This window comes from Pogona vitticeps, chromosome 1, assembly GCF_051106095.1.
Source record: "Pogona vitticeps strain Pit_001003342236 chromosome 1, PviZW2.1, whole genome shotgun sequence".
Lineage (NCBI taxonomy): Eukaryota > Metazoa > Chordata > Lepidosauria > Squamata > Agamidae > Pogona > Pogona vitticeps.
In genome coordinates this window covers 106,252,694-106,541,051 of record NC_135783.1, presented here as the reverse complement: position 1 = coordinate 106,541,051, position 288,358 = coordinate 106,252,694, and the positions used below count along the sequence as shown (strand labels likewise).

The 288,358-nt window shown below is 39.9% G+C and overlaps 3 long non-coding RNA genes across 8 annotated transcripts; 2 read left to right on the top strand and 1 right to left on the bottom strand.

The window, feature by feature from the left end:
* The first annotated feature begins 44,803 nt into the window (after positions 1–44,803).
* Positions 44,804–277,984, top strand: LOC140706879 (uncharacterized). Of its 6 annotated transcripts, XR_013538703.1 has the most exons (5): positions 65,497–68,657; positions 69,157–69,221; positions 69,442–69,565; positions 88,188–88,252; positions 93,499–99,740. It is a non-coding gene; the product is annotated as an uncharacterized LOC140706879 (long non-coding RNA). The 6 variants fall into 6 exon arrangements; XR_013538702.1 differs by having other exon boundaries at positions 65,503–69,221; XR_012086772.2 differs by lacking the exons at positions 65,497–68,657; positions 69,157–69,221; positions 69,442–69,565; positions 88,188–88,252; positions 93,499–99,740 and adding exons at positions 44,804–45,742; positions 137,280–137,354; positions 272,336–277,984.
* Positions 96,041–112,810, bottom strand: LOC144584451 (uncharacterized). The gene is made up of 5 exons (XR_013538713.1): positions 112,711–112,810; positions 109,087–109,177; positions 106,568–106,613; positions 99,171–105,159; positions 96,041–96,160 (listed from the first exon to the last, which is right to left on the bottom strand). It is a non-coding gene; the product is annotated as an uncharacterized LOC144584451 (long non-coding RNA).
* On the top strand, positions 114,030–124,330 carry LOC144584452 (uncharacterized). Its single transcript, XR_013538714.1, has 2 exons — positions 114,030–114,154; positions 114,970–124,330. It is a non-coding gene; the product is annotated as an uncharacterized LOC144584452 (long non-coding RNA).
* Positions 277,985–288,358: the final 10,374 nt, after the last annotated feature.

The window sequence follows — 288,358 nt, the reverse complement described above, 5'->3', positions numbered from 1 at the left end:
AACAAGGTAAGTCATTCTTCAGTTTGCTGCCTCCCTTCTCCCTCTTTCATTCTTCCAACTCCTGCTCCAAGATTGTGCTCACTCCCTCAACTGTGCTGTGCCCTATGTTGCTGGCACAGTTGCCAACCACCACAGGCTAACCTGCTCCAATCTGCCTGCCAGTGCTGCCTAGGGTATTTACCCATTCCCCAATGTTGCTGGCATTTCCTGCTGGCATTCTCTCTGTTCGGGGTTCAATCAGCGTGCCCATTACCGTCATTTCTTGATGTGCACTCTTTCTGTTTGGCACAATCGCTGAGAAGGGTCAGTGGGCACAGAGAAATCCTTTAACATGTTTTGCCTGCTTGTGTTTCCTTAAAAAGGAAAATAATGACTATACAGTAATCATATTGACTGGAGTGGAGTTGAAGATATTTGAAAATTCTGAATGTATGAAATTCTGAATTCCGTATCTAAGGGGCTGTAATTCCAAACTCCAGTTCTGAATGTTGGTGCTAGTTCACGTCCCTAATCTACAGACACACACAGACAGAGAGATAGACAAACAAACACACACCTGCTCCCAACAGAATACAAAGTAGAATTTGTTGTAAGTGAAAAAGCCCTGAGGTTTAGTTGACTGGATGCAAAGACTTGCTTGTATCTGTCCTGGAAGGAGGAAGAAAATGTCATCATGTCATTGGAGTCAAAGCTGGAGAGGCGATAGAAACTATTGGAAAGAAATCTCTATCTGAGGGGCAGGTAGCCAGAGAATGAACTTTGATGGTAGTATTTATAATGAACTGGGGAAAAAATCAGTAATTATAAAATTACCTCACAATTAATGAAAATTAATCTATCTCTAGCACTTTGGAGATGTCTCTGAACTGCTGTGAATCACAGTCAGTCATGACTGCTGTGTCAGTCATCAATCACAGTGAGTCATTAACTGCTGTGAATTACTCAATCAGCTGAGTAATTTACTGGTCAGTTTATTGCTTATTTCTGTACCGGCTATTAGTTTATTCAATTGGTATGAATATTCTAAAGGGTTTAAAAAAAGAGAGAGAGAGAATTTTGCTTCCTGTTCTAGCATGTTAAAACCTTTATGAGATCCAAAGAGCCAAGCGACTCAATGCTTTCAAGAAGCAGAAGAGCTGTGCTCAATCATTCAAAATGCCTATCTGATCCCACATTTTATTTCCAGTCACATCCCATTCCCCGAGATGTTCATTAGGCATCCTTCAGTCTCGAAAGATATGGTAACGTGCTCTGTATGGAGGACTTGGAACAGCATCTAGTGTGGCTGAGGAGGCCAATTTGTGAGTGACAATCACTTCCAACATCTCCTTCCTGAGATGTTATAGCCAAAACTTGGGACCAGGAGAGGGTCCCTGTGACATCACTGAGGTGCTTAGGACTCCCCAAGCAAAGTTAGGAGAATCCTGAATCTTCTTCTGGGCCCACTGGCTTTGGAAATCTGCACAAGAAGGAATCTGGGTCAAAACGCTTACCATTCATATAAAAACTAGTTTACCAGGTAATATTGTATCAGTGTAAGTCCTGTCTAAGTGGGCAAAATGCTAGTGATGAAGTCCTTCTGTGCGATAAAAAGGTTCATGGGTCACAAGAATTGAACTGCAAGCTTGCCTTGGTCCAAATGACACAATAGACCATGGTGCATCTACTCTTCACTTGCTTTCCAGTCACCTCTCCTGACTTATGTTTTTGGGGATATTGACTGAAGGTAAAATACATGTTTCTGTGAGTGTGTGTATAATTATATATTTTCATGTTTTTAGCCTTTCCTATTCCAAACAGCTCAGCACAGCAAGAAATGCTGTGTGATAGGTTAAACTGATAAAGAGTGAGTGCTCCAGCATCACACAAAATGTTTCACCATTGTGTTCCTTCAAGTGGCCATTTTGCTGTCCTGAATGCACCCAGTCTGGACTCCAGTCCAGAATTCTATCCAATTTAGAGTGGGGGAAAAGGAAAGCAAAAAGCCTGTTTTAGAACTAGAATGGTAACTACCATTGCTGAGCCTTGGATTATAACAGTTATTAATATTTTTTTTGGAAATAACATAGCGAGTTGTGGTTGTGTTCTTATTTTTCTTATGGTTCATACCCAGGTGACTGCAAAAATCTATCATTTGTTGCTTGGCTACAACATACTCCTGTGTGCTGCAACTCTGTTCTGGAGCTCCTCATAGATTTTAATATCAGGATTATTGAAAGGATGACACAAATCTGAGCTGCTTCAAATTTTCATTTTGTGGGATACTTGTGGGAAATTGACTGGCAAGCTCTGAAATATGAAAGAACATCACACTGAGCAGAAATTTTCCATTTAAACATTTAAACAAGTTTTCCTTTCACAGCAGCATCATCTGAAAGACTGTATTCTCCCATACAAGCCTGCCTGAGCTTTTAGATCTACAGGAGAGACCCTTCTTTATTTTATTTATTTAAAATATTTTAATGCGACCTTTCTCCTTAAAAATGACTCTTCTTAAATAGAAGACAACATTTAAAAAGTAAAAACAATGAGTATACAAATATTTAAAAAGAACCAAGCAATTACTGTACTAATACAGTAAACAAAATCAACAATTCCTTGTGGAAAGACATCAAAGATGGGACAGCTTGGCCTCCTATGGGAGAGAGTTCTAGATTCTGTGAGCAGTGGCAGAGAAGGCCCTCTCCCGTGTCTCCAACAAGCACACCTGTGAAGGTGGTGGGACTGAGAGAAAGGTTTGCTTCTTTTAGCTTTGCCACCTTCAGCTGCACGTTTGGTGAAAGCACAAGAGAAGGCCTTCTTGGTCGCCAGCCACAGATTATGGATACCCTGCCTAGCAAGGTTAGTTTGTCCCCCTTACCGATATACTTAGGCCAGCCCACAAAGATCTTTTGATTCAGTCAGACCTTCAATTACAATTGACTGCTAAGGGCAGGGTTTTACAGAATATGATAACATTTTCAGTTTTTTTTTAAAAAAATAACGATTACTCTTTTAACTGAGTTGTTTTCAAATGTTTTTAACTGCATTTGGTGCTAATATAGTGCGTGATCTATCTGTGTTTTAATATTTATCATGTATTTTTAAATAGTACCTGCAGGAGGCATGAAAGGAGCCTTCCCAAAGAATGTGAGGGTTGCAAATTAGAGATGGAGACAAATTTAAAAAAATGGCAATTCATTCTTTTCCGTTATTCATCAAGGTTAACGGATCAACTAATATGAATGTATGAATACTCTTTGACGAATTGATGGATCGATCTGTTGATTCATCTGCAATTTAAATGGCTATAACACTGGCCCCTGATAATCCAGAGACACCAAGTTGTCAGGGAAGCTTCGTCAGATGCTTTTCTACAAATCTTGAAAATTTGGTGAACATTGGGTCATGGATCCCCATGTTATATAGTCACAAATATGACCCCCCAGGAAAGCTCCCTCCAGGTACTTAGAGACTCCATAAACAATGGATCTTCCTATGTCTTTCCCCAACACACCTGCCAACTTTGGTGAAGATTGGATATCAGACATCCCAATTATTCAGCCACAAATTGGGTCCCCCCAGGAGAGTTTACCACATGGCACAGAAGCCCATTCTGCCTACCCACCACTGATCAGCTGATCAGAAGTCGATAGGCAGCCACCCCTACACACAGCCAGCCACCCCAACAGCCTACCCCCACACCCCCTTCCTTTCCCTACCTTAGCCCCCACCCCCTCCTACCGACACCCACTTACCTTAATAGCTGCTGCTGAGGTCTCCATCAGACCTTTGCAGTGTAAAAAGGGAGACTGGCTGCCCTTTGCAAAGATGGCAGCTGCAACTTCCCTACCCTAAATGAAGCTGCAGCCGCCATCTTTGCAAAGGGCAGCCAGTCTCCATTTTTACATGCATGTCTCTGAGGCCAGAAGACCTCGGCAGAAGCAATTAAGGTAAGAGGATGTTGGTGGGGGTGGTGTGGCGCCTAAGGTAGGGAAAAGAAGGGATTGGTGGGGGTAGCCTATAGTATTGGGTGGTTGTGTGGGGTGATGGCTGTCTTTCTGCAGCCGATTAGTTGATCGGCGGCTGGTAGGCAGAATGGTGTTTTGTTTTGTTTTGCCTAGAGTGGTCACAAGACCAGTTAGGCGGGATATAAATAAATAAATAAATAAATAAATAAATAAATAAATAAATAAAATTTTTGTAATACAAAGGATGAATAAAAATGGAGAAATAGACATCCTTTCATCTTCGTGGGGGTCTCTGGAACCCACAAATACAGATTGACAAATATTTAACAAATTTGCTCTGTTTGTTGGAAAAAGCAATCCGTTTTTACATTCATCCCCATCTCTACTGCAAATACATGTGCATATCCCCTGTGCAATTACGTGGATGACTCTTCCATACGGAGGCCACATAAATGAAGAAGAAAAAATGTGCTTCTATTTTAATTATTATTGTAAGCACCTTAAACCTCATGTTAAGAGGAAGGTAGGATAAGAACCAGAGTGGCAAACAAATAAACACATTTCTTATTACATATGTGAAACATGTTTCAGATGGTAACAGGATTAGAGTAAATAAAAAGAAGAATTTTATGTTGCTGGATCAGCTTCTGATATAGTAGTACAAAGGCCTATGGTCTCATGGCAAAATGCATACATTAACTCCTGTTGCTTAGCCCAGAGGCATTTTCTGATATACTTGACTAGTTGGTTCAGCAGAAACTCTGTAATTAATAAATGAACTGTACAGTTTGAAAGCAAGCAGTTTTTGAACATGACCAAACCACCATTACTCCTTACTGAAGTCACCTTAACTTTATTTCAGAGCAGTCTAACCTGTTATGCATTCTACAGTCTTGACTTTCCTACTGAAGAAATGCCATGACTAGACATGGACATGAATTAAAAAGTGAATCACCAAATTCATTCAAAAATAATTAATTTGTCAGTTTGTATTCATACAAATCAATGCCCCCAACAAATATGAATCAGTGAATTTTTAGCAATTTATGATTCATTGATGTGTTTGGCCATAAAACCCTCCAAGCCATGGGAAATTGCTAAAGGGCACTTTCCTGGGAGTTACCACTTTGTCGGTGTATAGTCTGGAAGACTGAAACCCAATCTTCACCAAACTTGGAGGAATTGGGTAGGAGAATCAGTAGAGGTCTCCCTGTGAATTTGGTGTCTCTAGGTGCTTGAGGGTCATTTTATAGGGTTTTAAAGTTAAATAATGAATTGATGAATTGATTCATTGATTTGTCAGAAAATGCTTTGTAAATTCATAATATGAGATTCATCATATTAAATGGTGAATTAGAATAGAATCACAATTTTTGTGATTCATGCCGTTCTCTGCCCATGACTATCAGTGGAGCCCATGATCAAAGAAGGCACATTGCTCTCCATGAAGAATGGCAATTAAGCAAAGTGGGCACCATACATTTATTCCAGCTTTTGAAGGGGATAGCAGAGTATCAGGTATATGTTAAAACAGTCAGTCTTTCCTTTCTTAAGTATCAATGTTAATTTGTACTAGTACCAGACAAATACATTTTTAATTGAAAGAGACAATCAAAGGAAAACCTGAATGTTTCAGGTAGCTGTTTTCTCGGATATACACAGACTTAATTCTGGGATAAAAGAGATATATCATTGGCTGGAATCTTCGTTGGCCTAAGATTTGTGTAACTTGCAACAAGACATCCTTTGGTACCTTATCAATTTGTTGCAATTAGCTATGATATTTTATGCAAAATTCATTTGAGTATCAGTGGGGTTTTGACCCTTGACAAGTAAGATACAACAAGTAAGATAAATTGAATGACTGATAGGTTTTGGAGCTGCAGATTGCTTATTCTTTGTGCTGATAAATATTCCAAATACTGTACATTTTTAAACATGTTAAGCATAAACATTCAACACTTCTTCTTCGGTTGGCCCCTGGATACCTCTGTATAATATGGGTGTCTTCTGATAATTTTTGGTTTTTCAGTGTTTCTATAATTGATAACATCAATATTTACAGGCAATTTGCAGAAATGATTAAGAAGGAGACCCCTGTGAAAAATGCTAAAGCAAGTAACAAGAAACCCATCTCTCAGACAAATGATGCACACCACTATTGCTAAAGACTTGTCAGAGTTCAAACTCAAACTTTTCACACTGGAGGATAACAATTTCAGAGTAAGAATATTTACTGAGGAAAGAACACACATTTATATGACTTTTCCCATTAACGTCATAGGAGTCAAGGCTTCTCGATCGCCTGTGTTGATACCAGTTGATCTGTCCCCCACCCCCCGTTTTTCTTCCAGAGGAATACAGTTAAAAAACACTAGATTCTTCATATTCTATAGCACATCAGTTTCACTACTGGAAATGGCCATTGTCAATTAAAAATATATATGACCGTTTGTTTGTTTGTTTGTTTGTTTGTTTATTTATTTATTTATTTATTTAATACCCTGCCTATCTGGTCATTGCAACCACTTTAGGCGGCTTAGCATTGGCTTCTTCTAAAAACACTATATTCAGTGTCCAAAATTATGTCCCATCAGCTGACAAGCTTTCTTTGCCACAGACTGTTTTTTATGTAGATTTATCTTGTGACCATGCAGTGCTCCCAGTTTTTATTTCCTCTCTCTGGGATGCATTTGACAGCAAGGATCTAATTGTTCCATTGAATTAGTCTGGCCATTTTTAAGCAAACCTGGTTTCCCTTCTTTGAACTTGGCAGATGAATAAATTTGTTTAGAGTCCAAGTCCGTTCACATTCCAAGGACAGAGCTGGCACTTTCTCTTAGCAACTGTGGGGTTGATGCTGTGGGAAATGTAAGGTAAATTGCAATTTGCAATGAAAGATTTACAAAGGGAGTCTCCTAATGACAGACTAGAGAATCCTGAACTGCAGCAGTAAGAACAGATCTCTGAGCAGCGCCAAACACTCAGCCACAGAATTCCTTTATTTAGAGCACTCCTCAATCTTCCCGTCAGATTTCAGCTATACGGGAAGGAATCATCTTCTAGAATAATTATAATCAATATGCTTTTGCTAGGGATGTAACTTCAATGCCATTGTTTACTTTGGGGATTGGAACCATATTGTACTTAGATTGCAGAAATTTTGTGAAATGTCATTATCTGACAGTTTAGCCATCTGCCCTTAGCCAGATGCTCCCATTCTCCTCATGTGGCATGTCACTGAAGACAAAGGAGCATAAAGTAAACTAGTCTTAAGCTATTTCCTTTGAAGGAATGTATGGCTTGATTTCTTTGTCATCCCAACTGTTTTCTTGTGGTGTTCCTGCCTCAGAATTGGAGGGGTGTTATCAATCCTTTCAATGTTTCTTTGAAAAAAAGCCATAGGGAATAGTGTTGTCTATTTTTTGAGAGCAAAGCTGACAGATTTTGGAGACATAAATTGCATTTTCCTCTGTGTTTATTATATTTCAAATTATAAATGTATGGGAAACAGGAAATTGCCTTACTGAGTATAAAAGATGTCTGTCCATATGAAGTCTGGGTAGCTGATGTTAATTGACCCAAGCTCCATTCCAAGAGATTGTTAACAACCATTTTTGGGGCTTTGAGGATTTTTTTAAAGCAATGGAAATGGTTTATTTATTTATTTTTTAAAATTATCCCCTTTCCCAAGAAACCCAGGAAAATGTATATAGTCTTACAATTCCTTAGTACAACATTGAGGTTAAGTTGAGTGAGAGTAGCCCTGCTCCAGTGTCATGAACACTTAGCCTCATCTTCTTTATCAGAGCATTTTTCAGGCAAGAAAGGGCAAGTCTGAAAAAAATGGATTGACTTCCAGGGTGCTTGCTCACATGTAGAGCCTCAACATGAAGAAGAACCTCCCCACTTTAGAGCTGTCCATCTTTGTGTGGAGAAAGAGGTGATGGGGGGGGTTCTAGATGCTCCCCTCATAACTGTGTACAGAACACTTGATGCAATAATGGCTGAACAGGCATAGTGACTGTTTTGTATGTGTGAGGAAGTCTTCTCATTTCATATGTGTCCCTCAAGGCATTATACCGCATGATTAACATTTTCACAGATGTAGAATTCTGTCTAGGGACGTGGTGGCGCTGCGGGCTAAACCGCAGAAACCTTTGTGTGCTGCAGGGTCAGAAGACCAGCTGTCGTAAGATTGAATCCACACGACGGAGTGAGCTCCTGTCGCTTTGTCCCAGCTCCTCGCCAACCTAGCAGTTCGAAAGCATGTAAATGCGAGTAGATAAATAGGTACCACCTCGGTGGGAAGGTAAACAGTGTTCCGTGTATAGCCGCGCTGGCCACGTGACAACGGAAACTGTCTTCGGACAAATGCTGGCTCTACGGCTTGGAAATGGGGATGAATACCACACCCTAGAGTCAGACACAACTGGACTAAATATCAAGGGGATCCTTTACCTTTACCTTACCTAGAATTCTATCAATTTAATCACTTTTCTTTCATTTTCTTTTTAAAAATTAACTTAGAAAACAATAATAAGATTCCATGTTGATGAGACACAAGAGTGGCCATGAGGTTGCACATGCCCATTAGTATTTGTAGAAAGCCATAAGCTGATTGTCCACATGTATAGCTTGCCCACTTCCTGCTAAAAGTAGAAATCAGACAATATAGATATACAGCTGTTTTGGTCACTTGTGACCTACCTTATGCTGTAAAGTTAATTGATTGGATGACTCCCCACCAAAACCGTTTCCTGTACTAGAAATATTTCCAGCTTTCCTGCAAAACAAAAACCTTGGTCTTGTTTTCCTCTTAATAATTACTCTTTTTTTTCTGTTTTCCTCCTTTATTTGTACACATGAAACTTCCGCATTCTGTACAATTTGAATTTCTGGGGCTGTGCAGGAAAAATGACTTTCTGTATGGGAATTGTAATAGCATAGTGCAATTTGGTGCTTCGTCCTGAACAAAAATGCCTGCAAAACATCTGAAAAACCCTACAAGGTTTTGTGTAGGATTTCTTGGAGGAAAAAAAAATATACATGATAAATCTTGTGAGAAAGTGAAAAGATGGATTTTGTTTGCTGGTTTCTTGCAGGGAACAAGAAGCAGCAAACATCTCTAATTGTCATTAATAATGTTAGCAAATTTGAAAATCCTTGCCATTATTTGAGAAAGCATGACCTCTTGCCTCATTTCCTCTAGGTTATTGGACTATTACGCCCATTAGCTCCAAACATTGGCCCTGCTGCCTCAGGGTATTGGGAACTGTAATCCTGGGACCCAAGGATTGGAAGATTGCTATAAATCAGTGGTTCCCAACCTGGGATCCTCAGATATCCTTGGACTAAAACTCCCAGAAGCCATCACCACTAGCTGTGCTGGCCAGGATTTCTGGGAATTGTAGTCCAAAAACATCTGGGGACCCAAGGTTCGGAACCACTGTTTTAGATCTCCAAGAGACACAACTGATGGAATTACAGAGGTAGATCAGAATCTAGGGGGGACGGCTCACATCTTCCCCTTCAGCTTATCACTAAATGTGATATAATTTCAACTGAAGCAGCTTTTTGAGGAGTTGGTGAATTTTATCCTGGACCACTGAATGAGGTCTTGCCCATGCTAGTGAAAGATGTATGCTGATCTGATGGCTGAGCCCACATGGTTCTCATTTCTCCTGTTAAGATTCCAGTTGTTGTTTCAGTTTCTTACCCATTTGATAGAAGCTGGTGGGATGACCTTGTAGAAATTAGACTGACCCTGGCTTGATTTGGATGTCATTGCATGATTATCATTAGAGAGATATCTCTCTTATAAGGCAGAAGTGAAAAAGACAAGCCACTCAATCTTAGAAGCAAAGTAAAAGGATGGCTTAAACAGTGTGTGTGTGTGTGTGTGTGTGTGTGTGTGTGTGTGTGTGTGTGTGTGTATTTCCCTAATGAATTTTTATTTTGAAATGGTCATTATTTGTCAGGGTGGTATCAGAACATTTTCATAGTTTGAAGATTAGATTAGGTAATCATAGCTCTCAATGTTTCTTTTTCTCACTTTTGTATAAGATTTTTGTTGTTGTTAAAAAATGTACTATAGGGAGGTTTTATGTCTGTTCAGTTGAATGTCTGAATGTTTAGACATAAATATGTTAGGATTCTTTTTAGAGATGCTGGCACGAATCCTATTAGTTATGCTTGTTAGCATAATGCTAGCAGGGCAACTTCACAAGTTGCCATCAGTTATGGAACTGGCATTTCTTATACATTTTTCCTGTTGCACATCCACTGTGTGATTTGGTGTGCAATAAGAAATGGATACGCTGACTTATTAACATGTGCCAAGTCACCACTGAAAGCTGGTATTAGGATAGAAGAGATTGATAGTAGGATGCTAGTCGCCTTATTTTGAATGGCCAAGGGAGGGAGGGAGGTGTATGGATTCACAGGCATAGAATGGGTACCTCTGGTGCGAGAGATCAGGATTTTGGCTCTCCACTGTGCCTCCTGGGAGTAAGCTGCAGAGTTCCAGGGTGTCTCCAAAAGAAGAAGCTTGCAAGCATATATATTTGTATGGAAGGCAAGGAAGAAGAGGGAGGAATTGTACTACAGGTTTACCAACTATCTCACCACAAGGAATTAGGTCTTTGAAGATGTAAATGAGAACGTTTATGGTTTCTTTTGGCAAATCACAAAATTAACATTTTAAGGAATTTAAAATACCAGTTGCGGTCAGAGATGAGCTGCCTGTCTACCTGCCAGCATGCCCATAAGTGAAGGAAATTTTATTCCTTTTCCTTCATCGTCTTCTGCAACAGGAAAATAAAGCCTTTTATTCCTCTAACCTTCCCCCTGCCTTTGTTTACTCAAGGTGATATGATGAATTGCTTTCCAGACCAGCAATAGACACAGCCTTGAGAAATTCCATTATATTAAACAGCAAGGGGTAGAGATTAGGGTATCTTTGAAGTTCCTGGGCATGTTGCCACTGGTGATCTAAGAGCTCTCCCTGTTTTTCCTTTCATCTCCTTTCTCTCTCTAACCCTTTGTATTTGGAAAGACTTATGACAAGGAAGTGGATAAAGACTATCAGGGAAAAGATGCACTCTGCATACGATGGCTACTGTGTCCCATGTCTGAAGCTTTCTTCTTTATGACCTCTTTCAGGGCTTTCCTCATTGGTGCTTATAAACTACAGAGAGAACAGTAATATGAAGATCCATGAGCAGAACAGTTTTGAGTGGAGCCAGTGGGGAGAATGTGGATCAGCTGCATCACCTGAAGTGTTCATGGCTTGTGCTGACCAGTGTGGAGGATGTGTGTGGTGCTTCTGCTGTCATGTTCACCTGGTGGATGTTCATATTTACCACTCTCTACTACTGACACCAGTGGTGGTGGGGACTTATCTATCCCATTTACACATCTTGTATAGCTGGTGGCCCCAGAATGGTTTTGGGATTTATTATATTTCAAGATGTATGTGGAGATCCCCTTGGAGACATCATGCAGATCCTCTACTCCTGCCTGCTTTTTGTGACATCCCACCCAATTAAGAGATTTAAAGATCTGGAAAGATTGCACACAATGTTGTGCTTTTTAGGTTGGCCATGTGAGAGTATCAACACAGTCCGCGATTCACTATAGGTAGTGGATTCAAAGTCAGGGCCACTCACAGATTTGCAGATCTTTCATTTGGTGGATTTTTCATACTTCATATATGCTTATGCTTATATATGCTTCTTAATATTGCTGGGAGAACCACCATACGAAGCCTTTTGTACTCCTGGCCATTGCAAGAACCTCCAACATGACAGACCGCCTACTAATTTAGCTGAAGACATGCTGCCTGACACAAACAACAAATGGCAGTTCTTCTCTCTGTTCCATAGATAAGGGCCAACCAGTCTGGCAAATGACTTTAATAGGGGTAACAAGAGTTCATCTTCTGCTGCATCTAAGGCTACCATGGATTTGGAACCAGCTTGACATTTACAAGCTTTTTTTCTTAAGAACCCTTAGAAAAAGCTCACTCTTTTCTTCTTTTCTGAAGATCACCTCAGATAATCTCTAGAAAGTTTGGAACAATTAACTCCACTTAACTTTTAGCAAAATGTTTCTTCGTAACTAATTTAATATTAGCATTAATGTTGGGAATGTGTGAAGGCAGGAAGAGAAGGGGACGACAGAGGATGAGATGGTTGGACAGTGTCATCGAAGCAATCAACATGGATTTGACCCAACTCTGGGAGGCAATGGAAGACAGGAGGCCTGGTGTGCTCTGGTCCATGGGGTCACAAAGAGTTGGACGCGACTAAATGACTAAACAACAACAATTAATGGTGGTGCTCTCTGTGCAGAGATTTTTGTAGTTACTAGCTTCAATAACGGTTCAAATACATATTTTGAACACAGAAATTGGAAGTAACTAACAATAATGGTCGATTACTTGAAATTATTTCATTTTGTAACATGTAAGACAGGTCTAAATTACATTAGGACTAGAGATGGGGCTATTCGTATACGAATAGCCCCATCTCTGATTAGGGTCTTAGCTAGGGCATTGTTGTTGGATAAATGATAGAAAATTTGATTGGGGTTTTTGTACATCTTTGGATGGCCCCAAGGTGGAGCACCACACATCCTCCACACTGGCCTGTACAAGCCAGCGACATTGATAGGGCAGATCGCTACACCCATAAATACCTTGTGTTAAATCTGGCATTCACAAGGAAGAAAGTCCCAGGAAGATGAAGGAGAGGAAATGCTTTATCTTAGAAATGAATCTTCTGTCCCTTTTCTGCTGCAAAGTCATTAATTAAATCATTAGCTCTAAAATGTGATCCATTTATAGCAACAAAGTAGGAGGTTGGGCAGTATCTTTGTTGGATCACTGAAGAATTGCAAACAAGGCAATAAGACAAATAGTTCAAAAACTGGGCCTGATGCAGTGCCTTCATGAAGCAAGACAGGCCAAATAAAGCCACAGGGAGTTTGCATTCCACATGACACAGTGGAAACAAAGCTATCCTCTGTTCTCCGCAGATCAAAGTCCGTTCCTTCCCACCCTGGATTTGCCAAACACCTTAGGTGAAGTTACACAAAACTATTTTGCAATGACCCCAAGCTTTATGCCATCCTGGCCTGATGTAGAGTTCTAGAGAACTCAAAAGCTCCCCTTGTAGTGGACTTAGCTGTTTAAATACCTGAAGACCTGTGACCACGGCACCACAAATTTCAGATTCAGGGAACAGGAAGGGTGGAAGTAAAGACAACAGAGAGTGTTGAAGAACACTCTTGCATTGCCCTTTTATGAAATAATCAAATATAAGTGTGTCCATTGCTTTTGTGACTGCGTTAGGAAGCTGTTAGGGGCTTTCTTCTATTGGCTGGAAAAAATAGGAAAAAATAAAACATCACAGAGGGCCCAGTTTTGCATTCTGCTGCTCATGTTCTTCTGTTCTAGCTGCACTGTTTAGTCTTATTATTTGTATTTGCACATTTTCATAAATAGATTTTCCTGTTGAATCAGAAATATACCAATACTGCCATGGGATGGGATGGAACGTCTCTAAAAGGGCATGTCATCCCTAATTTGGGTGCTGCACATCCATAGTCACAATATAACTAGGGATAATATCACTCCTTTGGGGTGTAATTGCAACTGTTTCAGTTATTTTGTGGTTACAGAGGGTGTGATTTGTTTCATATGGAGACCCAACTGTGGAAATCTGATGTGGTGCTGCTTACATTTGATCAGACACAAGACTAAGTAACTCATCAGATCATTGTAGTCTTTTCCACAGCTGGACTTCTGCACATATAATTACTTGAAAGGATATTGGTGTTAGCATTTACATAATCCTTTGGGCTCAACATTTAGTGTGTTTGAACTGCTGGGTATAAATTATCTCAGTAACCTTCATTATACACCCTTAACGTGGGTCACTATATTTTTATATTCAAGATTAAAGGCCAAGCTAAGAAGACAGAGGTATGAAAAAAACCTGCCAAATAATTTCACAGCTAAAGTAAGATCTGAAGCACAGAGTTCTCAGTGCACACACTTAGTCACTATACTGAATTATATGGCTCTGTGCTTTGGCAAAGCTTGTGCACTGCTCTTTTTTCTTTAGAGATATTTGGCTTTATTATTGAATTGCCTTTTTAAAATACAAATTTGCATAGCTCATACTGAACAGATGTAATGTAAAATGATTAGCTCCTTACTTGGTATGAAACTGTCATCAATCCCAGATCCAGTGGAATTGTAGTCGCTATAAAGCTAGCTCACAAGTTAGCCACTCTCCATATACAAACATGCAAAGTTCTGATGAAACTTTGATCCTTGTGAAACTGCAGAATCTGGTCAACTACCCAATCATCATCATCATCATCATCATCATCATCATCATCATCATCATCATCATCATCATCATCATCATCATCATCATCATCATCATCATTATTATTATTATTATTATTATTATTATTATTATTATTATTATTATTATTATTATTATTATTATTATTATTATTATTATTATTATACTGTTTCAGGGTCTTACATTAATTTTTGCTCCAGAAAATGCATTAGGGCTTATTTTCAGGTTAGGCCTTATTTTTGGGGAAACAGGATGTTGTTGTTGCTGTTGTTGTTGTTGTTGTATATTTAGGAGGTGCCTACAAATGCATTCCCTTTTCCCCTTGCCAAACAGAAGCTAGGTTTGCCATCTGTTTGCTGTCCTTCCAGTAGAGGATCAAGATCTTTTTAGTCAGATGGGTCTTTGGCAATTAGGAGGCTCAACTACTAAGATGGTAGCCAATGTGATGCTTGTCATTCTTTTGATGGCAAACGATGGCTAATATTTTAACTGAATGGTTTTAAATTGCTTCCATTTTAATTCCATTTAATAACACAAAGAGTTAAATTTAATGGTCGTGTTTGTCATTTTATCAAATTTTATCTTTTTAGGTTGTGTCATCAGCTGCAGAAAGGTACCATGTCGGCACAAGGAGGACAGTGAGTCTGTGGCCATCCATTCAGCAAATTCTCCTTACGTTTTTTTCTTGGTGCTTGAATATACCATAATCAAAGATTCAAATACAGCCCTCAGAAAGGGCCCACAATGACTACCGTGTGGTTTAGATAGTGTTAAGATAAGATACCTTTCCCCTTATATAACAACTTTTTTCTTTCAGCTGGGGAGGGGGGCAGGAGAGATCAATTCTTGCCATGAAATCTGATTTGACCTCTGCTAGAGGGTTTTTTTTTTTCCTGTCGGTGCTTCTGATTTCCGCAGCCTCTGCTCTGCAACTGTGTGACAAAATTCTTCTCTTTGCCAAAGCCATCTGTTTCTCTGGAACAACAACAACCTCGATAAGGGATCTAGTACAGAAGCAAACTGATATTGGGATTAGTGCTGCATAGAAATCCTGCTTCACACGCTATAGGGAGAAAGCATATTCATGCATCACTCGCACAGACTTTTCAAAATGGATTGCTAATGAAGAGGTGACTCTGTTTGAGAAAGGGCTCAATATCCAAGTAAGGCTCCCGTTCATCAACTGGCAGCTCTAAAGAGGTGAAGCCCCCAGCAGGTTATTCCAGCTGCTCCAGACCTTCTGTACACAGTGGGGGATATGTGTCCTCATATATTAAGCATGCTGTAATGAAGAATAGTTATTTGAAGCCACTTTCTCTATTGCAAATGGGCTCATTGTTCCCCAGGGAGGGAAAAAAGATTGCGTACAGAGTCAGCCTATCTATTAATCCTGCCTGCTGGGCACAACAGGGTGATTCTTACATCTCCCTTTATGGATGCAGCACTCTGCTGAGTCAGGCTGGGCTGGATCAAGACATTTGGTTGCCTCAGGGGAAAAACCTTTTCTTCCAAGTAAGTGACTGTTCTGGAAGTTGTTTCAACACTGGTGTCATCCTCCACCATGCAGAAGCTAAGCTAGCTTAGGTGTGCGGAGCACAGAACAGTTTTGTCCAAACCATGCTGCCACCTCTAAGAAGTTTTGTCATCAACCCAGATCTCAAAGAGTTGAAGCTCTGGGACTTCCTGAGTAGCAGGATCTACAGCATCATTTGCTGTAGTTCTTTCAGGCCATCTCATATCCTCTGAGCTTAGCTACAGTCCTCCAAATAGGTGTGGCAGAAATGGATTTTCCTAGGAGCAATATAATGTTGCAGGCTATCGCTGCTGTAAAGCAAAGTATTTGAGGGTGGCTTTGTGTGAATAGGCAAATAAGATCCTTTAACGTTACGAAATATCTGCTCCTCATTTGTTGATATGGACTGACTCTGCAGCCTGTAGTGTTGGACTTACCTTATGTTGTGGTGGTACTGACTATGGCGACTGGTGCAATGCACAGGTGCACTACATTACACTACAACATTGCCATCCAGCAACTGTCACCTCAGATGACAGCTTCCCTTTGTTTAATAGCTCTCACATCAGTGGACAAAATTGATGTCAGAATAGTAATACTCTTGCATTGGTAGGAAGCTAATACTGCAATAAACTTTGCTTCAGTTATACACTTCAAGTGCAAGGAGTCAGAAGGATGTAGATCGACACTGTATCACCATGACATGGATTTTGCCAGGAGCTATCCTCAATCAAGTGTTGCTCATACCCCTGTATGACTTTATTTCAGTGAAAGAGGCAATTTAATTTAAGATACTTCCAGACAGAGCCTTGCTCCTCTTTCTCTTCTCAACAGCTGCAGCAACTATGATTTTAGCTGTCCGTATAAACCAGTGGTTTTAGTTCAAGGACATCTGGGGACCTGAGGTTCTGAACCACTGTAACAGCAAAGCAACTTCCAGTAATGGCAAAGCAATTTCCAGCTGCACCATATCTCCACCTGGAGATATGGAAAGCTATCTTTATTTGCAGCTATTCTAACCCAAAGCTTGAAAATGTCACTTTTTTTTGGGGGGGGGGGATTCCCAGAACTTCCAATCAGACAATGGGGGGGGGGGCAGTCCAAATAAGCAATTTTCAGAGATTAGTAACCTGGCTCCATATGTACTCTCCTGCTTATTTCTCCATTACCACTTCACACTCCTCACATTATTTTACTATTGTTTTACAACATAACAGAGGTGATACTGCTCAATAGCTCAAATACAGTGCTAATTTGTGTTCTTTTCTAGGCAGATGATGGAGAGCATGGCTCATCCTTGAGTGAAGAAGACCTTTGAGTAAGCCCTACCGAACTCAGAGGAACTGATTTCTGAGCAAAGAAAGCAGAGAACTGTATCCATACCATCTTGTTTCCTGCATGAGCCACTCTGTGTTCTCCTATGATGAGTAGGAACATTATTTCAACTGGCTGCAGGTATATCTATATGTCTTTTTTAAAAATAATCTCCATATATTAGTCCATGAACTGTGTAATTTTGATGTGTCTAATGACATTGTTGGTGCCAAATATTGAGCGTTGCCACAATGTTACATTATATAGAGGTCTAGATATTCTTGATTTGATTCTAACCAATAGCGATGACTTGGTGGAGGAAGTGGCTGTAAGGGGAACTCTGGGAAAGAGTTACCATGTTCTACTAGAATTCTTGGTTTCAAAGGGAACCAAAGCAGAGTGTAGCCACACATATATGCTGGGTTTTTAGCTTATTTCACAAACTCAGAACAAGGATAAGGAAAGTCCCATGGCAGGAGATACTAACAAGAAAAGGAGTCCAAGAAGGGTGGGAGTTTCTAAAAATGGAAATTCTAAAGGCAAAATTAGAAACTATTCCAACATGAAATAAAGGTGGAAGACAGCAAAATATAATAACTAGAAGCCAACACGAATTTATCAAGAACAAATCCTGCCAGACTAATCTGATCTCCTTTTTGGATCAGGTGATCTCCCAGATAGACAGGGGAAATGCTGTAGACATAGTATATCTTGACTTCAGCAAGGCCTTTGACAAAGCCCCCCAGGATATTCTGATTAGTAGGTGTGGCATTTGCCCAGGTCATGAATATTCATATGCTATTTGCATAGACCAATGGGAGTGCTGGAGGGGCAGATTCACGAGGTATAAATTAGACATAGATAAGGTTTAGATAGGGGTCTAGAGATGGACAATTAGAGTGTTAGTGAGAGAGTTTGGTGGAGTTTTGGAGTTTGGGCAGGAGAATGATGGTTGAGGATGTATAAAGAAGAATGTTTAAGAGTTAACAACATTGCTTGTTCTGTCAAACACCTGTATCAATAAACAATTTAATGACAGAAGGTCTGGACATCTATTATTAATAGTAGGTATTGTTGATGAAATCAACTGGTTACAGCTGAGGGGCACATAGCATGAGACCTGAAACAATCAGGAGCCATGTGGAATCATGACAGTAGGCTATCTAGATGTGGGCTTCATAGAACAGCTGTCAGATGGATACACAGTTGGCTACAGAATTGTACTTAGAGAGTGATGATTAATGGCTCTCTCTCAAACTGGGTGGAGGTAACAAGTGGGGTACCCCAAGGCTCAGTCCTGGGTCTACTGCTCTTCAACATTTTTAGTAATGACCTGGATCAAGGGGTGAAGGGAATGCTAATCAGATTTGCAGATGACACAAAATTGGGTGGAATAGCTAATACTTTGGAAGACAGAAATAAAATTCAAAATGATCTAGAGGGGCTTGAGCACTGGGTTAAAAACAACATAATGAAATTCAATGGAGATAAATGCAAAGTACTACAGCTAGGGGGGAAAAACCTTCCAAATATACAGTTACAAGATTAAGGATACCTAGCTCAGCAATAGTATGAATGAGAAGGATCTTTGAGCCATCGTAGATCATAAGCTGAATTTGAGCCAACAGTGTGATGTGGCTACAAAAAATGCAAATGCTATTTTAGGCTACATTAGTAGAAGTATAGTTTCCAAATCCTGCGAGGTGCTAGTCTCCTTCTATTCAGCACTGGTTAGGCCTCATCTTGAGTACTTCACAAAGGATGTTGACAAATTGGAATAACTTCAGATAAGGACAACAAGGATGATTAGGGGGCTGGAAATCAAACCCTACGAGGAAAGAATGAAAGAACTGGGCATGTTTAGTCTTGAGAAAAGAAGACTGAGGGTAGATATCATAGCACTTTTCATATACTTGAAAGGCTGTCATACAGAGGAGGGGCAAGATCAGTTCTTGATCATTCCAGAGTGTAGGACATGCAACAATGGGCTCAAGTTACAGGAAGCCAGATTTCGGTTGAATATCAGGAAAAACTTCCCAACTGTTAGAGTAGTACAGCAATGCAACCAATTACAGAGTGCTTTGGACAACCACCTGACAGATATCCTTTAATTTGTGTTCCTGCATTGAGCAGGGGTTGATTGGATGGCCTTATAGGCCCTTTCCAACTTCATGATTCTATGATTCTATATATATATGTTTTTTAAATCTGACCAGGTCAATGCCCACAGGAAAAAAATGTTAACGGACTTTCTTCCCCCATTTTTCTTTCATGATTTTACTAAGTACTTAAATCCATCGTGAGAAGCAGAGTGCTCCCCTCCTTAGTATATTAGTCCAGCTGGCAGCTTGCCCAAAGTTCCTAACTACTAACTACTGCTTCTTGAATTTTGATTAAGCTTTGATTAAACAATTTTTGTTCAAATAGGCTGGGACTAGCTTGGGTAGCATTCAGATCATCCTGGAGGACATTCCAGAAAGCCCTCCAGGAAGTTAGGCATTGTTTAATGAGAAAATTAATCAAAATGAACTAAAGGTTTGTATTGAATCTAGTTTATTAAAACTGGATTAAGTCTTGGTGTGGCTGCTGCTAATTGGCTTTAACGGTGTGCTTTTTGTTGTTGTTTCGTTGTTAAATCAATTAATTCCAAACCAGAATTAAGATTTCCAGAAGCAACAACCTCAGAGATGCAGATGATATCACTCTGATGGCAGAAAGTGAGGAGGAATTAAAGAACCTCTTAATGAGGGAGAAAGAGGAGAGTGCAAAAAATGGTCTTAAACTCAACATCAAAAAAACTAAGATCATGGCCACTGGTCCCATCACCTCCTGGGAAATAGAAGGAGAAGATATGGAGGCAGTGGCAGATTTTACTTTCTTGGGCTCCATGATGGAGACAGCAGCCACGAAATTAAAAGACACCTGCTTCTTTGGAGGAAAGCGATGACAAACCTAGACAGCATCTTAAAAAGCAGAGACATCACCTTGTCAACAAAGGTCCGCATAGTCAAAGCTATGGTTTTTCCAGTAGCGATGTATGGAAGCGAGAGCTGGACCATAAAGAGGGCTGACCACCAAAGAATTGATGCTTTTATATTGTGTTGCTGGAGGAGACTCTTGAGAGTCCCCTGGACTGCAAGGAAAACAAACCTATCCATTCTGAAGGAAATCAACCCTGAGTGCTCACTGGAAGGACAGATCCTGAAGTCGAGGCTTTAATACTTTGGCCATCTCATGAGAAGAGAAATCTCCCTGGAAAAGACCCTGATATTGGGAAAAAATGAAGGCAAGAGAAGGGGACGACAGAGGACGAGATGGTTGGACAGTGTCACCGAAGCTACCAACGTGAATTTGACCAAACTCCGGGGGGCAGTGGAAGACGGGAGGGCCTGGCATGCTCTGATCCACGGGGTCACGAAGAGTCAGACATGACGTAATGACTAAACAACAGGTAGGGACTAAGGTATAAGTGTGCTAGGGGGACTGTACTGGCCTGAGACTGTAAAGCTAACAACTTGCCAGTTTTGTCATTCCAGGATGCCACCAAAACAAGCAAGAGCTGCATCAAAGGGTCCGCTGATAGCCAAAGGGAGGCCCAGCAGGATGTGGAAGTTAATGAAGAAGGCAGAGATGGCAACTGTGGCTAGAGGAAGAGCATGAAGAGCTAGGTGAACACCTACAATGATAAATCCAAACTCCTGATGCCAGAAGTATGCTGCTGACCCTGTCCCAGACAGTGGAAAAGGTGGCAAAAATGTTGACCAAATCGTAGCTCTAAAATTATCAGGTGGGTGACACTTGTTCTGCATGAAGACAGTGAGGCAGGTGGTCAAGAACAGAGGGAGCAAAATGGAGGTAGGTGAGCACCGTCAGCCAGTTCTCAGGATCTGAGCAGGACAGAAGGCACAGGGCTCCAGCCAATGATGAAAAGGAAGGTTAAGAGGCAAAAGCGTGAAAGGTGCTGTGAGAACACAGACAGCAAAGGACCTAACAGGCGAGTCGTTGTCAGAGGGTGAAGGGAAAGTGGACTACTGGCAAGTGGCTGCCCATACTCCTGGGAACTGTGCAGGAGAGCAAAGGGAGGCGATTCAGTAGGCCCAGTGGCTCTCTGCAGGGAGGAGGCAGCCGTGGAAGCATCTCTGTGAATTTCTCTCTTTTTGGATAATGGAGACACAGAACATATTCATCTAACTTAAAAAGTAAGGAAATAAATCTTGAATGGAGGCTATGTTAATGTGTTTTCTTTGTTAAAACCTGAGGCAGAGGAAGGACTCAGCAAAGAGATGAGGACAATGGCAAGAAGGAGGAGGCAGAGTGATCCTTCAGCAGTTGGCTCATGGGGTTACACAGTGTTCATGGGGCTTGTGCAGGCTGCTTATACAGAGAGGGGCTGGTATCTTTCAAACCACCTGGGTAAGGTTTTGCATGTCAGGGCTCTTGCCAGTGATCATAGGATCACAGAATTGTCATAGGGTTGAAAGGGACCTTGGAAGTCTTCTAGTCCAAACCCCTGCCCAAGGCAGAAGACCTCATACCATCCTGGACATATATCTGTCCAATATTTCTTGAAAACCTCCAGCAATGGGGCACCCACAACATCAGGAGGCAAGCTGTTCCACTGCTTAATGATTCTCACCATCAGTAAATTTCTCCTTATTTCAGATATTGGAAGACTGCTATCATGTCTCCCCTCAGTCTTCTCTTCATTAAGCTAAACATACGTAGTTCTTTTAGTCATTCTTCATAGGATTTAGCCTCCAGTCCGCTTATAATCTTCATTGCTCTTCTCCACACTCCTGATAATCCTTCCGGGCCAAGTTCAAAGTGCTTATGCTAACATTTAAAGCCCGTAAAGGTTTAGGGCCTTGCTACCTGTCTGAACACCTCACCCTCAAAAGTCTACCTGTCCCACCCATGCCTCATACACTGGGATGTTGCAAGTGGCAACCCTGAGGGAGGCCTGAAAAACTGCCACTTGAAACTGGGTCCTCTCAGTGTTGCTCTATAACTTTTGAACTTGTTTCCAGCTGAAACACAATTAGCCCCATCACTCCTTGGTTTCAGGAGACAAATTAAACCCTGGCTTTTTTCACAACCCTTCTATGGCCTTATCCCAGAATAATCTTGCTGATCAATGGGGCTTTTTTCCTCCTCTGTTTATGTACTTGACCTGTTTTTGCCACCTTTATTGTCTTCAATTTTTTCTATATTTTATAGTCTATATTTTTAACTAGGTATTTTATCCTTTGTTACTATGTTTTACATTCCCCAGTTATATGGGTGTTATTGGGGTTGTTTGTATTTTCTTATTATTTGTTTGCTACCTAGAATAATGACTCTGCCACTAATTAGGGGGATAAAATAAAACAAATAACGTGGCAATGGAATGTCATGAGGTTTTCAGAAAATACAGTACCTGGTGCACAGCAGTTGGGACCGGTGGGACTTGATTGATGATAAGCTGTGGCTGGTCTTGGTTGCCCCCCCCCCATCACGGCTAAGAGTGATGGGGTAGGAGGTGGGATCTACCCAGGAGGGTCTGTTGGTAGTATAATCTGTTTTTAGCATAATTGGATCACCTTAAGTAGGAAGCAGCTTGATGACTCATAATGACAACAGAACAATCATCAACAGGTTTTGGTCATTATTTATCCTATACCTCCCTTAAAAGCCAAGACAAACGAGGCCCTATCTCTTAGGAACATAAGAAAAGTGCTGCTGGATTAGGTTAGATGTCTATCTACTCATATCTATTCTGTTTACACAATAGCTGAGCAGTTGCTTATGGAAAGCAATGGAGGAGGTCATACATATAATACCTTCTATGCAACCCTGGAAGTTCTGGTTCTCACCTCATCACACAGAGTGAAACCTAGCCAAGCCTTATGATGTCATCACCCATGGTGATTTTTTCAAAAAAAGAGAGAAGATACAATTTCTCTTTCCCTACCAAAGTCCCGAGGGTCCCATGTAATCACTTTCATCCTTGGGAAGCTGAGCAGGCTGCAGAACTGGAGGGGGAATTCTTTAATTAGTGAAAATCACTTCTGTCAAGATGGCTTTACCAGTGGTAGCAACTGTCTGTATTAAAGGCTTCCCCTGTGTCTTGCAGCCCCCAAGTGCTTTTGGTGACAGGACTACTGGCATCAATGAAATGACAGATCTTCAGCCTAAGTACAGAGAGAACAATTTTGATGAGACACAAAAATAATATAATCACTTATGATCTTCACCTCAGCTTCTGATCAAGTGGAAGAGTCTAGACTACAACTATTGTGAGCTGATATTTCAAAAGGTTCTTCCTGACTCTTCCTGCTACACTGTATGGAAGTCACGAAGGACAACTCACAGCTGCTGTGACCAAAACTAATAATGACAAGGAACATTACATTTTCTGGGAAGAAAGCCAAAAGCAGACTGTCATTGTTTTTTCTGCTTCAGCTTCAGCTTGCCCAAAGGCTGGGCTTTATGGAAGGTTGGATTTAATCTCTTTACGCCTCTCTTTGACAACACCGTAGGTCTGAGAGAAAAATAAGTGGACAGCGTTTATACACTGGCTCTTCCCACCCATTGTCCTTTGGTGGGCAAGCAAAGACTTTTCTATTCCAGCAGGATTTGGCAACTAATTGCTACTGATAGAGGTTTTAACAACCATGTTAAACTTCATGGTGCCTCTTTTTAATTAATGGCCAGATTCCTATTAGCTATGCATCATCGCACCAAATCATGAGACTGGCATGTGACTATTATTTATTTATTTATTTATTTATTTATTTATTTATTTATTTATTTATTTATTTATTTATTTATTTATTTATTTATTTCATTCGTTAGTTCGTTCGTTCGTTCGTTAGTTAGTTAGTTAGTTAGTTAGTTAGTTAATTAGTTATTATCCTGCCTTTCTCATTAGAAAAGACCCAGTGTGGCTTACAATACTTAAAAGACAGTATTTACGCTAACAATGAGTATACAATACTAAAAGGATCAAATGAACACCATACTGAAAAACATAAACAGCACCAAAACACATTCAGTGCTGTAAGAGACAACAATCTATTTCAAAACCGCGCTTGGCAGCCAGCCACTCAGGGAAAGCTTGCCTGGAACAATCTGCAGCTGTGAGTTTTGCCATTACACACTGGCGTAACCAACCATCAGAATTCTGGCTTTTGTTTTAATAAAGCCACTTTAAACTTCTTAACTGTTATGACTTTCTGTATGTTTACTTGTAGCTGTTTTTAATGATATTGTAAGCCACCTTGTGTCTTGTTTCTGGAAGATGGACAGATATAAACAACACAGCACAGCACAACACAAAACAACACAAACAACTGCTTTACATGTTTCCATTGATTGTTTCAGTGAGCTCAGCATGCACTTTGCATTAAAGAAGAGTCATGCACCAGAAGGAATACATAGCTCTCTCTCTCTCTCTCTCTCTCTCTCTCTCTCTCTCTCTCTCTCTCTCTCTCTCTGTGTGTGTGTGTGTATGTTGTGATGCCACCTATATTTGGTGGCTGGGCAAAGGTAGAATTTGACCCTCAGTGTATTGGTGGAAGACTAATGTGTTTCTCACATCCATGAATGAGATAAAATTATACTGTCCAGCAGCATCCCTTTAGAAAACTATGTGGGATGTATGGCTCTTCCAAAGTTGTGGCAATGAATCTCTCATTATCCTTTACCATGGTGATCAGTGCAGTCCAACAATATCTGAAAAGCCATATGTTTTGCATCCCTGCCTTAGAAGCTGACCTGTGTTTCCTTATAAGATGTTTTATTGCTATTAGAGTGGGATGCTTTGTAACAAAAAACCAGTGCAGAGAGTCAAGATGCATTGCATCGTTGATAAAAAAGGGAAAAGGAAAAAAAATCCAGATTCACTGGTTTTGTTTGCCCATTGAAATATCATTAAAATTTCTTACAGTGCAAACATAAGACCTGCCCAATCCAAGAGGGTTTAAAAAACAAAACAAAACTAAAACATGGGTATGGGGCAGCAGTCTGAACTGCAGGTAAGAAAAATGGGGATTAGCTTAGATGTGGCAACATTCAGGACATCCCCAAACAATTCAACCTGGTCCAACACAAATTTCTCCATTTCCTGAAGGTATGATGCCATATCAGACAGTTTTGTACTTTTTAGCATTTATACACAGGTATATTTGTGGCACTTCATCATTTATTTAGACAAAAATCTCCTTGATGTTCAAGTCAGGGCGCTGGAGCCTACACTACACAGCAAAGATATTTGTTTAATGTATCATTGTAAACAGCTCATTCAAAGTTTAAATTTGTGTCAAAAATGTCTGTGTACATAATAAAGAAACGGTGGCACCTTAATAATGATGAGCTATTAGGAACCACTTAGAGCAAAGTAATTGAGTCTCAAAGTACTGCTGGTGTTATGTTTGAGGCAGAATGTTACTTTATCATTCCCACCTTTGACTCTGGAGGAAGACTAGAAGGATTGTTTTATCCTCTGCAAGGTCCTGCTTAGCTAGGTCTGATTTACATGTATTATAATGGGATTGAGTATCTGAAGCATTCTCTCAGGGTGCTCTGCAAGCCCAAAGGCAGGGTGACAATTAGTTCTATTTCTGTTACGGGAGAATGTATTTGCTCCCATTGATATATTTTTATAACACAATATTATTACATCAATTTATTTTATTTTATTTTTTTAATTTGTGGCCTGCCATTCTTTGCAAAACATGGGACTCAAACATGGCTAGAAATCAAGAAAAATAAAGCAAACTCTTCTAAAACATGTTGCTGCTATGTGCCATCAAGTGTCTTCTGACTTATGGTGACCCTATGAATGCATGACCTTCAAAAGGTCCTGTCATGACCAGTCCTCCTCAGCTCTTGCCAGCTTAAGCCTTTTACTTCCTTTATGGAGTCAATCTGTATAATAGTTGGTCGGCTTCTTTTCCTGCTGCCTTCAGCTTTTCCTAGTGTTATTGCCTCCTTGTGATATACTCAAGTCTCAGTCTTCTTCTGACTGCTTGGCTGCAATCTCCATTTGCACCAAGGTAAACAAATGTTTTAACAATTTCCCTTTATTCATTTCCAGCATCAAAGTTATGTAATTCCATGGTAGACATGATTTTTATCTTCTTTTTCTTCTTCTTCTACCACTAAAACATGAGACAGATTAATTTAAACATAAGACACATTTTTAAAAAACTGTGAAGGTATTGTGATAAAGGAACAAAGAAAAGGCTCTGTGGTTCTCAAGATTACATGCATATAAGAGTGGGTGAAACCTGATAAAGAAAGTTTTAAAAATGCACCCATCCAGTTAAAAGCCCCTTTTGCAGCACCTCAGCTACCCAAAAGCCTACCTGGATCTAAAGGTCTTCCTCTGGTGACAAAAGGAAGTTGGCTGAAGCTTTAAAAAATGGTTTGCCTATGACTGCCAACATAGTTAATACCAGCTGTAGGGATGGGCATGACTTAAATCAGCCCAATGTGATGAAATTCATCAGTGCAGCACCACAGGTACCACACATTTCCTCTCCCCACTCCCCTGTTGGCTGCCCCACTCACAAGCCTATGCACACTGCCTGCGTCCTCCTCCTTTGCTGGCTGCCCATTTTGGGAAGGACCTTGGACTTCCCCACCTCCTCCAGCATCTGACCACTCAGATGAGGAGGCAGGATGGAGATTCTCCCTGCTCAGTCATTGAGTGGTTGGCTGCTGGAGGAGGCAATTTGCCTTCAGAAGTTACATGATTTGCATAGCCGTGCAAGAGGATTTTGGCCATTGCTTGTTTAGATTTCCAAAGGGCTTTTGAAAAAAAACCTTTCACAAAGGACTCAAGAAAACTGAGCAATACAGTTGCGAGGTTTTAGGAAACACAGTGGAGTTCCAGGAATAACAGAATATTGGAGTTGGAAGGGGCCTATAAGGTCATCATGTCTAACCCCCTGCTCAGTGCAGGAATCAAAATCTAAGCAGATCTGGCAACTGGCTGTCCAATTTACACTTGAATGCCTCCAGCATTGGATAGCTCACCAACTCCTGAGGTAATTATTTCCATTATTTTACTGCTGTAATAGAACGTATTTAGCTGAAAACTGGCTTCCTGTAACTTGAGCCCATTGTTATGTGTCCTGCACTCTGGGATGATAGAAAACAGATGCTGCCCCTCCTCTGTATGACTATCTCTCAAGTATTTGAAAAGTGCTATCATATCTCCCCTTAGTCTTGTTTTCTCAGGGCAAAACAAAGCCAGCTCTGTGAGCCTTTTCTCATAGAGCGTGGTTCCCTTGTCATCTTTGTTGCCTTCCTCTGAACTGGTTCCAATTTGTTGGCATCTTCTTTAAGTGCAGTGTCCAGAAGTGGACAAAGTACACTAGATGAGATCTAACCAGTGCTGAATAGAGGGGGGCTGGAACTCCACAGAATTTGGACACTATACTTTTGTTAATACAAACTATTTTTGGTCTGTTTTGCAGCCACATTGCACTGTTGGCTCATTCAGATTGTGATCTACGATGATTCCAAGATCTTTAACTTTCATGGTATTGCTGAGCCAGGTATTCCTCATCTTGCATATTTGGATTCTTTTTTCTAGGTATTGTACTTTCATTTATCCATAATGAATTTTAGTCTGTTGTTTTCAGACAAGTGCTCAAGCCTATCTAGATAATTTTGAATTTTGTTTCTCTCTTCTAGGGTATTATCTATTCTACCCAATTTTGTGTCATCTGCAAATTTGATTAGCTTTCCCTGCACCCCCTGATTGTTGAAGAGCACTGGGCCCAGGACAGAGCCCTGGGGTACTCCACTTGTTATCTCTCCCAGTTTGAGATGGAGCCATTAATCATTACCCTCTGAATAAGATTCTGTAACCGTGTATCCACTTGACAGCTGTTCTATGAAGCCCACATCTAGTTAACCTGCGAATCAGAATATAATGGGGGGGGGGGCTTTGTCAAAGACTTTGCTGAAGTCAAGATATACTATTTCTACAGCATTCCCACCATCTACTAGAGAAGTTACCTGATCAAAAAATGAGATAAGTGCAGTCTGGAAGGATTAGCTTTAGACAAATTCATGTTAGCTTTTAGTTATTACTGCATTATTTTAAGGTGCTTGCAGAGTGACTGCTTTATAATCTGTTCCAGAATGATAGCTTTAAAATCTATTCCAGAATTTCCCTGGGATTGATGTCCAGGTGACTGATCTGTCATTCCCAGTTTCCTCCTTTTTGAAGATATGTATGACATTAGCTCTCCTCTAATCATCTGGCACTTCATCCATCCTCCATGATTTCAAGAAAACAATAGTGGTTCTGAAATCGCTTCAGTCAGTTCCTTCAATACTCTTGTGTGCAGTTAATCCACCCTTTAAGATTTCAGTTTGTTCAAGGTAATAAAGTATTCCTTGACTATTTGTTTATCATGCTCCAGTTTCAATCCTCTCCTCTCCACTTGCACTTCAGATTTCTTTGGAGGGCCATAGTCTGTCTTTTGGGAAGAAACTAAAACAGGAATTGAAGACTTCTGCTTTTTCTTTGTCATCTGTTATCATTTTTCTATCTCCATTGAGTAGCTGAGCCACTGTTTCTTTTCTTTGTCTTTTGCTACCTGAAAAAAAAAATCCTTTTTTCAAATTTCTTTTAGTATCTCTAGATAACCTCAGCTCATTTTCAATTTCTGTGTTTCTAAAGCCGTCCCTGCAATTACTTGCTACTTTTCTGTAGTCTTCCTTTGTGGCTTGGCCTTCTTGCCATTTCCTACACATGTCCTTTTTTGTTTCCAGGTCCTTTCTGAGCTTTTTGTAAAGCCACAGTGACTATTTTTTTCTTGTTATAATTGTTTGTAATTGTTCCTTTAGAATTTCCTCTTAAAGAAACTTCCATCCATCTTGGACTCCTTTTCCTGTTAGTATCTCCTGCCATGGGAGCTTGCCTATCATTGTTCTGAGTTCATTAAAATCAACTTTCCTAAAACTGGAAGATAACTTTTTAGTCTACTGTGACGTTTACCACGTGGCCCCTGCTTGTTTCCCCAAACAAAGGGCTCGCACTATGTCATCCCACCAGCAGATACCAATTGGGACGTTCCCTCTTTTCCTCACTGCCACCAGTGGATTTCCCTTATCCACAATATATAAAGAACTTTAGTCGGACCCTTTTTTGGTTACTGCCAACAGAACTTACTTACTGAAATGTATTAAATTTAACCAGAGTCCCAGATGTTCTTTATTCAATGCATACAATCAAATCATTAAAATGTCATATATCTTGCCACATAACTAATCACCACCTGCTCTATCCATTTATCTTGACCAGCTTATCTCTATTAGTATCTGTTCTCACTATCTCCCTGCCTCTCTCTCTCTCTCTCTTTCTACAAATTCTATATCTCTCTTTTCATCTCTTCTGCCAAACCTTCTTATATCCGCTGACTCCGCCCTATTACTCCTCTCATAGGTTCATGCAAATGAGATCTTTTTTTTCAAAAAATTTTTTTTAACATAGGGGGTGACAGAAAGGAAAAAGCGAACTGGAATTAATGAGGAAGAGGAGAGACAATAACATACCAACATCCATTCTATACCTATTGCCATGACAAGATTTTAAGTTACTCTGCTTACTCTTTTCTGCCTTCTAGATTAAGTTCTCATTTCAATATATGCTATTTACACGCTGCCTGTTAATTCAGTCCAGTTGTTGAATAGATCCCATCTTTCTGTTGCCTTTTGCAAGGGATAGGCAAATGAGATCCTGAATATGAGTGACAGGAGTGACGTGGGGCAATCGTCACATCTACATTCTGTGGAGTGGTTAAGGCAGCATTACTTTACCTTTGAGGTTAAAGGGTGTGTTTGTTTCTCTATTGTATGTATTGAATTTCTCACACCTTTGCTTCACCATTTCAGTACATCCAAAGACAGCCCTTCAAAATATTTTGACACAGTGGGACTACAGCCAAATTCAAGTAGTTCTTTGCTTCTGTCCTCTCCCAGCAACTATAGTACAGATCCTGTGCTTATCATCTAGGACTCTCTAGCACTAGGTAGTTTTATATTAGGGAAGTTTCTGTCGAAATTTGTATGTCGTGTTAATTATATTTAAAATTCCATTTTAAAAAGCCAGAAAATTAAATTCTTCAAAAAGTTTATGAATGTGGGCTATTGAGCTTCTGCACCCACGATTCAAAATGCCAGGAAGTGGCCCAATATTGCTGCACAGAAGGATGTCAGGTATTAAATAGCAAAGCTGGTATATGTTCAGCACTCCAGTGATGGAGAAATAGACTTTATTTCCTCTATTAAAGGACTGTTTCCACTCTTAACCCACCAGAAACCATTTTTGTGGCCCTTGTAAAAACCATAGGATTCTATTTGTATTAGGTAATTAATTATTATACTAAAATGATATTGACCCTGCTCACCCTTAGTAGAATTATAGAGAGAGTCTGTTTGTGGTTATCATGATCTCATGCTGGCCACCTCAACCATTAGGTAGATGGTGACAGGTGTCTTAGGCAGCAGCAAAATGTTGGAGGTCAGAACAGAGGTGTGTCACTCTATGCTCTCGAAAGTAGCTACAGTATCTCCTATCAGGTATAGTGGATGGGACTGTGCCATTGACAGTATAAAAAGAAACAGCTGTCAATAGATGACTTGTATATAGAATGGAAGAGGGAATATTGTTGTTTGTTTCAGGTAGCAAAAATGCTCAGTCCTGTCCTGATACCATTTTTCAGCCCCAGCGGTCTGACATCTGGCAATCTGGAAATGTATTCAGCTGAATTCTAAAAAAGTTAATGAAGTGGCAGGCTTCATAGTCACATCAAGCGACAAAGGGACATCTAACTCAGATGTTAAATCAATAAAGGCAGCTATGATTCCCCAGCATTGCCCAGAGCTGTCTTGTTTGCACAAAGGAAATGGTCCAACTAGGAATAAAGTGAATCAGGGCCTACATGTCTCCTCAGTGCCCACTCTGGATTTCCACAAAATTCAAAGGCAGCACAAAACGCAGAGGAGCCCATAGGCATTGTCTTATCAAAGCAAAACTTGCCTTGAAGTAAGAAGCGAGCACATTTTTGAAAAACCCTTGGGTGAATAAGAAGGTGACACTAAAGCAGGCTTAATTTAGCCAGCAAAGTTCCTGGTTCAAAGCTTCCAATCATGCCCAGAGCAGAATAAAAATGCAGATAATGAACTGAACAAAAATCAGGAGAGACAGCATCATTAACGAATGTTCCCCTGAGATATGACAAATGAGGAATTAACCAAAAACCCAGGGGGCTGCTTTTGGGTGAAACACTCAAAGATAGGGGAAACCACATAACACCAAGTATTCTGTCCTCGTCAGCCACCTCATGAATTTTATGTGAAGAAGATCCCAAGACCTTACTGAGGTGAATTCAAATTCTCTGGGTTAATACATGAACCTAAGCAGATATTTTAATCATGGCACACCATGTAGTGATAACCACGCTATGGCAAACAATTCTCTAGTAGATGTTATCTTCATACTATGCCCATGCTCAACCGTACATGAGAAAAAAGAAGGTAAAATTTAGAACTTTGACAGAAAATAATACTATTCCTTGTTTCTATAGATCTTTTGTCCTGGAACAAGCTATGGAACTGAGATGAACTTCCATTGAGGAAGAGTGGTAAAGTTTTAAAAACACGCAGCCTTCAGGATGAACTGGGCTGAGTAAGATTAAGCCACTTTGAAAGACATTTTGCTGCACGTTAAAAGGAAACATCCTTTCCCCTTGGGAAATTATGCAGAATGGAACAAATGGAAGGTTTTCCTAATTAAATACAACGATACAGGCATTGCGGGGAAAAGCTCTTAGACTCCAAGTCTCCTTCTTTCTTTTGCCTTGCTCTGGCCTTGACTTTCTCTCCTCAGAAACCCACTTTGAGCCCTTCCTGCCACACTGTGTTGCTTTGCTTCCTAGGCCTATCTGTTTATGAAAAACTTCTCTGCTCTGCCCTTTCAAACATCTCTTTTCCATCCTGACATCAATTTGACAGACCTCTCTCACACAGATCTTAGCTTCTTGCCATTCATACTTCTCCACCTCCACCTTTGAAGCTGACTGATGTCAGCACTGAGAATGGTAGAGGGTCTTAGAACTCTGGATATGCAGCTGTACAACATGAGTGGACTAAATGGATATGTGCCCAAACATGGAGACCAAAAGGAAATGAAATACGTGGTTTCCTTTGATTTTAACAGCCACAGTCCCGCACAGACACAAATTAGAAGGATTTTAAGGCCATGTAAACACATACAGGATTTCAGCCTAGACATATAAATCCATGCAGTCTGAATGCTCTAAGAGAGAAAAAAACTTGTCTTTGATACAGAACAGTAAATAATTTGATGTGAATAAATACTCAGATTATATACTCAAGGGGTAATTTCCCCAGGAAAATGAGAAGAAAAAGGAATAAGATATTTTGTTTCCTAACCGAAAAAGAAAATTAAAAGTGATGATTATGTGTGTGTGATTTTGACAACCACATTCCTGGATACAATTAGACTATTTCAAGCTCATTGACTTCAGCAGTATTTTTAAGCAGCTTATAGATACAGTATATGAATTCTTGTCTGCAAAACATGTATTATGTGTACAGACTGAAATAGGGAACATAACGTAACATAAAGCAACATAACATCACTTGATCATGAATCCATGGAGATGGAAGGGCAAGGGGGAAAGACAAATATATTCTGTAAGGAAAGCAGCAAGCCCTGGCCCTAGAAACTCCCAATAACTACTCTATGAAATGTTGTTGCAAACTAAATACAGTACCTAATTGCATGTTTCCCTCAGTGAAGGCTGAAATGTGCTAGCAAAGAAGATGGTTTGTCTGAAGGTCACAGATTCAGCCCTTGCTTTTCCAAATTAAGTGATGAAAGTTATTGAGCTGGGAGGACTCTTGATCTGAAAGCTTCCATAGGAGGGCACATTCAATTCCATTTGTGGAACATAGCTTCCAGGAAGGGCTCGGATTCTCTTATTTACATTTTCAAGAGAGGAAGTTATAATGGGTATGTTAATTCTCATTAGGTCCAACAGTTCTGAATGCAGTATGAATGAGAATGTTTGCTACCTCTCTGGTGTTTCCAGTTAAGATTTCTATCAACATACTTTCTTTTGTAAAACAGATCTTTCCTAAATAGGGATGAAAGTTCTCAGAACACTGTCTGCAATCTCAGAAAATTTCTGCACTTCTTAGGGTAGGTGCAGAGAGGGAATGGAGAGAGAACTAGAATACATACTTGGGCCCATTGGGCCATTGAAAGCAAAACAAGGAATGGGCTGCCAGCTTCATGACTCATGAGTCTTCTTGCTGCACAAGAAGACTTATGAGTCTTCTTGTGGAACACAGGGGGACACAGAGCCTAAGGGGGGAAAATCCTCATGTGTTGGTCACAAGCATTTAATAGCCTCTGGCATCAGTATAAGACCTGGAGGACTTTCCACAGGTCATACTGGCTAGACATAAGGGGTCATGGGATCCAATGCCTGGTGGGAATGATGGCAATCACTGCAGCTGTTAAGTGTATTTAGCTGCCAACCTAACCTCAGGAAGAAAAACCCTCTAATGTGGATTGTCATATTAGCCAATTAGCTATGTTTCACTCAGTTTTTGGGCCCATTTATCCAGAACGGATTAACCTCACTATTCGGGGCACCACTGTATATAGATATAGATAGATATAGATATAGATATGGATATAGATATAGATATAGATATAGATATAGATATAGATATAGATATAGATATAGATATAGATATAGATATAGATATAGATATAGAAAGATATAGATAGATATAGATAGATATAAATATGTATGTATGTATGTATGTATGTATGTATGTATGTATGTATGTATGTATGTATGTATGTATGTATGTATGTATGTATGTATGTTTTTTGGACTCCCAGCTCCCAGAATTCTCTAAGAATTCCCCAGGCAGAATTCTGGGAATTCCAGCCACATACCTGCAGACATACTCATAGCTGCTGATATGTTTATTTCACTCACCTGGACAAGGTTGCAGCCTCCTTTTAGGCCTTCATTTCCTGCTGCAGGGCTTCCTGAGAGGAAGGTGCCATGGTGCTTCATGATAGTGTTAGTCTCTTTGCCCTCTACCCTCCATAAAGAGGGCACCTCCTGAAGAATCACCATCTACAAAGCAAACCCTAGATTTAGCAGTCTGTTCCAGGCTGTGGCAGAAGCAATATAGTGCAGGTCCTTTTCAGGGTCAGATCCATCATTTTGTTGCTGAAGCAGAGTAGCAAGATGCCACCTATCATGGCTCATATAAAACAAGTTGTTCTATGCCAAGACCCAGCCAAATTAGGTATATGAGCCAGAATGTCTTAGAACAATAAATAAGCAACAGGTTGCTATCTTTCAGGATATCCCAAACCTGGTGCTTCTACTCAATCATATGAACATACTTTGTTTCTTCTTTTTATTTTGTTTGGGTTTTTTTTGCTCCAGAGGATATAATTTCAAACATGGCCCAGCTTAGGTCTCCAGCCCTCCATTGATTCTACATTTAGTTTAAAAATAACATCGATTTTCAAACATTAACCAAACACCCTCTTAATTAATTGGGAAAGTGCTAATTTAGGATTGGATGCCAAGAGGAGGGAGGCGCTGTGTGGCAATTACCCTGCTTTGGCTCATGTAGGAGATTATTTGCATGTACCCATGGGAGCTGTTGGGAGGCAGAGCCAGAGAAACAAGAAGGGAGAGGTGAGGCAGAGAAGAGGAGTTTTTGGGAGTGTGTAAGTTAACCAGTTTAAGTCAGAGAAGAGAGTCTGATGGAAGTTAAGAAATTTGAGTCAGAGATGGAAGTCTGAAGTAGAAGTTAGTCTGTGGGAGTTAGAGAGTGTGGTATAGTGAGGAGGTAAAGTAGGCAGTTGAGTGTGGAACCTATAGAAAGCTAAGAGTGCTAAGAGTGAAACAAGTTATTACTAATCTAATGAATACTTTAAAGTCTGTGAAGAACCTGTTTAAGCGAACTGCAACCAATAAACCTGTTTTCTTCAACTTTGTACGCAGCTTGGACTTCAATCTTTCTAATTAAAGGGTGTTGACAAAGGTCAACCGGTCGCAGTGTAAAGGAGATAAGATGTTGTGGGCCTCAGGCTAGGGAAATAATCTGGGGACACGCTAGGGACACGTCACAATTGGTGAACAGCAGTGGGATATGAAGAAATCCAGTGAAGCCAAAGTTTAAAAGTGAATTTTCTGGTGTTGTGGGTACCTTTTCAGTTAGGTCTTTGGTGAAGAAGTGGGTGACTTCTAGAGCTTTTCTGGAAAGGCTTAGTAGCAGGGTTTCTGAACCCAGATCTGGCGGAACTTAAGATAGGGAACCGACTCTAAAGAAAACTTATTTTACCTCAGGAGTTGAGAGACCCCGTGGGCTAGCTCTAAATCCAAGGCTCTGAGAGAAAGGGAGTAGTGGTGGATAAGAGTGGAAGCCAGAGTCAAAACAGATCTGAGGCAATAGGAAAATAAGAAGTTAAAAAGAAATTTATTCTGGTGTCTGGAGGCAGGAATTGCTCAGACAAAGAAACTCAGTAACAAACTCAGTAACATTAGCTCAGACACAGTGGTTCTGCCAATGGCTAGAGTGGCAGTGAAATGCCAGGGGTGGTCTGGTATATGGAAGGTAGCAGTGTCAGACCCAATCCCTGCTCCTTGTTTGATTGACTTGGATCTCTCCAAGCATGTGCAGAGTGTTTTAGTGGTAACCCGCTCTCAGGGCAAACAGTTAATAGTCCCTGAGGAAGGATTGGGATCCCTGACCTCTGAAACCAACCTGGAATGTCCCAGTTTTGAGGAAAACCCTGATGTGACAGAAATGGCTGAAGTAGTATTGCTGAGAAATGCTAGTAATACCGCCTTTATTATAGAACAGAAGGAAGATACCACCCTGATTCCGTGTTTGGAAAAAGCCAGGGAATCTCCCTTCCCATTTACTCCTGAACACCCAGAGAGGTTTATAGTTAATAAAAACCTGATATATAGGGCATGTCACACCCTGCCTTTCACAGTCTATGCCAGTGGTTCTTAACCTTTGTTACTCAGATGCTTTTGAACTGCAACTCCCAGAAACCCCAGTCAGCACAGCTGGTGGTGAAGGCTTCTGGGAGTTGCAGTCCAAAACTCCTGAGTAATCCAAGGTTAAGAACCAGTGGTCTATGCTATATTTTGTTGTGAAGGTGGGGAGGTTGGCAGTGGATAATACCAGCATTCTTGGCTGTACAAAAGAAAAAAAATATTAAGGGTTTCTTTTAATTGTAACTCTCCTTATTGATACTAAACTGATCTAAAGTAAGCAACTATAAACTCCGTATCAGGGAAGAATCTATAAACCGATGTGTATGACCAACAAATGCAACCATGCTTCTATATCCATTTACCTCAGAGTAGGCCCTGCTGAACATATCTGAGTAGACATGCGCAAAGCTGTATTCCTGAAATGGCCACTAGGTCATGCTTTCTATCTTGTCTGTTACAGTATTTTAACAAAAATGATACTATGAAATATAAAATATATTAATCACTGCCTTAATGCCAAGAAAAGTTCATTCTGGTTCATGTTAATAAAACAACTGTTGAAAGAATTAATAAGAATTTGCTACTTGTTGCAAAGCAATTGAAATCCTTCAGGACTTGATATTAAAACACTCGTGGGCGGTTGCTTCTTGTCAAAACTTTTGCATTCAAGATATTAAATATAAACATTTATTAACTATTGCAAGATTTACATTCCATGTCTCTCTTATAAATGTCATACCTAACTAACTCCTAGTGCTCCTTTGGGACTAATTTAATTGAGCAGTTGCTTCAGAAAGCACTTCATAAAAAACACAATTATTGAATTAATTGTGATATTTCTAGCCTAATATCCATTATGATATCCTCACCACCTGTAATCCGTTTTCCCAATTCCCTCACAGAGGCAAAATTCAATAATTTCAGATCTGATTATCCTCTATATTTATATGATTATTATGAAAATCCTGACATTCCTGATGTTCAGACTTGCTTTGCCTTACTCAGAGAATATATAATTTGGTGTTCTCCAAGCCTCCTAATTCTCTCAATAATTCTTCATTTAGCAGGACATTCACTTGTTTCCACTTCTGCTTTCTTACATATATATCAGGATAACGGGGTGAGCTTCTGAGGAGAGGAATGGGGATGTGGAAGAGAGGAACGGATCTATGGCTACATCTGAAGACCTGCCAGTCTGTGTTGGCTTGAACAATAATAAGGAGGAGCAGTTTTGCTATTTTCTTGGACATGTATAATAGTCAAATTAAAACATTCAAAGAAAAAAAATCACCCTGATATTATTGCATGAGAGAAAGACCTAGAGTGTTCATTATGTTAGAACAGATTGGTCTGGAGAAATTTTGCTGAAGGGAGACACCCTCAAAGAATGGGGGTTCCCAAAACCTGCAAAATCAGCACTAGAGCATTGGCCCATCTTGCTAGTCCTTCCAGATATATATATATCTCACTCAAAAGAGATGGCAGACACTGTAAGCTATTAACACTCTGGAAATGGCCAGGAATGGTACATGATGGGTGCTGCTTCTGAAGAAGTTCAGATTCTTATCAAATGTCACTCAGAGCACAGTGTTCAAGGAGCAAGAACAGCAGAAATGGAGATGGGGAATAGCCATTAGGCTGAGAAGAAAAGTGCGAAAGGAAGTGGAGCAGAAAATTAAATGGCCCGATACTGACGTTAAATAATAGCTGGGAGTCACCCTGAATCTTTTTGGCCTGGAAGGGAGAGTACATATTAACATTCCTCGGTTGTAATCAATTTTTGATGTGCCAAGACATTCCTCCTCCTCCTCCTCCTCCTCCTCTTCTAATCCCCATTGGAAGATGGCTTCCAATGTTTCAAGGCTCTTTGATTATCTCATTTTACTTCATATCCTTTGTGAAATTTTGGATACTCCACCCTCCTTTCATTAACTCTTCTAAAAAGAAAATTGGCCCTCCTCTGGGCTCCCTCTCTCATCAGAATCTAATTATTATTGCCATCCATTCTGGTTTGGCTGCTGAGGCCTAGCGATGTAAGGTGGCCACATGGGAAATCAGTGCTGCTGAGATATGTGTTAGAGCTGCCAGATTCATGTCTGGTGGGAAGCTCTTTTTCCTGCTTTCATTAGCTCTTTTGCTTTTCATTTTCTTTTTTGTTTGTTTGTTTCCCTGAAAATGAAAGGTGGTGGTGGGGAAATTACTGTTAAATCCAGAAGGATGTCTGGCAGTGGGAGACTTCAGTAGGACTCCCATAGCTTTGAGGATGAATGTTTCTGAAATAATTTTTCTATATCTTTTCTTAGTGGTAAGATGCTCACCAAAGGCATCACATGCAATAAAGAATCTCACTTTCTGGAAGGATGTCTTTTGTCTGCAAGGCCAGGAAACATCCCTAAGAGCATGAGGCTCTACCTTTACCTAAGATTGACAAGACATTCCCAGTGGCAAATTGGATGAGTCCAATGTCATGATTGCATTTATTGGCATTGTCTTTCAGGGCAGAAATTGTTCTTTATTAGAATTCGTGTTCCACTGTTATGATCACTCCTAAAAAACCTTTGCAAGCTCCGAGCAACTATTGGAAAGGAAGCCCCTATGATTACCACCTACTCACTTTAAGATTATTGTCTCAAATGAGCAGGTTTTTGCCAGGCAGGCAGGTTAGTCTATTCCTGCATGTGTAGCAAAAAAGAAAAAGAAAAGAGTCACAGCACCCTAGAGACAAATATATTTCCTTTCCAAAGAGCTTTTGTGGATTACAATCTACTTCCTTGGACAAATTGGGCATAATAGTTTTGAGCAAGTGGACTGTAATCCACAAAAGCTCACCGTGGTCTTTTCCTTTTGATATTTCTGCTGTACATGTGAAGTGCGCAGGTGGGGGTCAGAGGGATTGGCTTAGGCATGAAAACTCACTGTGTGGTTGTAATGGTAAAGCCAGTCCTTGAACACTTGACACATTGGAAAACCCTATGAGAGTTGCCATGAATTAATTGTGATTTGACAGCACAGAGCAAAAATGTATTAGCAGATATGATAGCACTTTTCAAATACTTGAAAAGTATTTGAATGTCAATACTTGAAAAGTATTCATACAGAGGAGGGGCAGGATCTGGTCTCAATCATCCCAGAATGCAGGACACGTAATAATGGGCTCAAGTTACAGGAAGCCAGATTTAGGTTGAATATCAGAAAAAAATTCTTAACTGTTAGACTAGTACGACCATAGATCCATTTACCTTGGGAGGTGATGAGCACCCCAACACTGGAGGCATTCAAGAGAAAATTGAAAAACCGGCAATTACAGTAGATCTTTGATTTGGATTCCTGCATTAAGCAGGGGAGTTGGGCTCAATGTCCTTATAGGCCCTCTAAAAAAGTTTCAACAGTTTTAAATATTATTAATTTTTCCGGCTACCTCTAAACTCAAATTTCTCTTGTATCAAGAGAACTCATTCCCCACCCCCTTCTGTAGAATAAAGCCTTGAAGAAGGCAGAATTGCTGACCTGCTGCAGTTTGGATTGCTTTAATGTCCTTCTCAGAACGTCTGCCTTTTTAATTTTATTTTCTTTCCATCCCAAAGAGAGAGATACAGCAGTGACGGCATGTAAATGAGAACTGCCAAGAGGGGAAGACACAGTTTGTCATTTGTCACTGCCAAGACTCATCAGTAATGTGGTATCATGAGGGAGAAGAGAAGGGGTGGGGGAAAAGAGGATTTTGCTTGAACATTTAAGCATGATATTGAAGTGAGATTTGGATAAATTCCCCCAAAGAAAACGAATGCTTACTTTGATAGTTGCTGTGAAGCAAAGACATGCAGCGAAGGAAGCATCATTCATCTTCTCACTCCAGAGGCCTATTTTGGTTGCTTGCTTGACATTTCAAATTTCCACCTCACTTTGCATATCTGCTCTTAAGAGCTGACTGAAGAAAACAGAAGGAGCGGAATCCACGGGGTGGTTTCCTTGCACTTGGTGATATACTTGCTCAGCTTCCATTCACTTCAATGGGACCTTGAGGAGAAAGGAATTTCTGGTAGGTGGTCCCCAAATTCCTTGTTAGTGGAAACTCCCCAGGAACTATCTGTCTTACTTGTTGGTAAGTTTGGTCACTTCATTTTTGTCTAAAATTAATACACGGGAAAATCTTAACTGAATTAGTGTAGTCTGTACTCTGAGAAAGGCAGATACAGCTTTGTTCGATGGGAAAGAAGAGCAGCAGGCAGAGCCGCCTGGCCCGCCACGTCAGCACTCAGAGAAATGACAGAATTTTGGACTCCTCTCCCATATCTCCTTATATACACAAATGTAATTTTCCCCAAATTTTTCAGCCCAAAGGGCAGAACATGAAAATGATGCTCAGGGAATGTAGGAGTTGTAGGCAAAAATGTAACTTTTCCGGGGTTGGACAAAAAATGCAGTTGGTACCGCTAAATAATCATGTTGGCCAAGGATGTTGTGAACCATCACAAAAAAGCACCCCCAGTGGTCAAAGTCAGGGGAATGTGGGATATATGGTCCAAAAGTCTTAGGGCACCAAATGTTTCCCACTCCCATTCTACTGTAATTTTTCTTACATTTTAACATATTGACACATACACCAGTTTTCCATTTTCCAAAAAATTCCTAAAACCAATAAAGCTTTTGTCCAAGGAAACATGGCTCACATGGGATTACCAGTTGGTAAACCTGGATTAAATACCACAGAACAGAGACTGGCCAAGACGTCATCATCCTTGAAGAATAAAAGCTAAATATTTTCCCCTAATATTCAAAAAATGAAACAATACCACACGTTTACCCTTTAGTGATGTAGCAAAGTCTACTGCATAACCATATCCAATAACAAAACTAGCCTTGGTAGCACACTGGCTTAATGTATTTGTGAATTATGAGACAAAAGCAGTGTTGAAATGCTCTTTCATATACTGGCACAGATTACCAATACAAAATGTTGATTTTGGTAATGAATCCACAATTTTATAGCAGGAAGTTAAGAATTGTTTTCCAATGTCCTCTGATTCTGTCTGGCTATTTGGTGCCATATTTGTTATTTTATAAACAAGTGTTACATGTTTTACTAGATTTTAATCTCCATTTATGTATTGAGTTCTGATTATATTTTGATTCTGCAGTGCCCAAAGCATTTTTCAATATTCTGTTATTTCATGTTTACAGAGATTGTGTTGTTTAATATAATCTGGCTGTAGGGTGGGGTGGGGTTGTTCACATTTGCTTTGATTTCTTCTTCTGTTTTTTTTGTTTTTGTTTTTAATTACATTATTATTATTCCCTTCTGTTCAGAAGCATTCTCAAAACAGGCAGCTTATTTTAGTAACCCAGGAAAAGAGGGTGAACACACTTTCACATTCATCACATAAGCTCTGCACAAATTCAGTGTAATACTTTCTGACCAGTCATGATGTGTAGGGAGGTAGAAGAGCAGCCAGGTAGTCATGTTATGTCAGATGCATGAGATTTGTTTTTTTAAAAAAATTACTTGCACATAGATGACAACCAGCTTGTCAACTGCAGATTGCAGTACATATTTACATATGCACAACAGAAAATGAAATATTATATCTAATGGCATCTTATCCACTGATGAAAAACAGTTATACTGAAGTTTTCGGTCAGAGTGGAAGTGAGGTTTAATCATTCACTCTTTTCCTCCTTCCATAATGACTCTTAACTTCAGCAGAGGGTGGAGGAGAACATGGAGGTTCATGTTCTTTTGTTATGCCAGAGGCAGGAGCTGCATTTTAGACAAGAGATGGGTGAATAGGGAATGTTCCCTTCCTACATTTGATGATCTGCATCCCAGTCGGGCTCACATGTACTTATTCCAGAGCCACAGTTTCACAGAATCATAGAATAGTGAATTTGGAAGGGGCTATAAGGCCATCAAGCCTGTGGCGATCTCCTCCTATTCCCCCAGGCCTTCACGAGGTTCTCGCCCTTCTTTCTTTGCTGCCACCAGGTATTGCTGCCTCAATACCATTTAATCACGGAGACACGTGTGCTTGTAAAACTTAAGTTATTTATTAGATCAGGGAAATTCATATAGGATTATTACTCAATAGGTAAATCACAGGTTGCTAATCACCTGCACCTAAGTCAATTCTAATTTAACTTTAAAACTCTACCAACTCTCTGTTCCATTCAGCGAACTTACAGACCTCTAACTCACTCTTAGTGCACTTTTAAGTTTCACACTGTCTCTCACTCACAGAATCTCCCCTCATACTCCATACACCAGCCTTTATATTCACCCCCCTCCCCCTTGGCTCCACCTTCCGTCCCCTCATTGGCTCCTTCTCCACTGTTCAGCTGTGATGGACAGGTGAGAGCAGGGCTGTTCGCTACAAAGTCCAACCCCCTTCTCGGTACAGGAATACAAATCAAAGGATATCTGCAAGAGAAACTATCATGTTTCTCTTGAATGCCTCCAGTGTTGGAGCACTCACCATGTTTTGAGGTAATTAGTTCTATTACTGTACTGCTCTGATAGTTCAGAGGTTTTTCGTGATATTCAGTCGAAACCTGGCTTTCTGTAACTTGAGCCCATTTTTGCATGTCCTGTACTCTGGGATGATATAAAACAGACCCTCCATCTCCTCTGAATAAAAGCCTTTCAAGTATTTGAGACGTGTTATTGTATCACCCTTCTGTCTTCTTTTCTCAAGGCTAAACATGCCCAAGTCTTTCAGTCTTTCCTCATAAGGCTTGGTTTCCAGCCCCCTGATCATCCTTGTTGCCCTCCTCTGAACTTGTTTCAATTTGTCAGTAATTTGTTTTAGTGCAACACTGGCTCATGGATTAAGAGAGCCCAGGTAAATAACATAAGACCAAAAATAATTGCACTAGCACTAATTATTAAGGCCTTCTGGACTCTGCATCCTCTGACTATGTCTAACCTATCAACAGGAGCTGGAGAAGCCAATTAGGAGACACGCAGGAGAGCAGAGGACTCGGTTGCTCAGGTTTCCAAACAGCTGGCTTGAGATTAGACCTCTTCATAGCTGCCTGGCCAGAGATGGTGAGAGAAAAATTGCTCTCCCCATAATGGCCTTCCCCCAACCTCATGTTTTCCACAAATGAATCACCCATGGCAGCATCTGTTTGGATGATAACGCTAAAATAAGACTCCTATGGCTACAAATTGGATCCTTTTAGGAATGTTTCAAGGTTTTTCTTTTTTAAAAAAACCCCACTTAAATAATCACTTTTTCTGAATTATCATGTGATAATGCTGAGAACTGATAACCCAAGGGATTAATTCAAAACATTATCCGGAAAATGACATTGTTAGGCATTAGAAGTGTGTCAGTGAGTATAAACTGTAATATATGTCTGTGTATATGTCTTATATATATAAAACACTTGCCAGCAATCTGGCCATCTGCTGCTTCCTGCCATTACAGTTTAAGGTGCAGAAGGGAGAAAGGACAGCTGTTTCAAAAGAGGAACCCAGAGTGCTAATGAAGAAAATGACTCTGAGGACTTGGAGCAAATCAGCCCAAGTCTTAATTTATCATTATCTCTAAGCAACAAACAAACAAAAACCCCAACAACCTGGAGAGATAACTTTGAAAATCAATGTCAAAAGCCTAGTAAATAGGCTCAAATATAAGTAGCATATTTAAAATAATCTAGTTTACAATAGTTTCAACTTTGATTTTAAATATTATGATTTCAATAATGTGGATAGCTCAATGAGTTAGGTATCATGCTGTGGACTCTGAGGCAGAGAATTCAATCTCCCACTTAGGAGAAAAGCCAGACCTTGTGGCCATGGGTGAACTGAACAATCCCAGGATGCCCCCAGAAGAAGGTAATGGTAAACCACTTCTGAGTATCTTATACCTAGAACAGCTGGAAGCGGTCACCTTAAGTCAGAATTGACTTGACGACATGCAATTATTATTTTTAGAAAGTGGAAGGTCACATCCAAAGGACTATAACTGTTATGAAATATCATCATTATCCAAGGATATATTTCCAATGCTGTTTAGTTGTTTATGAATGCAGCCTGCTGAATGTTAACATTATATTCTTTAGTTATTAGAGAAAATCAGCAATGAAAATGCATGGAAATATATGAAATTGTGTCATGGCTTTGGCATCACATCAAAACTTTTGTGTTTGATCAGATATTTAATCAGCTGATTCTGTCTGATTTAATGCATTTGCAGTATTATTTCATTTTTAGTACAACAAATTTTGAATGGTTTTAGTGTTTTGATTCAAGTGTAAACTATCTTGCAATTTATAATGATGTAGGTTATTTAAAATTATAGTTTATTAATAAATAATAAAAAACCTAAGGTGGTTGGAAGGAGTGAAGGCCCGTTAAGGGTATGTAGTTGGAATGTGTGCCAAAATTATCCCAATATGGTCATAGTCATTTATATAGTTATTGATCCTTTGGAAACACTCAGATTCCTAACATTATGAGGAAATGGCATTGTCAGAAGAAGTGTCTTAGTGAGTGTAAACATTTAAACATTTGTGATGTTTGTTTAATAAGAATAACAGGAATAATTCATACGTCATGACAGAGCTAAATCCTGGTACTGGGAATACCCTTTAAATCTGTGTTTCTAATATGCCTTCCCCACTTTGTTTAATGCTCATGATTAATTAAGACTTCAATGCTATATCCACTTATCTGGGAGTAAGCACTGTTGAACTCAGTAGAACTGACTTTAATCCTCACTTCATTCATAAGGATGCAATTTAAAAAGTGGGGGAACATCCCCGTCCTTTTATTCATCCAGATACAATTACAACAGTCACCAACAGTATAAGGTATTTTTGCACAAAACCTAGTCTTCAACAGGAAGAGGACAACATTTCTAGGGAAAAGGGATCAAAATGTTCCAAGTCCCTATGAGATCAAACTAGCGAGATCAGAAAGACTGGCCGTATAAAGAGATGGCAAAAGTCATTGCATGGGAAAGGATGACAAGTCTGAAGGAGGAATCGACAGGCACCTCAGACACATCTCTTAGGTATCTCATACCTCCTATATGGACTGTGCCCATGAATAAAGTCTTCAACCTATTCTTAGATTTCTCATGCGTAAAAAATCCACATGGAGCATATGTGTCTTTTTCCTTCTCCTCTCCTCTGGGAGGCAAACTGCTTAGAAGGAAGGAATAAGGGAGACTGCTTGCAGCCTTTGCTTCTCTGACCCTGTGCTTCAGCAGAGGGATAGAGGGAGAGGTGGAATAGAGGGCTTGGGGAGACTGCAGGAGGAGAGCTTTGCAGCCATCAAGTATGCTTATCAGATCCTTCTTCAATGTGATGATGATGATAATATGATCATCATCATCATCATCATCATCATCATCATCATCATCATCATCATCATCTTAGAACTAATGAGCTGGAAAGGACCCTGTGGATCATCAAGTACAGTCCCTGTCAAGGAGGCACAGTGGGGAATTGAACTTCCGAACCTTGGACTCCACAATCAGATGCCTAAACAATCAAGCTATCCAGGTAATATACGCAAGGCACCACTTTAAATTTAAGGTTCTAAAAAATTAATGCATAATGTTTACATATATTTCAATCTGAGTCACCATCTTGTTATTCCCCCTCTTGCAAACCTCCCCAAAACAACACAATACTACTCAGATAACTCTCTTTATTTCCGTTACTGTTGATCTCTGTGTCAGACTGTTAGCTTTTGTATTGCAGTCCCACAGATTACAAGCCTCCTGCATTGACATTTGAGCTGAGGGTAAGCATGTCATTGCTTTCTAGTTCTTTACTGCCATTCTGACTGTAAATAACTTTCCCAAGCTCTCAGTTAGGCTTTCTCTTGATTTTCTAGTGAGATAGATATTTCAAGATGGAAAAGAAAAGATCTCTATCTCTTCCAGCATGCTTTATAGAGCAGAGTACTACCTACAGTATGTGCTATTCAGCCAGGATACTCACTGAGAGGCCTTGGGTATGTCTTATCCTGAAGAGTATGTTTTGTTCAGTGCAACAGTTGTTTGGTGTTACCTGTACAGAAACTTACTATTAAGACAAATATAAATTATGAATGTTATGATTGTTGCACAAATTTTAAATATTTATCAAATGTAAAATGGAGGGGAGTTGTTGCTTGTTTAAGGAAGCTTCAATACTATGCCTAATGTAATCCATTAGCATGTAATCCATTGTATGGCAATTTACCAGAGGAAGGACAGTTGCAGTAATATTCCCTTCCTTAATCGTAGTGGGGTTTCACCAATACTCTACATACTTTATCGACAATGTTTTACATGTACTGAGTAATACTTAAATACAGCAAGCACTGATATTACCAGAAATTCTGTACTTTTTAAACAGTGACAGCTTTGGTAACATTGACACTCAAGAGTATCACATTACATGTGAATTTGGCAGCATAACTTGTATGACAAGGTGATTTCAAGCTCTGATCCTGGCCTCCAACATGGTTGCTCTGAACAGCTGATATGTGTACCAACTGCACATGTGCTGAGTGATTGTATCCCTGCATGCCCCCTATTCTACCTTCTCAATATTGTTATATTGTACAGTATATGGAGGACTTGATCAATGCATGGACCTGAAGCAGGCAGAATTATATTGTTTCCCAAATCCCATTAAGTAAGCACCCACTTCTCCCTGTCATGATGTACTGGCATTTTTTTTCAGTAACACAGGTCTAACGTGATGTTACCCAGAGTACATTTTACTTTACATTTGGTGGTGGTGAGAGGAAATCAAAGGAACCACACAATAGATACTAGAACAGTGTCTGATCTTCCAAGAAAGATTGATACCACCAGTAGGTATGATTTGCGGGTGTATTTTAAATCCCAAAGACTTCACATTTGCCCAGCTGGAATTACTTTTTGTACAAGTGAAGTTTGTTGTAGACAGTGTTTGTTGCCAGGATGCTGTCTTTGATATCTTCAGCACAACAGAAACTGTTGAAATTACTCCAGTGAATTACTCCAGTGAATCACCAGAGCACAGAATGCTGTCCTCTGAAGATGCTGGCCACAGAGACTGGCAAAACGTTAGGAAGAACAACCTTCAGAACATGGCCAAAGAGCCCGAAAAACCCACAACAACCATTACTCCAGTGACTTACATCCTGTATTTCCAAGCCATTGTAAAGTGAGTATTCATAAGGTTTTGCTCATATCAGGGAGCAGAAGTGTGATTCCAAAGACCTCCTATCAAGAAGTCACACTGAAGTACCTCTGACTTGGCTCCCCAGACTTCTTTCTCCCCAGACTAACCTTCACAGTAAGATGGTTTTTCTAGTGGTAAATACTATAAATACTAATGTTCATTGCACCAGTGTTCAGTACAAAGGGGAGATATGTGTAAGAAACACACACGGTAAACACAAGGATGGATTTTTTTCTTTTGATTTTAGTTCCCCTCAAGGAAGTAATAAAATTTAGTGTCATCTCCGTGTGCGGTGGCAATAAATAAATAAACCAATTCAATGGGAGGAATGATTAGAAAAAAATATTAAAAATAAAAATTGCATAGCATTATTTTGCTTCTGTATGGTAAATTTAAAATTGCTTTACGCTGCCCTTGTCATTTTGTTCTGTTGTATGGTTCAGCCTCTAGTTACTACTTTCTAAGATTCTGAACTAATATTCTTCAGCCAGCTTGTCTCTTTAGCATAGTTTAGTTTTCAAACTAGGCTAATTCATAAGACACAGAGGAAGGAAGCTGGGTGGAAAAGCATGTAACACATTTTCCCCCTTCAGTTTGGACACTGTGGCCCTGCTTGGTAAAATGATCGTTTCTGAGATGGATGTGTTCTAAAAATTAAAAATAATCACCTGTGTCACAATATATATTTCAGTTAGACTGCAACAAATCAGTATGTGAAATAGAACTGGCTTGTCTTTGAGGTGCCACAGGACTTTTCGTCATTCTTGTTCCCTCATTTCCTAGAAATGCACATAAAATGTCCTGATGGCCACTGACTGGGAGATGGAAAAATGTATGAAAGGGAAGGTTATCAACTATGGGTATGTGTTATACCTTGTGGGAGAGGCAGTATGTATGCCTTCTGTAAACCAGATGTGAAGGCTCATGATCAGCAGGGAGATTTTGCATCCATGTCTTATTTGTGTCTGTTCGGTTCTCATACTGGTCACCCAGTTGGCCAGTATGAGAACAAAATGCAGGAACAGTCATTTGGTCCCACCCAGCATGGCTCTTACATTCTTGTGTGTTTTGAGAAAGGAAAGCCTTTGTAAGTTCTCTTGTGTATCTAAGGTTACTTGCACAGTTTCTTGGATCATGGCCACAGCATCTCCCTGAGCTCTATTCTTGAACGTTTCCACTTTGTATGGAAAAATATTCTTCAGTACTTCCTTGGATAGCAATTGTAAGAATGATGGACGTTAACAAATCATGGACCTTGGAAGTCATCATGGTATACCATGACAATGAGACTGCCATACAAGCCTACTGCAATATTAAATTTTTGATGAAAATTATTTTTGCACAGCAGGTGCCTTTGTAAATGAAATAACTCAGCTGATTTAATTTTCTCATCAAACCCCTAAAGGCAGCTGTGCACATTATTGACTAATGACCTGAAACATTTACGCTAAAAAGTACTTTTAAGGCTGTACTTTAGGTCACACAAATAATAGAAATACCTGAACTATTTTTTTAGCAATATGAATGGTGTAATTTATAAATCGCCAAGGTGCTTGTCTTAATTTTTTTTACAAAGTAAATGTGTTTTTGTTTGTTTGATTATGAAAAAAACTCTTCAATACTAGACCTGAAATGCTAACAGTATAAATTGAACTCTTATAACTGCATCAGACTGATAGTGAGTTAAAATTATACCATTTTTATTTCATTCTTAGTCCTGTGAGATTCCTTGACACTTTACTTCTCCCTCAAGCTCTCTGTAGTTTATGCAGAGTTTCTTCAAAATCCTTGAAGAATTTGAGGGGCAAAGCACCTGTGTACACAGGAGGCCCAGGAAGACTGGCTGATTTTTAAGAAACATGCAAACAATCCCGTGCTTCAAATTCTTAAACAAATTAACAGTTATTTCAGTTTCGGGCAACATGTACAAGTCACACAATTGTATGAGCTGGGTGAATTGCAAAACATCCTGATACAATAGTGCTTTTAATAACTGACATTCAACCTTCCGCCATGCTTTTATTATGCTTTATTATGCTTTTATTATGTTATTTCTTAGTGTAATTTGTCTTAGTAGCTCTTCAATTTTGTTTGGTCGTTATTGGTTATTTTTGTTTTTTATGTTATAGTTTTATTACTGTTTTTTGTAAAGTGCCCGGAGTGGCCTTGGCAACCAGGTAAACAGTATAAAAATCAATCAATCAATCAATCAATCAATCAATCAATCAATCAATCAATCAATCAATCAATCAATCAATCAATCAATCAATCAATCAATCAAACAAACAAACAAACAAACAAACAAACAAACAAACAAACAAACAAACAAACTTTTGTGAGAAAAGGCATTTTTATACAAAAATGGGGGTATTTCGTTTTGCAAAATGCCACTCTTGCTGATGTGAGAACTCAAGAGTATAATATACTCTTCACCAACCTCACCAGCAAGAACAACAATGTTGCAATTCCATGTTCTTTCCTGTAAGGATCAAAAAAGGGAAGATTCCTGTATACTGCACTTCAGGAAGGATGCTGACAAACTGGAACAAATTCAGAGGAGACCAATAAGGATGGTGGAAACCTAAGCCTATGAAGAAAGGCTGAATGAGCTGGGCATGTTTAGCTTTGAGAAAAGAAGATTGAAGGGAGATATGGTAGCACTCTTTACATATTTGAAACAGAAGAGATGCAGGATCTGTTCTCAATCATCCCAGAATGTAGAACATGTAATAATGGGCTCAAGTTACAAGAGGTCAGATTTTAGTTGAATATCAGGAAAAATGTCCTGTTACGGGAGTATAACAATGGAATCAATTGCTTTGGGAGGAGGTCAGTGGTCCAACGTTGAATGCATTCAAGAGAAACTTAGACAACCATCTATCAGATATACTTTGATTTGGATTCCTGCATTGAGCAAGGTTTGGACTTGATGGCCTTAGAAGCTCCTTCCAACACCATTATTCTATAATTCACATCTTGAACCCCATCTCGGACTTTGCTTACTTTGTTTGTTTGTTTGTTTTGTTTGGATATTGTCTGTTTTAATTCTTGTTTTATATTTCTCAGACTGTAAGCTGCCCAGAGTAGATTCATTTGAATCTGGATGTGTGGAGTAAAAGCCAAATGAATGAATGAATGAATGAATGAATGAATGAATGAATGAATGAATGAATGAATGAATCTTCAATCTAATGGTTGTTGTGGGTTTTTCGGGGTCTTTGGCTGTGTTCTGAAGGTTGTTCTTCCTGACCTTTCACCAGTCTCTGTTACCGGCATCTTCAGAGGACAGCAACCTGTACTCTGGTGTAGTTGGCTTGGGAGTGCTTCAATCTCCTTGTACAAAATGAGGATGATGAAATAACATTAATCCATGACAGTTTCTCCTAACTTCTGATTGCTATAAGAATATGCTCTCCTAGTTTGCCCAACTGCAGCTTTCCCCTGCACCAACAGCACCTTTGTGCTCCCATTTCATGACCCATTTATTTAACCAGGAGGACTCTGATTGCTCCAGGAGGACTCTGATTGCTGTGTTCAGAAGCTCAAATAATTTCAAAATTATGGTTCAGTATTTGATTTATTACGATTTAACATAATTCTAATGTAGCCCTATAACATAAACTAAAAATAATAACAATTATTGCTCTGGAACTTCTGATAAGCAATCAGACATAACCAGAAACTGAAGATCAAAGACAATTAATAACCTGGGAAGAAATTAAATTAAATTAAATTAAATGCAACCCTGACCTAACCTGAAAATAAGCCCTAGTATGATTTTTCAGGATGCTTGTAATATAAGCCCTACCCCAAAAATAAGCCCTAGTTAAGTGAAAGCCTTCCCTCCACCACTGTACAGTAACCACAATATGACATGACTGTATTTGAATATATGTAGATTGTTGTACATGAAAAAAACCAAAACATCCCCTGAAAATAAGCCCTACTGCGTTTTCTGGAGCAAAAATTAATATAAGACCCTGTCTTATTTTTGGGGAAACACGGTATGATCCTGCCAGCATTGCTTCAGCCCTCTGTGTATTTGTTGCTGGAATATGGCCTTTCCCCAAAAACCTTTCCAAATTGGAATTCTGTCCTTCAGTTCCAAATGTTTTCCTGCCTCCCCTGAGCTGGTTTCCACAAACCACAGGTTTGCAGGGGAATTCAAGTATTAATGATGATGGCTGCTGCTGAAATCTCAGTCTAAGAAGCTCCCCAGCTAGGAATGGAGTAGATATATAATACAAGGGTAGTTTACTGTGCTGGTAACTTTGCTTGAATTACTGCAAGTGGAACTGATATAGGCAAATTAAAACTGGGAGAGGTCCATCTAGCATCACCTCTAGAAGGAAATGCTTTTCACCAGTCTAATCACTCTTTCACATTTTTTCTTTCCCAGCTCTATGAACCCTATGTTCCTGAGATAAGGAAAAGAGTAGAGATGGGGCACGAAAAATGATGGTTTGTTATGGCCCGTCATTCGTGGTTAGCCACAAATCACCATAAACCAACCAGAAAACCAAATTGACTCATGGTTAATTTTTTGGTTTATGCCCAATGGTGGGGCTCTACCTGTTCCTGTCATGCCATTACACCACTGCCTGTAGAAAAGCTAAAACAAGTTTCACTTCTCTTGTATTTTTAGTGGGGATTTTTAGTGGGTGGAGAGTGTTTGGGGATTTTTATATGTGTGTGCATGTGGGTCTGGTCTCTGGGTGTCTGTGAATTTCGTTGTATGGGTATACTGTGTATATACTTACAATGACAATAAATTATTATTATTATTATTATTATTATTATTATTATTATTATTATTATTATTATTATTATTATTATTATTATTATTATTATTAAATCACCTATGAACACAGTCTCGTTAGCTTCCAGTTCATATATAATACATGAAAAGATTTAGCAGCATATATTCAGTGACAAGCAGAGTCTTAGCACTGGTTGTCACTCTTCAGGGTTCAGCACCTTTCCTGCAGCCTCCCGTAAATAACATTTTGGAGAGGTTACTGGAGCAGTATTTTGCATGTAGTGCAGAAGATGGTTATAATAAAGTTCCTTGGCTGTAGGTTCTATAGGCATGATGAAGGAGGACAGTGCTATTTCCAACACCATGAAAAAGGTTCAGCTTGTGCTGTATCACAGTTCATCTTCCAATTTTTCAAAGGTTTTATTTCCCCATTAAGAAGGACTCGATTGTTCTGCTTCCTTCTTGGGGCCCTTTCGAATTTCCTTGGATGATATGTTTGAGGTACTGCAACATTGCAGGGTAGCCCAAGGCACCATGCTTGTTTTCTCTTTCTTCTCCCTTGTATCTCTGCCACTTCCCTGGGTGCCCACCCTTCGTGGTCTGGAAAAGCCCCATGGGAGGAGTGACGTTATGTGATGTGTCATTCCCTGGGGTTTAATGGAAAGGTGGAGAGACTGCCAGCTACCCTAGGGATAACTGTACAATGAAAGACAGGGCATTCATAGAGTCCTCGGTCACCTCATACATAAGGTAAGTACCTACTCATGAGACATTTTCCTGTTTTTGAAAGGCAGTTCTTTCTTTCCCCCCTCCCCATCAAATTGAGCAAGAAGGGTCAAAAATCTCATGGGAAACATGTGCATCACTGCACCAACTATTACTCTGGGCGTGCATATAACAGACCTGGGCCCGACTTGTTTTTCTTTGGCTGTGGTTCCATCTTCTGCACAGTTTTGACAATCAAGTGACACCACTGCCTTTTGCATGACCTAAAGGAATTAGAAAGCCATCATTCAGCAGACTCATGACGTGAGTGTAAAACAGAACCAGCACTTGTTGAGTACTTCACTCACAATGACTTGAATTACTTGAAACTTAATTAAAAGGTCCCTTAAACGGCAGTGTTAAGATCACACAAGAACCACTGATGTTTTAATTAAATGAAGGCAGGAAAGCACCCAGCATAGAGTTCTTAATGTTCTCACTCATAAGCCAAAGCCACTACTGTCATTTAAAAATAAAAAAATCTACGTCATAGATGGTTCATTTTCTTTCCTTATTCACAGAGACTTCTAGATGTTTCTGTATTTTCAGATTTTATGGAATACTGGATGTTCTTTTGTCTTAATCATTAGGACCTAAAGGGACAAAATTTAATCACTGCGGTAACTGTATGCTTATGCACTGTGTGCATATATGTTTGTGATAGTGGCTTCACTGAAGATCATGATAAATGCATTGTGGATGGATGCACTTAAGTTGGAGGAGGTTTATGATGGTGCTCATAGCAGTTTTGATGTGGGAGTGATATATTAAAGGTGGCTTGCAAAGGCAAATTACTTAACTCCATTAGTTTTACTAATATGTGTGTAGTTGCCCCCTCCGCCACACCACAGCTCGGCTATGAGGTATATTTAGTCAGTTGTTACTTGAAAGGTAACTTTATTATTCTTAGACCATGTCCCATGATATTGGTTTCAGAAGGCATTTCACGGTGATGCACTGATGAATGAAGATTCAGTGTTCATGGCGTACAGAACGGTGCTAGTGTAACTTGAGGAACAACTTTCTCTTCCATGCTGTGCAGTCAATAGCAATGTCAATGGCAAAATGAAGCAGATGTTTCACTGGCGTCAAATATCAGATACAAGACATGCAGATATAATTGGGATGGAGATACACATACTTTGGTCATGTCGTGATTATTTTATTAGAGTAATATATTAAGAAAGGATTAATACCAACAAACAATTATAATAAAGGGAAATGTATTGCAAATGGAAGTTATGAGAATGTGCAGCAAAGAGTGGGGATTTCTCAGGGGGTCTGGGAGCTGTGCATGCTCACCTCTGGATCTTCAAGGCCTGCACCTAGTACTTCCACTCCCCCAAATATTTTTCTTTTAAAAAATCAGAGAGCCCTCTCATGCCCTCTAATAGCGTACTTTTAAAAATTAAATATTTGGAGTACAACACAGGGATGCTGGGTGCAGCAACAACAACAACAATAAAGGCAAAAGTGCTTCCAGTAACTCCTGGTGGCAGCAGTGTATTTTTTGGGCTGTACTTGACCCCCCCACAAGGCCGTATGTGGCCAACATGCTGCACTTTGCCCTCAAAATCCATTTTCTTGAGAATAAGCCCCACTGAACTTCAGTGGACTTCTTCCTTTTGAATATAAATACTAATAATTTTAGAACTGCAGAGCTGGAAAGGACCCTATGAATCAATGGGTCCAGCTCTTGTCAAGAAGGCACCATGGGGGGAATTGAACTCTTAACCTCTGGCTCTACAGACAGATACTTTGAGCTATCCATTTGTTACTGCAAAAGAAAGATGTGCCATTTTTGAATGTAGTCACCGTATCAACAGCAGTTGGTGTCTCATGGTGAATCCATTTTTCTCATTCCTGTCCAGTTGCAGTCTATAAAGTGTGTACACACACACACACACACACACACACACACACACACACACACACACACACACACACACACACACACACACACCAATACATTATGATTATCAAAAATTTGCACCTGGTCAGTGTGATATTGGCCTTCCACCCCCAAAATAATCCCTTTGCAGCAATGCCAGCTAGCATTATTGCCCATAGGTCTATACAGCCGTGCTATAACAGTCTAAGCCTCTATCTATTGGAACCATAAACCTTAAGGCTGGAAAATAAATCTTATACCCAAAGGCATCATATCCCAGCAATCCTATTCTTTTCTCTTTAATGTGTGCTTATACTGAAGTAAATTGGTTTTTCATTTTGATTATGGTGCTTTCCTGCCATTGACACTGAAACTTCCAATCTTCTCTGTCTAACAAATTAATAAAGTCATCATAACTGAAGCTTCTCCGTTTAGCCATTTCTTTTGCTTCACCTCACTTTCCGTTTTTCCCTCTGCTATTTAGTATTAATCCCCTTTTTTTCATTTGCTCTCTTTCAACAAGTTGTCATTAGTCTAAGAGAATGGATGCCCCATTTCAGTTTCATCAGTGCTAGCAGTTTTGGCACCACCGGCTAAAGTCTGCTTTGGAAATAGATATTCATAATTAAATTTATTTCACTTTGGACTTCACTCGTTGATTCCTCTACATATATGTTGAAGATCTTGCCCACTAAGGAAATGCCATTTCCCCTGATATTTCCAAGAACAACCTATTCTCTTGGGCTCTCTGGAAAGTTTAGTCCAAAAACCAAACAAACCCAAACCTAAAACAAAGAAAAGACTGACACTTTTTGAAGCTCTAGAATTTCCTATACTTGATGGTGAAAAATGAATACAACCCAATGTATGTTGCTAAGTAGATGGGCAGACTCAGGCTAAGATCCAACTTCCCCTGCCATGGCTTAAGCCTAGAGAGAAGCAAAGATGGCCTGTTCTTCTGGAATCCTACTTTTAAATTCTTTAGTTTCTGTTTCTGTCAACAAGCAGACACTTTTTCATTCTGGCGTGCTGTGGGGAATTGACACGGCTGCTTAAGGGGAAGGCTTTTGATGGGCTTCAGTCATGCTGATTGTTTTTAACTGTTGTGCATTTTTAATTTATTAGGATTTTTTGCAATGCATTGCTTTAGTTGCATTTTAATATTCTAAATTCAGATCTACTGAAATGAATGGGATTTGTTGGATTTCCCAATATATGAAATCAGGGCCTTAGTGCTACCATGCTGTTCCACCAAAGAGAACTATGCTCCGAGGTTGTTGTTGTTATGTGCTGTCAAATCAGAACTCACTTGTAGTGACCCTAATAGGCTTTTTAGGGTAAGTGAGGTATTTAAGGAGTGGTGGTACCAGTTCTCCCGTCTACCCATGACAGAGTTGGGGAACCAAACCCAGGTCTCCTGAATCCAAGTCTATTACCCTAACTCTCTACACCTCACTGGGCGCCCCCATTCAGAAGTACATTCTACCCATTTCAGCTGAACTAAAACGTATTGGGGCCTCAGAATGCCACATGGCACTTTAAAGCGAACTATTGTGCCTTATTAAAATCTACAACTGTGACGCCAACATGAATATTTTACAGGGAGCTGTGCTCCTGCTTCAGCACCATGTTTGTTGTTTTAGATGTTGCTCAAAACTAATAAAGGGTGAGTTAGAGACCGACTGCATTAAGCGGTGAGCTTCTTAAAGGAAATGCAAATCAACACGGCTAATCCCACGATTTTCATATGCATACACTTTAAAACTGTCTGATCTTTAAAAGAGTTTACACAGCAAGTAGCGTTATGATTTTTGAAAGACCATTTCATTGGTAGGGATAAGGATTGTGGAGCCGATATGCAAAATCTCTGCTGTTATAGCGATTACCTGTAACCTATCTGTTTGATATGCTGGCAAATCTCTGTGTAATCAAGGCGTGCAGTTATAACAGATAGTTGCGTGCTTGGGTGCAGTATGGACAGAGGCAAATATCGAGAAGTGATATTTGCAAAACTGATCTGTTATTAGCAACTGAACATTATCTCTGCGCTGGCTAGAGAAAACAACACTCTGAATGCAGTAGTAAGTGGACTCTCCTGAGTAGCATAGACACTACAATTAGATAGAGAAACATCTGTTCATTTCACTTGTTTTGCTACATGCTGTTTTTTAAACCAATGAAATCCCACCTCCCCCCTTTTTTTGCTCCCATGCAGGTGGCAGGGGAACTGGAGGAGAGCCAGTCTCTGGGAGAAGCTTTTATTTATTTATTTATTTATTTATTTATTTATTTATTTATTTGTTTGTTTGTTTGTTTGTTTGTTTGTTTGTTTGTTTGTTTGATTGATTGATTGATTGATTGATTGATTGATTGATTGATTGATTGATTGATTGATTGATTTCTACCCCGCCCCTCTAGACAAGAGTCTACTCGGGGCAGCTTACAAACAGTTATAAAACATCATAAACTAATCATCATAAAAACAATCACATAATTAAATCAACAAATTTAGAAGTTCAAGATGGAGAAAAGGGAAAACTAGAGAAGAAAAAAATCAAGTGTTGACTGGAGTGAAAGCCTGCCTAAAGAACCAAGTCTTTAAATGACTCTTAAAAACACCCAGCAAGGGTGCCAGGGTGATTTCCAACGGCAAGGTGTATAATCAAAGGGTGTATCACATAATCAAAGGGCCACTGATGAGAAGGCCCGGTTTCTTGTTCTTTCTTTCTGCACCTCTCTCAGCGTCAGGCCCCTCAGCCGTCTTTCCTGGCTAGAACGAGTGACTCGGGTAGATCTAGGTGGGAGAAGGCGTTCCGCCATGTATCGAGGTCCTAAACCATTTAGGGCTTTATAAGTCATCACTAACACTTTGAAGTGGCTGCGGAAACGAATGGGAAGCCAAGCAAGGCGGCCAGGGTGGGAGTGATATGATGGTATTTTCTCATCCCATTGAGAAGTCTGGCCGCTGCATTTTGCACCATTTGAAGTTTCCGCAACAACCTCAAAGGTAGCCCAATGTAGAATGCATTACAGTGGTCTAATCTTGAGATTACGAGCACATGTACCAGAGTGGTGAGTGCCCCAACATCAAGATAGGGACGCAGCTGGGCTATCCGCAACAGATGGAAATAGGCGGAGCAGACCACTGATGCCACCTGGGTCTCCATGGTGAGCACCGGGTCCAGATGTACTCCCCAGCTGCGAACCTCACTCTTTGTGGTGAGAGTAACCCCCCCCCCAAAAAAGAGAGAGTTTCCTAAACCACAGATGGAGGGGCCACCCACCCTCAGGACCTCTGTCTTGCCCGGGTTCAGCCTCAGCCCATTCTCCTGCATCCACCGCAGTACAGCCTCCAGGCAGCGCTCAAGGGATGGGACGGCATCCACTGAGGAAGGTGAAAAGAGATGTAGAGCTGGGTGTCACCAGCGTACTGATGGCACGAAGCCCCACACACCCTGATGACCCCTCCCAGCATCCTCATATAGATGAGGGGCCGAGACACTCTCTCCAAGCTGGACTTGCTGAGGGCGGTCCTCCAAGAAGGATCTGGGCCAGGCAAGTACCTGTCCACCAATTCCTAACTCCGAGAGCCTTCCCAGGAGGATACCGTAGAGTATTGTTGAGCAGAACCAACAAGGGTTTGGGTGTTGCCCCTGTCAGCCTCCCTCAACAGGTCATCCAACAGTGCGACCAGTGCCGTCTCTGTACTGTGGTGCAGCCTGAAGCCCGACTGAAATGGGTCCAGGGCATTGATTTCACCCAAAAGAGCTTTTACTCTCGTGCAACAGGTGGGGCTTTTCAGTTCCCCAAAGTCATCTTTTTGTCATAGGACTGACAATATACATTTTTATCCCACTCAGCTTCTACTCTGGTCAGCAAACCAGCAAGACAAACAATAATAGAAAAACAATAAATATATATTCCAGCTATTTTTTCCTATTTTTTCCTAGCATTATAGTTTCCTATCTATAATGCTAGGAGGGAGAAAGGGAGAAATAACATACTCTGGTTATCAGGAGGGCGGCATCACTTATGGTGGGTAGGAGAGAGTAGAAATTCACAGAGACTTCAGAAAAGACAAGGCACACATATTTAACTGAAATATGTACCCTCACCCTGACCACTAACCTGAAGTGCAATCTTCTTTAAACTGGAACCCCAAACATCCAAATGTTCAAAATATAATGTAATTCGCTCAGTGCAATTCCCCCCCCCCCGTCCTGATGGATGAGAGTTAAGCTTCCTCTAGCTTCATGTAGTGGGCCTGTTCTGGAAAGAGGCCCTGCTTGTGTACTGGCATATGAAACAGGAAGTGCATATTTTGTTGGAGTTTTATTTACAATCTTGCATGTTGTCTGTAGATTTCTGGGCTGGAGTGATTGTCTATCTATCGACTATTGAACTATCTATTCTCATAGTTCCTTCCAGCCTTTGAAATTCAAAGAGATCCCTGCTTCTCTGCTGAGTGTTCTATCTCTTTCTTTAGTTAGTCGGTGGCAGTTGTTACTTGTTGTTGATCTGTTTGGTTGGTTGCAAGGATGTTGCAGTATGCAGTAAAGAAAGCAATATAAACAAATCTGTAATTTCAAGCAACTGTGAGTAAAGAAACATTTTTATTCTTTCTCCTACAAATGTTTCAGAGTGAATTAGTGAGACTTTAAGAGTCAGTTAATGTGACAGGGGTAGACTCTGGTGAACTTGTAGTTATTTTCTTCTGTGGATCTTTGTACTTAACTGTGTAGCAAAAAAAAAAAAGAATTTTATCAGAAATTCAAAGGTAATATATGTGAAGAATTTTTCACACTTGAAATTGTTTCCCCAATATTGTCACTGATTGCAGCAGCTGCAAATATGCTCAGATTGAAAACATGAGCAAATATGAATAGAAATAAAAAAAACTTGCAGCAACTTTAAGACTAATGTAACAATTTTAATTTCCATGGGGTTATTTGTTTACTTAGATATATATTGATGAATGCTGCAAATTGAGTCTGTTTTTATTTACAGTTGTATAAGTGGCAAGAGCATCTCTGGCCTGGTTAACTCTTCTGCTCTTTCTGATTCAAATATCTTACTCACAGCCCCACTCTTCCTTAATCCCCCCCCCTTTGGGCTGAACCAATATTTTGTAAGGGTTACACAAGCAGTTTTTTTCCAGTGTGAACTTTTGTGGATTACAATCCTATTCTTTAGACACATGAAAGTTCATCCCGAAATTAATTAGTTGACCTGAAAGGTGCTACAGTCCCTTTGTTTTTCTTTTTTCTTTTGCTGTTGCCATTGAGGGAGCAGACAAGATTTCTTTTTATTGAAATGCTTGCTTATTTGTCTGTTAGTGGTCTTTCATACTTTACTCTCAGTTGTAAAATTCAAGGCGGTTTGTAGTAAAACAGCACAAACATATAGAGGGCATAGAGGAATAAATAACTTGAAACACAACACAATATTAGCAACAGAAAAATGCAGCACTCATTGAGTTCCTTCCTCAGCAAGGAGGTTTAGCTGAGACAGGCCTGCACAAAAACATCAGCAGGAAGGAAGGAGAGTTGACACATATTTCTTGTCATGCCTTGATATTTTCTTCTCATGTATCTCTTACTTTTGGTCAGAAATTCTTCTTCAATAATGTACATTTCTGCAGAGAGCAGATGTTTAATTGTATTGACAGATTTAAATCTATGCAAAACACAGTGTGACATATGATGAGAATTTAAAGTGGGTGTGTGTGTGTGTGTGTGGAGTTCCTTTGCTATTTAATGAAGAAATTCTGAAAGCAGACCACCACCAAAAAACACCCAAGAATGCAGTACATCATCAACACCATTTTGTTTCAAGGAATTAATCAAGCTGACTGTTCAGGGATTTTTGAGGAGAAATGTTCATTATTTCAGCAATTAATTTTTTAAAACTGGAAATGTTGCAAGTCACCACCATCCATAAAGAAATGATTTATTGTGCAATTTATTTCATGCCACTGGAAGCAGGCTGCAGAGTTTTATATACCCAGCTCTCTCCTTCAAAGCACCCGCCACATGCCAATTACTTTATTTAAGGAAATGATTTTGGCTGAGAGGTCTTATACTATGTTTTTTTCAATTGGTTTAATTCACATTTGAATGGGTAGAATGCATCACTTCAATTTTTTTAAAAATGACAAGTAACTGGGGAAGGAAGCAATTACAGTCTCTTTAATGGAGAGTAGTACTTTTAAAAGATCTTTCTGTTGTTTAAGGAAACAAACCCTCTTACAACATAAGGTCCCTCATTGCACAATCTTGTATGTTTACATGGATTTAAGTCCAACTGTGTTCAGTGGGCTGTACTCCTTAGTAACATTGCTCAGGATGCCCACCTCAGGAAATCGTTCAATATATTCATTCACCTAGGCTAGGAAGAACCTCTGGCCCAGTGAGGCTCCCCACAGGGCTCTTCCCTCCCTCCCCCCCCACAAGATAGTATGAGGATTCCCTGTTGTCTCCATTTGTTGATTCCCATAGAAGGTTAGCTAACCACTTGCTAATCTAGGAGTGTGCTAATCCTGGAGGTGCCTGAAGCAGCTACCTCACCACATCTCAAGTTAGCAACTAGGCCAGCAACCATTATCATTTCTTAAATTGTTAAATATTATAAAAAATATATTTGTATTTCAAGAGGTTGCCTACAAATTTCCACGGTGCACACAAAAAGGCAATTCAAAGAACAAGAAAAGCAATAAGAAGAAATCCTAGAAACAGGACAAACTTTTCTGTAGTCCATCTAGGCAAGTGGCAGATCCGTAGAAATCCTATTTCACTTCAGTATTTGATATGCTTCATCGGTTGGTCTGCTCTTCTTGGGATGTCTGTGGGAACCACTATTTGATTTCTGGACAGATAGCTGCAGATACATTACAAAGAAGTGCACTGCTGAAAAGTGCCAATAAAAAATGCCTGGATGGCAGGACCTCCATGGGATCAGTATCCACGGATTTACTTACCCACAGTGTGAATATATTAAAAACATTAAAAGAAAAAAATCCTAGAAATATATATTCAAAAGATGAAGTTACCAGAACTGGCCACTAAAGGGAGCTGGAGACCATGCTATGTATAGTGTTCAGTATTAAAAGAGCATTCGCTATAATTTGTGTTTTTCAGCATCTGTGAGGCAGGGCTTGGAAGTGATCCCCATGGATACGAGGGTCCTACTGTATTTCAAATGTGCACAGAATACATTTTAATCAATGGAAGACAATCTAATATCACAATATACAATTCACACAGACATGCACATACTTGCATAAGGGAGGGAAAAGCAAAGAAAGGCATGCCTCTTATTCAGTAAAAAATATATGTATTATTTATCTGTTTATCATCCAAAAGGTTCAGTCACAGACAAGATTTTGAGGTGAGAAAGGATAATGTGCATGGATGCAGATTTTATAAATGGGCAAAACTCTCAAGAAGGCATTATGGAGGATGAATAACTGCTACTGAAAATTGCAGTCCCTCAACTGATTTTGACCTTCTCTCTGGTAACATCTTGTAATATAAAATGTGTGATGCAACACAAGTGTTGTCTTTGGTTCCTTGTGCAGTGGCCTGGACAAATACGTACTTTGCCAATGAGATATTACTTTTTTTTTGTTATACATTGTAAAAGAATGAAGAATAAGAACTACAGTAACCATGCAGTTCCCAATCCACAATATGTAGTTCGGTTCTAGAAATCTGGTGTAGGTCAGAGCTTGGAAAGTTACTTTTAAAAATAGATCTGTCCAGGCCATTTGTTACTTCCCAAAATTTGGTCCTGATCACTTCACAACCAATACACGGGAAAAGGAATGAGAGAAGTGGAATTATATATTTAGCCACTGGTTTCTTGTGCATCTCCAGCTGAGCAATGGCTTCCTTTCATAATGACATCTGAGAATGATCAGAACAAGTTTCACATGATTAAAAAAAAGTGATGGATTACTCACTAACAAGGGAGAACACATTCGCAACCCTGGGCTGTTCTCTCTTCTGCGTTTCTATGCAGAAATGCACTGAATCCTTGAGTATTTAAGAGGTGCATGAATCTCTCTGCATGAAGTTTTCTGCGTGAATCTCTCCACATGAATTATATATTTTTTTCACATTAATAACTTAAAGCTTCTGAAAACCAAAGAATTTATGAGATAAGACCTTTCGAGGACTATTTATGTTTCTTCAATTCAAGGCTTATATACAACCCAGGAACGTCCATTAAAAGACCAGGAGAGTGGAAGGTGAGGGGGGGGGGAACCCACCGACAACTGTAGGGGGTGAGGATTCAGTAATAAGTACTGAGTCCCTATTGGGACATTGCACGTATCATTATCATCTTGGTAGCAAAAATATTCAAACTGGTAATGATTTTTATGGTACCTGCTGTGTGTGGTTTCAGCTTCAGTGTAACATTTAATAAAGCTTATCAGGAATGTTCAGTAGAGCTGTATTGATAAGCGCTGTCCTTGGAAGACAGAGGAGAGCTTAACAGTAGCAGCAAGGAAACATGGGCACTGAAAATAATACAATTAAAAAGTGCCTCACATGGTACATGAGATGCCAAGAAAAAATACACACAGAGAGAGAGAGAGAGAGAGAGAGAGAGAGAGAGAGAGAGAGAGAGAGAAAGAGAGAGAATGAAATGTGTAAACACTGACTTACAAAGATCTATAACAAATTCTATGAGCAAACATGGAAAAAAAATGACAAATAAAACATTATGTTATCATAAACAGTAACAGAAGAAACATTGGACTAAATCCAGTTGCTCATCCCAGCTAGTCTCAGAAGACATATTTTCTGTAAAATCTGATTTTTCAATTACCATATTGCCTTAGAAAAAGAAGGGCACTTTTCAGAAATATTTCCAATTCTCCACTATTTTTTGAGTGGCTACTTTCCTCCCCATCCTTGTCCTAGAAGGACATTAGGCACAGAGCATTGTGGAGGAAGCAGAATGGTGGTCAGGCTGTCACCATAGTTGTCATTGTTCTTTTGGGCAGAGGGAAACAAAGTTATGCCACAACTGGAGACTTAATTTCAGCTTCCCTTTGAGAAATTTGGTGAAATCTGCCCTCATCCCATTTCTGTTTCTGTTCAGAACTTTGAAAGATGGTTCACAACCATAATTTTTGGAGATGCTATTGGTAATGGGAAATTATGTGCCTTGGAGCTCTAACCAGATTCTGGACTATCCAGACTCAGAGATCCTACACACACCATGGAAATGTCATTTTTAGAACCATCGGCTGGGAGATTTTGGGAGTTCTCTGTGAGAAACAGAGTCAGTCTACTGTCAAATGGGACCAAGCTCCACCTCTCTGCAAAATGGCCTTTCATCTGATGGTCCATTGTCACTATTACTGATGAGGAAAGCTCACAGTGAGCACTGACCCACAAATGTGCCCATCATACAGGTGGTCCATGGGAGGCTGCATTGTTTTATGTCAGTCCTTATCCATGGCACTTCACCTGCTGGGCCTATTGTCATTGTCATTCCTGAAAAGAGCTACCAGCCAGCAATTTCCAGTTAGCACTTTGAGAGCCTTGGAATGCTGTCCGGACTTTTGCTGTAACGCTTTCAACCTGTGCCTCTCCCTGGGACACATGGGCTTGAAAACTGCTGCACCCTCTTCATCTTCTCATACTTCCCTGTTAACTATGTTTCTTCCAGAACAACTACAACAACATTGAATTCCTCTTCCATGCCTCTTTCCCTCAGCAGCATGATGTCTTCCTCCTCTTCTGATGCTGACTTAGCAAGATGAGGCATAGCAACAGCAGGCTTCCTCACTAGGAAAAGCCTGGGGGTGGGCTGGCGGGAAGATGTATGGATGGAAGAAGGATATTTAAGTTGGGGAAGTGGCAAAGACAAGGGACGATGCCAAGAGGAGCAATTAACAAATTAGAAAATGCAAGGGAAGGAAAGAGGGGGAGCCAAGCATGGGAACTTGATGCCTTGGATCTTAGGAACAATGCAAAGTCGGACACGACTAAACGACTAAACACACACACACATCTTAGGAAGCAGGCAGATTCCTAACACACCTTCACACCCTGAATCAATCCACTGAGATGACCAATCTACTCCTAGAAGAAGGCACCATTCACCTTGGTAACCCAGGGAGAAGCTCTAAAGACAAGGTAACTGCAAGAATCCTCACAGTGCCAAGCCCACAAGAGCGTTTGAGGGATTTATGTCTACTTCCTTCCAGAGTGGGGTTAAGCTGCTGTGCTTGGTATACTATGAAAATTCATAATTGAGAAGGAAATTAAACCTATAAGATTTGTGTAACTTGCTGTGTGCCTGCCTGCCTGCCTGCCTGCCTGCCTGCCTACCTACCTACCTACCTACCTACCTACCTACCACTACCACTACCACTACCACTACCACTACCACTACCACTATTATTATTATTATTATTATTATTATTATTATTATTATTATTATTATTATTATTATTATTATTATTATTATTATTATTATTATTATTATTATTATTATTATTATTATTCTTATTCTTATTCTTATTCTTATTCTTATTCTTATTATTCTTATTCTTATTCTTATTCTTATTCTTATTCTTATTATTCTTATTCTTATTCTTATTCTTATTCTTATTCTTATTCTTATTCTTATTCTTATTCTTATTCTTAGTTGTTGCTTGTTTCAGCTATCATTTTTGCATTTTTTTGCTTATGCAAAAATATTCTCTACACAACTGTCTGAAGTTTGAGAGTGTTGTTAAGAGTGTAGAATGTAGAATTTCTTCAAACTGGCTTTTTAAGCTGCTTAATGTTTATCAAGTATTACATTGATTTTCAAGGGTTGATTATTAGAATGTTTTAAATGGTTTTACTATTCAGTTTGTTTTAACTTGTTTTAATCTGTTTTTAATGATGTTTATAAACCACCTTGAGCAGTGTTTCTTAATGAAAAAGGAAGATTAAAAATGTAATGTATAGATGAAAATAATTGTGGAGTGCACAAATTTGTAAAGTACAGTACACTATAGTACAGTGACCTACCATGAGGTATGGAAGCTGAATACTTAACTGTATAGTCTTGAACTATATAATTTATAAAACTATTATGGTGCCTTTGTTTGTTTTTATAAATAAAGGTTTTTGGTCTTATTCTGTAACCAATTAAACAGATCCCTACAAGCTTTTGAAGAAAACAAAAGATCTAAAAATTCATGGGGCAATCGTCTTACTAACGCACCCTCAGCAATATTCATATGGCCTTGGCTGACCATTTTATTCAGAGTACTAAATGGTGTAATAGACACAGACCATCATTTACATAGTGAATGCCTGTGCAGTGAATTATTTATATCATGACAAGTATCTGACACCTGATGTGCTGTACCGATGGATGCTTGAAAAGAGTTTCTCATTTAACTCTTACTGTGTAAATCTGTATGAGAGAATGTACGGCCTTTGACGATGCCACAATGAATCTTGGTGGAGAGAACTGTTAATAAAGAACCTCAGGTTGCCATAGCTTTTGTTTAATTGGACCATTTGCAGACCCTTTTCTCTTGGTAAGCACAGAGACTGTTGTGCCTTCGCCCCACACCCTGAACAATGAATGGGATGAGAATAATCTGATTATGCATGTAAAGACTGAGTGTAGGACGTGAAGGAAGAGGTGAGATGGAAGGACAAGTGAATGTTTTCATTAAAATGCCACACGTTTATCTTTTGGGGTTGTTGTTGTTTTAAACAGAGAGAGGGGAAAAATTAATGAGAGCAGGATATTCTGCCTGTCAAAGATCAGAGATCAGGATACACAGTGCCCAAGATCAACAAAGTAATAAAATTCAGGCTGCTTTCCCCAGGCGCTTGGCGTTCCTGATCTTGCTCAGCCAGATACATGTTTACATACTAAAAAAGCGACCAAAGTCTGCTTGAATAAGAAATGATATCATTTCAGCTTTCTGCTCTGTGCTATTTTATTCATCCCCACAGACTGTGTATTAATCTTTGATGCTATCTTGCTCTCCCTGAAATCTGATATCACATTAACAATTTTCTTCTTTCAGAATCCCTTCCTCTGTTGGAGAGTCCAGGGAGTGTTGTGATATTAAAGTTTCTATCTTCACAATTAAATTGTGCCAAGTTTGGATTTTTCAGTAGAAGGTTTAGGAGTCTAACAGCTAGGGATGCGCACAGTGAAATTGTTCATGTTTCTTTCATTAGGGATTCTTTAAAGGGGTCCTTTTAAAAAAATGTTGGTGTGTTGGTCCTTTTGCTTTACATCAGGGGTGTCCAACCTTTCACCTTCCCTGGGCCACATTAGAAGATGAAAATTTGGTTTGGGCAGCACATAAATTTGATTTGAGGTGCATGGGGGGCAGCCCTAGCCATCCTCCACAGCCCCGCTCCAAGCGCGCTTACCGGCAGCTGCGATCTAAGACAGCAGAGGCTGCCAGCTTCAACTCCGGTGGCATTATGGGGCCTGGAGGGGGTCCACCTATTAACGGGGACCGTGCAATGTAGTCACACAGCCCCCTCTCCCCTCCCCTCCCGCTCCTTCCTTCCTTCCCTCTCCCCCCCCTACCGTTTTGATATGCTCCAGCCGCATTCCGGCCACAAGCAGTGTAACTTGAAACTTTGGAATTTCTTTAAAAATAAGAAATTGCACTGGGCTGCATTATGAGCCGACCTGGGCCGAATGTGGCCCTCGGGCCGTGGGTTGGACAAGCCTGCTTTACATGAAAGGAAAAGCCTCTTGCATGTTTCCCATACTTGTTCCTCCATTTGCATTTCCCAGCACTTAAAAAGCCAATAAGGAGCCTTAAAACTACTCCAAACAACACAACACAAAACAAAACAACACCCCCACCCCACCCCAGAAAAACAGGGAAGGCAAGAGAAAACCAATCTACTCCAAAAATGGAAGCCCAACAGAAGCCTGCTGGGCCTGGGCAACACAACAGAAAAAAGGCAAGAAAGTTGCCATGCAAGCAAGCACTGGCTACCTACACAGGGAGACACCACTCATAACAGCTACCACCATCAACATAACACTAAGAACAACAAGAAGAGAAATGTGTCAAGCTGTATCCAACCATCCTCATGGCTCAGTGGCACACTGTCCTCCTCCACAGAATCAGACCCCCCTCAACCCCCCCACCAAAAATGCACTTTTAACAGAAAAAATATACAGTAAATTGAATAAATAAAAACTTGAACTATTGGAATATGGAGGTATTTCTCTCTCATCATCACTTGATGCTTTCTCTTATCTTTTTTGAGTCCATCAGCCAGCAGGAAGGCTAGGCAGTAGCAAAGGTAATCCAAAGAAATGGGGGGGAGAGTATCCCCCAAAAATCAAGAATAAAAAGACAAAAAAGAGGAAATAATCTAAAGTGTAGGGCACCAGGAGCTTAGCACACAGTCATCCTGCAAGGAGCAATTGAAGCAAAGAGCAGTTCTTATAGGGTTCCAAGCCCTTTATAGATTCAAAGTTTCTGCTCTCTCCCTCATGGTTTTATTGGCTGCTGATAGTCCTTACAATGTTATTGGACGAAAAGTTTCTCAGGCAATTTGACAGAGTGAAAATGAACCGAAGGTTTGCACAAAAGAGGGAACATGAAAGAACCATGGAACTTCCATGTACCTCTCTTGCAAAAACATGAACTCATTTTTGGTTAGAGGTTCTCTTTCATGTGTTGAGTCCTTCTCAAAACATAAAAAAAGCTCATTCCTACTAATGGCACAATTCTTGCCAAGTCTATTCAGAAATAAATCTCATTATGTTCAGTTTACTTCTTCTTTGTTAAGTGGTACAGGACTGCAGTCTGAAGTCATCCTTGAAAAGCGTGTGTAAGTAATCTCTTGCAAATTTCTTTGTGTTTTTATTTTCTGACATGTGAGCTAATTCAGTGGATATCTGAGCTATCACATCACATTAGTTATTAGAGGAAGTTAAAAAGAAAATTGCAAAAACATGGAAGCTTTTCTGTTCAAGCCAGAACCTTTTGGTCCAAAACATTATTACAAATGGCCAAATTATTACATTCCTTATCTGTGTCACTTTGACTTATAGTTGCTCATTAATATGCAATTTTTAAAAACAGCATATCAATTCTTTTCCTATTGTATTCCTAAATATTCCTCAGAATAAGCACAACTATATTTTAATTCTCTTACAGCAAGCATTTCTGATGGTATGTAATGTGTATTTTTGCTGCATGAGTCACAACTTAAGATCCATATGTAAAGTGGTTATACAGGCTAAAACCATTATCCTTTGGCAAGGCAAATAGTGTTATCTAATTCATCATTTACTTCATCCCTAATTATTTATAAATGGATATTGCAGGGTTCTTGCTGTTTTCTGATTCAATAAGCACTTCCAGAATGGATGGAGTCTCTGACGTACTCAAGGTAGGTAAAGGTAAAGGTTCCCCTTGACATTTTAGTCCAGTCGTGTCTGACTCTAGGGGGCAGTGTTCATCCCCCTCTCCAAGCCGTAGAGCCAGCGTTTGTCTGTGGACAGTTTCCGTGGTCACGTGGCCAGTGTGACTAGACACAGAACACTGTTACCTTCCCACCGTGGTGGTACCTATTTACCTACTTGCATTTTTACATGCTTTCGAACTTCTAGATTGGCAGGAGCTGGAAAAAGTGACGGAAGCTGACTGTTGGTCTTCCAATCTTGCAGCACAGATGCTTCTGTGGTTTAACCTGCAGCACCACCACATCCCTCAAGGAGGCAGAGCCAAACCTGGGTATGAATATATGCTGTAACTAAAAATGTTGCTGCTCTTTAGAGGCGGGCAAATTGTGTTCAACTTTCAGTGTGGCATTTGGATGAAAACTGTTATCCAGGGCATTAAACTGACTCAAAGCGTAGATGGTCCCATCAGACCAAAAATTCTTGCCAGTTTTCAAATCAGAATTTTCCCACAGTGTTAATCTGACTTGGGGAAATGGATGAAAATAAAGCTGCTATGCCATTATGCACCAAAGTGCCCTAACTGAAACCACTGTAGGGGAATAAAACCTGTCCTAACACAGTAGCTAATATACTAAAGTACCTCAGGGAAACTGATTCAGCGAAACATACATATTGTTATCTAAATAGTTTCTTGCATTGTTTCTTCCTGTCAGAAACAAATAGCCAGGATTGCCCACTTTATATTTGCCCCTTTCAACTGTATGTGAGGAATTTCATCCCTCCTTGAAAATCAGCTTCTATCTCTGTTTTAAAAACCTTATCATCGAGAAGACAAATATTAAGGCACCAATAGTTGGCTGGTCTAACCCAAATCAGAAAAATGAAGGCTTAGTGAAATTGGCAAATGATCAGAAAGTGAGATCATATCTGCCTGACATGCTGTACTGTATTTTGAAACACCAAAGATGAGGAAGCCAAACATTAATCAAACTGAAAACAGCTGTGATGTACAGATGGAAGAAGAACATTCCCTCTTTCCATAGGGTATGAATTATGCCAGGCTTCTATCCATCTAAGATCAGAAATAGAGGCTCTAAGTATAGCTCTAATCATGAGATGCAATTTCTTAGGCATGTACTTCCTTCTAAAGCAAGATCTCAAAGATCATTTACATTCCACAAACAGAAATTCATATGCAATGTTTACTAGATGGCTGAAACATAGATGAAAGGCCAGAATCCTACTGGTGTTCATGTAAGGTTCATGTAACTGCCCATGGCTAATTGTGACTAATTGACAAAGTGTTGGGAAGATGTCTTGGTGGTGTGTCTGGGCAGGCACCCAACTGTTGACTGATAAAGTGCCATGGTACCTTGTAGCAAGTTATGCAAGCCTTACATGAACACCAGTATGATTCTGTAGACAGGTCTACTTTCACAGCATAAACATAAAATATTGTGTAGATAAAATCAGCACACTCTTAGGCTAATTAAAAAAGCACACACACCTAACCATGAGGTTCTGTTATCTGTTGTTGGACAGTACAAAAAGCTTGTAAATAAAAGTACTGTATCTTGTAAATAAAAGTATCTTTATAATAAGTGTGTTATCAGTGGCATGTCTTCTGATGCAGAACATCTGTGTATAGCCATCAAATAAGTTTCCCTTAAGACAATATGCCGGACTGGCAGATTTTTGTTGTTAATTCAAAGTGAAAGTAACTTGGTGGGAAACAATTCTTAGAGGTAATCTGCCCACGTCTGCATGCTGGGAGAGGGTCCAGCAGCCGGTGAGACCAGAACAAAAAGTATGCATATCTCTCTCCTGACCCCTCTCCCACCCTCTCCCTCTCCCTCTTCAGAACCCCTTCCTCTTTCTCTTTCCTCCATTTTTCTTACTCCTGTTCCCTGTCCAGCAGGCTGGCGGGAGAGGACAGTTTGCAAAAACGGTTTGCAAAAAGCTTAGGTTGATGGGCACAATTTGTTCAGATGGCTGTTTCCCAAAGTTTTGGTTTACAAAGATGCAGGACAGAAAGATCTCTGCACTTCATTCTTTTCAATGGAAATTGGAATTGACCAAGGCAAACTATAGCAGTCCAAATTTGTTACAGCTGCTTTTGATGAATAATTTAATACATTTTTGGAGAGAATGTGAGCTGAAGGTTCAACTTTCAGAATGATGTTACATATATAAGAAGAACCCAGTGGGGTTGGGACATCCTGTTTCTGCCATAATTAGCATGCACGTGCACACACACACACACACACACACACACACCTTCTTACATTATACCATAAATACTAAAAATCTGCTCCAGATAGCTAAGACACTGTGGATGGGAAGGGGAATAAAAGCCCATTTTGACTGGCAATGGCACATACTATTGGATCTACTTGACCAATACTTTCACAGGAAAGTTATTGCTACAGGGAATTTCTGTGGCATTGCAATGGCAGAATAGAGAAATATGATGAAATAAATATTCAGTTTCTGAAAGGTACTAGAAAGCTGAAGCCTATTAGCAAGCCAGGCAATTTTTTTCTTAAATAACTTCATTTTATGAATAAATGTATTTAAGTGCAAATGAATACTATACTTGAACTTCCAAGCGTTTTAAGAAATCCTTGTTGTAATAGACTCATAAATTGAAATATTTCGTTTGGTGTAGATAAATACTTCAAGATATATTCAGTCTAGCATTTAATCTAGCATATTATCAAGGATTGAAACATGATAATTAAAATAAATTGGAACAGATGAGATAATGGATTAGAGAAATGAGAATTCAGAGAAAATAAAAAAGAGGCAGAGGGAACAAAATGATCACCTACTGCATGAACTGCCTTATTTGGTTTAATTTATGACCCCTCCATGGACCCATTAGCCTTATGAAGGCTTCCACTGCAGCGCTGCGTAAATGTGCCAGTTGTAAATTTCAAGAAATCATGACTAAATTTTGTGAGCTTTTCATTGGTATGAAAATCTATTATTTCCATACTAGGAAATGGAGCAGGGCCAAGATATAACAAGATAGTAGAATGAATATGAGGTATTGCATGGAACTAAATGAAGCCTTGCATTGTTCTTAAAAATAATGTTTTAAAATTGATTGCAAATCATCTTCTTGATACTGCTACAATAAATATATGTTTGCACTGCAAACACTAGAAAGTTTGACACTTCATAAAATGGTTTACTTTTCCTGGGAGTTCTTCAAGCATGACCTGGTTTGCCTAAGAAGGATTCAAAACCTCATTTCATACATCCAAACCTTTGTTCCTCTTTGAGAAGGATATACACAGGCAGGAAGGCAGGTACTAACACATAGCAAATATGGAAGAATTAAATGATTGTTAAGAGAGATGTAAAAACACATCTAGTTCTTAAAATTCATAACTAAAGGGGTAGGCAGTTGGATTTGGGGCAACTTGTGCAAAACCTAGCGGTTCGAAAGCATGCAAATGCGAGTAGATAAATAGGGACCACCTCGGTGGGAAGGTAAACAGCGTTCCGTGTCTAAATCACACTGGCCATGTGACCACGGAAAGATTGTCTTCGGACAAACGCTGGCTCTATGGCTTGAAGAGTGGGATGAGCGCCGCCCCCTAGAGTCGGACATGACTGGACAAAAATTGTCAAGGGGAACCTTTACCTTTACCTTTTTGTGCAAAACTGGGATTTTTTTTTACATCAAAACTTTATTCTCAACAATGCAAGAAATCTAACTAGAGTGACAGGATATTCCCTGCCAGCCTTGGTCTAAATTTGTTTTGCTTTAAGTTGTGCAAAACACTTCTCTGCCCCACCTCCACCACTACAATAGACTTTTAAAAAGACCACTACAATAGACTAAAAAACCCTATCCATCTGGAAATTGTATTGAAACTTATTGTCTGGAAATAGTGATCTTGTCTTTCGTTAGAGAAGGTAGAGCTGTGATCTTCTCTTCTGTTTCTCCCTCTTTGCTTTCCTGCTATTTACCTTTTAATCAAAACTTAGGAGGAAAAGTTAGCAAAAGAAAATTGGCAAAAAGCAAAATGTTGTAGCATTTTAGAGGGAAACAACTTTATTTCATTGTGAGCTGTCATCGATCAAAATCCATTTCCACATCAGTTTTGAAGACCTCCCTCCATCATTTGTAGTTCTTCAAATCCCCAGAACAATTTCTAAAGCGTTAAGAACAGCCCAACATCAGATACGGCCACTTCAAAGGGAGCCCAGTTCATGCCAGACAGATCCTGTATCTCTTGTAAGTGGCCCAGATTCATCCAAAGTGAATGCAAGTCTTTTTAGACTGACAAGCTGGGTATTACTGGCCAGATGTCTCTTTGATGGACAAGTTTGCAGATCATGAAATATTCCCGTGAACTATTCTATGAATTCTGCAGACAGCCATGATAGCATACTAGGCTGATGCACAGCCCTGAGGACATGCAGACTTCTTACCCTGAGTGGGCCACTCATGCAAATCGGTGGCACTGAAGTTTATTGACATTTTTCTTTGCTTTTATGCTTTTGTCTGTAACATTTACACTGTCAATTATATTCCTCTTGGTATTCATAGTCAATTCTGCCTCTGTGTGACTCTAATTGTATTTTCCTAAATTAAAGAGGCATTATAAAGTTGTTACCCTTTGATTTGGTAGCTTTAATTTCATTTTTCTTTAATCTTTGGAGCACACTAGATTATCAATTAACATAATAAAACAGTGCAGAATTTAGCAACTGCACCAGATACTCTATAAAAGGGTTGACCAGAGTAATCATTAAGGGATTCATTTTATTTTAAAAAGAAAACCCTTTATATAAATTAAAATAAAATGAATCCCTTAATGATTACTCTGGTCAACCCTTTTCAGCTGTACTTCCTATCCACCTTTTCCCTTCTACAGCCAGTACTTCTTCTCAGCTTTAGACATCTTCTCACAACCATTTCATTGTGACTTCTCCCTCACAAAATGTATTTCTTCTCACTCAAATTCTTATTTAGCTTTCTTCAGCCTACTTAAAGTGGTGCCTCGCTTTACGATTGCCCCGGATTATGACGAAACCACATTATGATGATCTTTTTGCGATCACAATTGTGATCGCAAAACGATGGTCTGAATGGTTTTTTTTTCGCTTTGCGATGATCAGTTCCCTGTTTCGGGAACTGATTCTTTGCAAAACGATGATTTTCCTCCAGCTGATTGCTGGTTTCTAAATGGCCACCGGGTAAATAAAATGGCTCCCCGCTGTTTTCTGGGACGGATTCCTCACAAGACAGCCACCGAAAATGACCGCCCTATGGAGGATCTTCGCTGGACGGTGAGTTTCCAGCCCATTGGAATGCATTGAAGGGGCTTTTTATTTTCGCATTACGACATTTTCGTTCTACAGCGATTTCGCTGGAACGAATTAACGTCGTAATGCGAGGCACCACTGTATGTCCTTTAAGTGTAGGGGCTGCGGTGCTGTTGTGAATCACCCAGAGTGGCCTTAGTAGCCAGATGGGTGGTATACAAATTGAATAAATAATACAAGATCACATAGCTCCCCTCCAGTGTTCAAATACTGAGCGTGGGACTTTACAAAGATTGAACATGTTCATAAGCTCTCTTTTGGCATTATGCCCCAAAGTATGCTTATTGTAAGTCTTTACTATTTTGTTCTTGCGAATACACACACACACACACACACACACACACACACACACACACACACACACACACACACACACACACACACACACACACACATGTAATAGCACTATTCAAGCATTCCGTGATAGAATTAACCTGAGGAAAGAGAATTCTGTATTACATGAAGAATCCCCATGCCTTCTACACACTAAAAAGAGCAAAGATGAAGAGGAATCTTTCCTTATATGTGCAGCAAAATTCTAGATCAGGATTGGCCCTAACATTGGGCAAAGTGATACAGCTGCCTTGGATAGCCAGTTGTGAGAGGTGGCAGCCAGACAGCAGGAGGGAGCTCCAGGCCATTCAGGTTGTCCTGTAACCCCCTATTGTAGGCTGTTGCCCGCAAGTGCCCAAAAGTCACTTTTGAAGAAAATTCAGTTTAGCTGCCTTTTATGCAAGAGAGGGCGTCACATTGTTTTTCAGCTGAGTCAGCAAAATGTTTTGCAGCAAGATGCACCAATACACTCAGTTTAAAGGAACTCACTTCCTTCACCAGAGAATCCTGGAAAGTCCAGCCTAAGGTGTGAAGTAAAGGCATGGGCTTTTGTTAGTGTTTTATAATTTTAGAACTGCGGCCCTGGGAGGGATCCAATGGATTTTCAAGTCCAGCCCATCAAGGAGGCACAGAGGGGAATCGAACTCTCAACTTAGGCTCTGCAGCCCGATTTGTTACTCTTGCTTTATGAGTGGTCATGTACACAAGAATCTAGCAGGAAACTAATGTGAGCACCTTGACTCAATGCTTTCTCTATTTTATCTTCCTGCTTTTGCTTCATGTTCACCACCTTTTACAAGTAAGTGAGGCTCAACAGCCTCCATTTATCTCTTCCTCTTCCTCTTGGAATTGGGGCTAATTGGACCCAGAGGGAAAGCCAAGCAAATTCAGGAATGTTCCACTCAGGCCACCTCGTCCACCCCAGCCCCAAACCTCATGCGGACTTTGTTAGCCCATAATAGCAAGCCTGGTCAACTGCTTGGTAACCATTTGTGAAGCAGCTCCAAAGTCCATAAACAGCTGTTAACCCTTCATGTGTATCAGAAGGCTGTCATCGAAAGGTGGTTGCTACCTAGTAGGATGCATGCCACCTTTAAACCAAAGAGGGCTGGAGGTAGGCGGTGCAGGAAATGGGAGTGGGAATTGAAATTCCAAGACACGTCACTTCCATCCTGTCTCTTGATGCAAGGGATACGCATTCTAGGCAACCCCCTGCTTCGAGGTGCCATTTGCTCCCCATTTGTATCCACTGCAGCTGTTCTATAAAACGTCTGAATATAATTTAGGCAATGGGCAAGCCACAGAGGCATGCACTAGAGCTGCCAGCCTATTTGGGGGTGGCTCATCATCTGTGACGACAGGATTCTTGTTTCCCTGCAGAGAAGAATTGTAAAGAGCCCAAGATCTTTTAGCTAAGGGAAAAGCGCTAAGGAAAAATCACCAATTGCAAACAGCATAGTTACCCATTTAAAAAGCCACTTGATGTAAATAAGTTACATTTCAAAAGTAATGCGATGGGGGGAATACTGTTGGGGGAAGCAACAAGCTACATTTCCCAAATACTTTAAAATATTTTAAGGGCATTTAAAAATATTTTAAAGAGTCATTTAAAGTCTAATTTCCCACACTTTGTCCAGCTCGCTGCTAAGTCCTGGGACTTTGAGCGACGTGAGCTGTTTTTGCCGCCCACCCCGGAAGGACAGAGGCATTGCGGGAGCACGCAGTGTGAGGGGGTGGAGAGACTAACCTATTTAAGGTGGTGCTCCATTCCACCTCATCCTCTTCGTTTTGGGCACCCACCCGCCCTCCCTAATTGTAGTGTGAGTTTTCTGGTCGCCTATTTTGGGGCTGGATAGGAATTTTTGACCTTCATCCTGATTGGCCGTGGATGGGGGGATTTTTCACCTATCCCACACTGGCGGGTAGTGCGGAAATAACGGAAACTTCGGTGTGTCCCAATTTGTAAAATCAGGTAAGCCAACAGCGCATCTGACCTTCCGGCATTGCGGATCGTGCGATTACAGTGCCTGTGGGGGGAGGATGCGCTGGGCCACTCCAGGACCAACAGTCATCAGTTAAAGATGGCTTGAGGTCTGGGGGTGTTTATTAGCGGCTAGCCAGGATCCTGCGGTCTCGGGACCGCCGGAACTTGGGGGCTGGGGACTCGCCCTTTTATTGAACAGGGGGTATGGGAATACCCCACATTTAACCGGTTTTCCGCACTACAGCAGGCCCTCCTTTATTTCTTCATTGGCCGAAAGGCAATTTCTGATTTCATCATTTAAATAAAGTGTGGCCCGCATTTAATCCAATTTATTGCCTCGTGTCTTTATTTCGGGGTTGGGGTGGCAAATGATATTCTGTTACCAGACATAAGGTTTTAACTTTTAAAAAGGCAACCAAAAATTATGAAAAGTTGAAAAATCAACTCAACAAATTACTAAACATTGTCTGCAAAGTCAGTTATGACGAATTGCTTCTGTAGCTTTGAAACAGGTTACATGACAAACCATTTTTAAAAAGTAACTTTCCAGGCTGTGGTTAATGCACATGAAATGATTCCGAAGAAAAGGTGGGATCAGGTGGGGACAGAAGGGCGGCAGAACAGGAAATGTTTTCCTAAGACATGGCATAGGAAATATCTATTCACGTTTCAGTCCCTTTAATCATCTGGCCTTTCCTCTTTAATCCTAGGCCTGGCAATAGGAGCAAAATTTTAAAAATAAAAATAGGGACCTGATCCAGGATACTCTTTAGAGTGAATATTGTGGAATCAGACACAATAGCATTAGCCCTCTCAACTCAAAAAGGATGCCATGGAATAGAGGTGAATGGAATCCTCCCCCCACCCCGTCTGCTTTGAATGCAAGCAAATATCCCTATGTTAAAATCAGGATCAGGGCAGGCCATTAGTATGCCAAAAGCACACAATATGCCTTCTTATTGGTCTTTTTAAGAGCAACACTTTTGCTTTCATTCTGGCAGAGAAAGGACTATGGCTCAGTAAGAGAGTGTATGTCTTGTCTTGAGAAAGTCCCAGATAGAATCCCTGTTAAGCAACATGTCTCCTTAGAAGATAATCAGCATGTCTCTTAAATGTTTTGGCTATTGGGTCCTAGAAAAGACACTTCTATGTCTCAGAGAGCCCTTGCTAGTCACAACTGACATATGTTCCCTTGATAGATCTGTTGCAAGACAGTTTCCTAGGTATAACTTGGAAAAACTATGGCTTTTATTATATCGATAAAAATTCCTAAGCTAGCACAGCAACCGGTAATGAGTGCAATTAACGCGACAGGTGGTCTAGTGGGATATGACACCCATTGTGTTGACAGGTAAAATACTGAACATTGTATATTTACATATTTTCATGGGTGCCTATTTTCCAGAACTTGTGAGGTCATTTGGAACTTCCTTCTTTGGAAGCTAGTACCTCTGTTCTGGTGTCTGTCTACTTGTCCTGTAAACTTTCATATTTTTATTCAAGCAAATGGTACAAAAACACATGATGTTTCTGCTATTTCTTTTTCCCCTCGAAAGCAATTGTCCTGTGAAAGGCTGCTGTGGAACCTCTTGCCACACAGTCAACCAAAGAGTGTGAAATCCTGATTTGGAGGGAAAGTTTGTCAATGGTAGAGCAGGAGCTTCTTGCAATATCAGTTCCCTTAAGTCAACTGGTGTCTGAAGTTTCCACATGAGTAAATGTGTCTTAATTAGAGAAGAAGCCAGTGATACACACAGAAAGGGACAACAACCCCACAAACCTTGATTTAAAACCATTCAAGCCTTTCCTCTTTTTTTGTATTTTTCTCTGGGCTTTTCACACCAGTGAACTCTCAAATAGCCATGGTCTGCTTCCGCTTAATCCTGTTCACCTTACCCAGCCAAGTAAACAGATTGCCTTTAATGTGTGGTGAGGAGGTCTGCCTCATGGTGAGGGATCTGTCTGCTTTGCTTTGCCTTTTGTTGTGTTTGTTGGTTTCTTCCTTTCCCTTTTGTGCTTGTTAAACGAAACTATTGCAAGAAAGGAAGAGTCAAAAAACATTTGCTCTATACTGTCTTCACTAGTATTCCTCACTTCTAATCAAGGGAGCATCCGAATAGTTTCTAAGTCATTTTTGAATTAAATCTCCTTGACAACCGTCAGTTTAACACACCAGATCTGCCACCACAAACTGTCTATGGAGTGCCAACCTCCTCAAAAACAAATAAACAAATAAAAACCACACAACTTTGCATGAACAGCCGGTTCGTGAGGCATTTTATCCAGCTCTGAAGCCAAACTCAGGTCTTTGTATGACCCATTCATTCCCTCTGCTTCCCTGTTACACGGATTGTTGATTCCCTTTGAACGGAAGCCTTCCTGTTGCAATGCAGGGCTAACAATCCATCCCTAAAGCATGCGATGAAGGCACCCCACAACAGTGCTTTTTGCTTTGTTTGGTTTAGTTTAGTTTTTTTTTCCCCATAGGCTGCAATGCTATGCTTGGTTAGGCTAGAATTAAAGTACTAGTATAAGTTAAGTTCATACCACTGTTGGAGGGATAATGAGACAGATGGTGAATTTTATAAGGCAATGATTTGGTTTCTGGGCAGAAACCTATTTCCAGCCTCGCTTTAAGAAAACATTGAGCAGATATAAATCTCCCCTTCCTTCTGGCTTCTCCTGCTGTGCCTTCTGCTTCCCTAGTGTTGTACTGAGGCTGCAGTCCAGAGACCACCCCAGTAATTCAGAACTGTTCTGAACGATTCGTCCCTGAACCTGTCAGCTATAATTGGTGTCGGGAAAAGAGGAGGCCTGAGCATGGTTTGCATTGAACAGGCTTGAAAGGATATAAAGGACGTAATGAGATACGAGAGCATCAGAAGAAATGTTATCTTTATTCATTAAAATGAAATTTGCCAGCTTAACATGTTTTTCTCTCTCTTCCAGAGGTTGTTGCTAAAATTCAGTAGAAATTGCATGCGCAAGCTCACAGTTGCCCCTGCTGCCAAATGTCTGCAGGAACATCATGAGGAACACTGATTTATATGTGTGCGCATGTCTGCGCACATCAGCACAGTTTTAGCCCTTAAAATGGAATTTCTTCTTTATATTTATTAGTATATAACACATCAACATCTACAAACAGCCATCACAAAAACATAAACATAGGGAAGTATTTGCTTTCATTCAATATCTAATATACTCTTGACTGCATGACTGTGATACAATACTAGAATTCATAATCTATAATATATTTGCTACTCATTAAATGGAGTTTCTTTCGTTGTTGTTTAGTTGTTAATTTGTGTCCAACTCTTTGTGACCCCATGGACCAGAGCACGCCAGGCCCTCCTGTCTTCCACTGCCTCCCGGAGTTGGGTCAAATTCATGTTGGTTGCTTTGATGACACTGTCCAGCCATCTCATCTTCTGTCGTCCCCTTCTCCTCTTGCCTTCACACTTTCCTAACATCAAGGTCTTTTCCAAGGAGTCTTCTCTTCTCATGAGATGGCCAAAATATTGGAACCTTGGCTTTGTAGTACCAGAAGTGCTGCAGATATATTACCTCAGAAATTTTTATAATGAAGATGCCCAGTGCGGTGTGAAAGATATAGTGATGGACTAAGTCTCAGAAGAGCTGTGTTCAAATCCCCACTTAATCACAGAAACTCACTGGGGTGTGTCTGTGTGTGTGGGGGGGGGGTTAGAACTGGTGAATCACTGCCTAAATATTTCATTTACCTTTAAAGTCCAAATAGGGTCACTGTACCTTGGTTCCAGTTTGATGATGCATAACACACACAATCTTTATAATAACCCTGCCGAGTAGTTCATTTCTATTATCCCTACTTTAGAAGAAATTGCTGGGGGTTGGTGCATAGGGCTCCAACAACAGTGCAAATAAAACCAGTCACTTTTTGCTTTACTGCTCATTCTTTTAATGACGGTATCGGGTACGAGCAAGGAACTAGCAAGACATTTTTAACAAGATATGTGCAAATTATCCTGTTCATTTTTTATACATTATGAAAAGGAAATTATTCCAGTAATATATCCTGTGCTATTAATATTCAGTGCTCAAGAGTGCAAGCTAAGGAAAGGACAGTGAAAGTTTCATAATTCTTTCCAATATATATTTAATAAACCCAAATTAAAAGAGAAAAGTATAATTAGAGGGAACACTGAGCTAAAGATTATTATGTAACCTTTCATTCTAAGTGACCATTCCCAGATACCCTCAAGCATTTTTGAATATGAAAATTACCATCATTAAGTGACCCCCCCCCTTTTTAAAAATAATTACTGGCTTGCTGAACTGACTCTAGAAGTGAATGGTGTCAAAGGTGGGGGAAAATACCTTGGAGTCCATTTGCTTAGTTCACATTGCTGTGTGGCTTTAATTCTTTCTGCGTCAATACAAAATGGTTTAATACCATAAGTCTGACCTTCTGAACTTCATTTTTGTCCCCCTTTTTGTATTTCACTTCTGAATGAAATTCACTTCACTTCATCCAGCTCTTAAATAGTTTTTAAAATGAAAATATGCCTGAAGTCATTAAGAATTGTGAAAAAAAGCTATTCATACTCAGTTTGGTCAAACTGGACTTTTGCTATCCCTTTATTATTTACCCCAGCAATTGATGTTACTACTGAAGCAGCACCTTCTCTGATTCTCTTTTTTTAAAAATCCAAAACAAATACAAAATACATACTAATACAATCTAAACCACAGTGCTCGCCTATACCCACGGGACCCTTTGGAACAATACCTTTAATACGAACCTCCTTTCCAAAATTGTATTGATTGTTGTTTAGAGGCTTTCCCCTTTCCTTTCACTAATACAAATTTGATAAATCTACCCCAAATAGCATAAAATATTTGAACTTATTTCCCCTCTTTTCACTGTAAATTCAGTAGTCAATTTATCATTTAATGCAATGTCCCATACGTCATTATACCAATCTTCTAATTTAATATCATTTTTATCTTTCCAGAATCTAGCTATTAATATTCTAGCACTTGTCATAAAATTGGAAATCGATTCCTTTGAGCAACAATCAAGTTCTATCTTATCAAAATTTAACAATTTTAGAATTGAATTCGATATCTTTTCCAAATATATCACATATTTCCTTAAAAATCAGTTTCCAAAATTTATGAATCCATTTACACTCCCACCACATATGATAATACATGCCAATTTCTTCATCACATTTCCAACACACCTTAGAATGGTCTGAATTTATTATATTCAATTTCACTGGAGTCATATACCACCCTAAACTATTTTTTTTAAAAAACAAACCTTTATTCTTACCAACATTAATCTTAAAACTCTCCTCTTCCAAATTTTTGTCCTATTCTTTTTTTTTATTTCTGTCTTTAAATCATTTCCCCAAATTGATTTCAAACCTTCTGTTTCTGTCTCTTTTTCCTCTTTTTCCAAAATTAGATTATAACTAATTTTGGAATAAGAGGAGATTTTGGAATAAGAGATTTTTTGGGTTTCGGAATAACAATAGTTAATGGGTATTTCCAAGAAGACGGCATTGTCTCTCCTTCCAATATTTTATTATAAAACATTTTTAGCTTAGGTATCAAAATGGAACTAAAATATTTATAATATTCTGGACCCAATCCATCAGGGCCTGGTGTTTTACCACTTCTCAGTTTATTCATAACTTCAGCAATTTCTTCTTCTTTAATCTCTTCTTCTAATATTCTTTTATCACATTCCAATAATTTAGTTTTAAAATTCTCATTTATATAGTTTTCTATATTCTCTTTCAGCACATTATTTCCTGTATATAATTTCTGATAAAATTCTTGAAAAATCTTCAATTTATCTTTTATTATATTACACCTCTTACTTTTTCTATCTTTAATTATCCCAATTGTGTTTTTTTAATCTTCTATTTTTGTATATTCTAGCTAATAATTTTGAGTTTTTATTGCTACATTAAAAAAAAATCCTCTTTATATACATCAAATCTCTCAGGTCCTGATCCTCTTCGGGTTCAGAGATAGGGCTTTTGCCAGCTATGACATGTTTATTTACAAAACTCTGGTTCTATGCTCCAAATATGTTGCTGTTGTCGTCGCTGTCATCATTGTAACTTCTTGTTTTTGATCTTGCATTTCTTTGCTGACAGAGCTTAGACAGTTACATTTAAGAAGGATGAATACAATGACATGTTCCAACTGCTTAGCTATGCATAGGTTCAGCATGTCTTCATTTTAGTTCTTCTTGAGAGTCACTTTTGAATTTCCACCACTGCAATCCAGAGCCCGGTGAGGTTGAAGTGGCTATGCACTTTACCAACATGAAACATACCACTGCCACAGCCAATTAGATGAATAATATGAGGATTGTCACAATCAGTAACACTCTGTTTTCTTTGAAAAAAAATATTTGGGTACCTCTGTAATAGATCATATACAATTATTACAAGCCAAACACAAAAGGAATAGATTGAACATAAAACTTTCCTGCTATGATGTAATAAAAACTAGATGTTCATGTTGGCTTGGATCCTATCTTCCTAAGAAAATAATGTGGGTCATAAAATATTTCTGCTGATGGAAGGGGGAGCTTTCTTTTCTGGCCTGCAGCCCACAAGTGCTATGGTTTAAAAAATCTGCTCTACAACAGTGCAGAAAATTTCAATCAACTACGTCTTCAAGATGTAAGACTGTCACATGCAATGCAATCCTTGTTATGTCTACTCAGAAATAAACTCCATTTAGTTTCCATGGAACTATAACTTTTAATAATCACTATGAGTCTACTGTTCATATAACATATGATGGAACCATGTACATGAGAGCTCATTTTAACAGAATGTATAAAATGTTCAGTGGATACGGATGTATTATAATCTTTTATTTTGTTCTTATTAACTATTATGGCATTATACACTGATATGAACTGTGACTTTCATTGAAGTGAAGGAAACTGCCATCTACTTCCAGGGTTGTCTGATTGCAACCTGGTCTATTTGCACACTGCTTTGATGGATGAAGGGACGTGGTGGCGCTGCGGGCTAAACTGCAGAAGCCTTTGTGTGCTGCAGGGTCAGAAGACCAGCAGTTGTAAGATCGAATCTACGCGATAGAGGGAGCTCCCGTCACTTTGTCCCAGCTCCTCGCCAACCTAGCAGTTCGAAAGCATGTAAATGCAAGTAGATAAATAGGTACCAACTTGGTGGGAAGGTAAACAGTGTTCCATGTCTAGTCATGCTGGCCACGTGACAACAGAAACTGTCTTCGGACAAACGCTGGCTCTACGGCTTGGAAACGGGGATGAGCACCGCCCCCTAGAGTCAAACACGACTGACTAAAATGTCATGGGGAACCTTTACCTTTACCTTGACGGATGAACAAATGACAGCATTCACTTGTACAAGGGGAAATTTGATTTGACCTTCCTGTGAGAAAATGAAACATATTTTCTCTATGTGTTCTCCATCTGATGTTTGTGGAAGTTTACTTCCTTTGCTCATAAGACAATGCACTTCATAAATAATTCTACCCAGGTGTTGAGTATTTATCAGCTGCCTTGCTGAAATGCAGTTTTGATAGGGTTATTTCTAGGCTGTAATTCTCTCCTCTAGTAGAATTACATTTTGGCACCTCCACTGATGTAATTGAGCTAGAGATGACTTTGATATGGGCCTCTTTGTTGTGTTAATAAGACTGCTCTTCCTCTTCGCATTGACCTTGCATGTTCATTTGCTATGGATGTTGGGCCCAGCAATCACTTGCCAAAATGTCCTTTTAATTTCTGCACCCTTTTTTTTTCAGCTGTTGGTTGGTACTTCCCTCTAAAAGTTGAGAGATTGGAAATACAACACTGAAAATGTTTTCCTTGCGATCTCTCTGAAACAGTGCACTTGGATTTTCTCTACTTGACTGAAGTTTTAGATTTAGAGTGTCTAAATGGCTTTTTGAACATACTTTTCCTTATTGTTATGGACCTGTTGCTTTTACAGCAGTGGGATCTGGTGTCTCTCTGTATGTGTTGAAAGAATTATCTGTGGACCACTGGCAACCTACACTTTTATTCAGTTTTCAATGCAAAATGATCTAACATAGTGTCCATCGATTTTGGCTTCATGGAAGTGTCTCGTCATTTCAAGATAATGATGCATTGCATTCCAATTTAATCAAACTTAAAGTACACTCACTGCAATCACTGGGCCTTGTGGTTCTCAGATCTTCTTGGCAGTGACAGATCTTTGAAGCATCAATCAGGAAAATAATACCATCACTGCTTTCAGTTGATGCCCATCAAAGGCATTGCACATTAGTCACTGCAAAATGAATGGCTATCATAACAAAGTTACAAAACAGAACCTTAAGAACAAGACCTTAAAAAGGACATACAACCTTCAGATTGTTTCTCAGAATATATATGCCTGGGCTGACTTTAAACCAGAGGCATCAAAAGACCAAATTTCATATTATTCTTCTGTGCCAGTAGCATCATTTTCAGTAACCTCAGCAGCATCTTAAAGTTGGTTTTCTTGACCTAGTGTTAATATTGAACAACTATTGTCATTCATGTAAGCATCATTGCAGCTTGAACAGTCCAGAATATAATGTATTTTCCACTTTCAAAGAGTCCCTTGGATGTCCAAAGTTAATGAATCTTTCATGAATTAAATTCAAAAAAAGGTCGTTCTGTCTGTTTGTCTGCTTTGTACTACTTCACAGCTGTGTAAAGGCCAGTGAGAAATGTTTCCATGCTTATTCTGCCAGCAAAACTGGGTGGGAGGGCGATCGGTCCTTTGCTGTGGAACCTCTTAATCAAAGTTTGCTCCTGAAGACAGGGAGACAAGCAAGCAAACAAACATACAAACAAACACTGTGCAGGCACCAGCAACCTTTTCTGTCTGAAGATATAAAATAGATCAAATACATTGAAAAGACCAAACTTGCTTATCTTGAAAGAGAAAGGTCAGTCCCAGCCCTCTCATTTTTTATTTGGAAGGAATCCAGGCATTAGGGGAGTAGTAATACTGACTCTGAAAAAAGCCATTTAAAATGGGGAAAATCTCTGAGTTTCTGGCTTTCTTGCTCATAAACTGATTATCAGTATGAAAATTCCAAATGTAAACATTGAGGTCTGGGAAGGGAGAACTGAACTTTTGATCATGCCAGCCAGGACCAAATTAAATGACTCTCAGGAGGAGAACCGTTAAACTCCTTCCTCAATGTGTAGCCTGCATAATTAACTTGTAAACCACTCAGAGAGTGCTTGAAGCATTTTGGGGCGGTATATAAGCAGCACACTTTGCTTTGCTTTTTTCCTGGGCAAACAGACGTTTTAAAAAACTTTCTATTTCTGGTGTAAAAATATTACTTCCCTGTTACAGTAGCTCCACTGACTGCCGCTCTGTTTCCAGGCACAATTCAAAGTGCTGGTTTTAACTTAAAGAAAAGGTAAAGGTTCCCCTTGACAATTTTTGTCCAGTCGTGTTCGACTCTAGGGGGCGGTGCTCACCCCCGTTTCCAAGCCATAGAGCCAGCATTTTTGTCCGAAGACAATATTCTGTGGTCACATGGCCAGTGCAACTTAGACACAGATCGCTGTTACCTTCCCACCGAAGTGGTCCCTATTTATCTACTTGCATTTGCATGCTTTCGAACCGCTAGGTTGGCGGGAGCTGGGACAAGCGACGGGCGCTCACTCCATCACGTGGATTCGATCTTACGACTGCTTGGTCTTCTGACCCTGCAGCACAGGCTTCTGCGGTTTAGCCCGCAGCTCCACCATGTCCCCCAGGGACATAGTTTTAACTTACAAAGCCCTAAATGGCTTGGATCCAGGCTATTTAAAACACCCCAATTTGTGAGCCTACCTGTTAAGATCATCAGGAAAGGCCTTCTTTTTTGGTTCCACCACCCTCACAGGCGCATATGGTGGGGACATGAGAGAGAGCCTTCTCTGTTGCTGCTCTCAGACCCTTGAACTCTTTCCAATCGGAGGCCAGGCTCGCCCTACCTGTGCTGTCCTTCCACAAGCAGACAAAGACCAAAGACCTTTCTTTTCAGGGAAATTTTCCTTTAAGTGACTGGCTGATCAAGGGGATTTTTTTTAAAGGGATCACCTTATTCTGTGTTTTAATTGTGTTTTTAATATTGATCTTGTTATGAGTTTTAATATATTTGTTTAATGCTTTATCAATATTGTAATAGTTTATTCAGTTTCCAACTTTGCTTCTTTTAATACTGTAAGCCACTTTGGATCCTCTAGGAGAAAGGAGGCATACAAATATTGTAAATAATTTTTTTCAAGCTGTGGGTCATCTTACAGAGCTTTGCCACATATTCTATCCATCTTTCACTATACCATTGTTTGGTAATTAAGAAAAAAAATCTAAAGAAGTGATGTGCCATCAAGTCACTTCTGATGTGTGGTGACTATATCAGTGGCTGACTTCAAAATTATCCTATCATTATCAGCTCTTGCAAACAAATAAGAACTCATGGTAGGTTGTTCTCTCTTCCTACTGTCCCCATTCTTAGCAATATTGTATTTTCCAATAGGTTCTGCTCAGATCTTGCAAATTAACATTAACAGCTGTGGCTTCCTTTATTGAGTCAATACATCTCATGTTAGGTCTTCCTCTTTTCCTACTGCTCCACCCCGCTTTTCCCAGCAATATAGTCTATTCTGGTCACATCTGTATTTCTATTATATGTACATGGTAGTATAGGCTCAGTTGATTAACTTTTGCTCTAGTGAGCGTTCAGGCTTGACTTGATTGAGCACCCACTTTTTCATTTTTCTTGCTATCTTTCATATCTGTAAGGCTCTCCTCCAACACTGCATTTCAGATTTCAAATGAGTTGATTTGTGCTTTCTTTCTTCACTGTCTTTCTTTAACATAGTATGGATGACTTTGACCTTGGTTTCCAGTGACACTCTTTGTTAACTCCAACATCTCCCTTTTTTATTCAAAAGGCAAAGGATCATCTTTTGGAAAACATGCACACAACATGTCCATAGAACTTTTGGTCTGATATAGCTTTTCTTTCCCAGCATACCTAACTCAAGGAAAAGATTTGAAAATTGGAAAATAGCTTTCTAGTCTGCATTCAGTGGCGTGAGCATGGCAAACATTATTTTACCCAAGAGGGTAAAGAGTGTGTATGTTTCTCCATTGTATATATTGTACCTACTCACACGTTTGTTTCACCATTCCATTAAGTCCAAAACAGCCCTTTAAAATATTTTTGTACAGAGGAACATATCCCAGCTGTTCTTCCTTCTGTCTTCTCACAGGAGCCATAGTACAGATCATGTGCTCATCTTCTGGAATCCTCTGGTACTGGGTGATTCTACATGACGTAAGTTTCTGTTGGAATGTGAACGTAGTGTATGCATATTTAAACTCGTTTTAAAAAGCCAGACAATTCAATTCTTCAAAAATCATGTACTTATAAGTCAAAAAGCCAGAAAATGGCGCAATACTGCTGCAAAATATTGTGCCTTCATTGCCAGCAAGAAAAAGGATGCCAAGCTTTGCATAGCAAAGGGCAACCTGAATATTCACAGTATTAATGGCAACAATCAAGATGGTGTACAGGATACCTTCTTCTGCTCACTTCCATCCACACTTGTTGAAACACAGCTTGATAATTGCTTTGTGTTTGGGTGCAAAGTGCTTAAGTGATGAAAAACGGTGTGTGGTGTCACTGCCTTGGTTATTCAAAAAACTTTTTAGAGAGGACTTTGAATCAGGAGCGAGATGCCATGGCAGCATGAAATACATGCAAAACAAATTGTGGGAAAAACAAATGACATTTTAAGTGGTTCCCCTCCCCCCTTCATAACTTAAAATTTAGCACTCTACTATAGGGTGCTAAACCACTTTGGCTCGACATCGTTGTTTGTTTATTTATTTATTTTTAAAAGGACATCTAGGAAGAGCTATATTTAATAGCAGCATGAAGTAAATGCTGAACATGAGGCTCAGCATTAATCCCAGTGGGTGAGAGGCTGCTGTAATAGGAGATGACCTGAGGCTGTTCACAGGTGCAATTGAACTGAAATTGTATTCAAATAACAGCAGAAAGGCAGGGAACAAAAGCCATGAAATGAAGATACCATATAAAAGACACAGAGGAACACAGATGACTTTCAGGCAAAACACAATACAGTGACAAAATGAAAAGTATAATGCCAAATAATCTGGATTGAAATATCAGATAAAGTTATAAAATGGAAAATGAACCACAATTAGCCCTTTATAGAACACTACACTTGCCCTTTATCTTCCATCAACCCTCTAGTGAAAACTCACCAGTAGGTTAGCTGTCTTTGGCTTTCTGACTGAGAAAGGGAGACAAAGAGCTACCTAACCCAGAAAACAGGTGCCTGTGGATTGAAGGGAATTTAGAGGAAAATTAATCCTGGAAAATTCAGATAAGAAAATTAGGGGGGGGGATGTAAAATAAAGTAATGAACTCAGAATTTCATCTGTCTGTGTGTTGCCTATGTGCTTGCTGAGGGAATAAAAATAAAATAAATTCATGGGCCAGAAATCTAGCAGAGGAAAATCTAGTTCTTTGTCAAAATCATAAAGAAATTATGGTTAGGCAGAAGTATCCTAATCCACTGAAAAAACACAAAGGATTCTCTTGAACTGAAAGCAAACTAAGGCTGAAGTAAGTAAGTAAGTAAGTAAGTAAGTAAGTAAGTAAGTAAGTAAGTAAGTAAGTAAGTAAGTAAGTAAGTAAGTTAGTTAGTTAGTTAGTTAGTTAGTTAGTTAGTTAGTTAGTTAGTTAGTTAGTTAGTTTTATCTTGCCCAATTAGTGGCAGAGTCATTACTCTGGCTGGCTAACAGGACAAGATCAGAATAACACAGTATAATAATAAAAACATCAATAGAAATGCAAATAAGGCATCATAAACAGCATGACCTCTAAAAATGCAGTAACTTTAGAAAGAGAATAAAATTACAAGAGTAATAGATGGTCAGTGGAGAGAAGTTCATAAGTTAAAAAAAAAGACCACAGAACTATAAAATTTGCAAAGAAGTATAAATGGAGATGGAAGGTATGAGTGAGTATGAACATGAGCGTGAACAATTTATGTCCAGCAGCAATTGTTTTTGTTCAACAGGCATCCATAATTTTCCTGTATTCTGATGAACTTCTTTTTACCGTCATACCTAAAACCCAGTTCCGTATTAATGGAGGGCAAATTACTTTGCACCATCCTTTGGGATGCAGTTTCCCAAGGCCAGCATGGTGTCCACTAAAACCATACTGACTTTCTATATTTGTAAATACTGTATACATAGGTAAACATAAAACAACCAAAAGCTTAAAACAAGGGTAGCCACTGACTGTTGCATTGTCAAAATAGAGGACAGGGACCACCAGAAGGTAGGGACGTGGAAGACAAAAAACAGCAAAAAATGGAGGACATTTACCACCAAAAGAGATTATATTTTACTGCAATATTGCATATCCTAATTTAAGTTAATCTATTCAAGTGAGAATTGGAGAAACATCTTATTTGTTTGTTTATATACGGTACTTAAACTTATACCCTGCCCATTTAGTGGACAAGCTACTACTCCTGTCAGATCTATTCTGATTTGGATTCCTGCATTCAGTAGGTGGTTGGACTCAATGGCCTTATAGGCCCCTTCCAACTCAACGATTCTATGATTCTAGTCAGATATGCCATAATCAGGTATATACAATTCATCATAGGGCAAAAGGCTGACAAGGCCATAGGTCCTCATACTGAAAGAAAGATGTGAAATAAATTAAGTCAATAAAGCACAGTACTTAACAAGAGAAATAAGATATGTTGACGGAAATAGGGCAGGAGGACTTTGAGTGCAGTTTTTCAGAGACCTCTTACCATAACCAGAGCAAAGAAAGAAAGGAGAACAATAAAACAAGAAAAACAAGAGAAAAACAAGCCTTTGACTCTGTGTATTGTGAAAAGCTATGTTTTTTTTCTGAAAGAAATAGCTGTGCCTCAGCACTTGATTGCCCTGATGCATAACCTGTATTGTGGACAAGAAGCTACTGTTAGAACAGAATATGAAGAGACAAAATGGTTTCCTATAGGCAAAGGTGCCAGATGTTTGATCCCCTTATTTGTTCAATCTCTGTATGGAAAGTCAGACTAGACTCAGAAAGTAAGACTGAAAATCGGTGGAATAACTTAAGATATGCAGATGACCCCACCTAAATAGCAGAAAGCAGCAGTGACATGACATGACTCTTATGGAAAGTGAAAGAAGAAAGTGCCAAAGCAGGACTGCAGTTGAACATTAAGGAGACGAAAATCATGACTACAGGAGAACTACACAACTTTGACGTTGACAATGAAGAAATTGGAACAGAGATTTTGTATACCTTGGTCCAGTCATCAATCCAAATGGAGACTGCAGCTGAGAAATCAGAAGAAGACTGAGATTTGGAAGGGTAGCAATAAAGGGATTAGAAAAGTTTATCTTCTGTAAGGATTTGGCACTGAAGACCCAGACCAAGAACATGCACACTCTTGTATTGTACTGATCACCATGTACTGGCATGAAAGTTGGACTTGATGACACCAGACAACAGTAATTAAAATTAGCAGCCAAAGTACTCATTAGAACACATGGCAGCCCAAAATAGAGCATGATCTCCCTCCCCCACAGCTGAGCCATTGCCCCACAGCACTCCCCATACACTGAATGGCTTTATAAAAGCTCGGTCTTCCTTTACCCACAGCATAAACCACCGCAAGAAAAAATGAGTGACGGGAGACACAAACACTGAAGCAAGGAACTGTTTCTGAGCAGCTCCAGTTCCTTTCATGCTAGCAGGTTACTAAGGGAGGTCCTCAGAAGGAAGGCATGATGGACAAGGTAGTAGTCTCTGAGATCATCTATTTCATAACACAGACGGCCTCGTAGACTATTCTTCCCATTGGGTCTTCAATGCAAGGACTTCTACTGTGGGCCTCTCTAACCTGGTCCAGACAAACAGTAGGACAGGACTTTAAAAAGAAGGTGGTCCAGCCAAAACTCTGGGCCAATGGCCGTGCTGCTGAGAGTCTAGGGTATCTGGTGGTCCATTGAAATCTTTTGGAAAATGCTGATAATGCAAAAAATTTGGATGATAGTATTATACACTGAAAGTGAAATCAAAGCATTGAATCCAGTCATGCCCTTTCATGTGAGGATGCCATTTCCATTGGGATGCCTCTACTGGGATAAGAAGGGGGAAGATAATTTTTGCTGATGCTGCCCTTGCTCCTTGTCCTACCCCTCCAGAACAGCATGGACATTAAAGTAGTGAGAGAGATCAGATGGAGAAATGATGAAAAATCCCATTCTCTGTTTCACTGCTGCAGATCTTCAATAAAAGTGGAAAGAATATCTTCATTTTGACAGAGGTACTTAGAAACAATGTGAATTTAACTGAAATAATCTCAGGACAAAATAGCTCAATATTGAGAATATAAGCATTTTAATTGTTCCAAGTTCTTTTTAATTTACTTTATTGATCAGCATATGCATCTTCTAAACAGCTCTAATTTTAGTATAGGATTTTTTTAAAATTTTTCCTATACTATATGCATAACAACAATATGGTCAGGAAAAAAAAAGTTTTATTATTGGTAAACTCTGCAGAGTAAATGAGCCTAAATTGGCTTAAAATGTATACATAAATTAACCTCATTATGAATTACACAGGCAATAAACATTTGAACGCTCTCTCTGGATATATCTAGATGATTTGTAAGCAATTACTATCATATGCAGAAATAATGAAGTTTCATGGAAAAGACAAGCACCAATTCTCTATAGATCACTCAGGTCCATTGAACTGAATATTATCTGCTATAATGTACTAGTATTAAAGACAAGACTTCCTATTGTTCTGGATTTGAATCCACTGAAGTTAGTTTGAGTATTGTAAGGAATAGAGCTGGTGGTGTATGTTTTATTCAGAAGCTCTGTAGTGCTGTAAAACATTTTCCTAGGATTTTTCTGAGCTTGATTCCTTTCAAAAGTGCATTAAAGCAAGGTTATAAAAAGTGTGGTAGACAAGCAGGATAGAAATTATAGGAAAGGCTGTACAAGTTTCTTCCCGGGTAGGTCTGAAAAGTCAATTAAATTCTTGATTTCAGTGTAATTTCAGGGTTTCAGGCAGGGTAACCTTTGTACATTGGAGTCATTCCTGTGTTAACTTGCTATTACCAGGCTATAATATGAAATATGGTTGCAAGCTTTTCAAACCTGGAAGGTAGATAAGAATTCATGTTAGGAAAGGAACGTACTTTAGTGGTAAGGCATATGCTTTGTTATGCACAAGGTCCCAGGTTTGAGTTCTAGCATCTGGTGCAGGGACTCAGCAGCAGACATATTGAAGATCTCTGCTAGTCAGAATGGACAATTCTTGCTTAGGAGGACCAATGGTCTGACTCAGTAGAAGACAATTTCATGTATTCATGAGCTCTAACTGGCTTTGCCTATTAAGGGAGTGTAACAATGTAGGCCTTTTCCAAAGGTCTTAAAGCAAAATGCAAAGGACTTAATAGCATCATGTGAGGCATCTGCGTTTGCTTTTCCTTCCAGAAATCTTCATTTCTGAACTGAATGTGAAGTTAATGGGAGAATAAAGAGGCTGAGAATTGCAAAGAATTTTGAAGAACTCACAGAACACCACAGAAAAGACTATTAAAATAATAATGTTCACTAGAGATGGGACTTTTTGATTACAAATCCCATAATTCTCCATTCTAGGAGTTCTGCCTGACAGACATGCACCTTAGAGATATCTAAATGTGGCTCACCTGTGGAGAAAGGTCTCAGCCAAAAGGTTTGGAGGTTTGGCTAGGCCTAGCACCACCCAAGCTTCCTGTCCAGAAAGAAAGCTACCAGCTGGAACTGGGGTAGAAAAAATACAGATTGATTGCAAATGGGGTTCATTGGTTTCAGAATGGACAGGCAAAAACAATGACCAGCATAACTGTGTACTTTCCCTGGGGAGATTATGCCTTCATTTGTCAGTACATAATCAGTTCCACAATCAGTTATGCACCGTACTAGAGGGAGTAAATGGCTGCGTAGAGAAGATTCAGTAGAATTGACCACAGGGCATGTTTGAGCACCCCCCGTGCCCCCTTCTATGATAAAACCAACATGTAGTTGGAGAAACAGGCTCTTTTTATTGAGCCATGGAACTTTTAAAGGGCCATTTATTTAACAGGTAAATATGGGTATGAGGGAATTAACTTCACTCTCTCACTCCTTGGGATTTGCCCCTATATAATCTTTATTGGGAGGTGAGCCCAGCCTCCTCTACCAGTCCGAGGGTCTCTCGCAGGGGGGCCAGCCATGGGGTCACCACAGTTGGAGTGATGCTGTGGGATCCCCCCAAGTCTCCCTGGAGGTCAGCAGCAAAGGCTTCCTGCCACTCCCCCTGAATCCCCACTGGCAGCCCATAGGTACGGTAATCTTCCCAAGTGGCCTGTCTGAACTCAAGGTGGGCTTGGCTGGTGTCTCCCACATAATGGGCCAGAGGGTGGGGAGGAACAGGATGCTGACCATTATGAGGTCCAAGGGGGAGGCTGGCCACAGGGCTTCTGTTGTTTGCCCCTGTTGTTCCTTCTGACAGCAGAGAGCCCATTGCTCATTCTCAAGGCTCCAAGCCTCTCAGTGCCTTGCCTGGTCCCAGCAGACCAGGGTGGCTTCCTATGGTGGCACTAGCAGCTCTACCCAGCTGCTGGTCTCAGGATCATGCCCGTGGACTTTGACTTCATTGGCAACAGCAGCACCTCCTGGGCCTCCCAGGCCTCCCAGTCTATGGCATCCAGTCCTCTCCTGTCTCCCTCTCCCCCTTAAAGTCTGAATCCTGCCATGGCCACACCTGTGATCGTGAGGGTGTCCTTTGCCTCCCCCTCATCAACACCCCTGTCCACAGGTGAGCTGTGGGTAGAGAATCCAGCTGGCATTTTCTGAGAGATAAAGAACCCTCTCTTGTCACTAGCAGGGGGCCCTAGCCAGTCCCACAGCATGTCAAAAGACTGAAAGTGTGTCTAGTTTGATGAAGCTTTGTGTGTGTGTGTCTTGCAGTGACCAGTGGCAGATCTCATGTTCCTCCAGAGATAGCCATCCTGTGCCATGCTGCACAATACAGCTACAGTGGATCGTCTATCTGAAGTTATGAGTCTATATGGCAACACTATAGGGCAACACTTGTTTATGAATTCCCTGTCATCTGGGGGCCTAATGCAAGACTGGTCTCTGGCAATGGCTCATGACAGTGACTGTGGCTGAAATATATTTCAGCTGGCTCTTCCCTATTCACTTCCCTGTTCACTTGCATCCACTTGTGTCCTGGCGCTGATCCAGGGGCTGAGTCTGCTTGTGGACTGACATTTCTGTGACCTCCGTTATTTTCAGTTTGCACGAACAACTGTGTGACGTTCCTGATGGAGCCACTTTATGTGAAGATCGCAGCGGCTATGTGGATTTTCCAGTTGCTTGTGTAATGCTCAATTGTGCTGACATGATTTCTCAGTAGGATTTTAGCCAATGAAAGCATTGTCTTTCATGTAAAATCTTCACATAACATCCATCTTAATCCTCTTCGTGGACAGACTTACTTTTAATTCCCCTCCCCAAAACAAGAGCAGGAGTTTAGTTAGTACCGCTTTCTCTCAGGCAGATAACCTCTATCAAGCCACTCAGGAGAAGTGCTTGAACTTCTTAAAATGTAAAGCGTTCGGAAGGAAAAGAAGCTGGACGAAGATGGCTAAAGAAGCCTTCTGTTTAGCTCACAGCTGAGATTTAGCCTGAGCTTTACAAAGATTATATCCAAAAAGTTCACAGGGAGGCTTAGCAAAAGTTGAACTCGACCGTTATCTCAAAAAGCTTTCCAAGGCAGAAATCATCAACACCATCCCTGCCCTCATCTCTAGCAAGCAATTTTAAGCTGCTTTAAGTTTCAAATAGCATAGCTTGGGGGAGCAAGAAAGAAATTTTTAGGACTATTTCTCTCTGTAGGTTTGGGATTTGAAAACTAAGTGTATATAGTCTCTTCATCCAGAGGAAAAAGAACCAAGGAGATTATAAAACAGTACTGAAGAACTGCCAGGGTGTATTTCTTCAACATTGATGCTGTGCCTACCAAACACACAAGTACTGTTTTATACTTACAGTCTTCACTAACTGGGCTGGCACAAAGTTGTCCTTTGATCTGGAGAAGTGAGGTTTACACCACTGCTACACAGAACTTGGAAGGAATGCATTACAAGTAATACTGTTACTCTGTGGATCAAAGAGTGCAAGCTATATTTGTTTTCACAAGATAACTTTTTAATGAATCAAATAATATTTACTCATTCCTTCCAAAACATTGTTCATTGGGAGGTCATCTGGGAGCATTTTTATTGTGAAGTATTTCTTTTTAATACTGTACTAAAAAGTAACTAAAAAGTGGCATGTTAGTAGCAAGTTACACATGCACTACCAATTAATGAAAAAAGGAACCATAGAACGAATGCATAATTTCAGAAAATAACACCCAACATGTTTAGTTTTTTTAAATAGTGTTCCACATTTCTCAGTACAGTGGTGCCCCGCTAGACGCTTACCCCGCATGATGTCGAAATCGCTGAGTTTTTTGCGATCGCTATTGCAATCGCAAAATTATGGTTTCAATGGGGGTTTTTTCGGTTGTCGTCGATTAGGAGCCTGCTTCGCGAACCATTTGTTTGCTAAATGATGATTTTTTTTTCCAGCTCCACAAAATGGCTTTCCTTCGTAAAATGGCTTCCCTCCCTTCGCAAAATGGCTGTTTTCTGGACCCCTGCTTCAGAAGACAGCGATTTTAAACAGCTGATCAATGGTTCTCTATGGGCGATCTTCACTGGACGATGAGGTATTTCCCCATTGGAACGCATTAACCACTTTTCAATGCATTCCAATGGGGATTTTTTCTTTTTTTGCTTGACAACGATTTCACTTAACAGCGATTTTCCTGGAACGGATTATCGTCGTCAAGCGGGGCACCACTGTACTGACTGCAAGTTTAAACTAGCAGTTTCAGGTGAATAAAAATCTAACATTTGAGAAAATAGATCCTTTACTTTCCCAATCACTGGAAGAGTTAAACAAATTATTGATGGATTAGCCCTTATGATTAGAGGTGAAGCTGACTGGACATTGTTATTTCTTGCCCACTTGAGTGAATATTGGCTGAATTGAAGCAAAAGCCAAAGTATAATTTTCTGTCTGTTCCTCCTTGGTAAACAAAGTGCTGCTTCCATGATTGTTAGGGGTGCATGTGCATGCAGGCTTGATGTGCGCCCATGAGAATTGTGGCAGTGGTGTTTGGTTTACCAAGGAGGAACAGATGAAAAGTTACACGTTGACTTGACCTACAAACAGGATTTTGATCATTATCTGAGAACTTCTCATTTTCATTTCTACTTGCTACTCTTTTAATAAAATCAGCCAATATCTACAGATTTCAGACTGACCAAAAAAACAAAACAAAACAAAACAAAAAAACCCTTACTGTTGCTTCTTCTAATTGAAATAAGGGAGGTATAAAATAATTGCCTGTCTGGAATTCATGTTATTATTACTTTGCTAAGTCAAATACAAACCATTGCAGAGTCTGAAAGATCCATATTTCAGGACTTACATTGAGACTTGGAGATATTATTCCAAATCAAGAAAGAGATTTTCCAGGTTATCTTACTAAAATGCCAAATTCTAAGGTTGCCTTAGACTGGTATTTTGGACAGAACTGTCTCTCCAGAGCAACAGAGGCCACAGTCACACTAGGGAAATGCCCCTGTTCTTTCTTGCGTCTTCTGCTTCCTGTACAGTTACACATTGTGGTCACCTGGCATATATCCTGTGATAGTGATTCATACATTTGTAACTGTTCTCCTTTTGGGGGGGGGGTGAATTAGATGTGATATGTTTGTCTACACCCTTCAAGCAGGATATATCCCCTTCCTTTTCTTGTGCCTTTCTCTGCCCTTTAAAAAAAGTGTGGGTACATCGCTGTGTCAGCAAAATCCCTTGCTGACCACATACTGATCTGAGCCATTTCTTCCTATTTCTATGCTTTGTTAATGTTTGTGGAAAAGAAGCCACAATGCACTGCAGTGGCAGTCAAAAGACAGTAGGGGGACTGATGCTCTGTATTTGACAGAAGTATACCAAAACACCAACATTCCCATTTGAAAATTAATAAAACAAAATTAAGGGAGTTGAATGACAGAGGTTGAGGGAGGTGGGACTGCATGCCAGAGGCGTAAGACAGAGGCATGCCAGAGATTTTGGAGCACACACTCAATAGGATGTTGGTTGCACTGTGCAATGAAACACAGAACAAATATAGTAGTAGCTCCCAGCATGCTGGATTTGATGTGGAGATAGCATGGAGGTGAGCAAAATAATCAGTAATGGCCTTGCATCTTCTGAACCCAAAAATGGGTCAAAATTCACAAGGAGTAACTCAGAAACATTTTGCTGGTGTGACCATAGCCAGAGTCTCTTCAAGTGAGAATGGTGCATCTTCAGCACATGACTCCTCTCTCTGCCTAATAACAGGGCAGGCCCAGTCCCTTGTTAAGTTGTAATTGTAATATAACTTAGCTATACTTTTGTAAGTGGAAAAGGAATTCACTAGTAACTAACTATTTAATTTGTAATTTATAACTTCCAAGCTCTGATTCCCTTGCTACGCAAAGACCAAAAATGAAAAAAGGAGCCAGTTCATATGAGATCTATTTTCCCCTGACAGCAATCTCTTGCTCCTATGTAACTATCTTTCACAAAGTCCAATTGTCACTAGGTCACTTTAAAAGAAAGCAAAATGGCAAAAGGATTTGCTAAATAAGCGTAGCATTTTAAGGCAACCATAAACTCTTGTAGGAAATTTAACAATGTGGCTACTTGTCAAAAAACTTGTTGTATGAATTAATGTACTGTTCTGACAATATTCAGAATAGAAATGTTAACATTTGTGGGACAAATGTGTCTGTGAATAGATTTAATGCAAAATGGAGTAAGATCAGCATTTTAGTGCTTTAAAAATGCCCTTTAGTTAATTAATGAGATGTCTAGTCAAAGTGTTACAGGGCTGTTTTAACTAATTAATTTTGCCTACTCCTGTGCACATTTTTGTATGTCTAATGTATTTAATTACAAAACATAACCCAGCTGTTACCACCAATTTCAGTCACAAAAGGCATTTACACTAATGACTACATTGGGAAACGTACCAAAAAATGGCCTGTTTTAACAAGCAACGGTAGTCACTGTTGTGTAGTAGTTAATGTGTTCGGTTCACATCCCCGCTCAGAGATGAAGTTCCTTCAGTGACCTTGGACCAGTCATATGCTTTTTGCCTGAATTAATTTACAAGACAGTTAGGAAGATACATGATAAAGAAGAGACTGAGGTTGTATTGTACTCAGGTGACTGGAGAAAAGGTGGGATATAGCAGGGATAAATGAAATGAACAAATTATGTCCTCATCTAACCACCATTTGGTTGCATATATATGTTTCCCACAGCATGTACACTGATTTACTTCCTCCATCCATTGGTGACTTGCTGTTGTTGATAACCAGACTCGGGTGTCATAAACATATTTTGTAAGTAGTGAGCACAAGAGGGCCTTCAGGAGTGGCTTCTTTGAAAACACAGGAAGAGCCAAGGGCCATGGTGTTCTACCAGGTTTAGCAGCCAGAATTAAATTTGTATAGAACTTCACATTTTTAAAAAATGGATATCCAGATTCAGCTTGTAAGGACAAAGGAAATAAACATCCATCATTTTTGAAGCCATAACATTAATAGTTTGGGCTTTCTGTTCTTTGTTCTTGATGTACTCTCTATTTGTGTTTGTATGTGTTAATTTGAAGAGATTAAGTATTGGGCAGCAAAAAGACTGCAAAATATTTAGTTTATGTGAGGATTATAGAAGAAATGCTGAAATTGGACAGCAAGCTTCTACCATAAGGAATGACACTTACTGAAACTACATGTTTGGACCAGTTCTTACAACACTCCACACTCTCATTGAAACCACCACTTGACTGGCACAAACTTCGGAAAAGAGATGAATGAAGAGCTGTTACAAAGTGATAGTTTTACCTGTATGTATTTGTGGTTGGAAGGCAGTGATCAATGACAGAGAAGTCTTAAGTGACAAGATTAGTTTGTGCTTGACAGTATACATTTTAACCTATACTTAAAGTAATTGATATGCGTTTTTGTCTCTTTCCAACATAAAATTTCTAAACCAATTTTCCATCAAAATACTTCTCCCAATAGTGAAAAATGCCATTTCCCTCACAGCAACAGATCAGTTGTAAAATCTTCACCAATCTACTCAGAAAAGGGTCCCATTGAACTAAATTATGCTGATTCATAAATAGCTAGGATTTTGCATTAATTAACTCAATGTTGTTGTTGCTGATGCTGCTGTTGTGTACTGTCAAGTTGCCTCTGACTAATGGCATTTATTATGGAATGAATGACCTTCGAAAAGTCCTGTTCTCAGCAGCCCTCCTTATAAAATTCAAGCCTTTGGATTCCTTGATGGAGTCAATCCATCTCATTTTTGATTTTCCTCTTTTCCTGCTGCCTTCACCCTTTCCAAGCATCATTTCTTTTCCATACAATATTGTCTTCTCATGATGTTCCCAAAGTATGAAAGGCTCCATTTCATCCTTTTAGCCTCCAGAGATAGGCTTGATATGCTTTAGGACCCACTGGTTTGTCTTTCTGGCAATCCAAGGTATCTACATAGCTCTCCTCCAGCTTCATATTTCAAACATTTTTTGAAATGTCAGCTTTTTTTCACTGTCCAGTTTTCACACCCAAAAATGATGTCAGAAATACAAGAGTGTGGATGATCTTACCTTTCGTCTCCAGTGACACCTCCTTACACTTGATGACATTTTAAAATTTCTTCATTGCCACCCTTATGAATCTCAGCCGTCTTCCGAGAAATCTGTATTACATATAAGTAATATGTAATACATATAATACATATAAGTAATATGTTTGAACCCCTCCTTCCTGAGCTTTAGGAAGCAAGTTAAAACCTGGGTCTTTACTCAGGCCTTTGGGAACCTTTTTTGTTGTTTAGTCATTAAGTCGTGTCTGACTCTTCGTGACCCCCATGGACCAGAACACGCCAGGCCCTCCTGTCTTCCACTGCCTCCTGGAGTTTGGTCAAATTCATGTTGGTAGCTTCGGTGACATTGTCCACCCATCTCGTCCTCTGTCGTCCCCTTCTCCTCTTGCCTTCACACTTTCCCAACATCAGGGTCTTTTCCAGGGAGTATTCTCTTCTCATCAGATGGCCAGCTTCAAGATCTGTCCTTCCAGTGAACACTCAGGGTTGATTTCCTTCAAAATGGATAGGTTTGTTCTCTTTGCAGTCCAGGGGACTCTCAAGAGTCTCCTCCAGCACCACAATTCAAAAGCATCAATTCTTCGGTGGTGAGCCTTCTTTATGATCCAGCTCTCACTTCCATACATCGCTACTGGAAAAACCATAGCTTTGACTACGCGGACCTTTGTCGGCAAGGTGATGTCTCTGGTTTTTAAGATGCTATTTAGGCTTGTCATCGCTTTCCTCCCAAGAAGCAGGCATCTTTTAATTTCATGGCTGCTGTCACCATCTGCAGTGATCATGGAGCCCAAGAAGGTGAAATCTGTCACTGCCTCCATATCTTCCCCTTCTATTTGCCAGGAGGTGATGGGACCAGTGGCCATGATCTTAGTTTTTTTGATGTTGAGCTTCAGACCATTTTTGCACTCTCCTCTTTCACCCTCATTAAGAGGTTCTTTAATTCCTCCTCACTTTCTGCCATCAGAGTGGTATCATCTGCATATCTGAGGTTGCTGATATTTCTTCTGGCAATCTTAATTTTGGCTTGGGATTCCTCCAGTCCAACCTTTCGCATGATGTATTCTGCATATGTTAAATAAGCTGGGGGACAATATGCAGCCTTGTCGTACTCCTTTCCCAATTTTGAACCAATCAGTTGTTCCATATCCAATTCTAACTGTTGCTTCCTGTCCCACATATAGATTTCTCAGGAGATAGATAAGGTCAGGCACTCCCATTTCTTTAAGAACTTGCCACAGTTTGCTGTGGTCCACACAGTCAAAGGCCTTTGTGTAGTCAATGAAGCAGAAGTAGATGTTTTTTTCTGGAACTGTCTGGCTTTCTCCATAATCCAGCGCATGTTAGCAACTTGGTCTCGCATTCCTCTGCTCCTTCGAAGTCCAGCTTGTACTTCTGGGAGTTTTCGGTTCACATACTGCTGAAGCCTATCTTGTAGGATTTGGAGCATAACTTTGCTAGTGTGTGAAATGAGTGCAATTGTATGGTAGTTGGAACATTCTTTGGCACTGCCCCTCTTTGAGATTAGGATGTAGACTGATCTTTTCCAATCCTCTGGCCCCTGCTGAGTTTTCCAAACTTGCTGACATTAACAGCATCATCTTTTAAGATTTTAAATAGTTCAACTGGAATGCCATCACCTCCACTGGTCTTGTTCTTAGCCATGCTTTCTAAGGCCCACTTGACTTCACTCTGTCTGGCTCAAGGTCAGCAACCACACTATGTGGGTTGTTCAGGACATATAGATCTTTCTGGTATAATTCTTCTGTGTATTCTTGCCACCTCTTCTTGATGTCTTCTGCTTCTGTGAGGTCCCTACCATTTTTGTCCTTTATCATGTCCATCTTTGCACAAAATGTTCCTTTAATATCTCCAATTTTTTTTGAACATATCTCTGTTCAAAAAACAGATCTCAGTTGGGAACCCTACCCCTTTTCAATTTTATTCATAATGAAATTTGATGTCACCCTCTGGGGTTTTGTTTACTCTCTAGTGTTTGATCTGGCTGTTCTTGTTGCCATCTTGTGATCTAGGGATGCCTGTTAGATTGGGGATTTTAGTGTGGGTTTGGTTTGTGTGTTTTGTTTTACTTAAATTGTTGATTTATGTTACATTTTGTAGCTGCCCAGAGCAGTGACGTGTCACTAGATGGTTTGGGTACAACTCCAACCAACCAACCAACCAACCAACCAACCAACCAACCAACCAACCAACCAACCAACCAACCAACCAACCAACCAACCAACCAACCAACCAACCATTTTGCAAAACATACTTTCAATTGTATCCAGAGACATGCTTCAGCAGACCCACTGAAATCATACGTAAATCATTTTAGCAGCTTCTTGCTATGCAGTCCGATAAAAGGCTATTCAGAATTTTGATGATCATTCAACTTCCATGAGCCTCAGTTAATCTGGTGAGCTGGAGATGAAACCTAATGCATTTGAAGGACACCAGGCTAGACAGGGAAGCTTGATGCATAGAACTGATATTTCAGTCTATCAGAAGACTGTCATGTAAGCCAAGCAACTTAGTAATCATTTTAGCCCCAATAGTTATAGAAGCTTTTCAAATGCTCATTTAAAAATATAATTAAACATGTAGCTTACCATGCAATTTGCATGATTTTTTTCATGCAATTCAGAAACGGTGCTCTGGAAATTTTAATAAACTGCACTAATGACCATCATACTGGGGCCCAGTATGGCTTATAAACTCTATTTCCATGGTTTCTGTATAGTTTGAAAAAATGGAATGGAGTATCTATTTTTATCTCTACACTTCATTTTTCCTCAGGGGGACACTGAAGCCATGTTGATTAGGACTGGATGCCCAAACAGGAGAACTGGGGCCAGTGATTTCATAATACTGTGCTAGTCTCTTCTAAAATATTAGAGTTTAAGTGGCCTTTCTGAGTGGCTTAGCCTGCAGTAATAGGGCAATGAGTTTGATTATGATGCCAGTGCTGTTGGGAAATGTTATTAAAATATGAGCTATGTATGTACTTTGGTTTGAAGAACAAAAAAAGAGGTCATTATAAAATGGCCCATTGAGACACCCAGGAAAACTGTATTCTGTGGGGAGGGGGAGAGAAAGAACTGCAACCATATAACAGGTTGAATAGCTTTTCTCTGAGAACGTTCACTAAGATTTAGTATGAAGATAAGTTTAAGGATTAAGAAAAAACTATGAATGCTTTTAAATAATTCATATTTTCTCTTATCTGAAAGCTGCACTGAAATATTTTGAGATTCTAAATCACTCATAATTCCTGAGTAAAAATCTTTTAAGACAGAGGGGAAAAAATTAAAACCAGTCATCTAAAATCTTCCAGGCCTCCCTCAACACTCCTTGTGATATGTTCACAAGGTGAATTTGTATGAGGCAAGGTGAGTTTGCTTTGTCCTTTCTGTTCTCAGGTGACCTCTTGGTTGTCTTTCAAATCCCTGCAGACCACACACTTCTTCCATGACACTTTTCAGCTGTGACCTCTCAGAAAACTTCAGCAGTATCATGATGAATTGCCTTCTGGAACATTTTGTGCCTGTAACTGCTTCATTATATCCATTCACACTGGATTCTTAGCTGAAGGTTAAAGTTCCTGTCATTATGACTTTGTATACTATGTGAAGCTCCAGAGATATTGCATAAGGCATGCCAACCAAAGTGTTTACCAGGGAACAGAGAATATGAATATCTTGTGTTTCCTTAAAGAGGCAGAACACTTTGAGTCAGAAATAAAGATATTCACTATTTTGTTCACAATCATCACCCATTTAAAACAACTGATATGGTAGAGGAGGGAGAGTATCCACTGATAAGCAATCTAAATACACTATTTCACACTTGTACCACTGCACGTACTCTTCCTTTTATCTCAGCAACTTCACTTCTGTCAGCATGTTTGTTTCTAGCCCTTTTAAGCTTGTGCTACTTTCCTCCCACCTCACTCAGCTTCTGTATTTCACCATATCTTTGCCATGGCCTTACATCTTTAACAATAAGGATGTACTGTATTCCCTCTTCAAGTAATTCCTTATAAATCATGTTGCACTATTACAAAGCAATGCAATAATTACTGAAGGGCCTTTTTAAAAAATAAAACAAAAGCATTCTCAATTTTTTCCACACGTTAGCACAGAAATAGTAGGGGAACCATTATACTGCATGTCAGGCAATACTGTTTATTTTATCAATCTTTACTGAATATAATTTGTGGGCAACTGTACCTCAAAGAGGTGGCCCAAGGTTTGGGGGCAGGCTTCACCTGAATATTTTTGTCCAGACCACAACGAACTTTTGGTTCTTAATTTTTTCAACCATGGGAGAATTAGGTCTCAGCTTCTGTGAAAAGTAGAAAATAAGGTACCCAGAGGCAATTAATATACTAAAGATAATAGAGTCAGAGAATTATAGAGTTGAGTCTAACGCCCTGATGAAGCAGAAAATCTGCAGCTGAAGCACCCCTGATCAGAGATGGGCATGAAGCAGAACAATCATTTTGATTTGTGGTTCATCAAGGTTCACCAGGGGCGTGGTGGCGCTGCAGGCTAAACCGCAGAAGCCTGTGCTGCAGGGTCAGAAGACCAGCAGTCGTAAGATAGAATCCACGTGATGGAGTGAGTGCCCGTCACTTGTCCCAGCTCCCGCCAATCTAGCGGTTCTAAAGCATGCAAATGCAAGTAGATAAATAGGGACCACCTTGGTGGGAAGGTAACAGCGTCCGTGTCTAAGTCGCACTGGCCATGTGACCATGGAAATATTGTCGGACAAATGCTGGCTCTATGGCTTGGAAACAGGGATGAGCACCACCCCCTAGAGTTGAACACGACTGGACAAAAAAAAAATTGTCAAGGGGAACCTTTACCTTTACCTTTAAGGTTATACATCCACAAGGAGAGCCACCCAGGAAAGGCACCTAAAGACACTAAAATCTTATTGGAGCTTCTATCGACTCTCCTCTACAGTCTTTCCAAGTTTGGTGAAGATTGGATTTCAGACTTCCAAGTTATAAACCCACGAAGTGCCCCCCCCACAGAAAGTGCAATTTATCAGCTAATTCAGGGAAACCAAACCTCTTCACCAAACTTGGAGGGATTGTAGAGGAGAGTCAAGGGAAGCTTCTCTGTAAGTTTGGTTTCTCTTGGAGCATGGGGGACATTTTATAGCCCAATGAATCAATGAATTTAAAACACTAAAATTCATGAGTTCATATTTATTGGGGCATTGATTTGTACAAATATTAACTGATAAATTAGTGATTTTTGAATGAGTTTGATGATTTGTTTTTTAATTTGTGCCCATCTCTATTTGTGATTTGAATCACAAATCACAAATTATTTTTTTTGATGAGTCAACAAATTTATTTGTCAATTTGTTTTTTTTACTTTAAAACCGTATAAAAAGGCCCCAGGCACCTAGAGACACCAAAATCACAGAGTAGCTTCTGCTGACTCTTCCCTACCATCTTTCCAAGTTCGGTGAAATTTGTGGTTTTGATGTCCATGAAGAAAGGGGGTGCCAAGAAAGTGCCCCCAAGAAAGTGCCCTCTAGCAGCTGGCTTGGGAAAACCCAATCTTCACAAAACTTGGAGGGATTGTAGAAGAGAGTCAGTAGAAGCTACTCTATGATTTTGATGTCTCTGGGTGCCTGGAGGGAACTTGTCTGGGGTGTTCCTCTTTGTGGGTGTATAACTGGGACATCTGAAACCCAACCTTCACCAATCATGGAGGGATTGTAGAGAATCACTTACCGCAGGAGATGCCGTTCTGTCCCTTCAGCGCTGTCTGGGGTCGGTACTGCAATTGATGCAGGAGAACGGGTTTAGGCTGAACCCGGACAAGACGGAGGTACTAAGGGTGGGCGCCCCCACAGTTGGCGGCTTGGGAAACTCCCTTTCTTTCGGGGGGTGACCCTCCCCACCAAGGATGGGGCCCGCGGTCTGGGGATCCATCTGGACCCGGCGCTCACCATGGAATTCCAGGTGGCGTCGGTGGTCCGAACCGCCTTTTTTATTCTCAGGCAGATAGCCCAGCTGCGGCCCTACCTTGAGGTGGGGGCGCTCACCACCTTGGTACATGCGCTCGTAATCTCAAGATTAGACCACTGTAACGTGCTCTACATGGGGCTGTCTTTGAGGCTGCTGCGGAAACTACAGGTGGTGCAGAATGCGGCAGCCAGACTTCTTAGTGGTGTGAGGAAATTCCAACACATCACACCCACTTTGGCCGCATTGCATTGGCTGCCCATCTGCTCCCGCATCGACTTTAAAGTGTTGATGCTTACTTATAAAGCCCTAAACAGTTTAGGGCCTTGATACTTGGCAGAACGCCTACTCCCACCAAGATCTACCCGTGTCACCCGCATGAGCCAGGAACTGAGGCTGAGGAGCCTAATGCCGAGGGAGGCCCATAAAGAAAAGACAAGAAATCGGGCCTTCTCGGCGGTGGCTCCTCGCCTCTGAAATAACCTACCTCCTGATATTCGCGCGGCTCCCTCGCTGGGCATTTTTAAAAATCAACTAAAAACACTGATGTTTCGGCAGGCCTTCCCCTTAGTCAATTCCTGATCTTCCCTCTCTCTCCACTCCCTACTGTCTGTCCCATCTTGCTGAAAGTTTTCCCTTATGTAAAATTGCTTTTAATTACATTGTTGTTGTTTTTTGTTGTTGTAAGCCACCTAGAGTGGTCTTAATTGATTAGATAGGCGGGATATAAATAAAATAAATAAATAAAAAATAAATAAATCAGAGGATGCTTCCTTGCAATTGTGGTGTCTCTAGGTGCCTGGGGGGCATTTTATAGTGAAATGAATTAACAAATCAAAAATAGCTGAACATTTGTTGATTCATATTCATTGAGGGGCATTGATACATATGAAAATGAATTGACAAATTAGCAATTTTTGAATGAATTTGATTATTCCTTTTTTAATCCATTCCCATCTCTACCCTTGACAGGTGGTCAATCAAATCCTATTTTAAAACCACCTACGAAGGACAGCCGTCCACATTGTCAAAGAACTCTTAAGGTTAGGAAATGCTTTCTAATGTTTAGTTGGGTTCTCTCTTTTTTATAATTTGGAACGATTGCTATGGGCTCTACTTGGAGCTGTAGAAAACAAACTTGCTGTATCTTCCATGTGAGTGTCCTTCAGATATTTGAAGATGGCTGTCATATCACCTCTCAGTTTATTAATAATAACCTTCGAACTGCAGAGCTGGAAGGGACCCTATGGATCATCAAGTCCAGCCCCTCTCAAGAAGGCACAGTGGGGGAATCAAACTCCCAATCTCTGGCTCCACAGCTGGAAATCTAAGGCACCGAGCTATCCAGCAGTTTTCTTTGAGGCTAAGCATATCAAATTCCTGCCTCACAGAAAGGTATTGATTTGGTTGCAGTGCTGATTTATGCTTTGAACCTAAAGATTATTGGTAATATCCTTGTGTTTGCATGTTAGAAATTACACTAGTAGTAAGATTTCAAAAGTGTGCTCTATTTACATTCCCCATTTCTGTATGAACTTTACTGAAGCAAATTCCATTGCAATCAACGGGGAATATCCCCAAACATACACGTTTAGGATAATGGAGTAAGCAAATTCTTTTATCTATGTTATAATACTGCAGGCAATATTTCAGTATGTCCTTCCATGGCGATTGTTTGTTTAAAAACGAGGACGGATGCCAATTCAAGCTCTTTTCCTTTATGTTACTCTGATGTCACAGTCCTATGTGGAGTTTCTTGAGAGTAAGCCCTATTTAATTTCATGGGACTTACTGCTGAGCAAACAGGGATGGCATATAGAGTGCATGTAGCTTTTTGGCAGAGTTTTTTCTGTCCTGCCAAGGTTTAACTCTAAAATAAAAATCCAAATAGTTCAAAAAGGGAGTGGGGGGGGGGAGATGAATCACATTTCATTCCAACAGTGGGCTCTGCTGACTTCTACTTCAAGGGCCGGCAAAGAAGAAATGAAAAGAAAAGAATTTATTTCTTGAGCACACATCAATCTTACCATAGTCTTTGATCTCTGTAAGGGTATTCATGGTCTCAATAACTACCACACTTTAATAGAAATAACTGAAACCTGGATTTGAAATAATTGACACCAAAGGGAAAATATATTAAATATAGTAATCTTTACTAGCCCTTTGTGATTCTTTTTCTAGGGCCGACATTAAAGGTAAACTAATCCTTGCTTTCTTCAACTAAACTACTGATTTATTTAGGATAGAGATATGTTTGTATATTATAAAAACAGGCAAATACATACCATTCACCAGGAAGATGCCCAGAAGTTTGAAGTCAAAAGGTGAGAGTTTGGGCATATCCCCCTTCTTTAATCTATATACATTGTTGATTGCCTGTCAAAGCAAAAAATGGAAGAGGCAAAAACTGGGATGGCATGGAAGAAGGATGCATAATATATACAATAGAATCGGCTGAGAATATGCAACTCTCAATCTGGTCTGTGTCTGAACAAGGGTGCACAAATGGGTGTCTGTTGTGCCCTGTGCTCCTCAGGAAACATTCCAACCTGATGCTCAAACAGGTGCATTATTTCTGTATTTCAAGATCGCACTGGGAACAAACAAATATTCCCACCAATGGGGAAATACAAATAGCTGTGACCTGGTGTGTGAGCTGGGCTGAATTATATAGTGCCATTATTTCTCAGGAACATGGCAGGCTTTAAACACCATTCAGTGTGCTCTATTGTAGATATGTACCTTCTCAGGAGTGGAGTTTGGCTACCTCCAAGTAAGGTTTCCACTTGGATCAAAAAAGAAAGAAACGGCTAGCACTGTGGAGGGCCAAACAGCACCAGGAAAGCGACTGATAAGCCCCTTTCCTTTACCCTCCGTGGAGCTGTACCTTTACTGATGGCTCTCTCCACTTTCTTGAAGTCACAAGAAGGCTAAATTATTGCTGTCTGTTTGAAATGTGTGTGTGTGTGTGTGTGTGTGTGTATGTATATATGTGTATATGTATATATGTGTATATATATGTATGTATATATGTGTGTGTGTGTATATATATATATGTATATATGTGTGTATATACAGTATATATACAGTATATATACAGTGTGTGTGTATATACAGTGGTGCCTCACTTAGCGAGGTTAATCCGTTCTGGATTAACCCTCGCCCAGTGAAACATCGCTAAGTGAATTTAAAAAGCCCATAGGAACGTATTAAAACTGATTTAATACGTTCCTATGGGCTTAAAACTCACCGTTCTGCGAGGTTCCTCCATTGCGGTGGCCATTTTGGATGCCTCGTTAGCGAGGCAAAACAGCGGTCACCATTTTGTTTTAGCGGCGGCCATTTTGGAACCGCCGATCAGCTGTTCGCTATGCTTTGATCGCGTCCACGTGATCATCGCATAGCGAAAAAAGCCCATAGGGGCCATCGCTGAGCGAACGCTCCGGCAATGGCCCGCAACCCCTCGCTATGCGGTTTCATCGCATAGCGAGGTGCTCGCTATGCGAGGCACCACTGTATATATACATACATTATATATGTATGTATGCATATATATGTATATATGCATGTATATATGTATATGTATATGTATGTGTATGTGTGTGTGTGTGTGTGTGTATGTATGTATGTATGTATGTATGTATGTATGTATGTATGTATGTATGTATGTATGTATGTATGTATGTATGTATGTATGTATGTAGATATAGGCATAGTATAACAAAGTGCTCCAAATTAAATTAAATAAATTAAATAACAAGGATTTGAATATATATATATTTAGCTGTTCAAATCCTTGTTATTTAATTTAATTAATTTAAGTTGGAGCACTTTGTTATACTATGCCTATATCTTAATGTGTTGTGAACTGCCCAAAGCAACCATTAGGAAGTTGAGCAGCATAAAAATTGAACAAACCAACCAACAAATGAACGAACGAACAAAATTGCTTTTTATCTACTCTGCTCTTTTTACCCTTAAGACTCAGGCATTCCTTCTCTGTCTCTCACTCTTCCATGCATCCCCTGCAGGCTGGTCTTAGGTACTGCAGGTTCAGACAGTATCAAGAAAAAATGCCTTTGTTGGGATAGCAAACATCTTATATGCTTGGTAACACTAGATATAGGTAAGAGAGAGGTTTTTAGGACCTAGTGCAAGCCAGGGCAAAGCACTGTGTGCATAAGGAACCCCTCATCATAAAGCAACCATGCATGCCCAGGGAAATCTACATAAGCCCTATATATGAAGTCCATGTATTGAATTAAGGAGAGAGCTCTCTCCGGGTGGGCCCGGATCACCGTTCCTGCATAAATAAAAAACCCTGGTAACCAATTTGCCCAGCATCTATCTGGCTTGCAATGCTGCACTTTCTCTATATCCCTCTCCTCCTCTTTATTCTTCTTCTTTTCTTCCACTTCTCTGTTCAACAGCTCAAATAAGTCAACACCTACCTTTTTGATTTTTTTCCACAGGAGCCAGCAAAAGATGGTCCCCCAGTGGTAGAGACTGGTCGCCTTCTGGCAGGGCACACCTAGCTACTGAGTTATACCCAGTGTCCATAACTGTTGTCTGTGCAGATGCCATTCCCACTCCCATGCTCATATTGGCCTGATATACCGCTAAATTCTCTGAGGCCCTTAGTGCTGTTTGCACCCCAAACTGTGTCACCTGCTGATGTGAGGCCGTAAGGACCAGCACTGACTGGCTCCCGGTGCCCCGCGGCCAAACACTAGCAATTTGAGTCGTGCCCAACGTGGTGATCACCTCACCTGGCATTGACCACCTGGCACTGCTACTGGTAGGCTGGCCTGGCAAGCCCCCCTGTGCTCTGTCTGGCCAATGCTAGTTCCTTCACCCCCATCTCACTGCTCCATCGATGACTGCTCTATGGTAGGTATCTCTGCCGCCTCCATGCTTGCCTGGGTCTGTGTGCTAGCCGATGCCAGCAGAAGCCATCCCAAATACTACTGGGGTTGTCTTTGCTGCATTGATGGAGTGGTTGCCACAGTAGACACACCAGAAGGGCTGGTTCTTTCTCCTTCTAGAACTGTAATACGAGACAACGTATTGTCACCTATCCTCTTGAGTTCTGCTAACTTCTGTGCTTTGGATTCCCTACGCAACTTCCTAACTGCCAGAGAACCTTCAGCCCCTCTTGCTTGCACCTTTCTCTTTCCAGGATGCTGAGCTTTTCACACATGGACCGATAATCTGGCCATTCCTCTTCATCAGATGAAGAAATCACTGGAGGGGTGTGTCGGGTAGTCTTGCGCTTAACCGTTTGCTTCCTCTTTTTTCCTCCTTGCCCTTTTTTAGGGGCCATATTGCTTATCCTATTCAGGCACTGGGCTATCCCCCAAACTCAAGTAAAAAATGCTCTCCATGGGTCTTAACACCCAAATAGGGAAAGGGAGGCTGTACTCAGCACCCTAACTGGGTAGTAGGCTATGGACAAGGTCATGAAAATACCCCAATTATATCATCAGGAAAATACTCCAAATACGAATTATCTGTAACAATTTATTTGTTTCTTTATTTTTATTTATTTACCTATAGTCATATGATTATGATTATGATTGTTGTTGTTGTTATTGTTGTTGGTGTTGTTGTTATTAAATTAACCAAATCCCTTGGTTTCCCTCTTTCCTTTCCCCCCCTTTTAAAAACATCTTATTTATGTGTCTCACCCATTGCTTTTCAAAATTCCCCTCCTTTAAACTAAAGCACTAAGAAAGGAGTGGACCTCCCTCTTCCCGCCCACTTGGGGGTGCTGCATCTTTCCCCCTTCCCTTCCCTTTCTTTTTCTTTTTAAACTTAATTTCTTATTTGTCCATTATTTATTTATTTATTTATTTATTTATTTATTTATTTATTTATTTACTTACTTACTTACTTACTTACTTACTTACTTGCTTGCTTGCTTGCTTGCTTGCTTGCTTGCTTGCTTGCTTGCTTAAATCAACAAGACGGAGCCTGCAAAGGCTCTCTACCACCCTCAATGCCTTTCCAGTCCAACTTGAAAGAATCTGTTCTTTCTTTCTTTCTTTCTTTCTTTCTTTCTTTCTTTCTTTCTTTCTTTCTTTCTTTCTTTCTTTCTTTCTTTCTTTCTTTCTTTCTTTCTTTCTTTCTTTCTTTCTTTCTTTCTTTCTGCTTCAATCCACAGCGCTGTCTTCCCTCCTCAATGCCAGCCCTGACAGGAAAGGCGATGCAGGGCTGGGCAGCCTTCTTAAAGGTTTTTGTGTGCCCAGCCTGCTCACCTGATACAACACAGGCACCCTGCATCTTCTCTCTCCGAACAGCTGGGCAAGGGAGCCCTGCCCAGGCAGCTCTGTGCCTTGTGGAGCGACCCTTTAAAGGAGAAGTGAAAGAGACAGTGGGAGGGGGAAGAGAAAGAAAATAATTGTACACTGTTTTTAAACCCATAAAGAGAAAGAAGAGACAAAGCCTGCAGTGGTGATGCAAGGTTTTCTGCCCTCTGAATGGGAAGGAAAGGGTCATCCCCTCATTGTGTAAGGGCCATGCCACTCCCACCACGCATAACCACACTTGCAAAAACTCTGGTGGAGGGGATGGAACTCCCCTGCTTAACATAGAAAGAGATGGCTGAGACAATGGCAGCAGCTGCAATCTTAGCAAAGGTGTTGGGAGCAGAAATAGGAAGAAAAAGAAAGAGACCGTGGTGGCATTAAGGAGAGGACACCACCTCTATATGCCAACAACAGGTGAAGACAACAAGATGGAGCAGCAGCAGCTGTTACAACTTCCTCTTTCTTCTTGCACCACCTGACCAGCCTGGTTGCTTCAGGAAGCTGTTTTCTTTAGACAGTGCTCTCTCGTAGCACCTGAGATCTGAGGACCCTATCAGAGTCAGGCATCATTCAAATGCCCAACCTGTGAGGAGGGCAATGGTGGTGACCTTTCCACTTTCAGTGCTCTGCCATCTGAGGCACTCACCTTTCTCTGGCTAATGGCCACCCTGGCATTGAAAGATTGCATGTGTACAGTCATATTCTTGTTCTATTAACTAAACAGGAATTAGGCAAATAACCTTTACTTCTTGTTTCAGATCTGAATACACAACCATTACTGTGGTTTAGCGTGACTTCACCCACAAGAATGGAATCATATTGTGTTCATGGTGGGGAATTAGTCTGTCTTCCCTTTAAACCTTGTGTAGAAAACTAGATGGAAGAGAAAGCATATGCTTATATGTTACCATGTTATCATTTTCAGACTGATCTATACTGGGGTGCTCTTATAAATACAATGTATATCCCATTTCCGTAGCAGTTGGTTGAAGAGGAAAGGGAAGCTTGATTGATGAAAATGGTTGACACTTTTATGCGCTACAAGGTATAAAATCTAATGTTCTCTTGTGTGCACATATGAACGCCTGGGCGTGTGTGTTTGTCAGTCATATAGTATATAAAAATAGAAATATTATCTTCTTAACAACGTCACAGAAGACAGATTCATACTATTAAGCCAGATTGTTTAATGCAATTTTCTCACTAAAAGGCCAGATGTGAAATGAGCAGAAGTTCTAGCCAGACATTTTGGGTTCTCCCCCATTACCAATTTATGACTGAAACCAGTCCTGACAGTGTTATGTCGGGAAGAGGCAGTTATTCTATTGGGAGGATTATTTGTCTGGAAGACTCACTGCATTTACAGACATTATCACATTATATATTTTGTCTGTCATTAATGAGTGGTGGAAGATGGAACATTTGATCCTGCCTCTGATGAGGTCCAGGCCACAATCTCTGAGGTATAAAGCTGTAGCGGCCCTGACTTTCGCCGAAAGTCATTCCTGCAAGCGTTCAAAAAGAGGGGGGAATGGATACAAAAGTTCAGGGCAAAGTTACAAAGCAAGAACCAAAGAACGACGGAGAGAGTTTGTGTGTGTGTGTGTGTGTGTGTGTGTGTGTGTGTGTGTGTGTGTGTGAGAGAGAGAGAGAGAGAGAGAGAGAGATCAGGAAGGAGAGGTTGCTTTATCCAACTTTTCCTTTCCAGAGGGTCAGCAGTTGACAGAGTCTCCAAGGTCATACATTGCATTATTGTACCAATTTGTCACTTAAATTAAAGCCATTTAGTCCATTATTTAGTGCAGAGTGGCAGAGCAAATGTGTTTTATTGTATTTTTAATGTGCTTTTTTTTTCTCCAGATGGGGAAATAAAATTGTGTGTGTGTTTTTTTAAGAAAAGAACATCTAAAAAGGCAGATGTTGGAAACATCTCACCAAGAGACCTGACAAGAATCATTTTCTGTGAACAGAAACAATAAAAAGAGCTTCTCCAGTTGCACAGCTCCTATTTGTGCCATTTACTGTATTGTTGAGGTCTAGATTCAGGACAGGATTGCCTAGAGTGCAGCAAAAACTTCTGACCTAGCAACTACATGTAAATCACATTGTCAATATTTGGGTTTGTTTGAGTTCAATTACTGTTTTATACAGGATTTTGAACAATCCCAAAGCATATTATAAGATAATTTTGTTGTGTATTGGGAACTTTTTTTGATGGTGGTGTTGATAAGCAATTGCTCCAGTAAACACGTTTCCAGCCGTTTGCAGATTGATCATAATCTGGCCATACAGTAAAGTGCTTTGTAAAACCAATTAATTTAAATGGGAGAGATACTGGTTTTCTCATCAATGAGTTTGATCAATTGGATTTTACTTAATAGTGCCCTCTTATGCATGTTTCCTCAGAATTAACACCTAGTGATTGAAAATATGCTGCTTTGTATGAAAAAAATGCACTACTTTCACACTTTCCAGAATAAAAAGTCTCTGCTTTCTAAACTACTTACATTGAAATAAACAGTTTTATAGAACTACCTTGCAATATTTGAGTGCAGTCTTTATTTGCTCAAGCTAGACTCAGTGGATGGTTCCCCACTGTAAAGTAAAACCCACAAATTTTAGGCAGATGACACAGTAAGATTTCCTAGCTCCTCAGAATAGGTAATGGAAAGTTACTTGGGGCTGCAGGGGAGAGATTACCTTTCCTCTCGTTCTGATGGTGGAAGCAAGTGGAAGAAATATGCCTGTTACATCGTGATCAACTGAACTATCTTGGAGTATACACGGATAGGGCAGTAATATCTGATTGGTTCAGATGCTTTCCGTCTTTTTTCTAGAAAAAGATATTCTACACACAGATACTTTGATTATGTTTTCAATCCAAACAAACTTCAGTGTGAAACACAGCACAGAAACGTCTGTGCAACTGAAAGTCTGGAAGAATTCATACTCCTCCATTATTCATATAACAGGAATCATGATTATCTACTTCATCTTTTGCACCCTGTGATCGAAACTATTCTTGCAGGCCTTTCTGAATCCTTACCCTTACATTTTCGTAAGTGAGAAAAAGCTTGAGTGCACTAGGGACAAAACCATGAAATAAACTGAATTTAACTTGCTCATTTAGGTGGTTAATATAATTATATTTTGAGAGACCTGCACAAAGTGAAACTTTTGTCCTCTGGATAAAGAGTGAAACTAGAGAATTCAGGTTTTTGTTCATTGATTGAAGAATGTGAAAACCTGTAATCTAGCAATCTTCTCTAATGTACTACTCGTATTTAGGCAGTTCTTACTGCTTTCCATTAACATTAAATATGAAAATCTGTGCCTAAATATGTTAGGGTTGTGGCTCAAATTATTAACCATCTGACAACTGGAAGTTAAGCTTTAAAAATTGTTTTCCTGATTTAAAAAAAATTGGGATGAGGATGTTATCAGTCTGATTGAGAGAATATTACATTTTGTTAATTATTGCACCTTTCAGATTTTTTCCAGGCTCCACCCTTGACTATTAACCTAACTATTAACCTAATTATTGCAAGGTGGCATACATGTAAAATATTGAGGACATTTATTCTGTTCTTTTTTGAGGAAAACAAATAGTACAGTACTTCTAAAATTGATTCATGAAGGTCTAGAGAACATCAGTGCTCCGCAAGATAAAGAACCTCATGTTTTCCCCACATTAAGCAGGCCAAACTGTAAAATTTACATTCTTATTGGTGAGGAGTTCCATAAGACGCCCCATTGATTTTAATGGATAAATTAGTCATTAATGGGATTAATGGTCCGATACCTACTACTCTGAATGAAACAATGTTTGATTTTAAGCCTCCAAAACCACTCAACACTTACTATGTAGAACAGGCTCAAAACATTATACCTGCCCAGGAGAGTATGTAATATTTCTGCACTTTGGTTTCTTCATAAATATTGGTTTCATGAAATGCAACTTGTTTTCCTTTTATGCCATATTTTGATATGGGAGGCATATTTTCTGTTAACCAAGATTTCTCTCAAGCTCAGCCTCATTTTGACCAGGGCAGGACCTGCCTCAATTCAGTTCTGCTTATGAACAATAACAAACAGAAGAGTATTGTGGCCAAGCAAATGAGGCATAGATTGCATCTGCGGGTTGTTAACAACTATCATTAATTCCTTTTGTAATTCTGCACTGCACTGTAATTCTGTGTCTATGTGAGTCCATGCTGTCATTCTCTACAGTACCTCATTAATCTGCATTCTTTGGTCAACGTAACAAATATGAGAGGGCAGCCAGTTCAAAGAGATGTACTGCTGAGACTGGAGTTTCTCAAATAAGATCTTGAAATAAGAGCCTGGTTTCCACATTCTGCTTATATACTTTGAATGTTCGGATTGAGAGGAACATATACAAAACTAACACAATCATCACATCCTGAGAAAGGTATATGCCTACTACATGAGTCTTCCTTGATTTGTGACAAAATGCAATATAAAATTAAGTAACAATTAAATACAAACTGGTTTACAAAGATAAAATTGTAAGACTTCGATAAATCTATTGGATTATTTTCACCTTAGAATGGGTGACATCAACAGCATTTGGAGTAACTAGCATCAAATCTTCCATAGTATGTGTTGAGAGGAATAGAGTACATCAACATAGGGTTGAAATTGCCTGTTTTTCAAAGCCACAAAGAACTCTGTTAGTGCAAAACAATCCCCATTTTCTTGGCTTCACTTTGGTTCTGCCATTTTCACTCCATATACTATTAAGTGACTTCCAAGTAACCTGGTTCTCCATGTGATTCGAGGCAAGGCTTTCCTGGGTTTCAACCTATGTTAACAGAAAGTACATTATCAAGGTCCATATGCACACTTCACTGTGTGAATGACATTGTCAGAAGCCTCATTTCATCCTGTAATGTTCTTGGCTCCATAAATGCTGACAGTGAAAATGAAAGTTAAGCAAAAGCATGCTTCATCACTTTGTACAGTAGGTTCAGTTTTTCCCAGTAATCAAATTACCATTGCCTTAATATTGTTTACAAGTGTCTCATGTAACTATGGTAGTTAATTCTGTATGGACAATGTCATTGATTGTTTGCAGTATGTATGTTGTACATTTTCCATCCTATGCTGGTTTCTTTGTTTTATGGCTTCACTGATGCATCAGCAGGGAAAAAGCTGAGCAGATGGCAGAGTGATCTTTGATAAGTCAATAATGACAGCAATCATGATTGCGGAAATTCAGCATACAGTAAACCGTGTTTGTTAGAACTCATTCTCCCTTTATCATACACGCTGTATTTCTGATTTGAGGTTCTGCAGCTGCATGCAAACAGGATGGATCATTCAATCTAGAAGACATTGCTAGGCAACTAGACATGTACACTATGTATTCATCTAAAAGCTCCCCATTTCATATTTCTAAAGCTAATGTTGATATTATATGCTCTAAGTTAACCTATTGTGCTCTCAAGTGGGGTACAATCTTCAGTCAATTGTAACTAAGGTACTTTACAGCAGATCTGAAAAGGCTACCTATAAGCACTGAGGTCACTGAATATTGTTCTTCATTATCTGTCCCAGTGTCCCATGTGAGGTAAAGGTAAGGTCTAAACGGCCATTACATATGCTGGTAAAGACTGGTGGTTTGTTGTAAATAAAATCATACATCTTACATGCGATAAAGAGCCACCATCAAAATATGAATGACAATCTTTACCTTAGAAACTGTATCTTTTCAGTGTTGCTCTGAACATTTCCTCTTCATTTATTAGTTTGAGCATTACTTTAAATGCTCAAATGTTGGATGTTTTCATCTTCCTTTTTAGCAGTTGGCATGGCTATGAAAGAATTCTTAGAAAGGTTTCTGAACCATGTTTTATGAAGAAGCATTGTGTGTTTTTATTTATTTTCTGACACTGGTGTCTTCTTTTGTTACTATACAAATATTGCACAATATTCTAGGTTTTCTAACAACCTTGAGACGCATCAAGGTCGCTGGGTTTTTTTTTTTCTGACAATGACAACTACCCACTGGACCAAGAATAGTAATGGTCATGTCAAAAGACTATTTATTTTAATTCACTGATTAGGTTATAAGCATTATCTAAATACTATGGATATGCCTCTCTCTTCTAAAAATGAATGTGTCATTTCCAGTTTTATTTCCATTAAATAAACAGGGACAAAGGCATTTGCTTTGTTTTGTGTTTTAATTAGAGATTTAAATTGTAATTATTAAATTATAAGATATATGTTAACCATCTTACCAATGCAATCATTGCTGTGCTGTCACCCAACAAGTACTTTATGAATGGCTATTTCCTAGACAGTATCATCATCTGAGTCTTCTGCAGTCTATTCTTCTCTGATCTTGTTCTTTATGAACACATACACATATTTCAGTCTTGTGTGTAAATGTTTCAGTGTGGCAGAAAGACATTTCAAGCACCTGGTGAAGTAAGCTGTACTCCAGGAAAGCTTATGCTGTAATAAATGCGTTCACCTCTAAGGTGTTGCAGTACTTTGTAGCTTTTCCTGGTACAGACAAACTCAATGGCCCCTCTAGAACCCGCTGTGGCCCAACACAGATGGAAGATTTCATGACCTTGATGACAACTCACCTTCTTTTCCACCAAGCCACCATTCTCCCCTCCTGCATTAGAAAAGGCCAGATGTAGTAGAACACACAGCTAATAATGTTGGCTGTTCTAGAGAGTGGCTTTTTCCTTCCTGGAGACAGCTTGATTATATTTGAACTCTCATTTGCAAGGCTTACCTCATTTCCCTGTGAGAGAGATGATTGCTTCTGGAATGTCTCCTTATTGGAGCACATCACAAAGACTGCTGTGGAGGAGAGATGACTGCAGTGAGTCATGTCCCCAAATTCTTTCTCCGAGTGCCTTGCAGATGTGTCTATTCATTCGGCTGTTCAAACAAAGGCTGCCTATGTGAGACTAGTGACTCTTCACTCCAGGTTTAAACCCAATATATTTTAAAAAGTTACTCTGTTATTAAGCACCACATACCCACTGTTGCAAAGTCAAATATTCTGTGTCCCTCTCGATCTCGATTGCAGTAATATATTTGATGTCTCGTTTGAATCTGAAAATAGTTTTGTCATTATAGGTAGTGGTTTTTTAAAGGCTTGTAGTCATTTAAAGTAGCAGAGTGCACAGAATAGCATTGTCCTGTATGGGAGGATTTTAGAATAAATCAAATCCATCTGCATAACAATGCAGTCTTCTTCTTCTTCTTCTTCTTTGCAGCCAAGCACAGCATATATGTATGTAGGGAAATGCCCCGAATCAATTTGCAGCTGCTTTATTCAAAACACATCATTACCGATGATTGCACTGAAGGAAGTTGCCACAGGATTACAGTAAATCATTTGGGTTTATAACCAAACCATTTATAAATTCCCGCATTGGCAGAAAGCAACAAAAGGAAGGAAGGAGCTAAAGAGATGGCATTTTATTTTTTGTGTTTCCTCAAGCTTTCACTTAGTATTCATGTCATTCTCAAAGTATTTAAAATATAAAATGGAAATTATAGCTGCGCTGTTTAGAAGAAAAATGGAGTTAAAACAAACATAAAGCATGCAAGAGTTAAAATTACATTGGGAATCAAGAAGGAGGGAATCTAAGAATAAATCTTCAAACCTTCTTTTAAATGCACTTTTCAGAATTCGGCAGAATACAGACACAACTTCTCCAATTGCCTTTTGAAACCTATGGAACTAGTAAAAATGAAACTTTCCTGGATCTTACACAACTAGGAGTTGTTGATTTCTTCTGTTTTCCTAATAGATGGGACCTCCTGTGGATAACCTACATAAAGTACAATGCACACACAAACACAAAAGACAAGTCAATACACATTCTACATAAGGAAGCAACCTTTGCTAAGGAGGAGGGAGCGTTTCAGCTGGTTTGCACTTTAATAAGAACCCAAATCCATGCTTCTTCTACCTAAATAAAGCTGTTGTTGTTTCGTGTTTGTATTTCAGAGAATTCATGACACATTTCTTCACACACAAAAAATGCATGCAACAATTTGTGCTTACAAACATAAAAAGACAGACAATGCGATCCTAAAATGTATTTATTAGACAAAATTCTGCATATTTAAAATACACACAAACATTTTTAAAAACAAAGGCTGAAACTGATGTAGGATCAAGTTGGAGCATATTTAAGAACAGGATAAATAAGAAATGAGAGAAAAAAGGAACAGATTTCCTATGCTTTATTCCCATGAATAGACATATATACCATCCATCCTACTATCCAATTTGGTCTGGGTAGGGGATACAAATAATAATCTGCTTTATTTCTGCACTTCTTTAAAAGCACAGTTTTTACTCTATCTATGAGAAGGCAAATTTGTTTTATTGTCAGTTTCAACGAGAATTTGTCCTTTTGTGAAAGCAAGTTTTGCACATTTCTGTAAATGAGCAAAATGTAAATATATACTAATCGCATGGATTATTAAAAAGCAGAAATATTGTATAGGTTGTTTGCATCTTTCTGTGCCATTGGATGGTACTCTTGTGCCTGTTGTATGCGTGTTTAGATTGACAAAGGGAGAAGATGTAAGACATTTTGCATAAACTATCCAAAGCATGACAAGAAAGAAGTCTCACTCTTGAATTGGGAACAGGAGTTCTCTTAGAAGCATGGGAATTTTCAGTAGGCTTTCTTGCTGTGTAAATATAGCCCGTCTCAACCATAAACAAGATATTTGCAAAATTTATTTACACCCCTAGATCTCGGGATAGGTTTCCTACAAAAATATTACAGTAAGTAAGAAAAAAGCAATTCTTGAAAAATCGTAACAAAAATGGATTTCAATATTTGTTAGAAGTTGTTGTTGTTTAGTCGTTAAGTCGTGTCTGACTCTTCTCTACCCCATGGACCAGAGCACGCCAGGCCCTCCTGTCTTCCACTGCCTCCCGGAGTTGGGTCAAATTCATGTTGGTTGCTTCAATGACACTGTCCAACCATCTCTGTCATTCCTTTCTCCTCTTGCCTTCACATTTTCCCAACATCAGAGTCTTTTCCAGGGAGTCTTCTCTTCTCATGAGATGTCAGAAGTAGCCATCATAAAATCACTCTTTAAAACATTGTTTAAAAATGAAGGAATTTACAGAAGAATGGAGGGTTTTTAGATTGTGACTGAATTTCAGCAGCACACCCTTGAAATATTGCAAATGTGAGGATCCTGAATGTCTAAACATTGTGAAATCCTAACTTTGGAGCTGAGCTGAAGCATAGTAGAAAATGGTTGCCAAATGCCAGGGAAACCTTTCAAAGCAATTGAAGCAAAGACTTTTGAAGAAATATGGGTGGGACAGCAAATTAAAGCTTGAAATTAAAAAAGAGAGTCAACTGACAATGGGCATTTGCTATGCCTTGCTTGATCAGAAGAAGCAGTGTGACAGAATTTTAACAGAAATCGTAAAGGGAAACCGCATTGCCTTCACTTGTCGGGAATCCAGAGACATTATAATGGAGAGCGTATAGAGGCAGACAGACACAACGGCTGTGACTTCCATGTTGTTATTCACATCTGCAGCGTCTTGCTGTAATCTTAGCATGAATTGGGAGTGTAAGAGGCAAAGTGCTTGGAGATTTTTTTTTCCATTTTCTTCCCATGGAATCCTCATTTATACAAGAAGAAAATACTTTAAAAATATTTTAAAAATGTAATTGAAAGCGGAGCACAGAAACATTGCCCACCCAGCCTGGAATAAAGAGGTGAGACACATAGGCTGGGTTAAAATAGGGGCACAACTTTACTAATTATTAACTTTTATTTCCCTTTCACAAGGGGGCCTACCATAGTGTGAAGCTTATCTGAATCCGGTAAACCTTTTATCCAGATCATGCCATCCAGGGGTGAGTTTTCTGGCCCCAAAGCGTGCTGTCATCTGTCCAGCATGTGTTCTGCTGCCCAATTGTAGGAATACCCCAGAAACTTGCTGCCTGGGAGAATCCCTTAAATCCCACCTCCCTTTAAATGACTTGTGTCTCTCAATTCAGGGAGGTGGGTTGTCTGGCATCCTCCTTGGGTGTCCCTGAAACTGACTTCCCTCTCTTACCTTTGCACTACCCACCACGGCAAAGGGGCTACTTGTATGCCTACCACCACTGCTGAAAATTTCAGACCTAAAATATGTAAAAATATATCCAGGTCCTAGTCTGATAAATGCACACCATCCGGTCTAAATAAGCTCGGGCTGGCTCACATATATCTCAGGATGTTTCACCACTGACCCCAGGCCAGCCTGCATGGCTCTGCCCACTTCTCAGTTAACTCCACGCCTTGTACTGTCAATGCATTTGGGGTTACACTCAGCCTGCCATACCCTCCTGGGTATTATGTCTGACCAGATAATCCAGGTCTCCGAAACTCTGCCTTAAAGGCTCTTAGATCCTCGATCAGCTGCAAAATAAGTGACTTGCCCGATCTCAGGGTCAAGTCGTTACCTCCTATGTGAATCACCATAACTCCAGGGGGTACTTCCAAGGCACCCTGAGATGCCAGTTCCTTGAACCCATCCCAGAGCATACCTCTCTGTCCTCTCCACTCTCCCTTGTGCCTTGGCATAAAAAGCCAACACTGACATTCACCCTTGTATCATACTGGGCGCCAATCCCTTATAATGTAGGTGCATCCCAAACTGTTGTAGATGTTCCACAGTGATGGGCCATGGCCTCCCTAGTCCTTCACCTATGCAGAAAGCGAAAAACTCCTCACATACTGCCGCATAATGTCATCTGGTGCTGGGTGCCACAGCTAAACTGATGACCCTGTTAGCCTCAACCCACCAAGGCTCCATACCTCCAGTGGAAGAACCTCTGGCTGCATCTGAGCACCTAGCACCAACGCGCTGAACCGATTGATCTGTTAGCAGGACAGGGTGTCAACCAAAGCAATTTCTACTCCTGGCATGTGCCATGCCTGGAAGACCATGTTAGAATGCAGGCAGCATAGGGTAAAGGTCCAAACCAAATGCATCACTCTCTCAAATTTGGATGACATGGAAGTGATAACATGTACTACCACAAGGCTGTCACACCAAAATGTGACCCAAGAGTTAGCCCAAGTGCTGGCCCATAACCATAATGCTTCCATTATCGGGAATGACTCCAACAATGTAAGGTCTCTAGTGATTCCTGAATTCCTCCACTACTCAGGCCACACCCCTGTGCACCACCTTCCTCTAAAGTAGATGCCATAACCTAAAGAACCCGCAGAATTGAAATAAACCTGGAATTCTGACCCTAGTCTAACCTCATCCCTCCAAAATGAGACATCATTAAAATTGCTTAAAAATTTTAACCACACCCTCAAGTCTTCCCTCATCCCTGTGGACAGCATTTGCATGCAAAATTGAGGTGACTCACCACCTCTTGCAGTTCCTTAAGCATCACTCTGGTGCAGCTTAGCATGGAACTTACTCTTTGCCTCAGGTCATTCAGCTTCTCCAGCAGTCTACTATATTGCTGGATGGTATCTAATTCCACCCCTAAGTATATCAATGTCGTGCATGGTCCCTCTGTTTTCTCCTCAGCCAGGGGAACTCCTAGTTCCCTTGCTAAATCTTGGAAGGTCTGCAGTATGCACCTACATTGCACCATCCTGCTTTCCCCACAAAACAAATAATCATCCAAACAGTGCACTATATATGGAAGCCCCACCCTGTGCTTACCTATTCCAAAAAGGAACTGAAGCAATCAAAGCTGCACAAGAAATGGAGCATCCCATAGGCCAGTGGTGGCAAACCTTTTTGGGCTTATATGCCCAAACTGGGGGAAAAACACAAAACAGTGGGCAGTGAGCCATCACTGCCCACTGCGGTGGCGGCTGACCCGGAGGACCCAAAACCAGAAGTGCAGACCTGGAACAGGAAGTGGTGGTGGGAGGGGGAATCCTGGCATGGAGGTACAGTCCCTCAAGACCCCTCCACTGCCAGCACCAGTTGCTCTGGATCTGCCTGCTGAAACACCAGCAATAGCTGCAGCCACCTCCTGAGGTTTGGCTGCACTGGGGTGGGGGTGGGGTGAGTAGTAATCTGCCAACCTATGGCTCGTGAGCCAGCAGAAAGGGCTCTGCGTGCCAGCTGTGGCATGCATGCCATAGGTTCACCATTGCTGCCATAGGCAGTGCCCAACCATATAGTAAACCCCCTCAAAAACAAAACCCAGGAGTTTGCAATCCTGTGGATGCACTGGCAACAGACAAAATGCCAATTGTATGTTGCATTTTGTCATCTCAGCACCATGTCCACATGCTCTGACCATGCGCACCACTGCATCAAATGATGTGTACTTCACTGTACAGAGCTCTTGTGGAATCCTATCATTTACTGATTTGCCTGCTGGGTAAGACAAGTGGTAAATCAACCTAAATGCCCCTGGTGCTTTCTTAGGCAAAATCCCCAGTGGCAAAACCCTCAATCTTGGCAGTGGTGGGTCTCTGTATGGACCCACAACTCACCCCACTACTACTTCCTTGCTAAATTTCCCCAAACTACTGTTTCCATACCCAAAACAGATTTCAAATTTCCTGTCATAGTTGGTTTCCTTTCCGCTTGAACTGGGATCCTAAAACCAAATCGAAACCCTTCACTCAAATAAACAGCAGCTATCCTATCAGGATGAGCTTTTATCCAGTTATCCAGAATCTCTATCCTAATTGGACTGGAGCCCTTTTGCAGCATTAGCCGCCCCTGGAGGTGGCTTCCTGTTCCCCTCCCCAGCAGCACCTGACCTTCCCCTAAGCAGTTGACCGATCCATGCAGTGCTCCACAAATGGAACATTGATGCTTGAATCTGCAGGGTTTTCTGCTACACAGCCCTTTTGCATTAAATTCCCAGCAGACCAGACAAGGTTGACCAACCTGGCCTGCTAATGCACTGGGAGAGTTAGCTACATTTGCCTTCTGTATCAGATGACCACTATCAAAACAATCCCCAAGGTTGAACCTTGAAGGGGTAATCAACTGCAGCCACAGTCCATGGTGCTGCACATCCCAGCGCATGTCGGGGTTGATCGCCACCCTCATATGGAACCCCTAATCACAGAGCAACCACACATGCCCCAGGAAGTCCACGTATGTGCGGTAGATCAAGTCCATTTTACTGTATAAGTGATAGCTCCCAACCAGGCTGCACTTTCACTATGGTCCCCATGTTAATAAAAAAACCTGGCAGCCAATTAGCCCAAAGCTCTCAGGCTTATTCCTTCTAAACATCTCCTTCTCCCGGTCCTCTTACTTATCTTTTTTCCTTTCCCCAGTCTCTCTATTCAAGAACTCAGAAACATCAACATACACTCCTTGTCAAATTTTCTCGACTGTAGCCAGCAACAGGTGGCTTCCTAGGCAAAGGACTGGTCACCCTAAGGGAGAGCAGTGAGAGGTACAGAGTTGTACCCTGTATTTGGAATCAAGGCCAAAGAAGCAGTCCTCGCTCCTTCCAAATAACCAGGACTCTGTCTGGCAGGTGCCATTGTGGATAAGGTGCCGTCCATGGCTTTGAAGATGATCTGGGCCCCACCACAGGTGACACTGCTCTGCCCATGACAGAAGATTGTTGTGGCCTCACTATACTTGGTGGAGGAGAGTTTACAGACCCCAAGGTCATAAATCATTATTTTCTGTGTGGTGTGGGTCTTGATTCACCTGGATCGAGCACTGCTACCCCCATTCTCTGCCTATTGTCTGCTACAACGGTCTCCCCCCTCAATTGGTTCTACTCCACTGCTACCAAGAAAGCCATCTTGCGGTCTTCTCCACTTGCTTCCTCTATTTGGGACACTCCTTCTCCTTGCCCTGTGTTGCTCCTTTGATAACTACCTGGGAACAAACATCTCTTTGGAAATCTGGGAAAATTGATGGGGATGCTCCAGAAGAACCACGGCACTCACTTTCCAAGATAGCAAGGCGTGCCAGCGTTGTGTCACCTAGCTGTTTCAGTTCAGCCATCTTGCGTACTTTGGAGTCCCTCTGAGACCTCTTAGGTGTTGCCGTCCCCTCCACATGGCCAAAAGCGAAACTAACTGTCCACGATCGCACAACCTCTCCCCGTGCGAACGACAGCGAAAAAGGCAAGGAGGCTCAGCCTTAAGAAGGCTAGCTTGCTCTCCCCTTCCCTTGGCACTGACGTGATCAGCCTGCACTCGCCATTCTGAGCGGGCAGGCAAGGAGCTTCCACTTAAGCATCTCCGTACCTTGTGGAGCAGCCTTTCTAGAAGAGATATTTTAAAGCAAAGCAAAGCAAAGTGTGCTGCTTATATACCGCCCCATAGCTCTTCAAGCACTCTCTGGGCGGTTTACATGTTAATTATGCAGGCTACACATTGGCCCCCCCCAGCAAGCTGCATACTCATTTTACCGACCTCAGAAGGATGGAAGGCTGAGTCAACCTTGAGCCGAGAACCTTACCTAGTTGTATGTAGATATACAGTAAGTTAACTATCAGGGACTTGATAGTGTGTTAAATATCAAGGAACCTTAATGTCCTACTCCAGTAAAAGTGATACTCCCAAATGTATGATGCTGAAATACTTGTCTAAATCACCCCCCTTAAACTTTGTTGAATTTATTTCTAACATAGTGGACATTTACCATGACAGTAAGAGTATCTGTGGTGTTAAGAAGTTAACAAAGCCTTGTACTGTCCAAGAGGGAGCAGACAATAATGCACATGATACAGATGTCTGACATGGACATATTAGTGTACAGAATACAATTTTCCCTTGGTACAGGAAAAACTGTGAAACTTATCTGCTGGATCATTTGCTGTAAATGTTCAGTGTAGCAAACAAGGCTTAGAGTCTACAGTTCTAAAGGAAATTTGATTATACTTGTCACTAGTTCTTCCCTTCCCAATTTTTCTCCAGCTATGGTGTCAATTTCTGCATCTCAAAGCACATTTTAAAATGCAAATATAGCAACGTTCTGTACACAAGGCATGTGTGTGTTTAGTCGTTTAGTCGTGTCCGACTCTTCGTGACCCCATGGACCAGAGCACGCCAGGCCCTCCTGTCTTCTACTGCCTCCCAGAGTTGTGTCAGGTTCATGTTGGTTGCTTCGCAGACACTGTCCAGCCATCTCATCCTCGGTCGTCCCCTTCTCCTCTTGCCATCACACCTTCCTAACATCAAGGTTTTTTCCAAGGACTCTTTTCTTCTCATGAGATGGCCAAAGTACTGGAGCCTCAGCTTCAGGATCTGTCCTTCAAGTGAGCATTCAGGGTTGATTTCCTTTAGAACTGATAGGTTTGTTCTCCTTGCAGTCCAGGGGATTCTCAAGAGCCTCCTCCAGCACCACAATTCAAAGGCATCAATTCTTCGGCGGTCTGCTTTCTTTATGGTCCAGCTCTCACTTCCATACATCACGACAGGAAAAACCATAGCTTTGACTATTCGGACTTTTGTTGGCAAGGTGATGTCTCTGCTTTTCAAGATGCTGTCAAGATTTGTCATCGCTTTCCTCCCAAGAAGAAGGCGCCTTTTAATTTCAGGGCTGCTGTCTCCATCTGCAGTGATCATGGAGCCCAGGAAGATAAAATTTGACACTGCCTCCATATCTTCCCCTTTTATTTCCCAGGAGGTGATGGGACCAGTGGCCATGATCTTAGTTTTTTTGATGTTGAGTTTCAGACCGTTTTTTGCACTCTCCTCTTTCACTCTCATTACAAGGTTCTTTAATACCTCCTCACTTTCAGCCATCAGAGTGGTATCATCTGCATATCGGAGGTTGTTGATATTTCTTCCGGCAATCTTAATTCCGGCTTGGGTTTCTTCCAGTCCAGCCTTCCGCATGATGTATTCTGCATATAAGTTAAATAAGCTGGGGGACAATATACAGCCTTGCCGTACTCCTTTCCCAATTTTGAACCACTCAGTTGTTCCATGACCAGTTCTAACTGTTGCTTCCTGTCCCACATATAGGTTTCTCAGGAGACAGATAAAGTGGTCAGGCACTCCCATTTCTTTAAGAACTTGCCATAGTTTGCTGTGGTCCACACAGTCAAAGGCTTTCGCATAGTCAATGAAGCAGAAGTAGATGTTTTTCTGGAACTCTCTGGCTTTCTCCATAATCCAGCGCAAGTTAGCAATTTGGTCTCGAGTTCCTCTGCCTCTTCGGAATCCAGCTTGTACTTCTGGGAGTTCTCGGTCCACATACTGCTGAAGCCTACCTTGTAGGATTTTGAGCATAACCTTGCTAGCGTGCGAAATGAGTGCAATTGTACGGTAGTTGGAGCATTCTTTGGCACTGCCTTTCTTTGGGATTGGGATGTAGACTGATCTTTTCCAATCCTCTGGCCACTGTTGAGTTTTCCAAACTTGCTGGCATATTGAATGTAGCACCTTAACAGCATCATCTTTCAAGATTTTAAATAGTTCAACTGGAATGCCATCACCTCCACTGGCCTTGTTTTTAGCCAGGCTTTCTAAGGCCCACTTGACTTCGCTCTCCAGGATGTCTGGCTCAAGGTCAGCAACTACATTGTCTGGGTTGTCCGGGATATCCAAATCTTTCTGATATAATTCCTCTGTGTATTCTTGCCACCTCGTCTTGACGTCTTCTGCTTCTGTTAGGTCCTTCCCATTTTTGTCTTTTATCATGTTCATCTTTGCGCAAAATGTTCCTCTAATATGTCCAATTTTCCTGAACAGATCTCTGGTCTTTCCTTTTCTGTTATCTTCCTCTATTTCTTTGCATTGTTCATTTAAGAAGGCCCTCTTGTCTCTCCTTGCTATTCTTTGGAAGTCTGCATTCAAGTTTCTGTAGCTTTCCCTATCTCCCTTGCATTTTGCTTCCCTTCTCCTCTCTGCTATTTCTAAGGCCTCGTTGGACAGCCACTTTGCTTTCTTGCATTTCCTTTTCTTTGGGATGGTTTTCGTTGCTGCCTCCTGGACAATGTTACGAGCCTCTATCCAAAGTTCTTCAGGCACTCTGTCCACCAAATCTAGTTCCTTAAATCTGTTCTTTACTTCCACTGTGTATTCATAAGGGATTTGGTTTAGATTATACCTGAGTGGCCCAGTGGTTTTTCCTAATCTCTTCAGTCTAAGCTTGAATTTTGCTATGAGAAGCTGATGATCAGAACCGCAGTCAGCTCCAGGTCTTGTTTTTGCTGACTGTATAGAGCTTCTCCATCTTTGGCTGCAGAGAATATAATCAATCTGATTTCGATATTGCCCATCTGGTGATTTCCATGTATAGAGTCGCCTCTTGTGTTGTTGGAAAAGAGTGTTTGTGATGACCAGCTTATTCTCTTGACAAAACTCTATTAGCCTTTGTCCTGCTTCATTCTGAACTCCAAGGCCAAACTTCCCTGTTGTTCCTTTTATCTCTTGGCTCCCTACTTTAGCATTCCAGTCCCCTAGAAGGAGAAGAACATCTTTCTTTGGTGTCAGTTCTAGAAGGTGTTGTAAATCTTCATAGAATTGTTCAATTTCAGTCTCCTCAGCAATGCTGGTTGGTGCATAAACTTGGATTATTGTGATGTTGAGTGGTCTGCCTTGGATTCGTATTGACATCATTCTATCATTTTTGAGATTGTATCCCATTACAGCTTTTCCCACTCTTTTGTTGACTATGAGGGCTACTCCATTCCTTCTACGGGATTCTTGCCCACAATAGTAGATATGATAATCATCTGAGCTGAATTCGCCCATTCCTGTCCATTTTAGTTCACTGATGCCCAGGATGTCGATGTTTATTCTTGCCATCTCCTGTTTGACCACCTCCAGCTTCCCAACGTTCATAGATCTTACATTCCAGGTTCCTATGCAGTATTCTTCTTTGCAGCATTGGATTTTCCTTTCACTTCCAGGCACGTCCACAGCTGAGCGTCCTTTCGGCTTTGGCCCAACCACTTCATTAGCTCTGGAGCTACTTGTACTTGTCCTCCACTCTTCCTCAGTAGCATGTTGGACGCCTTCTGACCTGAGGGTCCCATCTTCCAGCGTCATATCTTTTAGCCTTTTGTTTCTGATCATGGGGCGTTCTTGGCAAAGATACTGGAGTGGCTTGCCATTTCCTTCTCCAGGTGGATTGCGTTTAGTCGGAACTCTCCACTATGTCCTGTCCGTCTTGGGTGTCCCTGCACGGCATAGCCCATAGCTTCTCTGAGTTACTCAAGCCCCTTCGCCACGACAAGGCAGCAATCCAATCCTGTGGATTGAAGGAGCAATCCACAAGGCATAAATTAGGTTATATGTCCAAATAAACATTATATAATTTGTATAAATAAATAAACGCATAAGGAGAAATGTTTTTTAAAAGTATATAAATGTCAATGTGGGAATTAAAAATAGTCTCACAAGAGGACAAGAATGGGAAGCAAACACAATTAGTATTGGGGAAATGTAACAAAATTGAAATTAGGAGATTTTTTAATCCCCATTTCCCAGTTCTTTCCTGCTGGCATTCATCCCTTCCAAGATGGCTTTACGGGGAGCAATGGGCCACAGTGGTAGGGGATTGGTGAGAATTTCTTTTACAAAAGCATCCTTGGATACAACTATATGTCTGTCTGCCAGCTTTCTGGTTTCTCTGTCTATTTACACTTAAGTTAAATTAGACTTTTAATTAAAGTTCTTGTAAACCTATATGAAACACCTAATGAAACAAATAAGAAAGTATAGCACTGCAAAGAGAAAAAGAAAGGAAACCATTAAACAGGACTAAGTCTTTCAAACATCCCTGGTTGTTCTACATGCTATATGACCTAAAGCACAGCTCAGGAAAAAGCTAAAGCAAAAAGCTGTGCCCGTCTGCACAACAGAGTCTCAGATGCTGAAAACCAGTGTAGAAGAAAATGAGAAGAATATGTATCAAAATGGACTCTGATCATGTACTTGAGTTAAATTTTAATTATTCACAGGAACGCTTTGCAGAGTATAGCTGCTGTAAATGTCCTACTGCATATTTTATAAAAGTAATGAAGTTTCATGTTCCAGTGCTGGAGGCAATGTTCTGGCAGGCTAATATTTAAGTTTATTATGAAGGGGGGGAGGGAGGTGAAAGAATTTTCCATCTTACTCTAGAGAAGCACATCAACATGTTCTGGTTTCCTTCCAACACCTATCCTTCCCCTTTTGCAAGTGAAGGTTTCAGGGAATTCTTCCCATTTCAGAAAATTAAACGTTACTATTGATCCATGGCTCTCTATAACTCTCCTGCTCTCTCTCTCTCTCTCTCTCTCTCTTTTTGCACAGAAGAAAAAGTGATTCTATTCCTTTCTAAAAGTTTGAAAATTCAGTAACCTTGCAGAAAGTGCCCTACATCCTTCCAACAGACAGACAGAAAAACAAACAAACTGAAAGCTATCCACCAATGTCTACTCTGAAAGAAGCCCCACTTCTAGGAGGCAACCTTAAACCAACCAGACAGCCAGCTAGCCAGCCTGCTTGCCTGCCTGCCTACCTAAAATAAGTCTCATGAAAAAAAAGGTATTTCAGATTGTTAAGGTCTCAAGAGAATAAAAGTCCAGTGTGATTTCCATATGTATCACACCAGTCAACAAGGATGCATCAGCTGCATGCTTGAGTAGGGTTGTGCTGTAGGCTCACAGATTTCCCCTCCTTCTGCAGCGTGGACACGATGGGACATTTAACAGCTTTCAGTTCTACTTTAGACTAGGCAGAGATTATCATGACAATGCACAAACCAGATGACTGGCATCATGTATCAATATGGTATGAAGAAGAATATCCTACCCCTCTTCGTGGCATTCTATCAGATCTCAGCTTGATTGCCTTGAAGAAAACTAAGCACAGAAATTTTTCCTGCCTTGTTCTGTTTTACCCAACATTTATTCTAGTACAGAAAAGAAACTATCTTTTGCATCAAAAAGCAAAGCAAAGTGTGTTGATTTTATACTGCTCCATAATGTAAAGCACTCTCTGGACAAATTATAATTTAAGTTACACATTGTCCTGCTCTCAGCCAGCTAGCTGGGTACTCAATTTGCCAACCATGGAAGGATGGAAAGCTGAGTCAGTCTTGAGCTGGCAACCTGAGCTGAGGATCAAACTCAGGTTGTGAGCAGAGTCTTCACTACAGTACTGCAGTTTAATCACTTTCACCATGAGGCTCCTTATCAGAGATAGGGAAGCCTTTAATTCCCTTTGTTTCCACTTTGGGGTGGATCCAGCTGTGGATATCACCTCAGAGATTTATTGAAGCATGGCTAAACATGATACAACATGAAGGTCCCCTCTGCTATCCTTCCTGAATATCAGATTTCATCGTTTGAAATTTGAAAGAATACAATAGCCAAAAAGACTCTGACGAATTAATGTGAAGCAGTAGAAGAACAAATTATGAAATATTCCCAACATTTAGATTTATCAGCTGTCAATAAAGTATCCTGTACTCCACTGCAAAACAAAGCAAAATAACAACACCTCCCAAAAAACCCTTTCAGACAACCAATAATGCTTAGAACTTAGAAGCAAAATGTTACTTGTGTGAAGAGCAGCTCCATTCTGCACATGGATAGGAATGGAAAGTCTGGATACATTATAACTGGTTTTATTTTAACTACTAGATGGAAAAAACATATACTGTAATTTGGATTAAGCTCTTCTTTTGTTTTCCTCGCCATTTCTTTGCTCCCCCTGTCCGGATTAAAGAGATAAGACAATGACATGGGATAACTGGGCCACAATTTTATTAACTTTTAACTTTTATTCGCGTTTCACAAGGGGGCCTACCATAGTGCAATTCTGGTCTGTGCCCAGAGTCTACTCTGATGTTCCAGTCCAGACCTCGCCTTAGTGAATTCCTATTCCGCAGCCATGCTGTCCTACCATACAGCACGCCCTCGGGCATAGTATACCTGGAATACCCTGCTTCCCCTCCTCTCAGCTAACTTCTGCTAATTCCAACATGAGAGGAGGGGTGCTTGGCACTACCTTGTCAAATTCAGTATTTAAATCTTGAGTGACACTTCACTGGGACATCATGTCCTACTGTCTAAAGTGCATAGGACTATTTTTGCAAGAAGTAACGGCTATGTGCCACAGATAGTTCAGGTACCTTTTACAATAATTGTTGGATTAAATGTGAAAAAAATCATTCATTTTGTGTATATGACTCAAATTGATTCACCAACTGTAGTTTAGTCCAATGTACCAAAAGAGGGATGTGGTGGTGCTGCGGGTTAAACTGCAGAAGCCTCTGTGCTGCAAGGTTGGAAGACCAGAAGTTGTAAGATCGAATCCACACAACAGAGTGAGCTCTCGTTGCTTGTCCCAGCTCCTGCCAACCTAGCAGTTCGAAAGCATGTAAAACTGTGAGTAGATAAATAGGTATCACCATGGTGGAAAGGTAACGGCATTCTGTGTCTAGTTGCGCTGGCCACGTGACTACGGAAAATGTGCACAGATAAACGCTGGCTCTATGGCTTGGAAACAGGGAGAGCACTGCACCCTAGAGTTGGACACGACTGGACTAAATGTCAAGTGCAACTTTTACCTTTACCTTACCAAAAGAGAAGTTATGAGTAATCATAAGAATTATCAGAGAACAGGTGCACAGAAGGAAAGAAGTCAATCAGAGGTTTATTATTAGTCTAAGTTGTCAACTTGGCTGAAAAGAGAAGTGGCATCTTTGAAAAAAATGTGATCTCTCTCTTTAAAGCTCTTATACTGATTCTGATTTATTCACATTTGCACTGCCTTATGTTTGCAAAAATGCAAGCAGTCACTCCTATTGCAGAATACAGGGGGAATCAAAACAGAAGAGAAACCACAATATTTGCATGATGAGGTCTCAGCTGTGCATGATAGTGCATTGTTAATTTCTGCAACTTTGTCCAAATGCTCAACAATATCCATCACAAGAAAGCATTTATGGGCAATTGCTATGCTGCAGCCATCACAGAAAGCACATCAAGGCTGATTAAGCTGATGTCTAAATTGTACCGGTTAATTTTGTTAATTCCTAATTTGCAGGTTTTCCTAACAGTGGGAAGTGTTTAAACACTAGAAAGACCCAGCATGATACAAAAGGAGAAATCCTTTGTTTAAATTACTAATTATGGAAAATAATTTATTTTTATTTTTACAAAAAGCTACAGCCCTTCTTCCCATGCAATAGTGCCAGCGGAAATATTAGCATAATACAGATAGCCATATGCTGCCCAATGTGTAGGATTCACATTCATATTCGCAGGGGTCCTGGAGACACTGTGTGAGGTCCAAACAGATTCCAATTTAAACAGTGAAACTCCTGTTACTTTAATTTCCAATTTGAGTTGCTGTCATTAAAGAGAAGGTGCTTTGAGATTATATGAATGTGATGTAAAGGAAGACCAGCAATGCCGTGCATAAGCTTGAATTGGTTTAAGCTTTAAACAACTAATTTTGGAGGACTTAAAGAGTTAAAGGGTCAAGTTGTTCAACTGAATACATTTAATACTACCTCAGCCAAAAGTGATGGTTCACATAGGGAACAAATATACAATAGATATATTGCTCACACATAGATATATTCGCGAAGGCTTTCACGGCCGGGATCTAATGGTTGTTGGGGGTTTTTCAGCCTCTTTGGCCATGTTCTGAAGGTTGTTCTTCCTAACATTTTGCCAGTCTCTGTGGCTGGCATCTTCAGAGGACAATACACGTAGATATTATGCAATGCTGTTGTAGAACAAAGCAATTCATGTCTATGATTGGATGGACAAAATTCCTGTTTTCTTTTGATGGAACATGGATACAAGTATTGGTGGAATTAATCCTAGTTCAGCAAGCAGTGAAGTGAGGGGATAAGTCCTTCCTTTAAGTATGCCTACTTCAAAGTGTTCTGCTTATATGCCGCCCCATAGCACTTAAAGCATTATTTGGGAGGGTTCATAAGTTAATTATTCAGGCTACACATCCCCCCACCCCGTGAGTTGAGTACTCATTTTACCAACCTTGGAAGGATAGAAGTCTGAGTGAACCTTGAATTGACTACCTGGGATTGAACCCCTGGTGATGAGCACAGTTTCAGCTGTAGTACAGCAGTTTAACCATGGTGCCATGAGACTCTGTGTACTTCACCACTAGGTAAAGCTACCCTCTTTGTAGAGCAGAGGTGGGCAAAATGCAGGAGCCACAGACTCACTATCTCTGCTGAATCATTCACACTGAAGTATTCACATGGGGCAGCAACAAAAAAAGGCAGCGTTTAGCTTAGTAAGCAAGATGCACAGGGAGCATGCACCTTGTTTGTAAGACGGTTTTGTATGCCCTCCTTGTTCACTTGAGGGGAGTGAAAGAGTGAATTTTGGCAGGATATCACTTGCAGCAAAATCACCAAGGGCCTTTGTTGATTTGTCCATAATGTGTCACTGAAATTTCATGGAGAAGAGGGTGAGAATACAAAAAGAAGTAGGGGGCTTATATTGCTCATCCTTGCTCTAGGGGATGACTCTGGCTGAGGGTTCTTATCGAAAGGAAGGATGGCTGAGGAAAAATGCATAGAAATGGAAGGATGAATTAGTGTTGGTTTGTCTCAATTGCACAATATTCTCATATTTAGTTCCTTTCACTGTATTTCAACATCAATCTGCAATCTAAAAGTAAACCTGTAAAAATATGAATGTCTCCTAAAATACACATTTTGGATGAATAGAGAATTTTTGTGAGCAGTTTCCCCTATATAATGCTTTTTACTCTACGTCTCATTTACACTGTCCCTCCAAATAATACAAGAACGTGTATTTTAAAAAAGAATTTTAAAAAATATTTTACATTTTTTTTAAAAAAAAGAATAGAATACTGAATTGTTACTAGGGGAACTTTAGCTGTTTAAAACTAGAAGGGTGGCCATCTTTATATTTATTTTCTCCCAGAAGACACACTGCAGGATTTTATATCTACTGCTATGTATTTTGGTAACTTTATTATTTCATTTCCTTCCTTCAGCATGAAGATATTTGCATGTTTAATTTTTATAGGTCAGGTAAATATATATTTGCATGAAATGAATACTGATGCTGCTTTGCCAAGAGGCTTAGCTTCCATTTCCCCTCATTTTACTTTATTCAGGAACCTGAAATGTTGCCACATTCATATAACATACTGTATTTATTATTCAAAAAAGGATGGGGTTTGTAAGCACAATGCATTGTTAATTGGTACTCACCATTATTTTCTAGGTACAAGTGATGATGATGCAGTGAGTTCAATGACACTACCAGGTTATATGTGCACAGAATTGGAAGCAGACACAGGTAATTTTTAGTGGGGGCAATGAAAACTTCTCTTACAGATGCCAATGTTCTTGACTAAGACATTCCAGACGATTTCTCATTCCATGTGGCCATTTCTCTCTAAATATTTTCCTTTTTTCTCATCCAAACTTTATGGGTGATTGAACCTGTTGATGTCTCTCTTTTGTGCTTGGAGGATGTCCTATTGGTTCTATCAGGACCAGCATTCAGAGAACTAAAATTGTTGCTAGCATATACAATTTATCAAAGTATCTATTAAATTTATAAGCTGTTCTTTGCATTTGATCACAAAATGGCTTACATACAAAAATAAATGCAGCTACAAAAAAGAGCATCATCACAAGCGAGAAATCTGTTGCTCACTCCAAAGACATTTGGCATAGATATGATCATGAGCAGGACCTCTTCCAAAAATCCCAAAGGCCAAGTCAGCATTAAATTGAAAGACATGTTCCAATACTTGACCCCAAGTTATTTCGGATCTTATTTATTAACACCAATACCTGGAACTAGGCTTGGAAGAGAAGCCTGTGCTGGTAACAGAATGGGTATAAAATGACTGCAACTTTGCATAGTACTCACAGTCACAAACTGCCTTCTTTACCATCTGAAACATGCAAATCAAGGGAATCCCCTTGGTGGCACATGACAAGAGACAAAACAATAGACCATGGATCATTCAGGAAAGCCCACAGCTGCCAAGTCAGCTCAAAGAAAATGTAAACATGAACGTGGACCACTTTATATTAGGAATCAACATCAATGCACACTTTTTTCCTGTTTCTTCACTATGAGCCCCAGAAATTTATCTCTTTAAAAAAAAACTGTTACTGATATTTGAGAAGTGCAGACCAAGTTGAAAACATTATTGGATTTCTTTTTAAAGGAAGAATTGTACTATATATGTCGTTAAACATGCTCACCATCACACATATTATTTGGTGTACATTGCTGGTGTTGCTTTCAATGTATGTATGGAAGTGTAAATAGAGGCTAGATTTGATAGCATTTTTGTGCTGTTCCTTTCTGGCTATGAAATCCATTGTATCTGCATGCTGGTGAGTAGTACAGATGTGTGCCAAAGGGAAAAGGAGTTAACTATGCTGACAATTCATAATCAATGATTCCAAGTACAGGTACCTAGTTTACTTACCTCTGCCATCATTGTACTATTTGGCCTCTAATCACACAATACAGATAGCGAGAAGGAGATGTTGGTACCATTGGGAATACTGAATGAGTGATTTCAGACAAACCATTATTTTTTTGTCCCCTGGTCTTGTGTAAGTTGCACTGGCCATGTGACCACGGAAGATTGTCTTCGGACAAACGCTGGCTCTATGGCTTGGAAACGGGGATGAGCACCATCCCCTAGAGTCAAACACGACTGGACAAAAATTGTCAAGGGGAACCTTTACCTTTTACCTTGTGTTTTGAACATTTGTAGAATAACTATACTACGTATGGGAGAATAATAACATAGATTACCCAATCAATATAACGGATTTGTGAGTGTTCTAAGCACTACATCTAGATTTTTTAACTTACGTACAAATGGGAAAGTACAAAGAAGAAGAAGACTGACAAAACCGAGAAGCTAGAAGAATAGCTTTTTAATGCTCTTTATCACCTTCTGCATCCATAGCTCCTAATAAATATTTTGTCATATTGCTGCAGCACAATTCCAAGGTGACCATCTGTCAATTATCTTTCAGGAATGCTCTCAAAGTCCTTCTGACAAGCTAAACTGGGATTTGTTTTTTCTAAACATCTCTAACATACGCAAGGACTATCAGGGCTAAACTGTTAATGGGATCAGAGTTGTTAGCCATAAGTAAATAGCATGGATTCTCATCTGATATAAGAACACATGCAGAGATTGCATGATGAGGGTAAAAGCTATCATGGAAATTTGAATCAAATGTATTAGCAGATGTTCAGCAGTGTAGAAGAATTAGGCACAAATGATTAAGTGCAGCTCTAGCTAAGAGCTCTCAATTTCCTTCCCCCAGAGAATATATATTAGACTGATGACTCCCTCCACAACACATACCATCAATTAAAAGAAAAAACCACACACAACTATTTACATTTGGTTGAATCCTAATTATACTATATTGAAAAAATATTAAAGTGACAATAATATTTAAATGGTCAGACTTCCGGCTTGACGCCGCAATGAGACAGCAGCAGGAGAACAGAGCTCTGTTCCCTGGGCTGAATTCTGACCTGTTTGGGATACCCTAGGGTGTCGAAACCACCCCAGAGAGGTGGTGAATTGGGGGGAATGCCTGTTGATCACGGGGGGGGGGGGGACGGCGGTCATCCCCATTTGATCCAGGAAACTCCCTAATCAGCCAACGGGCAGAAACAAGCAGTTCTCTGCTTGCAAGTCGTTGGCAGCTAGCAAATAAGAGAAGCAACAATCAGCTATTCAGCATCACTGTTACTATCGGGTGAGATATATTTTTTACAACTAATTGCTTATGATTACCCCTGGGGAAGAGAATTCCTATATACAGAAAAAAGAATTTCCTATCAATTTCATCAATCTTACAGCGGCAGGAAATCTGGAGAGAGGGATAGTTGATGCAAAGAAAATAATTTAAAGATTAATGGGACATTAACTACTCATTTAAATGCATTCAAAATATACTTTAAGAATATTATAATTTGGCATTATAAATCTTAAGAATTTTTCTCATAAGTTACAACTAGATAAGTCTGGACTCATGTTCTGACTATCTGAAGTCTTTTGGCATAATGCCCAGAACAGTGACCTTGAGTACTCTACTGTTGCTTAAAGCTTGGAAATCTGTTTTCTATTTCTTTTTGATTTCTTCATGCCTGACTGGAACATAGATAAATTAACCCTAAAGTGGATCTTTTTAAACTGTACCTTGGAAATTACTATACTGGGCCAAAGTGAACTTATTGGAACCACCTCCAGCGACTTGGAATCACAGTTTTGGCCATGCAGAATTGCGGGAACTAGGCCACCAGGATATGGCTACAAACACTGAACTGTATTGTGATATTTGGGGCTTTTGAACCTCGGTCCAGGCCTATTTGGCCAAAGTAGATCTTTTGAAACTGCCCCAGGAGCTGGAAGTGCTTATGCTTGATTAGCTGGCGTAAACCTGTGCGTAAACCATCAGGCCGCAGATACAACTATTGCACTGTACCTTGGCACCTTTGGGATTTAAATTTTGGTTTAGGCCCATTTAGCCAAAGCGGACTCTTGGAACTGACTCTGGAGACTTGGAATATCTGTTTAGCTGGCATCAATTTGCCAGGGATCAATTATGGCACAGATACAATCATCGAACTGGACTGCGAGTTGGCCTAAGCTCTTGGGCAGCTGGAACAGAATGGCACAACAAGGACAATTTTGGGATGAAACAAAATCTACTTTTCAAAAAATACTAGAAATAGTGAGATCCCACTACCAAGAGGCAAAATTATTCAATGAACGCCTGAAGAATTATAGTCAACAAGCGACAGGGAATAACGAAGAAGGAAATGAGAGTGTGCCAGATGATCTATGCAAATCAAAAGAGGAGCTGAAGGAAATTAATGGGGAAAACCTAAAAGAAACAACGTCAGTATTGGACCAGAGGAAAGTATTAAGAGAAGTCAAGGGGAGAAAATTAGCAAAGTTAATTAAAAAAAAGTCTGGAGGATCTATTGAAGATAGACCAAGTGTATAAAGATCTAGGAGAGATAAATCAGATCCACAAAACGGTTTCAGAGGGCATGAAAGATGGCAGAATGCTTAGAGAGAAAGAAACACAGAGTGAAAAAAGAGAAATAAGAGAGGGAATTACTTAGAAAGATGGAAAATAAGAAGGGGACCCTTAAGGTTGAAAAACATGTATATATTTAACTTTGGGAATTATAAAGGGGCATATCCTTTATATTAAAAAGGAGAATTAAATTGAAATAAGGGAACCCTAACCAGAGTAAAGATGTAATATGGGGGGTTTTCTTTTTAGGTAAATTACACTAGATATAAAGTTGGGGCATGGATCTGGAACCATTTTTATTAAGAATGTCATTAGGAAATCTTGAGAATATTATATACTATGAAAGTAATATTATGATAGTAATCGTATTATATACTAAAATATGTATATGAATGGTTTGAATGTTTGAAATATGTCTGGAATTAGGGGGGACAACTGGGAAGACACTGAGAGGTAAAAAACAAATAATTGCAAAAACCAAATAATTGTAAGCAAACCATGTAACATGATGTCTGACAAGCACAAACCAATGTAGATAGAGTGAAAAACTAATAAAATGTTTTTTTTAAAATAATATTTCAATGGTCAAATTATTTCGAGCTAGCATCCTCAGACTTTACCAAATGGAGCAAGTACTCCTTTAGGGCCACAAGCATGTGTTTGTTAGAACCGATATGTTAAGAAATATCAAATGCTATTTGAGTTGGTTGGGAAACAGAACTGCTTGAATAAAAATTAAAGACATGAAGGCAATAGAATAAAACAAACAAAAGGTAGACAGTAGGATGTACAGTGGGAAAACGTTTATTTTGAGGTCTTTCAGGTGTTTCCTTTTTCATGTTGTGGGGTTTTTTTTGGGTACTAAGCCTATCAGCAAACCCCTAAGTGCCCAAATCTTTCAACATTCTTTCATTTTGGGGTTTCCCTTCAGATCTCTGGCATTAAAAAGCTTGGCTAAGCCAAGAGGCTGAGGAGAAAAACACATCGGTTGGAAAATGCTGCGTGAAAGGGAATGATAGAGGAGCAAAAGAACAGGTCTTGCAGATGGTGGCAATGACAGAAGAGGAGGGAAGGGGGTTATGGCAGCAAAGATTGAGGACAGGTGTGTTGAGGGGGAGAATGGTCTTGGACAGGGAATGGCCAATGGCAGGAGAGCAGATGGAGAAGGAGGAGCCTTGCTCTGGGTCAGATCTATGAAAGGAGAGTGAAGAGAGAAGAAGAGGGATTGCGGTATGAAGGAAACAACAGAAGCTAGGGAAGAATGATGTTTGCTGCAGTGAGGCAATGACAAGAGGGCAAAGATTTTAATTTCACATATCAAATAGGGGTAACCTGATACAGGAAATTGGTAAAAGAAATTCTCAAGCTTTGGCACCTTCTTGTTCAGAATTCTCATTCATATGGATTTCAGATGCTGTCTATCAGGAAGCCATGAAAGATTCAAAAAACTGAAAGAAAAAGCCTTTTTTGGGGGGGGGGGTGTCTTCCATTCAGATTAACCAGCAAGTCTCTTCCTAGTAAGGAATGAAAATATCCACAAAGTTGTGTTGCCTATAAGCATGAACTTGTTCACATGAATGAATGTCTGTAACAAATTAGGCCATTTTTGTTTTCATCTGGAAAATCTTAGAATGTCATTATAGCTGTGAATAACCAGTTTTCCAAATGGCAGCACTGGGCTAAATTCAACTGATTGTCCTGATTATGTGGGACTTACAATAGTGTTGTTTAACAATTCCCTTAATTCGGTGTACCTACTGTAGCAGAGAATCACACATTGGTTCAGCTCTTTATGATAATATAACTAATAATTTCATATTAGGCCAATCTTCTCTTTACATTATAGGACAGTGGTTCCCAACCTTGGGTAACCCAGTGTTCTTGGACTGCAACTCTCAGAAGCCTTCACCACATAGATAGATAGATAGATAGATAGATAGATAGATAGATAGATAGATAGATAGATAGATAGATAGATAGATAGATAGATAGATAGATAGATAGATAGATAGATAGATAGATAGACTGATTGATTGATTGATTGATTGATTGATTGATTGATTTAAAATATTTTTACTTCTTCTTCTTCTTCTTCTTCTTCTTCTTCTTCTTCTTCTTCTTCTTCTTCTTCTTCTTATTATTATTATTATTATTATTATTATTATTATTATTATTATTTGATTTGATTTGATTTATACCCTGCCTATCTGGACTACCGGACCACTCTAGGCGGCTTCCAATACAAAATCAGGCAATAAAACACAGACAAGTACATGATGATTCAGTAACAGCTACAATGAAATAAAGAATAGGGAAAAGTAAGAAGAAGAAAAAAATCAAGAGTTGGCTGGAGGGAAGGCCTGAATGATCAACCATGTTTTTAATTGGGTTTTAAAGATGCCCAGCGTAGGGGCCGTGTGAATCTCTGGAGGGAGACTGTTCCAGAGGCGAGGAGCCACTGGCAAGAAGGCCCGGTTCCGTGTCTTCTCCTTCCGTGCCTCTCTCGGTGCTGTCCTCTGAAGATGCCAGCCACAGAGACTGGCGAAACCTTAGGAAGAACAACCTTCAGAACACGGACAAAGAGCCCGAAAAAAACCCACAATAACCATTAGATCCCGGCCGTGAAAGCCTTCGCGAATACAAATCCAATTTTGTCCATTTTTAGTCTGACGTAGTAGTTAGGCAAACTCCAGCAGGATTGGTTCAGACTGAGACTGGCAACTGTGAGGAAATGTGAGAACACTTGGAAAACATTCACACATTTTTCTCAGAGTGCAGGGTGCTCGTCAACCCTAATGTATCCTCAACCCTTCCATAAATTGTAGTCTCCTCTGTTTCACAATAACTTTCTTCCTCCTTTGCCCTCCTCTAAATTCCACTGAATAGAACATTGGCAGCCAACCTGGATGTAACTTTTCAAAAAGAGCAGTAATTTGCTATTCATACTTCTGCAATAAATGTTCTTGCTCCATTACATTTCTAAGTACAACATTCTTTAAATAAAAAAAGGAGATAGAATCATTATTCTCACCTCCTATGACCTAGGAAATTTGCTTAAAGAGAGGAAGTTGGTAAACTGTGAAATGCGTTTCTTAATATTGCTGATTAGTTTTGACCATTTGTTTAAAAGGGTATGGATTTCTACACTAAATCACAGATGCATCCTTCGGTTGTGTGGGCGTCAAACTGGAAGAGAAATCACTAGAGGAATACTAATTATATTTAAAAGTGGGCTGCGTGACCCAAAACATATTAAAGTCACATTTACAAAAAAATAAAATTGAGAGGAATCATAATCAGAGCTTGCTGGAGCTGAGAATAAGAGATCTGGAGGAGAGTTTAAAAGAAAGATTAATCAATAAGTAAATTATGGGCAAGCATAATATATAATTTGAACAAAATTATGTTTTCTGGCATATTTCCCAGAATTGAGTCATAACAGACAAAATGATGGCATCTAACATGTTAAAACCTTTCTTTCCTTTTTTAAAAAATCCTGTTACTGATATTTGGGAAATGTAGACCAAGGTGAAAACATTATTGGATTTCTTTTTAAAGAAAGAATTATATTATATGTTTGGTTAAACATGCTCACCATTACACGTATTATTTGGTGTGCATTGCTGATATTGCTTTCAGTGTTTATATGAAAGTGTAAATAGAAGCTAGATTTGATAGCATTTTTGTGCTGTTCCTTTCTGGCTATGAAATCCATTGTATCTCCATGCTGGTGAGTAGTACAGATGTGTGCCAAAAGGAAAGAAGTTAACTATGCTGACAGTTTACAATCAATGATTCTAAGTACCTAGTTACAGTTACCCCTGGTATCATTGTACTATTTGGCTTTTATTACCATGGTTTTACAACCAGGCACAGCCGGTTACTTTTAAGTATAAATATGTCACACGGAAGCAATCTGTAATTGAGCAAAGAGGTCCCAGAGCATTGCCCTATCATTGCTCAGTTGCAGAGAGCTTTGTGTCATTAGTGCTGCATGAGATGTTGTGCTGGCAGAGCAGATCCACATTCTATCAGGCAATTTTAAAACTGGGGGCATCCAAATGTATATAAGAAATATAGTCTGACTCAGGATTGCATAAGTCACATAGGATTGCATAAGTCACATAAAGAACCTTGTAAGGTGATGTTCAAAGAATTGTTTCCAGCCTGTGGCTCCCTTCAGATGAGCCTGGGTCCCCCAGGGGTCCATAGGGCCTCCGTTCAGAGTGGCTGGTCTATAGGATAGCCCCCTGTGCTCACCACCATTCACAGAAACCAAGCATGGGAAAATCCCAGAAGCTAATACCTCTTTTCATCAGTTAACCACTTCTCACCCAAACACAAAGCAATTGTCAGGGATGTTTTTCCACCAGTGTGAATGGTTTTATATATTTATATATTGTTATATATAACAATTCTTTGCACATCAGCTTACAAGGTTCTTTATGTGACTTATGCAATCCTGATTCAGACTGTATTTCTTTCATAATGTGTTTATGGCTATGGACAAAAAAAGATTGAGATTGGCTGTTCTAGACCAGCCATTCTCGAAATTTTTTTGGCCATGACTATTTTGGGAGCTCTTTTCAGGCTCCAGGACCCCCTGTGAAACAAAGATACAACACAAACAGATAGACAGAAAAACAGAATAGAAAGTTTTTCAGTCCATGGCTCCCTTCAAATGTGCTATGGCACCCATTGAGAATGGCTGCACTGCTGCTATTGGTGTTGTCAACAGTCAGCTATGTCTAGCCTGGCATCCTTTTTCCTGCTGGCAATGTGGGCACAATATTGTGTGGCAAGATGGGCCATTTCCTGGTGTTCTGAATCATGGATCCAGAAACACAATGTCCCACATTCATAAACAAGAGAGGTATTTGTTTGTTTAAGAACCAAAACATGTTTGTTCTCCTAAGAGTTCCTTTCTGCAGCTGTGGAATTTCTCTCATGAAGAAGTGAAATCTAATGCTCTGACAGTTTTTTTTGAGACACAGAAAGGAGAAGTGTTATCTTCTGACATTCATTCAGCTGAGAAATTGGCTGGCTCTTCATGTTGGATTGAATTCAGATTTCTTATTCCATGAGTAAAACTGTCTCCAAATGGAGTTCCCATTGTGATGGGTCCCATTAGACTGCAGATAGAAAGGAGAAAAGCCATCAGCCAACAAGGGAGAAGTGGGTTTGACAAAGATCACCTCCTTCCTGTTCAGTGAGTGGGAAAAAAACTTCTATAGTGAGAAGAGCACCTTCTGTTCATAGGAACCTTTTTCTGGATGTAACCCATTTTGTATTGGTTTTATTAATGATGTGCTGTTGCTTTGCCTTTAAACTGTTTTGATGATGATGAAGAAGAAGAACAAAATCACTTTGGAACTCTGGAACATGTGATGCAGAACTATGTTAACAGTTAAACAAAAAGTGAATGAATAAATAATGAATAATACGTCAGTAATTGTAACTGGGTTGTATATATCACCAACCCAATGATGTTAAATAAAGATGATCTTATTCTGTGTTTTGAACAAGGAATATGGATGGTTAAGAATTTCAGTTGAATTTGTTTTCAGCCAGCATACTCCAAAATTTACAGAATTTGGATTGAAGGCAAAGCAAAATTTGCCTCTAACACCAAAGAATGATTGTATCCAAATCTGCCACATAAAGGAAGATGAACAGATATATACTGTGTTGCAAATGCTCTGAAGATAATTTGAATGATTCTTTGTCAATCTCATAGAAAATAAAAAAAGTTAAGAAGGAAAAAATTCAGAGAAATTCTCTTGGGTATGGTCTGAAATCACCTTGTTTATGAAGTGGCAGAGGGTGGAGGTCTCCCTTTTCTTTCATTATAATGCCATTGTCTTATCAGTAAGCAGCACTTCCTTCACCCAGGCCAGCTCTCTGCATTTCATTTCAAGGCAAGGGAGAGAGGTCGTAAAATAAAAGAAATCCTTCCACAGGGCCTTTTCTCACCAGGAAGGATTGGCAACCAAAGCAACTGCAAATGGTGATGTATAACAGAAAGAGGATGGGATGGAGGAAGCAGGTCCCTGCAATGTTCTTGTCGACTCAAACATGGAAGAAATTCTGAAGGGTCCTGAGAATGTAGCAGAAAGATGGAAGGGTCTTTTGTAGGGAAATAAAATTTTGGTGAAAACAATGTATTAGAACAGCACTGATTTTTCCCTTGGACATGGATATGACACTGCTCTCCCTGGGGAAGGAGCAGTATCACAAAAAACTAGCAACTAAGACAAAGTGCATCTAGATCAGTGCTTTCTAACCTTGGGTTCCCAGATGTTCTTGGAGTACAATTATCAGAAATCCTGGCCACCACAGATAGTGATGAAGGTTTCTGGGAGTTTTAGTCCAAGAACATCTTGGGACTCAAAGTTGGAAACACTAGATTATGTGTTGTCAAGCTGGAACCAATTTATAGCAATCCTAATAGGTTTTCAAGGTAAACAAGATACTTGAGTGGTTTTGCGTGCTCTGTCACCCCTCACAAGTGTCCATGGCCAAGTGGAGATTTGAACCCACTCAGGGGGTCTAGTCTATCCACTACACTACACTGGGAATGAACAAAGTGCATCTGTAGTGATCCAGAGTGTGGTATTTAGGAAGCTCCTGGAATATTTTGTGCCATCAGGAATGGTAACAAACATTGAGCCAGAACTTCTCAGAGGTGGTTTTTCTTCTTAGATTTGATTCCTCTTTTTTCGTAATCCTCTAGCAAAAAGCCACTTGGTAGAAATAATTCCAAATTTCCTCCATGTCTGCCTTCCACGCCATCGTGACAATGCCACTGAATTATGCTAAGTAGAGGGCATTGTGGTGGAAGCAAAAAAAGGAGACCAGAATGCCAGTGCAGCTGCTGTAGTTGCCACTTCGAGTGGCAGCTCAAATCCTTTGGGCAGGGGGTGGGTGGGAGAAAAGAGTTGTGCTACAACCGCTGGGCTTGGTGAGCTCCTGCCTTTTAAAAACTTTGAGACTTCCCTTAGAAAAATTGTCCTTCAAATTTGTCTTCTCACGAATAGGGTAAAGAATTTCAAAAAGGTCAGTTGCGAACAGCTGTAGCACAAAAGTTCCTCACCCTACGCTGCATATATCTCATCAGGCTGTGAAATATAAGCAATCTGATCTAAAATTACTTTTCTGTTTATTCTGCTTAGTTCTCTGATTATCTTTTTCATAAACCTGAACGTAACTGTGATTCCAAGATGTTTACAGTATTCCATTTCATCTTCTATTATCATACCAGTATTTGGACATAATAATTAATGTTTTGTGCGTTATGCGATGATAAGTCAGTTCTGACTTACGGTGATCCTAGAAGTATTTTCAAGGTATGTACGGAACAATTTTCCCATTGATATCGTCTCATGCATTTCCATGTATGAGCAAGGATTTGAAGCCAAGTGTCCTGAGTCCTAGACTGAGATGGTTTCTACTACAGTATGGTGGCTCTCATATTAATGTCCAATTAATGTTCTATGAATGGGAGGAAATGAAACTTCAAAATATAATTTGGCCTTAAACATTGATCGACATATTGTTGTAGAGTTTTGAATTTCTGGTAAAATTCCCTTTACACAAAGTACAGAGATCCACATAGGAGAAGTTCCCTAGATAGTTCACCCCTTTCTCATTAACTGGCATTTTATGTCTCAGAATCTCTGAGATAGTCATAGGAAAAAGAATGAAACTAATCTTAGTTTAGGATTGCTTGAAATTACAAATTTGCTGCTTTCTTTACTTCACATGCAGTATACTTAGCAACCAGCTGAACAGATCAACAGCAAACAAAAAACTGCCACCAGACTAAAAAGGGGGGGAAATGAGAGAAATGAGGCTCCTTTTTTAATTAAAAGGCTGGACAGAACATTTGGTTAGTGCTGGATCACCCGAGCCCAGAAAAGTTCCTCCCAGTTACTCAGACTACAGACAATATATGAGGTTGCAAATAAAAATGCAACACATATGTTGTTATAAGCAGACACGCATACATAAATGCACTGATCTAAGGGATTCCAAGGACTGCACCATTCATTTTAGTGTATAAATTCAACCTGTGCACAAATTCTTTTGCAACCACATAGTCTGTGAATTCTAAGGGAGAAAACAATAGAGGCTTTTGTGAATGGAGATTTTACTTGCAGTAAGTTGCTGAAAAGGTCTGAAATTATGGAATTTATACCTGAATAGCTGGATAGCTCAGTGGTTTAGGTGTCTGGCAACAGAGCCAAAGGTTGGGAGTTCAATTCTCCACTATGCATCCCAGGGCAAGTGCCAGCCTATGTAGCCTTAAGCAAGCTGCACAGTCCCAGGTTGTCCCCAGAAGAAGGGAATGGTAAACCACTTTTGTATATTCTCTAGCTGGAAAACCCAGAAAAGTGTTGCCTTAAGTCAGCATTTATTTGACAATACATGATGATTATTTAATAGTATATACCTGTATGTTCTTTTTTTAAAAAACTGAATCGACTGCAATATTATTTAGTGGAGTGGAAGGATGGTGCAAAACCTATTCCTCTTTTCTTCATATATCTGTACACAAGTTGAATTTCTTATGTGCTAAATCGATCTAAGAAGCAATCCAGTTTAATTATTAAATGAGGTTCAATATTTAATTTGGTTTAATAAAAGTGGTCCTGCAAAATATGTGGATTTAATTGATTGGCATTAGTAAAAAAATAATTTAGAACAGATTAAATATTCATTGTATAGCACTTCTTTAAATTATTCAGCACTGAGATGAGATAACATGGATATTTTTCGTCCCAAAGTGGTGAAAACACAAAAGCTATAATTCAATTATAACTTTCCCTATCCCTGCTTAGATGTATAAAATAAAACCATTGATTCATTGGAAGAAGAAACAACCTATCTTTGTTTAATGGAACTTTCCGTAAGTGAGCCTATCAAAAAGCAACAAAAGCTAGCAGGGTGCTAATATACAGTACACATAAAGAGACAATTAGGAAATGCAGAATATAATATTGCTGCTCAGAATGAATAAAATGGCCACTTAAAATATCTAACTAGGATATGCAGTTAAATGTGCCATACATTTCATCCTAATGGCTCTTCAGAATCCTGATGAAAATTCAAAATAATGAAGTGGTCTGTCTGACAATTTAACAGTATGGCACAGAAGTCAGGTTTGAGTGTTCCAGGCTCCAGGTGACTCTTATAGCTGTGAAACTACAATGCTGGAAAGAATCAAGAAACAGCAGGGGTGGAACAGAAAATACAGTGGTGTTAAAATGAAAGTACACCCTCTTTGAATTCTATGGTTTTACATATCAGAACATAATAAAAAGCATCTGGTCCTTAGCAGATCTAAAAATTAGGTAAATACAACCTCAGATGAAAAACAACACGTGACATATCACATTGTTTCATGGTGTATTTTACAAAGATAAAGTCAAAATGGAGAAGCCATGTGTGAAAAACTAAGTACACCCTTACTGCTTCCATAGGAATTAAGAGGCTAAGTAGCAGCCAGATGCTGCTAACCAAATGCAAGTGTGACCACCTGTATAAAAGCCGAAGTTTTAGCCGCTTGCTGGTCTGGAGCATTCAGGTGTGTGTTAGCCAAGGAACTTATTGCAAGTAAAATCCTTGTGTTAGCCAAGGAGGAAACATATCAGCAATGATCATAGAAAAGCAATTGTTGCTGTCCATCAATCTTGGAAGGGTTTTAAGGCCATTTCTAAACAATTCAAAGCCCATCATTCTACAGTGAGGAAGGTTATTCACAACTGGAAAACATTCAAGACAGTTGCCAATCTTCCTAGGAGTAGACATCTAAGCAAATTCACCCCAAGTTTAGATTGTGCTCAGAGACATTGCAAAAAACCCAAGAGTTACATCTCAGACTCTACAAGCCTCAGTTAGCATACTAAAGGCAGGAACTGGACTTACTTGTGGTCCTGAGTTGCAGCTAAGCAGCACTCGGGTTACTCTGGCAGGATTCTGGGGCTGCATAATGACAGCAGCCATGTGGCAGTGCCAGATGAAAGATGCTGAGTGCCCACCTACAGGAAGGTCATGCTGGCTGGCCTGAATAGGCCAGTGTGACCAAGGCAGGAGGTGGGAGAGGCAAGCTGACAGAGTGGAAGGAGTGAAGGTTTCATCTGAGCCCCCCCCCAGCAGTCCAACAGGAAGGGGGTGGGGCTTTCCAAGCCCAGTCCCTTTGTGCAGCATTTCCCCTCCCTTTGCACCCCTAGGTCCTGGGGCATATTGGTTTGCACTTTATTCTAAAAGCCATGGTTACACTTTTGCAAGTTGCTTTTTTTGTCACAGCTTGGGGGTGGTTTAGGGCACTGGGATGGAGCCAAGCAATCAGCAGGCGGGAACTCGTATGTCGTGGTTGGTATGGATGGTGAGTAGCCATGGAGTGGCACCCGTCTGAGTGGTCTCCAGGAAATCTGCCAGTTCAGGTGGTTTCACAGGAAAGCTTCTGCAGATGAGATGCTGTCATGTGAGGAGGTGGTCAGCTCTTTATTTATTAAAAAATATTTTTGTCCCACCTTTCTCCTTAAAACTAACCCAAGGCGGCAAATGGGATTTATGGCAGCTTTTCTTTTTTGTTCTGTGACATGATTTGTCAGAATATCTTTGGCTAGCTAAGTTTAGGCAGTGGCTTCTTGGTGTTTCCAAATAAAAATGTGCTATTTTATTTTCTTCACTTTTTCTCTTCATTTTCTTCACTCCTCATTTTCACGTTGACTCTCAACGTATCACTTTGGATACCTCTCCAGAGAGCTCTGAGGGCTGAAGGTGGAGAGCCATTATGCACTATCTGCACGTTTCCAACCACTTGTCGGAAACCTGGTTGAGCTCAAGAAAGCAGCCAGAAAAATGCCATGCTGAGCTGCATGATATGCAGCCTGAGTGTTAACTTCATTTTGGGAGTCATTTGCAATTTCATGCTTTTGCTCAATTTTAAATGACACCAAATCATAACCCTAGAGCTGAAAGGGGGGAAGAAAACCCCCTAACCACTTATAGGCCTTGGACATGGCAATCAAAAACAGCTGAGAAATATCTTGGGAAGAGACAGAGCATAGGAAACAGGGAAAATCAAATTGACACAGTTGCATTGATTAGCAGAAACCCGAGTTCATTCAGTCACTGGGTGAATGGCCATGCACTTTCTCCCTTTGTGAAGTTTAGTCTCTGGGATTAGCTGGCATGTCAGTGCAAAGATTAAGGTGGATGGACTATTTTTTTTCAAAAAAAAAAAAAGTTAACATGGCCCTTTTGATCTTGATCATCACAGAACCAACCTACTGTATATAGATGAAAGACTTCAGAACAAATCCATTGTCAGTATTCTGTAAAGAGCCCGAAACTGCCACATAGCACATGAAACAACCCCACAATTCTGACAGTTTTGAAAAGAATAAAGTTCCAAGGCAGAGGGGGAGGGAGAAGAGGGGGAAAAATAGCCCACTAGCTTGAGCTGTAACTCCTATTAATAGGTTGGACTTGCATTAGCAGTGTACTGGCACCATTGTTCTGGGGATGGTAATTTAGCAATCAAATTGACTTCACAAACCTTTACACAAAGCTTGAAACAAGCCAGTGTTTCAGCAGTGTTAATAACCCATTACATTAACTTGTCTCCTTTTTCCTTTTCTTTCACCCCTCCCTCCCTCTCTCCCTCTCACACACACAAACACACACACACAAATGGATGGATTCAATTTATGACGAGAGAGACTTTTAAGTGTCTAGTTTTGTTTGCCTTAAATCTATATAAACTTGAAATATAGTCTCCTTGACAAATGAGGTTACAAGGAACTAAATGGAAAATCTTATTTGCCACCACAGCGGTGACATGAAGAATTGCAGCCTTTACCTCAGGGCTACTAAGCTCTTAATAACAACAGAAAGGCACTTCATCTTCACCCATAGGCATGATTACAGCGGGGGTGTGGGAGAGGGACAGATGATGCGGCTTGCGGGAAAAAAAATATTCATGCCACTGTGGAAAAATATTGATTTTTAAAGGCAAGAAATGAAATATCTTAAAGTGGCCAGTTCAATCAAGCGATCACATTCTGAAAGAAACAGAGGAGATTGTGAAAGGTATCACAGAAATCCTATGTAAAACATGGGGAGAGGGACATAAAAGTATTGAAATATATCTTCATGGTTTTGCTTTAGTTGTACAAATTACCTACGAAGTAAACCTACAACCTATGTCAGTTACAACTCTTATATCAAGCACAATTGTGTTACAGACCAAATGTTTCATGTTTTTGCATATACGATGGCTTGCCTTTTCTGAATGGTACTATTGGTACAGATAGTGAATGTGGTCACAGAATGCTAGAATGAGAGAAAAATAATCCATATGGTTTGGACAATTTGTTATGTTTGGGCAACTATAAGCTTCTCAGTAGCCCATCTCTCTAGGAACTGGAAAGGGGAAAGCCACAGCCCTCAACGTCATTGTGAAAATACTTGAAATACACCTATTCTACCATTCTTCTAATTTTGCGGCCGGAGCTGCTCATAACTCAAAATGGTCATAAGTAGGGACGTTCATAAGTCGAGGCACCACTGTACTGTACTCCATACATTTCTAAGGGTCATTATGTATGGTAGTGAATTTCAAACATGCACAAAACATACATTAATCAATGAGGAAAATGCTTTAACATGCAGTTATTTGAGGGAGGGAATGTGTACTAACATATGTGTGAACTTCTGTGCAAATGGAAAATGCAAAATACAAGTGTGGAATTAGAATTAGGATATGAATACTGTAGAATAGGAGGTGGCAAAAATTGACCCAGCCTCTCCAGGATTTCAATGCTGGTGAATCAGAAGGCCTACCAGCTTGCATGTTCTGAGGGGAAAAAGTGGATGAAATACATGAGATGTGAGTTCATAGGGGAACAAATCTAATCTATTAACCTTCTGAACTTTCCAGGTCCACTTCTACCTTCTTCTTTTAGATACTTTGATAGCAAAAGGGACATTTCCTAAATAGGCAGAAGTCAGGGTGTTCTTTTTTGTTGCTAATCTTACAGTTGGAGCAGAGAGAGTGGGGATCATATTTTTCCCATGTATATTTCATGAAATGTTATCAGCCAAGCCCCCTTTCCATAATACACTGCAGCTACAGAACATATGCACATGCAAGCAGAAATCAGGAATATTTTCCATTGTGAAGTCCTGACAGCTTAGGCTGGTGCAGAAAGATCCCAACTGTGTAACCTCTATGAAGTATTGGTTCAGCCTAAAGTGGTGGGATTAAGAAAGAGCAAGGCTGAGAGTAACAGATATTTTTAATCAGAAGGAGTGGGAGAACTGACGAGGCCAGAGCTGTTGCCTCCTGGACTCCTGAAGCCATTACCAACTTGGTTGAAACATATAATTCCTATATGTTTGTGTTGGAGGGGCAAATCTACATAGTAAATTTATGAATTGCATACAATTGTATTGATATTTTATTGTAAGGTTTTGAAGATTCCCCTGTGTTATGAATACCCAACTCAGTTGATGAAGATACCTTGGATTTTTGTCTGACTTTGAAATCAAAGGGACACACGTGATCTTTGCAAATTTTTCAAACAACTTTTGTATTGGTGTTGTTGCCAAGGGCTTCAGTGCACAAATTTTAGCATTTTCTTGTTATAATGGCTCGTGCTGTCTGTTACATTAATGCAAATAAGAAGAGATTCATTTTGTGAAACTGTGTTTGCAAGATTATAGCAAGCAAATAGCTCCACAGAATTTAAAAGTGTTACAACTCTATATTAAGATGAACTGGAAGAGAAAGTTTCAGACTCAAGCATCTTCTCTAAATACACCATTAGAAGAACTGGCATATAATTGCCCAAGTGCAGACTCTGGGTACCTTGCTTCATCTGCATGAATATCCATGCTCGAATTATCACCAAGGTATATGGGAAGGATACATGGTTCCAATGTGTTTCCCCCAGCTGAATATGTATGTAACCTGCAAGTCTAGCCAAGTGTGAACTAGTACCAAGAACATTTATACAAATAGTAATATAAGGATATCATAGAATTTAGTATTATCCCTAATGATGTAAATGAACTGATCTGCAGGAAGAACGTACTGCAATACAGAATGCACCTGTTCTGAATTCTAGCGAGCCATTCATGCCCCTTTCCAGGATACTCCATTGCCTTCCCCTCACCTGCAGCAATGATTTCCCCTCCCTCATCCAACAGACACTCAGCATTCTGTGCGCCCATTGAACATGCTCAGTTCTCCTTGGGCCCTTCTCAATTTTCAGCCTTCTAACTTCCTCCCATTTTAAAAAAAGACTTTTACAAGCTCTGGAATTCTCCTAGTTCTTGTGATAACCTCTGCACAGAAGAAAACCTTTGGACTGAGAAAGGAACCACCAACGTCACTCAGGCCTTCACATTACATAACCAGAGCACCACAGCAGGCAAATTAGGAACAGACTTCTCTACGGGGCAGAGCAATTCATGACCAAAGCACAGAACATATTGCAGAACCACCATTCGTGCCAGTTTGTTTTTCAGTTGATCAGGTGTTTGGCACTTCCCAGCCTCACCTCCTTGTGAGATGAGAGGCGAGGGGGTTGAAGCCCTTGCCGGAGTGTCATCCTCCTCTAAGAGAGAACAAGAGGTGCAGACAGACCCACCAGCCCCTCGTGTCGTAGCAGCCAAGGAGGGAGTAGACACCCCGAACCTGGAACAGGGGATGGAAAAGGTATCTATATCCACCCAAACCGGGACTGAAAAGGCGGGAACAGAGGAAAGGGGCCGGCCGTTAGTAGAGGCGGGAAGTGGTGATATAAAAGGGAGGAGAAACGATATACCGGGGGGGGGTTGGGAGTTAATATGGGTGGAGGATCCCTGGACAGGGAAGTGTGAAAAAGTCTGAGTGCCTCAGGAAGAGGCAGATTACAGGCGGAGGAGAGGTCTACCTCTTTGTCCCTCATACTGGGGGGAATCAGAGGCCAGGGAATGGCGTAGAAGATTGAGAGAGGAGAAGGAAGCTGTGGAGAGGGAAGAACGGGAGAGAAGGGCATGGCATCTGGAGGAGGCTCGCCCGAGGAGGTATTCACCGGACCCTGGGTACCCTTGACAGAGGGAGACAACCCCTTAGGGCTGGAAGGGAGAGATGAGGAGACCCTTCCTTTGATAGACACTGGTTTGGACTCACCTGATTTAGAGGACACTAACCCTTTTACTAAGGGTCAGTGGAACGAGTCTATGCTCAATCCATTCTTACAAGATGTTTGGATGTCCTCACTAGACCCGTTGGTGGTGAGAGATAAAGCCGTTGGAGAGTACAAAATGGGAGTAGCTTTGTTTGATGTTCCAATAAACCCTGGTTTTGATTTTCAAAAGACTGAACGTGTTGCGTTTGTTTCTGACAAGAAAGAGGCCCTGTTTGAACCCTCACACTCCTCCAGTGGGAACCCACTCCAAGGCAGTGCCCAAGCTTTGCTAGCCGACCTTCTCTGAATGGGTGCCCACTGGAGGAGGTGGGGCTGGGAAGTGCTGAACACCTGCTTGGCAGAAAAATGAACCAGCACAAACTGCTGAACCAGCAGTTCATGCCTATCTCTAATATATTGTGCAGGTATCATGAGTCATGACCGTTTTGGTCCAGATGCTGCCTTTCCTGCCCCCCAGAATTCTAAATGTATTTATTTGTTTTAATGGACATAGAAGGTTATATTGTGATGTAGTGCCATCCTGCATGCACAGGAATTATATTACTATGCAGCTTTGCCCCCCACACCCTGAAAAATGCCTGCAGATTCTCTTCGTTTTGTTGATGATATGCACACAAAGGCAATTTGTAAATGGGAAATATGCATCTACCTTTTTGGTATATTATGTACTTTCCTGAAAAATGAGTTTAGAACATACCTGCAGGAATAATCCTGTTTGCAGAAAATGGAACATGTAAATCAGACCTTATGCTTGAGAGGGTGAGACACAGTGGAAGACAGTGTTTATGAAAGCTATTTTCTGTTTTCAAAACGTGATTAATTTATGTTACTATAAATCCTGATACTAAAACTTCACTTTATTCATCTTTATAATAGCTATGCCTTATGGCCCTCCCCTATCCTTCTGTATTTCCTCTCCTCTGAGATGTCTGAAAAACAGGTGTTTTATTGTAGCTTAATTCCCTTTACATCAGCTGAGTTTGATTCATGCAATTTGCCTTAATTCATTAAATTTATTTAATTATTCTTTCCAGAAATGAAAGTCAAACCAAGTTGACCAAAGGACTTTTCTAATAGTTTTTTATCCACTCAAAGCTACTTAAGAATAAAAATGCACAACCAAGTATGGATAAGTTTTAAAAAACTAAATTGTGAAGAAGCTTATGAATTAATATTTTTGGTGACCCTTTTTTTAAACAAAAAATTATGCCTCTGTCTGTGGTATTCTTACTTAACCATCACCTTTTATTCATTTGGGATTATGTGGATTCAACGCAAAACTAGCAGAAAACGTAAAGGGCAGTCTAATGGCAGGTCCTTGTGAAAGAGATAGTGTGGCAATTTTGCAGTGTACATGTATGTTTTATGCACAGACTTGGAGGGATGTGCATCAGGAATGTCAGGTAAGACACTTCAGAAGTGTGAGTGAATGTTTATGAATGGAATTGCAAGTTGATTTGGTTCCACTTGGGAAGGTCCTGTGTGTATATATGAGTCATTTATTTAGTTGTGGATTAGTCAGTGCTGTCAGTTAGACCTTGGTGAGAATGAATGTAGCCTGTTTTGGGAAGAAGTTGTGAATAATACTGTGGCTCTGTCATTCGTTGCCTCAGATAAAGTGTCTATCTACCCATCTACAAGGAACTGAAAGTATGTAAACTAATAACTAAAAAAAGGAAAGGAAAGGCTTAGAATTATATTGTAAAGAAACTGACAGTTGAAATATTGTTTCTTATATTTTGCTTTTACCTGTTCATTGAACCTTTTTATTCCTTTCTGCTTTTCAAAAAACAAAAAACAAAAAAAACGCTCTTTTTGGCTTACAAATTCTGCTTCTTATTTTCACAGACATCAATCACATGATTTTATGCCCACGTATACCACTTGTCAGTCATATGGTTTATATAGTGTAACCAAAGTAAATGAGTCTGTATTTCACCAAAAAACATTCTTACTTTTAAAAAGAACAGTGTGAATTTAGTCCTTGGCTTCTAGTTCAAATTTGCCAACTGCTGCTTTGTATCCTAATTTTGTGTTCCAGGCACCTAAGGTTATCAACACATCCTCCTTTGCTGTGTGATCAGTTTTCTCCTGGAGGCTTGCATAAATTTTTGATTTCTTCTTCAGTATCTGTTGTGGGAGCATAGACTTGAATGTTGGTCATGTTGATAGATTTCCCAAGAAGTCCAAATGATATTATTTCATCAGACCTCACATTATAGCTCCTGACTACCTGTGCTACATCTTGCTTGCGTATTAGATAATTTCTTCTGTCATTTCCAGAGTAAAACACTATGCTGTTGTGTGACTTCTAAACATTGTGTGACTTTTAAACATTGTGTGACTTTTAAACATTGCAATACCATTGTCTGTGAAGAATCCTCCAACAGTGTTACCTTTTATACTGCTGCTGTCCATTAGCTCTCTAGCAGTTCCTCTGCTCCCATCATTATAAGAACCGTTAGTTCACTTCTGTAGATGTGACTGGTAATCCTGAACTGGGGGAAGGAGGGAAGCATCTTAATTTTGGTATCTCTGCTTTGTCTATTCCACCTTGATTCATCTACTAGAAGTCCAGACACATAATGGAGTCTAGCTTCCCAATGACACAGCTTTCAGTTTCTTTGACACCTTCAAACTGCCTCACTAAGTTAAGAGAGGATTATTGCCTTACTGAAAAGCAGTGGATGAACGGTGTAGTTATTACTTTGTTTTGTTTTAATTTTTATATTCCTACTCCTATAACAACAACAACAACAACAACAACAACAACAACAACAACAACAACAACAACAACAATAAACAACCAACCACTATCATCGGTAGTGTGCGGTCCCAACAGGGGGTGATATTTCATCCTAACACTGCAAGATGACTGCTCACATGATGGGCTATTGGTAGTTTCTGTGACTGGTTGTGGAAGAAACAACTTATATCACTCTATAAATGGCTAAAATGCCTAACTGGTGGTAAAGTACATATGGGAACATAATTATATAAAGCATCTGCCTATTTATTTGTAAGAACCTGTTGAAAAAGTGATCCAGAAGACTGGATCCACATGTGTCCAAAACTGTGGAACATTAGTTTCATCTTGATTGATTACAAGGGTTTTTGTAATTACCAAAAACCTGAAGACCAATAAATATAGCAGTATAGTTTTTGTTATGTTGTTTAAAATCCCAGCTATGTTGTCCTGTGGGTGATCACGGAACAAAGGAAGGCTAATTATCTTAGAGAACGATGTCCCAGCCAGAGGAGCCTTAAGGCAATGCCTGAGAGCTCTTTTTATTGACTTAGCATGAGTTACATAGTATGTTGTTAGAATTCAGATAGGATACTAGTTACCTAATTGCAACTAGGATTGGCTGAAATAACCCTTTGATCTTATGCTCTAACTCTAGGCGAAAGGGCAGAATAAGGGGCTACCCGGCCTGCTGGCAGCTGCCACTTCCTGCCAGGAGTGTATGCATATCACTAGAACAGAATGCATCTACAACCTTTAAGCAGAAATTTTCCACATTGTCCCATTTCAGTTCCATATCATAATTCCTCTTCCTTCCTATTGGGAAAATTACTGCATTTTCTTGTGCATTTTTTTTAATGGTGCACATTTTAAAACATGTTTTTACATATTTTTCCAAGGGACAAAATGCAAACATATATTTGTTTATCAAATGCACCATGTTTAATTGTGGGCTTGTTTCAAATGCATACAGAGTTTTGTATATGCTTTTTTATCACTGCCTTTCTGCCGCTTGAAAATGTCTTGATTTCTGAAGCAAGATGAGCTTCATCCTGTTGCCAATCCTGAAAGGTTCAAAATGGACATTTTTACAAGGGAATGTGAATACAACAGTTACACACACATCTCTCTGCCTAGGACTGTTGAGAGAAAGACTTCCCCCCATTTAAAATCTTAGAGACAAAAGCTTGACAGACATCTGTCAGGAGCAATTCAAATACAGGGTGTCCTGTCATAGACCAGGGAGTGGACAGAGGTGACCCATGGTCATCATCTACTTCTGAGATTCTCTGGTCCTCTATCCACAGCCTACAAGGTAATAAGAATGTCACTGTGATGAATATTCATGTGTCTTCTGAATACTTTTAACATTTTCACGCTGGCCCCTGACTGAGCAATCACAGCAGCAGTCAGAGGGTAATACATGTGAAATGCAAGCTATTTACAGCCTGTATTTTTAAAATCAAATTGCTAAATGAATGCTGATAGTTATGCATTGAATACTGCAATGCTGGGAGGTAATGCATAAGTAAAGGATGAATACAGACTAAAAGATGCAATCCAGTGTCAATCTATACACTTAGAGGAGTATGCTCCATTTCACACATGTGCTGGCATGCACACGCGCACACACTTTCCCATCTAAGCGAAGAGCAGATAAAATGTGTATATATTTGTGAATTAAAGCAATGATTTCCCCAATTGGATATTGCTAATGTGACAGAACAATTGCTTTTAGTCAAGTATTAATCAAAGCTAATTTACATTGCTTTGTGGGAAAGAAAGTAATTTGCACCAAACCGTGTAAGTAATGGCTGCACAATAAGCTGAAATGGTGAGGGTTTCTGTCATTCACCTAACACAGCATTCTTCATCCTAAATCATTTATACTGACTGCAGAAAAAACACAGAAAGAATAACAAATTGTCCCAGGTTCCAAATTGTAGATAGCGATGTATTGCAACCAACATGATATTCTTTATGTATTTTCTGATGTTTGCCTCCTGGACTGAAAACAAACCAGTTTTGGCCTAGCCTGATGTAACCTGAGCCCATCCTGTTAATTTGCAGTTCACATATGAAGGATAGAGTTAATATGAAGGAACAAGTTGCCATAGTAGAAGCCTTAAGGGGCATGTGCGGATAATGATCACATCAGGAGAATGGCGTTGAGACAATGTGGGAGATTGATCTATGCTTATTCTGAAGTCAGTAGACCAATCCTCATCTTTAATGATTATTGCTCATGGAATCTGGGATGTTCTAAAAGTTGGGTCTATTAACTGTGGAGTGTCTGAAGTGGTTTTTTTGACCACAGGGGAAATGAGCTAGTAATAATGGGGAGATATATAGGTCTTGTGTGGCTTCACAAATCATTAAAAAGATCACTTGAATGCTAAAGCAGTTTTTAAAAGGAATATTGATTAATCCTATGTTTAAATAATGAAGGATTTTTTCATATTTCGGTTTAATATAAACCCATGGAAAGTGATATAATAACAAAAAGAATTCCCTAATAAATATGTACAGTATTTGAATTTTAGACAAGAAAATGAGATTTCTCCATAACATACAGACCTGGTTTATATTTGGATGGATGCCATGGTAAAATAAAGATTTGTAAAGCAGTAAATAGGACAATGTCAGAGTAGTTCTGAAATACAAATAGGGAAAAAAACCCTAATATTTTCTTCAGACTAGCATAGCTATAATGAATAAGGGCTAAAAATTTTTGTGAGGAAAAAAAGTAAAGAAAGCTACCGAAGAATGATAGGGTTTTTAGTGATATCTAATACTTTTACCCAATGAACTCAAATGATGGCCAATTTTAAGCCTTTTTAATCTCTTCTCACATAGAATCTGCAACAAAAAAAAAAGGTTTTTTTTTCATGGCCGTGTCCATGTCTGCCATGTGATGCTGTAATATAAAGCACACCTGTCATCTGCCACCACTTTTATAGATGGAGCAACTGCTTAGAATCAAGGCATCCCCATGAAGTTAGACCTCTGTTATTTTATAGATAATATATTTTACATGGAAATAATAACTTTGTGTGAATATGAGCCTCCCCTTGCTTATATTTTTGCACTTAAATCTAGGGTTCATCAGAATGCTGGGCTATCATTCCACCAGAGTTCTCTACCAGACTCAAGTAATCATATGTTATTTCTAATCAGTTACTTTTGTTGCTAAGGACTTCCAAGTGCTGTTATTTCCTCAACAAAACCAGGGGCCCATGTTCTAAAGTGCTTGTGCTCCCAAAAATTAAATCATAGGCTCTTCTGGTAGACTCCTCAAAGCAATGTTCAACTTTTGGAGAAGCCAGATGTGTGCTCCTCAGCTTGCATATGGGTGTAAGGAAAGATTACAGTACAAATAAGATATCAGTTTTGTTTTGTTTTTTAAAGGGAGTTGTGCAATTGCTGTTTGCAAAGCTACATTGAGCTTCAGGGTGGAGGAGGTCATGGTTCCAACTTCGAAAAGCAGAGGAAATGTGAATGCCATTGTTTCAGAATCCATGTTGAGGCGAAACCTTTACTGCCTAACTACAAAGGCCATAATCTTGGTCTACAGAGCTGTTGATAGATCTTCAGAAGAAACTTTAAAGGGTTTTTTTTTTTTAACTTTTTATAGCTTCATTTCTTAACAGCAGAATTAGAAGCTATTCAGCTCTTGGTTATCAGAATCAAAGCGGAGTGAGATTAGGAAAGGTGGATAGGAGGGAATGCTGTCTTGTGTTCCTTTTATGGAGGGGGAAATTATTTCAGGAAGGAGGGACAGGGTCAATGAAGGTGGAAGATGAGTGAGGGATGGATCCACCTCCTTATCCACTTTATACACTTTACCTCAGTCTCTCATATGTTAGGTATGAGGGTGGTGGTATTGGGAGTTTGATCATATTTATGATTCCAGCTTCCTTTTGTGTGTATGTGCATGTGTGTGCATGTTTGGTAGAGTGGAGAACACTGGAAAGAGGAATAAGACCAGATGATTAGTAAATGCTTGTTATTAATTTTCTCCATGCAACACGGCACTGCCATGTGGAACTACATCCAGATCATTAGATTCAGGTGGGATAGCAAGTATAGATGACAGAAGGTAGGACAAGGATAGGACTGTGAGATTTCCATTCTGCCAAAACCAGCATGCTTCACCAGAAACCCTTACACTATTGTTTTGAGATGCTGCAGCTTCCCCATTGTGGATAGACATTTCTCTGATCAGTGTACGAACAGTATTTTCATAATGTTGTCAGCCTCATCCAGCCTTCCACAAGCTGATGCCTGTAGGGCTGTTGAAACTGTGCTCCAACACATGAGAAAGGCACCAGGCTGGGGGAGGCTGCCTTATTCCAGTATCTTATAGAGCAGTGGTTCCCAACCTTCGGTCCCCAGATGTTCTTGGACTAAAACTCCCAGAAGCCTTCACTAGTAACAGTGCTGGCCAGGATTTCTGGAAACTGTAGTCCATGAACATCTGGGGACCCAACGTTGGGAACCACTGTTATAGAGAGTTGTGTGTTCTTCAAAAAACTGACTATTTGTCTAAGAACAGGAGGCTTTCATACAAAGGGGTGGGGTGGGGGAGGAATCTGCATGCTAAGTATTTTGATATATGAGCTGTTGGATAAAGTGACATTTCATGTTTAAAAGAGAAAATAGTTTCCAAAGATTGCAAACCACTGTGCTATGCTTGCCTGCCTGTTTGTCTGTCTGTTTGTCCATCCATCTGTTTCTCTGTCTGTCTATCTGCCTCCATGAACTTAGAAATTCATTTTGCAACTTTTATTTGAAGAATGCAGCAGGATCAGGTTGCCGACATGAATAGCTAACATATTTTTGTGATCCTATCCTTTTGTCTTGCCCTTTTGTGGCTGATCCCAATATGTTTGAAATTGGCTTAAGAACCAGTAGGGTGAGTTGATGCAAGCTGAAGCAGTACTGAAAGCATGTCAAAGAAAATGTGGCTTACTTCTAAAGGAAGGTCTCATGAATGATATTCTAACCATGGCTGTTGTCTATGAGCAGAATTATAAAGAAGGGTGACAAGTTTTGTTTTGTTTTGTTTTTTGTATTTTAGCCAGAAGGTTTTTGACTTCAAAATAAACTATAAAATTGTAGGGAGATGAAAAGCAAAGAGCATACCCTTTCCATCCATTTTTTATCACTCTGCCCAAAACTAGCTCCCATGGTAATGTCAATTTCCAAAGAATCACTTTACCACTGTTCTACCTGATTTTGCCCTTTAATGAGCTGCATCTGAGAGCACCAATGTATATTTAGTTCCACGGAGAGAGGAAAAAAGCCCCTGAAAGTCTGCAAAAATTCAGCTGCAGTCATCTCCAAGCTTATTCTATAAATAAAAAATTTGAAGGGCTCATCATGTCCACAAACAATAACTTATTACAAATTCAAAGAACTGCTCCTGCCATTCCTTTAAAATTCATGTTGAAATGAGCACTCTAGTTTTTATGTATTTCAACACTAAATCTTCTAGACCTCATGGTTGCAAAGAAAAGCTTGCAATATGAGACTAAAAATGTGTCCGCAAGGCCCTCCAAATCAAATAGTTTAATGCCTGAATTGTGTCAGTAATCTTATATGCACTTAAATTAGGAATAAATCCCACTTAAACTCACAACACTGATTTCTGAGTAAAGATGTTATGCACCTAAATTATGAATAAGTCTCACTTGAACTCAATAACATTGATTTCTGAGTAAAGATGTATTAATATTCTGATATCCAGGTATTAGTTCACAGGACTATTACTAGAGCACTTCCAAGCAATGTTGTAGTTCTCTTGCCTACCAAGGCACATGGGTTTAATGCATTTAACCCATCCTAGTGAGTGAACGATGCACAGCATGGCACACACTGTATAGGAGATAAGGATCAGCAAAGGCACTGCAAGGATAAAAGTAGTCATAGTTTTCTACACATGGGCATCATATTCTATTGCACAAATGCTTGGCACTCATCCAACTTGAAACTGCCAATCAAACCCCAGCCACTTTGCATGCATGCAGATACAAACCTATGTACAAAATACATTTACAGTGTAAAATCACCACTCTGTCTAAGTTACAAAACAGCAGGAGATATTAGTAGGTACTACTCTTAATTAACCAGCTAATGGAAAATTGCATCACAAGGGATACAGATCATTTTGCCTTCTAGTGAGTTGAGTGGATTATCAGGTGAGGAAACAGCCCTTCCAAGGAAGACGGCCGGTAAAAGTAGAAGAGATCGAAGATTAATTTCTTGGATAGATATAATCAGAGAATGACTGGGCCTTAATAGAGAAAGATGAATCCACACAGTGAGACATAGGTGAAGAGATGCCATGATGATAGTCATCTTGGCAAATGAGATGGCACTGGTGTGTGTGTCTGTGTGTGCTTTGGTGGAAAGGGAAATAAGAGCTTCTTTACTTGCTTATGGTCATTACTACTAACTTCTACTAATTTTTGGTATGCTCTTTCTGAACTCCCCAAGATGTATCTCTAGGCTTCATCTACCCTCTGCAGAGAATGATGAACAAAACTGAAAATACTTCTCTGGCCTCTTGGTATTAGGCAAGTCTTGGTGCTTATTCATTAATTGTGATTGATTGATTGATTGATTGATTGATTTGTTTGTTTGTTTAACTTCTATACTGCCCATCTGGCAACCCAGACCACTCCGGGAGGTTTAAAATTTACCATAAAACAATAATATTCCTGAGCACTGCCTGGATGCCTTGCTGGAATGAATGAAAGATAAATAGACTGAGGCTGAACCCAGACAAGATGGAAATCTTGCAGGTAGGGACCCCTAGTGTCTCTGGTCTGGATGCCTCCCTTTCTTTTGGGGAGCTGTTCTCTCGCCGCGAAGGATGAGGTGTGCAGTTTGGATGTACTTTTGGACCCAGCACTATCACTGGAATCTCAGATAGCATTTGTGGTCCACACCACTCACTTCCATCTAAGGTGGATCACTCAGCTCCATCCCTACCTTGACACCGGGTTCCTCACCATGCTGGTCCATCCACTGATAGTCTCTAGATTAGACTACTGTAATGCTCTCCATGTGGGGGTGCCCTTGGTGCTGTCACAGAGACTTCAGCAGGTCCAGACCTCAGCCGCCAGACTACTAAGTGGGATGAGAAGACTAACACATCTCCCCCAACCCTGGCCACCCTGCACTGGCTACCTGTTTGTTTCTGTGCCAGCTTTAAGGTAATGGTGTTAATATACAATGCCCTAAATGGTTTGGGACCTTGTTATCTGGCAGAACACTTCCTTCCAACCAGATCTGCCCATCCTATAAGATCTTTGTAGGCTGGACGGCTGAGAGCTTTGACCCTGAAAAGCCCAGAAAACAGTAACCAGAAACCGGGCCTTATCGGCAGTAGCCCCACAATTATGGAATGCTCTCCAACCCAATATTTGCCTAGCACCTTCACTGGGAACTTTTAAGTGATTATTAAAAACATTTCCATTTAAACAGGCCTGCCCGGACTCTACGTCATCTGATACAATAGCTTAGTTGTCCCTTCAAAATCTTTACATCTTTTAAGCATTTGAACCAATCATGTGTGTATTTTAGTGTACAATATTGGCTACTATCAGAATATTGCTCTCATAGTATACAATGTTCTCAAAATCCTCTAATAAAATACCTAGTAAAAGCAATTCTGTTTTCCAGTCTATCTAATTTTGAGGCAATTTAACCGACCACCTTTGTATTTTATACCAATAATAACTAAATAGATTCCTAACACATAATAAATCTAAAGCATTTTATATAGATTTTCTTTATGAAATTGTTTAGCCATTTCTGTCTCCACTTTTTCTATCATCTCTATATCAATATCATATCTAATATATGTTAATTAAGTACTATTTGTTTTACCGCTTTCTTATGTCAAGCTTCAATTTACCTTAAGAACCATCATGTTATGCCTTTACCTTGTTTAGTGATCCCTTATTTCAGTTTGATTCCCTTTTAATATATAAGATATGTCCCCTTACAATTCTAGAAGTTAGGTGTATGCATGCTTTCAACATTGAAGCAACCTTAATATTTTTTTCTTTATATCTTCTAAGTAACTTCTTCTCTTATTTGTCTTTTCCCCATTCTCATTCCTGTCTCTCTAAAAGTTCTGCCATCCTTTGTACCATCTGAGATCATTTTATGCACTCGATCTATCTCCAATAGATATTCCATGCTATTTTTAGTTAAATCTGCTGGTTCTCTCCCTTTATCTTCCCTTAGCACCCCTCAAACTCTCCTTGGATCGAGGGTTAGAATTAGATCTCCTAAATTTTCTCCTCTGATTTCTTCCAGCCCCTCCTTTGAATGGCATACATCATCCACCATCCTCTCATTTGTTTCCTTGTTCATTATTCCCTGTCTACTGTTGATTATACTCCTTCCTTAGCTGCTCATTGAATAATTCCACCTCTTCATTGTGGGATCTCACTATTTCTAAAATTGCTTGAAAAGTAGATTTTGTTTCATCCCAAAATTTTCCTTGTTGTAGCATTATCTCCCAGATATCAAATAACTGTATTCCAAATGCAAGTTGTCCAGCTGCTTAAAGTAATCAGTCCAGTCCCACCAATCCTTGCTTCCATAGGCCCACTTTAATAGATTGATCATCTTTAGTGTTAAACTTGAATCCAGTCTCAGATGTAAAGGGTTTTCCCTGCTTGGAGGCTCAAAGACACTTGTTCACCAAATAGTTCACTTGATGTTTGTATTCATGGCCTGATGTCTCTTATAATCCAGCCCCGGAGACAATCCATTCCAGTATTAATTTTATCCCAGCCAAGATAGGGATAGAATTCAGTCATGTTCAGAAGCCAGGATAAGGTTTAAAAATTCCACTTTGGCAAGATTAGACTTTCTAGGGTTAATTTGTCTATATTTCAATCAGTCCCCAGGGGAAAAAAAAGAAGTTATCAAGCTCATTGTTCTGGGCTTTCTGCCAAGGCTATACAGGCTATAGCCATAATATAACAAGTGTAACTCTCAGAGTTGTTTAGCTAATAATAATTTTAAAAGCAAGATTTTCTTAAGTTTCTAACACCGAAGTAACACCAAACTTCCTTCCTTGAAGTATAATTAAATGTCTAATTAGTGTCCAATTTATTTTCTTTGCGTCTCTTCCCTCTCTCCAGATTCACCACTACTCAATAAGTGGGGAGGATAGGAAACAATAGGGATTGTCTCATCCAGGGATAGTCATAAAACAGTATAGTTGTAAAAATATATCTCACCCAATGATACCATCGATGTTAATTAGCTGATTTATTGCTTCTCTATTACCAGCTGCCAACGACTGGCAAGCAAGCTATTCAGCTGCTTGTTTCCATCTGCTGGCTGTTTGGGGAGTTTACCGGATCAAACGGGTGTAACTTCTGTTACCCCCTGTGATCAACAGGCTTCTCCCCATTTCATCACCTCTTTGGAGTGGTTTTAACCGCCTGGGGGGGGGGGTCCCAAACAGGTCAGAATTCAGCCCAGGGGATGGAGCTCCATCCTTCTGCTGCTGAGTCATCACAGCGTCAAGCTTGAAGTTGGAACACAGTGACTTCTGAGAGAGTGTGTGAAGAATATTTGAAAAATATCTCATTCTTGGTGATTGTCCAAGTTTTGCCACAACAAAATTTGTCACCAAGCACTTCCCCTCCATGACTGAGATTTCTTGGCTTTGCCAGAAAATGAGAGCCCTCTCTTGTTTTTCCCATTTGTTTGCTTTCACACCATTTAACCTGCTCCTTTGTGTAAATTCTGCCCAACTCAGCACCTTTTCCAGAGAAAATGAAAAATGCATGAAAAATGCCATTTTGTGCATGAAATTTAAGAATTCTTTGCAGATCATGGTATTTGGGGGGGAAGGATGACCACAAAATGCCCAAGATACCAACAATATTTTTGTTAACAAAATCTCAGAAAGAGAAATCTAGTTAAGAGAAAAGAGAGACTTCATCCTGCCCTTGTTTTTCCCAAGAGACCAAGGAGCTAAAAGAGTCTCATTCCTAGTTTGGTATTTTTTCCCCTCACACCAATCTCTTTCTCTCCCTCTGTCTGTCTGTCTGTCTGTCTGTCTGTCTGTCTGTCTGTAAGAGAACCACCTGCAGTAAAGTTGATCAATAAAACTGATCGGGAAAAGTCTGGCCAAAAAGAAACATAGCCAAAAGGCAGAACTATCTGAATCAAATTAGTTTGTGCCAAGAACACACCATCGTTCAAAACAGCAGGGGCAACTTCTTTAAATGTGGCTTTCTGACTAGCATCCAGAGTAATGCAGTATCTTAATAATGCATTATAAACAGAAGAAATCTAGTGCCATGTCTAATCCTAAATACGTAGGTATGTTCCACCACCTCAGACCTGAAAGGAGTAATAACTAGGCAGGACTATAACTTGTGGGTTACAGCCCACTGTGTTTTTAATACATCTCTAGCATTTGTTCTGCTTCAGGATGTTCAGTTAGAAAAATCCCATTTTATGTTCATTCATAATGTTAAACGTAACATTTTAAGATGTCATTTTCTACCCACTCTTGTATTAGATATCTTTTTTCACATGGGTTGCACTGCAACTTCCATAAACTGTAGGAATCATGGTCATCAGTCTGGATGGCTGATGATAATAGGGAGCATAGTACAATATGTTCCAGAGGGCACTAGACTGGAGAAGTCTGCTCGAGAAATATATAAATGGCTCCATTCCACTGCCCTAATTATGGGCATATCTATTTCCAGCGCTCCTCACTTTTAGATCATTTTACCACTTGTGGCCCCCAAAGTACTAGGAACTCTTAGCTGGATGAGATATTCCTTATCTCACAACTTCCCACAAGTTCCCTGTTAGGATTTCAAGGATGTGATGGTAGAATTACTGTGGAACCTCTTTATCTGTAGCACTGCCTGGACACAAGGTGAACACATATGAGGCAGGAGTAGAGGAGGATCCACTGTCTCCACCATGCCCTCTTTTGAATTGCTGAATTTGTGACAACTGTCCACCAATGGAGACAAGATACAGTAGTAGATGAACCTTTGGTGTTTTTCAGGCAGGCAATTTTTATTATTAGAGTTTTTACTTTCTTTGGCACCATTCCACAGAACCAAAGGTAATGTATTCCTACTTGGTTAGCATTGTAAAAGAGACCTTTAAAGAAAACAAGATCCAACGTAATAGCCTTTTGGCTGTTAGAAGATACTGTCAAGGGAAGTGAACTATGCCTGCATTGTCTTTGTGGGGAAAGCAATTTCTCTCTGAATTCGTTGCTGATTTTTTTAAAAAAATCCTGAAGGTTGAAGACTTTAGAGGCATAATGTTAATCCTGGCTTATTTCACTGTGTCATGTGTTTGATGCTTTTAGCTATCTTTCCTTGTTGTCTAATTTTCTCCCTTCTCCTTCCCACAGTAGGTTACCAGCTCATAGGTCATGATATTTCTTAACTTGATCTCTCTTGTCTTTCCAACTAAAACAGGTATCTTTATGTTATTTACTCTCTGTGTGCTGCTGTGCTACTCAGTGGTGCATGTGGTAAATTGCAAAGTGTGAAGGTTCATCATGATGGTTCCCATGGATGCATCAACAAGGAAAATGCACATATGTGGGCAGCAGCATTGAACTTTATCAACAAATCAATCAATACAGTCTGTTACAGTAAGTCATAGGACCCATTCAAAGAGCAAACCAAATTATTTACACATGGCATATGGAATGTACATTGAAAAATGGGGGAGGGCATCCACCTCTGATAGTTTACATATCACCAGGCACACATCTATCGCAGAACCTGGAAGAGCAGCTTTTACCCAAAAATTTCAAAGTACCTTGGTTATGGATTCTGGGAGACAAAATTCAAAAAGTTAACTTCCCAAGAACTGAAAATTGGGTCTAAATTAGAGATGGGGACGAATATAAAAAGTGGCTGTGTCAGGGGTGGCTGCCTATCCCCCCCCCCAGCTTAGAACATGAGCCGCTAGTGACTGCAGGTAAACAGGAAGCCTGAGTGAGATAGCTAATTACATAATTGTCCCTACTAATCAAGAAGTCCCCCATGTCTTCACTCTGTGAACCTTGGTGAGTTGGAGAAGTGCATGCCAAAACTCAAAATATGCCACCTTCCACATTCTCAAAGCCCCAAGGCACTTCACCAGTGATGTTGGAGCACATATACAGCGGTGCCTTAACTTACGAATGTGCCGACTCATGACCATTTCGAGTTACAACCAGCTCCGGCTGCAAAATTTTGCTTCGACTTGTGGCCGGAGCTCCGAGTTGCGACAGGAAAAAGGCAGAGGAAAAAGGCAGGGAATTCAAATTGCTAACTGTTGGTAGGTGAAGAGGCTGCTTCTTTGTAGCTCTTTCACCCCAGTGGTTAGAGTGAGTGTGATCGGAGGAGGCTTTGGAGTGCCTGGAGCTGCTGTCTGCCCCTGAGTAAGTACATTTACTTTGTTTTGCTGTTTGGATTTGGGTTTGAGGGGGTTATGTTTCTGTGCTATTCTGTGATATTTTTTGTGTTTTGGTGTTTTTTGCCCCAACCCCATCACATTCTGCTGGAGCTGGCTGTTGGGGGGTGTTGTTTTTGAGTGTTTTTCCCCAGCCCCATAGTGTTCTGCTGGGCTTGCTGTGTGTGTTATTTTTGAGTATTTTTTCCCAGCCCCATCACATTCCAGTGGGGCTGGCTGTGTTTTTTGTGTGTTTTTGGTATGTTTGGTTTTTTGCTCTAGCATGTTCCTATGGGGCTTGTAGTGTTTTATTTTTTATTTTGTTTTGGTTTTCCAGCCGGAATGGATTAATGGGGTTTCAATGCGTTCCTATGGGAAATTGTGCTTTGTAGGTCAAGGCAACACTGTACTGTATGAAGAAGGTTTCAAGACCATCCCATGCCTGAGAATATGATAAGCTGTTATAGTTCCGTATGTACCTGTTGCCATTTGGCAATACCAGCCTAGACAGACAAATAAGTGCCCTTTGCTCTTAAGCAGACAAAAGAAGGAGAACCAGGAGTTGACAAAAAAAAAAGAAAGAAAAAAATAAAATAAAATAATAAAAAAATAAAATAAATTGAAAACTTGACAGTTCCCCCCACCCATTATGTATATATACACTCTTGCAAATGCTATGACATTTGAACATGGTATGTGGATTTGAATGAATACTCTTCCATTCTTTAAATATCTCCAAACTGCCAGTGAATGTTGTTGATTAGACCATCAACTGGGGTGGCTTCAAGAGGCAGTGGTCATTTCTTCATATTCACTCTCCCAGATTTGTTACAGCATTTTTGTATTTAATATGATTGTTAAAAAACATATTGCTCTCCATATAATGGGCTTTACCACTGTGCTTCTTTCCTCCCTCCCTCCCTTCACCATTGAGTAAAATAAATGAAGCTATGCACCACTGCAAATTCAAGGCCACACAGTGTAGTCCTTGTTTACTTAGAAGTAAATCCTAAATTAATGTTAATAATGGTTAGACTCTGAGTGATGGAAGTACGGAAAGTAAAGGGTCTGCATGGGTGGGAAATGTTGCCCTAGGGACCAAGTAGATGGAAGAAAGACTAGGGAACCTTTGAAGAACTGGACTGGCTATGTTAAATATGACTGACATGTCCCATTCATTTCTGCCATTCTATGGGACTAAGATTCCATCTTGCCCAGGACTAGCTCCAACTCAACATGGTCAGAATTAGCAGGGCATATTGTGATAGCAGCAATAGGAGGTAGAAATATGAGTAGCAATGATTAGAAATCACATCCAACTTTGGCAGAAGGTTTGTAGCTTTGGATTCTACTCTGAAAACTTTTCTCCGAGACTAAAGGTTTCCTTCAAAGAAACGTGGCTTGGAATAGCTAGGTTTTTTTAATGCCTTGAACTTAAAAACAACAACACAGGCCAAAACAGATGCAAGCTCACAGTATTTGTTATGCATTGTTTTTTTACCCCTATAACAGTGACAATTTTTATGTATCCATTAACCTTTTAGCAAAGAGCACAAGGTAAGCGAGTTAATATTTGGTGCCCTTACAGGGTCTATTGACTTCTAATGAAAAATTCAGCAGCGCAACCCTATTTTCTGAATACCAGTCTATTTTGTGACATTAGCCATAGGCTCAGCAATTCCAGTGGCTGTGTTGCAAAGGAGGCCCTCCCCAAAATTTTGCATCCTGCTTGTGTTTTTTAATGGAAGAATCATTAAGATTTATTTACTACAAGAGTTTTAAAAGCATCATTCAGCTGCATCTAGTTCAGAGGTGAACTTTGGGCTACTTGCTGGCAAGAATGAGTGGGTTTATGCTGCAGATGTTTTTTTAAAAGTGGTTTTAAGGGCAAATATTAACAACTTATGCATGAAGGGCATTTACCAAACTTCAGGTTATCAACAAGCAGTGTCCTTTTGTTTTGGAAGTCATCCAGGAAAATCCCAAAATTAGTTCTAGAGCACAAGTGATGGCAGTGTCGCACAAGGTCTGTGTTCGCAAGGTGTCGCTTTGAAACCTCTGCTGCTGACTCCTAAAAATTAAAGAAGGTGAAATCTTACATAGTGTCATCAATCTTGGAACATCCTATCTGGAATTTAATCTTTCAGCATCCTACCTGGGGTTTAATTAATAAATGGAACATGGATGGCACAGTAATTATCATTAATAAGAGCTTTGCCTGTAGTTGGAAAGCGATTCAGTAAACATATATTGATTGTTTCTCACTTCCACCCACCCATGTAATTGTCTGGACATCGTATTTGTTATGAGAGGGATATTTGATCATCTGGTAGATATATGACCATAAAATGTATGAAATTTATTAAATCATTAAAACCAGTGGGATGTAAGAGTTATACACTATATAGTTGCACCCACATTATTGTGTCATTCTACTCTCTCTCTCTCACTCATACACACTTACATTGTCAAGATTAAAGATACTGGCTGTATGTCATCCTTCTTTGGGGTTGGACAAAATCTGGGCAAAGTTTAGAAAGGTATGGTAACACTTTGACAGCTCCTTATTGCCCCCAGATGAAGGGCCCCATTTTGCATTTCTCAGGATGATTTAGCAGGACTTTCAACATTTACACTTTTTAATGGTCTTTTTAATGCAGAAGCTCATAATCTAAAGTGAGTGATGATGAATACGCCAGGAGATGAAAGAGACAAATGACCCTTAAGGTTGGTGAAGAATAGATATTAACTTACCCTTCTGGTGTAACACTAGCACATCTGTGGTTCTTTAACTGCACATTTAATCACCCAAATATAGAATTTCACAGTCTGTTTTGCTCATTCATCCTTTACGCAGCTCATATATAAAGAGACTATTATATTAAAGCATCTTTTAAATACATTTTTTTCTCATCCAGCACTCACATACACATACTAATTCCATGGCAGGAAGTTCAATAAATATGCAAAAGGAGGGGGGGGGAACCAAACCAGACCAAAAGACATAAGTCAACTGAGCTCATTTAAAAAAAAAAATGGCAAGTCAGTCCGAATTTCTCCATGTTTTATGTATAATCAACAGTACACTTAGCCTGCCGGAAGTGTAAACATGAGGGGCACTGAGTACGTACTCCGAATTTTCCTAGCAGCATAACTCTGCATTGTTTCTTTGTCATAATAGTGCCAATCAGACCTACATATTTCTCATCTCTGATATTTTATTCTTTAACAGAATTCATAATACTAATATACAGTCTCTGCCTATTTACCTATTTATCAATAAGGAGATATGGGGCCTCATTAAAGTAGGAAATACATGTGTCCAAGTGACTTGATGTAAGCGATTTCTTGTTCTTTATCTATAAGAGAAACAAGTGCCAAGTATAAATATACTTAAAGAAAACTTAAATCTCAACTACATCCATTGTGGGAAAGGAATTTTGGGTTGGGATGAAAAAAAAGGGGGGGTTCCTTCCATGAATGGCGAAATTTCAGCTTTCTTTAAAAGCGTGCTTGAAAAACATAGTATGGTGAATAAATTCAAACGAATGTATGATTGTGGAGAACTGGGTTAATATTGTTATTAACCAATGGGGAGCCTCCTTTGTCACCTTGGACTTTATCTCAGCCATCACTACTTCACAGTAGTGTGGACAGGGCATGGGGGTGAGCTCTGTGTGTGAATTTGAGTTAGAAATATGTATTTTAAGAGAATTATGTTACAAAATGTATATTTTGGGAAAACATTATTTTAAATGGCATCTTTATGTAGAATCGAACCATAGCGCAAAGGTGCAAACAGAATGGAATAGAAGTCATACAGAAATGACATGGACTTGAAATAGACTGAGTCTTCTTTTCATAGGTGATAATTATGATATTTTCATTGAAAGAATCCAGCAGGCTTTTGGCTTTGGAATACATTATCATAAGAGCTGATCACCTCATCGACTTGTCATGCTGTCCTTTTATAAATCTCTTCAAATGCCAATTTAGCTCAGTATATGTTGGGAGGAACAAGCTGTTATCTGACTACACCTTGATTACTGTCCATCTCCTGCCCATATGAGGCTGGCCACTTTGCACATTGTGATATAGTAATGATGCATGGGCTTACCCATCAAGCAGGCATTACTGGGGCTCTAGTATAAATGTACAAGCCAGGCAGTTAGCTTTCCAAATCACAGTGAATGATAACAAATTTCAGAAGTTTATTATGTATTTCCCACTCAGTAGAAACAATAAGAGGGATTCTGGAAGAAACAGTATTTTTCTTCATAGGGCCCATTTCAGTTGGTTAATGGACAGCTAAAACTGAGATCAAAGCGCAGTGGTTCAGCAATTCAGGATGATATATTTTGCAAAGTACTCAAGTGTACTGTTTTTTCCCCCTGTCTAAGCACCACATAATTGATAGGCATCAGTCTGGGGTTCCATATTTCAGTTCACACATATTTTATGTCTTATCATACCAGCATAGTTTCTTTTCTGGATTTTATTGTCGGTAGTGAAACTATCCTATTCGATATATTTTTCCATTGAGAAACTGGATTCCAAGGAAATTTTTATGTAATCTAAGTCACCCAGAGAACTTGTGCCGTGGATGGAGGGAAAAAAAACACCATTACATAAATAATACAAGTGCAGAACTATATCACATGGTATCAATAGGTACAGAGTCCTTTTCTCCTTACACTCCCTGTGTGCCTACAGGGGTAGAATGGCAGGTTGGCAGAGTGGGACATCTAACATGCATCTCACTTCCCTCTCTGCCTGATTCAACTTGCTTATGTAGAGGCTGCTTCACTATATAGTGGCACAGGGAATTAATTTATGCAAGATTGGGGGGAAATAAAGTTGCATTGAGCCCTGTTGGAATGATTTGCGCATAGGAGCTGAAGCCAGAGTGTGAGGGGTCTGTGTCTAGGGAGATACAGACACTGGAAAATCTATAGCTTTCCTGCAGATGATTCATGTACTCATCATAGTCTCAGATGGAATTAGTCTGCCCTTGTCTCCCTGACTCTCCTCTTAACATTGGCATGGGTTTCATCTGTGACTATCAGGAAATGACAAGCATATACGTGTGTGTGTGTGTGTGTGTGTGTGTGTGTGTGTGTGTGTGTGTGTTTGAGAAACAGTGAAAGGTTTAATTACAGCAAACTAATCCGAGCCCAAAACCAGCAAGATAGAAATAATGATGTACTATAAAACGAAATGAGTGCAAATGAATGGAGAATATCAAAAGTTCAAAAGTATAACTACCACTGTTTCCATTGTTTCTGAAGAGCTCTAACGAAAATGAAAATGCTGTGTGACTCTAGTGCAAAATCCAAAAAGAAAAATATTGAACACTTTTATTAGACCAGTTAGATCTCACAGACAAGCTGGTATCTGAGTCCAACAGACACATCAACAGACTGGATATTACAGCATTTGAGGATGCAAGAATTGGAAAAAAATATCTAGAACATTATCTTGCCTAGATTAGTGCTACATAAAATTTGTTTTAAAAATGAATTCTGTAGTTTGAGGTGGCATATTTCATCTAAAGGAATGCAGATTTTATTTTCTTGATTTCATAGACAAAAGGTTGTCAATCACTTACCATCTTTCCCATAGCCTTATATTGAAGTGTATAGTTTCTATCCATGGGAACAAAGGCACATGGAAATGATGGTGATCTTTATATGTATAAAAACATTACAGGCTAGATTTACTTTACACATTAAGTAAAGGCACAGCCAATTATAGCCAAATGAAGAGTATTATCCAACAGCAAAATACTGGAAGAATTCTATCATCAACAAATCATGAAAAGTTTAACAATCATTTAACGCACCATCAACCTTCATGCCTCTCCTGTGCCTACAGTTTTTCATACCTAAATGAGGGAATGAGCCTATGTCAAGAACCAGCTTTGAGTTTCCCATCATGGCTGCTCACATTAGGTGCTGTTTTTGACTGATGGAGATCCTAACAGAGGTTTCAAAGTATCCAAGATTCTGAGGAGTGGTTTTACCAGTTTCACCCCACAGTAAGTTTCCATGGCTCAGTGGGAATTTGAACCCAAGTCTTCTGAGTCCTTGTCTGAGGACTATACCACAATGGTATCCACTATACCACAATCCACTATACCACAATGGTCTATCCACTATACCACAATGGTCCCTTGTTAATATTGCAGCATAACATAATTTTATAAAGTGATAATTAAGTGATAAGTAAGCTGCAGAGAATTGAGTGAGGGGGTCTGGAAATTCTTCCCACACCTACCTAATACCCATTCTGAACATTTTAAGAGAAAAATATAAGTTCATGAAGCACCGAAGCAGAGATATACAGGACTGGACATGTTACTTTGCCAAACTACAGCTGGCAGAATGCTTTAGCCTGTATTGCCAGCACCATGCTGGTTAGGGAATTAAAAAATATAATCCTGTCCCTGGAGAGGGAAAGTTTATTGGCTGAACTGAAATGCAGGTCCAGGTTATGTTTGCTGTGTGGGTCCTATAAAATGCGAACTCCATTGGCTTTATAAAGCCAGTACACCAAAGTTACCTGGCATGAACTGAAAACATTCCACACGTAATAGCTCTGCTATAGCTTGGTCAATTTTTAAAACTGCAACCTCTTCCACAGGCAAATCTTTGAAGGTGGTAATAGAGAAAAGTATATAGCTACATCACCCATATAGCAACAGTAAGCACATCCTTGTTCCAACTTTTATAGGAAATTCATCTAGGAGTGTTTGGAATGTTGGCCAGGATCCTGGTTCAAGTTCCCATGGATTCACACTTCTGAAAAAAGAGCCATGACAATTGCTTTTTGTTTGAGTGAGAGTTGATTAAAATGATGGGGGTGGGGAGTCTTCTTCTACTATATGTCCTTGTTTGGTGTCACTTTGTGAATAGTAGCCCAGGATACAAGGTATCTTGTAAACCATCTTGACTGCTACCATTGGTGTTCTCAACATTCAGGCTATGTAAAGCATGTCATCCTTTTTCCTGCTGTATACAACAATATCTGGCTATTTCCTGGCATTAATGAAGATTTTTTGAGAATTGAATATTTCTAGTCAAAAGGTATGTAAACTTTGAAGGGTCTGTGAGAAATGCCTTCTGTAATGAAAAGAATAAGAAGGGGCAGTGTTGTCTGCATGTGCTTTTCCTTCTTCTGGAATAAATAGCTAAATAAACAAAGTCCAGCACCAAAAAGAAGCCCTAGAGGAGATGTCACAGGAAAAAGTAAAAGGCAGATGAAGGAGGAGAGGGTTTTGGTGAGTAGCTCTACTTGGATTTTATGTAGCACAATTGTCTCTTTTTAAAGACTGTTTGCTATAGAAATGTATGAGGTGGAAAATGAGGTTTATATATGCATTTTGGGTGCAAGCATCTAACTTTATTGAATGAGAATGCATCCATGGCATCGTTCTAGCAATAGGTTTCACAGTGCTTCCTGCCTGCTATCCTGTACCTCTTCGATCAAGCAATAGAACTGCCATGCGATTTGATTAGACAATAAGCTGGGGAGGCATTAGAGGAGGTATTTCTTACATACTTTCTAAAGTTTACACCCTTTATGACCAGAAATGTAATTTCTTCCATGGGCCAAAGGCTGAAAGACAATATAACATTTGGGAGAGAGGTAATTTGTTATTTAACACTCTGCATACCTGCCGCATTAATCTGCTTTTAATCTGTTTATTGTTCATTTTGAGTTTGTCAGCCTTGAATTCTATTCTGCCCTCATTCCTACCTCCCCTTGGAATTTAATTATTTTCAGTTGGGAGGGGGAAAGGTAGCAGAGAATGTCGGCTTATTTGAGACATAGCAACTCTTGGAAAACAATGCATGGCCTCTGCACACAGAAGAGACACCCTGGCTCTATTGTTCATAACTTCTCAGCGTTGCATTCTCCTCCTTTAAATTATTGGACAGATGCTAATAATTCCTTGGGAAACTTAACGCCAAATCATGCTGTGTGAGGAAGTTTCTGAATAAGACATCAAGTTTCTGGCCATCAGAGGATAATTTATTGATACTTGTCAAAAGGAAGTATCAGTCTAACAGAAATCAAGACAAAAGGAATGCCTGATGAATTTCCTTTGAAGTGCCTTTTATAAAAGTCCTTGGTAATACATATTGATGAACTCCAAATTGTCTTGCCTAAAGGGAAAAGAAAGTAGACTGCTTTACACTGTCTTATAAATATTCATCAAAAGAACAAGACTTATGTTTCCAGGCATGAGGTGAATGATTACGGTTGTATGATTGCCTTGGAAGCCAGATAATTAGTAAAACAGCATTTGACAGTTGGAGAATTTTAAACTTGGTGTCTTGCCATCACTGAACTTGGATTTAAAGATGAATTTTTGAAAGGAAGCAAATTTAGGGCTTGATGGATTGATACAATTAAGCTCTCCATCAGATTCATCTACTGTTTTCTTGGTTGCTTAGCTAAGAAATGAAAGGGGAGCCCAAATTGTATTGGTAGTTTGACTCCCTTAACATCTTAAATGCAAGTGCCTCTCTAAGCCAATGGGAAATGCTCTGTAATTAAGACTGATACAAAGTTAAATAATTATTGAAAAAAAAACCTTGTGTGGAATCTCTCCTAGCAATTGCCCTATGGAAAGGAGAGAGCTTGGTTCTTTATGCTTCCCACCTGCCACCCCCAGGAACAGTTGCTTATCTGGATTACACAAGGGGTAGTCATACTCTTTCCTTTCTTACTGCCCATGTACGAGTATATAATCCTCTAAATTTGGCTATGTCTGCTTTTTTTCCCATGGGTTTCTTTCAGAGAGCTCTATTACAATTTACAAAGAAAGCTGGGTCCTAGTTTGGAGTGAAAGGTAGCATATATATAATATAATATATAATATAAATGGAGAAAAAAAGGACAGTCTCTCTCCCATGACTTTCTTGTGTGCAGCTTGGGCTGAACCACAAGTAAAAGAAGAAATAACCTCTGTTGTATATTTACATGTTAGGTATTTGGGATGTTGCTGGCATACTAAATTCAGACATGCGAGGTCAAGCTTAGAGGGACTTTCAGTGGATGGAGATTGATAAATCTAACTATGTATTTACCTAACATAGCCCCCCCCCCCAGTCTGATGCCCTCCAGATAGGACTACAAACCTTATCATTCCCTAGCCAGGATAGCCATTGGCCACCTGGAAAATATTAGGCAATGGAAAGGAATGCACCTGCTCCACCTCCCTGGCAGAAGAAACTTTAACCCAGGCTTGATTTTAATATGTGGTTTTATTTTATTTCATATGGTATGCTGGAAAGCTATGATAACAAGTGTCTGGGCTGGTCCGTAACATAAATGAGAAGTCAGCAGCTTTCATTGCATTATTTAAGAGCAGCCCAAAGGATGTAATTGGATGAAGAAGCTCGTTGCACTCAATGGCTTGTGCATTTTTTGATCATTTATTCAAATTAATAGCCAATTTCTATTGACCCTAACTGAAGGCAGTTAGCTTCCTCCTAGGTAAAGAGACAAGAGAAAAGCTATTCTGAGGAAACATTATCCTTTACAATGTTTAGCACTCAAATGCAATTAGGCAAATATAATACCCTCTTTGAAGGCAAAGAGTTGCTCTGTTAAAGTAACTGAAACTAATTATCTTTGCCAAATGAAGGACACTCAAAGAGTACTTATGAAGTGAGCTGTACTAAAGGGAAAAAAAGGCATCTTCCTTCTATGGCTAGAAAGTGAAATTGGTGCTTAGCTCTGTTTGTATTGATTTAAATTGTATTTTGATACTGGTGTTTTACAAAGTGAGCCAAAGTGGAGTGAATATGAAGGCTGGAAAGCAAAGAAGAAATGCCATATGTGAATAAAGATCTTTTCCACAAGTACTGTATTAATACAGCACAGACTGTATTGATTTAAGTGTGGATAGACATTTCTTTTATATTTATACATGTATGTATATATATTTTTTGTTCAATTTTCCTCAGAAAGTGATAACTGATAGATTTGTTTGCTGTTCCTGAATTCTGAATTTTCCAATACCACAAAATGAGAGAAAGCCTTTTTGGCTACTCTTTGACATCATACATGGCTATCTTCAATTGTTGAGCAGGGGTGTGGTTGTTCAGCACAGTGAGTGACTTTCCCTCTAATAAGAAGTCTGGAAACAACCATGATTTTGCAAAATCAAGAAAGTATGGGTAGAGTATAACGGCATCGTGCAAGAACACACTGCAAAGCACACCAGGCAATTTATCTGGGCATGTTACAGTGGAAGAGAAGGATAAGTAAACATAATAATCTTAGAACTGCATAGCTGGAAGGGACTCTATGGATCATCAAGTCCAGCCTGGTCAAGGAGGTGCAGTGGGGAATGAAACTCCAATATGTAAACCACTGCGCTATTCAGCAGTATAGGGGCAAATACTGTGAGAAATGTGGAAAATCCACATTTTTTGTGCCTCACATCATTTTAATATTAGTAGTACGAACAATATAATTTTGTTTAATCATGAGTCATGCACTTGTTTTTCTGCACATTTTTATTTTCTGTGTATTTAATTGCTCAAAATTGATATAATTAGGCAAACATAAGAAACATATTTATTGCTTCAGGATATCCATTCAGGAATAGTACAAGAGGAAAGAATCCTAAATTTGGATGCAAAAGTTCTTAATGCTATTGTCCATGAATGTCCATGAATGGCAGTCTGCTAGTAGTTGTTATGGGCAAGAAAGACCCCATGTGCTACCTTTCCATAATAAAGGACAGCAAGAACTAAACTGCTTTCATGGATGGACCTATCCATCTAACACCCCCTATTGGTTCAGGCTATGTATTGCATGCATGAGGCTTTAATAATGGATTTAGCTCGTACTGCAGCTGTTTGACAGCCAGAATTTCAATAGGTGCGTGCCCAGTCTGTATTAGAGGGATGTCCCGCTTCCACCCTCTGTTCCATAAACTCCCAGTACAAAATGTCAAACTCAACAAGGTTCATTGAAACTTGGACTGGGCCAACATTCAACAAATATACAACCAATTTCTTCTAAGAACAGAGATATGGGATGAAATTCTTCACTCTTTCCAATGGCTTTGTGAGAAATAAACCTGTTCCCATGTTTCTGTGTGCTTAGTCAAAGAGCAGTTATTAATGGTATGGATGACATCTCTCGCCAATGTCATATATTTATAGCTATATACTTTGGAGTAGCCTTTTACATCCCAGTTTTGGGGCAAATATTGCAGTTTGTGGAAGTCATGCATCTTGCTGTGTGGCCAGGAAAAATATCAAATCAAAATATCTTCCACATGCTTCTGGGACCTTAGATGGATGCTGCTGCTCTGAGAAATGCTGGGAAATATCGAGGGCAGTGCTTAGAAATGTTTCTCTCTCTCTCTCTTTTTTTAAAAAAAAGATTACTGCTGTCAGCATTACCAGTTGGCCGGTGAATTATGGGAATTTTATTCCAAAACAGTAATGTTTCCATATATATAAACTATATATATACAGCAGGAACTTTGAATGGCTTACTCAGCTATATAACCTTATTTAAATAAGTCTTGCGTTGAAGTAAATGTGAATAGGTGGATAGGTGGTTTATATTTTTATATACAGTATGAATCAGAGTGTGGAAAAATCACTTTCGAGAATATTTCAGGCTGGCTAGTTGAGGGATCTGAGATCCTGTAATAACAAAAAGTGGAGAAAGAAACTACAGCGATGCCTCGCAAGATGAAACTAATTCGTTCCACGAGTCATTTCGTATTGCGGAAATTTCTTCTTGTGATTTTTCCCATAAGAATCCATTTCAATGCATTTCCCTTAGGAATGCATTGGGAAAAAAATCATCTTGCAAGTCACCAAAAAAATCGCAAAACGCTTTCGTCTTGTGAGTTTTTCATTGTACGAGGCATTCATCTTGCGAGGCATCACTGTAGAGAATTTCCTATCCTTGACTTGATTCTGACCAACAGAGATGGCTTGGTGTTGAAAGTGGCAGTAAGGGGAACTCTAGGCAAGAGTGACCATGTCCTTCTAGAATTCTTGATTTCAAAGGAAATGAAAGCAGAGTGAAGCCGCACACTTCTGCTGGATTGTTTAAAAAGCCAATTTTAATAATCTCAGAACAAGGATAAGGAAGGTCCCATGGCAGGAGATCCTAACAAGAAAAGGAGTCCAAGAAGGGTGGGAGCTTCTATAAGAAGAAATTCTAAAGGCACAACTATAAACAATTCCAACAAGAAAAAAAGGTGGGAGACAGCAAAAAACGCCAGTGTGGCTTCACAAAAAGCTCAGAGAGGACCTAAAAACAAACAAACAATACATTTATAGGAAGTGGAAAGAAGACCAGATCACCAAGGATGAGTACAGACAAGTAGCAAGAAAATACAGGGATGGCATTAGTTGGGCAAAAGCTGAGCATGAGCTGAGGTTAGCTAGAGACACTAAAAACAATAAAAAAGCATTTTTCAGATATGTGAGTAGCAAAAGACAAGCAAAAACATAGTGGCACAGCTCTGCAATGGAGATGGAAAAACGATAACAGAGGACAAAGAAAAGGCAGAGGTGCTCAATTCCTATTTTAGTTCCATCTTTTCCCATAAAAGAGACTATGAATTTCCAAACAAATTCTGAAGACATTCTAAACATGGCCAAACAGCCCCAAAAGCCTACAACAACCAATAGAAGTATAGTTTCCAAATCCCATGAAGTGCTAGTCCCCCTCTATTAAGCACTGGTTAAGCCATACCTCGAGTACTGTGCCCAGTTCTGGACACCACACCTCAAGAAGGATGCTAACAAATTGGAACAAGTTCCGAGGAGGGTGACAAGGACGATCAGGGGGCTGGAAACCAAGCCTTATGAGGAAAGGCCAAAAGAACTGGGCATGTTTAGCCTCGAGAAAAGAAGTCTGAGGGGTGATATGATGGCACTTTTCAAATATTAGAAAGGCTGTCATACAGAAGAGGGGCAGGATCTGTTCTTGATCATCCCAGAGTGCAGGATGCACAACAGTGGGCTCAAGTTAAAGGAAGCCAGATTCAGGCTGAATATCAGGGAAAACGTCCTAACTCTTAGAGCAGTATGACGGTGGAACCAGTTACCTCGGGAGTCGGTGAGTGCTCCAACACTGGAGGCATTCAAGGAATACTTAGATAATCACCTGGCAGATATGCTTTGATTGTATTCCTGCCTTGGCCTCTTTTTTCTTGAATCAGTGCCCCACACTCCCACCCTCTTTTGTGAGAACAGGATTAGCTGGTTGCTTTGGGGCTGGATCAGAATTTTTGGCTTGCTCCTATGATTGGCAAAGAAAGGAGCAGGTGCGTTTTTGCCCTTCCTGTTCTTATTTTTGACAAGATTTTTGACAAGATTAGTTTTGACAAGTTTTTTGACAAGACCCACTCTGTTGGGCTTGGTGAGATATATTCTCTTGGTCCCCCTGGCCGGTAGTGCAGAAGACATGAGTTCTAGGTGAGTTCCAATGGTGTAAGCTGACCCACCTCTTGGCATTGAAGATCTAGAGCAGGGGTGTCCAACCTTTCACCTTCCCTGGGCCACATTAGAAGATGAAAATTTGGTTTGGGCCGCACATACATTTGGTTTGGGCTGCATGGGGGGGGCAGCCCTAGCCATCCTCTGCAGCCCCGCTCCAAGTGCCCTTACCGGCAGCTGCGATCTCAGACAGCAGAGGCTTCCGGATTCGACTCTGGTGGGTCCACCTATTGACAGAGATGGCACAATGCAGTCACACAGCCCCCCTCCCTTCCCCTCCTGCTCCTTCCTTCCTTCCCTCTCTCTCCCCCCCCCCACTGTTGTGATGTGCCCCGGCCGCATTCTGGCCACAAGGGCCGGCAGTATCTTGAAACTTTGGAATTTCTTTTAAAATAAAAAATTGCACTGGGCTGCATTGCAAGCTGAGCTGCGCTGCATGTGGCCCACGGGCTGCAGGTTGGACAAGCCTGATCTAGAGGTTTCAGCACTGGCAGGGGGAAGAGGCAGGGGGTCCCCTGGGTCACGGACTGCCTAGAGTCAAGTGGCTTGGGCAGCCTGCATTTGGGGAGGGGGTGTACATTGATATTATTAGAGCTTGCCCTGAGAAGGTCTGGGTCTGAGGCAGGGGCAGTCCCAGACTCAGATCATGATGTTGCACTACTGTACGCCCCTTGTGAAAGGAAATGTTGTGTTCAGTGGTTTAATAAAGGGTGCCCTGTTTCAACCCGCTTTCTATGTCTTGTCTTGTTATTCCAGGCTGGCTTGGCAAAGTATATGTTGAAGAAAAGCAGAAGGAAAATATGGTAGTATTAAGTATGGGATCACTCTCACTGAGTTGGCATATGTTTTGAAATAATACATAGGAACACTTTTCAAATTTGGGAGGGAAGCAGCCATGTCACTCTGCAGTAAAAAAACAACACAAAACAAAGCCAGCAACAAGTCTTATAGTCCATTAAGGGTTAAGAAATTTTGTCATACATTTTTAGCATTGCACCCTACTTCATTAAATGCATCAAAGGCATTTCTATTATACATATGTTGAGTAGTATGAGGTAATAAATTCTTATAGACACGGGTATAATAATAATCTTCATGAGTTGGAGGGTGTAATCAACAAGGAGAGAACAAATGGAAAAATACACCTTCCCCCTTTTTCTTAATCTTCTGTAAAAACTTATGGCAGAAAGCTAGAACTATCAAAGAAGAATGCTACCAGAACCTCTAATAATTTAAGTCCTTAATTTGCATAATGTATGCACAATTGATGTACAGTAATACAGTGTGCACAATATGTAAATAGTTATATGTTATGAAAATTAGGACACTTAAATTTGGAGTATAGCAATATGGCAAACCTGCCTGCCACTTATTTGTTAGAACTTCAGGCAGATGTTGTTTCCATCCGGCTAAGAGACTAGTCCTCTAACTAATCTGCCTCGGGCACATGAGGTACATCATTCAAGTCTAATGATGCAGTAGGAAAAAATAATGCTGTGGCCAATCCTTCTTTCTTTGGGACTGCAGAGGGCAAACTACTCAAAAAGCGTCCCAGTTCCTTCTTTATGCTGATTGAACTTCTTGCCAACTTTCCTGCAATTTCTTTCTTTTTCAGATGGGATGAGAAGAGCGGTATGCTATATTTCTAATAAGGCTGCACCCAGGTTTATGTAAAAACCTTAGGCCACTAACCATTGGGATTTGCTTTCTAAAGGAACATACACACAGCTGCATGCTATTTGAAGCTTTCTATTCCAAGATCTTTTTTCAGATACATCGCACATAAAGCGAGGGCTCTGCTTGTTTGGTGCCTCAGTGTATATCTTTTGCCACTTAGTTTTGATTTCAGGAGATTCTTGTTAAGCTCTTTGAAGTCACCTTGGCTAAAAATCCTGAATAATTTGCTGTCATCCACAAATTTGGCTATCTCACTGCTCATGCCTGACTAGGTCATTTAAGAATAAATTAAATAGCACCTGTCCCAATATAGATTGAGGGAGCTCACACTTATTTCCCTCCACTGTGAGAACTGTCATTTATTCCTAGCCTTTTCTTCCTGTTCTAATCAGCTGCTGATCCATAAGAGGACTCGTCAAAGGGAATGATTCATGAATCCTTTTCTCCACTTTTCCTATAGCCTGAGGTTTTGCAGCCTGTGAGCTAGTCTCCTGAGTAATATGTAATTCCTGCAGAATTGAAGAATGAAATTGAAACAGAGCACTACAGTGAACGAGGCTACAGTGGAGGACACCAGAACTGAATTTTGAAATGGTTTCCCCTCTTTTGACATCTGTCTCATACTGATTAGTCCCAATGATTTTGGAGGCACTCTAAGACTGAAATTCTCCAAGAGAAAAAAGAAAGAAAGAAAAAAGAAAAAAAAAGGAAAGGGTGTTTTTTTGTGTGGAAATAGTTTCATCATGAACTTCAAATGTATCGAGGTGTCTGGGATGCCTTACCTATATATTAGCATTTCAGGGCTGTACCCTATCCCCTATATTATTTAACATCTACATGAAGCCACTGGGAAAGGTAACTTGAAGCTTTGCAAGGAGATGTCACCAATATCTTGCCCTCCTAGGTCCCGAAATGAAGAAGCGAGACAGTGATATGGGCCACACTTTATTAAATCAATTCCAATTATAGATATCATTGTCTTCATCAAATGAGGGGGCCTGCGGTAGTGTGGAGAAAGAAATGCAGGGCATCCACAATACCATATCCGTCAATGGGCGAATCCCAGGCCCCAGATTCCAGCAGTCTTGACAACAGCAGGAACCCGGGTGGCCTCTAATAAACACCCCAGACCTTGAACCACCTTTATTTGATGACTGTCGGTCCGAAGGTGGCCCAGCACATCTTCCGCCGCCGGCCCTGTAATCGCACGATCCACAGAGCCGGGAGGTCGGATGCGCTGTTGGCTTACCATAATTATCAAAGGGACACACCGAGACAACCAGTTTTTTCCCTGCACTACCCACCAGTGTGACCAAGAATAACCACCAATCAAATGCCAACAACCCTTCTCCAGTGTGGGATAGGCGAACAATCCCTCCATCCAATAGCCAATCAGGATAAAGGTCAAAAATTCCTATCTAGCCCCATAAAGGTGACCAAAATCACATTAGATAGAGGGTGGGTGGGTGCCCAAACAAGAAAGAGGACATGTCGGGGGTGCGCGGTTCTTTAAATAGTCGCTCGCCCCCCTCCTTCTTTTACATGTGACCGGAGCTTGTCTCGCGTCCTCCGGATCCAAGGAGTGCAAACCCGGTCCTGCAGTTCAAGTACATTGAAACATCCTTCCTGTAGCCGGAACCTTGATGTCATCTGTGTCTATGGTTCGTTGCTGTCTTTCACTGAGGTAGTGGCCAATACCTCTTGAATGCTGCCTCAGCTGGATAAAAGGCTGGCTGAAGATGAACCAGCTGAAATTAAAACTTGACAAGAGAGAGAGAGAAAGAGGGGTGCTGCTGTTTAATAGAAAGTCAGGTTCAACGGCTGGGATTCAAACTGATCTAGAAGGTCAAGTTCATATTCTGGAAATACTCCTTGATTCTGCATTTTCCCTGGAGACCCAGATAACAAGAAGTGCCTTTACACAATTCTACTCAGTCCACGACTACAACCTTTCCTGAGTCGACCTGACTTGGCAACAGTCATCTTTGTCTTTGTTATTTTGCTTCTATACTACTCATATGCACTCTTGAAAAGAGACTAGGATTTTCAGTTGATGCATTATGCGGTAGCTAGACCACTAATTAGTGCACAATATTTATTATTATCAAAGGAAATTCTAGATTTCATCCAAGTTCCAAGTGATTTATTAGTACTTTGATGCTCCTAGGTGCAATAAAATTCTAAGGAATTGTTCTGACATTTTGGGTGTGTGGCAACTACGAGTACCAAGTATAGATGCAGCTGTCTCTTTTTGTCTTATTTTGACCTCAACACTTGCATTTTTACCCTTATTGTTGTTACATTTTCAGGGTGTCCTTTGTTATTGGATGTGTAGGGTTCTATCGGCTATGGACAAGTAATATCATTCGTTGTTTTTATTTGGTATCTGACGGCATCTCTCTGGTTATCATTACTGAAAATGCAGAGGTAGGTAGATTAATCATCTGTCCCAGTGTCACAACTGTTATGTTTTCACAGGTAGACAGGGCTGTATTTGTAAGAAAACGTATTTCATAGAGAAGAATCTTATCTCATGGAATTCCATTTTCAATTGCGAACAATTCATCTCTAGAAATGTCTGGTAATAGTTCTCATTCACAATGCTTTCAGAGAAAACAGTTCAAGACCATTTAAATCCATCACAGGGAAGACTTAAACACACATCGTACATTCAGAGAGCCCAAACAATCCTACGAAAGGGCAATAGCATCACCCCTCTTTTAAGTGATTTCTCTTCTGAAATTATTTCCAAAGCTTTACAAAGAACAGTAGGATAGCCTAATGTAAGCTATTTCAAAAGACTTCACACTACCTGCCATGGTAACCTGCAATGTCAAGTACTGAATCCTGAATGTTGTGAAGTAAAAATAAACTGACATAGGACAGACAGTGTCACTGCCACTAAGAGTCTGGGTAAGTACTGAAGAAAAATCCTTGCTTCAGATCAAACAGCAAAGATAAATAAAAGGAACTGGAAGGAATAAAGGGAAGGAGAAAAGGAGAAAAGGGAAATGGTGCCATGTGGCTGCAAGACAGGACATTAATAACTTATTTTCTTTTTTATATATATTTATTCTTGAATTCTAATAATTGAAGACAACCATTTGTGACTCCATTCTATGGATTTTCTGTCTACATAAAACCTGTGGGATGTAGGACTCTCTTGTAATTAGACTATTGGTAACTTAATTAAGAGCCTTTCTCCTCTCAATACACTGTATAGCCATGATGAAGATTTAGACTTGTTCCCATGTAATTCGATTTATTTATCTAAAGAATTTTAACCCTGTAGGGAAATAAAGGCAAAGCAACATAGCAGAAAGACCCTCTCTAAGGAAGATACATGCAACAACAATTTCTCAGCTTCTGAATAATACTTTGGGTTTACGTATGGATGATGATGATGATGATGATGATGATGATGATGATGATGATGATGATGATGACGACGACGATGACGATGACGATGACGATGTTATAGCTGCAGAGCTCCAAGGGATCCTATAGATCATTGAGTCCAGCCCCTATCAGGGGGGCACAGTGGGGGAATCAAACTCCCAACTTCTAGCTCTGCAGCCAGATTCCTAAACCACTTAGCTAACCAGGAGTTTTATTGTGGTACTTAACAGTCTTTGCTAAAATAAAAAAAAAATCATTTACATAGAAACTATCACTTATGGATAGATTGATTCTTCCCTAATGAAGAGATTCACCTTGAAACATGTGAAGTCCAGTTTCTTAAGATCTAATTGCAGCTGCAATTGTGCATATATTATCTGAAAGTAAAGCTTGTTGAACTCTGCATGACTTGCGTTTGAATAGACATGTGTAGTATGCTTACACTGGGCTGGGAGGGTATGATTTTAACAAATATGACACTCCCTGCCTTTGTGGGAACACAGTTTGGACCTTTCACAGTATTTCTTTCAGCTTTAAAGTATTTCCTCAGCCTCACAGAACTGACTAAAAGACCTGGCTCTTTAAGCAGGCCTTCCCTCCTATCAATACTTGATTTTTCTTTTTATTTAGTTTTCTTTATTTCTTCCCATCTTGACCAATGTTAATCTTGTTAATTTAAATTGTTGTTTTAACTGAATATGTATATTGTCTTATGAATGATTTTATGTAAGCCGCCCTGAGTAGACTTTGTCTAGAAGGTGTGGGATAAAAATCTAATAATAAATAATAATAAAAAAATCTGTAGCAGCCTTTTTTGTCAACCAGCCATCTCCCTTTCAGCACCGACACACTCCTGAGTCCCCATTTACTATTTATTTATTTATTTATTTATTTATTTGATTTTTACCCCGCCCCTCTAGACCATGTCTACTCGGGGCGGCTTACAAAATAAAACAAAACAGTATAAAAATATATAAAATCATAAAAATTACAGCTACAATTTCAATTTAAAACAATTAATCTCATTGGTTGTTACTACGCCTAACAACCAATGAGAAATTCTCTTTCTCACATTGGCTGTCAAATTGCATCATTTGAGAGAGGAGAATGGTTTTCTAGGGTTTAAAATATATATATAGTTGCCCAAACTTGAAATTGATTGGCAGCACATAATCAATTACGCAAACTGCAGGCTTGTGGAAGAAGGGGATGACCAGAATTAGTACAAGAATAAAAATAGTTAAAGCCCTTTAACATTTAGTCCAGTCGTGTCCGACTCTAGGGGGCAATGCTCATCCCTGTCTCTAAGCCGTAGAGCCAGCGTTTGTCCGTAGACAGTTTCCATGGTCATGTGGCCAGCACGACTAGACACGGAACACTGTTACCTTCCCACCATGGTGGTACCTATTTATCTACTCGCATTTACATGCTTTAGAACTGCTAGGTTGGCAGGAGCTGGAACAAGCGACAGAGCTCACTCCATCACCTGAATTCGATCTTACGACTGCTGGTCTTCTGACCTTGCAGCACAGAGGCTTCTGCAGTTTAACCTGCAGTGCCACCACGTCCCATAGATTAAAACCCATCTATGCCCAATTCAAGTGGGGTCCCATGTGCTTTTAGTTCATTTCTGACAGGGCTTAAATCCTTTTTTTGAAAAAAAAATCTTAGGTAATCAATGAAATGATAGGATACCCAGCAAAATGATGAGATTTCTTTTTATCAGTCTTCAAAGGATTTTGAATATTTTAGCAATTACTTTCCAGAAATGTGCAAAATTCGAACCTGTGATTGTTGAAAGGACTGTTAAAGGCATTCATATTGAAGAGGAAGTTTACATATTTTCAGTTAATTAGCCTGTCATTTTGTACATGCTATGCATGTGCACTTACCTTCACAAAGGCAAAAGTCTTTAGTTTGGCTTAGAGACCTTTTTGTACAAATTTTACAAAAACTGGGGATAAACAACTGTGTTTGATGTCTCAGTCTCTCAGTTAGGTTTGAGACCTCCTGCAGTGGTTGGAAAATTCTCAGCAGCCAGGCTTGCCTGAACTAAGACAATGGAGAACTTTCTTCAGATCCCTATTTTCTGGCTTCCACTCCATTTCTGGGACAAATGCTGACTTAGCCCTCACATATAAGGCTCATGTGATATAAGATCAGTGCCTTAATTGTAGAAACAGTCTCTCGATTGCCCAAAGAAACAAACACTTGAGTCTGAATTGAAACAGAAGCAGAATGGAGTCTAGCACTATTTTAGTATTTACCTGTCAGTGGTTACTAAATGATAACATGATTTTGAGTGGCTAGAAGTGGAAGAATGCCTAGTGTAGTATAGTGGCTAGAATGATGAACTAGCACTCTGGAGACATGGGTTTGAATTCCTGTCATGGAAAGTCACTGGGAATGAGTGCAACTGATAAACCTGCACCTTAATTATTTCACTCACCTTGAAATCCCTACCAGGAATGTTATCAGTTGGTTTCAACTTGACAATACATAACAACAGCAGAAATGGAATGTAACTTCATGCAGACAGGAGTTGTCCACATCTTGTAGGGTAAAAAAAATACATCCTGCTTTATCTGTTGCCTTTTCTGCAAATTTCAGCACTCTTTTATAGATGACACTTATTCTTTCTTTTTCCCTGCTTTTTCCCTCCTTTTCCTTTCGGAAAACAGTGTCAACATGTTTCTAGGCCTATGGGATTCTTTTTTCAGCCCCCCCCCCGCCGTTTGTTTTTAAAGTTTAACTTTAAAAAAAGAGAGAGAAAAAACAGCAGCAGGAATAACAACAGTAACATCAACAGTAAAAACAAAATCAACAAAACCTGAACTGACCATTCAGGCAAAGGTAAATAATACCCATCTTCCCAATACACTTTCTTTTCTGTGCAGAGGAAAAGCTTTGTGTGACAAAAACAGATCTGCAATTATATTATCAGCGTAATGGCACTGGCGTATCCTTTGTGCCACTGATTGCCATCGGAAGGCTTCCAGTTGCAGGCAAAAAGCAATGGGTCACAGTACTGCACCTGAAAAGTTCTACTATAATAACATCAGAGCCTTGGAGACACCGATAGCTTTCACTTCGCCTATTGTAACTGAATGGATCCAATTAGCAACTAACTGGTATAATATCCTCTAGAATCCTGAACTCTGTTTAGAAAGCTCAAAAATAAGAAAATACAGCTCTGTGGCTTTGTTGAAAAAACTCAAGAGATAGTCTAAGCTCACGGGCATTTAACATGAGCAGAAGACAGAGTCCCAGAGGGAGGGTAACAGAAGCATATCGGGTAAAGCACAGTCTCTTTCAGCCAAAGGAGGTCAAGCTTTAACAACTCTTAAGAATCTTTTGAAGATATATCCATGACATGACAGATAAGTGGAATTCAGTGACTCTACTGTAATAACCTTCATATTTTTTTTCTCTCCAAAAGGCAGCTGGCAAACTTTCATAGCCTGGATTACTGTAGCAAGGCACAGATAAAATTGGAGGATGGATAAGAAATGGGACAAAGTGCCAAAAAGGAAAGGTTGCACCATACATTGAAATATATTAGTGGGAAAACTGTGGGTGGTGGGGGAGGTTCACACATTATTGATAATTTTTGGAACTGTAGAAAAATCACATTATTTATTTATTTATTTATTTATTTATTTATTTATTTATTTATTTATTTATTTGTTTGTTTGTTTGTTTGTTTGTTTATTTATTTATTTATTTATTTATTTATTTATTTATTTATTTATTTATTTATTTATTTATTTATTTATTTATTTAAACTTCTATACTGTCCATCTGCAGTATACTTCTGAGGAAAGTGCAAGGGCTTTGCAGTGCTTCTTTTCAAAGTGTGGATGGCAGGAATGGAACTGGTGAGTAATGCAAAGACAGGGATTGGGCCTTTGGTGGTTGTAGCCCCTTCTGATTGTTCAACGTATGGAGTGAATACCTGGAAAGGGCTGTCAAAATGGAGAGGAAATGTCAGTTATCTCTCTAAGACACATCAGACCTGTTCTGAAAGCAAATCACAATTCAGAATGCAACTCCTGTGAAGTCATTAGTTTGTCAGAGCCACCATTAGATGTTTCCACACAGTGTGGTTGGCAAGGTCAAAATACCTGCACAACACTGCATTTTATGATTGCAGAGATCTGGGTTGTTGTTGTTTTCCAGTTGTGCTAAATTTAATAATAGTTACTTATCATGACATGCTGGAAAGTGAGTTGTGACTTATGGCAACCATTTTCTAGGTGTACTGTAGAGTATTTAGAAGTGCTTTACCATCCACTTCTTCTGGGGGTGCTATGGGACCATGTAGCTTGGCCACAACAGCCGACTCTTCTACAAGGCAAAATGTGAAATCAAACTCAGATCTCTGGCTCCACAGCCAGGTGGTGCATCTCAACCATCACAGCTAAAACCGATACACCTTATTCATATTCATTCTTTAGTTTCACACTCCTCCTATTCTCATAGAAAATATTCCCACCTGATACTAGAGGTTACAAAGTTATGGCAATCCTTCTGCAGAAGGATTCATTGGCATATCACTTGACACCCAAGCCCAGAATCTCCCAAAGACTGCAGCAGTTGAAGGCATCAGTCATATTGCAGTTTTCATTGACTGACTACCAGGGACGGGCATGAATCTCAGTACACATGACACCACAGGTGCTGTACGTTGCCTTCCCCCACCTTCCTGGCCAATGACCGACCCATCCGTTGGAGCATATTGTTCAACTCCTCCTCTTTGGCTGTTTGACTAGTCCCCGGCAAGAACATGGATTTGCCTTTCCTACCTCTTTGTCTGAGTGGGCAATCAGCTAGGGAGGTGGGAGAAGAGAATGTGTGGAAACAGCACGGATCTCTGAAACAAGGTTTGTGCCTGTCTCTATTGACTACTACTGATGGAATGGTGGAATCTAGTAAAACAGTAGGAGGTGCTCTTCTGTTCTCACTGCGACCCTCCATACACAACAAATACACTTGCACTCTATAATCTTGGCAATATAACACACACAAAAAGCAATCTTAGTGTAAATTGTAATAAATACAATTACATCAAAATTATTTCTTTCTCTTTGCGGCAGACACATGGTAAAGGGGGAGAAAAGCAAATGAACTTAAAGTTACAGTTATGGGTTTGTACCTAATCTAAAATAATTAATTGCAGCAATTTTTCCTTAATTAAACCAGAACAGAGGGGAGTGGAATACAAGGGAAGAGCAAAATTCTAAATCAACTAAAGAAAGAATGGAAAAGAAGCTGCTCTTCCTACACATAAACAACAAACCAAAGATTCACGTGTATCTGCACTGACATGACTGCTTCTTCTCCTGAAGAATTTGGGAGAAACATCATTAATTAATTAATTACTTCACGATCTTGTTGGACTTTGGTACAAGAAGCATAATGTTTCAAGTGGCTGAAGGAAAACTTTGGATGATATCATGGGAAAAAAGTGAATGTTTTTTTTGGGGGGGGGGCTTTCATTTTGTTTTTTAAAGAGGGAGAATCCATCAAGTGCCTTGTCAAAAGGTCTGCGTGAGATGTTTGGCGGCTGGCTAACATACAGAGGAAACGGAGTCTCTTGGGCTTGATTTACATTTAACAATGGGATGTCAACCACAACTTCAGAGGGCATCAACATATCCCACTCAGGGAACTTCCTTTCTATAAGTCCATCAGGATTAACTTGGTAACTCTGCTTCAGAATGGGGGAGCCGGTCCAAACCATCCAAAGTGCTTCCACAATGGGGCACTCCTTACCGTGCAGATTGTCCCGCAACAGGGATAGGGTGCCCAATCCCCCTCGGGTGGTGGTTTGTTGAAAGGTCTGGTCTGGGCGAACCACCTTCCTCAAGCGACCACGTCCTCTCAGGAAGACCACTACCATCCATTCCAATGTCTCTTGGATTACCACACCTTCGGGTTTAGGCGCGGGATCAGGCAACAGTCCTCCCACTCTCAGATTTGGGAAGTCATCAATAAGACTTTTTACTCCCCGCCCCTTTACTTCTTCCTCCTCTTTCTCTCTCTTGCCCGTTACCGCTTGAAACTCCAGCGCACATACACCCTCTTTTATATTCTCCTCCCAAACATTCAGCCATTGCTCCTCCCCTTTCTTTCCTCTCTCTTCAGGCAGGCACACTTCAGTTTTAACCCCTTCTAGCCCTTCTTCCCTCTTAAACTCTCTCTCCTTTCCTTCAGCCTCTTTGACGTCTATGTCTGCAGGAGCAGACGGCGCACTAGCTACCGGACCTTCCTCACATGCTTTCACCTCCAAGTCTGCATTAACTGCAGGGGTACCTACAATCATGTGCTTTGTAATGACACCTCAGAAGTGAATACAGCAGCCACTCCCTGGTAAACAAAATGGGAAGAGCAAACTGTTTGACCCCTGAGAGAGTCATCAGCTTTTCACAGTTCCTTTCCAAACCATCCACAATTCTGCCCATAGCTTTTCCCCATTTTGATTAAGGTTGTTCGGGGACCTTTGAGCCAAATAATATTGGTTTCTGCTATAGTTCGTTGGAGCGTATGAGCAAGTGAAATGAGGGAAGAATTTTAGAAATCCATCTTTTCCTAACTTCTTCATCTTCTCCTTTAAGATTTCCATGGAGAATTACTATGCAACAATATTTTATTTAGGGCATGGGCTCCGAGCCATTGCCACCCCTTTTAAAACTGTTTTGTAGATAGAAGATATTAAAGAATTATTTTGTTAATGCTTAGAAATGAATTGAGTTAGCTTAGTAAGCTTAGGGTGCTTTTGTTGTCTTTTGTGCGGGAGGGATAAGAGGAGGGTAACTGTGCTAGATTAAAGTATGGTAGAAATTCGTTCACTTACACTAGTGACCCAATTACATTACCTTATCATGCTAAAACAAACAAACAAACAAACAAACAAAAACAAAAACAACAACAACCACAACCACAACCACCACCACAACAACAACAGCAACCGCTTTGCAGCATTGATGGCTGCAAAGTTCTCTTTTCTGGAGTGTTCATAGGCTCTCCACCAACTCCATCTCATGCCTCTACTAAAGGAGCCAAAGTTTGGGAATGAAACACTACAGGCAGAGTCACTTCGCTCTCCCCATCTAAGCAGGTCATCACCCGGAAAAGGGGGAGAAGGTGGAGGAAGTTACCATTCCTCCAGCCATGGTCTTATGCTTTGGTACACTTGGGAAATCTTTGAGTGAATGAGAAAAGTGACTTGGCATTTATCGCTGGATGGCAGAAGGGTTTGTTCACCCCAAGGGATATATCTGAACTGCTTGTGGGTTTCCTCTTTGAATCTACCTGGAGTGCCAACCATTCCAACCATTACTTCCTCAGCAATGGTTTCTGCCATCTCCCTGTGAAATAAATTTCTACCAACCATCCTTCCAAGCTGTAAAAGCTTGATCCAATAGTCTTATGGTGGGGGGATTTGGAAGATTTTGATCCATTATTCCCAGTGATGGTGCCTTTCTCCTGTTTGAGAACTGTATATGTACAGTTACACTTTCAGCCATTGTTGTACACATATCTGAGAGATTAAAAAGGTGTTTCCCTCCCTTCTTTATCTCTGAAGTGGGGATTAATGTCATTTAGTCATAAATTCTTTATATGTCTACTCAGATGTTAATGCCACTGAATTCAATGGGGCCTATTCTCAAGTAAGTGGTATGGAATTGCAGCCCTAAATAATTATAATTACCACACCTATGTAACAGGCTTAGTATCTATGGTTAAAAAAAAAAGGCATCATCTAATAATGCAATCCTATGTATGTCTGTTCAGAAGTAAGTGCTACTCTGTCCAGTGGGGCCATGCAGAGGTTCCTCATCTATCCCAGGAAGCTGTATTTTGACTCCCTGTGATGCCCTTGGGAACTTTGAAATCCCCAGGTGAATCCTGGCAATTGCCTGAAGGAATCAAAAGGGGAGATGAGCTTTGAAGGAGAAAGGAGGGAAAACCAAATAAGAGTTTTCAATGCTTCTCATATACCACCCCATGACACTTAAAGCACTCTATGGGCAGTTTAATTATGCAAGCTACACACTGCACACAAACCAGCAAGCTGGGTAGTAATTGTACCATAGAAGGATGAAAGGCTGAATGAACCTTTCGCTGGCTGCCTGGGATTGAACCTGGTCATGAGCAGAGTCTGGCTGCAGTTACATCAGTAAACACTGTGTCATGAGGTGAGTAGCAAATGGGTTTTTCAAAATTCTTGAAGTTCTTTATTTCCCTTCTAACATTAAGAAGAACAAGGAAGAAGAATAGATTTTTCTACTCTTTTTCTTTTCTTTACTTCTTTAAAATGCCTCTTCCAACTCAAACTGCAATGAATTATATTTTGGGGCTCATTACCAGTTAACTAAACTGTTAACCAATTTCTATTTACTTTTCTATCTCTGCTTTTGCCACCACATTTGCATGATTATGCAAAAGTCTTCCCCAAGACTTGACACTTGAATTTCCCAGAGTAAATTCATAATGAGTTTAATGATGGGCGAGCTGAACTTTTAAAAATGTAGAATATTAAACATATCGGTACATACTATGCTACTTCATACTGTGTTACTCAAACTGTTGTGCCATCTAGCTGCACATAATCTTCACTTGAGCAGTGATGGTTCTTGGTGTCTTTATCAGTTGCATCTGTTGTAACCAGAGGGCAGCAAAAATGGTTCAATTAGACCTTGAACTAACCCTCCTAATCATAGGTGTCAAGTGGGAGGCATTTCCACCCAGAATTCTTTTGTAAAAAATCTACACAAAGAGACTCACATAGACAGTTGCACAAAATCAGGCCAAGAATCCATACGTGGTATATGGATACCATGAATAAAATCTTTATTTACATTCGAAGAGATGAGCGAAAACTAGCATCATCATCTTAGAACTGCAGTGCTGAAAGGACCCTATGGATCACTGAGTCAAGCCCGTCATGGAGGCACAGTGGGGAATTGAACTCCTAACATCAGATCCCTAAACCACTGGGCTATCCAGCAGTTCAGTATCAAGGCAGATGCAATAAAATTATTTAATAGTCAATATAGTATCTGAATATCTGTCTGAAACCAGTCCAGTTCATCAAAATAGGATCAATACAACCACACAATACAATTTTACAGATATATGTACATATTTTACAGCAAACATTCCTTATAAACTGATCCATTCATACAAAACATGTCTCCCTTTCAAACAAAAACAACAAAGGCTGGTGGTACCATGAAGAAGAAATTTATTACATCATAAACTTTTGTGGACTGTGCCCATTTCATTAGATGCATGAAGTATTAGCTTGAAGTTGGTGGATTTACAGTATATGTATAAGTGGAGACCAGAGATTGTAAACATTGGAGTCAGAAGGAGCTGACATGAGAACATACAATATGACCAGCTATATTTCCCCCCATTAAATCCCAGTGCTGCTCATGCTCTGTACAGCAGTTACAGGGAGTTGTGAGAAAAGATAATTGAAGAGAAGCTGTGTAATTGTGAAAAACTGCAGATCTAGTTGCAATGTTTTAGAGCTACCCTTTTTTGATTGATAAGTTGTTGCACATGAAAACAGACAAACAGAAATGAATGTGTATACACAAATATATGAATGAGTCACACCTCCTTATGCCTGGAACAGTTGCACATTGATATTCATAGCCACACATACAGAATCTGCATAAGCATGTCTCTATGCACAGGGGACATTTTTAAGCATATAGCAGCTAATTCACCATGCTAGGAGTGGAAGTACAACGTTTTCATTGAAAGAGCCCTGTATATTTTTGACCTAAAGATGTAGAATATGAATTCGCAGTACACTGAAAGATAAAAATAAATTTGATTATCTCAGAGGACTAGTCCAGATTAAATAAAGCTAAAGTGCATGTTCACTCATCCAAAGAAACATACTCTCATTTTCCTACAGATGCTGCAATAAAGACAGCTCTAATCTAATTATAGCATTTAAAAAAATAGATTGTTTTTGTGGCAATACCGTTATAAACTGCAGTAGCTTAGTCAGAGATGGACGAACTACTGGGAAACCCATGATAACCATAGTGGCTAGATAACATTGCACTTCCCACCAGTGCTCACGCTTTCCTGCTTAGACTGATAGCATTAAGGGCTTTCTCATGTGATGCTGTGTGCCATCCTCTGGGCAGGTGCTGATGCTGTGTGAATGGCAAAGTAGACGGAAGAGACCCAGTTTGATATCCATATAGGTGTGCGAATACCATCCACTTCAATTCCTTCTGAATTATTTAACATGTTAATAGCAACCAATTTGTTTCAAGCCAATTTGCAGCTTGTCCAATGTTACCTACATTCAAACATTTTAAAGCATTGGTACATATTTGCCTTTGTCCAGTAGTGGTGGTGGGGAACATGAGTGGGAGGAAATGAAGGACTCTGACCTTCAATGGGGAGTAAAACTCAATACTATCAACTATTGCTCAACTTCCAGTGTGCAGGCAAAGCTTCCTTTGTCCTCCTCCCTGAGAACCATGCAATTTACTGCTTGCCCCCAGCCTTCAGTTAATTCGTACTGCATTAGCTAGGCACAGATGCCCAGCTGTAAGTCATCCCTAGATCCTCTGAAATAAAACTTGCTGCTCTGTACTGTTAATGTTCAAGGCACTGAAGCAAAATTGAAGAATGTTGTGGGATCATTATAAGATGCACTAGAGGGCAAGTTGTTGGACTTCCCACTCTGTGCACCTATGATACTTACGATGTGGTGCACAGATGTACCTTGTGAATTGTAAGTACTGTAGGGTGCTTCAGTGGGCAAAGAGAATTTATTTCAAGAGTTTTAAAGATGGTTTGGCTTGGTATGGTTTGGTTTTTGAGCCATAGAGAGGAAGAATTGTTAACATACTAGAGTTTTTCTCATCTAGACATGACATCATTTCCAGAATAGGACATAAAATGCCATGTCACAGTTAGGAATGCTTATATATATATCACCTGTCTGCATATCTGGCTTGCAAACTAACCCACTATTTGTTGGAAGGATAGGAATCTATTGTCTGGGAATGATTCTCTCACAAATATCTGATATCTTTCTATCATAATCAATTTGCTCAAGGTCATCTTGAGCATACACAGTTTTCTAATGCACAAACAAGGTTTGTAACCTGAACACGGGCTGGTCAACTATCTCGTTTGTGTCTCATCTTGTTTACATGTTTCTTCATCGTGTTTATCCCAGTGATAGACAAGGAGTTATCTTCACTATGCTATGAAGGGAAAAGAGATGGTTAACCAAGCATAACATCCATGTGTTAGATAGATAAGCAGGAATTTGAACCCAAGCCAAGTATAACACTTGTACAACCACTATACACCAATTATCCTATAGCTACTGATTGGAGAAAGGAGAGAGGAAGGAAGGTATAGCTTCTGTGGGGCTGACATTTAGTCCTGGAGGATCTTGGTGGTCCACAGTGGGAGTCCTCAGAGCTTGTCACCCACATTGATACGTTTGCTATGCTGATTTAGATTTTAGAACATCAGCCCCTTATATACTGTGCTCTGAATTGATTATTAAGTCCAAAAAGTTCCCTATAGGAATTAATGTTTTACCTTTTGAAATGTAGGGAACCATAATATGGTGTTTTTTCATTACCTCCATTTGGTCTTTGAGGAGTCTGCACAGCAGATTTCAACTGAATATCAGACCTTATGGTGTTCATTCACCGAAGTGAAACATTCTGTTGTAATCCCAGAGAGAATCAAAATAAGTTCAATCATATGGAACTCATCAGGAACTCATGCAAATAATGGGAACTAGGTTTATTTTTCTTGTACCATTTATATATATATAAAAGAAATGACTTGAATTGCTTCAGTTTTACTCTCTTATAATTCAAAGATAAAATAATCTTCTCTTGATAACAACCATTTCCCCCCATGTCTGACAAAGTCATGGCTCTCTGATAATGAATGATATGTTTCAATGGATTTTCTCCTTCCATACCATGTTCTTAGTGCTTTGAGAGTTGTAATAGAAAATGGATGCTTGGATATACTTAAGACAATTGGTCATGGTAGAATTAGTAAATGTGCAATTTATCCAACATGGATTTTCATTCGCTTCTCTTTCTAAAGCCCCTTTATGGACTCCATTACCTTGGTATGATTCTCTCACAAACATTCATGACTCTGACATTCATAGCCTTTGAACTGAAACCAATGGGAACTGCAATGGGATTTTCTTACCGCCTGCATTTCAGATTGTCTCTTTTCAGTTCTCTTCCACTGATATCAAGAGAAGCTTTGCTACTCATTTCCATGCTTCGTATTGACGAATCCACCTTCTTTTTGTTGCAGAACGATTATCCGCGGTTAAATCTCCTGGACAGCGATTGGACCAGAATCCCTTAAACTCTTCATTCAGTTTCTTAATCATAGCTTGTTTAAAAATTATTTGGATTATGACTTTTTTTCATGCACAAGTTTAATGCCATCAAATAATGGTCCATTCCAGTTTTCAGTAGAAGGAAAACAACTTCCTTTGGGATTCTTCGCTTCCCAAAGGAACAATTCACATTCAGTTATCTCGTGCCCTTTTAATTTAAGGAAAACAGGAGTCCAGGGTAGAAATAGCAAGGCTAGTATATCCCATGCTGAGCATATCTGAAAGATTTACTGGAAAAAAAAGTATCAATGAAGAAGAGACTTACCCTGTCAAAATATCTTGCTTAAGGTATAAGCTTCCTTCCTTCAAAGACAATGATATGGGTTCGCAGTGACTAAATTGTGACAAGATCAAGCAACATAAAGGCATATATTCTGACACCATCGTAATGATTTTTAGCAACAGCAGAACGGCAAAAGGAACAACAAAGGAAATTACTTATATGAGCTGCATATACAAACACAGATATTGGGGATGATATAAGAATTACATAAATGATGCACCATTTTCTTCAGGTAGATTGGTTCAGTGTAATTTGCTAAAAATAAAGAAACAACGTGCCTTGATGACATCCACAAATCTTCCTAGCACAGGAATCCTACGTCGTTGAGACCTCCACGCTTTTTCACATTTCCAATGCAACAGAGCATGGCGGCTTGAGAAGGCTTATTCCTGAATTTGAATGAACTTGAAGAGTAGCAACCCTCTGCGAAAATGAAAGAAAGGTCCTACTTTGGCTTGGGCTACCTTCAATGTCAACTGAAAGCGAAATAAGAGGATTTGCCAATTCCATGTTCAGCTCCAGTACTGATGCTCTGAGAGGTAGCCGCAGAACCCAGCTGCCTAAAATGACTGAAACACAAGCGTATATTTTCATGCGCAACCTTTTCTATATGCCGATTCTTGACTCCTCCCACCGGCAGACTGTGGCAAACATGCAAGTGATAGCGTTATACCTATTAACCCTGTGAAGTGCTCTGCTAAATTATAAGTCTTTATTCTGGGAGTATTTTTCCCCCTTGTGCTAACAAACTGTGAGAGCAAGAGACAACTTGCTTGAAAGCCTGTCACAGTTCAAAGATCAAAGAATCAAGGTGCCAATGCTTTTCCTTAATGTAGACATCACTTCTTATGCTGCCTGTGTGTTTTCACATGGTGCTTGGATGTTTTAGTCCTGATAAACTGGCTTAGATAGTGACCCATTTTTTCTTTTTAGCATTGCATGGGCTATTCATCAAAGGGAAGAGCAAATCAAATAAAATCCGTCTATACATTTTATCCTGAAGTCTTGTCCACTTGGCTTTGAATAAAGCCAACAGGGGGAAAAGAAATAAACAGAGAAATGCTCCACGGTGAACACTCGAGAGCACAAACCAATGTGAATGTACTCAGAAATGTCTCATGGAGTTGAATGAGGTTTACTTGCAAGTAAGTCCCCATAAGGTTGCCTCCTTAATGAGACCGGTAGGTTTTTAAGAGATGGTTCATCTCTGGCACTGCATTCTGTTATAGTCAGCAATTTGTGTTGGCTTTGTCTCAGAAAAGAAGCTTATTTTGTGTGGATGTCGGGGTGAGGGGAGTTTTCCATTCAATGATGTGTTCAATAAATTAATTCATTTCCTTTTATATCTTCCACCCTTTGGTTAAAGCCAAAGCATATTCAGGAAATTTCCTCAGACAATTCTGTCTCTCCACTGACACAATGCCTCTGCCAGTAATTTACAAGTAATGGGCTACAGCTGTGAACTCTGGCTCCTGAGTTGTTTTGGTAGCTTGAGTAATTACAACAGTTTCATTAACATTTAAAGGGAATATTCTGCTCAATGCCAGTTAAGAGGCTTTTATGCTGTGCAGATCCATTTTATATTTGCATTTGACATTTGATAATCTCCACACAGAAGCTCTGAGTCATGAAAATGAGGTGACTTGAAAACACCAAAAATTAACCCAAGTTGAATCTCTGTCTTCATCAAGAAACGCTTTGGAGTTCAAGTGCGTAGGACAGGTGGCATGACATATGGAATGCTACTTTGAGGGCACATTGATTCATTTGAAAGCTAAACTACCATTTTGCCCTCTTGCACCTGCATGCTGGGCCAACTGCCTTTCTGAAGAGTGAAAAAATGTATTTTAGACAAACGGAGAATATATTAACAAAAGTAAGCCAGCAATGTGTGACAAGGAAGGCTTTTAAGTGCTATCGCCCCCCACTTTACTTTTCACAGTTTAATAGGTTATATTTATTTTTTTTTCAAATTAGATACTTGATTTAAAAAAACATTATTGCTATCTGGAAAAGTGACTTATAAATATAATTAATGTTATTTGGTGGATTCTTCATCTATGTTAACACCTATACGCACACCATTCTTTGAGGCATGGACTGGTATTCCCACATACTGAGATTTCTGTGGGAGTCAACAAAGTCTTCCTTCCTTTCTTCTGTACCTCTGCTCCCCTCAGTGCTCAGTAATTTCTGTCAAAAAGAGAAGAAAGAAACAAAAAACGCATATAGTTTGATTTCTGATAATGCCTTAACATACTTGCCTGCATGTATAACTAATACTGTATACCTGCACTGGGGTAGATCCTGTGCACGTGGCAAACAAATTTCAGAAACCCAACATAACTAGACAGAATAATGGTTGTGCATTATAGATTTTAGAAAAAGTCATAATTATCTAAAATATCCTACAGTATTTTTAGAAATCTGATGAAGTGAAATGTTTTATTTCTGGATATGAATATGAAAACAACTTTAAATATGACTTGATTTTTTGGTTATTCTATGTTAGGTTTGCTGAAGTCCACTTCAGGGGATGGTAAACCATTTCTGAGACAGTACTCTATACTGTATCTAGAAAACCCTTAAAAAAGTTACCATAAGTCAGAGTTGATGTTATTGCTTGATGATGGTGATGCCCCCCACCCCAGCAAAAACTCTTAAGAGAAGATAACCAGTATTCTTTACGTGACATTTCTGACCTCTCAGGGTTGGTTACCACCAGAGAAGACTTGCAGGGGCTGAGTACAATCTATACAGTACCTTGTTAAAATAGCATTTGCTGAGCAACAACAGAGCAATGGTTTTGTGAAAAACCCGTTGTTTGAATCCAGAGATCCACCTCATAACGTTGTTCTGCTTATGTTTATGACGACTAACGTAGGCATATTAGAGGCAATGAAGAAACCATTCCTCCCTTTTGCCCAGTCTGAAGAGATGAAAATGGAAGAGAAATGGCAGCAGAGAAGTGTGTCCCCTCCCTTGGTGGAAGACGTCCCAACCATATGCTTGGAGTCAATGAATCCAAAGCGGGAATCTTGCAGTGTGTGGTCTGGGTGCAGCCTTCCTGGCCATTTTGTGTCCCAAAGGCCCACCCTCCCCATTTTATTTTCTTTCTTAAATTATATATATAAATGAAAGGAAGAGTCGCCTTTGTGCTTTCCCCCACCACTTTGTTTTAACATGTGTATGTGTGCTGGGGGGAATGATTTGAGAGGCATGATTTGTCCTGTTTTGCCCAGATCAAATCATTCTCCCCCCCCCCCCAGTACACATACACATGTTAAAACAAAGCAGTGGGGGAAAGCACAAAAGTGGCTCTTCCTTTCATTTAAGGACTCTTTCATGGCTTTACAATAGACAGCCTCTGAAATATGCAAGATTCAGGATTCTGAAAGACTTGTTAATGAAACGTATGGATTTCTTACTTGTTTTCTGTTTCATGTTATCTCCATTTGTATACAAAAGGCATACCAAATCACCTCATTTGATATTCCAGCAAATGGTACCATGGCAAGTTTGATGAGGAGGGCTTTTAGCTGCAAATAACGATTCAGAAAAGAATCTTGAAAGGGAGGGGTGGGAAATCTTTAAAAGGGCCTGCAAAACTCCTCTGAGACCACCTCTGACCTCCATTTTGGTCTTTATTTCTTCCCTACTGCCTTTCTACTGGTACTGATACTGCTGTTCCTCTGCTGGGGATTACAGTGTTTTCTGTGGGTTTTTTAAAAAACTCTTCCTGCTGTTTGTCCACTTTTTAATATTACTGCTTTTCTATCAGTTTCCTTTATTGTTGCCTGAAGTGCCTGCCTGCCAGTCACCGAATGGATTGCAGCCTGTACTGCTGTTCTGAGACCATTGACATGGGGAGAGGTGTCACTGTAGGCCCCATGCAAAACAGCATGGGAAGAAATGCTGCAAGAAAGGGAAATCAGCCAAAACCCAAAACCAATCACTTATACCATTCTCCTGTGGAGGACCTCTGTCCTTTCTATAAACAGAGACATATCTTTTCTTTGAGCAAAGGATATTTATTTAGCACACAGATAGTTGGCAGTTTGTGTCTGTTCTATCAAGCAGTTGCACAACAATATATCCCAAGAAGTCAATTTCAAAGCTCCAGACATTCAGGGAAGTGTTTGTGTGAGTATGTGTGAGGAGGAAGAGAGCTGTGGTTCCACCTGCCTGCGGTGCCATTTTTCGTGTGGAAAAGAGAAGCCTGAAGAGGAAATAGCTGCTACATGCAGAGCCCCTCCACATGACCATGTGAAGCCTCTCCACTTGTAGTAAAGGCTTTTGTCTGAAGATTATAACTTCCCCATGAAGGAAGGTACATGTGTGAGGGGGGGGGGTTGAATTCTCTCCCTGCTCAAACAATTAAAGTTTTTTTTGAATGTTTGAATAAGGCCATGGTTTCAACAGTATGTTAGGTGGCATATTAAGAATTCAATTTTTATGCCAGCATGTGTGTATGCACAATGTATGTGTTGCCTGTTGGAAAGTGTATCAGCATGTGTAGTTCATGTGGTGGGAGGTTGTGTATAGCCTGAAATGCAGACAGGCGTCTTCAGCCCAAGCATTTTTCTAAGTACAAAATCTGCCAAAACAAGATGCCATTTCTTCTTCTTTTTTCTCCTAAAAGAGCTAGAAATGATGCTTTAGTTTTGGCATCTCCACTGCCAATCGAAGAAGACTTTTCTCTGCTTGAAATTTCTGTTGCAGCTTATTTATTTTCTCCTTTATCGCACTGCCTTTGTGTAGCTGATTTGCTATTCACATGTGGTCTTTTTAAGGGTGATAAGAAGAAAGGGCCGGGTGTTTTTCTTATGTTACAAGGGCAATTGAGCTTCAATCTCATCCAAGTAATTTGAGCTGAGCCTCTGAAATACTCAGTTGAATATGTGTTGCAGGTACATTAAAGTGCAGCAGTGTTCCCCATTTTCATGCATTTTAAACAGATTGCACATTCGAGCCCATTCCTCATGGCTGCCTTCCTGCCTTCTTTTATTAAAGCTAGTGGGATTTTTCTAAAGTAACAGAGAATATCACTCATGTGAACACAGAGAATCCCAGATACAGTAATTGGCTTTATTACTGTTGACCATATTAGCAAACTCCCCCCCCCCAAGATTCCCAGATAATTTTTTCAGCATTTGTCTCCAGTTTATTTATTTATTTATTAAATTTATACCCCGCCCCTCTAGACCATGTCTACTCAGGGCGGCTTACAGTTTGCCTGGAAATATGTGTGCAAACAGAAATACAGAGTCCACTCTAGAACAGGTGATAAAATCCTTCAGGAAATCTCATTTTCATAATATGAAGGGATGAGTAAATGATCCAAAGGAGTAACAGCACCAACATCCTTTTCTCTTAAGTGCTTCCCCTTGCCATTTGTTGTCTATGAGGTTATAGTTTTAAACTGGAAGATACTGGAAGAGAGGCTATCTCAGCAAAACACTTCAAGAGTTGAATAAATAAGTATAAGTTTATTCTAAGGGCCCAAATAAGGGGATTTGTTTTTCTAAGTAAAAAAAAAACCCTTCCCTAATAGTTATTGCAGTTGGGAAGCAAACCATGCAATCTGCTTCAAGTCTTCCTTTTCTCTATCTGTGACACCCCAAATGCCTTACAAAGACAAATGGAGAAAGTTAGCTAACCTGAAGTTAGTAGGATGAAGGACACTAATATCCTGTGGGAACAGTGGGAAACGAGCAAACCTTCTGCATTATGCATTGTTTTTGGAGTGGCTAGTCACGTTGGTGTTTGAGAGGCTGCTGCAAATATGGTTTGGACTTTGGTGACTTACAGTAATTTGGAAAACCAGTTATGATGCCAGCCGAAATGAAAACAATTGTAATGATAACGGGTTATATTTTTTTTAAATCAGGTTTTTGTTCTGTCCTTTAGAGAGGACACAACTGGAACTGCCTTTCCTTCTTTTCAGCACCTCTGTGTCTGTTGCTGATCATGAATAAGCATGAAAAGCTGTGGGGGTGCCATTCCCAAGGTTGCTAAACTGTTGGCTGGATCTACAGTAGAGGGCAAACCCTCCTAGATGATGTCATAGCTGCTTCTGAGGGGCATGGCTGCCCACCATTCTTCTTCTTTCTCATAGGTGCTAGAGAGCTTGCATAGAGTCTCTCCTTAGGCCAATTATAATGGCATGAGGTAACCATTGTCCTATCTGAACTCTGTAACCTATCTGTATACTGTCCACTACAGATCTGTGAGCTTGTAAGCTTAATAAAAGCACAGTCCTCCTCTGGGGGCAGGGCAGAATTCATTGGGAACCCAATTCAGTGTTATTCTGCCTCTTCTACTAGCTGCCCACCAGGAGCACTGCTGGCAGACATCCCTCTGTGTGTCTCTTACTTCTTTGACTTCTGTCTCTAAGAGACTATCTGCTATCCTAGTTATCTGGTGATCATCACAAAGCCCATCAGCCTTCTCATTTCGTGACTCCAACAAAAAGCAACCACAACAAATGTTTCTAAAATATATTTTAGTATTTTAGCAATTTAATCCTAGACATACCAGTATCAGGCCTTTGAAATGCTACCTCCCATTAAACATCTTGGATTAAATCCAATTGTTAGTCTAAACTAGATCAGATTTGTTGAGTGATTAGAGTTTAGGTAGTGCTAGTTTAGCAGTTCCTTCACTGGATATGTTCTAGGGAGTAACAGATAGACCTAGCCCCTTAAAATGACTTACAAACTATAGCTGCCAGGTATGTATTGATATGGAATAACCCTACTGAATTTGGAGCCAAAATGTGTAGCATAATTATCGTTTCCAGCATCAGTTTTCTCAGTCTGTGAAAGGGAAATTACCTAGCACAGTAGCAATCGTAAAGGTATTAAAGTATTAATGTTTAGTGTAAACAAAAAAACATTGTATAAACTAATAATAAAAATAATATGTGGTTAGTTACATTGAAAGTTTCTTGTCCAACACTACACACATGAGAATCTGTTCTACATAATAATATAAATGAAAACATTGCTAGAATAACCTGTAATTAAACATAGAAACAATTGTGTTCTATTTTTCTTGTTACAAAAGCAACATCACATGCTTTAATAACAGATATTGTTATTCCACTGACAAGGAACCCTGGAGAAAATCTATAAAAGGAATGAACAATGCATCTGAATGTAGCAGTAAAAATTCAGAATGCATAAGGAAAGAGAGGAAATGGAAATACCGTGTTTCCCCAAAAATAAGACAGGGTCTTATATTAATTTTTGCTCCAAAAATGCAGTAGGGCTTATTTTCAGGGGATTTTTTTTCCATGTACAACAATCTGCATCTATTCAAATACAGTCATGTCATCTTCTTCTGGTTGCTGCACAATGGTGAGGGCAGGGTTTCACTTAACTGGGGCTTATTTTTGGAGTAGGGCTTATATTATGAGCATCCTGAAAAAATCATACTAGGGCTTATTTTCAGGTTAGGTCTTATTTTTGGGGAAACAGGGTAGTTCTTGTAGTATTTGGTGTTACAGAAATTATGTGCAGTGAAAACTCTACAGAATACCCAGAGATGACTTTACACGATCACAGTGAGTTAAAAGGCATACTATTTCAGACTCAATAACTTACAGGGTATTTTCTCAAAGGAATAGCATTTCTTTGGCAGAGAGAAATCTCTTCTTTTTTACAATTTTTTTATTATGCAATTCAATACACTGCAACACACTGAATATGTGTGTGCATTTCCCGAGTATACATGGCCTTCCCATTCTCTTCCTGCAGTAAGAATATGCAGAGAGAAACGGAGAAAGCAACTTCCTCACAGCCTAGAGGGAGTCTATCATATTTCAGGAGGTAAGAAAAACCTCCAATGTCCTACCTTCTCTGCTAGATCTAGTAGTGAGGAAAATTTACAGTTTTGAATAGCTTTGTTGCATCATTAGTTGATCAGTTTAACTGGGCAATCTTGTCATATTAAGTAGTCAACATCTACCTGACTAGCCAGTGTCTGATTTAAACTGAATTTTAATGGTAAAAGTAAGCTTTGTTGTTTTGTTTGTTGTTACAGATTTATTTGCTATGTATTTATATTGTAGTCTGCTGTACACTGCCCAGATTGGCCACTGGTCAGATTCGTGACAAACAAACAAAGAAACAAGCAAAAAACAAACAAACATGCAGTAGACCTAAAATGGCAAAGAAGGAAAACAACACTGAATCCAATGAAGTGGGATGCAGCCCACAAAATTAGGTAAAATAAAATATGTTTGTCTTTAAAGTATGGCTTGTCTCTATTGTTTTTGCTACAACATGGCCACCATATCGAAAATCAAGAGAAATGCAGCTATGGTCTATATGTCCCATATACACAAATACATGAACCTATAAGAGTTATTAAAATGGGACTCATTTCTCAGCTTTTGGGTAAAAAAAATGCAAAATTAAAAAAAATGCTTTTAATGTATGCTTTTTGTGGAAAAATAGGCACCAGTACTGTATCTGTAATCTTTTTTATTTGTTTACAAATAGGCACAAACTATTACACGTGGATATTGTAAAGTTTCAAAATAAAATACTCTAGAAGGGCAGCTATGTTTATTTATTGTAACAAATAAGCAAGCCTTTGCAGCACCTTAAACTTAGACAATTTATTGCATCACAAAATTTGCTTCAATAAAAAGCTCACTTTGTCATATTCATGAAATATAGTGGCCAAAGAGATATAATACTCTGTGTGTCAGATGAAGCGTGCATCATGAAAGCATTTACCAAAATAAATGGATAAATCTTTAAGGTACCACGATGATTTCTATCATTTTTCTAAATAACATAAACGGCATGCCTATGTTAACCAGAATCATCAATTGTATGGGGGAGGGGGGAAATGAATATTAATTGTACTGCAATACTTCCAGCAGGTACTCAATGTACTAGAAAGCATCCTCTTTTTTCATCTGATTTCTGTCATATACTTGAAAAGAATAAATTCTCCTTCTTTCTGTCTGTCTCTCCCCTGTTCCACATACTGTATCGTTCCCTAAAGGTGTCTCAGCTCAGCTGTCTGCTTTAGTGATGAGTGGCTCAGACGCCCAGTGTTATCAAGCAATGCTCTGTGTGTCTCTGCAGCCCTCAATCTGACAGCTTGATACAGGAGAACTACAACAAAGAAGCTGACACCAAGGGGTGGGGAGAATCTTGAGATTTCCCCATATTTCTACGATGTCTGGGAAAGCACAGAAAGAGCAGACAGTAGAGGAGTGTCAAATTGAGACAAGGTAAAAAAAAGGAACCTTTACTAATAGATTTTTAAAAAACCCAAAAGATACTGAGATGCCATCAATTTCATTTTCATATAAAGAAGAAAACAATATGGTGACAGAAGTAAAGGATGTAAGGAAACTATGTGCAACCATGCTATGGAGCTTCAGGTGTGCAAATAATGTACAAGGTTTGTGCAATTTTTCACTGAATGTGTTGTCTCTACAAAACACACACAAATTATGGAGAAAGAACAAACTCATGGACAGATATTGAACACCCTGGCAGTTTGAGATCCATGCTTTCCCTCCTCCTCCTCTTCATGCAAACAGAAGTTGGTTTCAAGATAGACATACTTTATAGTGACCTTCCTAAAAGCAATGTATAACAAGGATGTAATTCTTCACTTCCATCATTCTCATGTACGAGAATGAGAAGCCACAAAAGTTTCCTCCACATCTTCAGATGGTGATGTATTTACCGTCAATCTCAATGGGAATGATGTGTGCATTATACATCTGTACATTGTGTAATTTGTACAAATGGCATAAATTGCTTATGTGGTGCAAATTGTGTAGATAAACTGTCTTGTCACACAGACTTCTAAGAATCAGATACATCAGTCAGGTTGCTTGGATCTCAGCCAGTTCTTTTGCACCTGCTTTGTTTGCATGTGTTTGTCTGCCTGTGTGCCTGCACTTGGAAGCATCCATACCTTGTTTTACAAAGTGAAAAACCCTGGTCTTGCACAACTGTGCACAAAATGCAGAAATCTCAAGGGGAAAAAAATGTGTGTGTTGTCTTATTGTGCTGAAGGCAGGAAATTTTTCAAGGGTGAAATTTTCTGTAGGCTGTCTTGACAGGATGAATCAGCCTGTCTTCAAGAGAATAAGACATTTACTTACATTCTTTCACATCTCTATTGCAGAGTGTGCCCAGTATGTAAAATTTGTAGAAACATTAGCTGTTGATCAAGAAGGGTTTTTTTTCACATCTCTATTGCAGAGTGTGCCCAGTATGTAAAATTTGTAGAAACATTAGCTGTTGATCAAGAAGGGTTTTTTTTAAGTCACATATCTCATGTCCAGGGTTTTCCACTTCAGTGTTTTGCCAGAGCTTTTGGTTTAATTTCTACATCCGGGAACACTTCTTCTTTTGAAAGGATGCTTTCTTGCCTTTTAAAGCTTTGACTTTTCTCATTAACCAACCTGTCATTCTTGTTAACTTCATAGCTTTTCTAATCTGGGACAGACATTTTGTGCAACCTCCAATTGCATGGCTTGTGTGTATAACACTTCTATTGAGCTCCTATTACAACAGTTTCATAGAGGAGGGGATTTGACCCTGCAGACTCTTCTCTTCAGCCTCCTTAACTAATCCCTTCATTTCTGAGATTTCGTTTCTGAAATGAAATTTGACCTTGTTGGATTTCGGCACTATATTTCCCACTTATAGGTGTGTTGAATTTATAGCATTACAGGTCACTGTTCCAGAGCAGCTGAACAGGATTTTCATCTCATATCAAATCCTGATTATAGTTCTGGATTTAGTCAAGAATCAATTTTTCATTGTTAGCTTAATGGGCAACACAATAATTTATTGTATCTAGGAATGATGTCTTTGCCACAACTTACAATCAACATGAGAGTGGTTGTATCACTCATTATATGCTCCCCCCTTTTCTAGCTCCTTTTTTCTTTTCCTGTTTCAGGGTCTTGATCATGCTCAGTAAGAATGAATACATGCAGGGGTATGGCCAGGAAATCAATTCATCTTTCCTGTTTCTGCCTGCAATGATGCTGGAATATTTTGTTCTTCTTTCTCTTTCATGAATGTTGCCTCTGATACATAGGACAATACCATGTCCAATATACACAGAGGGTACATAACTGGGTAGTCATTTAATCTTCATAAAAAAGAGCCAAGACCATTGGTATACAGTTTATCACCCTGGCCAGGACAGCTAATTCAAAAATTAACAGCTTGACAGTCCCCTTCCTCCCTTAGTGAATCATGCTGTCTATTATCTGTATCTTTACCTGGTTATAGAGGTATGTATAAATATCATAGGACATGTGCAGTATTTGTATTTATTGTGTCTGAGGATATAGATTTGGATGCATGAAAACTCGTGCTAAAATACATTTGTTGGTCTTTAAAGTGCCACAATATATTGCTTTCCATTTCTTTTTATTTTCTTTCTTTTTGCCCATTGATTTTGCTAACACCAAAAATGAGGCCACACACAATTGTAAATGAGAACAAGAGTTTGCATAAAATGGAATACGCTAAATGGTATGTACAGATGGAAAATTAGTTTTTTTTAAAAATAATCTAATCAGAATTATAATGCATCTCACTTCAGTGGGAAACGTTCCTGCTGAGTCTGCTTTCCAGGTGTTGGCAGCTGAGGATAGGCAACCTCATGTTCCCTGACCTTCCTCCTTATGGTTCAGATTTGGACTGGGCCACCCTTCAAAGAGAGAAGAAATTCAAAAACGGACTATCTTCTGACAGCAGTTCTGCAAAAGAGGACACAGAGCCTCCCTAGGAGCAAACATATAGTCCTAGGCCTACCAGTCGCCTGATATGTGGTCCATGCACAGCCTCTGATGCGGGTAGGATCCCACCTATTTTTTGCCACAGCCCAAGTGATCCATGGATTTTGGGAGAAATACAGGTCCCATTTTCAAAAGGTGTTGCTTACTCATTCCTGGTGTCACTGAATAAATAGTGATCTTATTGAAAAATGCTGGAGTGTGGAATTGAGCGTAGGAAGAACATGTTGATCAACAGCTCCTGGCCTTCCAACATGCATCATCTGGGCTAAAAAAGAAAATTGTGTACCGAGGAACTTTTAGCTGGGATGTAGCCTTTTTACCATATCTCAATCACTTAAATTCTCTGTTGTATACAATTCTCTAATATATTTTATTCAAGATTCCTTTGATTTATTATGTGAGACTCTTGCTCTCATAACAACAATAAAAAACAACAATTGTGTGAACCAAGTCAATTCTGGAGTATGGTGAGCTTTCTCAGAGTTTTCTAGGTGCAAAGTACTCAGGAATGGTTAACCACTCCTTTCTTCTGAGTGTGCCCTGGAAGTGTGCAGCTCTCCCAAGGCCACACAGGCTGGATCTGTTCTTTGGACACTGAGCAGGTAATCAAAGTCTCAACCTCTTGTTCCACAGCTCTCATAGTTAAGAAAAATTAAATACATAAATTCCATAAATTTAGCAATTAATATAAAAACCCGAGACATATTCATGCAAAGACAGAAATGTACTTTGCATTCAGTAAAGAAAACAAAGAATCAGAATTCTACTAAATTTAGGAGTTTAAGACATTTAATTTACCCTGTTTCCCTGAAAATAAGCCCTCGTATGGTTTTTCAGGTTGCTCATAATATAAGCCCAACCCCAAAAATAAGCCCCAGTTAAGTGAAACCCCACCCTCCACTATTGTGCAGCAAGCAGTAGAAGATGACATGACTGTATTTGAATAAATGTAGATTGCTGCACATGAAAAAAAATCCCCTGAAAATAAGCCCTACTGCGTTTTTTGGAGCAAAAATTAATATAAGACCCTGTCTTATTTTTGAGGAAACACAGTAGATTTGGTCAATAACTTTTGAAAAGTAAAACATTTACAGCTTTTCCTTGTATTCTGATTTATTAAGATGCTACATAAAACACCAGACTCACGTGATGTAGATTTATAAACTCTGATACTTTCTTTTCTCTGACCCCCCCTTTCACATGAAGGTGTAGTGGATTTGTTTCTCTTCTTTTTTCTCTCTCTCCCCCTTGGAGAGCTGAATATAATCTTGGATGAACAGTTCAATGGAGCTCTGGTGTTTACAAAATGTGTCAGATGGATAATGTTCACTAATGAAGGGGCATATTAAAGGATAGCAATTCTTCCCAGTTTTATGATATTTTAATGGTACTGGTAATAAGGGAACTGAAGATGGATACCAACAATAAATAAGTATTCAGCTCTGAATTAGTAAACACTTTGGTATGCCATAATACGATCACGGTATAATGAACTAATTTAAAAGGAAGCATACCTTATATCTGTATGCACTTGTACACTAGATACTCCCATGCCATTTTGTATATAACCCTTTTAATCTCTTTTATGAAGAATTCCAGTGAGCTCAGCAAAAGCAAAATGATACCAGAGAAAAGAAAAGTGCAAACCTGGTATTTTATGGTATTGCCATGATAGCTGTATCTGATACAAAGACTTGAACCACAGCAGGCCATGAGTACCTAGCTAAACAAACAGGAAATATCATAGGGCTGCAATTACAGCCTCCTCTCAAGAGTTCAACAGACGAAACACATTCTGCTCTTTTAGTCAGAAATTGAGGAAGAGAAGTACTAAGTGGTCTACTGTACAAACTTTGAAAATGGTTGAATGTATGTCATCATTTTGAATGGCTGGTGATGACTGACAAAGGGGTACTCCTAATAGTACGGAATGGTAGCTTCTGTGGCAGAGATTCTACATGCCACTTCCACTATACAGACTAATCAGGGCCTTGGTTCCACTGCTCTGCCACTGATAGCCGTTTATTTCCAAGATAGTAATGACCAACTATAGCACAGCATGTCACTTTACCCATATTGCTCCAATGGTGTGCCTGTTAAAACATTGTGCAACCGAAAGTGTTAATGGAACATGTGCAGTCTCTAGTCCTACTAGAGATGGATGTCCTGATCTCATAATAGCTGTAGTTTTAGAAGTGCTAGCTGTGCTAGTCCGTGCAGTCAAGAAACAAACAAACAAAAAACAGACACAACAACAAAAACGAAGAAGCCAAAAATGCCCAATATTTACACCACCAGTTCAACAGGGTAGGAGCACAGACTACTAAGTCCACTTCCTCAGATATAAAAGTGAGACTATGTACAAATATTTTTACATGGATACTACAGTAATTATGTTGTTTTCTGCAGTTATTTTCTTGTAATCCAGATTCAATCCCAACTAACCACAGCTAACTCTACAGAACAAGCTTCAAAGGTAAAGTCAGGGATTCTTCATTCATTGGGTGTGCTGTTTCTGCTGATGTTATCTATAGCCTCTAACCACTAACCATTGTCACCATTTAAAGAATAAAACTTCAAGGGAAAAGAACTGAATATCAAAGAGGGGTCTTAAGTCATTACTAGGTGTGAAGTGTGCCACACTGACTCTCACAATTGCAGCTTGTGTATACTAACCAACTACTGTTTCTTTATTTTGGGGCCATGCATAAATATGTAGACATATTTGCCATGTACTCTATTTTTCCATGTATAAGACACTACTTTTTTCTAAAATCATTACGCTAAAAATTGAGGGGTGTCTTATATACGGAAGTAAGCTGAGAACATGGAGAGAACAAAACTGCCCATACCTTGCCTCTCTAAACAGGCTTCCTTCAATCATGAGGTTTACCTGCCTCCGATCAGGAGACTTAGCTTCCTCCAATCAGGAGCCTTATGGAATTGACATCAGCTGATGCTGGGCAAACCAATTGGAACACACCTCATTGGAGGTGAAGCTGTAGTAGGCAGTGATCAGATACAACAGGGACTACTAATGTCCAAGCATTCTGAGCCCATAGGCTGAATATTCAAAGCCAAGTTTTCTTAATTTTTGGGTTAGAAAGGGGGCATCTTATAAACAGGGGTGTCTTATAAATGGAAAAATATGGTAGTTTCACATGTAATCAGCTGGGGCTGACTGGAACTCAAAGGTGGCTCACCGTCTCTCTGTAACTCAGTAGCAGAGCTCTTGGGAGAATGGATTCCACAATCCTCTTTCCCAAAAGCCTAGGGTTTTTGTTTGTTTGCTGCTGTCTGTAGGTCCCACAGCCAGCCCTGCTTTTCTATGTTGTTTCTCTGAGGAATGCCCAAATGGTCGACTAAAAAAGTCTTCCTCCATCACAGATATCTAAATAGTCCATCTTATTCAGGACCTCCTTGATGCTGCCAAACAATCCAGCTGCTAAAAACATCCAAAAATGGACTTTTAAACATTCTGTTATATTGCAAATGGCAATATATTGTGCTATTTCCTCAGTACTCCCAAAGAATAAACAGGAAAGCTATACATAGTTTACAAGCTATACAGAAATTCAGAAAGCAGACACTCTCTTGAGAGCCCTGCTGGGCAGGAAGGTAACAAATGAATGTTCGAAATAAATAAATGGCCAGAATCCAAATGCCAAATTATGCTCATGCAAGGTAAATTGCAGAATCCCTGCCCGTTAATGAAGCGTTGGTTGTGTTCCTAGATACGTGCTCAATCTTACAATCAGGCACCCAGGAATGTATGAAGCACCTTGTTAATGACTGGTACTGTAATTTGGTACCTAGATTTGCATGATGTCCCTCATGCAAATATAAATTGGCAATAAGATTCAGGCCAGTCATTATGTAAGGGTATTCCTAGAAATAAAGGGCAATGTTCAAGTAACATTGGAACACCCAGGAAGCTGGAATTTGGTGTGTGCCTAGTGATTGGTAGGGAAGATTAAAAAGAAACAATGCATGTAATGATGTAAACTGGCAGCATGAAGTTTCACTTAAGCAAAGGCCAATATTCAAGCACAGGATGAGCTAAGCACATTCAAACCAGAATGTTGATGTGGGAGAGTTTTGTGGGAGAGCTTGACTGTTTACAAATTGCAGGCTATGCCTTAGAGAATAACTCAAAATGTGTCTACCTCTCCCCATCCCCTGTCAAAGAATGAACATAATGGCATACTGAAGCCATCTGTTATCAATCGTTAGTTGGATATTGCTCTTGAATGTAGAACATCATCTTGCCACTACTCAGTTATGGAATGCCCTCAGCACATTCTGACATTTGTTCTTTTAAAAAGTATAGTTCCAAGCTGTGATTCTGAGAAGGGAGAATGTCCAGCATGAGTTAAAATATGTATCTCGGTACACAGAATGCATCACTTACCATACTACTACAAATACTGTATAAAATGGCTGGAGGAAATAGACACAAGACATGCTCTGTGAACAAATTGCTACCTATTATTGCTACCTATTATTTTTAAATGTTGAGAACAAATTATCTTGGACTTTTTTTTTCCAGCGAAGCAGCAAAAATGCTTTAGAGCAGCAATGTACACATTAAGCACCAGAATGTTATTTTGACCGTATAGGTGTGAGTGGTATTGAATGCAGTGGTACTAACATTTGGATTAACACACATAATGGCTCACAGGTATTTAACTCTCCCAAAAAGGAACAAATAGAATTCAAAGGAAGTTGATCCTAAAATCTGATGCAACACAAACATGTGACAAATGCAATAAAAATTAAGCAAACATACATTGTGCCCACTTAAAGACTAAAAGGTTTCTTTCAGTGTGAATATTTACAGATTAGAACTCACTTCTACACACACACACACACACACACACACACACAGAGAGAGAGAGAGAGAGAGAGAGAGAGAGAGAGAGAGAGGGTAAGATTTAGCCATAGGTTTATCTATAAAATAGACACAATTGTGGAAGTGGCAACCAAGTGAAGAGTGAAACACTACAAGAACTTTCACAAGTTCATCTTGTAACCTACTAACAAAGGTAATGAGCTTTCAGACCATTGATAAACATAAATACGTTGATCATAGTGGAGCAATCAACTGTCCATTAGATAAACTTCAGTCTTTGAAGCACAAACTATTTTGTTTCAAATGCTACATGTTTTTTTTTTCTGAATCACCTTTGGATTATAAGACCTGAGTTTATTTAAATATATGTTTATACATTTATATATCCTGACTAGTAAAATGCCTCAGTTTCTTCCCACAAGATCTTGTACATAATTCCTTGAAGACTTCACAGGGATTGATACCATTCTCCTCAGGAATCATTATCAGTATTCGTATCAATTTCAGGCTGATAACCTTTTGAAACTGACCCCTGTAAGAGTCTGAAACTGACAGGTGGAGCAAAAAGATTAAAAAAAGCAATGCAGGTCAGTCAGACTTAATCTTGTGCAGGAAATTGCTGGAAAGGAATAAAAATAATAGGACACAGCATTGCTTCCTGCTGTCGCTTCAGAAAATATCTCTGTCTCTACAGGCTTCCTGATGTGACTCTATGCTGGGGCAAAATGTCAGAATCACCAGGATTTTAAAACAAAATTGCCAAGGACTCATTACATGCTTAGTGTACTTCTCTTTATTATCTGCTTTCTTCTGTTAACTTGTAGTAAGCAGTAATGGAAAAATGAATACAATTCTTTTTTTAGTTTCCCCCAGACAGCTCATTCTGTAGTTGTTAGCAATTGCAACAGCAACAACAACATCAATAGGACCTTCCTGCTGAGTTCTGTTGTTGTTGCTAATGATGATATTGAATAAGAGTAAGAAAAGAAGAAGAATGGAACCCTAGCATGTATCAGAAGAAGCCACAAAGCAGTTGGAAGTATGGGTTAGAGTAGCATCCTACATGGGATGCAATCTCACAGAGAGCTTTCATTTAATATTTGTAAGCTCACATTAGGCATTGTTGCTGTTTAGTCATTAAGACTTGTCCAACTCTTCATGACCCCATGGACCAGAGCACACCAGGCCCTCCTGTCTTCTACTGCCTCCCAGAGTTTCGTCAAATTCATGTTGGTAGCTTCGGTGACACTGTCCAACCATCTCATCCTCTGTCATCTCCTTCTCTTCTTGCCCTCACACTTTCCCAACATCAGGGTCTTTTCCAGGGAGTCTTCTCTTCTCATGAGATGGCCAAAGTATTGGAGCCTCAGCTTCAGGATCTGTCCTTCCAGTGAGCACTCAGGCTTGATTTCCTTCAGAATGGATAGGTTTGTTCTCTTTGCAGTCAAGTGGCATAGCCAGCTAGTCTTATTGATTCATATAGGAATAGTAAATAATCCCTGAGAGTTGCAGCCCTTCCAATATATTATGTATACCATAAGGGAATAAAACTTCTTCACGGATTGCTGCCTTGTCGTGGCGAAGGGGCTTGAGTAACTCAGGGAAGCTATGGGCTATGTCGTGCAGGGCCACTCAAGATGGACAGGTCATAATGGAGAGTACTGACTAAACGCAATCCACCTGGAGTAGGAACTGGCAATGCCACTCCAGTCTCTTTGTCAAGAAAATCCCATGATCAAAAACAAAAGGCTAAAAGATGTGACGCTGGAAGATGGGCCCCTCAGGTCGGAAGCCATCCATGTTACTGAGGAAGAGTGGAGGACAAGTACAAGTAGCCCCAGAGCTAATGAAGTGGTTGGGCCAAAGCCGAAAGGACGCTCAGCTGTGGATGTGCCTGGAAGTGAAAGGAAAGTCCGATGCTGCAAAGAAAAATATTGCATAGGAACCTGGAATGTAAGATCTATGAACCTTGGGAAGCTGGATGTGGTCAAACAGGAGATGGCAAGAGACATCCTGGGCGTCAGTGAATTAAAATGGACAGGAATGGGCAAATTCAATTCAAATTCATATCTACTATTGTGGGCAAGAATCCCGCAGAAAGAATGGAGTAGCCCTCATAGTCAACAAATGAGTGGGAAAAGCTGTAATGGGATATAATCTCAAAAACGATAGAATGATGTTAATACGAATCCAAGGCAGACCTTTCAACATCACAGTAATCCAAGTTTATGCACCAACCACCAATGCTGAGGAGACTGAAATTGACCAATTCTATGAAGACTTACAACACCTTCTAGAACTGACACCAAAGAAAGATGTTATTCTCATTCTAGGGGATTGGAATGCTAAGGTAGGGAGTCAAGAGATAAAAGAAACAACAGGGAAGTTTGGCCTTGGAGTTCAGAACGAAACAGGGCAAAGGCTAATAGAATTTTGTGAAGAGAACAAGCTGGTCACCAGATGGGCAATACCGAAATCAGATTGATTATATTCTCTGCAGCCAAAGATGGAGAAGCTCAATACAGTCAGCAAAAACAAGGCCTGGAGCTGATTGTGGCTCTGATCATCAGCTTCTCATAGCAAAATTCAAGCTTAAACTGAAGAGAGTAGGAAAAACCATTGGGCCACTCAGGTATAATCTAAACCACATCCCTTATGAATACACAGTGGAAGTGAAGAACAGATATAAGTAACTAGATTTGGTGGACAGAGTCCCTGAAGAACTTTGGATAGAGGCTCGTAACATTGTCCAGGAGGCAGCAACAGAAACCATCCGAAAGAAAAGGAAATGCAACAAAGCAAAGTGGCTGTCCAATGAGGCCTTAGAAATACCAGAGAGGAGAAGGGAAATGAAAAGCAAGGGAGATAGGGAAAGTTACAGAAAATTGAATGCAGACTTCCAAAGAATAGCAAGGAAAGACAAGAGGGCCTTCTTAAATGAACAGTGTAAAGAAATAGAGGAAAATAATAGAAAAGGAAAAACCAGATATCTGTTCAGGAAAATTGGAGATATTAGAGGAACATTTTGTGTAAAGATGAACAGGATAAAGGACAAAAATGGGAGAGACCTCACAGAAGCAGAAGACATCAAGAAGAGGTGGCAAGAATACACAGAGGAATTATATCAGAAAGATTTGGATATCCCAGACAACCCAGATAATGTGGTTGCAGACCTTGAGCCAGACATCCTGGAGAGTGAAGTCAAGTGGGCCTTAGAAAGCTTGTCTAACAACAAGGCCAGTGGAGGTGATGGCATTCCAGTTGAACTATTTAAAATCTTAAAAGATGACGCTGTTAAGGTGCTACATTCAATATGCCAGCAAGTTTGGAAAACTCAACAGTGGCCAGAGGACTGGAAAAGATCAATCTACATCCCAATCCTAAAGAAGGGCAGTGCCAAAGAATGCTCCAACTACTGTACAATTGCACTCATTTCCCACGCTAGCAAGGTTATGCTCAAAATCCTACAAGGTAGGCTTCAACAGTATCTGGACCAAGAACTCCCAGAGGTACAAGCTGGATTCCGGAGGGGCAGAGGAACTAGAGACCAAATTGCTAACATGCGCTGGATTATAGAGAAAGCCAGAGAGTTCCAGAAAAATATCTACTTCTGCTTCATTGACTATGCAAAAGCCTTTGACTGTGTGGACCACAACAAACTATGGCAAGTCCTTAAAGAAATGGGAGTGCCTCACCACTTTATCTATCTCCTGAGAAACCTATATGTGGGACAGGAAGCAACAGTTAGATATGGAACAACTGATTGGTTCCAAATTGGGAAAGGAGTACGACAAGGCTGTATATTGTCCCCCTGCTTATTCAATTTATATGCAGAATACATCATGCGAAAGGCTGGACTGGATGAATCCCAAGCCGGAATCAAGATTGCTGGAAGAAATATCAACAACCTCCAATATGCAGATGATACCACTCTAATGGCAGAAAGTGAGGAGGAATTAAAGAACCTTGTAATGAGGCCAAAAGAGGAGAGTGCAAAAAACGGTCTGAAGCTCAACATCAAAAAAGCTAAGATCATGGCCACTGGTCCCATCACATCCTGGGAAATAGAAGGGGAAGATATGGAGGCAGTGACAGATTTTACTTTCTTGGGCTCCATGATCACTGCAGATGGAGACAGCAGTCAAGAAATTAAAAGACGCTTGCTTCTTGGGAGGAAAGCGATGACAAACCTTGACAGCGTCCTAAAAAGCAGAGACATCACCTTGCCAACAAAAGTCCGCCTAGTCAAAACTATGGTTTTTCCTGTAGTGATGTATGGAAGTGAGAGCTGCACCATAAAGAAAGCTGACTGCCAAAGAATTGATGCTTTGAATTGTGGTGTTGGAGGAGGCTCTTGAGAGTCCCCTGGACTGCAAGGAGAACTAAGCTATCAATTCTAAACGAAATCAACCCTGAGTGCTCACTGGAAGGACAGATCCTGAAGCTGAGGCTCCAGTACTTTGGCCATATCATGAAAAGAGAAGACTCCTTGGAAAGACCTTGATGTTAGGAAAGAGTGAACGCAAATGGAGAAGGGGACGACAGAGGATGAGATGGTTGGACAATGTCATCGAAGCTACCAGAATGAATTTGACACAACTCCGGGAGGCAGTGGAAGATAGGAGTGCCTGGTGTGCTCTGGTCCATGGGGTCACGAAGAGTTGGACACAACTAAACGACTAAATGACGACAAAGGGAATAAAAATAATTGCATTGTTCAATCTAGTTTGGGCTACAATTTCTCTACTTTGCTAGGCATTTTTTTTTTTTGAAGAAAGAAATCTTTATTGACCAAACTCAAAGCGACGAAGAACACTCCTTCTGGTAATAAAATCAGTTGGGGAAAAATCTGAGGTTTTACAGCCCATTAAACTGCTATTAAAGACCAGTGGTGGGGATTTCTTTCAGAGATAAACTTATGCTGTGTGAGAATTCAACAGTGACACCAGGAGAAAAGAAAGGAGAAGACAGAGAGAAATGTAACCCTAACACGATTCCTATCAAAGTCCACACTATTAAAGAAATGAAATTGGAGCTATACAAAGCTGAAGACACCAATTATGGGTAATGGTGCAGAACCAGGTTACATCAGCATCAGGTTTCAGGCCATTCACATTCCATTTTACCTGCATTTGCAGAAAGTTGAGCCTGTGTCAACTTCCTCTTAGAATGCAGTTGATCACAGAGCTATAGAGAGTCAAGCTGACACATAAGAGGAAGAGAAAGGTTCTGGGTCATGTCCCTGCTGGATTTTAATTCTTTCTCATTAAGCAGAGCAATAAAGCCAACTGGCTATTTGATTTGTGTGACCTAAATTCATGAATATGCATTGGATACAGCTAAACCATCATGTTGTTTGATAGGAGAAAGGATGCAAAATGTGCCATATAGAAAAAATGGTTTTGATTCATTTTGTTAGAAAAGCATATGATGCTTAAAATGACTCTAGTGTAGTCATGCATGGAGGATAATGAGGATACCCATTCTGGTCAGTTCTATGCCAGAATGCAACTTCTGACTTCTCATGTACCAAATTGCATGTAGCCTATATGTCAGATATGGCCTACCAATGCTACGATAATTTGCCTGGATCTGCAAACACCTGGGTATCATGCAGGGCAGTAGTAAAAGCTGTTGAGTTCCCTTAATCTTTGTGGATGAAGGCCACTGTACATGTCTGAACTATCTGAATCCTCTTCATTTCAGAAGAAATAATAACCATTAAACTGTATTGATGTTTCTTAACTGGTAATAATCAAAATTAATGGTTATCAACTCTCCTTGTGCTACACAATGCCATATGCTCACTCTTTAAACACATTTTGAAGCAGAGTTTGAAGAGGAGAGAAGGCAGAAAAAGGTCTGTTGCATGCGTTTATACATTGTCTCATTAATCTTTTCAGCATCCTTGTATTATCGTCAATGTTATTATCATATTCCAGGTGGGGGGGATGAGGCTGAGGGACAATATTTGCCTAGGGCGACCAACTGGGTTCATAGCTGAGGAGATACTGAACAGGGAATGTCTTGATTCATAGCTCATTCTTTTAGCTACTACATTAGAGAAGGTCTCGCTTCATCTTCCATCTTTGGATCACTGCCAGTGGCTTTTTTTTTTTTTTTGAAAGACTAGTATAAGACTAAAATAAAATGAAGAATAGCTCAAAACAGTAATGTTTTGAAGGCTTTTCACCCGCATTCATGGCTTTGAGAAACTGCAGTTCTGTCTTACATAGCCTTGGACTATGTGACTTTATCTGTCAATATTCAGGGAGCAAGTTGCAATACAAAATATGTAGCCCTGCTATATATTTTATGAGGAAAAGACAAGACTCTGGGAAAAGCAATAATCTTTCATCTTGCCTAAATTATATATGGTGCAGTTCAGTGAACCGTAAATTAGTCTGTGGCTGTACACAAAAGAATGCTTATCCCACTGAACTTAGTAAGACTTACTTTTAAGTATAATTACACTGTAAGGTCACAGCCAAGTCTATCTACCTAGTAGCACACATCACCCTGAGAAAAGTATAAGCTTTCCATGTGGGGAAAAGACACAAGTAGAGAGGAAGATAGACACAGGAGGTAGAATCAGTGAAGACATCCTGTATGTACAGCAGCATATATTGCCATTGTTCCTAATCTTAGTTCCTCAGATGCTGTTGGATCACAGCTTCCAAAAAACCTAGTCAGCATGGGCAAGGATTGGGGCTTCTGGCAGCTGTAGACTAGATATGGGGACGACTCACCATTTTGGCAACTTTTGATGGCTCAGAAAGCACGAAGCTGCCTGCATGAACCGACGAAGCCTGAATTTATTCGTTGATTCATGGAGGGGTTAGTGAAAACATCTGACACCCCCCCCGTTGCCTCCCACACCACCGCAGGTCCCTGCCACCCCCACCGATGCCCCCTGTCACCCCCCCCCACCATAATCCCCACCATTGATGCTGCTTCCAGTTGGCCTCTGCCCCCAGGACCTGTAGAAAGGGACACTGGCTGCCCTTTGCAAAAATGCCGGCTGTGGCTTCATTTAGAGTAGGGAAGCAATAATATGTGAGAAGATCCAATGGTACGTACAGAGAAGGAAACCATGAAGTGAGCATGCAAGCAAGGAAGCAAACCAGCGAGCTTGCAGGCAAGTGATGGACCAGATTACTCCATAATAACTAACACAGGATCTCATTAAATGGTTTGTGTTTTGAGCTGCATTTGAGAGTCAGAAATCTTTGACTTTGCTCTAGAAAAACTGTAATATTCATAATAAAATTAGATGTGCAGATGGACACATCCATGTAGAAGAAGAGAATGTGAAAAAAACAACCTCAAAGATTAATTCACCCACCTCTGTGTTTTCACATGGAGGCATTCATTTTAAACACACTTGGGCTGGCTACAGTCATAATTGCATATAATATCCATTATCTTTTAATATGAATTATCCTTCATTGTTGGCTACATTTATCTGGAGATCCCCTCACAAAACTCACCAGACGCTCAGATTCCAATTTGTTCTCTCAGCTTGACTAATGATGAAAAGTATCAAAAATGACTATTATGTGTTTATAAATCACCTCTTTTATCCTGAGGTGACTTTGGGATTTCATGCTTTTGAGTGTTGTTTGTCTTTAGAATGTAAATGCTAAGCAAAAATGCAAAATGTAAAGGAATCAGAAATCAACATTATACTGTGAGGGGAAAACCATAGACCTGGTAATTTTTCACACTCATGAAATGGAAATGTTTGATCATTACGTTCCCTGTGTTCACAAAGCAGAATGCTTCTTTCCCGCTTGTTGAAAATGTGGTAACTTGCATGAATCTGACCTGTTCTTGGCTGTAGTCATTCAACTGCGTTTCTCATGAAGAGTCTCATCGACAGATACTCCTTGCTATAACTATGACCCTTTTAAAGATGTCTGGAAGAAGTTTAATTTTGCTTAGAATAGGATGCACCCTTATCAACAGCGTCAGTTCTTTTATGTTTCAAATTCTTTAGGTTTTATATTGTAATGCATAAGCAGGAATATAATAGAAACTAATGCATAAACAACAACAGAAGGCTAATGAATTGAGCAAATAGGGCACTTCTGACATTTTGCAGTGAAACCATGAGCTGCTCTGGTCAGCAACTAGCTGCTTAAAAGCCTGCCTGAAGAGGAAGGTCTTTGACTGGTGATGGAAGGGTAAAAGGGAGCAGACCCACCTGGCTTCTAGATGCAGAGAATATTGAGTACTGAAGCAAGGAGAGTCAATGTTTGAAGTTCCACGTTGTGTTCCTTTATTTGCTTTATCATTTCATTTCATTCTGTTCCATTTTTATGCCACCTTTATCCCAACGAAGTGGTCCATGTTGGCTCACCAGTTATTTAAAAAAACAAGCCAGCTGCAGCAGGTGCAAAACTCAGCAGCCAAGCTTGTATCGGGGACATTTGCACAGGCTGCCAGTTTGTATCCAGGAGAAGTTCAGGTTGTTGATGTTGACATACAAAGCCCTAAATGATTTGGGACCTTGCTGTCTGGCAGAGTGCCTCTCCCTCAAGTCTACCACCTGCACCTCCTAATCCTTGGGATGTTGTGGGTAGCAACCCCAAGGGATTCCCAGAAGTCTACAACTAGGAACCAGGCCTTCTCTGTGGTAGACACCTCTCTATGGAACTCATTACCACGTGTCAGACCTCCACCCTCCTGGCATTCAGAAAGCAAATAAAAACATGGCTTTTCTGTCAGGCCTTTGAGAACCTTCTCCCTATTTCTTTGCAGAATATTTATCACTTATGGAAGAATGAAAAACAACCCAGCAACTGCATGAAAGCCATATATTGGTGTCTAGTGCTGAGTAAGCCCCAAGCTGTTGAAACCTACATATAAAGCAGACACAGATCACTCTTTTGGAAGAAAAGGCCACAACTTTATTGGTTACAACAATAGTCCCTGACCCAGCATCAGGGAAATTGTATATAAAGGATGGGTTTGGCAATCACCCCTCCGCACCCCACTTGGTGGTTCCTCATTTTAACTTCAAGAAATCCTGTCTAAATGTACAGCAGTCCTTTGGAGACCACATGGATGTACACCACTCCATGAGTCTCAGGCACCTGAGAACCAGGCTGGGTCAATAGACCGATGAGCTAGGCCAGACCACGTCCCTGCTCCAATTCCCCCCATGTGGGGATTTCTTTAATAACCTGGGTGAACAGGCTCCTGCTTGCTGTCCTCGTACCATCTGGATCCAAACTCAGTGCCCCAAACAAACAAACCAAGTTGTGACAAAGGCAGCAAGACACATAACCAACTGATAACCCTTAATGTCCAAGCAACAATCATTAACTCAACAATACCATTACCGTAAAACAGAGAGAGGAGAAGGGGGGGGAGAAAGCCAATGAAGTGTGAAGTGGCTGCAGTAGTTTTCCACCTCCTTCTCTATGTAACGCAGGCAGCCTGGATTGAAGCCCGCTGCCCCGCTGCCTGGAGTTCTAATTGGAAATCTCCCGCCAGTCAATCAAAGCTGGCATGGAGAAGAACTCTTCCCCACTGACCAATGGGAAGTCAGTGAGGACTCTTCTGTGCCATTCTCCTGGCATCCCTAGCACACCAGAGCAGCCATGCGGTGGCTGTCGTGTTGACTCCAGCCCCTTTTGTGTCTTGTTGCCAGCCCATGGGTCGGCTGTTCTGGGAACAACTGGGGAGCCGGCAGATAAGTCTTGGTCCCTCTGAAATAGGCATACATTTAAACGGGTTTTTTTAGAAGTCAAATGTGGAACCGCAAGATGTGTGTGTGTGTGTGTGTGTGTGTGTGTGTGTGTGTGTGTGTGTGTGTGTGTGTGTGTGTGTGTGTGTGTGTGTGTGTGTGTGTGTGTGTGTGTGTGTGTGTGTATGAAACCTGTCCTCTACATAGCATTCAGCAGCATGTTCAACAATAACCCCTTAAATACGGAGTGAAATGAATTACATATGATAAGTATACAGATATTTTATAAAATTTACAGCTGTTTGCAGATGACTTTGAATATAAACAAGGAATTGATATTCTCTGTCTCGACTTTCTCTTCCTTCTCGTGGTGACTTCTGGGCAGGCTTACTAATATGTTTCGTTGCAGGTCAATGAGCCATGTTCATGTACAGCCTTTGTCTCAAGAGGCTGAAGACCATGGGGTTAATTAACTCTGCCAGCCATTCCTGCTTTCTCTTTCCCATTTTTTTTAAGCAGCAAAAAAGGGAAGAAGTTACTATTTAAATTTTGGTAATAAACATAGCTAATGGAGTTTTAAATGGTATTTAAATTATGTCTAAGTAGATCGCTAAACTCATTTAGCAAACAAATAACTACAAATGGTTTGGATGAAAATTCTTCTGTACTGGGTAATGGTCTTTGAAGGGAAAGCAAAATGGGTCAGTAGAAATCCCCTATCATATTAGTTTACAATCTGTGTTTTATTCTATCCAAAATGTTTTCAAGAATAGATTGCAACTTTACCTAGAGTAGTGCTCCTAGTCCATTAAAAGGAGATCCAGCCTATGCTGGATGGAGTTACACTCCCCCATAAAATACAGGAGCACCCCCAAGTCTTCTTTGTCACTGTCCCCCTGACTCCAGAAATCCCTCCCATGGGAGGTCAGGCTGGGGTCTTTGCTGTCTTTGCTTTTCTTCCAAAGCAGACAAAGACCTTTCTCTTCAGGCAGGCTTTCCATTAGTAGCTGGTTGTCTAAGATGGATTTTTAAAAATAGGACTGCTGTGTTTTTGTAGCCTTTAATGTGTTTCAAATAGTGTTTTTATCTACTAGGTTTAATACTGTATTTGTTTAATTCTTTTTAAATATTGTAATAATAATAATAATAATAATAATAATAATAATAATAATAATAATAATAATAATAATAATAATAATAATAATAATAATAATAATAATAATTTATTGTCATTGTAAGTATATACACAGTATACCCATACAACGAAATTCACAGACACCCAGAGACCAGACACATGCACACACATAAAACTCCCCAAACACTCCCCACCCACTAAAAGTCCTCCACTAAAAATACAAACATCTACACCGCAGGCCAAGTAACACAATCCAACTAATTATTCACTACTGGTGGTCTTTAAGCTCATTATTAATTGCAATTATAGCTCTGGGATAAAAACTATTGAGAAAACGTGTGGTCCGAGTCTTAATTGTTCTATATCTTCTGCCAGATGGTAACAGTTCAAAAAAGTTATAAGCAGGATGGGAAGAGTCTCTCAGGATGCTGTGTGACTTCCTCAGACAGCGGGATGTGAAGATGTCATCCAGGGTTGGTAGCTGGAGCCCGATGATATTCTGGGCAATTTTAATGGTTCTCTGTAGAGCGTTTTTGTCCGCTACAGAGCTACTCCCAAACCATGCCATAATAATTTATCATTTTAACTTTATATATAGTGATCTGCCTTGGACCCTGTTCAGGAGAAAGGTGAGACATACATAGATACATAGATACATAGATAGATAGATAGATAGATAGATAGATAGATAGATAGATAGATAGATAGATAGATAGATAGATAGATAGATAGATAGATAGATAGATACATACATACATACATACATACATACATACATACATACATACATACATACATACATACATACATACATACATACATACATACATACATACATACATTTCCCAGCATGTTCTCTTAAAAAGAAACTTATGAATACCAAAATTATTTCAGTGTTTTGGATCCAGGTATGGTTTAATTGAACTTAGGTTTCACTGAAATCAATGTGAAATGTCTCAGTATGCTTAGTGACAAGTAATTTAACCTGTATGATGCAGCGTTGGTCACCCAGCAAGGAAACACAGTTTTCATTATTACCTCTCCCCCACTCTCTCTCACACACAGATACAAACTATAAGATATCATAAGAGCCAGGCTCTAAAGTTTTAGTGAGTTTGTTGTATCCTATTCTTTCAGGCTTTCAGATCATCATAATCATAGAACTGCAGAGCTGGAAGGAACCCTATGGATTATTGAATTCAGCCCCTGTCAAGGAGGCACAATGGGGAATTGAACTCCCAACCTAAACCACCGACCAATCTAACAGTTCAGATGTGTATCAATCAAAGTATAGTTGTGCAAAGTTCATAGGTAGGCCTTTGTTATTCTCACTTGTAGGAAGATCAGCATATGACTTTACAAACTGATGCTTTTTTTCTTCCAACATCCTTAAAAATAATTCTTCATAATAAAATCAAACACATAAAATCTGTAATCTGTATGTACAGTTACTCTGATGCATCTGAGATAGCTAGAAATTTAGTTAGCATGACATGAAGTGAAAAAGCACCTGCGTACCTTAAAAAGAACAAAAAGCAAGGGACAGTGGTTTTGTGGTTTGAAACTGAGATCAGAAATGTCAAGTGGCAATCAGTTTTGCAATAGCCATGCAAAGTGGAAATACTGTATGACATGCCAGAATGGGCAAGAGTATGTCAGAATCCACTGTAGATTTCTGTGTTTTACAGTGGATAGTCAAGACTTTGTGACTCCTAATTGTATAATAATTCTTTTTCCTTAAATTGAGCTGCTGAAATGGAGAGAGCACGACATATTCAGGGATAAACTTAAGAGTGAAAGACTAATGAGCTCAGTGTTTCAAATTCAATACCAAACAATGTTTAGACTCAGAGCATGGATACAACGACAGTAAGAACTACTCTTGAATCAGGTTTTGTGTAATTAAAATCTATTTTAAAAATCCTGACTACATGATGCACAATGAAGCCTGCTTCTTTTTGAATGCAAACTGAGGGGGTGTTTTGTTTGTTTGTTTGTTTGTTTGTTTGAAGAGGCTGGCAGGAGCTTTTAAATTTAATATGCTTCTGAAATTGATATTTTATGAATCACTTCAGGCAATGTGTGTGTTCCTGTCATATTAAAAACTGCCTTTGTGGGTCAAAAATAATCTTTTTGATTAAAAATTTTTTTAGCACTACATCACTGTAGCAATATGCCACTGAAAATTTGTTGTTTTTTTAAAGAGAGAGAAATATAAGCATTCCAAAGGATGCTTTTCAAAAGCATGGTCTGCAAACATGCCGGTTCCTGAAATGATTTTAAACCTCATGTGTAGTTTCATGAAGCAGCTTTAAGCTCCTAGTTTATGTCGGAGTAATAATTTTCAAAGTGAACGTGAACAGTGATACAAAAAACAATATTACTATAAATTGATTTAAAATACGTTCGAGCTGAAATCAGTACAAATGACCAGTGTAGCTTCACCTTCAGTTGTGGTCAGAGTAGATGCAATAAAGATTCAGCACATCATACATCCCAAGTTCCAGGAGACTTGAACTCATATATATATAATTCCTGTCCCTCTTGGTGTCCATGAGGGACAGGATTGTAATCATGGGGGACTTCAAGTATCTTCACATCAACTGGGTCAATGCATGCTCGGGTCAAGAAAGAGAGACCCGGGTTTCTTGACATGCTAAACGACTGTGCCTTGGAGCAACTTGTTATGGAACCCACCAGATGACAAGTGAATCTGGATTTAATATTGTATGGTTTTTCCAGTAGTAATGTATGGAAGTGGGAGCTGTACCATAAAGAAGGCTGACCACCGAAGAATTGGTGCTTTTGAATTGTGGTACTGGAGGAGGCTCTTGAGAGTCCGCTGGACTGCAAGGAGAGCAAACCTATCCATTCTGAAGGAAATCAACCTGGAGTGTTCACTGGAAGGACAGATCCTAAAGCTGAGGCTCCAGTACTTTAGCCATCTCATGAGAAGACTCCCTGGAAAAGACCATGATGTTGAGAAAGAGTGAAGGCAAGAGAAGAAGGGGATGACAGATGGTTGGACCGCATCATCGAAGCAACCAACATGAATTTGACCAAATTCTGGGAGCAGTGGAAGACAGGAAGGCCTGGCGTACTCTGGTCTATGGGGTCACAAAGAGTCAGACATGAATTAATGACTAAACAACAACAAAATGCACATTGGGGCAAAAAAATCAAAACTTTATCAGATGATGGGTTCTAAACTGCCCCTGATGGATCAGGAATGAAATCTTGGCGTGCTGGTGGACAGCTTGATGAAAGTGTCAACCCAGTGTGTGGCAGCAGTAAAAAAGGTCAATTCCATGCTAAAAAGAGGATTGAACATTAAAAAAGAGGATTGAAAATAAAACAGCCAACATTATACCATTGTACAAAACGCTGGTAAGGCCGCACCTGTAGTATTGTGTACAGTTCTGGTTGCCGCACCTCAAAAGAAAGTGGAACTCAAAAAGGTGCAGAAGAGAGCAACTAAAATGCTGACTGGGCTGGAGCACCTCTCTTATGAGGAAAGGCTACAGTGTTTGGGGCTCTTTAGTCTAGAGAAAAGATGCCTGAAGGTGGACATGAGTGAAGCGTATAAAATTATGCAGGGATGGATAAAATGGAGAGAAGGAAGCTCTTTTCCCTCTCACACAATACCAGAACCAGGGGACATCCACTCCAATTGAGTGTTGGGAAAGTGAGAACAGTCAAAAGAAAATATTTATTTGTCCAGCGTGTTGTCAGTCTGTGGAACTCCTTGCCACAGGATGTGGTGATGGCATCTGGCCTAGATGCTTTTAAAAGGGAACTGGACAGATTCCTGGAGGAAAAGTCCATCACATGGTTACAAGCCATGATGGGGATGTATAATCTCCAGTCTTAAAAGGAAGGTACCTCAAAATGCCAGATGCAGGGGAGGGGTATCAGGAGACAAGTCTCTAGTTGTCTTTTGTGCTCCCAGAGGCATCTGGTGGGGCCACTGTGAGATACAGGAAGCTGGACTAGATGGGCCTGATCTCTTCTTATGTACTTATAATGAGCAGGAAACACTCGACATGTTTCATTCTTGGCTGCAAGGACAAAATGAGTGCATGATTGCTTCCCTATTTCAGAGGCACCTTCTTCTTCCATTTAAAATGCACATCTTTCTGCAGTTGGCTCTGACTGATGGATCTTGGATGAGCCTTGTGACACGTGATACACTCCTCATGGGCACTAGACCTATAGCTTCTATACCCTGTAAGAAAGAAATGCTAAGATGTTTTGATCTGAGTGTTACTAGGAAGCTCTCTAGAATAGGAGTCTATGCTTCATAAGGGTACCATAATAGCAACAATATAGGAAATCAGACTAATCTAACTTTGGAACAGAATTTCATGCACAGCCACACATCCCCCATAATTTGATTCATAGAATCTCCAAAGAGGAGCCTTTGGACTTGAGAAATAATGATTGCTACTGAATTTGCTGAGTGTGCAGGTTGCAGTAGTTTGATGACATCACAAATAACTTTTCCCAGAGTGCTGAATCTTGACTTTGTTTTCTGCAGTTAACAGAACAATGTTTTACTAAAATAACTCAACCGCTTAGTGGCTTTGCTATGGTTAGTTTCACACCAAAGAATAGGACCATTGCTGTTACATGTTGTTCTTTTTAAAAACATCATCCAGTCTCATAGTGAGACTGGGGCAGCAGTGTGGAATATAAAGATTAATGAAGCTGTATGTCATGTCATATGAAACAGCAATGGAACTCTGGTGTTGTATGCTTTGCTCATGCAGAAAGACGATCCCTCTGGAATGAGTGTTCAAGTTACTAGTAATAATTATTTCTGGAAGCCCAAGGTAGATGGCATGGGGCCCGATCCTAGTGATGCTTATTCATAAGGAAGCCAAGCTGCTTGCTGTTGAATTTACTCCAAGTGAGGGTTAAACTACATATTGGCTGAAATTCAGTTATGCAGCTCTGTGTATGCACCAGGAATGAAGTCAGCAGCGAAAACAGTGAATCACCACCAATTCAAGGCTTCATTGAGAATGTTGGGAGGCTCACAACTTATATACAACATGAAGAAGTTTTTTTTCCCTTTCTTTTTGTTTTTGCAATCTGAAATCACCAGATGAAGCCTTTATCACTGGTGGTTTGCTGTTGCTGCTGGCTTCATTCCTCTTCTACATGTGAAACTGTACATCAAGATTTATTTATTTATTTATTATTTTATTTATTGCATTTATATGCCGCCCATCTAGACATAGTCTACTCTGGGCGGCTCACAAGATTTCAGCTATTATGGAGGATGCATAGCATGCAATTTCCTCTCTGTCTGTAGTTTACTCTGAAGTAAATGTATGTAGGTGTGTGGCAAAGGTCATCCAGATCAGTGGTTCTTAACCTTTGTTACTCGGATGTTTTTGAACTGCAACTCCCAGAAACCCCAGCCAGCACAGTTGGTGGTGAAGGCTTCTGGGAGTTGCAGTCCAAAACTCCTGAGTAACCCAAGGTTAAGAACCAGTGATCCAGATTAACATTGAGATTGGGTTTAAGTCAGAAGGGTTAAATTGGAATGGTCAGAGACATTTTTTTTACTGACCTGCATAGTCAACAAGTGATAGAGAGCTCAAATCAGCACCTAATTAATCTGGTATTTCACGACCTGACTGACCAGATGAAGACCAGGGCATGTCAAAGCTGCAAAGGTATGACTACATGTAGCCATTAATTAGTCTTTTCTCTTAATGCAGATGTTTGATTTTTATTAACAAAGGTGTTATCTTCTTCTCCAAAGATTTGACTCTTACCTTCATTTTAGTGAAACCTACCATAAATAAGCATTTGCAAAAGCAGTTCTTAACCCTTCTCAAGGTTCTTTACATGATTAATGGGACAGTTACTGTGAGACATTCCATGTTCAGTTGAGTCACTCTTCATTCTTGGTGTACTATTCTATGAGTCTGAACACTAGAATAACGTGGCTTACAAGCATGGCTTCTGGTTTAAAGATGTGGGTTCCAGAACATCTTATTCTTCCATTGTTAATAAAATGGTCATGTTGTACATCTACTGTGATTGAAAGGAACAATATTTCCATAGTAAGGTTGACTTTCATCATATATCTGCCTCCTCCCCCCTCCAGCTGTTTTCAATATCAGTACCGTATTTGCTGCCGTACAAGACGACTTTTGGGGCCCAAAAAACATGCCTCCAAGTGGGGGGGGTCGTTTTGTATGCCGGGTGCACTTCATTTGGGCCAGGAAGGAGCCGCTGCTGCCGCCCTTGAACGAGTGATGTGGGGCTGCGCTGGCCGGGGAGGAAGGCAGGTGGGCGGGCAGGCAGGCAGTCGGTCTGGATGGAGGGAGGGAAGCACAGCCTGCCATGCCTGAGCGACCAGAGCCCGCCGCCTGGGGTGCCCGCCGCCCCATGCCACTTAGCCAGCAGCGTGCTTGCTCGCCCGCCACCTGCCCGTTTCCCTTTTCCTCCTCCTCCTCCTGCCGCCACCCGCCCAGCCTCTTCTGTAGGGGGGTTGTCTTATACGGCTGGTCGCCTTGTACGCCGGCAAATACGGTAGGTGTCACAGGAAAAAAAATTAGAAGCCTCTCTTTATGATGAAAGAGCACATTGTATGTTAGGTGTATTTCTGGGCATAGTAGGCCTGGGTTTAAAACTATAGTTTGGAATACTAGAGAGAGAGAGAGAGAGAGAGAGAGATATGCTTCTTCTCATATACATGAAGAGCTTTATATATATGCACCTCAATTTATTGGGTTTGAATGTTCAATGACAGTGAGATGGCCTGGCTTAGAGATATTTATACCAACATTGCTATAAATTATAGTCTTTTAAAGCCTCACTAATTTCAACGGCAGAGTCAAGCACCTGCTTTTGATTCCCAAAGTGCCTCCCTTCTCCTGAAGTTTGATTTTTTTTAATGAATGATAAATACATACTTAGATACTTAGATATGATCTACCCAAACCTGGACACTTAACATCTCATTAGTTTCCATGGGAGATGTAATGGTGGAGAATACTCGCTCCATTTTTTTTCTGAAATATAACATTTTAACTTGATTTTCATGATGGGATAATGCCCAGAATTTTTGCATTTGATTTTTGAAGTCTATTGGGTACCAATGTTTATGGTTTGTAAATTCATATATTCACACATAGGTATGTGCATACACACACAGATTGTGAGAGAGAGAGAGAGAGAGAGAAAGTGATATGGTGATCCAGTTTTAATTTCAAGCATTGCCTTTGTTTTTTGTTTTTTATTTTACTGTAAGGTATTTGTGTTACTGCGTGTAAATGTAATTGCATTCTTGGCTCAGCATTTCACTAATAATTTAAGCCAGTGGCATTCTCTCCAAGTCATTATTATTGTTTTGGAACTAAAGCCAGGAGAATGCTCAAGGAAACCAATTATTTTTTGTCACTATTCATAAGACAGAAGAAAAACATGCACAGACGGCAGTAAGCAAGTACCATTTTAACATGCATTTGAAAAACAGACTGGGAGAGTGGCCACACGGTAAAAGACTTGAAGCGCGTGATTACCTATACCTTATAAAGCTTAATATTATATTTCTCCCTTGATCGCCATCTCTCTTTTCAAAAAATCCTATGAGGTGTGAGTAAAGCCAACATGAAACCTATGTAACCTAAGCTTGTCCAACATGAAGTGTCACATTTTACCAGTTGACACACGTTTATCATTTTATTTCACAGTATAGTAAACAACTCATAGGTCATTGGCTAATTTGATTGACAGTAGCCTTGGGCATTTCTTGGAAAAACATTTACTCTAGAGGAGCAAGTCTTCCAGATTAATTGACAAAAACAATTTATATATAAATTGTTGTACATCTACTCTGATCGAAGGATATATATCTATATCTATATCTATCTATCTGTCTGTCTGTCTGTCTGTCTGTCTGTCTGTCTATCTATCTATCTATCTATCTATCTATCTATCTATCTATCTATCTATCTATCTATCTATCTATCTATCTATCTATGATTCAACTCTCAAACTGGGAAAGGCTGGGGAAAATGGGTGGTGGGTGGGGGACGACCCCAAGAACAATAAATTATCAAAATTTCTCATTTGGGTAAGTAACAGTTTTAATAGTTTTCCTTAAGCACTGAGAGTACTCAAGTGAACATCTGCTTTCCAGCTGTACCTATTGATTTATTGCTTGAGCTTTATTCTCTTATATTTTAAATGTGTCTATAAGGTTGTTTTCTAAAAAGAGAAAGAGCCACACTACCTGACTTTCTGACAAAGCCTTGATTGTTAAAGATATAAAAATGTCAAAAATTCTTCAGGCTATTTTATGCCCAGGATATTATTTTTCAATTGAATCCAAAGACAGATGTCTATGAACAATTAAACCATTCTCCAATCACACCTTGTTCCAGCTGGGACCATAGAATTAAAAAGAAATAAGTCATCATGATTCACTTATTGCTTAGCATTTCCTGCATTGATGATAGATTCTTATTAAACAATTCTGTTGATGGAAAAAGTGTATTGTCCGCTGCTTGAACTTCTGCAGTTCATTATTTGATATTAACGTTGATTTTTCTTCTTTTCGTATAATTCATACACTTAGTGACTTTTTTTAAAAAATCCCATTAGACAGAGATTATGTTATCTAAAGCTTGCTAAATCCCATGTCAAGTCTTCAAGAACTTATTTTTAAAGTACAACACAGAAACATACTGCCCTGCAATACAGAATTTATGAATCGAAATGAATGTAACACAATATTTCATTAAATAGAGACAGCATGGGAGATTACGTGCTTGTTTCCCCCATCTAATAAGATGTTACCATTTTCACATCTCTTGGATCATTAGTTTTATCCCAGCATCTACTGTAAATAGCTCCATGTAAAAACTTTAACAAGGGACCGTATGACATGGACTTATGAGCTAGGATATTATCAATATTTTAGAGATGTTCTGTAGTTCATTCCATAGTCACAAGGGAAACATTTCACTTCCATCTTCTGTCCGTGCAGATGGTTAATAAAATATTGTGTCATACTGTATCTCTGTAAGTTGTAGATGGAGAACTTATGATGCATCGGTCTATATTCTCAAGGAAATGGAACTCCCTCTTTTCCCTGAATGCTGTTTAGAACAAGACTTTTATGTTTTGCAAAGCTAATATAAAGCTGAAGAAGAAAGCTTCTGATTGATTTGTTTAATTTCATTAAATGACACTAAAGGAACATGGGCTCCTTTTTTTATCAGTGTGAGCAATTAAGGGAATATATTAAAGTCCATAATAGAGTTGATTAGTTTTATAGAATATAGGCACACATATTAGTTTTTTTGAATAAGGAAATTAAAGTCTAGTAAGTAATGATTTCTTTTTCAAAATGAAGATTTTTAAAATATAAAAGAGCAAGATTATCTGAAAGATAGCACAATAGTAAAGAAATGCCAAACAACTACGACATTCTTTGCTGCACTCTGTGGAATTATTGGGGGGGGGGGAGGACTTATTCTCTGCATCTACTCAGAACTCTGTGAGCCCAATTCCACACACATTTAGATTCTGATCAAGTCAGCCACTGAAGCATGGTGTTTCCCACAAAAGAGGAAAATCACTTAAGAATATCATTCTGTTGATTTGAACATACATTGGTTGGAATCGAATGTCTTTTTCTTTGCATTTGCACCGATAATATTAAAGTTATGGGCTGAAATGCGGTAATAAGTCACAAATTGAGTAAGCCAATGGAATCAATGGAACTTACATAGGTGTTGACTTGATCTCCACAGATTTGTGCCTTACTATAGGGCTTCAGCCATTGTAATATTGGATGTTAAAGAGATCCATAAGCGCAGTTAATTTCTCACAGTGATCTTCTTATTTGGCCTCTTTTCACTGTTCTGTTTTGTTGTACATCTCTAGCAAACAATGTGCAGTATGTCTTCTGTGTGTGCCAGGGCCAATTTTTTAAAAAATATGGAACCCTGTTTTTCTTTCTACATTTTGATTTTTCTATGTTGAAGATCACCCAACTATTAAAACTGTGGGGTACATTTCCCCCTCTTTCTTAAGCTAATAAACTCCTCTCTTCAAAGTTCTGCAGAACACCTGCATACTTTCAGATGTCTCCTTAATGCCACATGATTCTTTTTCGCTGGTAGTGCTAAGCATAATGTAAGCATTATGTAAGCATTTCACAGGCACTTACCCCCCCCCCACACACAGCACTTCTACATGCTTCCCTTGTTGTCTCAAATAATCTACATACTATTTTGTTGCAGGGTTGTAGACTGCCCATTATAATGGAATCCCTTATCTTTGAGTGAACTATCATACACTTCTTTAATTACTTCAGGCAACATGCTTTATTGATTAATGTTCAGGAATCATGGCCTCCTTTTGGACTGAGACAAAGGCAACATAATCCAAAGCTAAAGTAGAAAGTTTCAAAGGCAATTTAGCTTCACTAAGTGCAGTGGAACTAACAGTGCTATGCAAACTTAAATCGGAGTGTGAACTCTGTACTACTGGTGTGCCGAACATACTGTACAGAGGAGGATAGGGCTAGCAACTCTGCATGAAATGGGAAGAAGAAAACAAGCACTGATCAGCCATCAAAAGAGCTCGGGAGATGTGCTCACCTTGTTCATGTCCACCTGAGTGTCCCAAGCATTTACGGAAAGGCCTGGCTAAAGTCTAGTTTTGAAAGACAGAAATTATTGGTGATTTCTGAGTTTATATGTGAGGGCAACAGGGTCTCGGTCTGTGCTGCAGAAGCCTGTTGAGGGCTCCGGCAGGTTAAAACTGGATTACATTTGCTGTGCGGCCCTGCAGAAGCTCTCAAAACAAAAAGGATTGAGTGAGCATGCAAAAAGCTTAGCTTGTGTACATACTCACAAGCAACTGTCTGCAACCTGTCCTTGAAGCTGTTCAGGAGGAGGAGGATTTCTTGAAGCTATTGTGAAGAAAACAATCTCAATCCTTATTAAAAACTGGTGAGGGGGATGATGGGGGCTTTTCTTTTTTTAAAAAATCAATAGTTTTGCTGTTTGGTTTATTTAATTCATCAGCTACCCAGTGGCGAGAGTGAAAAAATAAATTAAAATCAGAACTGCAATAAACCAAATGAAATCAAAACAAATCACCTTCAATGAGAAATCAGCAAATGGAAACCATACACCGGTGACCTCTTGAAATAAGAGTCAATAGATTTTTTAAAAAAAAATTACAGAGCTAAACAACTATGCCAAATACACTACATGATACAATGTATAACCAAACGTCAACAAAATTTTCATTCATACAAGATAAGCAAGTACAGTGTTATCTGGACAGGATTTTTCCTGTGCTTAGAAGGCTGCCAACTTTTAAAACCAGACCCTGTACCTGTACCTCAAAACAAACAAGCACTCTCTCCCTTTAACCCTAAACATCCTTGATAAAGGTGAGACCAGGGCCCCTTGGGCAGCACTTTCAAAACAAAGATGATCAAAGGGAAGGAGGATTTGATCCCACCAACTGGTGTGCTAGACTGTTCCTCATCCGTTAACCTGGAGGGGGATGGTGGAGGTCAAGATGGGACAAGAAAGGAGGGCCTCCAGGACATTCAGACTTTTCAAGTGGAGCCAGTGGTTACTGTTCCAGAACAGTATTTCAGCTGAGACTTGACCGAGAGGGAATCTTCTATTGTACTCCCAGCTTTCTTCCCTCCCTTTCAGGCATATTGTCAATGGCAGAGCACTGTTTCCAGGTGTGATATTTGGCTAAGACTAAGAGGGATCTGGATGAAAACCCACCAGCACCCTCAAAAGCCCTGGGTTGAAGACCCACCATAACCTGGACCAAGGACATTCCTGCTCTTAACTGCCTTGGTTCCATCCAATGTAAGTTTGGTTTAGTATTTAGGATTCTGTGCTGCCGAGAATTGTTATGGTATAGTTTGGGGGAGTGAACCAGAGCAGAGAGTTCTGAGCGTCTCAACATCTAGAGTGGTCATAATTGACCAGATAGGTGGGATATTAATTAATTAAATAAATAATTAAATAAATAAATAAATAATTAAATAATTAAATAAATAAATAAATAAATAAATAAATAAATAAATAAATAAATAAATAAATAAAATGAGAAATCTGAGGCTAGCATTTGTGGCCCTATTTCTGCCTTCATGGATTCAAGCATACCTGTAGGTTATCTTGGGATTCATGGAAATTAAATAATTTTAGGCTTTGTATGCATTGCCTATCTCTTTCGTAACAATCAGACAATGCTTCTGTGTTTGTCCTTTGCTTCTTAAGGGCAGAAGACACTAGTTTTACACATATTTTTGCACAGTTCTGGGAGCAGTGTTTTGAAGCTGACGGACCAGTTCCCAGAATTATTTCCCAAACTTCTCCACCCTTTTCTTGGTGACTCCCTCTTACCACCACCACCACCGTAAAGCCCTCAAATGACATCTCATAGAGGGCACTGTTGAGGAAACAAAACAATGACCAACCTGACCATAAAGTTGAAGTTGTTGCCACTTGTACTGTCAGACCAAAATGACAAAAATCCTTTCGGGGAGAAAAAAGAACAAAACTGTGCATTGCCACCAGTCACAGCTGAGAAATAGTTACATAATTTCCACTTCCTATGGAAAAATTCAGTCCCCCCCAGCTTCTCTTCCCATGAACAGAGTGAAGAAAAACAGATGCCTTTTGTACATTTAAATACAATATGTATATTTGATATGTGATGTAATTACAATCTTACAACTGCAGAGCTGGAAGGGATCCTATGGGTCATCAAGTCCAGCCCCAATGAAGAAGGCACAGTGGGGAATCAAACTCTCAACCTCCATCTCTGCAGCCAAATATCTAAACCATTGAGCCATCCAGCAGTTTTGGCTGTGTTATTCATAATTACATTCTAAATGTGGTAATAAAAATAATCAAAATGAAGATATAAATGCAGGAAAGGAAAAACCATCTGATACCCTTTCCTGAACTGTTAGCAAGCAATATGCCCAGTACAGCCTAAATCAGCCGTTTTATGTTCTCAAATTGTCTTTCTAGAAAACATGATTAATATTGATTGCAAGTATCGATAAAATGAACTTATTAGGAAAGAAATAACCAGAGACGCGAACAACAGACATATTGCTATAGGCTTAATGCTTGAAGACAGAATGGGTCTTCTTAATTAGCATTCAAAGAGATCCTTGGATGAAAGTGGAAGGGCTGCTTTGTGAACTGGAGTGGAAGTAATTATTAACAGAGGATGAAAGAGTCACACTCACCTAGGTATTAGCATCCTCTTGTGGGCCTTTTCCAGGTGGTTAGAAAACCACTGTATGAGGGAATTGTATATGAAGGGAATATTTGATGTTCTATTGAAACCGCATTTTGTACTGTGGCTTGTCACACTGGAATACAGGTATAAATGAGTTCATTTTCAAAATAAATCCACTTGCTGTTCTCACAATCCATTATGCTCCCCACTCCTTTTTGGATAAATTTGTAATGATACTAAAGTATGTCAGAAACTGTTGGGCATAGAAAAGGATGAACATATTGATCAAATATACTCTGCATAGGGTTTTGAGGAATGCTCACAAAGTTCCTTATGTTCACTGAGGAGGAATTTGAAAGTCCCATGAGTTTCTTTGTCTCCCAGTAAGAGTGAAACAAGACTGGGTGTTTTGCCATTAAGGTCCCCATAACGTGCTCCAAGTATAGATGTGCAAAATTATGGTGCTTGAGAAGCAAGGCATACACAGAAGGAGTGACTGATTGTTCAGAAAAATAACCATCCCAATGCTTCAGATTCTTAATTAAAACAACAACAACAAAGCAGCAGTTTTTCCTGGTTTACAGAAATGGTGCAACTTACACAATTGCGTAGTTTTCTAAAAAAAAACCTGGGGATTTTGCTCAACTCATTCTCACTGTGAGGGCAACACTGGGTTCACCCACAAATTCCTTGTTTTCTTTGGTAAGGAAAAGGAAGTAACAGTTCTTTGTCATCTCCTATGAGAATGAGGCAAAATATTCCTTGCAAATACGTCAATAAAAAGGTCTCTGGGAAATAAATAGAACACTGGGGTGTGCAACTGATTTCTGATTGGATTTATATGCAAATAGTTGCATACAAGTTGGACCAAATGCACCCCAAGCTGCTTTAGATGTGGTCTGAACTAATTCATTCTCATGTGTATGCAGGTATTTGTACATATTTGTGTATGTCTGCACTAGGAATGGGGAGGGGGACCCTGGCAATGTGGAAAATAAAGATCTGGGATTGTGATGGGGACACTATGCAGTGCCATCAACTTTGGGAACGTGGTAGACTTTCAGTTTGTAGACAGAGTTCCTATCATCCTTCTTCTTTTTTCTCTTCCTTCCTCTGCCTCTCTGCACTGGATCCATGCTCAGGAAAAACACTTGTTTGGGTGTGGAGGGAGTCCTCTTGGTGTCCCCATTCAGTAGCCTGGCTTGTCCAAGTGTGCCCACTCTCTGTATAGCCCAGATCAGAGAGCTGCGTATTCAGCACTCCACTCACTCTGGGATAAACACAGGTACTGCCAAAAAGGGAAAAAAGGTTCATAAATACAGGTCAGCAGCAGATGTCAAAAAGAAAAATAAAAACATTAGAAAACATGGGGGGGGGGCTAGTGCTATATAGTCTCTAGCACTACTTTGACCTACCCAATCAAAGCCTGCATACTCAATTATTCATCTCTCTCTCTCTCTCTCTCTCTCTCTCTCTCTCACACACACACACACACACACACACACACACACACACACACACACACACACGCCTAAGCGCAATGAAGACTCACTATAGTTACCAAAAAAGAAAGAAAAACCAGAAAATTCTAGAGTGTAGTCTGATAAATAATGAACGGCCCTCTCTTGCCGTGCCTGAAATGGCTGCTTAGTTTATTTATTTATTTATTTATTTATTTATTTATTTATTTATTTATTTATTTATTTATTTATTTTATATGCCGCCCACACTACCCAAAGGAGTTGGGTGGATATGGAATAAATAATATAATCTGAGCCCTTCCCAAGGTTCAGGGACTGGAGTTTCCAGGACAGGTTTGGGCTTTCATTGGGGTTCCAAATATCAATATCCTCCTCCTTTGATGTTTCCTTCCCACCTCCTACAACAACATTGATACAGCAACAGGTTGATGCATTTTTGTTGAGACTTCAGCTGTTGTAACTCCCCAAACACTGGAGCAAATTTCAGTGATCTGCAGGAACCAACCTGAGGGCTTCATGGACCATCCTATATTTGCTCCAGAAAGATAGAAATAACACTGCACATCTAGGATAACAGTGTTGAGCTGAACACAGTTACTGTATTTGCATGACTGGCAGTTGTGCGGTTCCTGAACAGGCAGAGATCTGCAGCACTTTCAGACAGGGACAGAATATGGGGAATGGGGCAAACATGTGCACTGTCATCCACACTACTGGTTCTTAACCTTGGGTTACTCAGGAGTTTTGGACTGCAACTCCCAGAAGCCTTCACCACCAGCTGTCCTGGCTGGGGTTTCTGGGAGTTGCAGTTCAAAAGCATCCGAGTAACAAAGGTTAAGAACCACTGATCCACACCACCCTTTGAACCTCACAAGCTTTGTGGCTGTATATGTGCATAGGGATTTACATCATATGCATTGTTGAATGCACTCCCCTTATTGTTGCAAGAGACCACACAATACCATGGTCAGAAATGAGCAGCTTTCATGACAGAAAGAAAATTATTCTTCAGGGGAGAAGATAACAGAAGAAAACTCTTCCGCTCATGACAGTGTACAGGGAATATCAGCAACTAACCTCTCACGGAGTGAGGGATCATAATATTGACTATGTATTAGATGACATTTGTTCTACAAGATTGTTTTACAACTGAGGCTCACATGCAAGGAGTAACTTTATTGCCACAAGGTATCTGAAAAGCTATACCACTCACTGTGTGATGAGCTTCTATGGCAGGTGAGGTGACTTGTTATTTGTGAATGGAAAGTGGAAGCATTCAATCGTTGTCACTGATAATCTTTCATGATGTGCGACCTTTTTATTTCAAACTTAGAATGACTTGTATTTTATAGCAGATCTTCATATTACAGGGTTCTATCAAAGTTCAGCAATGTATGCTCCAATCCAGCAAGATTGATGTGTGTGTGTGCTGAAGCAGGCACAGGCTTTGCATGTAAAAGTTCTGGATTCAGTTTTCAGCTTCTCAAGGCAGGGTTCAGAAGGAAGCATTTCTGAAACCCTAAAGAGATATCTCCTGGAGTTGGGGTCTTTTTTCTGCCTTAGAACCAGATAGCAACTGGAGAATCCTTGCAGGCATGACAACAATGTTTGCAGCCCAGGGCCCAATATGGGCACAACTGCTCTATGTTATCATATACTGGGGATGTGAAGATATCCCAGTAAACTGCTCATGGGACAGTTTATCTCAGCATGTTGAGACATCTGTTAAAAAATTACTGCTCCCCATGAAATTTCTCAAACCCAGCAGCAAAAATAAATCCTTTGTTTCCTCTATTGGGTTGAAAAATACTTCTGAAAAAAGATTTTGCCAAGGTTTCTGCAATGTACAAAGTGTGTCTCTGCAAAACTAGTGTCATTTACCTTCTTGAAACAAAGTGTGTATCCACATGCATGTCTGTGCACACTCATAGAGAGATAGAAAAGAAGGAGTGACTGAATTACTGGAAAGACACAACCACCCCATCCTATTCTTGTAGCACAATTTGCATAAAAATCATTCTTACAAGCACAGAAAATATCTCATTGTTCATAAGGTGAATAAAAAAACTTGTGGTTTCTCACACTTGCAAGCAAGAATAAGAGAAGTGAGGAAGTGAGAGCTATCATTCATGTAGACAGAACTCAAACCTTCCATAGAGACACACACACCATTCATGAACACACTTTGCACTGCCTAGTCCCTCTTCTCCATTAATATGTCCAATCAGCAAAAAGTTAAAGACCATTTTCAATCCGTTATGTCTAATCAACTGCTGATGGATGGTAAGTTTTCCCCCATGCCCTGTGGAGAGGAAGTGGGGCCTGGGGAAGATGCTGGGCAGCAGTCCATAAAACCTTATGCCATATAAAACTTGCTGGGTTATAAGATGCCACAACATTCTTTGATGGTTTTGTTGTAATAGATCAGCATAGTGACCCTGTATGGAAATTTTTTAAGTAACCTCATTTCCTGTATGATAAAAATAACATCTGAACTTGAACAAGGAATACATAGTGGTTAAAAAAAAGGTAAGGATCTCCATTCTTGAGAAAGTGAAATTCAGTCCAAATATGTTGTTCTTCCACTGAAAATAAAGCAAGAATGAAAACTATTATAAATGTCTCTTGCTTTAGCAATCTAATACCTCTTTCTCAGACTCCTGTGCACATACCTGAGCTATAGAACTGCTTGCTATTTTATCTTTGCTACTGGTTGTTCGGAACCAGCCCTATGTCCTGCTTAAAGTGTCTTGTTTGATTTATGAATGATGATTAACTGTTACCAGTGTTAATATTATATTCACATGGAGAAGGGTTTTTATGATAATGTTTATTTAATAATGTAAGCTGCCTCAAGCCTCATTGGTTGTACAATGAATCAATTAGTCAATTAATCAATCATTTTTACATCCAAGCAGCTCTAGCTGCAGAACAAGGATATATGTGAAGACCTGTTTCCATCACTGAGGTGAATGGACGGGTCATTCTGAATTTTTGACAATTGTTGTACAGTTTAATGAAGGGAGGAATAGTAATTGCCTTGAAAGGAAAAAAAGGCTCTCATAAGAGAAGAAATATTTATACTGGTATAAATTACTGGACATAGTTAAGGTTCTCTCCTCTCTCTCTCTCTCTCTCTCTCTGTACAGTCATTCTTCCTGGACTTTGCAGCTTCCTCACAGCTCGCATATTAGCTTAAAGTCCAAACATGTATCAGAAAGAGAGGAAAAACACCTCAGCTATGTCAGAACAATGAAGCAAGTTCAAAAATGCCACCAAAAGACATAAATAAGTAATTCTGAAATGCCCTGAGACTGAGACAGAAAGGCAGCAGTTTCTCTTGTGAAGGAAGATAAGATTCATGAAAATGAAATTTGATTTTAGCATATCATTTCTCTAAACCTACTCTAATTCCTAGAGTACAAAATTTGCTACAGCTTTATTTTCAGCATATACTTTTGATTTACTGTCTGTTGAGCCACCATCATTCCCCAAACATACTATTAGACATGGTTGTTGTAGTGCACTACTACTTCCAAGCAAACATTTCTATGCCCTCACACAGTGAATAGCTTCTGTACTTACATATAGGTCAAAGGACTATCCCTGCTGATATGAAATGCATCTGGTATTTTTGGAGCTATCTCCTCCATGTTTTCTTCCCCTAAAAGGCCTTGCTTCTCACTTGGAGATTGTAATTTTCCTATTTGACATGCTCCATCTCACCTGCTGCTTCAGGTAATTACACAGCAGAACTCCTAAAAACCCAGGGCCTTTTATTAAAATTTGCATTATCTTCCACCTATCACTTGCTAAGTGTTCACTACCTGTGAGAGTCTAGATGACACAGCTCAGTCCTCCACATCAAATAGTCACTTCAGCCCAATTAAGGTCTCATTGTGTGACAGTTGTGGCTATTTGGAAGGTATGAAAATGGCACTTCTTTCACTTCCTTTGATGGTGTGGGGTTTTCATGTACAGAATAGACAAACAATGCAAGCTAAAATTGGATGGCCATTTGCTTTTTAAACATTCTGATGTGGCAGTGATATAGGATTTACTTGTCTCAGGTGCCATGACAGGGAGGAATTTATATAGACTGTTTAATGTAGAAGGGATCAAATAGCGGGGTTTAAACTTTATATTACTGACTTTCCATGAGGTTTAAAACTTGCTGGCTGAAATCTTGTTGTATCAGGATGGGTTGCATATCAGGGCACTTTGTCATATTACATGATTGATTGATTGATTGATTGATTGATTGATTGATTGATTGATTGATTGATTGATTGATTGATTGATTGATTGATTGATTGATTGATTGATTGGATATTTTGTGTTTTTCCCCACAGTTGAGACCCAAGGCAGCTGGCAATGAAAATTCCACTGATATACATTAAAAGGGATACAGGTAGCAGTGAAAATGTGCAAAGGATCATGTTAAAACACTATTAATTAGAGCATAGCATTAAAAGACTAATTTTGACTCCTTGATTTGTTTGGCTATAAAATGGCCGCCAAGGCACCTAGAGACACCAAAATTGTTGGGAAGCTTCTACAGACTCTGCTCTGCAATCCCTCCAGGTTTGGTGAAGATTGGGTTTCTCCAAGCCAGCTGCTAAAGGGCAGTTTCCTTGGTCGACCAACTTTGTAAGTGTATAACTTGGGTGTCTGAAACCCACCAAATTTGGACAGCTTGTAGATGAATGTCAGGGGAACCTTCCCTGCAAATGTGATGTCTCTAGGTGACTGAGGGGCTGTTTTATAGGGTTTTACAGTAAAAAATTGACAAATCAATTCATTGATTCATTAGAAAAAAATAATAAATTTGTAATTTGTGATTTGTCAACATTGATGAATCACAAATCAAAATGAATCACTATTTTTCTGATTCATGCCCATCTCTAGTTTTGATTAAAATTGTTAACTAAACAGCAGAAGATAAAGGACAAACAAGAGCTTGAAAAAATGGGTGTAGCTGTTGATTGGTAGTCAATGGTAAAATTAGAATCAAGATACAAAAAAGACAGGACTATGAGGTTCTTTGAGGGCAAAGTACAGGTGAATAGACTGTGGATATATACGGATGAAAGAATAATTAAGAAAATGTACATATATTTATTAGAATATGACTTAGAGGATGAGAGGGTGAAAGAGACAATGGTAAAGTGGGCAAAAATGGATATAATGTAGATCTTGATGATTGGACTAAGATGTGGAAAGAAAGTCATAAGATGATTAAAACAGCAAATCTTAGAGAAAAATATCCTCAAAATGTTCTACAGATGGCATTATACACCTGTAAGACTAGCGAAAATGTCAGAGGGTAACAGCAATATATGTTGGAAGTGTAAAAAAAATGCAGGAACTTATTATATGTGGTGGACATGTGAAAAGGTCAAAAATTATTGGACACAGGTGTGGGAATTAGCAAAAGAAATTACCCAGCAGAAATTAGATATAAAACCTGAAATGGCATTATTGAATGTCATTTCAGGAATTAATGATAAAAAATTGAAGCATTGTCTTATGTATATACTCACAGCAGCTAGATTACTCTGGGCCCAAAAATGGAAAAGTGAAGAGGTTCCGACGTTAGAAGAGTTGTTAAAAAAGCTATGGGATATAGCAGAACTGGACACTCTATCAGAAGCACTACGGGAACAACCAAGAGACTATGTAAAACAAAGCTAGGAAATAATATACTCGTGGGCCCAGAAGAAGACAGGAGTGTAGGGCAAAGTTTAGGGTATATGTATATTTACTCAGTATACATCGGAAATCAAACTGGGGAGAGTAGAGGGGTTAACGAGGCTGGAGTCTCTGACTCCAAAGGGGGGAGGATTTAGCTTAGTAGAGGGCTTAGCTAGTTTTTTTTCTTTTTCTTTTTTCTTTTTCTCTTTGTTTATTACTCTCTTTTTTGTCTTTTTTTATTGCTGTTTTTTGAATGATTGAATTTTAATAAAAATAAAAATAAATGTTAATGGTACAGCTCAGTGGTTTGAGTATCTGGCTACAGAGCCAGAGGTTGAGAGTTTGGTTCCCTACTGCAGTGGTTCTTAACCTTGGGCTACTCAGGTGTTTTTGGACTGCAACTCCCAGAAGCCTTCACCACCAGCCGTGCTGGCTGGGGTTTCTGGGAGCTGCAGTTCAAAAACACCTGAGTAACCCAAGGTTAAGAACCACTGCCCTACTGTACAGGGGTTGGACTCAATAATCCACAGGGTCCCTTCTGGCTCTAAGATGATTATTACTATTACAGACAATGAACACCTCTGCATTTTTGTTCCAGTTTTGGAGCAGGCATGTCATATATATTTATAAATCTATAATAGAAAATACTGTTCTACTTAGGTTTGCCATGGAAATAAATCATCCACTGGTCTGAGCTGCAATCCAAAGAGGCAAGGGGTCAACTCACAAAAGCCGCCAATTTAAAACTAGAGTTAAAGCTCTTGTACGGTGGTTTAAAACAGACCAGTCTAGGAAATTAGAAAACAATGCTGATGTCTTTTTAAAAAATCACCATAAAGTCACTTCCACCTTATGGTGATCCTGATATAGTTTTCAAGGTCAGCCAGATTTTATCGTTTGTCACCTCTACTCTATAGTTTCCATGCCTGAGCATGGATTTGAGGCCAGATCTTCTGAATCCTAGGCCAAACCTCTATCTACTACATCACAGAGGCGCTCTCAAAATTACACAGCATTGTCCCCGGGTGAAATACTGTGTGTGATTAATGATCACATTGCAACAATTGTGCTCGATACATCTGACTCTCCATGGGGGCCACATTTTTCCTTCACCTTTTATACCCAAATTCAGATGGTATGGATGGAGTGCCCTAACCCTGGAACACTGAAAAATGCATCACAATTTTATCTCTCTCTCTCTCTTGATAAGAAGTATCTAGGCTTTATTGAATTATTCTTGGATCAAAAACAAATTACAAAGCACATCCTGAGAGGAAGACAGCAGAAATTGGCTAGATGAAACAGTTCCAGGGTATATCCAAGGGCTTCAACAGAAACTAAAGGTCCTTAGTACACTGCACATATTAATAACCCAGCTTTGTGTAATATCTTACAATTATAGAATTGTTGCTTCCCTTGACAGACTCTGAACTCTATCCCATAAACAATTCTTAGCATTCCTTCCTAGCTTACCATTTTAACTAGGATCTGCTCATGAACAAGCTGATAGTTCCATTCCTGATAGCCCCATTGTCACTTCATCTATTATCTTCATCCTCATCTAGACATGCATCTCACCACTATGGAATAAATATTGGGGTTCCTTGTATTTGAAGAAGTTGATTTTGATACACATAAGCTCACACAGAAATAAAACTCTTAGTCTTTGATGTGCTACAATATTCTGTTTTCCTTTCTCCAACAGGGATGATTAGAGGAATCCTCCACTGAATTTCCCATGTTAGTTTATTGCTTACATGGGTTTTTTTTTTAATGACTTTTCAAAAATTGTCATTTTCTGTATCTTTTTAAGGAGCTGGATATATTTGTCCCACTGTTTGGTCTCTTGTGGGGATGGGCTGGTTCACTCCTTTTGCAAACAACCAAAGGATGTAAATGTCAGTGAAAAGCCACCAGTCTCCAGAACATACCTACCGACACTTTTCTGGCTCCCTGTCAGGGCTATTCTTTTTTAGATGTGAGTAGGATAACTCCATTTTGGTTTGTTTCCAACATGTGCAATTGGTAAGATTGAACCAAAGTGGAGCTTACTGCTTTAAATTTACCATCTGATTTCATGAAGCTTAGCTGCTTAATGATATTGGGAAATTAAGAACTTCCCATCTTCCTCTGGGGACAGGAAGCAAAGCTTTTTGTAAAGCCTAATAGGGCAGCACTAATGCACTGTACCTTTTTAAAGTAAAGAATATTGAAAGCTTCCTCCCAGGAAGGAGTCAAGAAGTTTTTGTTTTATGTATTCACGAAGGCTTTCACGGCCGAGATCTAATGGTTGTTGTGGGGTTTTCGGGCTCTTTGGCCGTGTTCTGAAGTTTGTTCTTCCTAACGTTTCACCAGTCTCTGTGAGGACAGCACTCTGAAGTTTTTGTTTGTTTGTTTGTTTTCTTTCTTTGCTTAAGGGAAGCGGATGAAACAGGATCATTTGAGGTGAGTATGCTATGTGGATGCAAGTAGTGCATCAAATGGTACACTGGACTTGTGCACAGCCTTAAATGATCTTATTCAGCCTGGTCTAAAACACTCAATTGAGCCATCTAGGCCTAACTGAAAACAAGTAGACAGAGTTATACTCTGTTGTTGTAGTGCATTACCATTTTCCTGAGGGAATTTTACACGCCTTTGGAAGCAAAGATATTTCTCTTGGAAAGTTTTGCTAACCATTTATTATACCTGGAATTACTAACAGGACACAATTGGCAGAGTCATTGTGATTTAAGGGGTGTGGTTAAGACAGAGACCTTAATAAGCACCATAAGGCAGCAGTTCCCAACCTTGCATCCCCAGATGTTGTTAGACTGCAGCTTCCAGAATCTCTGATGATTGGGGCTCCTGAGGCTTGAAGTCTAACATCTGGAAATTCAAGATTGGGAAACATTGCCTAAAATCATCACCTGGATGCTGAAGAGATGTTTCTACAGACTTGTCTGTGTGGCTGTTTGGTTAAAGAATGTAGAATGGGGACCAGTTTCTAGCCTCACTTCTTTATCTATTTGGAAGTACACATCTGGTGTATATTTGACTTGCCATACATGCCTTTCATTTGTAGGTTGTGAGGAGCTAGGAGAGAGCTGCCTGAGGCACGTTATGCCACACAGTATGGACAAAGAAAAAGGACGCTGCATATACTGTAAATGTTTAGGTGCATGAAATTGGGTTGTTTCAATAGGATTCAGGTATGATTTTAGCACCTCAGAATATAATGCCTGTCAATAAAGTTGTGGTCTTTAAATGTCAATATCCTCAGCCTTATCTCTGCTTGGCAGCCTCTGTTCATTTTTTTTTCCTGATCAATATACAACCAGTGGTTGGAAATGGCAGAGGGCAAGGAACATGCTTCTTCTTCTTCTTCTTTTTGCTGGAAAATGTTGTTTTATTTTTAATCCTGGACATTACATTAAAGGGAAGATCTCAGATAATGAGGAATCCAGTATTATCCTTATGATTTATGTGAATAATTATACAATATTTGACAAATGAGAACATGGAGGTTGAAAGTAATTCACTCCCTTTCCAGTAGGTTTCAGACTGCTCATCCATAAATCTAAAGAAAGGCATCATTACGCCCTGCATGAAGTCATTCTGGTACATATCATGCACAGATTAAGAAAAAAGAGAGATTTTCAGCATGGTTTGCAATATACAGAGATAAATAGATAAGAGCACTGAATAAGAATGTATATTACTTAAGGATCTTTACATAGGTATCTTTTATCAACCCTGCTTAAATGTCTTTTGATAAGAAAAGAATGAAGGGAATCAATTCCCTAAATAAATAAATTAATAAATAAATAACCTTCACAAGGAGAAAGCTTACACTTGGCCTTAATAAATACTTCACATGTCTTATCTCACTGAGCTAAAGGAGATGAAAGTTTGTTCCTTCATCATCATGCAAGAAAAGTCCGTCTTAATTTCAGAGTCCATTACTTCAGAAGTGCCTTTGATTAATGCTCTAAGGAGAGCTGGGCAGGGACGAAGTCCACTCTCTAAAGTTAGCAGCATGATTTAATTAAAAAAGAAGAAGTTTGGAACTAAATCCTTGAAGGAAGTATTCAAGAGATTATAATAGCCAATTGTGGTGATAGAAAATGCTGAACAAACTCAATCACCTCCTGTTTACTCTGCAATATTACCCAATTAATAGGCAAACGATGGTGTTAGAGGTGGATGTATTTTGCTAAACCTATAGTTTTACACTTACATCTTGTCTTAGGCTTTGCTCCTAAACTTATTAACTTAGGAGCAAGTTAGTTTTGCTTTGTTTTCTTGTATTTTTTTGTTTGTTTTTTTATTTTAGATCATCTGGGCTTGCTGGGAATAGCTTATTAACAGAGTCAGCAGAGGTGGAGCAAGGAGAGGTCTGAAGATGAATTTCACATAAACCACAACTAATGGCACCTGGATCATGCCATAGAGAGACCACTGTACACAGAGATGCACATATGCACACACATGTACACACAGAGAGACGGTTTGATTGAACTAGCTCATGAATGCAGCACCCTTTTCTTCTGCTGGACTGGGTAGTTTTTTTTTTCCTGAATGTAGGTGACATCCACAGCAGTGTTTACCAGAGGATTTGTCTGGAAGCCAAGGATCTATTAAGGTTTGGTTTAGGAGCAAGGTAAGAGGAAGTCTTCTTAGTTCATGTGTGTCATAAACAAATAATAAAGGTTGTTGTGGCTTTTTCAGGCTCTTTGGCTGTGTTCTGAAGGTTGTTCTTCCTGACGTTTTGCCAGTCTCTGTGGCCATGGGCATCTTCAGAGGACAGCACTCTGTGCTCTGGGAGTGCTGTCCTCTGAAGATGCCGGCCACAGAGACTGGTGAAACGTCAGGAAGAACAACCTTCAGAACATGGCCAAAGAGCCCGAAAAACCCACAACAATCATCAGATCCCGGCCGTGAAAGCCTTCGCGAAAATAATAAAGGTGTTGCTAGAAAGGCCTTACACATCTCCAGTTGGCAATAAAGGAATTTTATAAGAGCAATTGAATTCCCACCCCAATTTAAATCATTCAGTTTTATTCATGAGCTCCACATCAGATACTGGACACTGGGTACAGAAAGAGAAGTTATGAAAACAATAACACATCCATATGATGAACAAAGAGACTTGGGCTCTTGGTAAATATACCATGAGATGTTTCTAGTTTTGTTCTTTTAGCCTTTTTGTGACCTTCAAAAGAAATGACCTGCTTTTCAGATTATCTCTTGATAGGCAAGTCTGGGGAAGGAGCAATCTAGTTAAATTAAAATTAAAATCAATGAGAGCTTTGATATTGACTTCAAGTAAGATCACCTCAGGATCATATGCATTTCACACAGCTCTTCATCACATCTCTATCCAAAAGGTTTCGCTAGTGCAACTTTATGCACTTTCATATTTGTTGTATCATATTTGAGTTTGATATGATAACATTCTTCAAACACTTGAAAGGTTGTCCTTCAGAGGAGGGACAGGATCTGTTCTCAATTATCCCTGAACATTGGATATAATGTTGTAATAATGGGCACAAGTTACAGGAAACCAGATTTTGGTTGAATATCAGGAAAAACTTTCTGTTAGAGCAGTATGGCAATGGAACCAATTACCTTTGAAGACAATAAAGTCATCTATCATATATACTTTGATTTGGATGCCTGCACTGAGCAGAGAATTGGACTTGATAGCCTTATAGCCCCCTTTTAACTCCAGTATTCTTTGATCCCATTATTCTCTGTTGCCTTGCCTCTCTACTTTTTTGGAATAGTTTTTAAGAATTCTGTGGGGCTTATTTGTGACTAGTGCCAGAAAACAGTGGGGAAGCGCAAAATGAAAGAACTTGTTCATGTTAAATTAAAGGACTGGTGCATGTAATGTTGAAAACAAAAGAGGCATGCCCTGAAAGAACCAGAAATGAAAGAAATACAAATGTTTCTTTATGCATATTTCCAATTATCATACATTTCTTGCCCTGAATACCAGTGTTTCAGAATTATCTTTCAGAAAACTATCTTTAGAATCTAATGGTTGTTGTGGGTTTTTGGGCTCTTTGGCTGTGTTCTGAATGTTGTTCTTCCTAACATTTTGCCAGTCTCTGTGGCCGGCATTTTCAGAGGACAGCACTCTGTGCTCTGGTGTAGTAGGCTATGGGAGTGCAATATTTATGGCTGTGAGATAGGCTTTTGTCTTTTTCTGTAGATGGGTGATTAGTGTGTATTGCTGTGGGTGTATTGTTGTGCTAAGGAGAAGAGATTATCTGTTCCTGTGGTTGATGGGTGTCATTAGCTGGTCTTTTGTATGTAGTGATCCCTTGTCCTTGTGACTGGGTGGAGTTCATTGACCTTTTGCACACTGTATTTTTGAGAGCTGGGAGCCAAGTTTTGCTGAGCTTCACACTTTCCTCTTTTTTGTTGAAGTTTTGCTGGTGCTTGTGGATTTCAATGGCTTCCCTGTGCAGTCTGACGTAATGATTGCTGTTGTTGTCCAGTATTTCAGTATTTTGGAATAGAATTTTATGTCCAGTTTGTTTCAGGGCATGTTCAGCTACTGCAGATTTTTCTGGTTGTTTTGGCACCAGCAAAACTTCAACAAAAAAGAGGAAAGTGTGAAGCTCAACAAAACTTGGCTCCCAGCTCTCAAAAATACAGTGTGCAAAAGGTCAAGGAACTCTACCCAGCCACAAGGACAGGGGATCACTACACACAAAAGACCAGCTAGTGACACCCATCAACCATAGGAACAGATAATCTCTTCTCCTTAGCACAACAATACACCTACAACAATACACCCACAACAATACACACTAATCACCCATCTACAGAAAAAGACAAAAGCCTATCTCACAGCCATAAATACTGCACTCCCATAGCCAACTACACCAGAGCACAGAGTGCTGTCCTCTGAAGAGGCCGGCCACAGAGACTGGCGAAACGTTAGGAAGAATAACCTTCAGAACACAGCCAAAGAGCCCAAAAAACCCCACAACAACCATTAGATCCCAGCTGTGAAAGCCTTCGCGAATATATCTTTAGAATCATTTAAATAAATTCTTAAATATCATGTCTTATTTTACTTATTAAAGAAATGTGTCAATTCAGCTTAAGATACAAGTGGAAAATTAACATTATGTATATTTTTGAAAGAGAAACCTATCTGTTTGTCAATCAAGAAATAAAAATATAGATACATGTTTTAACAGATTGTGATCATCTGCAGATATAGTAACCCCTTACTGTTGGCTATGCTATCTAGAGCTGTTGGGAGTTGTAGTCCAACAACATCTGGAGGGACACATATTTCTCACCTCTACAATACAATCAAGTGATACATACATTTTCCCCAGAGTGTACCACTTTTCTGTACCAGTATGCAGTTATAACTGTAAACATCAAACTCATCTTGGAACAATCGACACAAGAGGTAAATTTTTAGACACCACTGTAAAACTACAACGTGGACATCTCAACACAACACTGTACCAAAAAGTCACTGATAGATATATGTACTTGCATCTTTCCAGGTTCAATCCTGAACACACAACAAAATCTATTGTTTACAGCCAAGCCCTCAGATACAATCACATCTGCTCTGACCCACAAGATAGAGACTCTAAACTCAACGATCTACAGAATGTGTTTCTCAGACTACAATACCCACCCAATATGATTATGGAAAAATTAACAAAGCAAGACAAATGCCAAGAAGCAACCTACTACATGGCACATCCAGAAAGGAAAATAATTGAACACCACTAGTTGTCGCTTTCAGTCTACAAGTAAAACCATTCAGGTGTATCATAAGGGATCTCCAACCCATCCTCAACCAGAACACTTCACTCTCCAGAGCCCTTGGTGGTATGATGAGGATTGCTTACAGACAATCCTCCAATTTCAAACAACTCCTGACACTCACTGGACTATGCAATACTGACACAGAAATGGAAACAAAACTCTGCTACAAACCCAGATGCCAGTTCTGTTCCTGCATTTATTCTGGAAGTACCATTACTAGACCTAACAATATCACACATAATATCAAAGGTACTTTTACCTGTTCCTCTACCAATGTTACTTATGCCATCTTTTGCCAACAATACCCATCTACACTCTACATAGGGCAAATGGGACAATCTCTGTGCAAATGAATTAATGGTCACAAATCTGACATTGGGAATGACAACACACAGAAACTGGTTTCACGTAGTTTTAATTTACCAGGATATTCATATATGATCTGAAAGTGCCCATCGTAGCAAAGGAAAAAAACAAGACAAGAACCTAGAGAGAAACAGCTGAAATAAAATATATACACACGCTAGACACACACATTGATGAATATAAGCCAAGGCTTTTTAGGGTACTGTACTGCATTGCCCAGTATTTCCCCCCTCCCTTAACATATCCTCCTCAGAAACTTCAAAAGTGAAACAGATTCTGCTCTTGTGGTTGTCCATTGCCTAGGGCAGGGCCCCCAACCCCCGGTCCATGGCCTGGTGATGGTCCGTGGGCTTCCTGGAACTGGGCTGCAGAGAGAGATCTCTGCCCCCCCTGCACGCATGCACGGTGGGAATATTGTCTTTTCTTTTTTTTCTTTTTATTTATTTATATCCCGCCTATCTGGATGAATAGACCACTCTAGGCAGCTTACAATATAAAATAAAACAGTATAAAACAACAAATACATAAATAGTACGAACAACAACTACAATAGTGCTTGCTGAGGGGCATTTTGTGCTTGCATAGGGTCATGTTGCACTTGTGGAGGGATGTGTTGTGCTTGCGTGCATGTATGCGAGGGCAGCACACACCTCCACAAGTGCAACATGCCCCTCTGTGAGCGTGAAATGCCCACCCATGAGCACGGGGGTGCACCATCCAAAAGGTTGGGGACCACTGGCTTAGGGTAATTCACACACTATTCCAGCTGATTACAAAGGTAAGTGTGTAGTGGGGAAAAGTTCATTAGCAACTGTAGAAAGCCAATCTAACGAACATTCATATTACTCTACTGTTATTTTATGACAGAGGTTCTCACACCCTTTACAATACAAGCTTCAATGAAATGCCTGCATATCAAAGACACCATCGCCAGAATGTTAAACTCCCACTGACTTTCTCACTACCAACCATGATCTCTGTATTTTGATATCTATATTTTGATGCCATGTATAAATATTTGCCATGTTAAAGCTTATCTTATGTCTGATGAATTGGACATGTCCATGACTATAGGCATCCTTCAGTCTCGAGAGACGATGGTAACGTGCTCTGAATAGAGGTCTTGGAACAGCATCTAGTGTGGCTGAGAAGGCCAATTAGAGAGTGACAATCCCTTCCACACTGAAGACAAATACAATCTGTCCCCTGTCCAGCTCCCTGATTTTGCTGATTTCGGGACTACCTCTTTACCTCGACCTGCTGGACAAGTGTCTCTTCAAAATGGGAGAGGCCATGATGCCTCCAAGCTGAATGCTCCAAGCATTCAGCCTGCCTCCAAGCTGAATGCTCAGATGTCAGGTTTTCCCATCTGTTGAGGTCCATTCCTAAGGCCTTCAGATCCCACTTACAGATCTCCTTGTATCGCAGCTGTGGTCTCCCTCTGGGGCAATTTCCCTGCACTAATTCTCCATACAGGAGATCCTTTGGAATCTGACCATCAGCCATTCTCATGACATACCCAAGCCAACATAGACGTCACTGTTTCAGTAATGTATACATGCTAAAAATTCCAGATCATTCTAGAACTACTCTATGTGGAACTTTTTCCTGCCAGATGATACCAAAAAAGCATCAGAGACAATGCATATGGAACGTGTTTAACTTCCTCTCCTGCCTTGCACAAAGGTTTCAGGACTCACTGCAGTACAGGAGTGTGTATATATACTGTGCTATGAACCCTTGATCTCTGACGAAGCCCTTTGAGTTGAACAAATACTTGTCCATAACTTGAGTGGGAAGGAGCAGAAATTGGCTACATCAGAAAATATATATACATTAATGACTCAATTTTGACAGTATATTTTGACTATAAAACTGTTTCCACCATTGACTGTCCCAGAAGCATCTTCTGACATTCTCATGATAGTCAAGTCATCCTGGGTTACAGCTGTTGCCCTACCCAGGAAGTGAACAAACCATTATCACTTTGTATATTATCTATACCCTCACCTGGTCATGGGGATATATCTAAATACATAAGTCAAGCATTTTGCATGCCTGCGTCTGAGGAAATAGATTTTCATCTACAAAAGCTCACACTGAAATAAAACTGTCAGTCTTTAGAGTGTTATAATTTTTTTCTTTCCTTTTTTTCTTTTCTCCTTTGCCAACATTTTCTCAATCTTGCCGAGAAGAAGGAAATGGTGCATCAGTTCTAAATATTTCATACCTTGAACATCCTATGATGAGACAGACTGGGCAAGAGCACTTAAAATACCGTATTTTTCGCTCCATAAGACGCACCTTTCCACAAGACGCACCAAATTTTTAGGAGAAGAAAACAGGAAAAAAATAATTTGTTTTCTTCTCCTAAAAATTGGTGAGCCTTATGGAGTGGTCCATCTTATGTAACACACCCTAGGACCCTTTGGAGGCTCACCCTGCCCCCCGGGGGTCAGAGGGGGTGACATCGCCAGTTTCTGGGACTCTGCTGAAGCTTCCCAAGCCTCAAAAGAGTCTGAGAAGCTAGTGATACCCCCCCTCTGGCCCAGCGGGGGGGCAGGGTGAGTCTCTAAAGGGTCCTAGGGTGTGTTCCAGGACCCTTTAGAGACTCACCCTGCCCCCCTCAGGGGTCAGAGGGGACAAAATCACCACCTTCTGGGACTCTTCAGAGGCTTCCCAAGCTTCAAGACTCCCAAAAACTGGCGATTTTGCCAATGCTGGCCCCATGCAGGGGTGGGAGGAGCATGCCAAGGATCCTGGGAGGCTCCCTCAGACCCTTGCCACGCTCCCTCCCACCCCCCACGGGGCCAGGCGGGGTAAAATCGCCAGCTCTGGGAGTGTTTGGAGGCTCCCCAAGCTTCCAAACACTCCCAGAACCTGGCGATTTCGCCAGGGCTGGCCCCATGGGGGGGTGGGGGGAGCCTGGCAAGGGTCCTGGGAGGCTCCCTTGGACCCTTGCCACGCTCCCTCCCACCCCCCCACGGGGCCAGGGGGGGTAAAATCACCAGGTTCTGAGAGTGTTTGGAGGCTTATCAAGCTTCCAAACACTGCCAGAACCTGGTGATTTCACCAGCGCTAGCCCCGTGGGGGGTGGGAGGAGCGTCACAAGGGTCTGAGTGAGCTTTCAAGGACCCTTGCGATGCTCCCCCCACCTGGAAGCTGGCGATTTCGCCGGCGCTGGTCCCGTGGGGGTGGGGGAGCCTTGCAAGGGTCCTGGAAGGCTCACCCGGACCCTTGCGACGCTCCCCCCCATGGGGCAAGCAGCGACGAAATTGTGCCTTTGTTCCATTAGATGCACGGACTTCCTGCCCCACATTTTGGTAGGGAAAAAGTGCGTCTTATGGAGCAAAAAATACGGGGTGTCAAGCAGAATGTGTATGCTAAATCTAGTCCCAACCTCAATCTAAAATCTACTGCTAAGGTCCAGTATGTTGGGATTCTCATCAAGAAAATATCCCAGGATTCATTCTGCACACCTTTATGTTATCCTGAGGGAAAATGAACACCACTTTCTATTCTTCCTTGTGTTCTATTATTAATACCCTCAGCATATCAGTGAGGGGGACTTCTGGCCCTCCAGATGTTTATGTATGTAACTCCAACAATTTCTTTCTGTGCCGGGTGGGGCTGATGGGAAATGCAAGCCAAAATATCTGGAGGGCTAAATGTTTCCCACATCTGCTTACAGAAGCACTATAGAGATCATATATTAAAAAGTTTCCTCACAAAACCTGTCCGTCTTCAGTGCTTTCTGCCACATTTCTTCTAAAAGTGGTATTACAATGAGTAAAGTTATGTTTACAAAGCAGAACTAAACTTCAGACTTTCTCCCAGGTATTACTGGTATGCTAGAGGAACAGTGTAGACATTACAAGAATAACCAGGAAACCAGCTGGACCATGAAGGTTATGTTGACAGTTTATAATGCATAATTCTTCCCTAAGGTGCGCTTGTGCATCTGTTTTAGAAATATTCACATTACATTTGTGGCCTGAAAGATATTTGAGCAGGTGAGTATCCAGAAGACATGTTTGAATTTCTATGTCTTTTTAACAAAAGAAAGGAAGGAGGAACAAAAGTGTCATGGGATGTCAAGAAAAAGATGAGTTAGGACATATTGACCAGGATTAAGAGTGTTTATGATAGATGATTTTAGAAATGATCTGTGGACTTTTAAGAAAAAGTTATTCCAACAATCTTGCTTTGACATTTTAAATGTTTTTTAAAGAGGTATGTTGACACTCTCCCTCCTTCTTAAAGACTGCCTTCTCTCCTTTGGAAATGTCTAAGTGGTATTTCAAGCATTTATGAATAGCACATAGCATCAATCTGTGATAATACCATATTAAATAAATCACAATTGAGGGCCAAAGTACCCATTATAACTGGCAACCCTGCCCCCCTCAGTGATGGCACAGTGACATTGCTAATTTAATTGGGAAAACATTTGGAAGTGAGGCTGTTGTTTAGTAGTTTAGTCGTGTCTGACTCTTTGTGACCCCATGGACCAGAGCACGCCAGGCCCTCCTGTCTTCCACTGCCTCCCGGAGCTGGCCCAAATTCATGTTGGTCACTTCAATGACACCATCTCATCCTCTGTCGTCCGCTTCTCCTCTTGCCCTCACACTTTCCTAACATCAGGGTCTTTTCCAGGGAGTCTTCTCTTCTCATGAGATGGCCAAAGTATTGGAGCCTCAGCTTCAGGATCTGTCCTTCCAGTGAGCACTCAGGGTTGATTTCCTTTAGAATTGATAGGTTTGTTCTCCTTGCAGTCCAGTGGACTCTCAAGAGTCTCCTCCAGCACCACAATTCAAAAGCATCAATTCTTCGGCGGTCAGCCTTCTTTATGGTCCAGCTCTCACTTCCATACATTACTACAGGAAAAACCATAGCTTTGACTATTCGGACTTTTGTTGGCAAGGTGATGTCTCTGCTTTTTAAGTGAGTTAGTCTTTTGCTATTCTAAAATACCTCCCCACATCTACTATTTTCTCGGGAGATGGTGTTAGGACCTGACATAGCCATCTCGGTCAAGCATTTATTCCCTGACTTACCCCAGAAACAAAGTTTATCTGGTGTGTGTCACTTCAATTTGTTAAAGAGAGAGAGAGAGAGAGAGAGAGAACAAAGGAAATGCTTAACACTTCCCTGATCAAATTAGTAGCCCCTGCAGTTGCATTTAGTGAAAGAAACCATCCTAAAATGTTTGGAAGAGCAGTCATGATCCTGCTAAGCTAATAGACCTGATTGGGACTTAGGCCCGAAATAGTCATTAGAGATTGCACAGGAGCCAGGAGTGGAAAAGGGAAATGCTTAACTAATGTGAGCACTTGAGTGTCACAGCATGAGTTTCCGTCCTTTCTGGGATTATGCATATCAGTTTGCTTTGGTCTGTGATTGGCCTTCAGGATTTAACCATGGAATTCCCTTGGAGTCTGATTTCACAGACACTGAAAGACTGCTTCAGTCATCAATCTGCACCATTAAGGTGCTTTCAGCTCTAGGTTTTCTCTACTATCTCTTTCTCGCTTTAATCACATTTAATAGCATACCTAGGGAAATCAATGGGTGAAGTTACTTGCCCCACTGATTTCAGTGAGACTACTCTGAACATAACTGCCTCTGGATCCAACCAAACCAATGATAATCTTCTACTAAAAAGCACTGGGTGGATTCAGGTGCATGTAAGAGAGATAGCAGAGCCTGACTGCCACTGATCTCCATAGCGGCCATCCCAACCTTGTTCCACATGCTGCACAGAGAGAGGGCTGGGGACATACCAGGTAAAACAGCGTTTTCAGGGAGCTGGGGGAGGGCCACTGGGAGGAGGATGGGATCAGGGGCATCTGCTCCCCCCTATTTCTTGCATACACTAAATCTGATCCAACATGCTCACATTTAAGATAGTGAAGTGTGATGAAATGCCTTTCTGTGCTGTTTGGTTTCTCTGCACTTATTCATTCATTCCCATATTCTCTAAATCATGCAGACATAAAATGATAAACATTCATTTGGGGTGGACATGGAAATTAATGATCTGGGACCTACTACATAAAAGATCAACCAAGTTTTCATTTTTACAAAACTGCTCTGTGCATTCTCAGTTTAATTAGGCTTTATTATTTTCCCAGATGCAATAATGACAGAAATGAGAGCAAAACAATCTCTTTTGCTCCTACTGATTAAAATAATGATATTTTATATTTGTTAATTATATACACATGCACGAGCACATGCACACGCTCATGCACACACAGTATTGATGAATTTCAACTTCAGCTGACGTATTAGCTATTTGATTTTTTTTCAAATGTTCGAGAATGGGGGAAAACGAACCTTCTATTCTGCAACTTCTTAATAAGGAAGCCAAAGCTGATTGCTAGAGTGTGTAAGAATTCACTAGTCACTATATTGCGGCCATAGTAAGGTAGCGCAGAACTTTGAAAATTATTCACATTCTCATTTTTCATTGGTTTAGAAAGAGCTCTCCCACACAAACAAACTTTCTTTCTCTCCCTCTGACGCGAAGACTTGGTGCCCAAGCTTTTCCAGATGGATGCCTGGGGCTGAGTCGTTATTCTGTCAGTACATTTTAGTACCCCCTCGTTCATGCCTCCTCGAAACCCATGCTCTGGAAGAAGTGATTACATTTAGAAGTGACATTTGGAAGTGGCAATGCTTCTCCTGCAAATTGCTTGTCACTTAAAATAGATTGGTGATACTGTGTCATCAAATGATAATGTAGGATATAATTAGTCCTTTTCAAAATTTTCTGCCTTTAAATTCAGAAATTATACACATTAGGCATGCCTCTCAAAAAAAATGATGTATCAAAGCATGTAAATTGCTGTGTCTTTATAAATATTTCCTTAGGAAGCAAAACATTCCATTAATACAGATCCAATCAGAAAGCAACCATGAACAACGACAGGGTCATTCCTTTGCCTTCTTCTCTGTGGCACTCATTGCCATGATAAAATGTCAGATACAGTCAGAGGATGAGAGATAACTGAGAAGTTCTGTTTTATGAAAGCTGGCCAACCACTTATTGAGCTTGCCACTATCAAACATTATCCCCTAGTGTCAGAGGTTATAAATATTCCAAGTTATGGCAGCAGTGAAAAAACATTTGCAACTCTGTTTTTTTGAGAGGGGGTTGCATGAACAAATCCTGGACACAGTTTTCCATTTTCACTAGCACAATTCTCATTAAGACCACAATTAGAAGTGTCACTCAGGTAATGAATGGAAGCAGTGGACCCCAATTGTAAGGCTCTTCTCCTCCATTGGATCATTAGCCTACATAGGCTACTTTGCCCTCATAGGACTTGGAACAAGAGTGCAGGGCAAGAGAAGGATTAATTAAGGTATGGAGAAGTTGGTATATTCACAGAAAAATCCACTCTGCACCAGAAACTAGCTGAGTGAGTGTTGGATTGTTGGAAGGAAGAAATGGAGTCTACTCATCAACAGTCCCTTTCTAGAAATGGGACCCATTCTCCAACCACAATGAAACTTTTGGAAGTGTTTATATTTCTCAGCTCGCAAAGTTAAGCTTCAATTTGGAGCAGAGAGGGCAATCCAGAAGGAGGGAGGGGGAAAGGGAGATTAATCCTGCTGTAGAAAAATAGCTTGGTGTCTTATTTTCAGTTCGATTCTATAAACACTGCAGGGCTAGAAACTGCTTTTAGAATCAATTTGTGTTACACGGGGTGTTCTGGCAAACACAGAGATGTGTTACTGGCTGTGCTTATTTTAAAGACTAAGGATGCAAGTTTATTTGTACCAGATGTCCCTACTGGATCAGATATACAAAAATCCAAAACATAATAGGGCTCACAAAAGTTGGCAAAGTTCCTGGCCTTAGAAATGTTTGGACACAAGGTGAACCTTTTCAGTCAAATGTTTAGACTAAGAAAGAGCCCTAAAATTTGGGTGGGAATGATCTTTATTACCTTATCCAAAAATGGAAGCACCCGAATTTGTACTAGCTACAGAATGATGAACTTAATGATCCATTCCTTTATGGTTTTCTCAAAAATAATGTTGCTGACTGATTGTTTAAAAAAAGATGCAAGCACCTCTCTTAGTGTTTCTGTAGCCAGAATCAGATCCTTCCATGGAGACGGAGACATCATGTCCACCTGAAGCCATAGCTAGCTACCCTAAGAACACACCTCAATTGCAGAGAATACTCAGGATATTTTTTAGCTCTTATGGTATAGCGTTTAGACTATAATCTTCACTCCAGTCCCCCGTCTGCTTACGGTAGGGACAAGAAAAGACTCATGAGGGCTCTCTGATTTGGGAGTGGCTTCTGCAAGGATGCATTCACTGGCCATCCTATAAGATCTGGATATGTACAGACAAACATTGTTCTGTGCCCAAGGGAAGGAGAAAGATAAGATGACCCCCAATCTCAGGTAAGTCACTTCAGGAGCAAGCTTCTAATTTGTACACTTACTTTAATGACTATGAAAAACACAACCTGGAATCCTTGGTTAGTAAAGGTCTTGTTTCTAGAAATATTTATATAATTTGCCATCTACAGTATATTAACAACAAATAAATTGAAATAAAAATGGAAGATCAGACAACAGCAGGCAAAAACAAAAAACAAGTTTTTAATTATTAAAAATCACCCCCTGACCACAATCATCACTTTTCCACAGGCATAAGTTATGCCACAAGATTTAAGCCAGTAAAGTCAACAAAGCAAGGAATATGTGCTGACTAAGAATTAAATATAAGAAAACTTAGTCCTTGGTAAAGAGAAAGCAGTCCAAGAAACTCAGCTAATAATCTGAACTGAAATGTGTTGGCAAACATATGTATCTTGGAATTTAGTTAATGAATAGTGGTTTCATGGCTATACAGAATAAATATGGGCCAAAACAGCTTATTTAAGATGAAGAACGTTAATAGTAAACAAAAACTTAAATTTGGCTTTGAGCACGTGTTGTACAATGGCATGCAAGGGTATCTGCAGAAATGGAAAATGAGGGCGCAGAGCAGCGTATTTTTTGTGAGCATAATGCATGTACATTAAGCACACTGAAATAAACCTGTGCATGTTACTTCTGTTCACACAAGCTTTAAGCTTTAGTATCACATCTAATGACATTTTAAAGCCTATAAATTCTTAGAACTTGGCAGCATTAACACTAGAGGCATCATGAATGCTGACAAAATTTATGTGGAGTGAGAGATGTTAGAAAAAAAGAAGAAAGAAACACAGTATATTAGAATCTACTGGATATTCTTTGGCATCATGACCAATGGTGCTATATATTTTTGGTTCTGCTAAATAGCATCAAATCATGGACTTTAAGACATAAAAGGAAGAACCATTTGAAATATAGGATATTAAGATTTTCTTGGGCTAAGAGATTGACCAGCGAAGACAAATGAACAAAGAGCAAAAAACAAACAAACAAACAAAAAACATAACATACATACCATATGGAAAGCTAAAATACATAATGGCTGAAATCCAGTTGTGCAGCTTTGCATGCACAATGGAAATGACATCAGCAGCAGTGGAAACTGATGCTGGTTAAAGACTTCCTTTGGTGATTTGGGGGTGCATGTGATGTTGTTGCATTATGTACAAGCTGGGTGCACCCCCAAATCACCAAAGGAAACATTCACTCCCACTGCACACACAGAACTACTCTGTAGGCTTTCCACAAATGAGGGGGGGAAAGCACATAAGAAGAATTCTTGATAATACCCCCCTAGCTTTCTCCCCTCTTATTCTTTCTTTATCTCCTCTCTACTCTTCCTTTCTTTTCTTTGCAGATTTGCCCATGTAGAGTCTGGCATTCAGTTTACTCTTTTTCAAGGGCACGTGGCATTCCTTCACATGTAACAGGATAGCAGGGAATTGCTGAAAGTGCCATTTTGGGCATTTGAGGAACTATGCAATTGTGACTCAGAAAGCAGGGGGCAAAAGAGGGCAAAGGAGACCTAAGAGCACTTTATAAATTGTGGGATTTAAATATTGTATTTCAATGAATTCTCTCTGTATGATATGTGAGACACGATTTTATACTGGTAGATCTGGCAGATATATCTACTTGAAATGAAGCAAAAAAAAGCTTTCAAAAATAGCCAATTGATCTACTTCATATATTTGTGCATGTGGAATGCATAATGGATTTGAGTGAGATGCTGAAAATAAAACCACCCTTGAGGCAATAACATACATAATTCTCTCAGTTCTCAGTTTATCAGAGCCCATCATGTGTTATATGTCTTTTACACTTGTAGAAATCTGTCATGTTTCCCTCAAACCATTAGCTACATGGCTGGGTTGTAAATCGATCATATAAAACAATTTTGCAACCACAATGAAATAGTATTGTTTTTGCAAGTTATATTGGTACGTATGCTTTATCCTTTATAGCTAATGCTGCAGTATATACAAACACTGGTATATGTCGAGGTCCACCTTTCTGAAGCTGACATATATTCTTGGAAAGAGACATAACATGAACTGGCTATAATAAGTCATCTAAAAATATCTTACACTAAAACTGGATTATTATACTTCTTTTGTTCCTCACCCTCTTTGGCCACTTAGCTCCAATTTGGGGCGCCCGTTCATTACTTCCTGCCAACGTAGCAGTTTGAAAGCATGTAAAAATGTAAGTAGATAAATAGGTACCAGCACGGTGGGAAGGTAAGAGCGTTCCGTGTCTAGTCGCGCTGGCCACGTGATCACAGAAACCGTCTTCGGACAAACGCTGGCTCTACGGCTTGGAGACAGGGATGGGCACCGTGCCCTAGAGTTGAATACAACTGGACTAAATGTCAAGGGGAACCTTTACTAAGTACTTTATTACTTATTGGAGTAGGTATTTCAGGATGGGCAACTTTTTGTTCTAGGGCCAATTCATGGTTGCGTGACCTGTTGTAGATCCCTTTATGTGGGAGATAGGGAAATATTCAAGAAGGTCTGATTTTGTCCTCAGCTATGAAACAGAAGAAAATCCCCATAAATATATATTGGAAACTGTTTTTTATTACAGAGAATCTCACATTTGAATGATCTCTGTGCTTTTTTTTTTCCTTTTGAGAAATCTTTGTATACCAGCAAGAGTCAAATGAAGGAGGAGTGAAAATTGGTGGAAGAAACATGAATAATATAAAATGTGTGGCTGACACCATATCACTAACAGAAAATAGAACCGAAGGTTAAAGAGGAAAGTTGAATATTTCAAACAATGCCTATTGAATATTACATAACTTTAGAAGTGACAATTAAAAAATCAAAACAGTTTTTATTTATTTATTTATTTATTTATTTATTTATTTATTTATTTATTTGTTTGTTTGTTTGTTTGTTTGTTTGTTTGTTTGTTTGTTTGTTTAGATTTATACCCCACCCATCTAGACCAAAGGTCTATTCTGGGCGGCATTACAAATTTAAAAACAGTAAAACCAGTTAAAAGAAGAGAGAAAGAAGTCACAACCTTGACTTAGGAGAATCTAAATAAGGCTCTCAATGATAGGATCTTTTAGAAGTAATTAATTCATTGGGTCACTATAACTCAAAATCAGTAATTACATAACAATCACAACAGCAACTTATTTTGGTGACAGTTTAATGTGGCTTTCTTTCCTAGACTTTGATGGAGAATTAAAGGAGATCATTTACATAACAAAACCATAAACATTGTTATACTGTCTGATCAACATAGAAGCCATCCGTGCCCTTGGAAGACATCAAACTGAATAACGTACTGTGAAATTAAGTCAAAATTGTATGGTACGTGTATAAAAAATGTTAGAAACCAGAGTGTTTCCCCTCAATATCATGGCTGCTTTAATGACAAATATAGCACATATTTTATTTTACATGAGAATTTAGTCTAGGGACATTGGTAAGAAAATGCTCAGATTTAATCAAATAATTTTTTTTAAAAAATCAAACTATAAACCTTAAATTTTCATGACATCCATCCCTTTCATGCTGTTAAAACACATTTATTCTGGAACATGAGATTAATTAAAAGAGAAAGAAAGAAATTATGACCAATCAAAAAGAATGAACAAAAGTGTAGGGGGAAAAGGAAGCCTATTGTCATAGCCCTGCAGCCTTTTAAGGAATAATCCAAAGAAAAGGAAAGGAAAAGAAGAGGCAGGTCTAAAACTGAGGGCTGAGGGTAGATGGATGTGGAAGAAAGAGAATTACACAAGCTCTTTCTAAAGAAAATAACAAGGAAGTAACTTGCTAGGATGTTTCCAGCTTCCAATTGTCTGAAAATGATAAAAAGCTCCCCCACTTCACACCACAGTACACTGCTGTGGAAGAATATTCCAGCGGGAACTGGACTATTATTTTATTACAAATCATACCTTTTGGACCTGGTTCTGGTCAGGCATCCCTGGGCATGTTCCTCAAGTTTTTGCACATTCCTCCTTACCTGAGTCACAGTTTTGTATCTGGCTCTGGCAGGATGGATACTAGAGTTCTAGGAAAAGAGGTGTAAGGCAGAAATCTTCCCTCACCTACCATGTATTAATTCTTGGCCCAGGAATGCTAATTCACAAATCAAGCTTCTCGCACAAGGAATATTTCCACTCTTTATTCCAAAGGCAACAGCTTTGTCACAGCACTCATTCCTTTATGTTGTTTCTCCATTAATGGATTGGGAGGTGGGGGGACCACAAGTGCAAGAACACAGCCTTGTTCTGAGGGCATCTACAATGTTAGATATGCCCTCAGTACTCAGAGTTTAATGGGGGCAGGTACTGGAGATACCTTAGGAATGATAAAATAAGCATATAGGAAGAGGATAGGTCTACAGCCTGCTGGTTTTTAGTCCATTTTCCATTGCACCAATCTTCTCAAGGACCTTGTCAGCAAATTTCTTCTTTGTCTTTTTTTTAAAAAGATGCCCATTTATGCCTTGTTTAAAGTGCCCATTTATCCACGCCTTCCTTCTACAAGGCTGTTTACATGTCCAAGCAGTGTCCACATATTTTGTCCCAATATCTGCTTTTATACACACTGAGTGCCTGAAAATGAACATACAACGAACTTGAGCACTTAACTATGTGGTCAGGGATATTCCTGCTTATCTGAACTAATGATGATTAAAAGCAGTGAGGTGTTTGCTGTCTCCAGGCTTTGATACTTTGGTGCATGTTTCAGGACATAACTTTTTAATAGCCTTTTTTGCTTTCACAGCACATAGAGAAGAAAGAAGCCATCGATTTGAAAAGAAGAAAAGTAGGGGGCAATGTTTGGCCATACATAACTCTGCAAAAAAATGATAAGAACAGATGCTGTAGAAACCCCATCACATTTAGTATTGATGCCTACCCCAACTTGCTGTGCATTAATTTGTAGCCCAGATGTGCTTATTCACAAACATCAAAGTTTCTTTACTGAAAATAGTTTGTCTCTTTATTCTAAAGGCAACACCCATTCCTTTGTACTCTTTCCTCACTTTCAGATTGCCCCTGCAGCCTGCTAAACCATTGGGCCCAGTGATGATAGTGCCAGCATCCCACCACCCAAGTGATCCACCACAACACTGCTGCTCTCTGCTTCCTTTTCGACATCACACCTGCTTCCTGCTTAAGGGGCCTGCCTCAAAGTGCACCAGAGTGTCTTCTCAGTATTCCTACAGGAGCTGTTGTCTTGATGTTTATTCAATTGCTATATTGCTTATTGCCCTGCAACATCATCATCATCATCATCAATTCAATTTATATACTGCCCATCTGGCAGCCAGGGCACTGAGGGCATAAGCAAGAATTCAAGTTTTCTTTGAATTCTGCTTGTTTATATTGCTTTTATGGTAATTTAGCAAAAATCGGTCATTTGTGGCTTTAGATATTTGCAATTTTATACAGGGGTAATCATTCAATTTTGATTTGGGAGGACTATGTGTTTTCATCTGGATTGTGAATAATAATAGTGATAACGGTGCTAGAACTCAAGACAGCTTACAGTTAAATAAAACCAATGCAGTTGCAACTTAAAGTGAATGACAACGTAACAAATTAAAGCACAGTTTGAATTAAAAGGAAGAAGTGTTCCATTATCTGATCAATGCCTGTCTCATCTATTGAAGGGGACTGAAATGGAGTAATTAAGAAAATATGTCTTTCCAAAAAGAAAAAGTAAAGTAGACTTGCACAGAAGAAGGTGTCTGACTGGAGTTGTTAGGTATTCTTTCTCCTTATAGTAAAAGCTCTATCCGATTCGATGTACTGCTAGCATGCAGATCCTTATATGAGGTCAAGCTGTGGTTATCTCATGTATCTCTGGAAACATAAATCCCTTGAACAAGGAAGCTGTTTAAGAATCAGACATTTCAAAGACTGCCTTTTTTTTTGTACTTCTCTGTCTCAGAATTTTGATTACCTGGGCAAAGTATGCTCCAGGCACAACAACTAAGCCACCTTGGGTCCTTTTAAAGGAAATAGGCGGGATGGAAAAACTTTAAAATAATTATATATATATAAATTATAGTCCCACATATCCCTCAATGTTGTTTGTTTTTTAAATCAAGTGTCTTTACATGTTTTGGTCCCCCTCCACTGTTTCAAACACTGCCCAATAGGTAAATTAGAATTGATCAGGAGTAAGCAAGAAGAAGAAGAAGAAGAAGAAGAAGAAGAAGAAGAAGTTGATGATGATGATGATGATGATGATGATGATACTTTTTTTTTCCTTACAGCTGTTAGAAACAGAAATCAAAGAATACAGGGGAGTGGTTCAGAGGATGTAGGGTGCTGTCGCTCTCTGAAGTTTGAGGGGGGATGTTCTTTTGGATCCCTGACTAGCAAAGAGTTTCAATATCAACAAATGAAAGCTCAAAAAATGAATTTGTTCAAATTCACAAATAAAATATATCTTTTTTTAAAAAAAAAAAACTAATTAGATTTAGTTTAGCTTAAACACACACACACACACACACACACACAGACACAGACACACACACACACACACACACACACACACATTATTTTTGCAATGCAAAATGTGCTTCAGTGAGAAGCCATTCAACAATTCCAAAGGCAGATTTCTCCAACCAGTTTTCAGAACTGTCTTACCTGAATTCTCATCATCCACGCATTACATGCAAAATGACTGGGGATGAGGAGAGTGGTAGCACTTCTAAGGTGCATTAGGTTGTTCTAGGCTGTCCAAAGGCATCGCTTTATGCTAGTTTCTCATGCTATAAACAAATCTGATTTTTTCACCCAAAGTGCATTTATTTTGCAAATAATGTCTTTATGGCTTGAAGGTGTTTTAGGTAAAGTGGAAAAGTTTCCTCCAGTTGCATTTTCATATAGCCTTTGAAACTGCAATACTAAATTCTACAGACTATTTGCATAGCAACAGGCCAATTTAACACCATGTCACAATTAAGTACCAGACCCTTACTCCTGCAACATTTGTAAATCCTCCGTCTCAAAGTCTCAACCCACAATTTGAAAGGACTTGGAGCACTCATCAGAATTGCTATGATAAATTGCTTAATGCATTAACCCAATCAATTAAAACAGCATTAACAGTTCTCCTTCAAGTATACCTGTAGCCAGTTACTTGTGGAATTATCCCACATAGTTGTGGGATGTATGTAGTAAGCCAGGGGCAGATAGCTTATTGTTGTTGAACAACTCCCATCAGCCTTTGCCAGCAAATCAGTGCTGAGGTATGCTGGGAGTTATACAGTGGTGCCTCGCTAGACAGTTACCCCGCATGACAGTTTTTTCACTAGAGATTGACTTTTTGCGATTGCTATAGCGATTGGCAAAACAATGATTCCTATGGGGGAATTTCACTGGACAATGTTTGGTCTGTGCTTCGCAAACCGATTTTCGCTAGACGACAATTTTGACAGCTCCCTCCGTGCTTGCAAAACAGGTGTTTTCGGGACCTAAGCTTTGCAAGACAGCAATTTAAACAGCTGATTGGAAGTTCGCAAAGCGGCTTTCCTATGGCCGATCTTTGCTAGACAACGACGATTCTTCCCCATTGGAATGCATTAAACAGATTTCAATGTATTCCAATGGGGAAATGCTTTTCGCTAGACAAAGATTTCGCTAAACAGCGATTTCAGTGGAACAGATTATCATCATCTAGCAAGGCACTACTGTAGTTTGACTATATCTGGAGCTGTGTACTCTTCTTCCATCTGTATGAAAAACTCTGTAGTCAGCAGGACCAATTACACCAACCTGATGGGCACAAGTCTTCCATATGAGTCTGGGAGGAAAAGAGGTGGGGGAAAACATGGAAATGGTTTTGATATTCACATGCACGTACTATAGGTGTGTGAAGCCTTGTGACGGGAACATGGCTCTGTGGGTATATGTAAGGAAACTTGAAACAATAAAATGTACAGAGTTCTCTCTTACAAACAGGAGACTACTACACTTTTTTTAAACAGCTCAGAAACCAGTTCTCATGCCTTCAGTGATCTTGATCATAAGCCACCCTGTGCAGGACTGCAGCTCAAATGGTCGTTAAAACAACAGCAACAACAGTGACAGCAACAACAAGAATATGGAGTGCAGTACTAAGTAAGAAACCATTTGTGTCACTGCAGGGCAGGGGCTTGGTCCTTTTCGTTCATACCTTTCTGATTGCTAATCCCCAAGTCTGATTTTTCTGTTAATCAAATTATTCAACAGGCATGGAGTATGGGGGAAAAAAATCGCAACGACATTCATATCAGCGGGAATGAAATGGGAATAGCTGTGGTTCACCTGTAGCACAAAATGAAACATCTAATTATATAATCCTTCAGTGTTGTGCGTAATTATATTTCTCATGATTCTCATAGTGCAGGATCTGTATTTTCCAGCAAAATTACTCCAAAGCACTTGCCCTGTGCAGTTCAGCTGCAAAGGATGGATTGGAATATAGAAATGCTGAAAAGAAAGCCGCCGCCACAGCCCCCACCACCCCCTTTATGTGTTGTGCATTGAAAGCCAGCCAGGCTGCTGCTATATGACTTTGACATTTAGTAGACTAAATTAAATCATATGTTAAATAAAAAGCGGAGCTCCCACTAAGTTTGGTGTGGTGCGGGTGACACCCTGCAGGATTAAATGCTTACAGAACTGGCACCGGTAGTTGAAAGCAGAGGTTAAAGATTCTCATTCTCATTCTTGGATTTATTGAGCTTTGGACTAGTCTTTTGAACAAAATTTAAATTGAATTAGATCCACCTCATACCTGGTGATGTAACAAGAGGCTGAAGAGAAAGAGTAGGAGACACAGAGCTTATTACTGTAGTTGCAGTCGGTTTATGGTACATTCAGATGTTCCCAGAACACAGCTCTTTCCTTCCCTATGCGAAATGCAGGTTCCTAGCCTCCTGCTACCTCCCAGACATGACATGGGGAAAAAAATGCTCACCAGATAGTTAATGCTTGTTGATGGAGACGGTCTCAGTTCAAGGAGACACCTTGAGGAGGCATTTCTGAGCCCTGCAAGATTCCTCACCTCCAGGCAACAGCAAGACAAGGAGCACTTTTTTTGTTCTTGTCAAGGCTTCTGTCACATGACAAACTGTCTCTGTGCAAAACTAGTGTCCTTTTCTTTGAGAATTAAAAAGACACTGCCAACGCCTCTGAGACTTCTCCAATTTAAATGTCCATGTGACAGAGCAGAAGGCACAGTTCTTTTGTCCGTTTGGTGCAGCTGGCCTTCAGGCACTCTTTGTCAATTGTGGATTTTGCTTCATCTGCCCCCAAAATACTTGTGGTTCCTCCCTGCCTCAAAACTTTTTTGGGGTGAGCAGAATAATCTTGTGGCATCTTATCCTCATGTAGAAGGATAAAGCAGTAAAGATTTACTCCCTGTATTCTTGAAGGCTTTCATGGCAGGCATCTGATGGCTGTTATGGGTTTTTCGGGCTCTTTGGACGTGTTCTGAAGGTTGTTCTTCCTAACGTTTCACAAGTCTCTGTGGCCAGCATCTTTGGAGGACAGGAGTCAGAACTCTGTGCTCTGGTGCAGTTTGTTTGGATAGTTGGGTATTTATAGCTGTGGGATCAGCTTTTGTCCTTTTCAGGAGATGGGTGATTGTGGTGATCAGCATGTTTTTGTTGTGGGTGTATTGTTGTGATAAGGGGGAGAGATTATCCATCATTGTGATGGATAGGTGTTGTTAGCTGGTCTTTTGTGTGCAGTGAACACAGGTCCTTGTGGCTGGGTAGAGTTTGTTGCCCTATTGCAGGCTGTATTTTTCAGTGCTGGGAGTCAGACTTTGTTGAGTTTTAAACTTTCTTCTTTATTGTTGAAGCTCTGCTGGTGTTTGTGGATTTCAATGGCTTCCCTGTGCAGTCTAACATAATGATTGCTGGTGTTGTCCAGTACTTCAGTATTTTGAAATAGAGTTTCATGTCCAGCTTGTTTTAGGGCATGTTCAGCTATTGCCGATTTTTCTGGTTGTTTTAGTCTGCAGTGTCTCTCATGTTCTTTGATTCTGTTGTGGATGCTTCGTTTTGTGGTTCCAATATATACCTGGCCACAACTGCAAGGTATCCGGTATACTCCCGCAGTGGTGAGGGGATCCCTTTTGTCCTTTGCTAACCATAACATTTGTTGTATTTTTGTGGTGGGCTTGACACAAAAGGTCAATGATTGATTTGGAACTTTTGTTGCAAACCTTCACTCCCCCCCCCCGTACGGTGTAGGTGGGGGAGGGAAAGTAAATGCAGGCACAAGGGTGACTAATTACTAATTACTGGGCAGGCTTTCTCAATATTATTTCTTTCTGAGGAAAAGGACAAGATTGCCTTCCCTGCTTCCATGTTCCGAAGTCATATGGACTGATGTTTGAGGCTGAATCCCATATTTTCAAAGGGACCCAAGCTGATTCTGATATATGACTCTTCCAGGATTTTTCTAGGTATAAAATACTCAGGCGTAGTTTACCATTTCTTTCTTCTGGGGGCAGTCTGGGACTGTGCAGCTTGCCCAAGAGAGACACAAAAGGTAACTGAATTCCTGCCCTCTTTCACAGCAGATACCCAACTAATGGAGTTGCTCAGCTAGCATGTGGCTGCAACACACAATAAAAGAACTTAGAAAATTAGGATGCTTGCTCATGTGGAGAGCCTATGTCTGAGCAGGGGCCTCTCCTTTTAAGACACATTATTCCCACATGGAGGAACCACTGATGGGGAGGTATGGGGCTAATTTCTTCTCTACAAATCTGTTGTTGTGAACCAGGTAAGTAAAAAAAGAAAAAGCAAAGCATGCTGCTTATATACAACTCCATAGCACTTCAAGCACTCTCTGGGTGGTTTACAAGTTAATTATGCAAGCTACACATTGCTCTCCACCCCCTCCCACAGCGAGCTGTGTATTTATTTTACTGACCTCACAACGATAGAAGGCTGAGTTAACCTTGAGCCAACTACCTGGGATTGAACCCCAGGGCATGAGCACAGTTTTGGCTGCAGAACAGAAGTTTAACTACTGCACCACAAGGTTCCTAAGTAATGACCAACAATGCAAATACATACTGTAGTATTAATAAAACTCAACAGTATTATTATTTACAGGCATTCATGATTCTTTCTGTATTTTCCCTGATTTCCATTAGTTTTGGCAAAATAACCCTGAAGCCATTGCAGATAACATTTTCCACAATAGCTGAGCCACTGTAGTAGAGAACAACTCATCATTCTTTTAATAGTTTATTATAAATAAACCCTCCCATAATTCTTGACTAAAATCTTGTTGTTTAACATAGCAAGGAAAGCGTGCCGCTTACATACTGCCCAATGCACCTGCTGAGCAACAATTTAATTGTACAGACTACACATTGCCCATCAGCAACAAGCTGGAAACTCAGTTTACTGACCTCGGAAGGATCGAAAACTGAATTAATCTCGAGCTGACTGCTTAGGATTGAACCCAGGTCATGAGCAGAGTTTTGGCTACCGTCTGCAGTTTAACACTGCACCGCAAGACTTTTGTCCTCTAAGAGGTCACAATAATATGTGCACATTGATTCAGAGGGAATTTGGTGAGTCAACTCCTCCATAAACTCCCTTGGTTCCAATGGGCCTACTCAAGTTGCAACTTACTTTAGCATAGTAAGACTATCAGATATATTAACTGTGATGCTATAAAACTCACATGCACAGAACACAGTGGAATTTGATTGTGGGAATTTTTGCCTTGGTTACTTTACACAGTTACAGGAGTTAATTTCTTTTCTTCCATAGTCTGATTCCATATGTCATTTAAAGTCACATGTTCTCTGTTACATGGTATATTTTGCAACTGTTGTCTTGTCTTCTCTACCATACAGTGTTTTTTTTACCTATAATAAATGATATCCCAATTCCCCATATTTCCCCAGACTTCTCATATCTAATAATGAAAAAATGATGAGATAATAACAGCCTATCTTAACAACATGCTTTATTATTTATTAACACACCTTTGGCTGTTATAGAAACATTAATCATTACATATCAAAGCCCTTACTAATGATTATTTCTGAGGGATTTTTCAATATGTTTATGGAAAAATAGCACACTCCATTCACTCTTTCTGCTGACATTTTTCCTTAAGATATTTTTTGCATTACCATGCCCTGTGGTCATTTATGTCTCTTAGTAAATTAACACTTTAAAACAAATGAACATTGGCTACATTTACACACAAGCTAGACTGGGCCCTAGCAATGATTATCTGCTTGTTTTTAGAGTAGAAATATGTTCGGCTTATTTACTTATTCAACAAAAACATTTGTATCTATCTCATCCTTTGGGTAGCAAAGTAACAGTCAGGGCAGCTTACAATGTTTGTAAGTTACATTCTTACCTTAAAAATGGACAATAAATCAAGGAAATAGAGTCCATAGTCAAAACTAACCAAAAGCTAATCAGTGGTTCAAATCAGTAGTTAAAAACAGCACATAAAACGACTGTGGAAACTATAAATTTGAGAAGCTTGAAAAGATTTTTCCTCAAATGGCCACGGATGACCCGAAATGCCCCCCCGCAGCGTTTTCGCGACCTCGGTAAGCAAGGGGAGGGCACGAAAACACTGATAGGGGGCCATTTCGGGTCATCCGGCGGCCATTTTGGAGCCGCCAATCAGCTGTTCGGCGGCTCCAAAATGGCCGCCGGACGCCCCAATTGTCGCAAAGCGAGTGCGGCGATTGGGGCAGATCCGTATAGCGATCCCCAAAAAGGGATTGCTATACGGATTCTTCGTTAAACGGTGCGCTCGTTAAGCGAGGCACCACTGTATATCCAGAAACACTCTTTTCCCCAGTATAGTTGGATCTGACAATGCCTCTATCCCAGTTACCAACAAATCAAATATATTATGATATATCTATGTAAGCTGCCCCAAGTAGACATGGTCTAGAGGGGTGGGGTAAAAATCCAATAAATAAATAAAAATAAATATTGCACATAAAAGTGCCCAACCTAATTTGCTCCAGTTTTCAAGATTACAGACATGGAATTCCTGATGTATATATACAGTAAGAACTCCTGGTCCATGTGCAAGGCGTTTGTTAGTTTCTCCTCATCCAAGCAATAGTAAAAGAAGAGGAACACATTCATAACCAACAGGATATTGATTATGGAGTATAAAACGGATGAGACAATCAGTGAGTGCCACAATTAATTCTGTAAGTAAACCACCCTCAAGTTCTTTCAATTCCAAATGTATACTTTGTACATTTTTGTAAATTTCTTCAGAAATGAATTGAAATGAAATTCCATCCCATTTACATTGGTTTGTTTTAATGCACATAATGGAGAGACCATTTTGTAAAAATCATCGAAATGGGCATGAACCCCTGGCACAGTGGTTTGTGCTAGTTTAGTGGATGGCTGAACAGGTGTTCTGAAGTTCAGCATCCCACCTTTCTGGAAGCAGTGCCTGGAGGAGGCAGAGCAGGAAAGAAAGGGACGAGTCCACATGTAAGTCTTTCAGGGAGAAAAAGGTGACCAATTTAATTTTGATTTATGGAACTGAGCAGTTGCGTGCATTAAGCGGTTATTTGGAATAGAGCTGTACTTTGCAGCTTTGAAAATTATTGCACTCTGGCTTATTCCTGAATAGACAATGATATTTTGCATGCTTGACAGGCAAATATCTATACTGGTCCCTTCCACTCTATTTTGTTCACACTGCCTGTAACCTGGTTCACAGCTGGAATGTGGAGTCTAATACTTTTCTCTAACTGGAATTCAAGTTTGAATCATTTTATCACATCTGGTAAATGTCTTGGTACCATAGGATTCACTATAGTATGGCACTTATGCAATGCCACTTTTTTGGGCATACAAATATAGAAGATGAATGGAGAGTAGAAGAGGCGACACACCCAAACAATAATATGCCCTGAATCCTGAGACATAATTGGAAGATTTCAGAGCACAAAAAGGTAAATATTACCTTTGCAACATGAGACTTCGCAGCACTTCAGAATGCATGCAGTTTTTATTATTTGCTGGTAATGGCTAGATCCAGATGTGGCCAAACAGGGAGAAGATTCATTGAAATAATTGATTACTATGGGTCTAATCAAAATAGCTCAGTCTTGATCCAGTCCAATCTGAATAGCTGAATGAATTCAGCATGCAAAGCACATCCACTTTTAAATGTTTAAAAAGCAAAGAAGCAAACAGGAAGACAAGTCAAAGAATAAGAAAAACCAATTGTGATTGTGGGGCAGCACAGCATGCAGGCTTAGAAAATAACAGCTATTGCTGTTGTCAGAAGACTACACAAAATACTGAAACCATAATCACAATGGAGCTGCAAGTATGCCTATTATTATTTGTGCCTTTGTATCACCTGACTATGGATTTGCTTCAAAAATGGAAGGATGATAGATACTAGGGTAAACAGAAGTCTGCATGCTCTTTTTCTCGCATAGCTCTGACTTAGACATGAGAGAACTAAAAAAGGAAATGGCTGACCATCCAGATGACATAAAGTTCTGCACTAATATCTTGATTATTAGCTTGTTTACTCCTTTTTCAGTAAAGACCAAACTACATATTATATTCAAGGTACACTGTACAGCTGCCTCTCTAGTTTGAATTCTCAGAGAGAAACACACAGGGCATAAGGCAGGGATGTTCAGACTCTCTGTGTTCCCCTCCTAAAATCTCTCCACCACACCCTTAGATTAGGCATGCTTCAGTCTCGAAAGACTATGGTGACGTGCTCTGTATGGAGGACTTGGAACAGCATCTAGTGTGGCTGAGAGGCCAATTCAAGAGTGACAATCCCTTCCACACTGAAGACAAATACAATCTGTCCCCTGTCCAGCTCCCTGATTTTGCTGCTTTCGAGACTGCCTCTTTACCTTGGCCTGCTGAACAAGGGTCTCTTCAAAATGGGAGAGGCCATGATGCACTGCCTGCCTCCAGGCTGAACGCTCAGATGTCAAGGTTTACCATCTGTTGAGGCCCGTTCCTAAGGCCTTCAGATCCTGCTTGCAGATATATTTGTATCACAGCTGTGGTCTCCCTCTGGGGCGCTTTCCCTGCACTAATTCTCCATACAGGAGATCTTTTGGAATCCGACCGTCAGCCATTCTCACAACATGTCCAAGCCAACATAGATGTTGCTTTTTCAGCAATGTATATACAGTGGTGCCCCGCATGACAACGATAATCCGTTCCAGGAAAATTACTGTACAGCGAAATCATTGTCATGCAAAAACAAAAACAACAACAAAAACAAAACAAAACTATTGGAATGCATTGAAAACCGGTTAATGCGTTCCAATGGGGAAATACCTCATCGTCCAGCGAAGATCGCCCATAGAGAACTGCCAATCACCTGTTAAAATCACTGTTTTGCGAAGCTTCTGTCTGGAAAACAGCCATTTTGTGAAGGGAGGGAAGCCATTTTGCAAAGGGAAGCCATTTTGCAGAGCCAGAAAAATCATCTTTTTGTGAACAAATGGTTTGCAAAGCAAGGACCTAATCAACATAAAGCCAAAATCCTACATAAGAAACATCGTTTTGCGGTTTCGTCGTTCAGCGAGGTAATCGTCTAGTGGGGCACCACTGTACATGCTAAAAATTCCAGCTCAGTCTAGGACTTCTCTATTTGGAACTTTATCCTGCCAGGTGATACCAAAAATGTGTCAGACGAACGCATATGGAATGTGTTCAGCTTCCTCTCCTGCCGTGCACAAAGGGCCCCGGGCTCACTGCAGTACAGGAGTGTGCTCAGGACACAAGCTCTGTAGACTTGGATCTTGTATATGTGTCAGCTTCCTATTAAAACATACTCTCTTTGTGTGTCTAGAGAACATGGTAGCTGCTTTGCCAATGTGTACCATCCTATATGTCACTGTGAAAATCATGGAAGGCTTTTTCTTATTTTAAAGTCCCATGCATGGCACAGATGAACCTTGGCAGAGGAACAGTAAGGAGGGTTAAATGTTTTGTGCACAGTCCTCCAAATCTGTATGTCTACTCTTGAGCAATTAGAAAACAAAGGACAAGTACATCCTATATTTTTAAATTCCTCTTCAAGGATTTTGCATAAGGGACATATAAACACGTGAGGGTGCCCTGTCTCCTCTCGTATCGCTTTAGTACTGTGAAAAGTAGCAGGTCTAAAGAGCAGAGCTTCATCTATACAGAGATCTCTCCATCTCAGCCATGACCCTGATATTCTAGCAGGCTGGCAGGCATGAGAAGGTTCTGTATGTAGAGACTGCTTTCCCTTTTTGGAGGAGGAGATGATGCATGTCTCTTGCTTCAGCAGCTGCGCGTGGCTTCAGCAAGCTCCTGTTAAGCTTTTATTAAGGGGTCTCCTCAAAGTGACTTTTCATTGCACAAACTGTGTTACAGCTGTTATCCTGTCCCGTTGTCAGCAGAAGGGGCCACAGGGAGAAGAGAGAACAGTCACTCCAGATGGCTTTGCAATTGACAGTCTGGACCTGACGTGGGGTTACTTTTTAACTTGGCCAAAGAGCAGGTTGAAGGTCTATATTCCTAGTTGCTCTGAGGATTGTTATTATCTTTACAAATAGCCATTGTAGTAGGAACACTGCAGATAACCAAACATTTCTCCTGAGAGCAATCAAAGGATTAGTAGAACTTGGGCAGAGATTCAATCTGCATGGAAAATTGTGCATGCTGAGTTCTATTAGAATGCACCACAGTGCTGAATTTGTTACTAATCATAAGGCAAAATTAGAAGAAAGTATAGCAAGGAGGGGCTTATAAACAAAATAATGTATGAATAATTGCCATTATGAGACCAGAGCTTTATACGTAGTATGCTATTCATCAGTGACACTTGAAATATGTTGGGAGGTCAAGGTGGGAGAAAAATGCACAGGCAGTTTCATTTCACTTTCTGTGATTTGCTGTCATTTGAGTTTTAAGAAATATTACCAATCACAAGTTGCACAGGGATTTTTAAAAATCACTGGAAATGCCATAAAGTTTTAAAACCCACCACAGATCACCACTTTCTAGCCCATTTACTGACCAGTTTCAAAAATGGAATACTCAGAAATGCCAAAGCTAAGTTGTTGTATGGGAACAAAACACACAATATTTTTGCAAAGATATTTTGGTCACAGTGGCAGACTTCACCACACGTGTTAAATATATTTCAGAGTTTTGAATTGTTGGTTAAATTCCAACAGAGAAGTGAGGCTTTCTTTGAATTCAGAGGCAGAAAGGAACTACAGTATTGGTTAGTGTTGGATACATTGACAGTCACACAGTCAAAAAAAAAGCAAAGTGTGCTGCTTATATACTGCATATACATAGCTGCTTCAAGCACTGTCTGGGTGATTTATAAGTTAATTATTCAGGGTACACATTGCCCCCCCCCCAGCGAGCTGAGTACTCATTTTACCAACCTCAGAAGGATAGAAGGCTGAGTCAACCCTGAACCAGGTACATGGGACTGAATCCTGGGTCATGAGTAGAGTTGGGATTGAATATAAAAAAAAAGGATCAGCTTTTCCAGCAAAAATAGGCAATTTGTTAAATATTCATCCCTTCATATTCATGGTTCCAGAGACCCCCATGAATACGAAGAGATGACTATTTACCAATTTTTATTTGTCCTTTGTATTACAAAAAAACCCCATTCTGCCTACCAGCCGCGATCAGCTGATCAGCAGCCCATAGGCTCCCCCACAGCCACTCACCACCACAGCCTACCCCCACACTCCTTCCTCTCCCTACCTTAGTCTCCCCAACACCCCCTTAGCTTAATTGCCACTGCCAAGGTCTTCATTTGGCCTTCCAGGCATGACATGTAAAAAGGAGACTGGCTGCCCTTTGCAAAGATGGTGGCTGTGGCTTCATTTAGTGTAGGGAAGCTGCAGCTGCCATCTTTGCAAAGGGCAGCCTGGATTCCCTTAAGGCAGGCTAAGGGGTGCGGTGGTGGGGGGTGGCAGCAATGGGGGGCAGTGGCAGTGGTGTGTGTGTTGTTTTTTTAAATAACCCCCACAAATCGATGAATAACTTTGTTATTTGTATATTTATGGGGCAACTTCATGCTTCATGAGTTGTCAACTTTTGATGACTCACGAAACGGGATGACTCGCCAAAATAGTGAGTCATCTCCATCTCTAGTCATGTGCACAGTTTTGGCTGCAGTACACAGTTCAACCACTGCACCATGAGGCCCTCTAACAAAGGTCCCTCCCAACCATGCCTTCTCCAGGCAGCATGTGAGGCTGTAAAATCTCCAGCAAAATAATGAGCAGCTTGTTAGGTCATGCATTTCACTCACTAGAACAGTTTATCTTCAGGGGTGCAGGCCATTGGAAGAACATCCCCATGATTTGGGGTGAAGGAAGATCTGATTTGTCATTATAGGGCTTTATAATACTATGTTCTTACTGCTAGTCCGCTCTGTAAAAGACAGACACAGAAGAAATAATTGCATATAGAATCTAAACTTAACACATTTTGTATGGCTGAACTTTCCGTGTTCAGACAATTCTTTTCGCATACCATTTTCACACTGAATGCTGTCTACAAAGTTTCATCTATAAATTTAACATTGCCATTTTTAATATTATGATTTTTTAAATATGGTCATTTCTGATGTCAGATTGATGTCCACTTTTTCTTTTGTATCTTTGTCCTGAGCAGCGTACACAAGCAGATAGCTTGTTATTGATTGATTGATTGATTGATTGATTGATTGATTGATTGATTGATTGATTGATTGATTGATTGATTGATTGATTGATACCTCGCCTATCTGGTCATCGCAACCACTCCAGGCGGCTTACAACATAAAAAACACAACAAATATAAGAAAAAAAAATCACACAATTAAATAGTACTGGAAGATGGGAAGCATACCAAAAATCAAATAAAGAGAGGAAGGGAGAGAGTCAGGAATTAATTGGGGGGGAAGGCCTGCCTGAACAACCACGGTTTTAATTGATTTTTAAAAATACCCAGTGAGGAGCCACACGAATCTCCGGAGGCAGCTTGTTCCAGAGGCGAGGAGCCGCCGCTGAAAAGGTCCGGTTTCTTGTTTTTTCCTTCCGGGCCTCCTCGGTGTCAGGCTCTTCAGCCTCACTTCCTGACTTGCACGAGTGACACGGGTAGAACTAGGTGGGAGTAACCTTTCCGCCAAGTATGCTTGACTTCAATAACATTTACTGTGTGGTCAGCCTGAGCCTAGAGTAATTTATGTAACAGGTTTACTTGATGGACACTGGTATGCAGTGGATTTTTAAATAGATGACACTGGTAAATTTTAAGAGGCCACAAGACTGCGTCTGTTGGCATTTTTGTTATTGGCTCAGGGTCTTTCAAGCTTTAATCAGGATGTGATTTTTACCTTTTCCATAAAGCTGATCCCCAAACTAAGCCATTCATTCTTACACAAGACAAAACATTTTCCCATTTTTAGCAATTCTATTCATATGGAAATTCTTTATTTATGTTCCTCCAAAGTGGAAATGTTCATTCAATAAAATATTAATGATGATTACACATTGAGGAGTTCTCTTTTATGCAGCAAAACAGCATGAACCACTCCAGCGCCTTTAAAAAGAATGAATCCAATACGACAGACAACTCTTAATGGTTAACATTACCAGACTGACATTTTCGCGCACAAGGCAGGGTTACACATTCAGCTGGATGAGTGTATGCAGCTGTGCACTGGATTCTTGTTGCTGGGTCAGCTGAAAAATTGTGATGAAAAAATAACAAAGCTGATTTTGAGCCTACTTGGTGGAAATGTCCCTATTTAATTAGTTTTGGAAACAACTTACATGGGAAATATCATGTTAAGATGATCAGGCGAGGCCTTTGTCTAGGTCCCATCACCCTCACAGGAGTATTTGGTGGGGACACAGAAGAGGGCCTTCTCTGTTGCTGCTCCCAGACTCTGGAACCCCCTCCCAAGGAAGGCCAGATTGGCCCCATCTTTCAAAAGCAAAGTAGACATGGTCTAGAGGGGCGGGGTAAAAATCCAATAAATAAAATAAAATAAATAAGCAAAGACCTTTCTCTTCAGGCAGGTTTTCCCTTAGTGACAGCCTGTTTAGAAGAGGTTTTAAAATGAGATGGTTTGCATTTTGTTGCTTCTAAGTCTGTTTTACAGCTTTACCTAAGAGTCTTAATATGTTATTGATTTTTAAAATATTTGAATAATTCACCGTTTTTAGCTTTAATATTGTGTTTTAATGATGCAAACCACCTTGGGTCATTTTTTAGGAGAAAGGCAGGGTAAAAATATTTCAAATAAATAAATTAAATAAATAGACAAGTCTGCAAAGCAGCATGGACAGATATTGTACATAAAGAATTATCAATTAGTTGCTAATAAGATTTTGGCTGCCAGAAACGCGAAGAGTAAAGTTACTTCCAATCTGATGGACTGTTTAGGAGCATTAACGTTTGGAACACTGTGAAAACGGATAAACCTAGCAGGATATATCAATTTATAAGATAGAGGAGAAATAACTGCTTCTTTTTCTAGCACCTGTTTTTTTTTTATGACTTCATAAGGGTTAGATATGACTTGAACTTGAACATATGTACTGTAAATGGTTTTGCTGGCAACTCAATTCTACTTTTTCTTTCCATTCCTTTCATTCCAGAGGTTGGATATCATTAGGTTATTTCAATGGTGAATGCTGTAACTCTAAAAAATAATGTTGCATTGCATTAAGATGAATCTTCTGCCAATCAGCTATTCTGCTACCTGTACTCTTTTCCACATCTATATTGTCTTGCATGAGCAACTGTTGGAAGCCGTCCTTTTTGTCTCTCATTACATAACAGAAGCATTCTGTACTTTACAAATTTTATAATTTCTTGCTCATCAGTTCAATTGTTTCAGTAGTTCTTCATTGTTCACTCTCATCCAAAACATTCTTAGTATCCCATGACAAACCCACATTTTACATGCTTCTATCTTTCTAATAATAGCCTTTTTAAAATGTCCACAAGTGTGTACCATGCAGTGGATCTGAGACTATACAACCACCACCACAACCTGTCAAG